Source organism: Ranitomeya imitator, chromosome 2 (assembly GCF_032444005.1).
Source record: "Ranitomeya imitator isolate aRanImi1 chromosome 2, aRanImi1.pri, whole genome shotgun sequence".
In the NCBI taxonomy this organism is placed as follows: Eukaryota; Metazoa; Chordata; class Amphibia; order Anura; family Dendrobatidae; genus Ranitomeya; species Ranitomeya imitator.
The window spans coordinates 301,858,561-302,137,232 of record NC_091283.1 but is presented as its reverse complement, the minus strand read 5'-3'; the positions used below and the strand labels follow the sequence as shown (position 1 = coordinate 302,137,232).

At 44.9% G+C, this 278,672-nt stretch overlaps 1 protein-coding gene across 1 annotated transcript; it reads right to left on the bottom strand.

The window, feature by feature from the left end:
• Nucleotides 1-111,310: 111,310 nt before the first annotated feature.
• Nucleotides 111,311-244,165, bottom strand: LOC138666452 (zinc finger protein 850-like). The gene is made up of 20 exons (XM_069754676.1): nt 244,091-244,165; nt 242,942-243,091; nt 242,639-242,812; nt 242,433-242,556; nt 242,251-242,348; nt 241,962-242,052; nt 236,727-237,915; nt 178,804-179,083; nt 178,598-178,721; nt 178,417-178,514; nt 178,128-178,218; nt 174,883-176,013; nt 174,775-174,840; nt 166,312-166,460; nt 162,930-163,118; nt 126,902-127,093; nt 126,696-126,819; nt 126,515-126,612; nt 126,225-126,315; nt 111,311-112,450 (listed from the first exon to the last, which is right to left on the bottom strand). The coding sequence occupies exons 2-20, from the start codon at nt 243,011-243,013 to the stop codon at nt 111,432-111,434; spliced, it is 5,400 nt and encodes a 1,799-aa protein (XP_069610777.1). The 5' UTR covers nt 243,014-243,091; nt 244,091-244,165; the 3' UTR covers nt 111,311-111,431.
• Nucleotides 244,166-278,672: the final 34,507 nt, after the last annotated feature.

Sequence of the window (278,672 nt, the reverse complement as noted above, 5' to 3'; positions counted from 1 at the left end):
ATGCCAGAGATGAGGGAGAAATTGTAGTTAGGAGCGTTGTGACGACTGGAGAGGGAGACTGGAGGAGATGTGAGGGAATGGGTTCAGTAGTTCACATGGTCAAATGAGAAGAAGAGCGGAGCTTGGAGACTTCTGTGATGAAATCGAATGTGGAGAGTGAGCCAGGTGAAATTCAGGGAGGAATGGGAGTCACTGCATTTGGTGGCTGGGAGCAGATTTCCTGATGGATATTATCTATTTTCTCTATAAAGTGGCAGGCCAGGTCATCAGCACAAATGTTTTTAATAGGGGCTTGTGCTTTTGGCCTGAGGAGGGAGTGAAAGGTGTCAAAAAGTTTCTTGGGGTTGTTGGATAGTGAGGAGATCAGGGTGGTGAAGTAGGTCTGTTTGCGAGGTGAAGGGCAGAATTATAGGTTCTTAACATAAATTTGAAGTGGATGAAGTCTTCTGGTGTGCGAGTTTCCCTCCATAAGCGTTCAGCAAACCTCGAGCATCGCTGGAGAAATCGGGTTTGCGATGTGAGCCAGGGTTGTTTTAATCTGTGCTTGGAGGTTCTGAGGGTGAGGGGAGCTACTTGGCCAAGGGTGCTTCTAATTGTGTCATTGTAATGATGTACAGCCAGATCAGGATAGGAAAAAGGGGAGATTGGGGACAGTGATTATTGTAGGGAGTCTAAAAGTGTATCAGGGTTAATGGCATGTAGATTTCTGATTGTGTGGTAGGTAGGAGTGTGCTGGGGTGGGTGAGGAATTGTGAGTGTGAAGGAGAGAATGTTGTGGTCAGAGAGTCGAAGTGGTGAGTTGTCTAGGTAGGAGATTGAACAGAGCCGGACAAAGACCAGGTCAAGGGTGTTGCCTTCTTTGTGTGTTTCAGAGGTTGAGAGCTGTGAGAGGCCTAGAGAAGCGGTTAATGATAGAAGCTGTGATGCAGATGTGGACGTGGGGCTGTTAATATGGATGTTGAAGTCTCCCAGGATAAGGGTTGGTAGTTGAGGACAAGAAGTGTGGCAGCCAGGCAGAAAAATGGCCCAGGAAGTGGGTGGGTGAGCCTGGGGGCCGGTATATGGCTGCTACTCTGAAGAAGAGGGGACGGAAGAGACTGATGGTGTGGACCTCAAAAGAAAGGAAAGCGAGTGATGGAACTGGGGGATGACCTGGAAAGTGCATTGTGGGGGCAGGAGTGATTGTGGGTCTTGGGGAATGTGAGAATTGTAAGCCACCATGGGAAATGGCAGCAGGGGAGACAGTGTCAGAATCCTGGATCCATTTTTCCGTGAGAGCCAACAGATTAAGAGAGTTGTTCAGAAAGTATTTGTGTAGGAAAGGAAGCTTGTTGCATACAGACTGTGGATTCCAAAGGACACAATTTAAAGGTAATGAAGGAGTGCAGCTAATATTAATAAGGTTAGTAAGGTTTCTATGAGAGGTAAGGTAGGGGTTGAGGTAGGGGATAGTGGACTGGGGTTGAGGGAGATGTGCCCTTAAATCAGTAGGAGTAGGAAGATAAAGAGCAAGTAGTTTTTGGAATTGTAAGAAGTTTTTTGTGCAATGCGTTTGGGGAAGATGGGCTGAGGTTTTTCAGGAAGGTGAGAAGTGCATGGGAGCTGTACATGGGAGAGGGGCAGAGAGGGGCAGATGTGTATGAGTCGTGATGGAGGGGGATGGAGCAGTGAATTTTGATGGCAAGGGAACATGGGAGGACAGGAATAAAGCACCTGGATATAAGGGAGAGCAGAGTGAGGGTTACCTGACTAACTGCCATGGAATAACTGCTTTATCTTGATGCTTAGCATCAGTGATGCTTTGCTTATGGGATGCATACGTGCAACCTGCCCTGTGTGCACCCCTATTAAGATGTTTCTAAATTTATAGACCACAATACAGGCTCAGCAGAGATGGATTGTTGGAGCTGGTTTGGGATAATTTGGCGCTGGGGCCAGCACACCAGGGGGTGGTTAGATGTAGCCAAGCCCAATGTCTTTGATCATCTATGTGTGCTATAGCACCTTCCACCAGATAACATCCTGACTGCTCCCAGTCATGGATATGCAACAATGAGTATTAAGTACAATGAAGTAAATTAACCCCTTTCTGACATCGGACGTACTATCCCGTCCATGTGGGGTGGGCCCCTATGACCATGGACGGGATAGTACGTCCAGCGCGATTGGCGGCGCTCACGGGGGGAGCGCCGCCGATCGCGGCCGGGTGTCAGCTGTTTATCGCAGCTGACATCCGGCACTATGTGCCAGGAGCGGTCACGGACCGCCCCCGGCACATTAACCCCCGGCACACCGCGATCAAAGATGATCGCGATGTGCCGGCGGTACAGGGAAGCTTCCCGCAGGGAGGGGGCTCCCTGTGGGCTTCCCTGAGCCCCCCGCAGCAACGCGATCACCTCCCTCCCTGCTCCCTCCAGCCCCGGATCCAAGATGGCCGCGGATCCGGGTCCTGCAGGGAGGGAGGTGGCTTCACAGAGCCTGCTTAGAGCAGGCACTGTGAAGCCTGCAGCGCTGCATGTCAGATCAGTGATCTGACAGAGTGCTGTGCAAACTGTCAGATCACTGATCTGTGATGTCCCCCCCTGGGACAAAGTAAAAAAGTTAAAAAAAAAAATTTCAAATGTGTAAAAAAAAATAAAAAAAAATATTCCAAAATAATGAAAATAAAAAAAAAATATTATTCCCATAAATACATTTCTTTATCTAAATAAAAAAAAAAAAAACTAAAAGTACACATATTTAGTATCGCCGCGTCCGTAACGGCCCGACCTATAAAACTGGCCCACTAGTTAACCCCTTCAGTAAACACCGTAAGAAAAAAAAAAAAAAGAGGCAAAAAACAACGCTTTATTATCATACCGCCGAACAAAAAGTGGAATAACACGCGATCAAAAAGACAGATATAAATAACCATGGTACCCCTGAAAACGTCATCTTGTCCCGCAAAAAACGAGCCGCCATACAGCATCATCAGCAAAAAAATAAAAAAGTTATAGTCCTGAGAATTAAGCGATGCCAAAATAATTATTTTTTTCTATAAAATAGTTTTTATCGTATAAAAGCGCCAAAACATAAAAAAATGATATAAATGAGGTGTCGCTGTAATCGTACTGACCCGAAGAATAAAACTGCTTTATCAATTTTACCAAAGGCGGAACGGTATAAACGCCTCCCCCCAAAAGAAATTCATGAATAGCTGGTTTTTGGTCATTCTGCCTCACAAAAATCGGAATAAAAAGCGATCAAAAAATGTCACGTGCCCGAAAATGTTACCAATAAAAACGTCAACTCGTCCCGCAAAAAACAAGACCTCACATGACTCTGTGGACCAAAATATAGAAAAATTATAGCTCTCAAAATGTGGTAACGCAAAAAATATTTTTTGCAATAAAAAGCGTCTTTCAGTGTGTGACGGCTGCCAATCATAAAAATCCGCTAAAAAACCCGCTATAAAAGTAAATCAAACCCCCTTCATCACCCCCTTAGTTAGGGAAAAATGAAAAAAATGTATTTATTTCCATTTTCCCATTAGGGCTAGGGCTAGGGTTAGGGCTAGGGTTAGGGTTAGGGCTAGGGTTAGGGCTAGGGTTAGGGCTAGGGTTAGGGCTAGGGTTAGGGCTAGGGTTAGGGCTATGGTTAGTGCTAGGGCTAGGGTTAGGGCTAGGGTTAGGATTAGGGTTAGGGCTAGGGTTAGGGCTAGGGCTACAGTTTGGGTTGGGGCTAAAGTTACAGTTAGGGTTTAGATTACATTTACGGTTGGGAATAGGGTTGGGATTAGGGTTAGGGGTGTGTCAGGGTTAGAGGTGTGGTTAGGGTTACTGTTGGGATTAGGGTTAGGGATGTGTTTGGATTAGGGTTTCAGTTATAATTGGGGGGTTTCCACTGTTTAGGCACATCAGGGGCTCTCCAAACGCGACATGGCGTCCAATCTCAATTCCAGCCAATTCTGCGTTGAAAAAGTAAAACAGTGCTTCTTCCCTTCCGAGCTCTCCCGTGTGCCCAAACAGGGGTTTACCCCAACATTTGGGGTATCAGCGTACTCAGGACAAATAGGACAACAACTTTTGGGGTCCAATTTCTCCTGTTACCCTTGGGAAAATACAAAACTCGGGGCTAAAACATATTTTTTGTGGGAAAAAAAAAAGATTTTTTATTTTCACGGCTCTGCGTTATAAACTGTAGTGAAACACTTGGGGGTTCAAAGCTATCACAACACATCTAGATGAGTTCCTTAGGGGGTCTAGTTTCCAAAATGGTGTCACTTGTGGGAGGTTTCTACTGTTTAGGTACATTAGGGGCTCTGCAAATGCAATGTGACACCTGCAGACCATTCCATCTAAGTCCTCATTCCAAATGGAGCTCCTTCCCTTCCGAGCCCTCCCATGCGCCCAAACAGTGGTTCCCCCCCCACATATGGGGTATCAGCGCACTCAGGACAAATTGGGCAACAAACTGTGGGGTCGAATTTCTCCTGTTACCCTCGGGAAAATACAAAACTGGGGGCTAAAAAATAATTTTTGTGGGAAAAAATTTTTGTTTTATTTTTGCGGCTCTCCATTATAAACTTCTGTGAAGCCCTTGGTGGGTCAAAGCGCTCAGCACACATCTAGATAAGTTCCTAAGGGGGTCTACTTTCCAAAATGGTGTCACTTGTGGGGGGTTTCTACTGTTTAGGTACATTAGGGGCTCTGCAAACGCAATGTGACACCTGCAGACCATTCCATCTAAGTCTGCATTCAAATGGCACTCCTTCCCTTCTGAGCCCTCCCATGTGCCCAAACAGTGGTTCCCCCCCACATATGGGGTATCAGCGCACTCAGGACAAATTGGACAACAAACTGTGGGGTCGAATTTCTCCTGTTACCCTCGGGAAAATACAAAACTGGGGGCTAAAAAATAATTTTTGTGGGAAAAAATTTTTGTTTTATTTTTGCGGCTCTGCATTATAAACTTCTGTGAAGCACTTGGTGGGTCAAAGTGCTCACCACACCTCTAGATAAGTTCCTTAGGGGGTCTACTTTCCAAAATGGTGTCATTTGTGGGGGGTTTCAATATTTAGGCACATCAGTGGCTCTTCAAACGCAACATGGCGTCCCATCTCAATTCCAGTCAATTTTGCTTTGAAAAGTCAAACGGCGCTCCTTCCCTTCCGAGCTCTCCCATCCGCCCAAACAGTGGTTTACCCCCACATATGGGCTATCAGCGTAGTCAGGACAAATTGTACAACAATTTTTGGGGTCCAATTTCTTCTCTTACCCTTGGGAAAATAAAAAATTGGGGGCGAAAAGATAATTTTTGTGAAAAAATATGATTTTTTATTTTTACGATTCTACATTATAAACTTCTGTGAAGCACTTGTTGGGTCAAAGTGCTCACCACACCTCTTGATAAGTTCCTTAGGGGGTCTACTTTCCAAAATGGTGTCACTTGTGGGGGGTTTCAATGTTTAGCCACATCAGGGGCTCTCCAAACGAAACATGGCGTCCCATCTCAATTCCAGTCAATTTTGCATTGAAAAGTCAAATGGCACTCCTTCGCTTCCGAGCTCTGCCATGCGCCCAAACAGTGGTTTACCCCCACAAGTGGGGTATTGGCATACTCAGGACAAATTGTACAACAATGTTTGGGGTCCATTTTCTCCTGTTACCCTTGGTAAAATAAAACAAATTGGAGCTGAATTAAATTTTTTGTGAAAAAAAGTTAAATGTTCATTTTTATTTAAACATTCAAAAAATTCCTGTGAAGCACCAGAAGGGTTAATAAACTTCTTGAATATGGTTTTGAGCACCTTGAGGGGTGTAGTTTTTAGAATGGTGTCACACTTGGGTATTTTCTATCATATAGACCCCTCAAAATGACTTCAAATGAGATGTGGTCCCTAAAATAAAATGGTGTTGTAGAAATGAGAAATTGCTGGTCAACTTTTAACCCTTATAACTCCCTAACAAAAAAAAATTTTGTTTCCAAAATTGTGCTGATGTAAAGTAGACATGTGGGAAATGTTACTTATTAAGTATTTTGTGTGACATATCTCTGTGATTTAATTGCATAAAAATTCAAAGTTGGAAAATTGTGAAATTTTCATAATTTTCGCCAAATTTCCGTTTTTTTCACAAATAAATGCAGGTACTATCAAAGAATTTTTACCATTGTCATGAAGTACAATATGTCACGAGAAAACAGTGTCAGAATCACCAGGATCCATTGAAGCGTTCCAGAGTTATAACCTCATAAAGGGACAGTGGTCAGAATTGTAAAAATTGGCCCGGTCATTAACGTGCAAACCACCGTTGGGGGTAAAGGGGTTAATTATACCAATGATTTAGCAGGCACATTAAAATATGTTGCTAGATGGTAAAGCGGCAGATGACAGACGGCAGACAGCAAGCAGAGGGGATTTGTATCATTAGAATGTATTGCAGCAGATGAGACAGCAAGCAGAGGGGATTTGTACCATTAGAATATATTGCAGCAGATGAGGCAGCAAGCAGAGGGGATTTGTACCATTAGAATATATTCCCGGTTAGTAGGAAATCAAATACTTATTTCATTTAATAAAATACAATTTAACTATTTAAAAATCATACAATGTTTTTTTTTCAGATTCTGTCTCTCACAGTTGAATAATAATAAAAATTACAGACCTCTCTATTCTTAGTAGGTGGGAAAATTTGCAAAATCTGCAGTGTATCAAATACTTATTTTCCCCACTGTATATATATTGAATTTTTGGATAGAAAAACTTTTCGTTTTTTTGTTTTGTATGGACTATAGCCAGTTGGTGGAAGCAACTGCTATGCGGTTATCATAGGTGTGAGATTTTGATATTAAATAAGCCACTTTTTTAATTTTGGATTAGTAACACTATTGAACTGAAGATTAAGCCCATATCTGCAGGTTAATGGCGTTATTGCTGGCCAAAGGTTCCCTTTAATAAGCATCAGAGAGGCCATACAGGGGAGAAGCCTTTTTATGTTCAGAATGTTAGAAATGTTTTAACCTAAAATTGTATCTTCTTTAAATGGGTTGTTCACTACTAGAACTACCCCTTGTCATTCCTCATGTTTGGCCTCATTAAAATAAAATCATTCATACAAAGCACCCATGCCGGTGTTGTTTCAGCGATGCCTGGACTTGTATTCCCGGGGCTCACGTGATGTTGTTACATCACACAAGCCCTGTGCCCAATCAGTGCCAGCTTCACTGTCCCAACCTTTGGACATATTGAACATCAACAAGAAGCCAGGGAGGCCGCTGCTCACTGACTTCCTGGTGATGTTTGATTTGTCTGATACCAGCTCAGATTGGGCACAGGGCTCACGTGACATAGCAATCTCTCATGAGACCCGAAAACTCTAATGCCAACAATGCTGGAACGATGTGAAAGGGAATTTACTTTAGAACTTACCATATTTTTTGGCCTATAAGACACCCATTTAGCAAGAAAAAATCTTGCTCATAGGTGAGTACGTCTTGCAGACTGCAGAAACCTGAGACAGTGTCTTTCCTGATCAGAGAGAACTACTCTCTCTCCTCCAGCCTCACACTTACAATGGCTTGGGTTAAATATCAATTATTGGTAATTGATTTATACTTATTTTCAGTTCTGTACTGAGCACATTGCCTCATGGAAGGTGTAGCTGACATTACATGTGCTATTCCTGTATTTAGCTCAGGGTAGATGTTAACGTCATATAGAGAGAACATGTGCTATGTGGGACATATATAAAGTTGTGACCCACAGGAAGGGGGGCGCACTTGATACAGACACCACATGGACATGAGGTTGTACAACACTGGACAGCTGATATCCATGCTATTGACACAGACAGACCATTCATGATCCCAGGAAAGATGGGGACAAACTTTGATATGGACAATCTCTTCATAACTATTTCACCAATTTTATGTTTTGCGGCATTGATACTTTTTGGTGGACAATCCAATAAACCACTACATTTTTTTTTATAAGAAACATCATGACATTTTCTTTAGAGTATTGCATCTCGTAAAGAGTCCTGAATTAGTAAATATACAAAATAAGTTTCTTTAACATTGGCAAACTAGCTATTCCTGATTTTTTTGCGCTATTTTGAGTGGATTTACTTCTATTTGCACATGGTGGAAGAGAGGAGAGCTTTGCTACATGCCTGTTGTCCAAGTGTCAGGAATTCCACTTTTTCAAGTCACAAGGATCAGACAGAATCTCTGAGTGATGACTAAGAAGTGTCAGATGGATTGACAAGTACGAGACGTACTAAAAGTGCCAGATGTGCTGAAGGTAGACCTGCTGTTGACCAGAGCTCAGTGTGGACTAACAAAGGAACTAAAACTGAGATATTTCAAGGTAAGAAAAATGCATGTAATTACTTCTAAGCAAAGTAGACTGAGATTTGTCTTTGGATGAATTTAACTTAGAAGTTTTGTGGCTCAGCTTATATGCAGAATGTGAAATGGAAAATCTAAAGTTAGATTCTAAGCTGGTGTCCCTTAATAGAGAGAGAGAAATTGAAATATATTTTACAGTTGGTTGACGTATTTCACAAGTTTGAGTCAAAGAATTCCAAAAATGACTGTAGAAATAGTGTCAAATGATACTTGTGATGTTTCCAAGATTGACTGTAATGTGGAGATTGAACAAGATGTGAGACACGTGTCTGTAACTACCACTCAAGGAATCTGATGACATAAAAAAAATGGAGGAAACGTGGGAGGAGACCTGAGAACTAGCATATGAGGAAGTGATGTAGGAACAGATGTACAAAGGCCAGTAGAAATAGAAGACAACTTGGAGGCCCAACTCCAAATTAAAGTTAGGAAAAATTTGTTAAAATTATGTAAAATCATTCCTACATATGATGACAAAATCCATGTGTGTATCAATTCAGATAATTTTATAGTTTTGCTGATAAATTTGATTTAACTTATGAGAAGAATCAGTTGTTTAAAATGTGGCTTCCTGTGACTTTTTCCAGATGTTTAACGTTAAAAATGCAGTGTGATAATGAGTCACATGACGGGTTTTAATGATACAGACAGATTGAGAAATCTGATCTTTTTGTGCAATGAAAGAGAATTGTCCAGTTATTGATAGTCTTCAAAAGTTAAAGATTGGTTGGAAAGAATGTACGTTTATATTCATGTCCATATCTGGACGGTTGTACAGAACTCTCATTAAAAATTTAAAATCACAATCAATGCTAAAAACTTGTGTAAACAAATTTGGATTCTTAAATCCTATTTCTCATTTTATTGCATCACAAAGGGATTCTTTATTTGAATGTGCGTAATCCCTTGATGTTGCTAGAAAACATGAGAATCGTGAAAGGAAAATTAATCGTGCTAAATTTGTTAAATGAGACAGTGTAAAATTTTATCAGAAGCCAGTATCAAACTCTCCTAAATTGAGTTATCCCTGTAATTAAATCTATGAAGTATTGTATTGTAATGCAGCAGTATCCACACTGTGCAGTGATGAGGCAGTGACCCAGCAAAGCTCAAAATACAGAAAATACACAGCACATGATATCCTCCAGATCGCAGCCTGGAAAACAAGACAGTCCACATCCAAGACCTTGTTACCGTGGGTAACTACACCACATTATATGCTGTGGGTGCCAGGCCTTTTGGCTTCGCTTGGCAGTTTGGCTCTGCTTGCCTGTGTTACCTCACACAGGTGGAGCTCTGCAGAGCCTTCTGCTCTGCACACTTGCAAAACCAAGCTGACACACCCAGCACTCCCACAGCCTCAATACAGCTCTGGGGGGACACATAGCAACTCTTGCATGTGACACTGGTGATTGCCTCACATACCCCCCTCTGTTTAAACTTGTGGGATTGAACACCTGTCATTGCATCCTCATGTTCCTGTGACTTCTCTGCCCAATGCTCTACTGAGAAACTAAAGTTTTGTAGGGACCAGAACCATCTGTTGAAGCGAGCATTCCTCCCCTTTGCATTTCTCATCCACACTTTGTTACGTGACCAACCGCCTTACTGTTCTTCGTTGCAGAAGACACGCCCACTTTCCTGACTGACAGTAGATTTGGACCAGTTTTGGGTGGCCTCGACCTTGTTTATTTTGGGTTTGATAACCACACAGCTCATCCCGTAGCCTAAGTAACTGGCTTCTTGCACTCGGTACTATTTCCTCCGTACCCTTACCCGTGCCTTCGTGACTGTGTCACGGACTTACACCCATATTACATTGCACCTGAACCTCCCGTCGCTGCTGATTAGCAAGAGCTCTATTCATTTTAACCTTACCCCGGCTACATCCTTGGCCGGTACCAAAGGGTTCTCCGTGGGTATGACCGTAGACACATCTGTGACCACCCATTCCCGGTTCCTCCAGGCTTTATTTTTATACTTGTGTCTGAGTGGGACCCTGGAACTGAACTGTCCCAAACTTACCGGGAGACATTTCCATCTCGGAGTTCGGTAGGGTCTCTTCGACCTCTCCCTCCAAAATCTCTAGGGGAAACCTATCAGGGTTACACTCTGTCCCTAGGTTGGTGACCCCTATGGCAGTTATCCCTGACTTGAGATCTATGGATTCTGCCCCAGGAACAACATTTACCTTGGGAGGGTTAACCCTGGTCTCCCACAGGGACCAGAACAGGGGCAAGTATCTTCCCAACACAGTCCCATATGGAAGAGTCTTTACCACTCCCACCACATGTTTGATGTCTCCACACGGTGTAGAAAATATAACCCACGTGGTTGGGCACTTTCGGATTTCCTCATGGATACCCATCACCTCCACTTCCCATCCTTTGGAATTGTCCCTGTCAACAAAGGATCCATGGACCAAAGTCACTAAGCTCCCGAGTCCAGGAGAGCCTCTGTTGGGTACCCATTGACGATTACATGGCACAGCTGGGGTTCACTGTCGGCAGTGCCTGTAGTGGTGGTACACACTGGCTGGACACACGGTGAGTATACCCGCAGTTCATGGCTTCAGATATCAGGAGGCAGTTGGCAGCCACATGTCTGGACCCTTGGCACCGCCAACACTTAATCGCTGCAGCACGACTATACCGTGGAGAAGTTTTAAGGGAAACAGTACTATTGTCACCATCACTTCGATTTACCCCCTCATCACAGGCTCAGTCCTGGTTAGCCCCAACAGAGGATTGTGGACTTTTCCCCAGCTCCTGGGCTGGCGAGGCCTTACGTGATAGCCAAAGTGGAGCAGTGTCCCCCACAAAGTCCTGACTGGCTGTATACCGCTCAATCAATCCTACTAACTGATGCAGAGTGCCTGGGTCCCCTTGCCCCACTTAAAACTGTATGGTTGCTGGCAGGGGCCTCACAAGCCGGTTGACCACCACCCTTTCTACTGTCTGGAGCGGAGTTTAGATCTCAGGTTGGAGCCATTTTTTAACCAGCAGTAGTAAGTCATATACATAAGATCTGGCAGTATTAGACTCCGCAAAGGACCACTGGTACACCCACTGAGCCCGCACAGTCGGGCAATGATCTTACCTCTCAGCTTCTCCTAGTCCAGTGCATCGTTCCGACTGAGGTCGAGATAGGCCTTCTGGGCATCTCCCGTGAGGAAGGGGAGAACCACTTCAGCCCACTGGGTCATCGGCAAGCTCTCCCGCTCGGCTGTGCATTCTAACATGGTGAAAAAGGCCTCCATATTGTCCTCAGGACTCATCTTCCTTAAGTCTGAACAAACTTTATACCGAGCCTCCGAAAGGATTGAGGTTGCTGGTGGGGCCGCCTCTCATATAGCTGATCTGCTACATCAACAGGTTTTGCCTGCTGTAATTGATGCTGCTCCTTCTGCCATTGCTACAGCTCCTGCTGCCATCGCTGTTGCTCCTGCTGCTGTTGCTCTTGTTGGAGCTAAAACTGCAGCTGCTGATTATGTAGCAGTTGCTGCTGCTTTTGCTTCTGCCGCTGATACTGCTGCTGTTACTGCTCTTGTTGCCGCTGCTGAGAACCAACTGCTTCAAAAGCTCCTCCAACTTATCAGCAGTCTTGCGCTATAGCATTGCAGGCTTAATTACTGAAATGCAGCATGCTTTGGGGTATGCCTCAGTTCACACTACCCGCATTCGCCAACCATATGTAGTGCAGTGGTATCCACACTGTGCAGTGATGAGGCAGTGACCCAGCAAAGTTTAAAGCAAAACATGTTTTAATATCTAACTCACAGAAAATGCACAGCACATGATATCCTGCGGATTGCAGCCGGGAAACAAGACAGTCCACATCTGAGACCTTGTTGCCGTGGGCGACTGCACCGTTGTGTATGCTGTGGGTGCCAGGCCTTTTGGCTTTGCTTGGCTGTTTGGCTCTGCTTGCCTCTGTTACATCATACAGGTGGAGCTCCGCAGAGCCTTCTGCTCTGCACACTTGCAAAACCAAGCTGACACACCCAACCTCCTGCTTCAGGGTTTTTTACAAGGAACCTGTGGCCGTAGGCCATATGGAAAACCCAGCCAGGAAGGAAACGGACTTCCCCACTACCATCCTGTAGTCCGTTTCAAAAATAAAAGCCCAGAGCAGGTAGGGGCGTGGCCTGGACAGCATGTGAAGAAGTGTTTTAAACAGCTCCTGCTTTCCTTCCTGAAAAATCCTCGGTCACCTGGCTATAGACTCACTCCTGCAGCTGAGAACTGACCAGTGTGTCTCCGCTAACTGCGGTCTGTGCTCCAGGGACATCGCTGAGAAGATAAATCATGACACGCAGTAGTAAAGTGGGAGAAAAGGAGACCCGGCCGAGGGAAGATGAATCCTCCAAAATGGCTCCCACACAAGGTACTCTAGCGACAGGCAGAGCAGTAGATGCTGCTGCAAGACTAGAACAATTTGCAAAGAGTCTCTGTGACTCCCCTGAAGCTTGAGGCACAATCAGGCTTGGAAGATGCTCACGAAAACAATGAGCAGCAACTGGAGATGGAAAAAGAGTTACAAGATGGTAACATGGTTCTGACATTCACAGCATGTGAGGAAAGATCACCCCTGCAGACAAAAGGGAGCAAGTCTGTGCTATGTGCTCCCTCACCGGATGATGTCCCTGAACCAACTATGAGATATGTATTTGCAGCAGTCTCCTTGTCTAACACTACTCTAGCAATGATTAGTGAACAAATGGGGAGCATGAAGGAGGATATACACTGCATTAAGCAAGACCTCCATACAGTAAATGAAAGAGTGGATGAGCTGGAGGAGAGGGTTGGATGCATGGAGGATAAAATGCCTCAAATCATTAGAGATGTTAAGAAAACTGTGCAGAACATTTAACTAAAATCAATTGATGATTGCACCAAATAGCGCATGCATCTGTATTCTCGCTGGTGGTGCTCCCTATAAAATAGGACTCGAGTATTTACAATAAATGTGAAACTACTGGGATAATAGACCAAACCCAGTAGAACCGGCACTGATACCGTCCAGCATCCAGTGTCAGTATTAGCAACCTGCACCATAAAGTCCACTAGATGTTGAATATATGAATATGATTCTTACCCCTGTGAGAAGTCCTTGGGGAGAAAGATGAAGGAATCTTGCTGCGAAGAATAGTCCAACAGGTGTTGACTCGCTGCCCCGGCCGGTGGCAGCCTGTCACTCCTTTGTGGGCAACATACAGTGGCGTCTCAGCAGGCGTGCGTCCCCCCTGGTGCAAGCGGTATGGACGGCGCTTATCGCAAGACGTGTATGCCGAGGTGAGCAGCGTGACCGCGTGACCACGCACGTGACTGGAGACAAGGTACGGATGGCAATAGGGACCAAATGAACAATAACGCGTTTCGGAGGCGTCTGTCTCCTTCCTCAGATATGGCCCCTACCCCCGACAATCGGTCCTTATATAACCGCCATCCGTAGACTAAATTACTGAAAACCAAACAGTTCTATCCCACAATTCTGTCCTTTGGGGATAATGGTATCCAATAAGAAAATCCATTTCGTTTCTGCTCTAGACATAGTCTTTATATAATTTCCTCCTCTCCAATGTGGATGAATTTTCTCAATTCCTGCTATCTCCATATGCTGTATCAATCCATTATGATGTTCGATGAAGTGCTTTGAAAGTGGGTGACCCACGAATTTATTCTTAATATTTTGCATGTGTTCGTTAATTCTAACGCACAGGGGTCTTTTCGTACGCCCAACATATAGTTTTTTACAAGGGCATGTTATAGTGTAAATGACCCCTGTGGAAGAGCACGTAATAAATTCTTTAATCAAAAGCTCAGTGTCACCAATTTTGAGTTGTTTTTGTGTTTGAGCTTTTTTGCACATATTACATCTCTGACATGGAAAAAAACCTTTTAAAATACTTTGGGAGAGAGTGGTTTGAATAAGACCAGGTTTGTTCTGTACCGTAGGGGCAATAAAGGTGCCTAAATTCTGACTTTTTCTGTATACAAAACGGGGTAATTCAGTAATACTATCCCCCAAAACATTATCTTTTTTTGAGTACATGCCAATGTCTCTTTACTATTCTCCGTAAAATATTTGAATTTGCATTAAATTGTGTAATTATTGGGATACAGTCCAAATTGTTCTTTAGTTTGGAAATAGGGTTAATGAGCTCCTGACATGGTTTGGAGAGGGCTGCTCTTTTGGATTTATCCAACATGTCTTCATTATACCCCTTTTCTATAAATTTGTTGGTAAGAATTTCTGCCTCTTCATCAAAATCTTGGGGCTTCAAGTAATTTATGTGTAATCGCATGAATTGGCTTTTTGGAATATTCAACAGCCACTGTGGAAGATGACAATTTTTTAGGGGAATGAAGCTGTTGGTATCTGTAGGTTTGTTAAAAGTGCACGCTTGAATGATGCCCCCTTCAATAAAAATATTAAGATCCCCAAAAAAAAATTCTTGGGTACTGGTATTAGCTGTAAAATTTTAAAATAATTCATTTTTATTTAAATTAATTAAAAACTGGTTAAGAGATTCTTGGCCACCTGACCAAATAAAAACCACGTCATCAATAAATCGTTGCCAGAGGACCAGGTTCGCGCGCAGGGCACCTTCCATGTATATGAAGGTTTCCTCCCATTTACCCACATATAAATTGGCGTAACTGGGCGCGAACCTGGTCCCCATAGCAGTACCCCACTGCTGGGAGTAGTAGTTCTCCTAATAAATAAAATAATTGTGGGTTAAAATAAAATACATACATTCTCCTAAAAAATCAATCTGATCAATTGGAACCTCAGAATGTTTGTTCAAAAAATATTTACCTTTAGTGTGGTCGATCACGGTATATAGGGAGGCAATGTCTAAAGTGCCAAGAATATAGTGATCTTGCCACTTGATGGATTCTAGACATTTTAAAATGTGAACACCATCTTTGAGATATTATTGTGGTACCATTTTCTGAAGATGGCAATCTACAAATTTAGACAAATTAGCTGTTAGACAACGGATTCCTGATACAATGGCCCTCCCAGGTGGATTCTTCCCATCCTTGTGTATCTTTGGTAAATAATAAAACACAGCCAACCTTGGGTGCCCATTGTTAATAAACTCAAATTCATGCTCATTAATGAATCCCATATTTAATCCTCTATTAGTTAATATTTTCATTTCTCTGATGAAATCATCAGTGGGATCTTTTTTTAATTTTTTATGTCTGAGCATCGCTCAATAAGCGCATGGCCTCCCTATGGTATGTTTCGTGATCTAAAATCACAACCCCCCCTCATTTATCTGCTGGGCGGATCACAAGTTCTTTCTGTTTTTGTAGGCGTGCTAAGGCTTTCCTTTCTCTCCAAGTTAGATTATATTTGAATTTCTGACATCACTTCTCATTGACTTTGCGGAGTTCCTCTATGACATTAGTTTGGAAGGTTTCCATCTGTTCTGAGTACTCGTTAGATGGATGGAAATGCGATTTATTCCTCAAATTAGTATACACGTACATTTTATCAGAAAGATCAACCTCCTCTGTAGTAATTGGATTTTTAAGGAAATGTCTACGGATAGCGAATTTTCTCATGAAAAGCTTAATGCCAATATAAGCTTAAAATTTATTGAATTTGCTAGCCGGGGCATATTTCAGGCCTTTGGATAACAATGATAATTGGTCGTTATTCAACGTATGTTTACTCAAATTAAAAACCGTAAGCTCTTTGGGATTTAGCAAACTCACAGAAAAAGAAAAGGGCAGTGAGTTTGCTAAATCCCAAAGAGCTTACGGTTTTTAATTTGAGTAAACATACGTTGAATAATGACCAATTATCATTGTTATCCAAAGGCCTGAAAAATGCATCCACATTGGAGAGGAGGAAATTATATAAAGACTATGTCTAGAGCAGAAACGAAATGGATTTTCTTATTGGATACCATTATCCCCAAAGGACTGAATTGTGGGATAGAACTGTTTGGTTTTCAGTAATTTAGTCTATGGATGGCGGTTATATAAGGACTGATTGTCGGGGGTAGGGGCCATACCTGAGGAAGGAGACAGACGCCTCCGAAACGCGTTGTTGTTCATTTGGTCCCTATTGCCATCCGTACCTTGTCTCCAGTCACGTGCGTGGTCACGCGGTCACGCTGCTCACCTCGGCATACACGTCTTGCGATAAGCGCCGTCCATACCGCTTGCACCAGGGGGACGCACGCCTGCTGAGACGCCACTGTATGTTGCCCACAAAGGAGTGACAGGCTGCCACTGGCCGGGGCAGTGAGTCAACACCTGTTGGACTGTTCTTCGCAGCAAGATTCCTTCATCTTTCTCCCCAAGGACTTCTCACAGGGGTAAGAATCATATTCATATATTCAACATCTAGTGGACTTTATGGTGCAGGTTGCTAATACTGACACTGGATGCTGAACGGTATCAGTGCCGGTTCTACTGGGTTTGGTCTATTATCCCAGTAGTTTCATATTTATTGTAAATACTCGAGTCCTATTTTATAGGGAGCACCACCAGCGAGAATACAGATGCATGCACTATTTGGTGCAATCATCAATTGATTTTAGTTATTTTTTTGTTACAATCTCTGGTGGTGATTGTTGTAACCGCAGCGGGAGGATTGCCCTGTGCTACATAATGCCACTCACAGTTTTTTGTTTGTGCAGAACATTTCCCTACTGTTGGAAAAAACGAAAAATTTATGAAACAGGATGAGTAGAAATTAATATAAGGCTGGTGGGCATCCCAGAAAATGTGAAAGGAAAGGATCCTGTGGGATTTTTAAAAAAATGGCTATAATAATAATAATCATAATAATCTTTATTTTTTATATAGCGCTAACATATTCCGCAGCGCTTTACAGTTTTGCACACATTATCATCACTGTCCCTGATGGGGCTCACAATCTAGAATCCCTGTCAGTATGTCTTTGGAATGTGGGAGGAAACCGGAGTGCCCGGAGGAAACCCACGCAAACACGGAGAGAACATACAAACTCTTTGCAGATGTTGTCCTGGGTGGGATTAGAACCCAGGACCCCAGCACTGCAAGGCTGCTGTGCTAACCACTGCGCCACCGTGCTGCCATAACACCATAGGAAAGGAGGCACTCTCGTTAGTTTTTTGCAATTTAATGCGTGCACAGGAACCCCAGCAGACCCCTCCAACCAGGTGCTCCCCCACGTCCAGTCATTATGCGCATGTTGCACTACCGTGACGCTATTTTTTTTTAAAAAGCCAGGGAACTTAAAGATCTCTCAATTAATGGATATAAAACTTCTATTTACCCGGACTTTTAAGCAGAAGTACAAAAAAGGCGACCAAATATTTTTGATATTAAAAAAAAAGACTGAGAGATAGTAAAGTGCCCTACTCCATGCTTTATCCTGCAAAACTCTGAGTAGCTGCAAAAGGAGAGATACATATCTTTGAGACCCTGCATGATGCTTTGGTGTGGATGGACAATAACGAAAAAGACCTATGGAACAGGCGCCCCTGAGAGCTGTATGATCCCGACACAAGAGGAGAGTTGTAGTTTCTTTTTTACCCTTTCCCTGCATATATTTTTCAATTTATGTCAGTCTGTTCTATGGCAGGTAGCCACTTAATACCTGTTTAGATAAGCAGAGTGGCTGGAATTCAAATGGATGGTGTGCTATATAATCGCAATAGAGGTAGCATATCACACAACTCCAGGAACATACTGAGCCTCAGTCCTCTTATTAGAAGAGGAATGTCTATTATTTTGTTTATATATGTGTTATTAGTTTTTTATATGTGGTTGGGTTAGGGAACTACTGTATGCATGACCAGCTACTTGACAGGGTGTTCTCTCTGCAAGTGGAAACAATGATATCATATGCTAGATACTTTTGCTTTTTGTCCCAAATCTCCAAAAACGTAAATTGTATAGCTTGGAATGTCAGGACTGGGTGACCCATCCAAGAGATGTACAATATTTTCCTGGTGGCATACTTACCAACATGCAATAATATGCTTAATGGAAACACATAAGGTATGTGCACACGTAAATGGAACCTCTGTGGATTTTTCCGCACCTGTTTTTAGAAATCCGCAGGTAAAAAACTCTGTGTTTTACCTGCAGTTTTACACCTGCGGACTCCTATTATGGAGCAGGTGTAAACCGCTGCGGAATCCGCACAAAGAATTGACATACTGCGGAATAAACATGCTACGTTTCCATGCGGTTTTGTCCGCAGCATGTGCACTGCGGATTTTGTTTTCCACAGGTTTACATGGTACTGTAAACACATGGAAATTGCTGCGATCTGCAGCGGCCAATCCGCTGCGGATCCGCAGCAAAATACGCAGCGTGTGCACATACCCATATGGTGAATTAAAAGACGCATCTGCTGAATAGATCATGGATGTCATTTGAATATCATTCGGTCTATAGCACACACTCAAGAGGAGTGAGTCTTCTGGTTCATAGGCCCATCCCATTCACGTGCATCAAAGTCATGGTAGACTCAGAGGGTCACTTTGTTTCTATATTTATATGACCTACTAACCGCCAAGAGCAAGCAACACTACTGTCTTCCTTCTCCTGGACCTGTCTTCTGCCTTCGACACTGTCGACCATCCTCTCCTGCTACAGATTCTCATCTCTTGGCATCACAGACTTGGCTCTATCCTGGATCTCATCACATCTAACAGACCGAACATTCAGTGTCTCCCTCTCCCACACCACCTCCTCACTTCTCGCCCTGTATGTCGGTGTTCCCCAAGGCTCAGTCCTAGGGCCCCTGCTCTTCTCCATCTACACCTTTGGCCTGGGACAGCTCAGAGAATCCCATGGTTTACAGTATCCTCTCTACGCTGAAGACACACAGATCTACCTCTCTGGACCTGACCTTACTGACCAAAATTCCACAATATCTGCTATTTCAGCTTTTTTTTTCTGCTTACTTTCTAAAACTGAACATGGGCAAAACAGAATTCATCATCTTTCCCCCATCTCACTATGCCGCTCCATGAGACCTTTCCATCAGTGTCAATGGCTGCTCACTTTCCTCAGTCCCACACGCTCGGTGCCTCGGGGTGATCCTCGACTCTACCCTCTCTTTCAAGCCACATATCCAAGCCCTTGCCTCCTCCTGCCGACTCAAACTCAAAAATATTTCCCGGATCCGTGCATTCCTTGACCATAAAACAACAAAAACACTAGTGCACGCCCTTATCTCCCACCTTGACTACTGCAATCTCCTACTCTCTGACCTCCCCTCTAGCACTCTGGCACCTCTCCAATCCGTCCTACACTCTGCTGCCCAACTAATCCACCTGTCTCCCTGTTATTCCCCAGCCTCCCCTCTCTGCCAAGCCCTTCACTGGCTTCCTATTGTCCAGAGACTCCAGTTCAAAACCCTATGATATACAAAGACTCCTCCATACATCTGTGACATGGTCACCTAGAACTTACCCACACGCAACCTTTGATCCTCTCAAGATCTCCTTCTCTACTCCCCTCTTCTCTTCACACAACCGCATACAAGACTTCTCCCGTGCTTAACCCATACTCTGGAACTCTCTACCCCAACACATCAGAATCTCGCCTACTACAGAAACCTTCAAAAAGAACCTGAAGACCCACCTCTTCCAACAAGCCTACAACTTGCACTGATCCTTAGCCTGCTGAACCAATGCACAACTAGCGCTACACTCTCCTAGTGTATCCTCACCCATCCCATGTAGACTGTGAGCCCTCGCGGGCAGGGTCCTCTCTCCTTCTGTACTTGTGTGTGCCTTGTTTTGCTTATGTTTATTGTACTTGTCTATATTGGCCCTTTCACATGTAAAGCGCCATGGAATAAATGGCGCTCTAAAAATGTATAATAATAATAAATTTTGTACTATACATAAAACCCCAATCATTATAGTAGCCATTCATATCCCTCCACCTTACTCCGGTGAGGTGCTGAAAAAAATACTCTCCTCCACACTTCCACACGTGCCTTTGCTCATGATGGGGGATTTCAGTATGTTTTTACACCCGTACTGGGATAAATTTCATACAGGAACCATATCTGAGTCAGCCTCACAGACCTCACTATTCAGAGTTCTGTCGGAGCTGGAGTTGCCAGATATTTGGTGCACTAAGCATCCCAATACCAAACGATACTCTCGTTATTCAATGTCTTACCATTCGTTATCCAGAATTGACTTGGCGTTTGGAAATGTGAATATGATGTCTGGTAAAGGATGTTGAATATTTACTAAGAACCATGTCGAATCATTCCCCCATGAGGACACAACTGAGATTGGGCACGGAGGGCTTGGTCACCAAGAACATATGGCGGTTAAACCCATTTTGGATTCAGACTATTGGGGGTTCTCTACGCAACAGATTGAGGGAATAATTTAACATTAATATGGACTCCACTTCAAGATTAATAGTATGGGATGCTAGGAAAGCATTTGTTAGAGGGCTCTATATTGGTGAAATTAGTAAACAGAAAACTAAAACAAGAGAATACACCCAAAAGTTACAAGAACATGTCTGCCTAGTAGAATAAGAAATTATATCAAACCTCCCAGCTAGCACTGCGGAAAATATAAAAGAATCTCAAAAGCTTATGAAAAATCACCTATTGGGACTAGCTGCACAAAAAACATTTCTTTGAAAAACAAACATATGTTATGGAGGGTGAAAATGCGGACCTGGGTATGTGTTACGAGTACAGATTTGGGTATATATAGATGGTCCATTCTATTGGGAAGCTTATGCACCCCTACTGAGGAAGATCTAACATCGAAACACGCGTCAAGGGGTACGCTGGACATGACCACATGCAGGCTATTTATACTAGCTCTTGGTATTCACACTGTTTACTGACATTGTTGTATTTAGCTACCTTGGGCTATGGTGTGCACATTACGGTCTCAGTTTTCCCCTGGAAGCTGCATACCTTTTATGATTTCACTATATCACCTTTATTGATATTTTTTTGGCTTCCAGTGAAACCTGACACAGTTAATATAAATGAATAGTTATACCTCAAACTGTGCATTGTGAACTTTATTCTATAGGCAAAATTCTACCAATAGGTAGATATATTTCAAGTTGTCCATAATTATTTGTTTTACCATCTTGCATTTTTGCATACTATTCAACTACTTTGCATTATGCACCATAGCCTGCATGTATTAATTTCATTTGCTTATATTTTTTGACAGGTTGACACATGTTTTTCGTGGTATGATTTACTCTGTTGGGGTACCAATCCTATATTCTTCATGTCCAGTGTTTGCTTCTTTTCCCATCGCCTGTAGGGTCAGATTGCATCTCCCTTTTTGATTGCTCTTCAAATTATGTAAGTCAATAAAATTATTTATTCTTTCTAACAATTTGTGCTGGAGGCTTTTTGTCTGTTCTTTACATTTTTTTTCTGTGTGGGTCAATAGAGATGAAAATCTCTCTGCGCAGATGATATGCTTCTTTTTTGGGGTGACATAGGCACTTCTTTAGGACCAGTAATGGACATATTTATAATATACGGGAAATGTTCGGGCCTTCTAATTAACTGGAGCAAATCGGTACTTATGCCTATTGATCCTCTTCCAGAGGCATACTCATTGGAGCATACACAAATAGTAAACTCTTATACTCTAAATATTTGGGGGTAATAGTCTCTGATTACCCTCAGGACTTTCATTCACATAATTTAGCCCCCCTGCTGTTTAAATTTAGGTCTAAGGTGGATACATGGTGTCACCTCCCAATGTCTCCAGTGGGAAGTAATCTTTTGAAAATGATCATAATGCCACAACTCCTTTATTTTCTTCATAATACTTCAATTTGGATTCCTATGTCTTTCTTTCACAAAATACATGGGGTGATTTGGGAACTTATCAGGAAAAACCAGCAACCCAGAATTAAACTTGAAACCCAGCAAAGGGGAAAGGATAATGGGGGGCCTAGCAGTTCCAGACGCTTAGTTATACTTCATAGCCTCTCAGCTACAGCAGTTTCAGGGCTGGGGTACAACTGACCACTGTGGAGCTTTGGGTCAGCTAATAAAGGAGGGCACTAAATGGGAGATACCACTATTGGCTCTTGACTCATTTTTCCTGAGAAAACCAGCCTCAACGGCTCACACTCTAAATTTGATCTATAAAATCTGGGATAGGGGCAAGGACGTTCTCCGTGTGAATTGTTGTCGCAGGTCTCGACCTACTCTCTGATGAGTCCTCCATAGAGATGACGTCACGGCACCAGAGAGATAAGACACAATACACCAGGGCTGTATCTAAAGTATCTCTAGTTTTATTAAGCTTACGCACACTTTTTATGCATTCTTGTCGGAGGTGGATTCTCCATATATGGGCTAAGCATCGGAGTGTATTACTCCCTTCTCCCTATGGTTTCGAAAACATATTTTTCTATACAAAACATTATTCGTTATCTACAAGGACATTTCATCCTCCATGAACTGCTACAATCTGCAATAACAGCTAAAATGAAGAATAGTGAATAACAACTTGTTTATCTGACCTTTAGTAACACTTACACAAAATGGAGGCAAGCAAGATAAAATGGATCCTGCTATAACACAAGGGATTCACAAACTATTTCCCCTTGTGGCACAATTCTAAACTAAGCAAAATAGCTGAACTAGAGGGCTTTTGTGAGAGGGAACGCAGAGGGAATTTGCTTTTGACCCAAATAATATGTGACAGATCAATCCAAAGTTTTGATCAGATTCTCTCTTTGTTTGGCATTCCACATAGGGCCTTCTATAAGTATTTGCAGCTTTCTCATGCTTTCCAGACACAAATTAAGGCTACTAAGGTAGCTATCACTAATCACCATATCTTAGATTTAATCGCTACAGCATCTAATATGAAGGGCCTTATGTCCCCCATTCACAGGATATTATTACCCTTGTATCTAAATAAGCATCCCATGTTGGTCAGATCAAAGTGGGAAGAAGATGTTGGCCCCATATCTGAAGAACAATGGAATGAAATACTAGAAACCACACCTATGCTATCACTATCTGAGTGCCAAAGAATGTCCCAAATTTTCCTTATCCACAGGGTATATAAGACACCTAATAGATTGAAGACTCAAGTCCGAGCTGCGGTACGAATGGGGCCCATCTGATGCATATGCTATGGGAATGTGTTGATATAGGCCACTGCTGGGTGGAAATGATCTCTCTGATTAAACAAGTTTTCGGGATACACATACAACTTGATCCTAAGGTGTGTACACTGGGCCTTCTGGGGGTGGGAGCAGATTTAAGATCCCCTGTGACTACTGCCATTCTGAGAATACTATTTCTGGCCAGAAAATTGTTAACATTGCCCTGGTTAGACCGTAATCCCCCAACATTGGAGGAATTGAAAGCTATAATGAATAATCATATGCCTGGAGAGAGGTACTTACATTAAAAGGAACTCAATAAAAAAAGTTTATAAATTTATGGGAACGGTGTCTGGTCACCCCTGGGGTGGCATCTGTGGAGCTACTCAAAATAACTGTACTAGACCGGTTGGCTATTTCAGCTTTTTAAATATGTTGAGGACATATAGATTCTAATTATTTTCTGTTCGTAAACATGTTGTTAGTGAACATACAATACTAGTTTTGGTATTCCTGTATTTAATAACATGTCACCAGTCTTTGGGGAAAATCTTCATTTGAACAAAATTGATAACTTTGGCATGGATTGTGTTTGTACTATAATGTATAAAGTATGTAATTGTTTATAAAATCCAATAATAAAAACGATCTGATTTAACCCCTTAGTGACAGAGCCAATTTAGTACTTAATGACCGAGCCAATTTTTGCAATTCTGACCACTGTCAATTTATGAGGTTATAACTCTGGAACGCTTCAACGGATCCCGCTGATTCTGAGAATGTTTTTTCGTGACATATTGTACTTCATGTTAGTGGTAACATTTCTTCGATATTACTTGCGATTATTTATGAAAAAAACAGAAATATGGTGAAAATGTTTAAAATTTTGCAATTTTCAAACTTTGTATTTTTATGCCCTTAAATCAGAGAGATATGTCACGAAAAATAGTTAATAAATAACATTTCCCACATGTCTACTTTACATCAGCACAATTTTGGAAACAAAATTTTTTTTTGTTAGGGAGTTATAAGGGTTAAAAGTTGACCAGCAATTTCTCATTTTTACAACACCATTTTTTTTTTAGGGACCACATCACATTTGAAGTCATTTTGAGGGGTCTATATGATAGAAAATAACGAAGTGTGACACCATTCTAAAAACTACACCCCTCAAGGTTCTCAAAACCACATTCAAGAAGTTTATTAACCCTTTACGTGCTTCACAAGAACTGAAACAATGTGGAAGGAAAAAATGAACATTTAACTTTTTTTGCAAACATCTTAATTCAGAACCATTTTTTTTATTTTCACAAGTGTAAAAACAGAAATGTAACCATAAATTTTGTTATGCAATTTCTCCTGAATACGCCAATACCCCATATGTGGGGGTAAACCACTTTTTGGGCGCACCGCAGAACTTGCAAGTGAAGGAGCGCCGTTTGACTTTTTCAATGCAGAATTGGCTGGAATTGAGATCGGACGCCATGTCACGTTTGGAGAGCCCCTGATGTGCCTAAACAGTGGAAACTCCCCACAAGTGACACCATTTTGGAAACTAGACCCCTTAAGGAACTTATCTAGATGTGTGGTGAGCACTTTGAACCCCCAAGTGCTTCACAGAAGTTTATAACGTAGAGCCGTGAAAATAAAAAATCGCTTTTGTTTACACAAAAATGATCTTTTCGCCCACAAATTCTTATTTTCACAAGGGTAACAGGAGAAATTAGACCACAAAAGTTGTTGTGCGATTTCTCCTGAATACGTCGATACCCCATATGTGAGGGTAAACCACTGTTTGGGCGCACGGCAGAGCTTGGAAGAGAAGGAGCGCCGTTTTACTTTTTCAATGTAGAATTGGCTGGAATTGAGATTGGACGCCATGTCGCGTTTGGAGAGCCCCTGATGTGCCTAAACAGTGGAAACCCCCCACAAGTGACACCATTTTGGAAACTAGACCCCTTAAGGAACTTATCTAGATGTGTGGTGAGCACTTTGAACCCTCATGTGCTTCACAGAAGTTTATAATGTAGAGCCGTGAAAAAAAAAATTGCATTTTTTCTACAAAAATGATATTTTTGCCCACACATTTTTATTTTCACAAGGATAACAGGAGAAATTAGACCACAAAAGTTGTTGTGCAATTTCTCCTGAGTACGTCGATACCCAATGTGTGGAAGTAAACCACTGTTAGGGCGCGCCGGAGAGCTTGGAAGAGAATGAGTGCCGTTTTACTTTTTCAATGTAGAATTGGCTGGAATTGAGATCGGACGCCATGTCGCGTTTGGAGAGCCCCTGATGTGCCTAAATAGTAGAAACCCCCCACAAGTGACCCCATTTTGGAAACTAGACCCCCCATGGAACTTATCTAGATGTGTGGTGAGAACTTTGAATGCCCAAGTGCTTCACAGAAGTTTATAATGCAGAGTCGTGAAAATAAAAAATATTTTTTTTTTCCACAAAAAATATTTTTTAGCCCCCAAGTTTTTATTTTCACAAGGGTAACAAGAGAAATTGGACCCCAAAAGTTGTTGTCCAATTTGTCCTGAGTATGCTGGTACTCCATATGTGGGGGTAAACCACTGTTTGGGCGCACGGCAGAGCTCGGAAGGAAGGAGCGCCGTTTTGGAATGCAGACTTTGATAGAAGGGTCTGCGGGCATTATGTTGCGTTTGCAGAGCCCCTGATGTACCTAACCAGTAGAAACCCTCCACAAGTGACCCCATTTTGGAAACTAGACCCCCCAAGGAACTTATATAGATGTGTGGTGAGAACTTTGAGTGCCCAAGTGCTTCACAGAAGTTTAGAATGCAGAGTCATAAAAAAATATATATATATATTTTTCCACAAAAAAGATTTTGTAGCCCCCAAGTTTTTATTTTCACAAGGGTAACAAGAGAAATTGGACCCCAGAAGTTGTTGTCCAATTTATCACGAGTACGCTGATGCCCCATATGTGGGGGGTAACCCACTGTTTGGGCACACGGCAGAGCTCAGAAGGGAGGGAGCACCATTTGAGCGCAAAATTGGCTGTCGTGTTTGGAGACCCCCTGATGTACCTAAACAGTGGAAACCCCCCAATTCTAGCTCCAACCCTAACCCCAACACACCCCTAGCCCTAATCCCAACCCGATCCATAATCCTAATCACTAACCCTAACGATAATCACAACCCTTACCCCAAAACAACCCTAATGTCAACCCTAACCATAACCCTAATCAAAACCCTAAATCCAACACACCCCTAATCCTAATCTCAAACCTAACCCTAATCCCAATACACCCCTAATCACAACCCTAACCTTAACCCTAATCCCAAACCTAACCCTAATCCCAAGCGTAAACCTAATGCCAACCCTAACCCTAATACCAACCCTAATCCAAACCCTAACCCTAATCCCAACTCTAACCCTAACTTTAGCCCCAAGCCTAGCCCTAAATTTAGCCCCAACCCTAACCCTAAATTTAGCCCCAACCCTAGCCCTAACCCTAGCCCTAACCCTAGCCCTAACCCTAATTTTAGCCCCAACTGCTGTTCTCCTGCCGGCCAGCAGATGGAGACAGATGGCGGGCGCACTGCGCATGCGCCCGCCATTTTCTTTTGCCGGCGGCCAGGAGGAGCAGCAGGAGGATCCAGGGACACTGGTAAGTATGGCAGGGTCCCCGAATCCCCCTATTTCTCTGTCCTCTGATGTGCGATCACATCAGAGGACAGAGAATTACCCTTTTTTTTTTTTTTGTGGTCGCCGGTAAACAGTTAGTTACCGGCGATCGCAAAACAGCCGAGACCCCAAAGATTCTCCCGGCGCCAACCGGGAGACACGAGGAGCACCGGGGGAGATAGGTAAGTATTGGGGGGCTACCTGGGACCCCTTTTCTCTGTCCTCCGATGTGCGATCACATCGGAGGACAGAGAAATTAAAAAGAGATTGCGTTTTTTTTTTTTTTTTTCAACGCCGGTAAACGGTTAATTACCGGCGATCGCAAATGCGGGGTGGGTAAAAAAAACCCCGAATCATGTTCTCTGGGGTCTCGGCTACCCCCGGCAGCCGAGACCCCGGAGAAAATCCGACTCTGGGGGGCACTATTCACTTTTTCCACAGCGCCGTTAATTAACGGCGCTGTGGTTTAAGTACCCTTAGCGGCCGCCGTTAAAAGGCGTTTCGGCGGTCGCTAAGGGGTTAAAGACAAATAATACTGTACTGTTCTGCAGGAGATTCACTGTGACTTATAACTGACAATTCAGGACAATACCAGGGTAAGACAATGTAATATGTTATATAAGATTATTCACAACGCAGCACAGTGCCGATGCTTAGGATTCCCTGCACTCTGGACTAAGAGTCCTGACAGGCAGGGAGATGCTTCTCAGCGCTGCTAAATGCTGACAAATTAATTTGCTTTGTAGTTGTAATAATGAAGTGACCATGACATATATCCAGGGCTGGTTTTAGGCAAAGTGGGGCCCCAGGCAAAGTTTAAAATGGGGCCCCAAATGATAACATATTACACATCACACAGAAGCATTTCGGTTGTATTTACATGCGCTGATCTCAGGCCGCTAAAAGAGTGTGATCGACAATACTGAAGTCGTTGGATGCTTGTTTCCCGGCCTCTTTCCACCGTCTGAGAAAGAATGATGGGGACAGAATGATCACTAATAGATCACTATACAGTATCATGTTATCAGCAGCACATCTGCAGTTTACCCTGGCGATGTGCTGCTGAGAACAATGATATTTGTTCTGGCATAAACAATCCAATCACTTGATGAATAGGCAGCATTTTGCTTGTTTAGTATTATACACCCCATAGTCCTTCACATAGTATAATGTGCACCACAGTCCTCCATATTGTAAAATGCACACCCCATAGTCCTCCATATAATATAATTTGCCCCATAGCCCTCCATATAGTATAATACACTCCTCATAGTCCTCAATATATTAAAATACACTGCTCAGTCCTCCACATAGTATAATACACTCCTCATAGTGCTCCATATAGTATAATACATCTCCATAGTCATCCATGTAGTACAATTCACTTCCGATAGTATAATGTACCCCATAGTTCATCATATAGTATAAAGTATTCCCCATATTCCTCGATACAGTATTATGCAGCCCACATATAGTGTAATGCGGCCACCCCATAGAGCATAATGCAGCCACCCCACAGAGTATAATGTAACCCCCATAGAATATAATGCAGCCCCCCTCATATAGTATAATGTAGCCCCCTCATAGAGTATGATGCAATCACCCCTCATAGAATATAAATATAATACAGCCCCCATAGATTATAATGTAACCCCGAATAGAATATAATACAGTCCACCTCCCCATAGAATATAATGTAGCCCCATCAAAGAGTATAATGCAATCCTCCCTCATAAAATCTAATACAGCCCCCATAAAATATAATGTAGCTCCCATAGAATATAATACAGCCCACTTCCCCATAGAATATAATGTACCCCCACAGTATATAACACAGCCACATAGTATATAACACAGCCTCCCCCATAGAATAGAATATACCCCTCATAGTATATAACACAGCCTCATAGTATATAGCACAGCCCGCAAAGTTTATAACACAGCCAACATCCCCCCCCCCCGAGAATGGCCCCACAGACCAGTACTCACTGTTTATAGTAAAAAAAACAAAAAAAACACACTCCTCACCTCTCCTTGTGCTCGCTCTGCTCCCTACTACTGTCTCAGCGGCTGCACTGCCTGGACCACAGTGAGTGCGCAATGACATCATCGCGCACCCGCAGTGTCAGAGGCAGAGCGGGCAATGATGGGAGAGCATCAGCTGACGCTCTCTCCTCCATTATTGCTTTGTACTGCACCGGCAGATGCCGGTATAGTTCAATACAGCGGGGGTGTCAGCGCTGGTGGCAGGCGGGCCCCCCTGCTTCACAGGGTCCCCATAGTGGCTGCGTGATGTGCCGCTAGCTGGGGTCCCTGGGGGAGTGTGGGCCCTAGGCAGCTGCCTGGTTCGTCTGCCCCTAACTACAGCCCTGCATATATCACTGTGAAGGATTATGCAATGCCTAATAGTATTAAAGGGAACCTGTCACCCCCCTGTCGTTTTTAACTAAAAGAGCCACCTTGTGCAGCCCTTATGCTGCATTCTGTCAAGCTGGCTTTTATTTGGGGTCCCTTCCAACGCTGCAAACTTTTACTTTTTATAATTTGCCCGCTATACGTTTTAGTCTGTCCGGGGGGTGCGTCTTTTCCCCCCGGACATAAACGCCTCCCAGCCATCATTCAGGCCCTCCGGGCGCCACCTCCACTTCCTTCAATAACGTCCCCGGCGCCTGCGCTGTAAGTTCCCATCATGTGATGTGAGTCGAAGGGCAGCGCAAACTGCGCATGCCCGAAAAAGAAACTTACAGCGCAGGCGCTGGGGACGTAAATGAATGCAGAGGAGGCGGCGCAGGGAGGAAATGAGTAATGGCTGGGAGGCGTTTGTGTCTGGGGGAAAAAGACAAATAAAAGAGCCACCTTGACAGAATGCAGTAGTGCTGCACAAGGCTTTTAGTTAAAAACGACTGGGTGGGTGACAGGTTCCCTTTAATCCAAGCCAGCTATCTAAGAGTCCCAGTCTGGGAGTCCTTATGGACAGGGAGATTCTCTTTGTGCTATAATTAGCAGAGCTTCATATATTAATCCAGTTAAAAATACAATAAAAATACAGTGTGTCAGAAGCACTTTTCTTTCCTTTTTTGTGCTCTCTTATAGAGGCACAGTGAGTTAAACAGCCATCAATCAGTGAGCACAGTAGTAGATATATACTCAACTACTGATATTATGTGAGACTAATCTTTATAACCAGTCTTTGATATCACACAGTGACAGAGTGATACCTGTCCATGCAGAAGATGTCACTTTAATCCAGTTGTAATTCACTCTTGATTTGCATATTCACAGATCCAGTAAGATATATATATGACTGCCACCAACACCTTTCTCCCGACAATTAGGCCTGAAGCTGTTCAGAAGATTCTACACAATATGTGAAAGTCCAGGAGTTATAGGAGATTATGGAGGAATATCAGAGATTACATTTATATTCTTGTTGATGTATCTAAACTCTCAAAGTCCAGAGAAATTAAGGATATATTATATAACTGCTCAGTTATTAAATGATAGCAATATATGAAGCTCTGGAGGGCAGGAGGCTCTTTGTCATGTGTGACGCAGCAAGAAGGTCTTAACTGTTGTTTACCCAGAGCTCATGACCCTGGTATTGTCGACGGAGTAGTCCTTCACGGTAAAACACCCCCACCCATCTTTTCCCCACCCGTGGCCCCCCAACTATCATTCCTAAACCCAATGAAAACACAACCACCTTAATTCTTTGGAATTATCTAGGCCACAGTAGCCTTTTTTTATTAAACACATAACAATAATACATTAATAACAAAGGAATAATAACATTTTAAAGGCTAGAAGGAGTCCTTGGAGCCCCAAGAATCTGGTGATTGACAACCCATACCGTGAACATGCATAACACCAACTTTACCCCCAGCCGTTCAAAACCCTGGCTCGGGAGCACCAAAAACCCAAACGAGGGTTCACTGTTCACGGTAAAAAATCCCAGGAGATCCGGCCACCCCTTCCGGAACTCCCCAACCACCATTCACCAGATTCAAAAGATACCAACACTAAAACAGAGGAGCCATATGCCAAAATGGATCCCCAAATCCAATTTTTACCAACTTCCAGGACTCCCCCCAGCTGCCACGGCCACAATGACCCAAAAGAAAAAACAACCTTGCCATTTAACGAGCAAACCTAATAAAAAAACAACTTTTTTTAAAATAACGGGAGGGCGGGACTGCTCACGATCCTCCAAGAGCAGAAAGTGATGGCTCCCACCCCCCAAATTCCCATAAACCCCCGGGCCAGATCCTCCCCCCTGCTCATTACCATATCTTCTACCCCTCTCCCCCCCCCCATTGTCATGCAGGCCTTCGCCTACGCCGTGGGGGGAGGGGTACGGCTCGCTCCGGCCTTTCCTTGACCCTGGTATTGTCGACGGAGTAGTCCTTCACGGTAAAACACCCCCACCCATCTTTTCCCCACCCGTGGCCCCCCAACTATCATTCCTAAACCCAATGAAAACACAATCACCGTAATTCTTTGGAATGATCTAGGCCACAGTAGCCTTTTTTATTAAACACATAACAATAATACATTAATAACAAAGGAATAATAACATTTTAAAGGCTAGAAGGAGTCCTTGGAGCCCCAAGAATCTGGTGATTGACAACCCATACCGTGAACATGCATAACACCAACTTTACCCCCAGCTGTTCAAAACCCTGTCTCGGGAGCACCAAAAACCCAAACCAGAGTTCACTGTTCACGGTAAAAAATCCCAGGAGATCCGGCCACCCCTGCTGAACTCCCCAACCACCATTCACCAGATTCAAAAGATACCAACACTAAAACAGAGGAGCCATATGCCAAAATGGATCCCCAAATCCAATTTTTACCAACTCCCAGGACTCCCTTCAGCCGCCACAACGAGAGGCCCTTTGAATCCCTCAAAGGCCCGAGACCCCACCACTCCGAAAAAATATGGCCCGTTCAATGCCCTCCTGAATAGCGAGGGCCCAAAAGTCCATTCCTACCGCATTCAAATGGACCCCATCCGCCAACCAAAAGGCCCCTTTCTCCAGCTCAAAATGCCGCACCACCACACCACCATTCCTGGCCACAAAACCGGACACTGCCCGATTAACCTTTATCCGGGCTTTATTCAACTTGTCCAGTGACCTCATGTTCCTCCACCATTTCCTCGGCGCGATTTCTGACCAAACAATGGTCAAACCAGGGTACAGGACCCACAAACGCAGACAGTCCTGCTTAATGTCTTTTATCAAATCCCTAATGGGTCGGGCCCCCAAGTCATTCCCCCCGACGTGCAAGACTAAAATATCTCGAGCCCTGTCCAACCGGGTCCCGTCATTAATTTCTTTTAAAACTCTATGCCATACCAACCCCTGAAAACCCAACCACCGGATTACTGCCACCTCGCGATCGAAACCCAATTGCCTCCCCTCGCTCCACACGTCGGCACGCTGCGCTCCCCAATAGACGTACGAATGGCCGAATATCCGCACCAACAAAGGCGAGGGACCTGAAAAACACAAAGCAGAAACTAAAAATCAACACACGAACCAACGGCCAAACCGTCCCCGCCTGCCAAAGTGCCCCACGATTTTTACGGGCGCACATAGCTCCGATATCTATCCGAACGCCACCTACCAATGTGCTGAATTGCCGGAACCCCCAGTCCCCCCAACGCTGCTTCCGTCGCTGCCCCAATCCTAAAGGAGTGAAGAGCAAAACCACCCACATCCAAACCCAGCAACCCAATTGCTTTTCTAAAAATCACCGTAAACTGATACCGGGACAACAAGGAACCATTCATATGGCATAATAACGACCGGTCACGACTAGGCCCCAAGTCCCAAAAATTTGCCAAACAGGTAACCGGGCACATAACCGACCCTGGCACCAAACCCAACACGATCCTGCTACCCCTACCTTCCTGATCCGCCTTAGACCGCCGCAGCCACAACTCGATAACAGCCAGCCGATAACAGCACATCCCGAGCCAACAAACCTCCCACAACTTTCTTACTAGGTGAAACCAACTCGCCCACCCGCAATGCCCCAAAAAAGGCTAAAGAAAAAGCTAGCCGAAATAAACGCAATTCAAAACCCGACACGCAGACCGAAGGCAAGACCCCACCCAGTCTTTCCAACAAGCTGAAAGACACGGGACGCCTGGTATCCATGCGCCGCGGCCACCGCCGAAAACCCTTAACCGCTTGCTTCACCAGAAAGATCTTAGTTAAATCCAATTGACCACGCAATTTAAAACCGAAAGCCAAAGCTGACATAACACGTGACACCTTAGCCGGAGACCAACCCGCTGCAGCTTTCCGACTCAACCAAGACAACAACACTCCATCTTGCTCCTGCTCGCTCGACCCACACCCAGCAGCCCCCAACACCTCCATCCACTCCAGCCAAGTAGCCTGGTAAGACTCCCACGTTCTGGGAGCCAACGACAACTTGATCAACGCCTCCGCGTCTCGGACACCACAAGCCAAAGCTCTGCAGGGCATTCCAACCCAACCGAAAACGTTCGAACTGTGAACGAGAGAGAGAGTCGGCAATGGAATTATGAGCACCAGGAACATGCGTCGCAGTCACATGCGCGTTCAATCTCAAACACGACAAGACCAGCTGTCTCAACACCCGCACAACAGGAGGCGACGAAGCCGACAGATTGTTTATCGCACAAACCACCCCCATGTTGTCGCAGTAAAATCGAACACGCGTGTTCCGAAAAACCTGCTGCCACAAATGCACCGCCACCAAGATAGGAAAAATTTCCAAAAGTGCGATATTCCGAACCAAGCCAGAAGAAATCCACGATGGCGGCCACGTTACTGCGCACCATTGTCCCTGAAAATACGCCCCGAAGCCTGACCCCCCGGCTGCGTCCGTAAACAAATCCAACGACTCGTTATCAACCACTCCCTCCTGTAACAACGAACGGCCATTATAGCTCTGCCAAAAACTACTCCACACCGTCAAATTCTCTTTATGGTCAGCTGACAACCGCACAAAATGATGAGGAGCACGAACTCCTGCCGTAGCCATGGCCAATCGCCTAGAAAAAACTCTGCCCATAGGCATAACTCGACAAGCGAAATTAAGCTTTCCGAGGAGCGATTGCAAATCCCTTAATGTCAACTTCCGCAAACGACAAGCCCGCAACACCTCCTTGCGCAAACTCACAACTTTGTCGATGGGCAACCTGAACTCCCACTGAATAGTATCGATCACGATACCCAGGAAAGATAAACACGTACACGGCCCCTCCGTTTTACCCGGAGCCAACGGAACCCCGAAGCGATGCGCCACCAATTCAATTGCTCTCAAAATCGTCTTACAACGGTGTTATGATCCGGTGACTTTTGAGCTGCATGAGAACTTTCACTGGAGATGGTGGCCACTGTACTGACCGCAATCCTGAACTTAACACCGCAACTAGAAGTAGCCGTGGAGTGTACCTAACACACCTAGACACCTCGTCACAGCCGAAGGACTAATTACTAGGGTTGAGCGACCTTGACCTTTTTAGAGTCGAGCTGGGTTTCGCAAAACCTGACTATCTGAAAAGTCGAGTCGAGTGGAATCGGCCGATTATCGTGAAAAGTCGGGGATCGACCGAAACACGAAACCCAATGCAAGTCAATGGGGGAGCATAGTCGGCAGTGAGTAGAGGCCAGGAAAACATGTACAGAGCCCATTGTATTGGCAAAAACATCCATTCTTGCTACTGAAGCTTGTCAATCGTAATTTAGCTAATAATAATTGTAAGGCATTTGAAATTGGGGGTCATTTGGCTAAAGTTGTGGGGGGTAGGGCTGGTTCAAGTAATTAGTGGGCCCAGGACATCTGGACCACGTCACGGCAGTGGAGCAGGGAGAGGTAAGTATTTCAACTTTGCAAGTGCTGTGATCCTGAGCAAGCAGGGGGGGCCCACTCGTTGGCATTGGCACTGGCACAGGGCCCCTCAAAGTACGGCGGTGTGTTTGCACGGCGGGGGCGCCTCCCACCGATAGCAACACTTTTGCGTACTATGAGGGGCCCTGTGCCAGTGACGTCGCCAACGAGTATTCCTCCCCCCACCTGATGAAGGAACCTGCACCTTCATCTGCACCTTCCTCTTTGTCCCTGTGTAAGGTGGTATGGTATGCGGGAAGGGGGACCTGACTTTCAGCAGGGTCACAATCTTGCAGTGTAGCGTGCACGGGGAATGTTGCGTTATGGGTCAATGTACCAGCAGACTCATCTATCACTGGCTGGGCAATGGGCAGGATGAGGGGGAAACAGATATGGGCCCAAAGAATAAAGTGGGCTAAATGCAGTTCAAAATTGGTAACAGGACTAACCAGGGGGCATTTTTTGGTTCAGTGGAGGACAACTGGAATGAGACGCTGACACAGAGAGTAGGCCCAAATCAGTAAGTATTCTAAATGCAGTTCAAAATTGGCAACAGTAGTAAACCGGCGGCACAGCTTTGTTCACTGTAGGAGAACAGCAAGGAGCGGCAGACACAGATAGAAGGCCCCAACCCAACTAGTAGGCCTAATGCAGTGTTGTTTTCAACAACTACTTAACAAGAGTCAGAAGATTGAATCAATGGCGAGGAAGCCTGGGGAACACCTTGGAGTGGAACACACCATCTCTACACCCCATACCCAATTTGTAGGCCTAATGCAGTGTTGTTTTCAACAACTACTAAAGAAGAGTCAGAAGATCGAAGCAATGTAGACGACACCTGGGGAACACCTTGGAGTGGAACACACCATCTCTACACCCCATACCCAATTTGTAGGCCTAATGCAGTGTTGTTTTCAACAACTACTAAACGAGAGTCAGAAGATTGAAGCAATGGCGAGGAAACCTGGGGCACACCTTGGAGCGGCAGACACTGTTAGTAGGCCCTACCGAAGTAGTAGCCCCAATGCAGTTTTCAAATTCCTAGAGGCTGAAAACCAGACTATTGACGCTCAGCTTTTTTCAAAGGAGGAAAGCTGTATTGAGTGGCGCAGACAGACACAGGTAGTAGGCCTTAAACCAAAAATGTGGCTCAATGCAGTTTAAAAAAGGTTACAGGGTTACACAGGCAGCATTGGTCTGGTCAGTGGAGGACTATTTCAATTATGGACCGCAGACAGACTTTGTACGCCTACTATTAAAAAAAGGATGCTCTATGCAATTAAAAATAGGTTCCAGGGGTACACGGGCAGCAGTGGTGTGGTCAGTGGAGGAGTATTGGAAGGAGGGACCACAAACAGGCGTAGTAGGCCTAACATAACAAAATTTGGCTGTAGGCACTTTAAAATTGGTTCCAGGGGTACACGGGCAGCAGTGGTCAGGTCAGTGGAGGACCAGTGGAAGGAGGGACCGCAGACAGGCTTAGTAGGCCTAACATTACAAAATTAGGTTGTAGGCACTTAAAAATTGGTTCCAGGGGTACACGGGCAGCAGTGGTGTGGTCATCGGAGGACAATTTGAATTAGGGACTGCAGACAGACTTTGTAGGCTGTCCCCTGTGGACCATGCATCCAACACATTAACCCAGTACGCCGTAATGGACACGTAATTTTTTTTGGACATGCCTACTGGTCCATGCGTCTCTTGTCAGGTGCACCTTTCTACTGTTTGATTGCCTGAGTGCTATGACAATGCAGACTTTTTCATGCCGGTGGAGGGCTGGGATGGCTTTTCTCGCAAAAGAAGTGTCGACTGGGTAGCTTGAACCGTGGTACAGAGAAGTTGGGCTGTAGGCACTTTATAATTGGTACCAGGGGTACACGGGCAGCAGTGGTCTGGTCAGTGGAGGACTAGTGGAAGGAGGGACTGCAGACAGGCTTCTAAGGCCTAACATAAAAAAATTGGGCTGTAGGCACTTTATAATTGGTACCAGGGGTACACGGGCAGCAGTGGTCTGGTCAGTGGAGGATTGGTGGAAGAAGGGACCGCAGACAGGCTTCGAAGGCCTAACACAAGAAAATTGGGCTGTAGGCACTTTAAAATTGTTTCCAGGGGTACACGGGCAGCAGTGGTCTGGTCAGTGGAGGACTAGTAGAAGGAGGGACTGCAGACAGGCTTCTAAGGCCTAACATAAAAAAATTGGGCTGTAGGCACTTTATAATTGGTACCAGGGGTACACGGGCAGCAGTGGTCTGGTCAGTGGAGGACTGGTGGAAGAAGGGACCGCAGACAGGCTTCGAAGGCCTAACACAAGAAAATTGGGCTGTAGGCACTTTAAAATTGTTTCCAGGGGTACACGGGCAGCAGTGGTCTGGTCAGTGGAGGACTGGTGGAAGGAGAAACCGCAGACAGGCTTCGAATGCCTAACATAAAAAAATTGGGCTGTAGGCACTTTATAATTGGTACCAGGGGTACACGGGCAGCAGTGGTCTGGTCAGTGGAGGACTAGTGGAAGGAGGGACCGCAGACAGGCTTCTAAGGCCTAACATAAAAAAATTGGGCTGTAGGCACTTAATAATTGGTACCAGGGGTAAACGGGCAGCAGTGGTCTGGTCAGTGGAGGACTGCTGGAAGAAGGGACCGCAGACAGGCTTCGAAGGCCTAACACAAGAAAATTGGGCTGTAGGCACTTTAAAATTGTTTCCAGTGGTACACGGGCAGCAGTGGTCTGGTCAGTGGAGGACTGGTGGAAGGAGGGACCGCAGACAGGCTTCGAATGCCTAACATAAAAAAATTGGGCTGTAGGCACTTTATAATTGGTACCAGGGGTACACGGGCAGCAGTGGTCTGGTCAGTGGAGGACTGGTGGAAGAAGGGACCGCAGACAGGCTTCGAAGGCCTAACACAAGAAAATTGGGCTGTAGGCACTTTAAAATTGTTTCCTGTGGTACACGGGCAGCAGTGGTCTGGTCAGTGGAGGACTGGTGGAAGGAGGGACCGCAGACAGGCTTCGAATGCCTAACATAAAAAAATTGGGCTGTAGGCACTTTATAATTGGTACCAGGGGTACACGGGCAGCAGTGGTCTGGTCAGTGGAGGACTGGTGGAAGAAGGGACCGCAGACAGGCTTCGAAGGCCTAACACAAGAAAATTGGGCTGTAGGCACTTTAAAATTGTTTCCAGGGGTACACGGGCAGCAGTGGTCTGGTCAGTGGAGGACTGGTGGAAGGAGGGACCGCAGACAGGCTTCGAAGGCCTAACATAATAAAATTGAGCTGTGGACACTTGGAATTCTCTTGCAGGGGTACACAGGCAGCATTGGTGTTGTCAGCGGAGGCCGATTGTAATGAGTGTCTGCCAGTTAGTAGTCCAAAACAATACATAAATGTGTGTGTCTCGCATTACAACAAAACGAAAACACTAAAGGGTGCACTCATTAGGTACAGGGGTGGGATCCTCTGCGTAGTTTCAGACCTACTAATTTGGCGCAAAGTTTTTACTTGGGTAAATATAGGACACTGCCCCTATGTTAAGTACCATCATACATGTCAACACAATGGTATTGTCAGTGGCAGGAATTGAAGGATGTCAGTGCATAGACTAAACATTGGTGGAAGTGTGAAAGATAATTGTGCAAGTTGTAGAGCAATGTTTGACCTGGGGGTGGGTGAACTCTCTTGTGGCCGGCGGTACAGGCCCAGGGCCCCTCATGTTACAACAGTGTGTCTGACGTTGGGTGCGCACCACCACCGCCAGAGACACTTTATTGTACTATGAGGGACCCAGTGGCAGTGCTGTCGACCAAAAGCGGGCACACCCACATCTTCAGACAAACATCACTCTCACGGGTGGCAAGTGGCGATACCACGGCCCCGTTTGGGGAGTTTGGCCATTTAGGGAGGTGTAAACATGTCGTGTGCTGGACAATCAGCTGCTGCAAATTACGACATTTGAAAAGTCATTCACAGTAGTCCACAGGCAAGAGCTTTTCATAGGAAAGCTAGGTGCCGGCCGGGCAAGGTGGGGCAAAAGAATTCGAAATCCAGTTGTGGTTCATTTTAATGAATGTTAGATCATCAACATTTTGGGTAGCTAGACGAGTACTTTTTTCGGTTAATATTGAACCTGCAGCACTGAATACTCTTTCTGATAGGACACTAGCTGCCGGAGCAGGCAAGCTCCTGCAATGCATATTCTGCCAATTCTGGCCAGGTGTCTAATTTGGATGCCCAGTAATCAAATGGGAATGACGGTTGAAGGAGAACATCGATAAGGGCTGAAAAATAGTTAGTAACCATACTGGACAAATGTTGTCTCCTGTCACTTTGAATTGATGCAGCAGTACCTGTCCTGTCTGCGGTTATAGCAAAATCACTCCACAACCTTGTCAGAAAACCCCTCTGTCCAACGCCACTTCTGATTTCTGCACCTCTAACACCTCTGGTCTGCTGCCCCCTGCAGCTCGTGTGATAACGATCACGGGTGCTGTGTGCTGGGAATGCCTGAAGCAATCGGTCAACAAGAGTTGATTGTTTGGTTGCTAATATTAGTTCCAAGTTCTCATGTGGCATAATATTTTGCAATTTGCCTTTATAGCGAGGATCAAGGAGGCAGGCCAACCAGTAATCGTCATCGTTCATCATTTTAGTAATGCGTGTGTCCCTTTTGAGGATATGTAAGGCATAATCCGCCATGTGGGCCAAAGTACCAGTTGTCAAATCTGCGGTTGTGCTTGGTTGAGGGGCAGTTTCAGGCAAATCTACGTCACTTGTGTCCCTCAAAAAACCAGAACCCGGCCTTGCCACGCCACCAATTTCCAGTGGCCCTGGAAAAGCTTCATCATTAAAAATATACTCATCCCCATCATCCTCCTCCTCCTCTTCGCCCGCTACCTCATCCTGTACACTGCCCTGACCAGACAATGGCTGACTGTCATCAAGGCTTTCCTCTTCCTCTGCTGCAGACGCCTGATCCTTTATGTGCGTCAAACTTTGCATCAGCAGACGCATTAGGGGGATGCTCATGCTTATTATGGCGTTGTCTGCACTAACCAGCCGTGTGCATTCCTCAAAACACTGAAGGACTTGACACATGTCTTGTATCTTCGACCACTGCACACCTGACAACTCCATGTCTGCCATCCTACTGCCTGCCCGTGTATGTGTATCCTCCCACAAAAAGCTAACAGCCCGCCTCTGTTCGCACAGTCTCTGAAGCATGTGCAGTGTTGAGTTCCACCTTGTTGCAACGTCTATGATTAGGCGATGCTGGGGAAGGTTCAAAGACCGCTGATAGGTCTGCATACGGCTGGAGTGTACGGGCGAACGGCGGATATGTGAGCAAAGTCCGCGCACTTTGAGGAGCAGGTCGGATAACCCTGGATAACTTTTCAGGAAGCACTGCACCACCAGGTTTAAGGTGTGAGCCAGGCAAGGAATGTGTTTCAGTTGGGAAGGGGAGATGGCAGCCATGAAATTCCTTCCGTTATCACTCACTACCTTGCCTGCCTCAAGATCTACTGTGCCCAGCCACGACTGCGTTTCTTTCTGCAAGAACTCGGACAGAACTTCCGCGGTGTGTCTGTTGTCGCCCAAACACTTCATAGCCAATACAGCCTGCTGACGCTTGCCAGTAGCTGCCCCATAATGGGACAACTGGTGTGCAACAGTGGCAGCTGCGGATGGAGTGGTTGGGCGACTGCGGTCTGTGGAGGAGCACTCGCTTCTGCAGGAGAACGAGGAGGAGGGGGTGCGAACGGCTACAGCCAACTGTTTCCTAGACCGTGGGCTAGGCAGAACTGTCCCAAAATTGATGTCCCCTGTGGACCCTGCATCCACCACATTCACCCAGTGTGCCGTGATGGACACGTAACGTCCCTGGCCATGCCTACTGGTCCATGCATCTGTTGTCAGGTGCACCTTTGTACTCACAGATTGCCTGAGTGCATGGACGATGCGCTCTTTAACATGCTGGTGGAGGGCTGGGATGTCTTTTCTCGAAATGAAGTGTCGACTGGGTAGCTCGTAGCGTGGTTCAGCGTACTCCATCAGGGCTTTGAAAGCTTCGCTTTCAACTAACCGGTAGGGCATCATCTCTAACGAGATTAGTCTAGCTATGTGGGTGTTGAAACCCTGTGTACGCGGATGCGAGGATAAGTACTTCCTTTTTCTAACGAGAGTCTCATGTAGGGTGAGCTGGACTGGAGAGCTGGAGACCGTGGAACTAGCGGGTGTGCCGGTGGACATGGCAGACTGAGAGATGGTTGGAGACGGTATCGTTTCCGCCGGTGCCCTAGATGCAGTGTTTCCTACTACGAAACTGGTGATTCCCTGACCCTGACTGCTTTGGCCTGGCAAAGAAACCTGCACAGATACTGCAGGTGGTGCGGAAAATGGTGGCCTTACAGTGACGGAAGGGATGTAGTGTTGCTGACTAGCTTCATTGGCCGAGGGTGCTACAACCTTCAGGAACGTTTGGTAGTTAGTCCATGCTTGAAAATGCATGGTGGTTAAATGTCTATGCATGCAACTTGTATTGAGACTTTTCAGATTCTGACCTCTGCTTAAGGTAGTTGAACATTTTTGACAGATGACTTTGCGCTGATCAATTGGATGTTGTTTAAAAAAATGCCAGACTGCACTCTTTCTAGCATCGGATCGCTTTTCAGGCATTGCAGACTGAGCTTTAACCGGATGGCCACGCTGTCCTCCAACAGGTTTTTGCTTTGCCACGCGTTTTGTGCCAGATACGGGCCCGGCAGATGGAACATGTTGCGATGTTGATGATGCCTGCTGCGGCCCCTCCTCCTCCGTTTCAGAACTACTGCCGCCTGCACCCTGTTCCCCCAATGGCTGCCAATCGGGGTCAACAACTGGGTCATCTATAACCTCCTCTCCTATCTCGTGTGCAACTTCGTCTGTGTCACCGTGTAAGTCGGTGGTATAGCATTCGTGACGGGGCACAATAGTCTCATCAGGGTCTGATTCTGGATCAGTACCCTGAGAGGGCAATGTTGTGGTCTGAGTCAAAGGAACAGCATAGTAGTCTAGCTGTGGCTGTGCATCAGTGCACTCCATGTCCGATTCAACTAGTAATGGGCATGGCCTGTTAACTGTTTCACTTTCTAACCCAGGGACGGTATGTGTAAAGAGCTCCATAGAGTAACCCATTGTGTCTCCTGACGTATCCTTCTCTGTTGTTGTTTTTGCTGAAGAGGACAAGGAAGCGACTTGTCCCTGACCGTGAACATCCACTAACGACGCGCTGCTTTTACATTTTCCAGTTTCAGAAGAGGAGGCAAAAGAGCTAGAGGCGGAGTCAGCAAGGTAAGCCAAAACTTGCTCTTGCTGCTCCGGCTTTAAAAGTGGTTTTCCTACTCCCAGAAAAGGGAGCGTTCGAGGCCTTGTGTAGCCAGACGACGAACCTCGCTCCACAGCTCCAGACTTAGGTGCTATATTTTTTTTCCCACGACCACATAATGCTCCACTACCACTACCATCATTACCAGCTGGCAATGAACGCCCACGGCCACGACCTCTTCCACCAGACTTCCTCATTGTTTTAAAAACGTAACCAAAGTAACGGTATTTGATGCTGTCAAACAACTTACACGGTGAGCTATAACTTCTGTATGATTTAGATATCCCTTTACAGGTGGGTGAGACCGCAAGGAAAATCAGGCACAATGTTACACACTGTTTTCTGTGGCACCAAATGAGAGAGATGCCACACACGCAGGACTGTCACTCAAGCACAAATGTCAATATTAATCTCCCACTGTTTTTTTTTTTGCAGGGAGAATTTAGAAACAAAAAAAAAAAAAATAGGCTTTCTATGGCCGACTATTTGAAAGAGAGAGAGATGGCACACTCAGGACTGGCACACAAGCAGAAAGGCCAATATTAATCTCCCACTGATTTTTTTTTTTTATTTTTTCAGGGAGAATTTAGAAACCAAATAAAAAAATAAATAAATAGGCTTTCTATGGCCCACTATTTGAGAGAGAGAGATGGCACACACAGGAGTCAGGAGTGGCACACAAGCCCAAAGGCCAATATTAATCTCCCACTGATTTTTTTATTGATTTTTTCAGGTAGAATTTAGAAACCAAATAAAAAAATAAATAAATAGGCTTTCTATGGCCCACTGAGTGAGAGAGAGAGATGGCACACACAGGAATCAGGAGTGGCACACAAGCCCAAAGGCCAATATTAATCTCCCACTGATTTTTTTTAATTTTTTCAGGTAGAATTTAGAAACCAAATAAAAAAAAATAAAAAGGCTTTCTATGGCCCACTGAGTGAGAGAGAGAGATGGCACACACAGGAGTCAGGAGTGGCACACAAGCCCAAAGGCCAATATTAATCTCCCACTGATTTTTTTTTTTATTTTTTCAGGTAGAATTTAGAAACCAAATAAAAAATAAATAAATAGGCTGTTAGGGGTCGAGTTCCTGCCTCTGCACAGGGGGAATCTCGGGCCATCTCCGCTGCGGTCTCCCATTTTTCTCCTGCCGCAGTGGAGCCTGCTCATGGAGACATCGATCCCAGCGTCTCGCTCAGTCTGACTTTGTGCTAAGAGTTACTGCTGCGTTTCCTGCTTCTGCCATTGAAGTCTGTTTTGCGGTGAGCGGACGCTTCTGGGGCTAAGTCCTGCTTTTCACATTCTGAGCATGCCCAGAGTAAGATCTCTCAGTGGAGATCGAGGGTCACATGATCAGATACTGCAGCTAAGGTCCTTGTAGCTGCTAGGACTAAATCCTGCTTTGCACTCTGAGCATGCCCAGGGCAAGATCTCTCAGTGGAGATCTAGGGTCACATGCTCAGGTGCTGCAGCACTCCATTGGTCCTTTGAAAGGTCCTAAACATGCTGCAACTATTTAAGGCTCGCATGGCCGCACGGCCATGCGCTAGTATCAAGTCATATGTGCTTTGCGCCAGTGTGGTTATGCATAAGTGTGTTCAGGGACCCGGCTGAAATAAGCTCCTAGAATACCGGCACCTCCGGTGAGGAGATTGTATGAGAGTGTTCAGGGACCCGGCTGAAATAAACCCCTAGAATACCGGCTTCTCCGGTGAGGAGATTGCATGTTGCTTAACCACAGACTGCTATCAGCTTGGCAGTAAGCTTGTGCTCCTGTGAGGCTAACAGGGCGCAGTGCTTTCCTCTCGCGGCTGCTCTGTGAGGTAACAGAGCTAGTCTATACCGCCATATTGTGCCACCATTCACTAGCAGCAGGTTCTTCCTGCACGGTGGACCCCGGGCTGCGAAAGCACCATTTATAATAAATATCTATTTCTACTCGGTGCGTTCCGCTAGCCCTAACATAGGCTTTCTATGGCCCACAAGGAGTGGCACACAAGCCCAAAGGCCAATATTAATCTCCCACTTATTTTTTATTGATTTTTTTTCAGGTAGAATTTAGAAACCAAATAAAAAATAAATAAATAGGCTTTCTATGGCCCACTGAGTGAGAGAGAGAGATGGCACACACAGGAGTCAGGAGTGGCACACAAGCCCAAAGGCCAATATTAATCTCCCACTGATTTTTTTTTTATTTTTTCAGGTAGAATTTAGAAACCAAATAAAAAAAAAAATACGCTTTCTATGGCCCACTGAGTGAGAGAGAGAGATGGCACACACAGGAGTCAGGAGTGGCACACAAGCCCAAAGGCCAATATTAATCTCCCACTGATTTTTTTTTTATTTTTTCAGGTAGAATTTAGAAACCAAATTAAAAAAAAAATAAATAGGCTTTCTATGGCCCACTGAGTGAGAGAGAGAGATGGCACACACAGGAGTCAGGAGTGGCACACAAGCCCAAAGGCCAATATTAATCTCCCACTGATTTTTTTTTAATTTTTTCAGGTAGAATTTAGAAACCAAATTAAAAAAATAATAGGCTTCCTATGGCCCACTGAGTGAGAGAGAGAGAAGTGAGAGAGAGAGATGGCACACACAGGAGTCAGGAGTGGCACACAAGCCCAAAGGCCAATATTAATCTCCCACTGATTTTTTTTTTAATTTTTTCAGGTAGAATTTAGAAACCAAATAAAAAATAAATAAATAGGCTGTTAGGGGTCGAGTTCCTGCCTCTGCACAGGAGGAATCTCGGGCCATCTCCGCTGCGGTCTCCCATTTTTCTCCTGCCGCAGTGGAGCCTGCTCAGCGGAGACGTCGATCCCAGCGTCTCGCTCAGTCTGACTTTGTGCTAAGAGTTACTGCTGCGTTTCCTGCTTCTGCCATTGAAGTCAGTGCTGGGCAGCGGCGAGCGGACGCTTCTGGGGCTAAGTCCTGCTTTTCACATTCTGAGCATGCCCAGAGTAAGATCTCTCAGTGGAGATCGAGGGTCACATGATCAGATACTGCAGCTAAGGTCCTTGTAGCTGCTAGGACTAAATCCTGCTTTGCACTCTGAGCATGCCCAGGGCGAGATCTCTCAGTGGAGATCTAGGGTCACATGCTCAGGTGCTGCAGCACTCCATTGGTCCTTCTTTGAAAGGTCCTAAACATGCTGCAACTATTTAAGGCTCGCATGGCCGCACGGCCATGCGCTAGTATCAAGTCATATGTGCTTTGCGCCAGTGTGGTTATGCATAAGTGTGTTCAGGGACCCGGCTGAAATAAGCTCCTAGAATACCGGCACCTCCGGTGAGGAGATTGTATGAGAGTGTTCAGGGACCCGGCTGAAATAAGCCCCTAGAATACCGGCTTCTCCGGTGAGGAGATTGCATGTTGCTTAACCACAGACTGCTATCAGCTTGGCAGTAAGCTTGTGCTCCTGTGAGGCTAACAGGGCGCAGTGCTTTCCTCTCGCGGCTGCTCTGTGAGGTAACAGAGCTAGTCTATACCGCCATATTGTGCCACCATTCACTAGCAGCAGGTTCTTCCTGCACGGTGGACCCCGGGCTGCGAAAGCACCATTTATAATAAATATCTATTTCTACTCGGTGCGTTCCGCTAGCCCTAACATAGGCTTTCTATGGCCCACAAGGAGTGGCACACAAGCCCAAAGGCCAATATTAATCTCCCACTGATTTTTTATTGATTTTTTTTCAGGTAGAATTTAGAAACCAAATAAAAAATAAATAAATAGGCTTTCTATGGCCCACTGAGTGAGAGAGAGATGGCACACACAGGAGTCAGGAGTGGCACACAAGCCCAAAGGCCAATATTAATCTCCCACTGATTTTTTTTTTTTTTTTTTCAGGTAGAATTTAGAAACCAAATAAAAAAAAAAATACGCTTTCTATGGCCCACTGAGTGAGAGAGAGAGATGGCACACACAGGAGTCAGGAGTGGCACACAAGCCCAAAGGCCAATATTAATCTCCCACTGATTTTTTTTTTTATTTTTTCAGGTAGAATTTAGAAACCAAATTAAAAAAAATAAATAAATAGGCTTTCTATGGCCCACTGAGTGAGAGAGAGAGATGGCACACACAGGAGTCAGGAGTGGCACACAAGCCCAAAGGCCAATATTAATTTCCCACTGATTTTTTTTTAATTTTTTCAGGTAGAATTTAGAAACCAAATTAAAAAAATAATAGGCTTCCTAGGGCCACTGAGTGAGAGAGAGAGAAGTGAGAGAGAGAGATGGCACACACAGGAGTCAGGAGTGGCACACAAGCCCAAAGGCCAATATTAATCTCCCACTGATTTTTTTATTGATTTTTTCAGGTAGAATTTAGAAATCAAATTAAAAAAAAATAGGCTTTCTATGGCCCATTGAGTGAGAGAGAGAGATGGCACACACAGGAGTCAGGATTGGCACACAAGCCCAAAGGCCAATATTAACCCCTTCATGACCCAGCCTATTTTGACCTTAAAGACCTTGCCGTTTTTTGCAATTCTGACCAGTGTCCCTTTATGAGGTAATAACTCAGGAACGCTTCAACGGATCCTAGCGGTTCTGAGATTGTTTTTTCGTGACATATTGGGCTTCATGTTAGTGGTAAATTTAGGTCAATAAATTCTGCATTTATTTGTGATAAAAACGGAAATTTGGCGAAAATTTTGAAAATTTTGCAATTTTCACATTTTGAATTTTTATTCTGTTAAACCAGAGAGATATGTGACACAAAATAGTTAATAAATAACATTTCCCACATGTTTACTTTACATCAGCACAATTTTGGAAACAAAATTTTTTTTTGTTAGGAAGTTATAAGGGTTAAAATTTGACCAGCGATTTGTCATTTTTACAACGAAATTTACAAAACCATTTTTTTTAGGGACCACCTCACATTTGAAGTCAGTTTCAGGGGTCTATATGGCTGAAAATACCCAAAAGTGACACCATTCTAAAAACTGCACCCCTCAAGGTACTCAAAACCACATTCAAGAAGTTTATTAACCCTTCAGGTGCTTCACAGCAGCAGAAGCAACATGGAAGGAAAAAATGAACATTTAACTTTTTAGTCACAAAAATTATCTTTTAGCAACAATTTTTTTATTTTCCCAATGGTAAAAGGAGAAACTGAACCACGAAAGTTGTTGTCCAATTTGTCCTGAGTACGCTGATACCTCATATGTGGGGGTAAACCACTGTTTGGGCGCACGGCAGGGCTTGGAAGGGAAGGAGCGCCATTTGACTTTTTGAATCAAAAATTGGCTCCACTCTTTAGCGGACACCATGTCACGTTTGGAAAGCCCCCGTGTGCCTAAAAATTGGAGCTCCCCCACAAGTGACCCCATTTTGGAAACTAGACATCCCAAGGAACTTATCTAGATGCATAGTGAGCACTTTGAACCCCCAGGTGCTTCACAAATTGATCCGTAAAAATGAAAAAGTACTTTTTTTTCACAAAAAAATTCTTTTAGCCTCAATTTTTTCATTTTCACATGGGCAACAGGATAAAATGGATCCTAAAATGTGTTGGGCAATTTCTCCTGAGTACACCAATACCTCACATGTGGGGGTAAACCACTGTTTGGGCACATGGTAAGGCTCGGAAGGGAAGGAGCGCCATTTGACTTTTTGAATGAAAAATTATTTCCATCGTTAGCGGACACCATGTCGCGTTTGGATAGCTCCTGTGTGCCTAAACATTGGCGCTCCCCCACAAGTGACCCCATTTTGGAAACTAGACCCCCCAAGGAACTTATTTAGATGCCTAGTGAGCACTTTAAACCCTCAGGTGCTTCACAAATTGATCTGTAAAAATGAAAAAGTACTTTTTTTTCACAAAAAAATTATTTTCGCCTCAATTTTTTCATTTTCACATGGGCAGTAGGATAAAATGGATCATAAAATTTGTTGGGCAATTTCTCCCGAGTACGCCGATACCTCATATGTGGGGGTAAACCACTGTTTGGGCACTCGGCAGGGCTCGGAAGGGAAGGCGCGCCATTTGACTTTTTGAATGGAAAATTAGCTCCAATTGTTTGCGGACACCATGTCGCGTTTGGAGAGCCCCTGTGTGCCTAAACATTGGAGCTCCCCCACAAGTGACCCCATTTTGGAAACTAGACCCCCCAAGGAACTTATCTAGATGCATATTGAGCACTTTAAACCCCCAGGTGCTTCACAGAAGTTTATAACGCAGAGCCATGAAAATAAAAAATAATTTTTCTTTCCTCAAAAATGATTTTTTAGCCTGGAATTTCCTATTTTGCCAAGGATAATAGGAGAAATTGGACCCCAAATATTGTTGTCCAGTTTGTCCTGAGTATGCTGATACCCCATATGAGGGGGTAAACCACTGTTTGGGCGCACGGCAGGGCTCGGAAGGGATGGCACGCCATTTGGCTTTTTAAATGGAAAATTAGCTCCAATCATTAGCGGACACCATGTCACGTTTGGAGAGCCCCTGTGTGCCTAAACATAGGAGATCCCCCAGAAATGACACCATTTTGGAAACTAGACCCCCAAAGGAACTAATCTAGATGTGTGGTGAGGACTTTGAACCCCCAAGTGCGTCACAGAAGTTTATAACGCAGAGCCATGAAAATAAAAATAAAAAATTATTTTCTCAAAAATGATCTTTTAGCCTGCAATTTTTTATTTTCCCAAGGGTAACAGGAGAAATTTGACCCCAAAAGTTGTTGTCCAGTTTCTCCTGAGTACGCTGATACCCCATATGTGGGGGTAAATCACTGTTTGGGCACATGCCGGGGCTCGGAAGTGAAGTAGTGACGTTTTGAAATGCAGACTTTGATGGAATGCTCTGTGGGCGTCACGTTGCGTTTGCAGAGCCCCTGATGTGGCTTAACAGTAGAAACCCCCCACAAGTGACCCCATTTTGGAAACTAGACCCCCAAAGGAACTTATCTAGATGTGTGGTGAGCACTTTGAACCCCCAAGTGCTTCATAGAAGTTTATAATGCAGAGCCGTGAAAATAATAAATACGTTTTCTTTCCTCAAAAATAATTATTTAGCCCAGAATTTTTTATTTTCCCAAGGGTTACAGAAGAAATTGGACCCCAAAAGTTGTTGTCCAGTTTCTCCTGAGTACGCTGATACCCCATATGTGGGGGTAAACCACTGTTTGGGCACATGCCGAGGCTCGGAAGTGAAGTAGTGACGTTTTGAAATGCAGACTTTGATGGAATGCTCTGTGGGCGTCACGTTGCGTTTGCAGAGCCCCTGATGTGGCTTAACAGTAGAAACCCCCCACAATTGACCCCATTTTGGAAACTAGACCCCCAAAGGAACTTATCTAGATGTGTGGTGAGCACTTTGAACCCCCAAGTGCTTCATAGAAGTTTATAATGCAGAGCCGTGAAAATAATAAATACGTTTTCTTTCCTCAAAAATAATTATTTAGCCCAGAATTTTTTTATTTTCCCAAGGGTTACAGAAGAAATTGGACCCCAAAAGTTGTTGTCCAGTTTCTCCTGAGTACGCTGATACCCCATATGTGGGGGTAAACCACTGTTTGGGCACATGCCGAGGCTCGGAAGTGAAGTAGTGACGTTTTGAAATGCAGACTTTGATGGAATGCTCTGCGGGCGTCACGTTGCGTTTGCAGAGCCCCTGATGTGGCTTAACAGTAGAAACCCCCCACAAGTGACCCCATTTTGGAAACTAGACCCCGAAAGGAACTTATCTAGATGTGTGGTGAGCACTTTGAACCCCCAAGCGCTTCATAGAAGTTTATAATGCAGAGCCGTGAAAATAATAAATACGTTTTCTTTCCTCAAAAATAATTATTTTGCCCAGAATTTTTTATTTTCCCAAGGGTTACAGGAGAAATTGGACCACAAAAGTTGTTGTCCAGTTTCTCCTGAATACGCTGATACCCCATGAGTGGGGGTAAACCACTGTTTGGGCACACGTCGGGGCTCAGAAGGGAAGTAGTGACTTTTGAAATGCAGACTTTGATGGAATGGTCTACGGGTGTCACGTTGCGTTTGCAGAGCCCCTGGTGTGCCTAAACAGTAGAAACCCCCACAAGTGACCCCATTTTAGAAACTAGACCCCCCAAGGAACTTATCTAGATATGTGGTGAGCACTTTGAACCCCCAAGTGCTTCACAGACGTTTACAACGCAGAGCCGTGAAAATAAAAAATCATTTTTCTTTCCTCAAAAATTATGTTTTAGCAAGCATTTTTTTAGATTCACAAGGGTAACAGGAGAAATTGGACCCCAGTAATTGTTGCGCAGTTTGTCCTGAGTATGCTGGTACCCCATATGTGGGGGTAAACCACTGTTTGGGCACACGTCGGGGCTCAGAAGTGAGGGAGCACCATTTGACTTTTTGAATACGAGATTGGCTGGAATCAATGGTGGCGCCATGTTGCGTTTGGAGACCCCTGATGTGCCTAAACAGTGGTAACCCCTCAATTCTACCTCCAACACTAACCCCAACACACCCCTAACTCTAATCCCAACTGTAGCCATAACCCTAATCACAACCCTAACCGCAACACACCCCTAACCACAACCCTAACCCCAACACACCCCTAACCCTAACCACAACCCTAATTCCAACCCTAACCCTAAGGCTATGTGCCCACGTTGCGGATTCATGTGAGATATTTCCGCACCATTTTTGAAAAATCCGCGGGTAAAAGGCACTGCGTTTTACCTGCGGATTTTCCGCGGATTTCCAGTGTTTTTTGTGCGGATTTCACCTGCGGATTCCTATTGAGGAACAGGTGTAAAACGCTGCGGAATCCGCACAAAGAATTGACATGCTGCGGAAAATACAACGCAGCGTTTCCGCGCGGTATTTTCCGCACCATGGGCACAGCAGATTTGGTTTTTCATATGTTTACATGGTACTGTAAACCTGATGGAACACTGCTGCCAATCCGCAACCAAATCCGCACCGTGTGCACATAGCCTAATTCTAAAGGTATGTGCACACGCTGCGGAAAACGCTGCGGATCCGCAGCAGTTTCTCATGAGTTTACAGTTCAATGTAAACCTACGGGAAACAAAAATCGCTGTACACATGCTGCGGAAAAACTGCACGGAAACGCAGCGGTTTACATTCCGCAGCATGTCACTTCTTTTGTGCGGATTCCGCAGCGGTTTTACAACTGCTCCAATAGAAAATCGCAGTTGTAAAACCGCAGTGAAATGCGCAGAAAAAAACGCGATAAATCCGCCATAAATCCGCAGCGGTTTAGCACTGTGGATTTATCAAATCCGCAGCGGAAAAATCCGCAGAGGACCAGAATACGTGTGCACATACCGAAACCCTAACCCTAGCCCTAACCCTAGCCCTAACCCTACCCCTAACCCTACCCCTACCCCTAGCCCTAACCCTACCCCTACCCCTAAACCCTACCCCTAACCCTACCCCTAACCCTACCCCTAACCCTAACCCTATTCTAACATTAGTGGAAAAAAAAAATTTCTTTATTTTTTTATTGTCCCTACCTATGGGGGTGACAAAGGGGGGGGGTAATTTATTATTTTTTTTATTTTGATCACTGAGATAGATTATATCTCAGTGATCAAAATGCACTTTGGAACGAATCTGCCGGCCGGCAGATTCGGCGGGCGCACTGCACATGCGCCCGCCATTTTGGAAGATGGCGGCGCCCAGGGAGAAGACGGACGGGACCCCGGCTGGATCGGTAAGTATGATGGGGTGGGGGGGACCACGGGGGGGGGATCTGAGCACGGGGGGGGGAATCGGAGCGCGGGAGGGGTGGAACGGAGCACGGGGGGGCTGGAACGGAGCACGGGGGGGCTGGAATGGAGCACGGGGGGGTGGAACGGAGCACCGGGGGGTGTGGATCGGAGTGCAGGGGTGGTGATTGGAGCACGGGGGGGTGATTGGAGCACGGGGGGAGCGGACAAGAGCACGGGGGGGAGCGGAGCACTGGACGGAGGGGAGCCGGAGCAGTGTACCGGCCAGATCGGGGGGCTGCGGGGGCGATCGGTGGGGTGGGGTGGGGGCACATTAGTATTTCCAGCCATGGCCGATGATATTTCAGCATCGGCCATGGCTGGATTGTAATATTTCACCCGTTATAATAGGTGAAATATTACAAATCGCTCTGATTGGCAGTTTCACTTTCAACAGCCAATCAGAGCGATCGTAGCCACGAGGGGGTGAAGCCACCCCCCTGGGCTAAACTACCACTCCCCCTGTCCCTGCAGATTGAGTGAAATGGGAGTTAACCCTTTCACCGGATCTGCAGGGACGCGATCTTTCCATGACGCCGCATAGGCGTCATGGGTCGGAATGGCACCGACTTTCATGACGCCTACGTGGCGTCATGGGTCGGGAAGGGGTTAATCTCCCACTGATTTTTTATTGATTTTTTCAGGTAGAATTTAGAAACCAAATAAAATAAATAAATAGGCTTTCTATAGCCCACTGAGTGAGAGAGAGAGATGGCACACACAGGAGTCAGGAGTGGCACACAAGCCCAAAGGCCAATATTAATCTCCCACTGATTTTTTTTTTTATTTTTTCAGGTAGAATTTAGAAACCAAATAAAAAAAAATAAATAGGCTTTCTATGGCCCACCGAGTGAGAGAGAGAGATGGCACTCACAGGAGTCAGGAGTGGCACACAAGCCCAAAGGCCAATATTAATCTCCCACTGATTTTTTATTATTTTTTCAGGTAGAATTTAGAAACCAAATTAAAAAAAATAAATAGGCTTTCTATGGCCCACTGAGTGAGAGAGAGAGATGGCACACACAGGAGTCAGGAGTGGCACACAAGCCCAAAGGCCAATATTAATCTCCCACTGATTTTTTATTGATTTTTTCAGGTAGAATTTAGAAACCAAATAAAAAAAATAAATAGGCTTTCTATGGCCCACTGAGTGAGAGAGAGAGATGGCACACACAGGAGTCAGGAGTGGCACACAAGCCCAAAGGCCAATATTAATCTCCCACTGATTTTTTTTTTTCAGGTAGAATTTAGAAACCAAAAAAAAAAAAATAGGTTTTCTATGGCCCACTGAGTGAGAGAGAGAGATGCCACTCACAGGAGTCAGGAGTGGCACACAAGCCCAAAGGCCAATATTAATCTCCCACTGATTTTTTATTATTTTTTCAGGTAGAATTTAGAAACCAAATTAAAAAAAATAAATAGGCTTTCTATGGCCCACTGAGTGAGAGAGAGAGATGGCACACACAGGAGTCAGGAGTGGCACACAAGCCCAAAGGCCAATATTAATCTCCCACTGATTTTTTATTGATTTTTTCAGGTAGAATTTAGAAACCAAATAAAAAAAAATAAATAGGCTTTCTATGGCCCACTGAGTGAGAGAGAGAGATGGCACACACAGGAGTCAGGAGTGGCACACAAGCCCAAAGGCCAATATTAATCTCCCACTGATTTTTTATTGATTTTTTCAAGTAGAATTTAGAAACCAAATAAAAAATAAATAAATAGGCTTTCTATGGCCCACTGAGTGAGAGAGAGAGAGATGGCACACACAGGAGTCAGGAGTGGCACACAAGCCCAAAGGCCAATATTAATCTCCCACTGATTTTTTTTTATTTTTTTCAGGTAGAATTTAGAAACCAAATAAAATAAATAAATAGGCTTTCTATGGCCCACTGAGTGAGAGAGAGATGGCACACACAGGAGTCAGGAGTGGCACACAAGCCCAAAGGCCAATATTAATCGCCCACTGATTTTTTATTGATTTTTTCAGGTAGAATTTAGAAACCAAATAAAAAATAAATAGGCTTTCTATGGCCCACTGAGTGAGAGAGAGAGATGGCACACACAGGAGTCAGGAGTGGCACACAAGCCCAAAGGCCAATATTAATCTCCCACTGATATTTTTTTTTTCAGGTAGAATTTAGAAACCAAATAAAAAATAAATAAATAGGTTTTCTATGGCCCACTATTTGAGAGAGAGATGGCACACTCAGGAGTGGCACACAAGCCCAAAGACCAATATTAATCTCCCACTGATTTTTTTTTTATTTTTTTCAGGTAGAATTAGAAACCAAATAAAAAAAAATAAAAAGGCTTTCTATGGCCCACTATGTTAGGTCTCGAGTTCCCGCTTCTGCACAGGGGGAATCTCGAGCCATCTCCGCTGCGGTCTCCCATTCTTATCCAGCCGCAGTGGAGTCTGCTCAGCAGGGACGTCGGTCCCAGCGTCTTGCTCACTCTCACTCTGTACAGAGAGTTACTGCTGCTTCTTCATCTTCTGCCATTAAAGCCAGTGCTGGTCAGCAGCGAGCGGACATCTCTGGGACTAAGTCCTTGTCTGCACACACTGAGCATGCCCAGGGCAAGATCTCCCGTTGGAGATCGAGGGTCATGTGCTCAGGCTCTGCAGCACATTCCATTGGTCCTCTTGGCAGGTCTTGGAAGGGCAAAGTTTCTGTGGCCACTTCCTGTGCTGCAACTATATAAACTGCGCATGACCGCACGGCCATGCGCTAGTGTACAATTGTTAATGTGTGTATGTTGTGAGTGCAAGTCGTCCTTGGATACCCCTACCCTATTGAATGTCTGTTCGCGGAAGGTGTATGGTTGCTATCTAGCGCCCGACTTAGCCTACAGCACGAATCACACATTACAGCGTCCAGTTGCTGTGACCGCCAGTACGGTGCCGTGCACTTCCACTGTGCTTTCCTTACCCAAGCCTGGGTGGTTAGTGGCGTTCGTCAGTGCGGCACCGCATGCACTCTTGTGCCTTAAAATTGTTATTTAGTTTCCTTACACACCCAGTTGCGGTGTTGTGCCAGCAAGGGTCTAATCGGACTTCAAACCTAGTTGGGGTTGAGTTCGCTGACTACTTGCTCGCGCTCTATGTGCGGTACCGCGGTCCTGTGACGCAACAGGATCGCTTCCTTCACGCTGGGTGAAGTTTAACCCACGTGTGTATACTTATGAGTACCGCCATATAGTCCGTCATTACTTGGCAGCAGGTTCCATCTCTGCACGGTGGACCCCGGGCTGCGAACGCACCATACTCTATCTGTCTTATTATTTGGTGCGTTCCGCTAGCCCTAACATTACACTAGCGCCAGGGTCTGGCTAGTAATGACGGACGAACAGCAATCCTTGCGGTATATCCAGCAGCTGGAGGGTAGGTTGGCGGCTCTTGAGAGCGCAACCTCAGCTGTGGATGTTACCGCAGTTGCTGTACAGGCTGCTAGCATGGCTGCAGCAACCCTGTCCATTGCCACCCCTGCTCCGACATTTTCTCGCCTCCCGCTGCCAGAAAAATTTTCTGGTGATAGCAAATTTTGTAGGGGATTTGTGAGTCAGTGCTCTATTCACCTCGAGCTCCTGGCTGCACGTTTTCCCACAGAGCGGGCTAAGGTGGGATTTATAGTGTCTCTCTTGTCGGACAGGGCGTTGGAATGGGCTACGCCGCTGTGGGAGCGTGGCGATCATGTGGTGCAGAGTGCTCCGCTGTTTCTGAGCACTCTGAAACAGGTCTTTTTAGGACCTCAAGTCACCCATGATACTGCGCTCCAACTCAGGGTGAGTCCTTGGTCAGTCATTTTGCCGTCCAATTCCGCACTTTAGCTTCTGAGCTGGATTGGTCGGATAAAGCTCTTATCCCCATATTTTGGAGGGGCCTGGCTGACCACGTTAAGGACGCTCTGGCCACTAGGGAGATTCCTGCCACACTGGAGGAGTTAATAACTGTCTCCACTCGAATTGACCTCCGTTTTAACGAGCGGAGCTTAGAGCGAGCCCAGTGTAGGCAGAGGTTTCGGCTGGCTCCTACCTTCGCCAAACCTCTGGAATCTCCGGTTCAGGTTCCTGAGTCACATGAGGCCAGGGAAGTGTCACAAGCGGGATCTAAGTCCCGGACCGCTGGTGCACTCAAGGTCTGTCATGTATGCCAGCAGTCGGGACATCTAGCCACCAGATGTTCTCAGCGGTCGAGGAAACGTCAGCGTCTAGTGGTAGTAGGTGGAGGTGCACTAGACACGGCGACGTTTGCCTCTAAATTGTCCTTTAAGGGGACAATTACTATAGGCTCATTCTCCCACTCGGTAGAGCTCTGCGTGGATTCTGGGGCGGAGGGCAATTTTATGTCTTCTGCCTTCGCCCAACGTCACGCAATACCCCTGGTTATGCTAGCTCAACCAGTAACGGTACGAGTGGTGAATGGGTCGACACTGCCCTCACAGATAACACACCAGACCATCCCTTTTACTCTGTCCATGTCGCCATCTCATCAGGAGATTATATCTCTGCTCGTCATTCCTGAGGAAATTGATGAGGTCCTGTTGGGAATACCTTGGCTACGGTACCACTCTCCTCATATCGAGTGGTCCTCTGGCAGAATCCTGGGATGGGGCGAATCTTGTGGGGGTAGGTGTCAGAGGGAGTGCGTTCAGGTTGCTACTACTGAGGTACCCGCAGATCTTTCCTCTCTCCCCAAGCAGTATTGGTCTTATGCAGATGTGTTCTCCAAAAAGGCGGCAGAGATCCTTCCGCCCCATCGCCCCTATGACTGTCCTATTGATCTCTTGCCTGGTGCTGAGCCTCCCCGGGGTCGAGTCTATCCGCTATCTCTCCCGGAGACGGAGGCAATGTCACAGTACATCCAGGAAAATCTGGCAAGAGGATTCATTAGGAAGTCAGTGTCACCTGCTGGGGCAGGGTTCTTCTTCGTGCAGAAGAAGAATGGGGAACTACGTCCATGCATAGACTACAGGGGTCTTAACGCCATCACCGTTAAAAATAAGTATCCTTTGCCCTTGATATCTGAGCTCTTCGATAGGCTTCGGGGAGCAAGGGTATTTACTAAACTAGATCTGCGGGGTGCTTACAACCTGATTCGCATCCGTGAGGGGGACGAATGGAAGACTGCTTTTAACACCAGGGATGGGCACTATGAATATCTGGTGATGCCCTTCGGGCTCTGTAATGCCCCAGCCGTTTTCCAAGACTTTGTGAACGATATCTTCCGGGATATGCTTTCCACCTCGGTCGTAGTCTATCTGGATGATATTCTCATCTACTCTCCAGATATTGACTCCCACGGGAGAGATGTTTGCAAAGTCTTCGACCTCCTACGGGCAAACTTCCTCTATGCCAAGTTGGAGAAGTAATAATGACATACCAGAACTGACCATATATTATGACCATATTAAAGGGAAAACTCGAAAAAGCTATAAAGAAAACATGAGAAAACCAAGAGTCTTTAAATCCTAAAGTATAAACAAATACTAATAATAATGAAAAAATGTCCAAGAAAGATAATAACTATCAAAATATCTTTAATAATACTGCAAAAACACACAAAGGACATAAAAAAGACATACAATACAATACAAAAAAATTATATAATTGGATAGGTCTAATGAACAATAATGCAAACTGACGGAGGGTAATCAATTTCACATAAGAGGGAGAGCAAGGTACTCAAAAAAATATATATATGCAATCAATCCCAGCAATAATATATGTAAGCTGGAAAGCACAAGTGTGCATAGATACTGAAACAAAAGAGTAACCATACACTAACCCTCATGTCATGTGGGAAAGACACACCAGGGATCACAGGGGCCACTCTATAATAGTATAAGCCATATGGCAGGGAGATCAAACCCCCATGACTCCCCGAATAAAAGTGCCAATAGTACGCATATGTACAAAGTTGCATGTGTCTTACCACGGGAAGCCGAACACCCACCGCACAGGTACCCCAACGCGCGTTTCACCGCTGCTTCTTCAGGGGGCAGTGTGCAAATGTGCAGATTTCAAAGGTTAAATACCTTCAAGTGAGAACCATAACCCAATCACACGCATGGAGCAAAGCCCGCCCCAGCCGCGTCTAACGAGCGCATGTGGACGATGCCCGTCCCAGCCAATCATCCCAGCTGGCGTCAAGAAGCGGTGAGTGTCGGGACAGAGTTCCCATAGCAACGTATACACTCACCGCATACAAAAGGCGCCGCCGTGAATCAGAGGCAGAGGGGACATCAGAGCGCATGCGCTACCCGCGGCAGGAAGTGACCGCACCACGGTGCATGCAGAATAACATACAGACCCCGCTACACAACGCCCAGAAGGACGCATGAGAAGGGCGGAAATGACAGAACGGACATATCACATATGGGCATGTAAGAGAGACATAAAAGCACATGCGCTGACTGCAGTAGAAGGTAAACTCGCCATGGTACGTGCAGGAGAAAGGGGTTGCCATGACAACAACCAAAACATACTGCACAGCGCCCTCAAGGACGCATAAAAAAGGGCGGAAACAAGAAAGCGGACATGTCATACATGGGCACCATCGTTGTTAAACAAACCAAATAAACATAATGATTTATAAAAAATAATAATCATAAAAGCGCCGCAACCCATATGCAATTATGACATAGTTCTCTAATCCATTAAGGATGGTAGGCGTCCAAAAAGTCCACAATGCGCAACTGATTTGAAAGTTGATGCAGGGTCCCAGATAGTTCTTTTATTCACTGGCATGATCATCACAATGGGGGTATAGCACTGTTGAAAGTTAATCCAATAAGGCATACACTGATAAATAAAAAACACACAAAAACACACAAAGTTAAAAAACATGCATAAAAACACAGGCTCCAAGGGCAGATAATCAGAAAAATAATAAAAAATCACATATAAAGCAGAGGTAACCCCCGAGCAGACACACACGGTTATAAGAATGATGAAAAACTAACGTTTTCATTTAACCCATGCGGTGTAATAGTGTCTAGCGTGATAATCCAACGACACTCAAGCTGCGCCAACCTACGTTTCAGGTCACCACCCCTAACCCCACCATGGACCCTATCGATACCCCGAATCTTAAATCCATCGGGATCAGAAGCATGGCGCAGCCTGAAATGGCGAGGAATAGTTTTCAAAAGCGCTACATCAGGGGCTGACTTAGCCGCCAGAATGTCCCTCACGTGTTCCCTAGTTCTAACCCGCAGAGCTCTAGAAGTGAGACCTATATATATCAGGCCGCAGGGACACGTGGCAAGGTACACCACGAAATCACTGCTGCATGATATATACTCTCTAATACTGAATTTCTTGGTACCATCAGATGAACTAAATTCCGACGCTCGTTCGATATTACGGCAGGCCAAACATGACCCGCAAGGGAAACATCCTTGTTTGGGTTTCCCAGTGTAAAAGGGAAGAGAGGGAGTCGAGACATAATGGCTCCGAACCAGAAGATCCTTCAAATTATTGCTCCTCCTCGCCGTCATCAGCGGTCTCTCGGGGAGCACCCCACAAAAAAAGGGGTCAGTCTTAAGGACGGGCCAATGCCTGTTGAGAATATTACGGACAACATTCCACCTGTTATTGTACGTAGAAATAAATCTAATTTGATCCGGTGCCCCCACTTCCCTCCTGGAGCCCGACAGGAGCCGGCCACGAACGGACGTCCTTGCCCGCCAGTAGCCCTTCTTAATACAACGTTGGCTATATCCCCGTGCGCGGAACCGTTCACGAAGGTCCAGTGCCTGCGCCTCAAAACGCTCATCGGTGGAACATAAGCGCCTGATTCGCAGGAACTGGCCCACGGGGATCGCACGAACCGTAGATGGAGTGTGGGCTGATGAGGCGTGTAGAAGAGCGTTGACAGAAGTCTCTTTACGATACACATCTGTTTGAACCATACCCTCATGGTCCACAATAATCTGGATGTCTAAAAACTCAAGTTGGAGAAGTGTATGTTTGAGCAGGAGTCCTTACCTTTCCTAGGCTACATCATCTCTGCCCAGGGATTGGCTATGGATCCTGCCAAACTACAGGCTGTGATGGACTGGCAGGAATCCCATTCTCTTAAAGCGGTGCAGCGCTTTATGGGGTTCATTAATTATTATCGCCAGTTCATTCCGCACTTCTCAACTTTGGTAGCTCCCTTGGTTGCCCTCACCAAGAAGGGGGCAAATCCCAAATTGTGGTCTGAGGAGGTCTCCAAGGCCTTTAACTCTATAAAGTCACACTTCGCTAGCACTCCCATCCTACATCGCCCCGATGTTGATAAGCCATTTATCATGGAGGTGGATGCCTCTTCTGTTGGAGCTGGAGCAGTCCTCTTCCAAAAGGATGCTCAAGGTCGGAAGCATCCTTGCTTCTTTTTCTCCAAGACCTTCTCACCAGCAGAGAGGAATTATTCCATCGGGGACAGGGAGTTGCTAGCCATGAAGTTGGCTTTCTCGGAGTGGACACATCTCTTGGAGGGAGCACGTTTTCCCTTCCAAGTCTTCACAGACCATAAAAATTTGGTGTACCTGCAGACAGCCCAGCGGTTGAATTCTCGCCAGGCCAGATGGTCCTTATTCTTCTCCCGGTTTCATTTTACCCTCCATTTTCTTTCTGGGGAGAAGAACATTCGGGCCGACGCTCTCTCTCGCTCCGTTGTGTCATCTGCGGAGGAGGAGGAGGAGCCTCGGCTTATTGTCCCCACCGAGAGCTTGAGAACTGTGGCTCTGGTTTCGCTAGAGTCTGTGCCCCCGGGCAAGACTTTTGTTCCATCCAATTTGCGACCGGAGGTTCTCTCTTGGGCACACTCGTCCAGGGTGGGTGGACATTTTGGTACCAAAAGGACATCTGAGTTACTGGCGAGGATGTACTGGTGGCCGCATATGGCTCGTGATGTCGCAGAGTATGTTCGGGCGTGTGTCTCTTGCGCCAAGAACAAGACTCCTCGGCAACGGCCAGCTGGTTTGCTTTATCCTCTGCCGGTGGCGGACAGGCCCTGGGAGATGGTCGGGATGGACTTTGTGGTGGGCTTACCCAAGTCTCGTAACTGCCAGACAAAATTGTTAGTGACCGGGGTCCCCAGTTTGCGTCTCGATTCTGGAGAGAGCTTTGTCGTCTACTCAGTATTGAGTTGAATCTCTCTTCGGCATATCATCCCGAGATGAATGGGTTGGTAGAGAGGGCCAACCAGACCTTGGTCACATATTTACGACATTTTGTTTCTGCCAGGCAGGATGACTGGGCATCCTTGCTACCGTGGGCAGAGTTTGCAGTTAACAATGCCGTAGCCGACTCCACCGGTCAGACTCCATTCCTCCTAAATTACGGCCAGCATCCGCGTGTTCCTGTGCCCATGCCTGTGTCTTCTGCTGACTCCAGGGTGACAGACTGGGCAGTGGAGGCACGGGACATTTGGGACCGCACTCAGGATGCCATTCGGGCCTCCAAGGAGAGAATGAGGTCCTCCGCCCCGCTCCGACCTTTGCTCCTGGCGACTTGGTGTGGCTCTCCGCCCGTAACATCAGGCTGCGAGTTGAGTCCACTAAGTTTGCTCCTCGCTACTTGGATCCCTTCAAGGTTCTCGAACGGGTTAATCCTGTGGTCTACCGTTTGGCTCTTCCTCCACGCTTGGGTATCACCGACACCTTTCATGTGTCCCTCTTGAAACCCGTATACATGTCCCGGTTTTCCGAGTCATCTGCCGGGACATCGGGTTCGTGTACGGACGATTACGAGTTGAACGCTATTTTGGGGTGCAAGGTGGTACGCGGCAAAAAGTTCTATCTGGTGGATTGGAAGGGTTATGGCCCAGAGGACAGGTCATGGGAGCCTGCTGAAAACATTCGGGCCCCACAGCTCATTGCTGCCTTCGAGCGTAGCGAGGCCCAAGGAGGGGGGGCCCTAGGAGGGGGGGTAATGTTAGGTCTCGAGTTCCCGCTTCTGCACAGGGGGAATCTCGAGCCATCTCCGCTGCGGTCTCCCATTCTTATCCAGCCGCAGTGGAGTCTGCTCAGCAGGGACGTCGGTCCCAGCGTCTTGCTCACTCTCACTCTGTACAGAGAGTTACTGCTGCTTCTTCAGCTTCTGCCATTAAAGCCAGTGCTGGTCAGCAGCGAGCGGACTTCTCTGGGACGAAGTCCTTGTCTGCACACACTCAGCATGCCCAGGGCAAGATCTCCCGTTGGAGATCGAGGGTCATGTGCTCAGGCTCTGCAGCACATTCCATTGGTCCTCTTGGCAGGTCTTGGAAGGGCAAAGTTTCTGTGGCCACTTCCTGTGCTGCAATTAGATAAACTGCGCATGACCGCACGGCCATGCGCTAGTGTACAATTGTTAATGTGTGTATGTTGTGAGTGCAAGTCGTCCTTGGATACCCCTACCCTATTGAATGTCTGTTCGCGGAAGGTGTATGGTTGCTATCTAGCGCCCAACTTAGCCTACAGCACGAATCACACATTACAGCGTCCAGTTGCTGTGACCACCAGTACGGTGCCGTGCACTTCCTCTGTGCTTTCCTTACCCAAGCCTGGGTGGTTAGTGGCGTTCGTCAGTGCGGCACCGCATGCACTCGTGTGCCTTAAAATTGTTACTTAGTTTCCTTACACACCCAGTTGCGGTGTTGTGCCAGCAAGGGTCTAATCGGACTTCAAACCTAGTTGGGGTTGAGTTCGCTGACTACTTGCTCACGCTCTATGTGCGGTACCGCGGTCCTGTGACGCAACAGGATCGCTTCCTTCACGCTGGGTGAAGTTTAACACACGTGTGTATACTTATGAGTACCGCCATATAGTCCATCATTACTTGGCAGCAGGTTCCATCTCCGCACGGTGGACCCCAGGCTGCGAACGCACCATACTCTATCTGTCTTATTATTTGGTGCGTTCCGCTAGCCCTAACACACTATTTGAGAGAGAGAGAGATGGCACACACAGGAGTCAGGAGTGGCACACAAGCCCAAAGGCCAATATTAATCTCCCACTGATTTTTTATTGATTTTTTCAGGTAGAATTTAGAAACCAAATAAAAAAATAAATAAATAGGCTTTCTATGGCCCACTGAGTGAGAGAGAGAGAGAGATGGCACACACAGGAGTCAGGAGTGGCACACAAGCCCAAAGGCCAATATTAATCTCCCACTGATTTTTTATTGATTTTTTCAGGTAGAATTTAGAAACCAAATAAAAAAAAAAAAATAGGCTTTCTATGGCCCACTGAGTGAGAGAGAGAGATGGCACACACAGGAGTCAGGAGTGGCACACAAGCCCAAAGGCCAATATTAATCTCCCACTGATTTTTTTTTTTTTTCAGGTAGAATTTGGAAACCAAAAAAAAAAAATAGGCTTTCTATGGCCCACTGAGTGAGAGAGAGAGAGAGATGGCACACACAGGAGTCAGGAGTGGCACACAAGCCCAAAGGCCAATATTAATCTCCCACTGATTTTTTTTTTATTTTTTCAGGTAGAATTTAGAAACCAAATAAAAAAAAAATAAATAGGCTTTCTATGGCCCACTGAGTGAGAGAGAGAGATGGCACACACAGGAGTCAGGAGTGGCACACAAGTGTTATGAATAGGTAATTCAGAACCACAATGTACCTTGAAGTTCAGAGCACACAAAGTGACCTGACAATAGCCAAAAAACATAGGACGAGCTCTGAGACGTGGAAACTCTGCTGACCGCAATCCCTAATCCTATCCAACCACACTAGAGGCAGCCGTGGAGCGCTCCTGACCAGACCTATGCGCCTCGAGCACAGCCTGAGAAACTAGCTAGCCCTAAGATAGAAAAATAAGCCTACCTTGCCTCAGAGAAATAACCCAAAGGAAAAGGCAGCCCCCCACATATAATGACTGTGAGTAGAGATGAAAATACTAACGCAGAGATGAAATAGATTTAGCAAAGTGAGGCCCACTTACTGAACAGACCGAAGATAGGAAAGATTGCTTTGCGGTCAACACAAAACCCTACAAACAACCACGCAGAGGGGGAAAAAAGACCCTCCGCACCGACTAACAGTACGGAGGTGCTCCCTCTGCGTCCCAGAGCTTCCAGCAAGCAAGAAAAACCAATTTAGCAAGCTGGACAGAAAAAATAGCAAACAAAAACAACACAAGCAAAACTTAGCTTATGCAGGAAAGACAGGCCACAGGAACGATCCAGGAGGAAGCAAGACAATACTAGAACATTGACTGGAGGCCAGGATCAAAGCACTAGGTGGAGTTAAATAGAACAGCACCTAACGACTTAACCTCATCACCTGAGGAAGGAAACTCAGAAGCCGCAGTATCACTCACATCCACCAACGGAAGCCCATAGACAGAATCCGCCGAAGTACCACTTGTGACCACAGGAGGGAGCTCGACCACAGATTTCACAACAGTACCCCCCCCCTTGAGGAGGGGTCACCGAACCCTCACCAGAGCCCCCAGGCCGACCAGGATGAGCCATATGAAAGGCACGAACAAGATCGGCAGCATGGACATCAGAGGCAAAGACCCAGGAATTATCTTCCTGACCATAACCCTTCCACTTAACCAGATACTGGAGTTTCCGTCTCGAAACACGAGAATCCAAAATCTTCTCCACTATATACTCCAACTCCCCCTCCACCAAAACCGGGGCAGGAGGATCAACAGATGGAACCATAGGTGCCACGTATCTCCACAACAATGACCTATGGAATACGTTATGGATGGAAAAAGAATCTGGAAGGGTCAAACGAAAAGAAACAGGATTAAGAACCTCAGAAATCCTATACGGACCAATGAAATGAGGCTTAAACTTAGGAGAGGAAACCTTCATAGGAATATAACGAGATGACAACCAAACCAAATCCCCAACACGAAGTCGGGGACCCACACAGCGTCTGCGATTAGCGAAACGTTGAGCCTTCTCCTGGGACAAGGTCAAATTGTCCACTACATGAGTCCAAATCTGCTGCAACCTGTCCACCACAGTATCCACACCAGGACAGTCCGAAGACTCAACCTGCCCTGAAGAGAAACGAGGATGGAACCCAGAATTGCAGAAAAACGGCGAAACCAAGGTAGCCGAGCTGGCCCGATTATTTAGGGCGAACTCAGCCAACGGCAAAAAGGACACCCAATCATCCTGATCAGCAGAAACAAAGCATCTCAGATATGTTTCCAAGGTCTGATTGGTTCGTTCAGTCTGGCCATTTGTCTGAGGATGGAAAGCCGAGGAAAAAGACAAATCAATGCCCATCCTAGCACAAAAGGCTCGCCAAAACCTCGAAACAAACTGGGAACCTCTGTCAGAAACGATGTTCTCTGGAATGCCATGCAAACGAACCACATGCTGGAAGAACAATGGCACCAAATCAGAGGAGGAAGGTAATTTAGACAAGGGTACCAAATGGATCATCTTAGAGAAGCGATCACAAACCACCCAAATGACCGACATTTTTTGAGAGACGGGGAGATCCGAAATAAAATCCATAGAGATATGTGTCCAAGGCCTCTTCGGGACCGGCAAGGGCAAAAGCAACCCACTGGCACGAGAACAGCAGGGCTTAGCCCGAGCACAAATCCCACAGGACTGCACAAAAGAACACACATCCCGCGACAGAGACGGCCACCAAAAGGATCTAGCCACTAAATCTCTGGTACCAAAGATTCCAGGATGACCAGCCAACACCGAACAATGAACCTCAGAGATAACTTTATTCGTCCACCTATCAGGGACAAACAGTTTCTCCGCTGGGCAACGATCAGGTTTATTAGCCTGAAATTTTTGCAGCACCTGCCGCAAATCAGGGGAGATGGCAGACACAATTACTCCCTCTTTAAGAATACCCGCCGGCTCAGGCAAACCCGGAGAGTCGGGCACAAAACTCCTAGACAGGGCATCCGCCTTCACATTTTTAGAGCCCGGAAGGTACGAAACCACAAAGTCAAAACAGGAGAAAAACCGCGACCAACGAGCCTGTCTAGGATTCAACCGTTTGGCAGACTCGAGATAAGTCAAGTTCTTGTGATCAGTCAAGACCACCACGCGATGCTTAGCTCCTTCAAGCCAATGACGCCACTCCTCGAATGCCCACTTCATGGCCAGCAACTCTCAATTGCCAACATCATAATTTCGCTCAGCAGGCGAAAACTTCCTGGAAAAGAAGGCGCATGGCTTCATCACCGAGCAATCAGAACCTCTTTGCGACAAAACAGCCCCCGCTCCAATTTCAGAAGCATCAACCTCGAGCTGGAACGGAAGCGAAACATCTGGTTGACACAACACAGGGGCAGAAGAAAAACGACGCTTCAACTCTTGGAAAGCTTCCACAGCAGCAGAAGACCAATTGACCACATCAGCACCCTTCTTGGTCAAATCGGTCAATGGTTTAGCAATACTAGAAAAATTACAGATGAAGCGACGATAAAAATTAGCAAAGCCCAGGAACTTTTGCAGACTCTTCAGAGATGTCGGCTGAGTCCAATCATAAATGGCCTGGACCTTAGCAGGGTCCATCTCGATAGTAGAAGGGGAAAAAATGAACCCCAAAATTGAAACCTTCTGAACACCAAAAAGACACTTTGATCCCTTCACAAACAAAGAATTAGCACGCAGGACCTGGAACACCATTCTGACCTGCTTCACATGAGACTCCCAATCATCCGAGAAGACCAAAATATCATCCAAGTATACAATCAGGAATTTATCCAGGTACTCTCGGAAGATGTCATGCATAAAGGACTGAAATACTGATGGAGCATTAGCAAGTCCGAATGGCATAACTAGGTACTCAAAATGGCCCTCGGGCGTATTAAATGCAGTTTTCCATTCATCGCCCCGTTTAATACGCACAAGATTGTATGCACCACGAAGATCTATCTTGGTGAACCAACTAGCCCCCTTAATCCGAGCAAACAAATCAGATAGCAGCGGCAAGGGGTACTGAAATTTGACCGTGATTTTATTTAGAAGGCGGTAATCAATACAAGGTCTCAGCGAACCATCCTTCTTGGCCACAAAAAAGAATGGGCGAATATGACCCTTCTCCAAGGATTCTTCTACGTAACTCTGCATAGCGGCGTGCTCAGGTACAGATAAATTAAACAGTCGACCCTTAGGAAACTTACTACCAGGAATCAAATCGATAGCACAATCACAATCCCTATGCGGAGGTAGGGCATTGGACTTGGGCTCATCAAATACATCCCGGTAATCAGACAAGAACTCTGGGACCTCAGAAGGGGTGGATGATGAGATAGACAGAAATGGAACATCACCATGTACCCCCTGACAACCCCACCTGGCCAAAGACATTGATTTCCAATCTAATACTGGATTATGGACTTGTAGCCATGGCAACCCCAACACGACCACATCATGCAGATTATGCAACACCAGAAAGCGAATATCCTCCTGGTGCGCAGGAGCCATGCACATGGTCAGCTGGGTCCAATACTGAGGCTTATTCTTGGCCAAAGGCGTAGCATCAATTCCTCTCAATGGAATAAGACACTGCAAGGGCTCCAAGACAAACCCACAGCGCCTAGCAAACTCCAAGTCCATCAAATTCAGGGCAGCGCCTGAATCCACAAATGCCATGACAGAATAGGAAGACAAAGAGCAGATCAAAGTAACGGACAAAAGAAATTTCGACTGTACCGTACCAATGGTGGCAGACTTAGCAAACCGCTTAGTGCACTTAGGACAATCGGAGATAGCATGAGTGGAATCACCACAGTAGAAACACAGCCCATTCTGACGTCTGTGTTCTTGCCTTTCAGCTCTGGTCAAAGTCCTATCGCACTGCATAGGCTCAGTTTTATGCTCAGATAATACCGCCAAATGGTGCACAGATTTACGCTCACGCAAGCGTCGACCGATCTGAATGGCCAAAGACATAGACTCATTCAGACCAGCAAGCACAGGAAATCCCACCATGACATCCTTAAGGGCTTCAGAGAGACCCTTTCTGAAAATAGCTGCCAGCGCACATTCATTCCATTGAGTGAGCACGGACCACTTTCTAAACTTCTGACAATAAATCTCTATCTCATCCTGACCCTGACACAGAGCCAGCAAATTTTTCTCTGCCTGATCTACTGAATTAGGTTCATCGTACAGTAATCCAAGCGCCAGAAAAAACGCATCAATATTACATAATGCAGGATCTCCTGGCGCAAGGGAAAATGCCCAGTCTTGAGGGTCGCCACGTAATAAAGAAATAATGATCTTAACTTGTTGAACTGGGTCCCCAGAGGAGCGAGGTTTCAAAGTCAGAAACAGTTTGCAATTATTTTTGAAACTCAGAAATTTAGCTCTATCTCCAGAAAACAAATCAGGAATAGGAATTCTTGGTTCTAACATAGAATTCTGAACCACAAAGTCTTGAATATTTTGTACTCTTGCAGTGAGATGATCCACACATGAAGACAGACCTTTAATGTCCATCAGTACACCTGTGTCCTGAACCACCCAAATGTCTAGGGGAAAAAAAAGGCAAAACACAGTGCAAAGAAAAAAAAATGGTCTCAGAACTTCTTTTTTCCCTCTATTGAGATGCATTAGTACCTTAGGCCTCCAGTACTGTTATGAATAGGTAATTCAGAACCACAATGTACCTTGAAGTTCAGAGCACACAAAGTGACCTGACAATAACCAAAAAACATAGGACGAGCTCTGAGACGTGGAAACTCTGCTGACCGCAATCCCTAATCCTATCCAACCACACTAGAGGCAGCCGTGGAGCGCTCCTGACCAGACCTATGCGCCTCGAGCACAGCCTGAGAAACTAGCTAGCCCTAAGATAGAAAAATAAGCCTACCTTGCCTCAGAGAAATACCCCAAAGGAAAAGGCAGCCCCCCACATATAATGACTGTGAGTAGAGATGAAAATACAAACGCAGAGATGAAATAGATTTAGCAAAGTAAGGCCCACTTACTGAACAGACCGAAGATAGGAAAGATTGCTTTGCGGTCAACACAAAACCCTACAAACAACCACGCAGAGGGGGCAAAAAGACCCTCCGCACCGACTAACGGTACGGAGGTGCTCCCTCTGCGTCCCAGAGCTTCCAGCAAGCAAGAAAAACCAATTTAGCAAGCTGGACAGAAAAAATAGCAAACAAAACAACACAAGCAAAACTTAGCTTATGCAGGAAAGACAGGCCACAGGAGCGATCCAGGAGGAAGCAAGACAATACTAGAACATTGACTGGAGGCCAGGATCAAAGCACTAGATGGAGTTAAATAGAACAGCACCTAACGACTTAACCTCATCACCTGAGGAAGGAAACTCAGAAGCCGCAGTATCACTCACATCCACCAACGGAAGCCCATAGACAGAATCAGCCGAAGTACCACTTGTGACCACAGGAGGGAGCTCGACCACAGAATTCACAACACACAAGCCCAAAGGCTAATATTAATCTCCCACTGATTTTTTTTTTAATTTTTTCAGGTAGAATTTAGAAACCAAATAAAAAAAAAATAGGCTTTCTATGGCCCACTGAGTGAGAGAGAGAGATGGCACACACAGGAGTCAGGAGTAGCATACAAGCCCAAAGGCCAATATTAATCTCCCACTGATTTTTTTATTGATTTTTTTCAGGTAGAATTTAGAAACCAAATAAAAAATAAATAAATAGGCTTTCTATGGCCCACTGAGTGAGAGAGAGAGATGGCACACACAGGAGTCAGGAGTGGCACACAAGCCCAAAGGCCAATATTAATCTCCCTTTGATTTTTTATTGATTTTTTCAGGTAGAATTTAGAAACCAAATAAAAAAATAAATAAATAGGCTTTCTATGGCCCACTGAGTGAGAGAGAGAGATGGCACACACAGGAGTCAGGAGTGGCACACAAGCCCAAAGGCCAATATTAATCTCCCACTGATTTTTTATTGATTTTTTCAGGTAGAATTTAGAAACCAAATAAAAAATAAATAAATAGGCTTTCTATGGCCCACTGAGTGAGAGAGAGATGGCACACACAGGAGTCAGGAGTGGCACACAAGCCCAAAGGCCAATATTAATCTCCCACTGATTTTTATTTTTATTTTTTCAGGTAGAATTTAGAAACCAAATAAAAAAAAAAATAGGCTTTCTATGGCCCACTATTTGAGAGAGAGATGGCACACTCAGGAGTGGCACACAAGCCAAAGGCCAATATTAATCTCCCACTGATTTTTTATTGATTTTTTCAGGTAGAATTTAGAAACCAAATAAAAAAAAAAAAAGGCTTTCTATGGCCCACTGAGTGAGAGAGAGGGATGGCACACACAGGAGTCAGGAGTGGCACACAAGCCCAAAGGCCAATATTAATCTCCCACTGATTTTTTTTTTTAATTTTTTCAGGTAGAATTTAGAAACCAAATAAAAAATAAATAAATAGGCTTTCTATGGCCCACTATTTGAGAGAGAGATGGCACACTCAGGACTGGCACACAAGCCCAAAGGCCAATATTAATCTCCCACTGGTTTTTTTTTCTGGGAGAATTTATAAACCCCAAAAAAAAAAAAAAAAAAAAGGCTTTCTATGGCCCACTATGTGAGAGAGATGGCACACACAGGGATGGCACTCTAGCAGAAATGCCAATCTTAATCTCCCACAACTTATTTTTTGTAGGGAGAATTAAAAAAAATTAAAAAAAGGGACTGTCCTACAATTACTATCTCCCTGCAGTAATCTCAGCCAGATATGGCAGGCAGCAATAAGGAGTGGACTGCTGCACAAATTAAATAAAAAGTGTGGACGACAAACAAAAAAGATAGCTGTGCAGAAAGGAAGGAACAACAGGATTTGTGCTTTGAAAAAAGCAGTTGGTTTGCACAGCGGCGTAAACACAGCAATGCAGCTATCAGGGAGCCTTCTAGGGCAGCCCAATGAGCTACAGCGCTGAGGAAAAAAAAATGTAGCTTCCACTGTCCCTGCAAACAAAAGGTGGTGTTGTACAGTGGAAATCGCTACAGCACAAGCGGTTTGGTGGTTAATGGACCCTTCCTAACGCTATCCCTGCTTCTGACAAAGCGGCAGTAACCTCTCCCTAGGCTCAGATCAGCAGCAGTAAGATCGCGGTCGGCGGGAACGCCTCTTTATAGCCCCTGTGACGCCGCAGACAGCAAGCCAATCACTGCAATGCCTTTCTCTAAGATGGTGGGGACCAGGACCTATGTCATCACGCTGCCCACACTCTGCGTCCACCTTCATTGGCTGAGAAATGGCGCTTTTAGCGTCCCTGAAACGCGACTTTGGCACGAAAGTCGCGTACCGCATGGCCGACCCCACACAGGGGTCGGGTCGGGTTTCATGAAAAGTCGGCGACTTTTGAAAATGAACGATCCGTTTCGCTCAACCCTACTAATTACTCCTAAAGATGGAAAGAGGAATACTATCTTGCCTCAGAGAAAATCCCCAAAGGATAGACAGCCCCCCACAAATATTGGCGGTGAGTCAGAGAGGAAAAAACATACACAGGCAGAAAACAGAATTTAGCAATATGACAGGATAGGACAGAGTTCTGTGCGGTCAGTAAAAAACCCTTCAAAAACATCCACAGCAGAAATACAAAAACTTCCTACATCTAACTAATAGATGTAGGAGCGTAAATCTGCAACTCCAGTGAATCCTACAAACAGAGCAGGAATAAAACTGAAACAAGCACACAGCCGTGTGCTACAGATACAAAGAACCAAACACTTATATTTGCTGAATTTGGCAGCAGGCAGGAGAAGCCAGAAAGTGATCCAACACTGCACAAGGAACATTGACAACTGGCAAGGGCTAAAGGATCCAGCACATCTAAATAACCCAGTCCGAATTGTAATCATCAGATACACCTGGCCCGGACTGTGACTCAGAGACAACTGCATTCCCACCTACAACTACCGGAGGGAACCCAAGAGCAGAATTCACAACAGTACTTCCCCTTGAGGAGGGGTCACCGAACCCTCACCAGGGCCCCCAAGGCGATCAGGATGAGCCAGATGAAAGGCACAGATCAAATCAGCAGCATGGACATCAGAGGCAAAAACCCAAGAATTATCCTCCTGACCATAACCCTTCCATTTGACCAGGTACTGAAGCTTCCGCCTCGAAAAACGGGAATCCAAAATTTTCTCAACAACATATTCCAACTCCCTATCAACCAACACAGGGGCCGGAGGATCAACAGAGGGAACAACGGGCTCCACATATTTCCGCAGCAAAGATCTATGGAAGACATTATCCATCGCAAAAGAGGCCGGAAGCGCCAGTTGAAAAGACACCGGATTAATAATCTCAGAAATCCTGTAAGGACCAATAAACCAAGGCTTAAACTTAGGAGAAGAAACCTTCATAGGAACATGACGAGAGGACAACCAGACCAGATCCCCAACCCGAAGCCGGGAACCAACACACCGACGACGATTAGCAAAATGTTGAGCCTCCTCCTGAGCCAACACCAACTTATCCACCACATGAGCCCAAATCTGCTGCAACCTGTCCACCACAGAATCCACACCAGGACAGTCAGAAGGCTCAACCTGCCCAGAAGAAAAACGAGGATGAAAACCAAAATTACAAAAGAAAGGCGAAACCAAGGTAGCAGAACTAGCCCGATTATTAAGGGCAAACTCGGCCAATGGCAAGAAAGACACCCAATCATCCTGATCAGCAGACACAAAGCATCTCAAATAAGTCTCCAAGGTCTGATTAGTGCGCTCGGTCTGGCCATTTGTCTGAGGATGAAACGCAGAAGAAAAAGACAAATCAATGCCCAGCCTAGCACAAAAGGCCCGCCAAAACCTAGAAACAAACTGGGAACCTCTGTCGGACACAATATTCTCCGGAATACCATGCAAACGAACCACATGCTGAAAAAACAACGGAACTAAATCTGAAGAGGAAGGCAATTTAGGCAAGGGCACCAAATGAACCATCTTAGAGAACCGGTCACAAACAACCCAGATAACAGACATCTTCTGGGAGACCGGAAGATCAGAAATAAAATCCATCGATATATGCGTCCAGGGCCTCTCAGGAATAGGCAATGGGAAAAGCAACCCACTAGCATGGGAACAACAAGGCTTAGCCTGCGCACAAGTCCCACAGGACTGCACAAAATGCACATCACGTGACAATGAAGGCCACCAAAATGACCTACCAACCAAATTTCTGGCACCAAAAATGCCAGGATGACCAGCCAACACGGAACAGTGAACCTCAGAAATCACTCTACTAGTCCACCTGTCAGGAACAAAACAGTTTCCCTACAGGACAGCGGTCAGGTTTATCAGCTTGAAATTCCTGAAGAACCTGTCGTAAATCAGGGGAAATGGCAGAAAAGACCACCCCTTCTTTCAGAATACCGACCGGCTCCAAGACCTCAGGAGAATCAGGCAAAAAACTCCTAGAGAGGGCATCAGCCTTAATATTCTTAGAACCCGGAAGGTACGAAACCACGAAATCAAAACGGGAAAAAAACAAGGACCATCGAGCCTGTCAAGGATTCAGCTGTCTAGCAGACTCAAGGTAAATCAAATTCTTATGATCGGTCAAGACCACAATACGGTGCTTAGCTCCTTCAAGCCAATGTCGCCACTCCTCAAACGCCCACTTCATAGCCAACAACTCCCGATTGCCGACATCATAATTGCGTTCAGCAGGCGAAAATTTACGAGAAAAGAAGGCACACGGTTTCATTAAGGAACCAACAGGATCCCTCTGAGACAAAACGGCCCCTGCCCCAATCTCAGAAGCGTCAGCCTCAACCTGAAACGGAAGAGAAACATCCGGTTGGCGCAACACAGGAGCAGAAGTAAATCGATGTTTAAGCTCCTGAAAGGCAGAGACAGCCGCAGAGGACCAATTCGCCACATCAGCACCTTTCTTCGTCAAATCTGTCAAGGGTTTAACCACGCTAGAAAAATTAGCAATGAAACGGCGATAAAAATTTGCAAAACCCAAAAATTTCTGAAGGCTCTTCACGGATGTGGGCTGAATCCAATCATGAATTGCCTGAACCTTAACCGGATCCATCTCTATAGACGAGGGAGAAAAAATAAAGCCCAAAAAAGAGACTTTCTGCACCCCAAAGAGACACTTAGACCCCTGCACAAACAGGGCATTGTCACGAAGGATCTGAAATACCATCCTGACCTGTTGCACATGAGACTCCCAGTCATTGGAAAAAATCAAAATATCGTCCAAATATACAATCAAGAATTTATCAAGATAAGTCCGAAAAATATCATGCATAAAGGACTGAAAAACAGATGGAGCATTAGAGAGTCCGAATGGCATCACAAGGTATTCAAAATTGCCTTCGGGCATGTTAAACGCAGTTTTCCATTCATCACCCTGCTTAATACGAACAAGATTATATGCCCCTCGAAGGTCAATCTTAGTAAACCAACTAGCTCCCTTAATCCTAGCAAACAAAGCGGAAAGCAAGGGCAAAGGATATTGAAACTTGACCGTGATTTTATTCAAGAGGCGATAATCTATACAGGATCTCAAGGAACCATCTTTTTTAGCAACAAAAAAGAACCCTGCTCCCAAAGGTGAAGAAGATGGTCGAATATGCCCTTTCTCCAAAGACTCCTTAATATAGCTCCGCATGGCGGTATGTTCAGGCACAGATAGGTTGAAAAGTCGACTCTTAGGAAACTTACAGCCTGGAATCAAGTCAAGAGCACAATCACAATCCCTGTGCGGTGGAAGAAAACTGGACTTGGGCTCATCGAATATATCCTGAAAATCAGACAAAAACTCTGGAATCTCAGAAGGTGAAGAAGAGGAGATTGACATCAAAGGGTCATCATTATGAACCCCCTGACAACCCCAACTAATCACAGACATGGATTTCCAGTCCAACACAGGATTATGTACCTGCAACCACGGAAAACCCAGCACGATAACATCATGCAAGTTCTGCAACACCAGAAATCGAATATCTTCCTGATGGGCTGGCGCCATGCGCATGGTTACCTGTGTCCAAAACTGGGGCTTATTTTTAGCCAAGGGTGTAGCATCAATGCCCCTTAAAGGAATAGGGTTCTGCAAAGGCTGCAAGGGAAAACCACAACGCTTGGCAAATTCTAAATCCATTAAATTCAAGGCGGCGCCTGAATCCACAAACGCCATGACAGAAAATGATGACAATGAGCAGATCAAGGACACAGATAATAAAAATTTAGGTTGTACAGTACTGATGGTAATAGAACTGGCGATCTTCTTTGTCCGCTTAGGGCAGACAGAAATGACATAAGAAGCATCACCACAATAATAACACAACCTATTCTGACGTCTGAATTCTTGTCGTTCCGTTCTAGACAGAAATCTATCACATTGCATAGGCTCAGGAATTTGCTCTGAAGATAACGCCACAGCGCGCACAGATCTGCGCTCCCGCAGGCGTCGGTCAATCTGAATGGCCAGAGACATAGATTCACTCAGACCGGAAGGCGTGGGGAACCCCACCATAACATCTTTAACCCCTTCATGACCCAGCCTATTTCGACCTTAAAGACCTTGCCGCTTTTTGCAATTCTGACCAGTGTCCCTTTATGAGGTAATAACTCAGGAACGCTTCAATGGATCCTAGCGGTTCTGAGATTGTTTTTTCGTGACATATTGGGCTTCATGTTAGTGGTAAATTTAGGTCAATAAATTCTGTGTTTATTTGTGATAAAAACGGAAATTTGGCGAAAATTTTCAAAATTTCGCAATTTTCACATTTTGAATTTTTATTCTGTTAAACCAGAGAGGTATGTGACACAAAATAGTTAATAAATAACATTTCCCACACGTCTACTTTACATCAGCACAATTTTGGAAACAAAATTTTTTTTTGCTAGGAAATTATAAGGGTTAAAATTTGACCAGCGATTTCTCATTTTTACAACGAAATTTACAAAACCATTTTTTTTAGGGACCACCTCACATTTGAAGTCAGTTTGAGGGGTCTATATGGCTGAAAATACCCAAAAGTGACACCATTCTAAAAACTGCACTCCTCAAGGTGCACAAAACCACATTCCAGAAGTTTATTAACCCTTCAGGTGCTTCACAGCAGCAGAAGCAACATGGAAGGAAAAAATGAACATTTAACTTTTTAGTCACAAAAATGATTTTTCAGCAACAATTTTTGTATTTTCCCAATGGTAAAAGGAGAAACTGAACCACGAAAGTTGTTGTCCAATTTGTCCTGAGTACGCTGATACCTCATATGTGGGGGTAAACCACTGTTTGGGCGCACGGCAGGGCTTGGAAGGGAAGGAGCGCCATTTGACTTTTTGAATGAAAAATTGGCTGCACTCTTTAGCGGACACCATGTCAAGTTTGGAGAGCCCCCGTGTGCCTAAAAATTGGAGCTCCCCCACAAGTGACCCCATTTTGGAAACTAGACGCCCCAAGGAACTTATCTAGATGCCTAGTGAGCACTTTAAACCCTCAGGTGCTTCACAAATTGATCCGTAAAAATGAAAAAGTACTATTTTTTCACAAACAAAATTCTTTTAGCCTCAATTTTTTCATTTTCACATGGACAACAGGATAAAATGGATCCTAAAATTTGTTTGGCAATTTTTCCTGAGCACACCGATACCTCACATGTGGGGGTAAACCACTGTTTGGGCACATGGTAAGGCTCGGAAGGGAAGGAGCGCCATTTGACTTTTTGAATGAAAAATTATCTCCATCGTTAGCGGACACCATGTCGCGTTTGGAGAGACCCTGTGTGCTTAAACATTGGAGCTCCCCCACAAGTGACCCCATTTTGGAAACTGGACCCCCCAAGGAACTTATCTAGATGCCTAGTGAGCACTTTAAACCCTCAGGTGCTTCACAAATTGATCCGTAAAAATTAAAAAGTACTTTTTTTTCACAAAAAATTTCTTTTCGCCTCAATTTTTTCATTTTCACATGGGCAATAGGATAAAATGGATCCTAAAAGTTGTTAAGCAATTTCTCCCGAGTACGCCGATACCTCATATGTGGGGGTAAACCACTGTTTGGGCACACGGCAGGGCTCAGAAGGGAAGGCGCGCCTTTTGACTTTTTGAATGGAAAATTAGCTCCATTTGTTAGCGGACACCATGTCGCATTTGGAGAGCCCCTGTGTGCCTATGCAATGGAGCTCACCCACAAGTGACCCCATTTTGGAAACTAAACCCCCCAAGGAACTTATCTAGATGCATACTGAGCACTTTAAACCCCCAGGTGCTTCACAGAAGTTTATAATGCAGGGCCATGAAAATAAAAAATAATTTTTCTTTTCTCAAAAATGATTTTTTAGCCTGGAATTTCCTATTTTGCCAATGGTAATAGGAGAAATTGGACCACAAATGTTGTTGTCCAGTTTGTCCTGAGTACGCAGATACCCCATATGTGGGGGTAAACCACTGTTTGGGCGCACGGCAGGGCTCAGAAGGGAAGGCACGCCATTTGGCTTTTTAAATGGAAAATTAGCTCCAATCATTAGCGGACACCATGTCGCGTTTGGAGAGCCCCTGTGTGCCTAAACATTAGAGATCCCCCACAAATGACCCCATTTTGGAAACTAGACCCCCAAAGGAACTAATCTAGATGTGTGGTGAGCACTTTGAACCCTCAAGTGCTTCACAGAAGTTTATAACGCAGAGCCATGAAAATAAAAATAAAAAATTCTTTTCTCAAAAATGATTTTTTAGCCCGCAATTTTTTATTTTCCCAAGGGTAACAGGGGAAATTTGACCCCAAAAGTTGTTGTCCAGTTTCTCCTGAGTACGCTGATACCCAATATGTGGGGGTAAACCACTGTTTAGGCACATGCTGGGGCTCGGAAGTGAAGTAGTGACGTTTTGAAATGCAGACTTTGATGGAATGCTCTGCGGGCGTCACGTCGCGTTTGCAGAGCCCCTGATGTGGCTAAACAGTAGAAACCCCCCACAAGTGACCCCATTTTGGAAACTAGACCCTAAAAGGAACTTATCTAGATGTGAGGTGAGCACTTTGAACCCCCAAGTGCTTCACAGAAGTTCATAACACAGAGCAGTGAAAATAATAAATACGTTTTCTTTCCTCAAAAATAATTTTTTAGCCCAGAATTTTTTATTTTCCCTAGGGTTACAGGAGAAATTGGACCCCAAAAGTTGTTGTCCAGTTTCTCCTGAGTACGCTGATACCCCATGTGTGGGGGTAAACCACTGTTTGGGCACACGTCGGGGCTCAGAAGGGAAGTAGTGACTTTTGAAATGCAGACTTTGATAGAATGGTCTGCGGGCGTCACGTTGCGTTTGCAGAGCCCCTGGTGTGCCTAAACAGTAGAAACCCCCCACAAGTGACCCCATTTTGGAAACTAGACCCCCCAAGGAACTTATCTAGATATGTGGTGAGCACTTTGAACCCCCAAATGCTTCACAGACGTTTACAACGCAGAGCCGTGAAAATAAAAAATCATTTTTCTTTCCTCAAAAATGATGTTTTAGCAAGCAATTTTTTATTTTCTCAAGGGTAACAGGAGAAATTGGACCCCAGTAATTGTTGCGCAGTTTGTCCTGAGTATGCTGGTACCCCATATGTGGGGGTAAACCACTGTTTGGGCACACGTCGGGGCTCGGAAGTGAGGGAGCACCATTTGACTTTTTGAATAAAAGATTGGCTGGAATCAATGGTGGCGCCATGTTGCGTTTGGAGACCCCCTGATGTGCCTAAACAGTGGAAACCCCTCAATTCTAACTCCAACACACCCCTAAACCTTATCCCAACTGTAGCCGTAACCCTAATCACAACCCTAACCCCAACACACCCGTAACCCCAACACACCCCTAACCCTAACCACAACCCTAATTCCAACCCAACCCTAGCCCTAAGGCTATGTGCCAACGTTGCGGATTCGTATGAGATTTTTCAGCACCATTTTTGAAAAATCCACGGGTAAAAGGCACTGTGTTTTACCTGCGGATTTACCGCGGATTTCCAGTGTTTTTTGTCCGGATTTCACCTGCGGATTCCTATTGAGGAACAGGTGTAAAACTCGGCGGAATCCGCACAAAGAATTGACATGCTGCGGAAAATACAACGCAGCGTTCCCGCGCGGTATTTTCCGCACCATGGGCACAGCGGATTTGGCTTTCCATATGTTTACATGGTACTGTAAACCTGATGGAACTCTGCTGCGGATCCGCAGCCAAATCCGCACCGTGTGCACATAGCCTAATTCTAAAGGTATGTGCACACGCTGCGGAAAACGCTGCGGATCCGCAGCAGTTTCCCATGAGTTTACAGTTCAATGCAAACCTATGGGAAACAAAAATCGCTGTACACCTGCTGCAGAAAAACTGCACGGAAACGCAGCGGTTTACATTCCGCAGCATGTCACTTCTTTCTGCGGATTCCGCAGCGGTTTTACAACTGCTCCAATAGAAAATCGCTGTTGTAAAACCGCATTGAAATGCGCAGAAAAAACGCGGTAAATCCGCAGCGGTTTAGCACTGCGGATTTATCAAATCTGCAGCGGAAAAATCCGCAGAGGACCAGAATACTTGTGCACATACCGAAACCCTAACCCTACCCCTAACCCTAGCCCTAACCCTACCCCTAACCATAACTCTACCCTAACCCTACCCCTAACCCTAGTTCTTACCCCAACCTTAGTGGAAAAAAAAAATATTTTTTTTATTGTCCCTACCTATGGGGGTGACAAAGGGGGGGGTCATTTACTATTTTTTTTATTTTGATCACTGAGATATAACCTATCTCAGTGATCAAAATTCACTCTGGAACGAATCTGCCGGCCGGCAGATTCGGCGGGCGCACTGCACATGCGCCCGCCACTTTGGAAGATGGCGGCGCCCAGGAAAGAAGACGGACCGTCCCCGGGAGGCTAGGTAAGTATAAGGGGGGGGAGATCAGGGCACGGGGGGGGGCGTCGGAGCACGGGGGGGTGGATCGGAACACAGGGGGGTGGATTGGAGCATGGAGTGGGGGATCGCTGTGCGGGCGGGTGGATCGGAGCACGGGGGGGATCGCTGTGCGGGGGGGGGATCGCTGTGCGGGGGGTGGGATCGGAGTGCGGGGGGTTTGATTGGAGCACGGGGGGTGTGATTGGAGCACGGGGGGAGCGGGCAGGAGGACGGGGGAGCGGAGCACAGGACCGAGGGGAGCGGACCACAGATCGGGGGGGTGGGGTGGGTGCACATTAGTGTGTCCAGCCATGGCCGATGATATTGCAGCATCGGCCATGACTGGATTGTAATATTTCACCATTTTTTTTAGGTGAAATATTACAAATCGCTCTGATTGGCAGTTTCACTTTCAACAGCCAATCAGAGCGATCATAGCCACGAGGGGGTGAAGCCACCCCCCCTGGGCTAAACTACCACTCCCCCTGTCCCTGCAGATCGGGTGAAATGGGAGTTAACCCTTTCACCCGATCTGCAGGGACGCGATCTTTCCATGACGCATATGCTGCGTCATGGGTCGGAATGGCACCGACTTTCATGACGCAGCGTATGCGTCAAAGGTCGGGAAGGGGTTAACGGATTCAGAAAGCCCCCTTCTGAAAATTGCCGCTAAAGCGTCATTATTCCATTTAGTCAACACTGACCATTTTCTGAATTTCTGACAATACAATTCTGCCGCCTCTTGACCATGAGACAGGGCTAACAAGGTCTTCTCAGCTTGATCCACAGAATTAGGCTCATCATACAATAATACTAAAGCCTGAAAAAAGGAATCAATGTTAAGCAAAGCTTGATTTCCAGATTCCAGAGAAAACGCCCACTCCTGCGCGTCGCCACGCAGCAGTGAAATAACGATCTTTACCTGCTGACTGGAATCACCAGAGGATCGAGGTCTCAGGGCAAAAAAAAGTTTACAGTTGTTTTTGAAACTCAAAAATTTAGACCATTCACCAGAAAATAAATCAGGAGTAGGAATCTTTGGTTCTAAAGCAGGACTCTGAAAAATATACTCAGAAATACCTTGCACCCTAGCAGCAATCTGGTGTACATGAGAAGCTAAATCCTGAACATTCATGCTTACACCAGGTTCCTCAGTCACCCAGATATTAAGAGGGAGGAGAACACAAAACAGACTGGAGAAAAAAAAATGGCTCAAGCGCTTCCTACCCTTCTTCTGAGATGCATTTAACTCATTGTTGGCCAGTTGTACTGTTATGATCCGGTGACTTTGGAGCTGCATGAGAACTTTCACTGGAGATGGTAGCCACTGTACTGACCGCAATCCTGAACTTAAGACCGCAACTAGAAGTAGCCGTGGAATGTACCTAACACACCTAGACACCTCGTCACAGTCGAAGGACTAATTACCCCTAAAGATGGAAAGAGGAATACTATCTTGCCTCAGAGAAAATCCCCTAAAATATAACTTTTATTAATTAGCGGTAAAAATGACCAACTAGAGTCAGGAGACAGTATTACTTAACCATATAACTTAATACTAAAAAGGATAGAGGTATCTGGGTGAGGGGGTGCTCTCTCTCCCTATCTCACCCTACCTTACTGCGGAGGTTGGCACCCTAAAGTCGACATGGCGCCCCCACTCAACGACGGCTCTCCCTAAAAGACCCTAAGGGGGACTACTTAAAGAAAACACCACCACCAACACCAAAAAAATATATAATAATGATTAAAGTGCAAATGTGCTAAAGTGCTTGGATGACACCTGCAGGGTATGTTCAAATGCTTGTCATATACCCATTAATTATTATAAGGACTATTTAGAGCTGACCCCATTCATCAAATGGTGGTTAGAAAAATACTTTTTTGATATGACCGCCGTGGAAGGGCTGTCAATCATTTATAATCCTGTTTAATATATCGAACAGACTACGTATAGGCCTATTAAACATACTAATGTGAGTCATGTTAGCCCTCTACACTACTGCATGATGTTTCTTTTTTCCTATTATATGTCATGCATATTAATGCGCATGTGTTCCGTTCTTATGGGCTACATGTTCGGTTTCACTCACGGCGTGTATATTATTATTTTTTAACAATCCCTACCCGATGGCCGATGGTGGCGATATGTCACTTCCGGCAGAATATAATGCCTTGAGTGGCGGTGCCATTCAGTGATGGCACGCCTTACAGGTCTATTGTGCTTGCGCTAGGTGGCGCACATTTGCGTTCCACCAGTGCGTGTTGCAGTAAATGGTTTCCCCATGGTAGATGTCTGTTGGTTCCACTGCATAACCGGAAAGGAAGAATACGTCATTTCCGGTAGAAAAGAACGCCGATTATGGCGCCAGGACGTTATTTAAACAGGATTGCGAGAGACAGGTAACCCTTCATTTGCTAGCGGTCAGAACGAGGTGCAGCTCATTGTAGCGGTCACTTGCCTGGGGAACAAGCCCCTTCCTTCTTTGGTCCCCTGATGAACCCCGGTCCACTATCCGGGGGGAAACGCGTTGGGACGGGCAGCAAAACGATGAGTACCACTTGTACTATCATTATTTTTTTTCTCTGACCATGCTGTAACTATGGATTATTTAAATCCTGCAATGTGCTATATAACTGGGCTTGTATTATTAGTTTTCTCATTTTGAACAGCTGTGAGCAGCCTTCTCACTATTGTGATTATTGTTGTCGATGAGTTGGGGAGTTTTTGAATATATCCTATTAATATATTTTTTGAACGGAATAGTTCCCCTATGTTTTGGTGTGATATATTGGCATCTATTAATGTGCACGTGAATATCATATGCCATACATCAGGCGACAATACTAAGCATCCTGCATAGTGTATATGACCTTTTTTTGTTTTCATATGATAAGACATATCAGTCTTGATATACATAAATATGTCTGACACAGAGTAAACATATCGGTATCTCTGCTCACAGTCTGCACCCCAGTTACTAGATGTTAGGATTCACATCAAGAGAATCCTGAATAATTAATGTGTATATGACAAGCATTTGAACATACCCTGCAGGTGTCATCCAAGCACTTTAGCACATTTGCACTTTAATCATTATTATATATTTTTTTTGTGTTGGTGGTGGTGTTTTCTTTAAGTAGTCCCCCTTAGGGTCTTTTAGGGAGAGCCGTCGTTGAGTGGGGGCGCCATGTCGACTTTAGGGTGCCAACCTCCGCGGTAAGGTAGGGTGAGATAGGGAGAGAGAGCACCCCCTCACCCAGATACCTCTATCCTTTTTAGTATTAAGTTATATGGTTAAGTAATACTGTCTCCTGACTCTAGTTGGTCATTTTTACCGCTAATTAATAAAAGTTATATTTTAGGGGCATTTTTTTGTTTCTTTCTTGGTTGTTACTAGTTATATGCTCCGATCTATATTTTTTGTCTGGTTTTCTCAGAGAAAATCCCCAAAGGATAGACAGCCCCCCACAAATATTGGCGGTGAGTCGGAGAGGAAAAAACATACACAGGCAGAAAACAGAATTTAGCACAGGAGGCCACACTAGCTAGATATGACAGGATAGGACAGAGTTCTGTGCGGTCAGTAAAAAACCCTTCAAAAACATCCACAGCAGAAATACAAAAACTTCCTACATCTAACTAATAGATGTAGGAGCGTAAATCTGCAACTCCAGTGAATCCTACAAACAGAGCAGGAATAAAACTGAAACAAGCACACAGCTGTGTGCTACAGATACAAAGAACCAAACACTTATATATGCTGAATTTGGCAGCAGGCAGGAGAAGCCAGAAAGTGATCCAACACTGCACAAGGAACATTGACAACTGGCAAGGGCTAAAGGATCCAGCACATCTAAATAACCCAGTCCAAATTGTAATCATCAGATACACCTGGCCCGGACTGTGACTCAGAGACAACTGCATTCCCACCTACAACCACCGGAGGGAACCCAAGAGCAGAATTCACAACACAACGGTCAGACCCAGCTGGGCCGACGAACAAAAAGTCATCCAGATAATGAATGACAGAATCACAACCCGAAACATCACGAACCACCCACTCCAAAAAAGAACTAAACGCCTCAAACAACGAGCAAGATAGCGAACACCCCATAGGCAAACACCTGTCAACAAAGAAGCGATCCTCCCAAAAACAACCCAGCAGCCGAACGCTATCTGGATGAACCGGCAACAAACGAAAGGCGGATTCTATATCTGTCTTAGCTAGCAGAGCCCCTTTTCTGGATTTCTGAACCCTTTCTACCGCTGTGTCAAACGATGCGTAAACCACTGAGCAAAGTCCAGGGTCAATCCCGTCATTAACTGACATATCTCTGGGATAAGACAGATGCTGAATCAAACGAAATTTCCCTTCCTCTTTCTTAGGCACGACCCCCAAAGGGGAAACCACCAAATCCACAAAAGGCGGTGACTCAAACGGGCCCGCCATCCGACCCAGCGCAACCTCCTTCCGCAACTTTTCGGAAACCACATCAGCGTGTAACAAAGCCGACCGCAAATTCTTTCTAACACAAGGAACATCGTACGAAGGGGCCGGGATTACAAAACCCTCCTGAAAACCTGACAACAATAACTCCACTTTTTCCTTATCTGGACATCTACTTAGATAAGGGACCATCTTTTCCCACATCACCGGTGTCACCCCCATGGGTATTACCGCTTCCTGACTTACCTCTACCCTTTTTAAAACATTTTGCGGCGCCATGTGTGGAGCCGCTACAGTGGGAACACAAGTGTTTAAACTTGCAGTTAGCCCCGAATCTACACTGGCCTTCGTTAAACTGCCAACAGACACCCAATTTTTGACCCCCTCCTTGACTGCCTGAACTTGAGGACCCCGCAGTACTGGACTGAAAACCCTGGCCGGAACTTCCGGCCCCCCCGTGAAAGGGGTTGCCGAACTTGTACTGCGCCATCACCCGCAACCATAGCCCGATATCTTTTTGATCCCAGCGAATTGCTGGCCGAACCGCTTTCCTCTGTCTGAACTGCTCATCATACCTGAGCCACGCCTGACCACCATAAACCCGATGAGCCTCGCTAATAGAATCCAAGTAACAGAACAGACCCGAGCAATTCTCGTGCGCCTTTTCTCCAATCACACTAGCCAGAATAGCAACACACACATAAACTTCGCCATGGGCCCTGTCATCTAAATGCACCCTACACTCTTTTTCCTTCTCCGTCTGCACTGAAACCGATATCGGCGCAGGCGCCGCTACTGGCGCCACCACTGCCCCAAAAGCCCCCACCTGCGGGCTCAACCAAGCCCCTAAATGCCTCTGCACAGACATACCCTGCTCCAACCTAGATAACAAATCCTGCACGCTACCCAAAAGCTCACGAACCCCCGCTGGACCTGCATCACCCGCGACCCTCTCAACACTACCAACCCCCTGACTACCCATGAAAGCAGGCGACGCCAAATTAGGTGAACAAAGACCTGACACAGACGCATACTCACCGGGCTGCAAGGGATCTGTGGTCCCCCCAGCCGTAGTGCTGGCATCCAGACGTCCCCGACTCGCCGTGTCCGCGAAAGATCCGCCCAAATCCACCCGATGATGAAGTCCCAGGAGGTCTACTTGCGTGCCCTGTCCAAGTACAGGCACTGCAGGTAAGGGGCACAGCCTCTGACTTCCCGGGGAGAACGGTGCCTGCGTGGATGAGCTGGCAGCGCACCAGCTCACATCTGTCCCAGCGCCGACCGCCGCTGCCATGATGCTGTCCTGTCGCCCTGATGCAGGAGAGGACCCTGCCGCTGAAGGTAGAGCCAGCCCGGGTCCGTCCAGCCGCGGGCCGCCCGCCCCGACATCACTCGCCGAAACCGCCGTCCACCCAGATGCGGCCGAGGCAGGCCACGCGGCAGGAGCCTCACTGCTGCAGCCTCCCACTCCAACAGGCCCAAGTCGCTGCCCGGCGTGCCGAGGCCCCGCCCCCACTGCACTGCGAGGTGTAGGCCTCATAACCACCATTGAGCCCCGACCGGCAGATGGATTCCTCCCAGGCCGGGGCCACGCAGCCGCTGATCTTACCGGCGCCCGGCTTGGAGGGTCCCGGGAGGGGCTCCTGCGCCTTCGGGGGGCTCGAGGACCGGAGTCTGGGGAAAGGCGCTCGGGGGGCCGCATCCTGAGAATGCCGCTCCAGCGGCGCCGCAGCGCCGGTCGAACCTGCGGCGCCAGACGATCCTGCAGCGCCAGACGATCCTGCAGCGCCAGACGATCCTGCAGCGCCGGATGGCCCTGCCACCGACATGATGTGGGCCACTTGCTCCTGCAGCCACCCAGGGGGATGTATCGTGTCGATGCCAGACATGTCAGGTATGTCTGCTCACGATCCTCCAAGAGCGGGAAGTGACGGCTCCCACCCCCAAATTTCCATAAACCCCCGGGCCAGATCCTCCCCCCTGCTCATTACCATATCTTCTACCCCTCTCCCCCCCCATTGTCATGCAGGCCCTCGCCTACGCCGTGGGGGGAGGGGTACGGCTCGCTCCGGCCTGTCCTGCACTCTCCACACTCACCACTTTTTTGTAGATTTTAACCAGGAGTTTTAATACAAGGATGAAAAAAATGATGCAGGGATCTTCAGTAGTGGCTTCGACAAAACTCCAGTTATTATGGATTCCAATAAATGCTTTGAAGTTGCTTTTTCAGGGACTGTTCAAAGAGGGATCACCACAGTGCTGCCATCCTGCAGCTCTTCAAGTCGCGCCCCTTTAGAGAATTTTGACGTCTACAGTAATTAATGATATTGGATGAAAAATAGGGCAGATATTTGTTTTTTCTCCAGGCTTTGAAACAAAATGTTATGTTAGACTCAAGTAATTGAGGGGCAAAGAGGGAGTCTTCTAATATTATTGAACACTTTTCCTAAAAATGGTAATAACTGGGGCGCAAACATTTTATAAAATCTATTACTGAAAACATCTGGCCCAGGGCTCTTCCTATCTCTTGTTCAGTGACACCTTTGTCTAGTACCTCCTGCTCAGGGGTCTCTAAGGAAGGAAGGGCAGTGTCCATAATATATTTGTCAGTTTTTGTTTCATGAATATTAGGTGGCATGTCGTGGTGTTATCCATGAATATTACACAGTGAGCTATAACAGCTATGAAATGCTTCAGCGATGTCAGTGGGGTGGTGAATTTCTGGCCCGGGTGCCCCTTTAATTTTGGTTACATATGTCCTCTGCATCTGTGAATGTAACCTCCTTGTCTCCTTGCCAACGAGCAACCACATTTATCTACGAATTCATAGGAGTACCTTCTCATGCGATCTTGGTATTTTGCACACGTTTGATCTATTATAGACTTTATCTTCTTTCTTTTTTTCAATCAAATCATTTTTATTGAACAAAATTAAGAATAAACTCTTTTTTTTATACAAACATTGTGAGAAAAACAATAAAAAGAAAAAAACAGTAAACAATACAACCGGTTAAAGTGAGATAAATCCCAATTTCGCTCTATAGTACAAGGCTTTTGAATAGTAATTTTACATTTGTACAGACATAAATATCTGAATACTTCCTGACTATTTTTTTTCTATTGGGACATCAAAAGAAATAGAATATATCTAAGAAGAGGCAATTGTGTGGTCTGAGTCAATTATTATCTGCGGACACCTTGAGTATAGGGATATAAATTCCCGATTTACTGTAAGGAAATGGAGAAAAGGTCCAGTATAGGATTTCTGAGGTTTTCTGGAGCAATACCTGGGGTAATAAAGCATTGTTCCATATGTGGATGGATTTCTTGAGAAGCTTCCCCTTTCCAAGCATAGAGTGATATTTATCCTGGACTTTAGTTCTGTTATGGTTGGGGGAGAATTGTCTATCCAATGTAGAGCCAACAACTTTCTGGCTAGAATAATATTCTTGAGCTATTGCCATATGGGAGTCCGGGTCTACGTCCTCTCCCAGGAGTCCTAGGAGACAGATTTTAGGTTCCAACTGAAGTTGTCTCCCAAATACAGATAGTACAAGAGCGATCCCCCCTCCCAGTAGTCGCCAATATTCCCACATCTCCATATCATATGCATCAGGTGGGCATCATTGTGACCACAGCTAGGGCATGTGTCATCTGTTCATAGTCCAATTTTAAATAAAATACTTGGGGATCTATGTTCCCTATGGATGAGAGGAATTTGGGACAATTTTTGCGACTCTGACAAGGAAAGTTTCAGTGTCAAATCCAGTATTTCCCCCCATTGCTCCTCAGATAAAAGGGACTCACATTTTCCTCCCATTTTGTCTTAACTATCAAATGTAGGAACAGTATCTGTCTATAAATAAGGGATTTTAGACCTTTTGTATCCACGGCTGTAGGAATGGTATCTATTATGGGATGTCTATGCAGCGCTCCAGAGACCTGGTCTTTGCAGTAATGTCGCTCTGCCACTAAGGGGAGTGATGGTACGTCTGATGGCACTAAAGGAGTTCACCTGACCAGGTATTAGGGCTGCCACTAGAAATTTCGGGGCCCCATACTGGCAAAATTTTCGGGGCCCCCTTGAGACTCCGCCCAGGCTCCACCCCAGCCCCGCCTCCAGGCTCCACCCCTCGAACTGTCCACAGTCCCACCGCTCTCTCTTGGAAAATCTCCACTTCTCACCTATCACACATTGACAGTTCCCATCACCAGATCACACATATAGCCGGCAGCTTTTGTTTTGGCCAAAAGATTTTTTAAGCCGCCACCAGAACATGGTTGACACTTTTGGCCGGGCCCTACTGTACTGTAACCTACTAAATATTTGTTAAAATATGCAATACAATTTAGGTATATTTTTATTTATTTTTCAATTTTTAAAATGACCTATAATACTACATACAAGGAACAAATACCACAGCACTATGACCAGATGACATATTACCACCACAGTGACCGAATAATATCAAATACAAGGAACAAATACCACATCATGACCAGACCGCATATTACCACCACATAGTGACTGAATACTACAATACTGATCAGTAATTAAAAAAAACCCACAATACTATCACCATCAGTGCCATTATACACAGGAGATCTGTAATTAGTAAGCAGTGTCTGTGTACAGGTAATACAGTGATCACCGGTGACATTATACACAGGAGCTCTGTATATAGTATACAGTGTATAGTGTCAGTGTATAGTTAACACTGACTCACCAGTGACGTCTCTAGGTGAAGTCCTTCATCTTTCATCCAGCACAGACCGCCATCATTTCTTCCAGCCAGGACTCGTCTCTGCAGGAAATAACACAGTTATCTCGAGTTCCACTTGCAGAACACATTACTTAATTTTCACAGCCTCTACATTACACCACATAAAGAAGGTGACATAGTATCACTCTGCACAGTAACAGGACCTCCCCCCATTTAAAACAGTATACTCAAAAAATAAAATAAATACATCACTGCAATAATAATATCCCTTAATTAGCCCCTATGGTAATATTCGCCATCCTAGCCCCCGTGTGTCTCATTGCAGGCTCCAGCCATATGTTCTCCCATCCTGCCCTCATGAGTATCCATTCTGCCCCATATGATCTCCCCATCCTGCCCCATCTGCCTCCATCGTATCCATCCTGCCCCATCTGTCTCCAATCCTGCCCCATCTGTCTCCATTCTGCTCCATCTGTTTCCAATCCTGCCCCATCTGTGTCCAGCACTCTGCCCCATCTGTGTCCAGCACTCTGCCCCATCTGTGTCCAGCACTCTGCCCCATCTGTTTCAAATCCTGCCCCATCTGTGTCCAGCACTCTGCCCCATCTGTGTCCAATCCTGCCCCATCTGTGTCCAGCACTCTGCCCCATCTGTTTCCAATCCTGCCCCATCTGTGTCCAGCACTCTGCCCCATCTGTTTCCAATCCTGCCCCATCTGTGTCCAGCACTCTGCCCCATCTGTTTCCAGCACTCTGCCCCATCTGTCTCCAATCCTGCCCCATCTGTGTCCAGCACTCTGCCCCATCTGTGTCCAATCCTGCCCCATCTGTGTCCAGCACTCTGCCCCATCTGTGTCCAGCACTCTGCCCCATCTCTTCCCAGCACTCTGCCCCATCTCTGTCCAGCACTCTGCCCCATCTCTGTCCAGCATTCTGCCCCATCTCTGTCCAGCACTCTGCCCCATCTCTGTCCAGCACTCTGCCCCATCTCTGTCCAGCGTTCTTCCCTGGGCCCCCGGATCGCCACTCTCAAGAAAAAAGCCGCGCTCCTGCGGCGGGTGAAGTCTCCACGCAGCTGCAGCGTGCATGCACTCGCCGGCGACTGACAATGATGTCAGACGCCGGCAACATGCACGCACACTGCGGCTGACGTCAGCTACCAGCCTCAGATTGGCTGGCCCGCGCCTGCACGTCAATAGCTTTAAACAGCTGCAGCGTCGGCGCTAAGGGCCCAGTTCAGCCTGCGGCTGCCGGTAGGTGCCCGGTGAGCAGATAAGACAGGGCCCGATGCGGGCCCCCTCTGCTCACCGGGCCCCATACGCCAGTCACGGCCGTCATGCCCTGATGGCGGCCCTGCCAGGTATCACCAGCACACATTACACTTCACACTCCGGCCACTAGGGGGAGCAAAAGGTTTTATTTATTAGGCCACTCCTCACACTGGTAAAACTAGGGGTTGGATAGGGGATTAGTCAGAAGCTGACCAACATCCTGTGGCAGGGGGTGTTGCGGGGAAGATTCAGGGGGGTCCCTGTCAGGCGTGGGAACCTGGCAGGTACCTAGCGACAAGAACAGAACGTTACGGAACCGCGCCTGCACTACCTTACGGCGGTATCCTAAGAAAGAGACACGAAGCGAAGGATATTGTGGACAGTGAGAAACGAGATCAAGCACAAAGGAGAGCCAGTAGGAGTCGTGCCCCGAGAACGGCAACATCCTACTGAGGCGCGTAGCCGGTGGCCGGAACACCGAGGAAGTAACTGACTCTATGCCTTAATTCAAACTCCGCAGGACAGTTAATTATAGGTTGGCTGTCTACCATACATCACCTAAGCAGACATAGGGGGCAACGCGTGGAGAGGGGCGTCTCTAGGGTCCCGGAAGAACTCCGAGCCTACCCGTCAAATGGGTGCATCCTATCCAGCCCAACTTGGGGGACGGAGAACTAGAAAGACCTGGAACGAACGAGAATAGAAGTTGTGAGGACTATCCTGAATGCTTAGCAGGGAAGCACTACAACACACAGGCGCTAGTGGTAGGCACTGATTTGCACCTGCAAAGGGAACGCTGGATGCGCCTTCGGACCGGCCGGTCTCAGACAGCCCTGTTAACTGTGCTCTGGATTGAGGATCCCTGCAACCCTGTGTCCTCGTTATTGTCTGCACCTCACACCATCGCCACCTACACTACCGGGAAGCCCTGGGGATATACTTCACCTGTGGGAAGGTTCACCATCTAGCTGCCATCACATCACCCCAGTGGACCCCAAGCAGCGTCGGTCACCCTGACCGAATAACCACAGGTGGCATCACATAACCTTGACAGACTTGTATCACCTTTTATTGGACGCCCCATAGCAGGGTCACGGACCGGGTCCAGCCACCGTGACAACCCCAGAACTGAGACAAAGAGGACCGCTACCGAGTAACCCGTGGCCCTGCGTCTGGGGGCGCTCCATCTATCAATCAGAATGGCGTTTGTTCTAAGTTGTGTACTATACACATGATGTATCTGCAGATATTAATAAAAACCCCTAAGCGGAAGGTTAAAATCAGCCTTTATTTGTTCAGAGATCTTGAATAATCCATCTCTCAAGAGTTTTGGTAAAAAACATATATCCCTATCCTCCCACTAACATTTTTTAGTTCTGTAGCTCTGGTAAGTTATAGTTGTGCCATAAACGAGTATAGTTTGTGTACTTTCCAATCCCAGAATATTTTCCCCCTATCCCACACCTTATATATTAACCTTAGTGTAGGACATTTTAGGTCATTTTCTCGAGGAGGCCCATATCTAGTACTAAGAAGAGAAGCTTCCACTTAGTTCCTTCCATAAATAAGTGCCATGAAATTTCCACAATATTTGCAAGTACTCCATCCATGAAACTACCTTAACTCCTTTATTGTTAAGCAGGTCTGCGTATACCTGGAGGGAAGCATTTGCATTGTTTGTCAAGGAGATCAATTACCGTACCTCAAGCAAATGGGAGAATATAGCTGCTCTTCTTTTTCCCTGGATCCATGCTTTATTAGTATCCCTCTGACGACATTTTGAGTGCTTCCTTATGAAATGGTACGGCGGTGTCATCATGCTCATATATCTGAAGGAGTCTATAGTCTCACGAAGGTCTGAGACAGTGTTAGTCTTTCAGCAGATCATCATTTACGATCCAACATCTGAAGCCTTGGTGGAGTCCGGTACAGTCAGATTACAGTATACAGGAGCATGAACTCACCATATAGCAGGTCCTATCTGAGATGTAGGTAGCCATGTAAGCAAGTGATGGGTAATTAAGAAAAGGGCTATACGGCTATGTGTATTGTGTACAGGAGAATAATACGTATAGTCCTTTATGTCTGGATGTAGTATCCTCCATATGTCAGCCAGTCCGAGACCAGAGCATATTTAGCAAAGCATTTGTTTGTGATTTAGATTGGCGACTCCGGCCCAGGGACGCATCTAAACAAGGATCCAAGGTAAAATTAACGTCACCTCCAATGATGATATTTCAATCCTCAAAATATTCATGCCACAGCCCATTTTGGTTTTTCCGCTTCTTCTTTTTGCTCCCCTGCTTCCCAGAGCCATAACTTTTTTATTGTTGCATAACTTTATTATTATATTGCTGCAATATCATCGGCCATGGCTGGAAACACTAATGTGCCCCCACCCAACCCAACCGATCGCCCCCCCAAGCCACCGATCTGTCCCGTACACTGCTCCGGCTCCCCTCCGTCCTGTGCTCCGCTCCCCCCGTGCTCTTGTCCACTCCCCCCGTGCTCCAATTACCCCCGTGCTCCGATCCACCCCCCCGTGCTCCGTTCCACCCCCCCGTGCTCCGTTCCACCCCCGTGCTCCGTTCCACCTCCCCTGCTCCGTTCCACCACCCCGTGCTCCGTTCCACCCCCCCGCGCTCCGATCCCTTCCCCCATGCTCCAATCCCCCCCCCCCCGTGCTCCCCCACACCCCATCATACTTACCGATCCTGCCGGGGTCCGTCCGTCTTCTCCCTGGGCGCCGCCATCTTCCAAAATGGCGGGCGCATGCACAGTGCGCCCGCCGAATCTGCCGGCCGGCAGATTCGTTCCAAAGTACATTTTGATCACTGAGATATAATCTTTTTTTTTCCCACTGATGTTAGAATAGGGTTAGGGCTAGGGGTAGGGTTAGGGCTAGGGGTAGGGTTAGGGTTAGGGTTTCGGTATGTGCACACGTATTCTGGTCCTCTGCGTATTTTTCTGCAGATTTATGGCGGATTTACCGTGTTTTTTCTGCGCATTTCACTGCGGTTTTACAACTGCGATTTTCTATTGGATCAGTTGTAAAACCGCTGCGGAATCCGCACAAAGAAGTGACATGTTGCAGAATGTAAACCGCTGCGTTTCCGTGCAGTTTTTCTGCAGCATGTGTACAGCGATTTTTGTTTCCCATAGGTTTACATTGAACTGTAAACTCATGGGAAGCTGCTGCGGATCCGCAGCGTTTTCCGCAGCGTGTGCACATACCTTTAGAATTAGGCCATATGCACACGGTGCGGATTTGGCTGCGGATCTGCAGCGGATTGGCCGCTGCGGATTCGCTGCAGTGTTCCATCAGATTTACAGTACCATGTAAACCTATGGAAAACCAAATCCGTTGTGCCCATGGTGCGGAAAATACCGCGCGGAAACGCTGCGTTGTATTTTCCGCAGCATGTCAATTCTTTGTGCGGATTCCGCAGCGTTTTACACCTGTTCCTCAATAGGAATCCGCAGGTGAAATCCGCACAAAAAACACTGGAAATCCGCGGTAAATCCGCAGGTAAAACGCAGTGCCGTTTACCCGCGGATTTTTCAAAAATGATGCTGAAAAATCTCACACGAATCCGCAACGTGGGCACATAGCCTTAGGGTTAGGGTTGGAATTAGGGTTGGAATTAGGGTTGTGGTTAGGGTTAGGGGTGTGTTGGGGTTAGGGTTGTGGTTAGGGGTGTGTTGGGGTTAGGGTTGTGATAAGGGTTATGGCTACAGTTGGGATTACGGTTAGGGGTGTGTTGGGGTTAGTGTTGGAGGTAGAATTGAGGGATTTCCATTGTTTAGGCACATCAGGGGTCTCCAAACGCAACATGGCGCCACCATTGATTCAAGCCAATCTTGTATTCAAAAAGTCAAATGGTGCTCCCTCAATTCCGAGCCCCGACGTGTGCCCAAACAGTGGTTTACCCCCACATATGGGGTACCAGCATACTCAGGATAAACTGCGCAACAATTACTGGGGTCCAATTTCTCCTGTTACCCTTGTGAAAATAAAAAAATGCTTGCTAAAACATCATTTTTGAGGAAAGAAAAATGATTTTTTTATTTTCACGGCTCTGCGTTGTAAACGTCTGTGAAGCACTTGGGGGTTCAAGGTGCTCACCACACATCTAGATAAGTTCCTTGGGGGGTCTAGTTTCTAAAATGGGGTCACTTGTGGGGGGTTTCTACTGTTTAGGCACACCAGGGGCTCTGCAAACGCAACGTGACGCCCGCAGACCATTCCATCAAAGTCTGCATTTCAAAAGTCACTACTTCCCTTCTGAGCCCCAACGTGTGCCCAAACAGTGGTTTACTCCCACACATGGGGTATCAGCGTACTCAGGAGAAACTGGACAACAACTTTTGGGGTCCAATTTCTCCTGTAACCCTTGGGAAAATAAAAAATTCTGGGCTAAATAATTATTTTTGAGGAAAGAAAACGTATTTATTATTTTCACGGCTCTGCATTATAAACTTCTATGAAGCACTTGGGGGTTCAAGGTGCTCACCACACATCTAGATAAGTTCCTTGGGGGGTCTAGTTTCTAAAATGGGGTCACTTGTGGGGGGTTTCTACTGTTTAGGCACACCAGGGGCTCTGCAAACGCAACGTGACGCCCGCAGACCATTCCATCAAAGTCTGCATTTCAAAAGTCACTACTTCCCTTCTGAGCCCCAACGTGTGCCCAAACAGTGGTTTACTCCCACACATGGGGTATCAGCGTACTCAGGAGAAACTGGACAACAACTTTTGGGGTCCAATTTCTCCTGTAACCCTTGGGAAAATAAAAAATTCTGGGCTAAATAATTATTTTTGAGGAAAGAAAACGTATTTATTATTTTCACGGCTCTGCATTATAAACTTCTATGAAGCACTTGGGGGTTCAAAGTGCTCACCACACATCTAGATAAGTTCCTTTCGGGGTCTAGTTTCCAAAATGGGGTCACTTGTGGGGGGTTTCTACTGTTTAGCCACATCAGGGGCTCTGCAAACGCAACGTGACGCCCGCAGAGCATTCCATCAAAGTCTGCATTTCAAAACGTCACTACTTCAATTCCGAGCCCCGGCATGTGCCCAAACAGTAGTTTACCCCCACATATGGGGTATCATCGTACTCAGGAGAAACTGGACAACAAATATTGGGGTCAAATTTCTCCTGTTACCCTTGGGAAAATTAAAAAATTCTGGGTTAAATAATTATTTTTGAGGAAAGAAAACGTATTTATTATTTTCACGGCTCTGCATTATAAACTTCAGTGAAGCACTTGGGGGTTCAAAGTGCTCACCACACATCTAGATAAGTTCCTTTCGGGGTCTAGTTTCCAAAATGGGGTCACTTGTGGGGGGTTTCTACTGTTTAGCCACATCAGGGGCTCTGCAAACGCAACGTGACGCCCACAGAGCATTCCATCAAAGTCTGCATTTCAAAACGTCACTACTTCATTTTCGAGCCCCAGCATGTGCCCAAACAGTGGTTTACCCCCACATATGGGGTATCAGCGTACTCAGGAGAAACTGGAAAACAACTTTTGGGGTCAAATTTCTCCTGTTACCCTTGGGAAAATAAAAAATTGCAGGCTAAAAGATCATTTTTGAGAAAATAATTTTTTTTTTTTAATTTTCATGGCTCTGCGTTATAAACTTCTGTGAAGCACTTGGGGGTTCAAAGTCCTCACCACACATCTAGATTAGTTCCTTTGGGGGTCTAGTTTCCAAAATGGGGTCATTTGTGGGGTATCTCCAATGTTTAGGCACACAGGGGCTCTCCAAACGTGACATGGTGTCCGCTAATGATTGGAGCTAATTTTCCATTTAAAAAGCCAAATGGCGTGCCTTCCTGTTCTGAACAGGTGATTCAGAACCACAATGGACCTAGTGGTTAAGAGCACACAAAGTGACCTGATAGTTACTAATAACATAGGACGAGCTCTGAGACGTGGGAACTCTGCTGACCGCAATCCCTAATCCTATCATACCACACTAGAGGTAGCCGTGGAGCGCTCCTGACCGACCTAGGCGCCTCGGGCACAGCCTGAGAAACTAGCTAGCCTGAAGATAGAAAAATAAGCCTACCTTGCCTCAGAGAAATTCCCCAAAGGAAAAGGCAGCCCCCCACATATAATGACTGTGAGTTAAGATGAAAATACAAACACAGAGATGAAATAGATTTTAGCAAAGTGAGGCCCGACTTACTAAATAGACCGAGGATAGGAAAGATAGCTTTGCGATCAGCACAAAAACCTACAAACAACCACGCAGAGGGCGCAAAAAGACCCTCCGCACCGACTAACGGAACGGAGGTGCTCCCTCTGCGTCTCAGAGCTTCCAGCAAGCAAGAAAAACCAATATAGCAAGCTGGACAGAAAATATTGCAAACAAAAGTAACACAAGCAAAACTTAGCTTATGCAGGGTAGACAGGCCACAGGAACGATCCAGGAGAGAGCAAGACCAATACTGGAACATTGACTGGAGGCCAGGAACAAAGAACTAGGTGGAGTTAAATAGAGCAGCACCTAACGACTTAAGCTCGTCACCTGAGGAAGGAAACTCAGAAGCCGCAGCCCCACTCACATCCACCAAAGGAAGCTCATAGACAGAACCAGCCGAAGTACCACTCATGACCACAGGAGGGAGCTTGACCACATAATTCACAACAGTACCCCCCCCTTGAGGAGGGGTCACCGAACCCTCACCAGAGCCCCCAGGCCGAACAGGATGAGCCATATGAAAGGCACGAACCAGATCGGCAGCATGGACATCAGAGGCAAAGACCCAGGAATTATCTTCCTGACCACAACCTTTCCACTTAACCAGATACTGGAGTTTCCGTCTCGAAACACGAGAATCCAAAATCTTCTCCACTATATACTCCAACTCCCCCTCAACCAAAACCGGGGCAGAAGGATCAACAGATGGAGCCACAGGTGCCACGTATCTCCGCAACAATGACCTATGGAATACGTTATGGATGGAAAAAGAAGCTGGAAGGGTCAAACGAAAAGACACATGATTAAGAACCTCAGAAATCCTATACGGACCAATGAAACGAGGCTTAAACTTAGGAGAAAAAAGCAAAACTAAATCAATCCAATTGGATAAATCCAACAAAATCCCACCAATATTATAGGAACACAGCTCTAGTAGGAATTAAAATTTAACCTTTATTAGGTACAAGATAAAAGATAAAAATACTCAAAGACGACAACGAATAATGTCACCCCAAACAAACAAAACTATAGTGGTATTAAATGATGTAACCTGTCAGGTGAAACATCACTTAAGGGTGATACCAATATAGACTCTTAGTGAGGACAGTCATAGTAAAATACAAGATATACCTCCCCACATTCTCAAGATAGCTCTGGTAAAAGGCACAAGCACAAAAGTGCAAAAAGTGTTCAACCAGGTAACCTTGTATGTATAGGTATTGGCAGGTATCAGAAAAACAAGCAAATAATGAACAGGCGGGGAGGGGGGTAAGGCAAATACGGTAGAAATCATATACAGTACCAATATTTAAAACAGGAATGATCTCACCAATTGCCGTGACTCAGGTCGGTATAGCCCATAGTTCGCTGAGGTAGAAAGATCCATAAAGCAGCGATGTAAGGCGACAATACCCTGTCAATCCCTAAGAGGGCTAGCCATAAACCTAAGTCCCCGAGCTCCCGCCCTTACAAGGGCAGTCCACAGCTACCCCTGAGCAAAAGAATCATGCCCTGCACTCTCCCTATTGTCCATATTGGGACATCCTTATAGGGAGAGTGCAGGGCATGATTCTTTTGCTCAGGGGTAGCTGTGGACTGCCCTTGTAAGGGCGGGAGCTCGGGGACTTAGGTTTATGGCTAGCCCTCTTAGGGATTGACAGGGTATTGTCGCCTTACATCGCTGCTTTATGGATCTTTCTACCTCAGCGAACTATGGGCTATACCGACCTGAGTCACGGCAATTGGTGAGATCATTCCTGTTTTAAATATTGGTACTGTATATGATTTCTACCGTATTTGCCTTACCCCCCTCCCCGCCTGTTCATTATTTGCTTGTTTTTCTGATACCTGCCAATACCTATACATACAAGGTTACCTGTTTGAACACTTTTTGCACTTTTGTGCTTGTGCCTTTTACCAGAGGTATCTTGAGAATGTGGGGAGGTATATCTTGTATTTTACTATGACTGTCCTCACTAAGAGTCTATATTGGTATCACCCTTAAGTGATGTTTCACCTGACAGGTTACATCATTTAATACCACTATAGTTTTGTTTGTTTGGGGTGACATTATTCGTTGTCGTCTTTGAGTATTTTTATCTTTTATCTTGTACCTAATAAAGGTTAAATTTTAATTCCTCCCTTAAACTTAGGAGAGGAAACTTTCATAGGAATATAACGAGATGACAACCAAACCAAATCCCCAACACGAAGTCGGGGACCCACACAGCGCCTGCGGTTAGCGAAACGTTGAGCCTTCTCCTGGGACAAAGTCAAATTGTCCACTACATGAGTCCAAATCTGCTGCAACCTGTCCACCACAGTATCCACACCAGGACACTCCGAAGACTCAACCTGCCCTGAAGAGAAACGAGGATGGAACCCAGAATTGCAGAAAAACGGCGAAACCAAAGTAGCCGAACTGGCCCGATTATTAAGGGCGAACTCAGCCAAAGGCAAAAAGGACACCCAATCATCCTGATCAGCAGAAACAAAACATATCAGATATGTTTCCAAGGTCTGATTGGTTCGTTCAGTCTGGCCATTTGTCTGAGGATGGAAAGCCGAGGAAAAAGACAAATCAATGCCCATCCTAGCACAAAAGGCTCGCCAAAACCTCGAAACAAACTGGGAACCTCTGTCAGAAACGATGTTCTCTGGAATGCCATGTAAACGAACCACATGCTGGAAGAACAATGGCACCAAATCAGAGGAGGAAGGCAATTTAGACAAGGGTACCAAATGGACCATCTTAGAGAAGCGATCACAAACCACCCAAATGACCGACATTTTTTGAGAGACGGGGAGATCCGAAATAAAATCCATAGAGATATGTGTCCAAGGCCTCTTCGGGACCGGCAAGGGCAAAAGCAACCCACTGGCACGAGAACAGCAGGGCTTAGCCCGAGCACAAATCCCACAGGACTGCACAAAAGAACGCACATCCCGTGACAGAGACAGCCACCAAAAGGATCTAGCCACCAAATCTCTGGTACCAAAGATTACAGGATGACCAGCCAACACCGAACAATGAACCTAAGAGATAAGTCTATTCGTCCAACTATCAGGGACAAACAGTTTCTCCGCTGGGCAACGGTCAGGTCTATTAGCCTGAAATTTTTGCAGCACCCGCCGCAAATCAGGGGAGATGGCAGACAAAATTACCCCCTCTTTGAAAATACCCGCCGGCTCAGGCAAACCCGGAGAGTCAGGCACAAAACTCCTAGACAGGGCATCAGCCTTCACATTTTTAGAGCCCGGAAGGTACGAAACCACAAAGTCAAAACGGGAGAAAAACAGCGACCAACGAGCCTGTCTAGGATTCAACCATTTGGCAGACTCGAGATAAGTCAAGTTCTTGTGATCAGTCAAGACCACCACGCGATGCTTAGCTCCTTCAAGCCAATGACGCCACTCCTCGAATGCTCACTTCATGGCTAGCAACTCTCGATTGCCAACATCATAATTTCGCTCAGCAGGCGAAAACTTCCTGGAAAAGAAGGCGCATGGTTTCATCACCTAGCAATCAGAACTTCTTTGCGACAAAACCGCCCCTGCTCCAATTTCAGAAGCATCAACCTCGACCTGGAACGGGAGCGAAACATCTGGTTGGCACAACACAGGGGCAGAAGAAAAACGACGCTTCAACTCTTGAAAAGCTTCCACAGCAGCAGAAGACCAATTGACCACATCAGCACCCTTCTTGGTTAAATCAGTCAACGGTTTAGCAATACTAGAAAAATCCCAGGAACTTTTGCAGACTCTTCAGAGATGTCGGCTGAATCCAATCATAAATGGCCTGAACTTTAACAGGGTCCATCTCGATAGTAGAAGGGGAAAAAATGAACCCCAAAAATGAAACCTTCTGAACTCCAAAGAGACACTTTGACCCCTTGACAAACAAAGAATTCGCACGCAGAACCTGGAACACCATTCTGACCTGCTTCACATGAGACTCCCAATCATCCGAGAAGACCAAAATATCATCCAAGTATACAATCAGGAATTTATCCAGGTACTCTCGGAAGATGTCATGCATAAAGGACTGAAACACTGATGGAGCATTAGAAAGCCCGAATGGCATAACCAGGTACTCAAAATGGCCCTCGGGCGTATTAAATGCTGTTTTCCATTCATCGCCCCGTTTAATACGCACAAGATTATACGCACCACGAAGATCTATCTTGGTGAACCAACTAGCCCCCTTAATCCGAGCAAACAAATCAGACAGCAGCGGCAAGGGGTACTGAAATTTGACCGTGATTTTATTTAGAAGGCGGTAATCAATACAAGGTCTCAGCGAACCATCCTTCTTGGCCACAAAAAAGAACCCTGCTCCCAATGGCGATGATGACGGGCGAATATGACCCTTCTCCAAGGATTTTTTTACGTAACTCCGCATAGCGGCGTGCTCAGGCACAGATAAATTAAACAGTCGACCTTTAGGAAACTTACTACCAGGAATCAAATCGATAGCACAATCACAATCCCTATGCGGAGGTAGGGCATTGGACTTGGGCTCATCAAATACATCCCGGTAATCTGACAAGAACTCTGGGACCTCAGAAGGGGTGGATGATGAAATAGACAGAAATGGGACATCACCATGTACCCCCTGACAACCCCAGCTGGACACAGACATTGATTTCCAATCCAATACTGGGTTATGGACTTGTAGCCATGGCAACCCCAACACGACCACATCATGCAGATTACGCAACACCAGAAAGCGAATATCCTGATGCGCAGGAGCCATTCACATGGTCAGCTGGGTCCAGTACTGAGGCTTATTCTTGGCCAAAGGCGTAGCATCAATTCCTCTCAATGGAATAGGACACTGCAAGGGCTCCAAGAAAAACCCACAGCGCCTAGCATACTCCAAGTCCATCAAATTCAGGGCAGCGCCTGAATCCACAAATGCCATGACAGAATAGGATGACAAAGAGCAGATCAAAGTAACGGACAAAAGAAATTTCGACTGTACCGTACCAATGGTGGCAGACCTAGCGAACCGCTTAGTGCGCTTAGGACAATCTGAGATAGCATGAGTGGCATCACCAAAGTAGAAACACAGCCCATTCTGACGTCTGTGTTCTTGCCGTTCAGCTCTGATCAAAGTCCTATCGCACTGCATAGGCTCAGGTTTATGCTCAGATAATACCGCCAAATGGTGAACAGTTTTACGCTCACGCAAGCGTCGACCGATCTGAATGGCCAAAGACATAGACTCATTCAGACCAGCAGGCATAGGAAATCCCACCATGACATCCTTAAGGGCTTCAGAGAGACCCTTTCTGAAAATTGCTGCCAGCGCACATTCATTCCATTGAGTGAGCACAGACCACTTCCTAAACTTCTGACAATATATCTCTATCTCATCCTGACCCTGACACAGAGCCAGCAAATTTTTCTCTGCCTGATCCACTGAATTAGGTTCATCATAAAGCAATCCGAGCGCCAGAAAAAAATGCATCAATATTACATAATGCAGGATCTCCTGGCGCAAGGGAAAATGCCCAGTCTTGAGGGTCGCCACGTAATAAAGAAATAATGATCTTAACTTGTTGAACTGGGTCACCAGAGGAGCAAGGTTTCAAAGCCAGAAATTTTTAAAATTCAGAAACTTAGCTCTATCTCCAGAAAATAACTCAGGAATAGGAATTTTAGGTTCTAACATAGGATTCTGAACCACTATATCTTGAATGTTCTGTACATTTATAGCGAGATTATCCATCAAAGAGGACAGACCTTGAATGTCCATGTCTACACCTGTGTTCTGAACCACCCTGATGTAAAGGGGAAAAGAAAGACAAAACACAGTGCAAAGAAAAAAAAAATGGTCTCAGAACTTCTCTTTTCCCTCTATTGAGAAGCATTAGTACTTTTGGCCTCAAGTACTGTTCTGAACAGGTGATTCAGAACCACAATGCACCTAGTGGTTAAGAGCACACAAAGTGACCTGATAGTTACTAATAACATAGGACGAGCTCTGAGACGTGGGAACTCTGCTGACCGCAATCCCTAATCCTATCATACCACACTAGAGGTAGCCGTGGAGCGCTCCTGACCGACCTAGGCGCCTCGGGCACAGCCTGAGAAACTAGCTAGCCTGAAGATAGAAAAATAAGCCTACCTTGCCTCAGAGAAATTCCCCAAAGGAAAAGGCAGCCCCCCACATATAATGACTGTGAGTTAAGATGAAAATACAAACACAGAGATGAAATAGATTTTTAGCAAAGTGAGGCCCGACTTACTGAATAGACCGAGGATAGGAAAGATAGCTTTGCGATCAGCACAAAAACCTACAAACAACCACGCAGAGGGCGCAAAAAGACCCTCCGCACCGACTAACGGTACGGAGGTGCTCCCTCTGCGTCTCAGAGCTTCCAGCAAGCAAGAAAAACCAATATAGCAAGCTGGACAGAAAATATTGCAAACAAAAGTAACACAAGCAAAACTTAGCTTATGCAGGGTAGACAGGCCACAGGAACGATCCAGGAGAGAGCAAGACCAATACTGGAACATTGACTGGAGGCCAGGAACAAAGAACTAGGTGGAGTTAAATAGAGCAGCACCTAACGACTTAAGCTCGTCACCTGAGGAAGGAAACTCAGAAGCCGCAGCCCCACTCACATCCACCAAAGGAAGCTCATAGACAGAACCAGCCGGGGGGCGTGGCCTGGGCGGCAATGGTGCAGGTCGTGCTACCAGAGAGCTCTGAGGAGGCTTCCTCTTAATCATCCAACATCGGCTCCAAAGCACTAATTTTTACAATTTGGACACTGGATCCTTCCTCTATAAGATCCCTGGATCATTTAGAGACCCAAATTGCCAAATCTGGGGTCTCCTACCATAAGCTGAGGGCAAGAACTTAACAGGCCGCATGGTCTGGGCCTAGCCACAGGCCTTAAACTGTATCTGCCCTCATATCTACCCGCCCTCACAGTTGGGCTCTCAACTCCCTGGGCTTATCATTGCCCCCTCCACAACTGTGGGTAATCATCTGAGTCCCCCCGCAAGGATCTGCAGGCTGCTGTGGCGGTTAACAGTCCGGAGGCAAGTCCAGAGCCGCCATCATATCTGTCCCTGAAGCCGCTGGGACCCTGAGGGGGTAGGCGTGGGAGCGCGCCTTCCCCTCCGTCCCCAACACCTCGAGTCTCAGACCCGCAAGAGCTGTGGGCTGAGAGAAGCGTCAGAGGACATCCTCGCACTCATCCCCCGCTGCCGCTGGTTACCGGAGGCGGGAGCCGCCGGCGCGCTCTCCCCCTCCCGGTGACAGGAGACGCCGGGCGGCGAGCGGGAAGCCTTCTGGACTGCGTTGTGGCCGGGCGCGGTGGGGAGGTGAACTACACTGCCGCCGGAGGAGGAGCTGCGGTCGGCTGAGGACCCACCGGAGTGAATGCTCGCCGTGACAACGGTCGGGGATCACACAGGACCCAGCTGAGTGCCGGCACTAGGCGCTGCTGCCGCACCGGAGGTAAGGAGTCCCGGACCCAGCACTCGACAAACTGTTCCCCTGTGCGGCTGCGGTGCTACATTACATCACAGCGCCGCACTTGTGGCTGGCAGCCAAGACTCCCCCACACTCATTTGCTCTCCGCTGTGCACACCATTTAAGCGGCCGGAGATAAAGAATCCCGGACCCAGTACTCGGCGGGCTGTTCCCCTACGCGGCTGCAGCGTTACATTACATTACAGTGCCACACTTGCGGCTGGCAGCCAGGACTCCCCCACGCTCACCTGCTCCCCGCTGTGCACACCATATAAGCAGCCGGAGATAAAGAATCCCGGGCTACTTCTGCGGCATTGAGCTAAGCACCGCGCTCGTCTGGAGAAAAGAGGCCCTGCGGCTTCTCTCTACCTGAAAATTGTGATCCGCACCTGAACAAGGGGTTAAACTCTATTAACCATTTAATATTTAACCCCTCAGCAACGAAATACCTATATAAAAACAAGAGTCCAGCCAGTCAAATAAGAAACCAGCTAATATATCACACTATTACAGTGGGGAAAATAATTAAGTGAGCTGATACTGACACCTAGTGGCCACTCAAAAGAACAGTGGCTCCTTCTTCTTTTCTATAGCTGGGACAGTGATAACTAAACCAATGATTGAGTTACAGTGCAAATACTCCAGTAATATGATGTAATAGAAATTTTGCCTGCTGGTAAAAGGAGGAATCAGTTGCTTTCTTTGTGTTTTACAAGTTGCACAATGGTCAAAACCAGTACGAAGACGCCAAAGTCAATTAAGGCAAACTCCCAAGCCACCCAATCAAACCTAGATAAATATCTAAAAAAGCGTCTTACTAACCCCAGTGACAACAAAGCAAACTACCCTGCTAACCCAGTATTAGTAGGGGAAACAGATACAGACATGGAAAGCGATTCGGACATAGGTTCTGATTACAGAGACCAACAGGTGACACGCTCCTTCATTAAAAGGATCCTATCCGAGGCACTAGGGCCTATTGGAAAAGAATTGGCGGATATCAAACAGGAAATATCCCAACAAGGCCATAGACTAGAGACCCTAGAAAACACTCAAAACAGCTGCATGGAACACTCTAATACTATTCTGACCTGTATTAAAGCCCAGGAAGAACAACTACACATCGTCCAAGCTACTTTAGAGGACCACGAGAACCGGGAGCGTAGAAATAATATCCGAATAAAGGGCCTGCCGGAATCTGTCGCCTTTGAAGCCCTAAGTAAGGCAGCAATTGAAATCTTCGGTTCCCTATTAATGGAGCAAGATCCCAAAGATATGGAAATCATAAGAATACATAGAGCACTCCGTCCCAAACCTAAGCAAGGAGATCCACCTAGAGATATAATATGTAGATTCTTAGACTTCCGCACTAAAGACTTGGTGTTGAGACGGGCGAGAGAAGCCCAAGAAATTAAATTCGAAGGCACACAAATCAAACTATTTCAGGACTTGTCAGCAACCACCCTAAAGAAACGATATTTGTTAAAACCATTCACTGATGCGTTACTTCAGAAAAAACTTCAATACCGTTGGCTATTCCCATTTGGAATACAAGTCATCACTGAGGATAAAAGATTACAGGCCAGAACCTCTGCTGAAATACAAAAATTATGCAAGGAACTGAACATTTCACTAGACCAATACCCCGACATCGAGACATTCCATGCGGCTGCTCGGTTACAACCCTTACCTGCGCCCACCCCTTGGCACCAGGTCTCAACTCCTAAGTCCCAGAAATCAAAACGCAAAGGTCCCAAATCGACTCCTATCAAGGATCAAGACACCTGAAAGTTTGACTTGAAAATTAGTTGGTTTTAGCTACATTGAGACTCTTTAGGAGTAATCTGTAGAACATACCTTGGTTTTTGACCCTTTCCTCTTTATAAATATTCTTTATAGCTCAAAGTAATATCAAAAGTTTAAAAAGTAGCTACTGTTACAAGTTATTATGCCTCCCGCCAGCGGGCATCACTTCATTATTTTGACATATTTCAAAATGTTACAACTAAATCGATACTATGTTATGTTTCTTCAACCTTTAACCTTTTATTCTCATAACTTCTCTACACCCTTCCTTTCTTTACCTCCCCATCCTCCCTCACCCTTCTCTTCCCCCAGGCACCTTGGGACGCACATTATCGATGGGAAATACAACCACATGGCTAACAACCAGAAGGTATTTAAGCTGCTCACCTCCAATACCAATGGATTCAATTCTCCGATACCAAGAGGTCAAACCCTCTCACACTTTAAGAAAAAAGGTATTGACATACTACTCCTACAAGAAACACACTTCACTAGCAATAAAGTCCCTACTTTTGAAAAAGCATACTATGACAGGTGGTACCACGCCACTTCCCCCCAAGCAAAATCCAAAGGAGTATCCATAGCCTTAGCTAAAGGAATCCCTTTCTTACTCCAAGACCAAATGGCAGATACAAATGGCCGCTATTTAATGATAAAAGGAACTTTGGCGGGAGTGACTGTCACGATCTGTAATATCTATGCCCCCAACAAGAAACAATTAAAATGGCTCCTGTCTATGGTTAAGAAAATAAGAGACTTTAGAGAAGGTACTCTCATACTAGGGGGGGGGATTTCAACCTGGCTATGGAACCTTCCATAGATACTACAAAGAAAAAGAGTGCAATCTCTCTAAAAGACCTAGCAAGACTAAAGCAAGCTCTTCTTTCCTTAAACCTCATAGATATTTGGAGATATTTACATCTGACTGAACGAGACTATACTTTTTTCTCACGCCCACATGGTTCTTATCACCGGATAGATTACTTATTTGCACCTAGATCATTGTTACCTAGTATCCAAAAAGTAGACATTATCCCCTCACTGTATTCAGATCACTCGGTAGTGATGACTTCACTGCTCCTATCCAAAGAATTCTCCCCCAATAGATCTTGGCAACTAAACGATACCCTTTTAGACAACCCCACCATTAAACCTCGCATCATTAAAGCAATTAAAACATATTTTGAATTGAACAATAAAGCCGAAACATCACCGTTAATACTTTGGGAAGCGCAAAAGTCAGTGATAAGGGGTGAGCTGATATCACTGGCGTCGTACCTGAATAAAATAAAAAATAAAGAACTAGATTCTCTACATAGAGAGATAATAAGGCTAGAATCCCAACACAAGAAAACACTGCTACAACAAACCTTAACAGAACTCACAGAAAAGAGACAAAGATTAAAGGATATTCTTAGACAGCAATCTGCTAAATTTTTCACGTCTTTGAAAAATCACATACTAGTGCATGGTGATAAAGCTACAAAATTATCCATGTCATTAATCAAGAAAAGACAAGCACGCACATTTATTCATTCTATTTTAACTAGAACTGGTTCCAAAACCCAAAATTACTCCCAAATAGAAAAAGAATTTTTAAACTATTATAAATCCCTTTACCAATTACGCCTTAATGAAGAGGGACAGGAAAAAAACCAGAGGAAACATGATATTCAAACATTCTTAAAAAACTTAAATCTCCCAACTCTCTCAACAACCCAACAAGAACTACTAGTTAAACCATTTACTCTTGTGGAGCTCCAGTCGGCCCTGTCGAAGTGCCCCAAAGGGAAAGCTCCGGGCCCGGATGGCTTCACGGCTCATTATTACAAATCCAATGCGGAAATCTTACTCCCTTACCTTCTCAAAATGTGTAACGCTCTACAAGGAGGTGAGCAGGCGCCTCGCCAATTTCTTGAAGCTAGGATCTCACTGATTCATAAAGAAGGGAAAGACCCAGAACAATGTGGTAGTTATAGACCCATATCATTGTTGAATCTGGATCTAAAGCTATACGCGAGAATGTTGGCAGATAGAGTGGCGAGCGTACTGCTCAGTTAATCTCCTTAAACCAAACTGGATTTGTGAAGGGTAGAGAGGGGAAAGATAACACATATAAAATTTTACACTTGTTACAATATGCCAAACTAAAAAAGATTCCGATTGCACTAATGAGTATAGATGCTGAGAAAGCGTTCGATAGGGTTGACTGGACTTTCCTACAAGAAACTTTACTAAAATTTAGCTTCCCCCCTGCAATAATAACGGCAATTATGGGCATGTATTCAGACCCCACAGCGAAAATCAGAATAAATGGATTTCTCACCGACTCATTCCAAATCCTAAATGGTACCAGACAAGGCTGCCCACTGTCTCCGTTACTTTTTGTTTTGTCCCTAGAACCCCTCATACAAGCCATACAACAATGCACAGACATAGAAGGCATGCAGATATGCGGTAACCACTATAAAACAACAGCATTTGCAGATGACCTCTTATTAGTAATCTCAAAACCCTTAAAAAGCATGCCAGCCATTATGGATATCCTAGAGCGCTACGGTAAATTATCAAATTTTAAAATGAACAAAACAAAATCCGAATTACTAAACATAGGCCTACCAACCAGAGAGGTGAACTACATCAAGTCTACATATCCTTTTCCCTGGCAACAGAAAAGTTTAACATACCTAGGCATTCAGTTATGTGCTACTGATAGGGACCTCTTCACTCTTAATTATAACCGTCTATTGGTAGAAGTGACTTCATGTCTCAGGTCCTGGAAGGACAATTTTCTATCCTGGATAGGAAGAAAAAACATCCTAAAAAGTCTGATCTTACCAAAATTTCTGTATATGTTTAATATGATCCCTATCCAGGTCCCCTACTCCTTCTTAGCTAAAATACACTCCCTATTTCTTAGATATATTTGGCACAAAAATAAACCGCGTATTAATTTCAAAACTCTCACACTTCCAAAAGATATGGGTGGAATGGGTGCACCAGATATTGTAAAATACTACCAAGCATCGCACATATCTAGAACGATCCACTGGATCAGAAACACAGAAGACAAACAGTGGCTCAGAATAGAGGAAGCATTGTCCCCGTTACCACTGCGCTCCATTTTATTAGGGCAAAACAATGATCTGACTCTAACTAAACCAAAAAATCTACATACACTAGCTACATTAAAGATATGGGGTAAACTTCATAGTGCCCTGATCCCTTCCCTCTCTCCACTAACAAAAGTCATAGACATTTTAGACTCACTGCCCAACCAAGCGGCGCACGTATCTTTGGAGCAACTCTGCGAAGATGGAACCCTTCTTCCCCTACAAGAAATACGCAAAATCCCTGGTCTCTCAGGTCTAACATTCTTGCAATACGGTAAACTCACACATTTTCTTCGCCAGAGTCACCATTCGGTCGACTTTAATAGGTCCCTGTCCTCCTATGAAACACTATGTGCCAGAAAACTACCACCAACCCGTATCCTTTCAACCAATCTATACTAAAACTGGAAACATCACTGAAACGAGCCTACATAATGAAATGGGAAAAAGACATGGGTACTTCCTTTTCTGAATCACAAATCAATCATATATACAGACATTCGCATGGTCCCTCTAAATGCGTGCGCATCCAAGAAAACTCATTTAAAATTATTACTAGATGGTATGTGACACCCAATCGAATGCAGAAATGGAGCCGTGTCTCGTCTTTAAACTGCTGGAGATGCGGAACAGGTGAATGCAGCTACAAACATATGTGGTGGTCTTGCCCAATACTATCCACTTTCTGGAGGGTGTTGGAATCTACCATATACGAAATAGTGGGTAAACGTATTGTCCTGAAACCAGAATTTGTCCTGCTAAACTTTCCAATCTGGCCAGATGATGGGAATGCTTCTAAATTGGCCCAATTTATCTTGATAGCGGGGAATTCTCTGTTACCAAAATTTTGGAATTCAAAATCAATACCTACCACACAACAAATATATTCCAAGATTGAACAGCTTTACCACACAGAAGAACTAGCCTCAAAAATAAACCATACCATTGATAAGTTTCACAATACTTGGAGATCTTGGACCTTATTTAGAACTAGTTCATCATTTCTCTCTACATTATCATCATGAGCACACAATTGTCCCAAGGAACTGCCGTTCCCCACCCTTTCCCCCCCCCCACCCTCCCATCTGCCTTTCTATTTACTTCCTTCAATAACGCCTTCTCAAGCTTTTTCCTTCTCATATCTCTATCCTTTTATATTTTCTTTATTCATTGATTAAAGTTAATCTATCTAGTTTAATCAAGCTAGCTCAAAAATGTAGGACTCAATGCTAACACCTTTATGTCCTCATCTAAAGTTAGCAGTTTAGTCTACTATGTAATTCATATATCTCAAACTAGATAACATGTTATGTTTACTGTTATGCTTACTTTAACTGAAAGCTGTTATATTATTCTAAAAATTTTCAATAAAAAGACAATTGAAAGAAAGACAGAACCAGCCGAAGTACCACTCATGACCACAGGAGGGAGCTTGACCACATAATTCACAAGACCTTCCCTTCCAAGCCCTGCCGTGCGCCCAAACAGTGGTTTACCCCCACATATGGGGTATCATCGTACTCAGGACAAACTGGACAACAACATGTGGGGTCCAATTTCTCCTATTACCCTTGGCAAAATAGGAAATTCCAGGCTAAAAAATCATTTTTGAGGAAAGAAAAATTATTTTTTATTTTCATGCATCTCCACGTAAATGGTGTGAATGTGCATATTTTCCTAGAAAACTGTCATCCACTGAGAAAAACTATGACAGAACAGGGAACAGTGAACTCTTGTCAATCAAGTGGGCCTTTGAAGAGTGGCGTCATTTTCAGGAGGGGTCAGTTCATCCAGTCATGGTAATCACGGATCATAGAAATCTTCTATATCTAAAGTCTGTGAAAAGCCTGACACCTAGACAGGCAAGATAGGCATTGTTCTCAACCAGATTTAACTTTTCTATTACATATATACTGAGGAAGAACATTAGGGCCCATAAGGGCCTGTAGAAGTGCATTTGCATGAAACAATAGTCGTCCACCATCCTCCACATGTGACTCTCCTGTCATGGATGTCTTAATAGCCGGAATAAAGTGGATTTTATGGGACGGTGAGTGACACCCTCATTTTTTTATTTGCGCATGGTTATGTTATGTGAGCCCTGCGCCCAATCAGCTCTGGCATCACTGACCCAACCGTCAGACAAATCAAACATTAAGAAGTCGGAGAGAGCTGCAGCCCTGTCTTATTGTTGATGTTCAACAAGTCCAAATGCGAGGACAGTTAATCCGATTGAACGCAGGGCTCATGTGATGTAAAAACCTCACATGAGCCTTGGGAATGTGAGTCTTAAAATCATGAGTGTTTTTATTTTAACAAGGCCAATCGTGAGGAATGACAAGTGGTTGTCCTAGTAGTGGACAACTCCTTTAAGATACAGCTTTCAATTAAAATATTTCCCATATTAAGAACACGTAAATGGCTTCTCCACTGTGTGAATTTTTAGGTGATAAAAAAGAGATGATTTCTTCACAAAACATTTTCCACATTCTGAACATGAAAATGGCTTCTCCCCTGTGTGGGATCTCTGGTGGCTATTAAGATTTGATTTCCGGTTAAAACATTTTCCACATTCTGAACAGGAAAAAGGCTTCTCCCCTGTGTGCGTTCTCTGGTGTCTTTCAAGATATGCTTTCTGGCTAAAACATTTTCCACAATCTGAACATGAAAAAGGCTTCTCCCCTGTGTGGGTTCTCTGATGCCTAACAAAATCTGATTTACCGTTAAAACATTTCCCACATTCTGAACATGAAAAAGGCTTCTCCCCTGTATGGGTTCTCTGGTGCTTAACAAAATCTGATTTACCGATAAAACATTTCCCACATTCTGAACATAAAAATGGCTTCTCCCCTGTGTGAATTCTCTGATGTATAACAAGATTCCATTTATGGTTAAAATTTTTCCCACATTCTGAACAGGAAAAAGGCTTCTCCCCTGTGTGCGTTCTCTGGTGCTTAATAAAATCTGATTTACTATTAAAACTTTTCCCACATTCTGAACATGAAAATGGCTTCTCCCCTGTGTGAGTTCTTTGATGTATAACAAGATTCCATTTATGGTTAAAATATTTCCCACATTCTGAACAGGCAAAAGGCTTCTCCACTGTGTGATTTATTGGATTAAGAAAAGACTTTTCGAGGGGAAAACTATTTCCATACTCGAAATGTGAAAATCGCTTCTTTGCTTTAGGAGCAGTTTGTTTTTGAATGCTTAATTTGTGACATTGATATTCCTTAGTAGTCAGTAATGAATCAGAAGACAGGACTTGTTTCAAAGGAACAGATGAAAGATCTTTGCTGGGAAGGGATGATGGTATATCAGGAGTAATGGCATTCACTTCAATTGTATCCTTTGGGATTTCAAGATCATCCGATTTAAAAATTAAAGCTTTTAGCTGTCCCACTGATCTCCTGGTACAGTCATCTGCCAAGAATAAAACCAATTATTATTTTTTGAATGAAATATCCTCCAACTTTATATTTTTTAATATCGCTGCTTAAACTGTCTGTAAAAATGGCAAGTTATGTAAAAATATAGAATTATTCATCAAGACAATGACAGTTCACAGTCTAGTAGAAAACCTCACAGAATGAACCAGTAGAGCATGAGGTTCAACTATTTGCTCTTTCGGTCTTCCAAATATGAAATAAAAAGCCACCAAACAATGTTATGTAGGTGAAAATAATACCAATAAAAACTTCTACTCATTTCACAAAAAAACAAGTCCTCGCTCAGGTCTATCATCTGCCAGTTGCAAAACAGAGGTTTCCACGTTATTTGAGGCTCAAAGGCTTTTGAAAAGGAACATGGCTTCCATAAATAAATTCAGCAATATCCGCTCTCCAAAAGTCAAATCTCCCCCTCACTTCTGAGCAGTGTGCAGTGTGCTCAAACCACATTTAGCCTCCATGTATTTGGCATTACTATATTGAAAAGAACCCACTTAATTTACAGCGTGTGTGTCTTCCGGAACGCAATCTAGGCACCATGTGTTGGTAATAAAATGGCAAATGTGCTGTTTTTACTATCCAACATCTACTGTCTGATAATTTCCGGAACGTGACTATGGAGTCAAAATATTCACTGCAGCTATAGCTAATTCATTGAAAGTTATAATTTGCAAAATGGAGACTCTTTATGTGGATATCTACTGCTCTAGTTTTCTGACATTTAATCATATTAGAGCTTCTGCAAATAATGTGTCTCATCTGGGATCTGATCCTGCGATGTCTGCTTCTGTCAAAAGGTGATGCCATATTCATTCTGCAGGCAGTGATGGTAATGGAGATGTTGGAGCCAGAAGCTCTAGGGCGGCGCAGGCTCAGTCCAGCCACTAAGATTAGAGTGCCTGGGGCCTGCATTACCTTCCAGTTTGGCAGTATGAGAGTGTGTGCTGTCCAGCTGAAGTAATCTGCTCCCTACATAAACAAATTGGAAAGCACCACACCCTACTAAAGCTCGAAGCATATTGCATATTGCATATTGGAATCTGCCAGTACAGCCTTGTTCTCTGCTGGTTGAGTCCTCTGTGCTCAAGACCCGTCTTGTAAATTTGTTTCCTGTTGTGGTCCCGGCCCGTTTACGGACTACTCGTGTCTGTTTTCATATTTTCTCTGCTCTCCTGGTTCTGACCTGGCTACCTGATTTTTCTATTTAGCATCTCACACAACAGAACAGCAGGTAACACAGTGGCCAAAACCTAGCAGTCTCTATGTAAAGGTACAATCACATTTAGCGGCGCTGCAGCGATCTAGACAACGATGCCGATCGCTGCAGCGTCGCTGCGTGGTCGCTGGAGAGCTGTCACACAGACAGCTCTCCAGTGACCAAGTATGCGAAGTCCCCTGGTAACCAGGGTAAACATCGGGTTACTAAGCGCAGGGCCGCGCTTAGTAACCCGATGTTTACCCTGGTTACCAGTGTAAATGTAAGAAAAAAACCAAACACTACATACTTACATTCCGGTGTCTGTCCCCCGGCGCTCTGCTTCCCTGCACTGACTGTGAGCGCCGGCTGGCCGTAAAGCAAAGCAGTGACTTCACCGCTGTGCTTTACGGCCGGCCGGCGCTGACAGTGCAGGGAAGCAGAGCGGCGCGGGACAGACACCGGAATGTAAGTATGTAGTTTTTGTTTTTTTTTACATTTACACTGGTAACCAGGGTAAACATTGGGTTACTAAGCGCGGCCCTGCGCTTAGTAACCCGATGTTTACCCTGGTTACCAGTGAAGACATCGATGAATCGGCGTCACACACGCCGATTCAGCGATGTCTGCGAGAGATCCAGCGAAGAAATAAAGTGCTGGCCTTCTAGCTCCGACCAGCGATGTCACAGCAGGATCCAGATCGCTGCTGCGTGTCAAACACAACGATATCGCTATCCAGGACGCTGCAACGTCACGGATCGCTAGCGATATCGTTGTTAAATTGTTTAGTGTGACGGTACCCTTAGTCCAGATCCCTGTAGCTTGATTAAAGGATGATGAGCAAGGCAATCCCTGGGATCTGGAATACTGAGTACATAGTGCCAAACCTCTTTGCCATCTTTGAGCTGCCATATGACCACAAACAGTGCTCCTATACATTGTGTCTGCAAACTATTCCATCAAGATCTTCATTCAATTAGCTAAATTGCGCTTCCTCCCTTCTTAACCTGTCATGTGCACAGACAGTAGTTTACAACGATATATTGTTTCTTGAATCCGACAATACCCGTTGTAATTTGTAAGGTCCATTTGTTTCCTATTATCCTTTGTAAAGAATTCCAAAGTTATCACCGCAAAGTCACACGCATCAGATTTGGACCTGATTAGGAACACAAAACAGGCTACAGGAAATGGTTAAATCAGGGTATTTTAGCAACTACTACAGTCTTCATCAGTAAAAATAAGTAAACAGTGGTGAAACCTCTCTATGGGGAGTTAAAGTGTGGGGCTCGGTGGCTCTTGGCAATCTAAACTATTTTAAGGGCCAGAATTTTCTATCAGATGAGTTTCAAGAATAAATATTAGATATTCAAAGAGAATTTTTAATAATAGTGCAGAGCTGAGGGGTATTAAATTTGTTTCTCAGCATTTGGAAGAGGCAATGGAGACCTTTTTTATAGGCTACCAGGGAATTACAGAATCAGATAAGCGAGGTAGACTGATCCCACCAAGATCAAACTATCATACAGAATTAACCTGTAAACAAAGACATAAAATAACACAACATGTTACATCCAAAACAACAATGTATGTACGCGAGGAGCAATCCAACATTAAAAAGGTGCTGCACTCATTTATGGTGGACCATTGGAACTCCTATGAGTCCTGACCAGAAGAGTGGAAGAAGTATTTGTCAAGGCTTTACCACGACCGAGAGGAGCCAGAAGACCACATCGTCTTATTTCTCCTTCTCCTGCACTGATTAGAAGCACTTCAGCTTCATATTAAATGGAGCAGGTTTATTCTAACAATGCTGAGAGCTCCCGAAGTTTACATGCCTTGATACTCTCAACTGTTCAGTGTTGTCCCCTCCCCTCCCCTATATATATATATACTTGCCTCGCCTCTGGCAAGCAGGTCTTGCCAGAGTTAACTTCATGTTGCATGGTTAAAGAGTTGGTGGAGTTTTGCTGTTCAAAAAGGTGTTTGGTAGATTTAGCTAAAGACTTGCTTGTGTGCAAATCCTCTCCTCCTATTTTGGTTTTCCCCTTCCTTAACTCCTGCTGTTTCGCTCTGTTGTTTGTGAGAGCATATTTGTATGATTGGTATTTTCATTTATTCCTGTATGTATTACCTTTTTATTCTGATTGGTGTGTTACCATACACTACTACTCACCTCTTCCCTGGGTGGGTGGGCGGAGAACAAACTGAGGGCAGATTTAGAAGCTCAGCAATGTACGTGGCTCAACAACTCAGCCTGGAGGTGGCAGGTCTACGTACTGTAGTTTTGCAGGACCCTAACACATCAGGTTTGCGGACTGTGACTCTCAAGCAATCCATAGTGGAGCCTAAAATTGCATAGCCTGACAGGTTCTCTGGGGGCGTGACAAGTTTGTTGTTTTATGGGAGTCCTGCAAGATTTACTGTAAGTTACATCTTCACTCCTCATGACCGCGTATAGCCCATTTGGGGATTTTTCCTGCCACCACTCTGTCAAGCCCTCAACTTGTAACCAAGCCAAATTCCGCCACCCCCACTTAACGCTAATAAGGAAATAAAAAACATAACACATAAAATTCTTTGGAAAGTTTTGGCCACAGCGGCCAGTTTATTTAACAAACAAAACATAAATTATAATTATACAAAACATCTGAAAAACTTGAGGGGAGGGTTCTTGGAGCTAAAAGATCTGGCATCATATAAGTAGGCAAACAATGCCCCAACCATTTTTAACCAACACTTTTTTTACCCTCAGCCATGACCACCAGCTCGAGGGCACCATGTAACCCTTTTCAGGCAGACCAAAACCCCAAAGCTCCCAAGGACAATCCCCGTCCAGAGCCCGTAACCACAAGCCAGATCAACCCCATCTAATTGACCTTTCTCCAATAAAAACCTCACCAACTCCAAGAACCCCACCCCCCGCCAACCACGAACAGCCCTGACCACCTCAGGCTCGTGAGTGGCCCACCACAGCCAACGTCCTCTCGATCCCCTTCATGCAGTGCGAGCGCCCACAAATCAATACCAATGTCATTCAGGTGCACCCCATCCTCTCTGCAAAAATTACCAGCCCCGGCCTCCAACTCATAATGTCTCACTGCAATGCCCCCATTCCTGGATACAAACTTCGCCACGGCCCTGTTAAGCTTTATCCTGGCCCTGTTAATGCCTTTAAAAGATCGAGCCAACCTCCATTGCTTCCTGGGCACTATGTCCTTCCAAACCGTTAGAACTCCCGGATAAGAGACCCACAAGCGCAAGAGGTCGAAACGTATGACTCTAATCAACTCCCTAACCGGTTTCGTACCCAAATCGTTCCCCCCCAAGTGCACCAATAAAATATCCGGAGCTCTATCCAAACGCGCGGCCCGGGAGAATTCAGGCAACATCCTATTCCATAGCAAACAGGGACAAGGGGGCATCCTCTGCGTTTGGAGGAAAAAAGGTTTAAGCATAATAACAGACGCGGATTCTTTACTGTAAGAGCAGTGAGACTATGGAACTCTCTGCCGTATGATATTGTAATGAGTGATTCATTACTTAAATTTAAGAGGGGACTGGATACCTTTCTGGAAAAGTATAATGTTACAGGGTATATACACTAGATTCCTTGATAGGGCGTTGATCCAGGGAACTAGTCTGATTGCCGTATGTGGAGTCGGGAAGGAATTTTTTTCCCCAATGTGGAGCTTACTCTTTGCCACATGGTTTTTTTTTGCCTTCCTCTGGATCAACATGTTAGGGCATGTTAGGTTAGGCTATGGGTTGAACTAGATGGACATATAGTCTTCCTTCAACCTTAATAACTATGTAACTATACCTCGGAACCCCAACCAGCGAATCACTACAGCATCCCAGCAAAAACCCAACTGCCTACCATCCGGCCTGTCGTCCGCCCGCAACGCACCCCAGTACACGAACGAGTGTCCAAAAATCCACGTCAATAACGGGAGGCGACCTGAAAAATAGAATAGCAATTGAATACCAGCATAACTCAATGAAACTCCAAAACAACCTCTAGCGACGTACATAGGTCAAGTAACGGTTCGAACTCCACCTCCCGATCCGTTTAATCCCCTCAGCTCCTAAGCCCAAACAGTCGGCCTCTGTAGCAGCCCCAATTCGAAAAGAGTGGGACCCGTATGATCCAGAATCCAAACCCAACTCCGCCAAAGCCTTCTTTAAAACCATGGAAAACTGAAATCGCGACAAAAAAGTCCCGTCATGGTGACAAAGCAACAGGCCCGATCTAACGGACCACGGGCCCCAATACTCCTCCAAGCAACGTTGTGGGCACATCAAACAACCATCCACCCTGCCTAACACCACCCGCTTACCTTTACCATACTTATCAGTTTTTGAACGCTGAATACAAAAAAAAATACCTCAAGCCCAAAATTCAACGTCCTCTGCCAACAGACCTCCTGCCCTCCGTTTGTTCGGTGACACCAGCTCCCCAATCTCAAGGCCCCAAAGAACGCCCAAGAGTAAGCCAACCTAAACAAGGAAGCCTCGAAATGAGAGCAACAAATTCTCCCAGCTACGTCACCCAGCCGGGTTAACGTGCTAAACGAAATGGTCCTGCGCTTGTCAATGCTAACATTCCCACTGCGAAAACCCTTCAGAGCCTGTGTTATCAGAAAATTCTTGGTAACATCAGCAGCACCCTGAAGCTTAAAACCAAAAGCCAAACCTGCCATGAATTTATTTACTTTGGAAAACAACCAACCCCACTCTGCTGCTTTACCCACCAAAAACAAAACCGCCATCGTCCTCTCATTATCAGAGTCCACTACTCCCCATTGACCCGACCAGCTTTCCCAAATCCTCCAAGCGGCCTTGTAAGCTAGCCACATCGACCTTGAGATAGAGGCCTGAATCAACCGACCTCCTCGTCCACAACAACTTTCCACAAATGAGAAGGGCATACCACTCCTGAGGCCTCCGCGTCCGGCGCCAGCTCCCGGAAACGCTCCCACTGTGAACGAGACAAAGCATCCGCTATAGAATTTTGCACACCCGGCACGTGTACCGCAGAAATGTAAGCATTCAGTTCCAAACATCGCAACACCAATTCCCTAACCAATCTAATCACCTGGGGGGAGGAAGAAGTCAGACTATTGATAATATGGACTACGCTAAGATTATCGCAGTGAAACCTGACCTTACGGTTTTCAAAAATGTCACCCCAAATCATCAGTGACACCACGATGGGGAACAATTCAAGCAGTGCAAGATTTTTGTTCAACCCTTGTTGTTTCCACCCCTCTGGCCACAAACCAGCACTCCACTGACCTCCACAATACACCCCGTATCCAACCGAACCGGCCGCATCGGTGTAAATTTCACAATCAAAGTCATTCACCGTTTCCAACTGAATCAGCGATCTACCGTTATAATTTGATAAAAAACGCTGCCAAATAAGTAAATCTTCCCTATGTTCCTTAGTCAAACGAAAAAAGTGATGAGCTGCCTTGATTCCAGCCGTCGCCAATGACAACCTGCGGCAAAATATTCTGCCAATGGGCACGCAAAATTCAAACGCCCCAACAGGGACTGCAACTCCCTCAAAGTCACCTTACGCAAACGACCCAACCTGCGTACTTCCTGTATCAACAACAAAAGCTTGTCCTCAGGCAACCTACATTCCATTGCATCCGTGTCAATAAGGATGCTAAGAAAACTCAAAACCGTGCCCGGTCCCTCAGTCTTATCTTTTGCCAACGGAACGCCAAATAGCCCAGCCATCCATTCCATAGTAGCCAACAAATTCTTGCATATGTCAGAATCCGGTGGGCCTATAAACAAAAAATCGTCCAAATAATGAATAGTGGAAGGAACTCCAGAAACGTCCCTAACCACCCATTCAAGGAAAGTGCTAAACGTCTCAAACAATGAACAAGAAATTGAACAGCCCATAGGCAAACATCTATCCAAATAAAACCCACCATTCCAAAAACAACCCAGCAAAGGAATGCTTTCCGGGTGAACCGGCAGCAACCGAAAAGCCGTTTCAACATCAGTTTTAGCTAACAAGGCCCCTTTTCCGTACCGCCGTACCCATTGTACTGCTGCGTCAAATGAGTTGGGCAGGGTTTAACTTGATTGACGCTGGATTCGTGCAGGTTCGGGGCTTAAAACCACATACTCTGTCTAGACATATACCCAAAATCGCCGTTGACTCCACACTCTTGAGCCAAACACAATATCTCAAATACAGATATCATAGTATGATACCAAAAATTAGTCCAAGAAAAATTATTATATACCAGGACCACACTAGATGGTATCCTATGGAGCTCCATCAAAGTATCCAAACACCAGAAATTGGAGCAAAAAAACACAAAATATGTATATCATAAAATAGTAAATGTTATTTTAGACATAAAGTATATCATATAAAGGTAAGTATCACAGAATAAGCAAACAGAACAGAGCAAAAGATTAGGTTAAGGGTGCACCTCAAGTAATGGCAACCCAAGGACAAAGGCATGGAAATGTAGCTATCTCATGTAGCCCAAACAGGGATCAGATTAAAATAAAGTGCCAGTGCATATACCGTAGTTTTATCCATAAACTATTTATCCTAAATGGTCACATAAGTCTCAAGAAGTAAGGTCCCATTTTATCAATTAGCAGCCATATGGCTGGTATAGCCTAAACAGTGAAAGAGACATGAGACCACCTGTAGATCTTACCCATATCCTTGTCCATAGGGATACCCATGCGCCCCTACGCGCATTTCACAACAGCTTCCTCAGGGGGCAGAGTCCGATCCCTGTTTGGGCTACATGAGATAGCTACATTTCCATGCCTTTGTCCTTGGGGTGCCATTACTTGAGGTGCACCCTTAACCTAATCTTTTGCTCTATTCTGATTACTTGTTCTGTGATACTTACCTTTATATGATATACTTTATGTCTAAAATAAGATTTAGTATTTTATTATATACATATTTTGTGTTTTTTGCTTCAATTTCTGGTGTTTGGACACTCTTGAGCCAGAAGTATTTTACTCATGTCGTCTAGCAGACTATATTATAACTGTGGTCCAAAGAGGCAGACCACGAAGAACTATATCGCGGAAAGTCTGGCAAAGGATCATATCAGACCATCCTCATCCCCCTTTGCTGCAGTGTGCCCGTTACTGCAGGTTTTTCTTTGTATGGTAAAAAAAGAAGGGTTACGCCGCAGCCTAGATTTCCGCAAACTCAATCACATCACAGTCCAGGGTCCATATCCTTTCCCTGTCATCCCAGACCTCTTTAACCAGATTGTAGGAGCAAAATGGTTTTCTAAACTGGATCTCAGGGAGGCATACAATCTCATTCGTATAAAAGAGGGGAATGAGTGGAAAACAGCTTTCAATACACCTGAGGGACAATATGAGAACCTTGTGATGCCATTGGGACTGAAAAATGCTTCTGCCGTCTTCCATCATCTTGTAAATTACATCTTTAGTCATCTGATAGATTACCACAAATCTACCTACCTTGATGACATATTAATTTATTCACCTGATCTTGAGTAACATCAGATAGATGTCAGGCGGGTCTTACAGATACTCAGAGACAAATTATTTGTCAAACCAGGGAAATGTAAGTTCTCGGATGAGGAGATCCCTTTTCTAGAATGTTTTATTGTCCACCAGTTTTCACATGGATCCGGTGAAAGTCCGGGCGGTACTGGATTGGTATCATCCTAAGAATTTGACGGTATTACAAAGGTTTTTGGGTTTCGCCAACTACTACCGTAAGTTCATCAAAATATTTTCGATAGTGGCCAAACCTCTGATGGATATGACCAGGAAAGGGACAGATTTTTCCAAATGGTCCAGTCCAGCCACGGAGGCATTCAATTCTTGAAGGATTGTTTTGCATCTGTGCCGATTCTCATACAGCCTGACATCACTCAGCCATTTATTGTAGAAGTTGATGAGTCTGAAGTGGTGGTGGGGGCTGTGTTGTCGCAGAGTGCATCTCCAGGTAAATGGTGTGTGTGCATATTTTTCTAGAAAACTGTCATCCACTGGGAAGAACTATGACATAACATGGAACAGTGAACTCTAGGCAATCAAGTGGGCCTTTGAAGAGTGGTGTCTAGTGATGAGCGAATATACTCGTTACTCGAAATTTCCCGAGCACGCTCAGGTGTCCTCCCGAGTATTTTTTAGTGCTTGAAGATTTAGTTTTCATCACCGCAGCTGAATGATTTACATCTGTTAACCAGCATAAGTACATGTGGGGTTTGCCTGGTTGCTAGGGAATCCCCACATGTAATCAAGCTGGCTAACAGATGTAAATCATTCAGCTGCGGCGATGAAAACGCAATCTCCGAGCACTAAAAAATACTCGGAGGACACCCGAGCGTGCTCGGGAAATCTCGAGTAATGAGTATACTCGCTCATCACTAGTGGCGTCATTTTCTGGAGAAGTCAGTTCATCCAGTCATGGTAATCATGGATGAAACGCCTGACACCTAGACATGCAAAATGGGCATTGTTCTTCAGAAGATTTAACTTTTCTATTACATATATGCCGAGGAAGAACATAAAGCAGATGCCTTATCTTGCTGTTTTCTTTGGGGTGGAGATAATTGTGATCTAGTTCCAATGCTACAAAAAGGAGTGTTTATTGCGTCTATATGGTTCAATTTTGAGAAATAGGTTGTAGAGTCTCAGGGAGACACCCCTGCTGTCTGTCCTTTAGGTAAGCTGTTTGTGTTTTAAATAATCATTGTGATTCGATCTTGGCTGGACATCCTGGTAGTAAAGCCACCACAGATCTCCTTACTCTGCATTTTTGGTGGACAAAGGTGCATCAGAATGTTTGGAAGTATGTAGCTGCCTGCAGTGTGTGTGTACATTCTAACACCCCTCATATTCATCCGTCTGGGTCTCTCCAAGCATTGGCGATTCCCAGTAGACCTTGGACTCATTTATTGGTAGATTTCATTACTGATCTAGCCGTGTCGGCAGGTAATACTGTAATTTTGTTGGTGATGGTCAAATTCAGTAAGATGCCACATTTCATTGCGCTACCTGTTTTACCTAAAGCGAAGACCACTTGGCACAAATTTTCATCTGAGAGATCGTAAAATTACATGGGATTACTATCAATACTGTTTCTGATCGGAGGGGTGCAATTTATTTGCAAATTTTGGAAGGTGTTTTGCGCTTGTTTGGGGATCCATCTGTCATTTTCTTCAACGTTTCATCCACAGTCTAATAGGCAAACTTAACGTGTTAAATGGAATCTTGGGAATTACATTAGGTGTTGTTTCTGAGAATCAGGAGGATTAGGCTACTTATTTACCTCTAGTTGAATTAGAAATTGGTCTTCAGGAATACTTTAAGAAGAATGATTTTCATCATCTATTTTGTCCGTGTGGCAAGGGGCTCTTAATAATTTGAAGAATATGGGGTCCAAATACAAGAGAGTGGCTGATCGGAGACTTTGATGGGTCCGGACCTGTGTGTTTGTGACATGGGGTGGTTGTCCTCAAGGAACATTAAATTTAAGGTTCCCTCTTGGAAACTGGGTCCCAGGTTCATCAGTCCTTATCAATCCCGTAGCATTCCGCCTTGCTTTGCTGCCCACTTTTAGGATTCATAATGTGTTTCTCCAGTCTCTACCCAAAAAATATGTTGGGTCCTCTGTACTGTCACCACTACCTCCATCTATGCTCATTGTTGATGGAAATTTGGAATTTCAGATTGCTAAGATGGTTGATTCTGGCATGGTTCATCGGTCACTTTAATACACTGGAAGGGTTTGGGTCCTGAAAAGAGGATGTGGGTACAAATATCTGACGTTCATGTGGTCAGGTTGATATGTTTTTTTTTTCACGTGGCATACCCTGATAAACACGGCCCTGAGGTCCCTCGGGTGGGGTTAGGGGGAAGGGGAACGGTCACGGGTTTACTACGACAGAAAGAGGCCAGAAGACTGTACCATCTGATTTCTCCTACTCCTACACTGACTAGAAGCACTTCCCCTTCATACTGTCGTGCTGCTGCAATGCAGGAAGGTGCAAGCTCCACTAGATGTCTATAGAGTGAAAGGAGGACTGCACGAAGACAAAGCAGGCCCGTCGTGCGGCAGCGAGGCTACCACTAGGTGGTAGCAGGAAAGTCAAACAAGCAGGGTAGATATAGTCAGTAGCGCAGTACCAAACGAATAGACAAAACACAGAGTCAGAGACAAGCCAAAGGGTCAGTAACAGTCAACAGCAGATTAGCCTAAGACAGAAGGCAGAAGCAGGACACGATACAACCAAGTCAAACCAGGGAGTAAACACTTAAAAGGGAAACACTGAGTCAAGATGGGGATTGGGGAAAACAGAGACACGGGTTAAGGCAGCTAACGCAGCAGGACAAGTCAGGATAAACCAGTCAGCTACACATGCCGTAGGCAGAACTATAACTGACACCGCCTGAAGGATGCAAAAGAGATAAATAGCAAAACCTGAAACCAGACTGAGGCTGAGAAAGGTTAACCCCTGACATGATCAGATCGAGAAAAGGGAAGACAGGACTCAAAATCCAGTCTGGATCATGACAAATACTAAATGGTGTAGGGTTCTTCTAGCAGTACATCTGTTCAGTTGATAGCTCCTGGAAGCTTTCCTGGGTGATGCTCTCAGCTGTTCAGTGTTAACCACTTACCTCTTGTCACAGGTAAACCGCGACAAAGAGGAACCAAAAGACCGCAGCATCTGATTTCTCCTACTCCTGCACAGATTAGAAGCACTAAACCTTCATATTAAACAGTATAACTTTCTTTTAGCAATACAGGGGTTAATCTGCTCAGTAGAGAGATCCTGGAAGCTTTCCTGCATAAAGGCTCTCAGCTATGCACTGTTAGCCACTCCCATATCCTATATAAACTGGGCCCTTTGTATGCACTTATTGTCAGAGATAGCTTAAGCTGCATGGCTGGACGTTGTTGGTGGTTATTAGAGCAGGCAGTTGGTGGATTTTTCTGTGACTGTTGCTAGGTTTTGAGTGTATGATAATTCCCTTTCTTCTCCTACATTGGTTTAACCCCATTCTCTACACCCTGGTGTTACCTCTGTTGTTATGTGTATATTTGTATGATTGGTATTTTGCTTTATCCCTGTTTGTATTACCTTGTTAGTCTGGTTGGTGTATTACGGTACACTACTACTCCCCTCTTCCCTGGGTGGGGGAAGGATACAGACTGAGAGTGGATTTAGGAGCTAAGGCAAGGTATGTCGCCCTGCATGTTCACCATCAGAACTAATCAGGACACCTAGCATTCAAGACAGGGAAGGAGCCCCTGGTCCTGGGACTCCTGACAACAGAGTTGTAACACCTCTCCAATTCATACTGGCCTCTGGCAAGCAGGCATTTCCAGAGTTAGCTTCATGCAGAATGGTTCAAGAGTTGGTAGAATTTTGTTTTTTTGGGAAGGCATTTGAGCATTTAGCTAAAGACTGTTGCTTGGTTTTGGTTGTGTGCAAATCCACTTTTTCTATGGCTTTCCCCTTCGGTTCGGTGTTTCTCTGTTGTCTGTCAGTGCATATTTGTATGATTGGTATTTTCCTTTATCTCTGTATGTATTACCTTCTTAGTCTGGTTGGTGTGTTACCATAAATTACTGCTCCCCTCTTTACTGAGTGGCAGTGAGGGAATAGATTGAGGGCGGATTCAGGAGCTCAGCAAGGTACATTGCACTGGCATCTTCACCATTAGAAGTAATCCAGGGAAAAGGGATAGCTAGGGCACCACTAGTGTTAGAGACAGGGAAAGAGCCCCTGGACCAGGGATACCAGACAAAAGAATTGTGACAGTATTAGTGCTCCCCATTTCAAAAGAGATTGTGCATGAATTTGAATTCCTTAGGAATGAAAACATAATGTAATGTAATGTATTACATAATGTAATAATGAATCCATGAAACCAGGGCTCAAGCCAACACATACATTACAGTCATCAGCCACGCACAGGTAGAGATATATCATGGCACAGGTGTAATGGTTTCTATGTAGTTTTTCACAATCTTCCTTGAAGTTAATGAATTTTAAAAGAAATTGAAAAGTCTCCGTAAAGGGAAACTCTGCAGTTATTGGACAGAAATTCAGACTTGGCCTCACTCTACATTTAATGTTGTTGATCATAAAAGCAAAGTTTGGTCAGAAAGACTAGACCTGGTCTTGTAGGGACCATATGAGCACATTCAGCAGCTCAGAAGGGAGAGAAGGGAGATTCATCCAATAATATATCAGGGTTCTAAGAAGCCAACAGCATCATTACCCTCCGCTTTCTCTTACATGCCCATTGTAATATTTTTCTTGAAGTGACTTTCTAACTTGTCAGCACATTCTACGTATGTGCCTTTGTAGTTTACAGACCTGGGCAGATAAGGGTCAGCATCTTCTAATTTAGGAAGGTGGACAATGTTGCGGTCTAGAGGCAAAATTATGATCCCATGATTGTGATACGGCCGGAATACAGAACTGATAAAGCAGCCACACTCGGTGAATGAGAAGAATCTGTGACTTCTCTGCATTTAGTGGTTACTACTCACCTGGGTAGTCATATATAGGAATCTCCTCTTTACACCGCTCATTTCCCCTCACATATGTCTCTGTAGTATTAATATGGGTCAGATCTTCATCCTGAAACAAATATTGTAAAAGTCACAGAGAGATGGAGAAGTCACATCTATGATCAGCTCTAATCCTGCCATCTCCACCATTCTCATTACACAAGTATAACACATATAATACTGGTGGATAAACCAAAGACTGAACACAAGACCTTCACAGCCGCCTACACATCATAGGGGAGATCTCATGACACCTTCTCTCCATCTACCTGATGATCCTGAGGAACATTGGGATCTTCTGGTTTACAGTCCTGTGGAAGAAGAGGACGGGGACATCTCTCTGGTGTTGTCCTCTTACTGGATAGATCTGGAGGAAACACATACAGGGACTGAATTCATTCTTTACATACAGATAATTATAGGCCGTGTGTATTTAGTCCTGCCTATTACCTGGTGATGTGAGGGGCTGGGGAACCTCCATCATGACGTCCTTGTACAGATCTTTGTGTCCTTCTAAATACTCCCACTCCTCCATGGAGAAATAGACAGCGACATCCTGACACCTTATAGGAACCTGACACATACAATGATACCGTCATCCCCCGATCCCTTCATAGCATTACTATATAATGTCCCAGCATTCCCAGCAGTGTCACCTCTCCAGTCAGCAGCTCAATCATCTTGTAGGTGAGTTCTAGGATCTTCTGGTCATTGATGACCTCATGTATCACGGGGTGAGGTGGAGGCCCCATGATTGGGCTCAGGGGTCTTCCCCATCCCTCAGACACAGGGTCCTGACAGCGCTCACTAGAGGTCTTCTTCACTACTGTGTAATCCTGGTTATGGAGACACATTAATAAATCTCACTACAGACATTTCCAGAGTCCTCACCTCTCCAGTTCTGTCTGTAATTCCCATAGATAAGAATGATGTAATGTGACGTCATCAGAATCTCTCACCTCTCCAGTAAGCCGGAAGAGGATCTCTAGGGTGAGGTGTAATATCCTCTCTGCCATCTTGTCTCTGTCCATATCCATCTTTGATGTGTAGTTAAGAAATATTCTCTTATACAGAAGATCGTCACTGAGAGGATCCGATATTATAGAGACCTGAATGAGAAGAAGATGAGCCGATGCAACATCATAAAAATCCTGTGTAATAGTACAATTATATAATATAACAATACAGTATAATTACTATATATTTTAGGCCACAGACAAAAAGCAGTCGGCAGCTGAATAAGTTTCTCATAGACTTATCTTCCATAACGCTAATTCTCGTCTCATTTACCGACACTGGAATCGGCATTAGCAATACTGCAGGAGATATTCATTACACGTGACAGGAGAAATAACTACTTCATGATGAGGACGACATCTTCATCTTCTACTACGGCTCTAGAAACAGATTTGGCCAGAGTCCGTCACTGACTCCATCACCACCGGCCGTCTATGTGAAGGCTTCCCGTCTTCCCCGCACTGTAATCTTCTATCACGTTAGATCTCAGCTCTGATTCACACACAGAAGTTTGAGGCTTTTAGAAAAGCTTGTTTGTAAGAACAAGACAGGAGATATCTGTTGCCAATGTCTCCATGTTGTGTTGTATTATATATTTTTTAATATGATTTCAACACTCCAATTAATTAATACGAATGATAGAGATATTGATTGATTTTGTTATATAATATACAGTATATATGTATTTTCAAAGAGTATAGCAGAAAGCTAATTGAAAACTTGTCCAGCCACATGTCAATTTTTACAAATGTTCAGTCTAAACAAAGGAATTTACATTTAGTGTACACTTTACACTTATCTTCAAAGATGAGAGATCTTCCTAGGCCTACATATGTTGATTTGAGGTTTTAAAGCCCCCAGGGATGCCAGGTGGTTTTTAACATATAAATGGGAGATATGCTTGAGATGGGGGACACAGAGACAGAAAAGATTGGATGAGAGAGGACACTTTCTGCTTGGGTCTCTTGCTTCCTGGATGATCAGTGATGAACTCCTACCATGCTAATGTAATGTATGACTTATGACTTTATTGATTATGTGTTATTTTGAGTGACTATTTATATTTATTATCTTTTATTAAGTAAATTCATTTTAGTTTATTCAATTGTCGTGTGAGCATTTGTTTATTCATCACAATTCTTTGAACCGTAACAAAACACATGTGCGGTGTTTTTTTTCTCTGGATATGATGGGGATTTTTTTAGCATTTTTGCTTTGGTTTTTATATATTTCATGAAAAACAAAAATATAACATAAAATTGGGTATGTCAGTACTGTGGGAACATTATACTGTGTGTGGGCCCTGTACTATGAGAGTAATTCAGGTTTCCTTGGTTCCCGTCTTTCATATTTGACTCGTATCTATCAGTGTAAAAGGAACATAACAATGATTCTTATAAATTGGCAACAAAACCCCAAAAAAGTCTCTGGGCTGAAGTCAGGGCCAGTGTCCACTGGCCATTGAGGACACTGAACGCGCTAAGGGGCCCGGTGCCTGTGCTCATGAATGGACCCCCACCCCGCTTGCTCAGGGCCCTAGTATTTGCAATACTTACGTCTCCCTGCTTGTCCACTGCGGCGTCTTCTGCACTGAAAAGTCACAGTGCAGAGAGCCAGTAGATGGTGACGCTGGGGAGTCCGGACCTGCGGCCAGCAAGGAGAAGTGAGTATTTCATTTTTTTAATGTTTAGAGCAATATATAGGGCCCATTATTCTGTATGGAGCGCTATGTGGTGCACATAATAATATATAATAATAATAATAATTTTTATTTATATAGCGCCAACATATTCCGCAGCGCTTTACAAATTATAGAGGGGACTTGTACAGACAATAGACATTACAGCATAACAGAAATACAGTTCAAAACAGATACCAGGAGGAATGAGGGCCCTGCTCGCAAGCTTACAAACTATGAGGAAAAGGGGAGACACGAGAGGTGGGTGGTAACAATTGCTTTAGTTATTCGGACCGGCCATAGTGTAAGGCTCGGGTGTTCATGTAAAGCTGCATGAACCAGCTGTATAATACTGTATGGAGCAATATATGGGGCTCATTATTCTGTATGGAGCACTATCTGGTGCCCATAATACTGTATGGAGCAATATATGGGGCTCATTATTCTATATGGAGCAATATATGGGGCTTATTATTCTATATGGAGCAATATATGGGGCTTATTCTGTATGGAGCATTATATGGGGCTCATTATACTGTATGGAGCAATATATGGGGCTCATTATTCTGTATGGAGCAATATATGGGGCTCATTATTCTGTATGGAGCAATATATGGGGCTCATTATTCTGTATGGAGCAATATATGGGGCTCATTATTCTGTATGGAGCAATATATGGGGCCCATTATTCTGTATGGAGCATTATATGGGGCCCATTATTCTGTATGGAGCATTATATGGGGCCCATTATTCTCAATGGAGAGCTACGTGGTGCCCATAATACTGTATGGAGCAATATATGGGGCTCATTATTTTGTATGGTGCAATATATGGGGCTCATTATTCTGTATGGTGCAATATATGGGGCTCATTATTCTGTATGGAGAAATATATGGGGCTCATTATTCTGTATGGAGCAATATATGGGGCTCATTATTCTGTATGGAGCAATATATGGGGCTCATTATTCTGTATGGAGCAATATATGGGGCTCATTATTCTGTATGGAGCAATATATGGGGCTCATTATTCTGTATGGAGCAGTATATGAGGCTCATTATTCAGTATGGAGCAATATATGGGGCTCATTATTCTGTATGGAGCAATATATGGGGCTCATTATTCTGTATGGAGCAATATATGGGGCTCATTATTCTGTATGGAGCAATATATGGGGCTCATTATTCTGTATGGAGCAATATATGGGGCTCATTATTCTATATGGAGCAATATATGGGACTCATTATTCTATATGGAGCAATATATGGGGCTTATTCTGTATGGAGCATTATATGGGGCTCATTATACTGTATGGAGCAATATATGGGGCTCATTATTCTGTATGGAGCAATATATGGGGCTCATTATTCTGTATGGAGCAATATATGGGGCTCATTATTCTGTATGGAGCAATATATGGGGCTCATTATTCTATATGGAGCAATATATGGGGCTCATTATTCTATATGGAGCAATATATGGGGCTTATTCTGTATGGAGCAATATATGGGGCTCATTATTCTGTATGGAGCAATATATGGGGCTCATTATTCTGTATGGAGCAATATATGGAGCACATTATTCTGTATGGAGCAATATATGGGGCTCATTATTCTGTATGGAGCAATATATGGGGCTCATTATTCTGTATGGAGCAATATATGGGGCTCATTAGTCTGTATGGAGCAATATATGGGGCCCATTATTCTGTATGGAGCAATATATGGGGCTCATTAGTCTGTATGGAGCAATATATGGGGCTCATTATTCTGTATGGAGCAATATATGGGGCTCATTATTCTGTATGGAGCAATATATGGGGCTCATTATTCTGCATGGAGCAATATATGGGGCTCATTATACTGCATGGAGCAATATATGGGGCTCATTATTCTGTACGGAGCAATATATGGGGCTCATTATACTGTATGGAGCAATATATGGGGCTCATTATTCTGTATGGAGCAATATATGGGGCTCATTAGTCTGTATGGAGCAATATATGGGGCTCATTATTCTGTATGGAGCAATATATGGGGCCCATTATTCTGTATTGAGCAATAGATCGGCCCATTATACTGTATGTAGTAATATATAGGTCCATTATACTATATGTAGCAATATATGGCCATTATACTGTATGGAGCAATATATTTGGCTCATTATACTGTATGAAGCATTATATGGGGCCATTATACTGTATAGCACAATATATGGGGCTCATTATACTGTATGGAGCAATATGTGGGGCTCATTATTCTGTATGGAGCAATATATGGGGCTCATTATACTGTACGGAGGACTATACTGTCCGATTTCTGAGCTATTGATATCACTCATGTAAGTAAGGGTACCGTCACACTAAACGATTTACCTACGATCATGACCAGCGATATGACCTGGCCGTGATCGTAGGCAAGTCATAGTGTGGTCGCTGGGGAGCTGTCACACAGACAGCTCTCCAGCGACCAACGATGCCGAGGTCCCCGGGTAACCAGGGTAAACATCGGGTTACTAAGCGCAGGACCGCGCTTAGTAACCCGATGTTTACCCTGGTTACCAGCGTAAAAAAAAACAAACAGCACATACTTACATTCCGGTGTCCGTCAGGTCCCTTGCCGTCTGCTTCCCGCACTCAGTGACTGCCGGCTGTAAAGTGAAAGTGAAAGCACAGCGGCTGTGCTCTGCTTTCACTTTACGGCCGGCAGTCACTGAGTGCGGGAAGCAGACGGCAAGGGACCTGACGGACACCAGAATGTAAGTATGTGCTGTTTTTTTTTTTTTAGTTTTACGCTTGTAACCAGGGTAAACATCGGGTTACTAAGCGCGGCCCTGCGCTTAGTAACCCGATGTTTACCCTGGTTACAAGCGAACGCATCGCTGGATCGGTGTCACACACACCGATCTAGCGATGCCAGCGGGAGATCCAGCGACGAAAGAAAGTTCTAAACGATCTGCTACGACGTACGATTCACAGCAGGATCCCTGATCGCTGCTGCGTGTCAGACACAGCGATATCGTAACGATATCGCTGGAACGTCACGAATCGTACCGTCGTAGCGATCGAAATGGCAGTGTGTGACGGTACCCTAAGTGAACTCTTTGGCAATGCACTACACTTGCATTTCTCTGCTGTATCTGTGCATCATGAATTGTGTTATGACCCGGGGCCAACGGACACCTGGAGCCGGCCCTGACTGGAGAGATTACTGTCCCTTGGGTCCAATAATGGGGAATCTCCAGCACCTACCTCCACCCGCAGAGCCGAACTTCACATATATGGCAGCTCTGTGCACAGGACCTGTGATGAGGTCACAGGAGGGGAGGAGTCAGGGGTCACATGATCAGGGGCCTCAGTGTATGCAGGACTCTGTGTGCTGGTTGTCATGGTGCTGGATGAGGGGAAGTTTCTATGTGGGGTCAGGTGGGGTTTACAGTGGCTTTCTTCTAGATCGGAGGTGATTTTTTGTGATTCTCATTTATCACTTCCGATCTAGATGGTTCAGTGCTGAAGTGACTAGACCGGAGTTGATTCCTTCAGCGCCTCGTACAGACTCCATTATAGTCGCCTCTTCTGGTTTTTTGATGCTTTTTTTTCTGGAATTGCTGCAAGTTATAATGGCGCAGACATCACCGGTCAGACAGGAAGGTTCATTACACTGTTCTATATTTTATGTATTTGGGTAAAATTATTTTTTTTTCCTGATTTTATTACATTTTTATTGTCACTTTCTATAATATAAATAATGATGTTTAGCGCTGATTGTTCAGTGTCACCAGAATGTGACGTCTCCCGTCTGTCACCGCTCCTGTCTACAGCCGCGACATTGTAAGGAGTGGGCGGGGCTTCACGCGGAGAGGTGTAAAAGAGTGCACCCGACAGTCATCATAACAGAGTGCAACCGAGAGGTCATCATAACAAAGCGTCACCGACAGTCATCATAAAAGAGTGCCAACGATAGTCATCATAACAGCGCCACCGACTGTCATCATAACAGAGTGCAACCAATAGTCATCATAACAGAGCGCCGCCGACAGTCATCATAACAGAGCGCCACCGACAGTCATCATAACAGAGCGCCACCGACACTCATAACAGAGCGCCATCGACAGTCATCATAAAAGAGTGCAACCGAGTTATCATAACAGAGCGCCACCGACAGTCATCATAACAGAGTGCAACCGACAGTCATCATAACAGAGTGCAACCGAGAGGTCATCATAACAAAGCGTCACCGACAGTCATCATAAAAGAGTGCCAACGATAGTCATCATAACAGCGCCACCGACTGTCGTCATAACAGAGTGCAACCAATAGTCATCATAACAGAGCGCCGCCGACAGTCATCATAACAGAGCGCCACCGACAGTCATCATAACAGAGCGCCACCGACACTCATAACAGAGCGCCATCGACAGTCATCATAAAAGAGTGCAACCGAGTTATCATAACAGAGCGCCACCGACAGTCATCATAACAGAGTGCAACCGACAGTCATCATAACAGAGCGCCGCCGACAGTCATCATAACAGAGCGCCACCGACAGTCATCATAACAGAGTGCAACCGACAGTCATCATAACAGAGTGCAACCGACAGTCATCATAACAGAGCGCCGCCGACAGTCATCATAACAGAGCGCCACCGACAGTCATCATAAAAGAGTGCAACCGACAGTCATCATAACAGAGTGCAACCGACAGTCATCATAACAGGGTGCAACCGACAGTCATCATAACAGAGTGCAACCGACAGTCATCATAACAGAGCGCCGCCGACAGTCATCATAACAGAGCGCCACCGACAGTCATCATAAAAGAGTGCAACCGACAGTCATCATAACAGAGCGCAACCGACAGTCATCATAACAGAGCGCAACCGACAGTCATCATAACAGATCACCACCGACAGTCATCATAACAGAGCGCTGCCGACAGTCATCATAACAGAGCACAACCGACAGTCATCATAACAGATCACCACCGACAGTCATCATAACAGAGCGCTGCCGACAGTCATCATAACAGAGCACCACCGACAGTCATCATAAAAGAGTGCAACCGACAGTCATCTTATCAGAGCGCAACCGACAGTCATCATAACAGAGCGCAACCGACAGTCATCATAACAGAGCACAACCGACAGTCATCATAACAGAGCGCCGCCGACAGTCATCATAAAAGAGTGCAACCGAGTTATCATAACAGAGCACCACCGACAGTCATCATAACAGAGTGCAACCGACAGTCATCATAACAGAGCGCCGCCGACAGTCATCATAACAGAGCCCCACCGACAGTCATCATAACAGAGTGCAACCGACAGTCATCATAACAGAGTGCAACCGACAGTCATCATAACAGAGCGCCGCCGACAGTCATCATAACAGAGCGCCACCGACAGTCATCATAAAAGAGTGCAACCGACAGTCATCATAACAGAGTGCAACCGACAGTCATCATAACAGGGTGCAACCGACAGTCATCATAACAGAGTGCAACCGACAGTCATCATAACAGAGCGCCGCCGACAGTCATCATAACAGAGCGCCACCGACAGTCATCATAAAAGAGTGCAACCGACAGTCATCATAACAGAGCGCAACCGACAGTCATCATAACAGAGCGCAACCGACAGTCATCATAACAGATCACCACCGACAGTCATCATAACAGAGCGCTGCCGACAGTCATCATAACAGAGCACAACCGACAGTCATCATAACAGATCACCACCGACAGTCATCATAACAGAGCGCTGCCGACAGTCATCATAACAGAGCACCACCGACAGTCATCATAAAAGAGTGCAACCGACAGTCATCTTATCAGAGCGCAACCGACAGTCATCATAACAGAGCGCAACCGACAGTCATCATAACAGAGCACAACCGACAGTCATCATAACAGAGCGCCGCCGACAGTCATCATAAAAGAGTGCAACCGAGTTATCATAACAGAGCGCCACCGACAGTCATCATAACAGAGTGAAACCGACAGTCATCATAACAGAGTGCAACCGACAGTCATCATAACAGAGCGCCACCAACAGTCATCATAAAAGAGTGCCACAGATAGTCATCATAACAGAGTGCAACCGAATTATCATAATATAGCGCCACCGACAGTCATCATAACAGAGTGCAACCGACAGTCATCATAACAGAGCGCCACCGACAGTCCTCATAACAGAGCGCAACCGACAGTTATCATAACAGAGCGCCACCGACAGTCCTCATAACAGAGCGCAACCGACAGTTATCATAATAGAGTGCCACCAATAGTTATCCTAACAGAGTGCAACCGACAGTTATCATAATAGAGAATAACCGATCTTCATCATAACAGAGTGCAACCGAGAGTTATCATAGCAGAGCGCCACCGACAGTCATCATAACAGAGTGCAACCGACAGTCATAACAGAGCGCCACCGACTGTCCTCATAACAGAGCGCAACCGACAGTCACCATAATAGAGCACAACCAACAGTCACCATAATAGAGCGCCACCGACAGTCACCATAACAGCGCAACCGACAGTCAACATAATAGAGCGCAACCGACAGTCATCATAACAGAGTACAATCGACAATCACCATAACAGAGCACAACCAACAGTCATCATAACTGAGTGCCATCGACAGTCATCATAAAAGAGCAAAACCGACAGTCCTCGTACAAGAGCGCAACTGACAGTCACTATAACAGAGCACAACCGACAGTCCTCATAAGAGTGCCACCAACAGTCATCATAAGCGAGCACAACCAACAGTCACCATAAGAGAGCACCACTGAGTCATCATAAAAGAGCTCAACCAACAGTCACAATAACAGAGCACAACCAACAGAGTCATCATAACAAAGCACAACCGACAGTCATCATACAAGAGCGCAACTGACAGTCATCATAAAAGAGCACAACCGACAGTCTACCTAATAGAGTGGCACCGACAGTCTACCTAATAGAGTGGCACTGACAGCATAACAGAGGGCAACTGACAGTCATCATACAACAGTGCAACTAGAGTTGGGACACCGAGACACCAGAGAGAAGGAGGAAAAAGAAAAAAAAAGGACGTGGGCCCTTTAAAAACACAGGAGGCAGAGGTGCTTGAGGGCGCGTGTAAGTAATCCCGACCCACAGCAATTACCAGGGCCGGCGGCACCACCCAGCAAACCCAGGTAAGCGCTGGGGGCCCTGGGCGAACGGAGGTGGGACACGTTATGGGGCCTGTGAATCATGGGGAGCCCAGTGCTGGCACGGGCCCCCTTTCCTAGAAGAATATGGGATCACAGCTGTATTGATTACTACCTTCAGAGGGGTTAATATACGTCATTGGTATATAAGTCTTTTTTACACCAATACATTGCGCAGTACATCGATTGCCCCTAAAAAGCAGAAGGGGTGTAGCCAAAAATGGATTTTATTTATTTTGGTGCCGCTGATATGTTACAGTCGGGGCTTTGACCAGATATGTTTTATAAGCATGTGCGTTCTACTGCTTGGAACGCACTCTGTAATATACACACGGCTATCCGGTGAGCAGGAGGCGCAGTAGGAAATGTCGTTCTGCACTCCACATGGTGGAACGTATACCCCCTCTGGTGACCGGAAGTTGCATCACTTCCCTCCAAATGGAACGCACGCTGAGACGGGCAAGGGTGTATCATTTTTATGGAGTGCTAAGTATGTTACCCGGTAATTGTAACCGCCAAACATTTGGGGCGGACCGTATTGTATGAGCCGTAGTCACGGTGGTTATTTAAGTCCACCCTTTTGACCGCCGGGATAGGTCACCATGTATCATGACATCAGGCTTTTTAACATTGATAATACCTCCTGATGAACCGTGTTTACGGGGAAACGCGTCGGAGTTCACTCCTTAATATCTAAAAACCAATGTTTGCTTTGCCTGAATCTTATTTTTTGGATTTCGCCCATGTGGTACCGCAGGGGTCAGTATTGGGACCTGTTCTCTTCAACATATTCATTAATGATCTGGTAGAAGGTTTACACAGTAAAATATCGATATTTGCAGATGATACAAAACTATGTAAAGCAGTTAATACAAGAGAAGATAGTATTCTGCTACAGATGGATCTGGATAAGTTGGAAACTTGGGCTGAAAGGTGGCAGATGAGGTTTAACAATGATAAATGTAAGGTTATACACATGGGAAGAAGGAATCAATATCACCATTACACACTGAATGGGAAACCACTGGGTAAATCTGACAGGGAGAAGGACTTGGGGATCCTAGTTAATGATAAACTTACCTGGAGCAGCCAGTGCCAGGCAGCAGCTGCCAAGGCAAACAGGATCATGGGGTGCATTAAAAGAGGTCTGGATACACATGATGAGAGCATTATACTGCCTCTGTACAAATCCCTAGTTAGAACGCACATGGAGTACTGTGTCCAGTTTTGGGCACCGGTGCTCATGAAGGATATAATGGAGGGCAACAAAATTAATAAAGGGGATGGGAGAACTACAATACCCAGACAGATTAGCGAAATTAGGATTATTTAGTCTAGAAAAAAGATGACTGAGGGGCGATCTAATAACCATGTATAAGTATATAAGGGGACAATACAAATATCTCGCTGAGGATCTGTTTATACCAAGGAAGGTGACGGGCACAAGGGGGCATTCTTTGCGTCTGGAGGAGAGAAGGTTTTTCCACCAACATAGAAGAGGATTCTTTACTGTTAGGGCAGTGAGAATCTGGAATTGCTTGCCTGAGGAGGTGGTGATGGCGAACTCAGTCGAGGGGTTCAAGAGAGGCCTGGATGTCTTCCTGGAGCAGAACAATATTGTATCATACAATTATTAGGTTCTGTAGAAGGACGTAGATCTGGGGATTTATTATGATGGAATATAGGCTGAACTGGATGGACAAATGTCTTTTTTCGGCCTTACTAACTATGTTACTATGTTTAGCACGGTATGTTGAGCTTGTTATTGTGGGGTGTTGGCAGGAGATATCTGATCCATGCAAGCCGGTCACTCTTTACTGCCTAGCGTGGTTAATATTGCCCACCAGGGCACATACCTGACAGATATATTATATGTGTAAAGTGGACTGCTTTGTGGAGTATGAGCTATGATTACGGATGGTTTATGATTATTGTTGCCATACAAGATTTCTGTAGTGTTTTATAGAGTGTGTTTATTCAAAAGGCTCTCTTCATCCCTACTCTATTTTATTTGTTTTCCCAACCTTGATAAGAGGGCTGTGATAGGGAAGTGATGGATAGACCACGTTGAGTGGGGGCGCCAGATCGCTCTTTAGGGTGTCAACCTCCACAGTCAGGTAGGGATTTATCTAGGTTTGTTGCACAGAATCTGTAGGCAAATTAATGTTGGTCAGTGTATTACATTGGTATCAAACCTTTTTTTTCACTGGGTAGGTGTATTTTTTAATTTTTTTTTAAATAAAGCTAGTTTTAGGGCGAATATATGTTAAAACACACATAATTCCTGGCTATACCTTTTTTGGATAAAAATCACCTTTATTACTCACCTTTCTGGTTCCCGGCAGCTGTACTGTTTTCAGCGCCCTCTGACTCTACGATGTCTCAGGGCAGAGGGAGCTATGGCGTCATCACTGCGTGCTCAGCCTCTCTGTCCTGAGCATTGCAGAGCCGGGAGAGACACTGAGTGTACCGGACCTGCGGCGGGAACGTCTCAGGTGAGTATTTGTTTTTTTTAATGTATGTAGTACTACATGGGGCGCATAATACTGTATGGAGGAGCATGGGGCCAATAATACTGTATGGAGGAGCATTATATGCGGCCTGTGATATACTGTATGAATGAACATTATATGGGGCCCATAATACTGTATGGTGGACTATGTGGTTGCCCATAATAGTGCATGGAGGGCTATGTGGTTGCCCATTATACTGTATGGAGGACTATGAGGTGCCCATAATACTGTATGGCGGACTATGAGGTGTCCATAATACTGTATGGAGGACTATGTGGTTGCTCATAATACTGTATGGCAGACTATGAGGTGCCCATAATACTGGTTGGAGCACTATTTGCTGAAAATAATACTGTATGCGGGACTATGTGGTGCCCATAATACTGCATGGAGGACTATGGTGCTGCCCTTAATACTGTATGGAGGGCTATGTGGTTGCCCATAATACTGCATGGAGGACTATGTGGTGACCATAATACTGTATGGAGGACTATGTGGTTGCCCATAATACTGTATGGAGGACTATGTGGTTGCTCATAATACCATATGGAGCACTGTGTGGTGACCATAATACTGTATGGAGGACTATGTGGTGACCATAATACTGTATGGAGGACTATGTGGTGCCTATATATTGTACTATACCTGTATTTTTGTGTGTGTACCAGGAATCGTGACATGTGTTAAAGGGGCCTACTGATACTCTTATGCCTGAGGTCCATGAAAACCTGGAGCCAACCCTGGCGACGACGCACATCACGATGAATGCCGGCTGCAGCTATGACAGGGCGCTCTGCTCTGTGACAGGCCATGCGTTAACGTCATATAGCAGTTACGTTAAATGACTCCTGCAGTCTTTGATAGGCCGGCGGCCTTTCAGTATTACTGCTATATGACTTCAGCGCGCGGCCTGTCACAGAGCAGAGTGCCCTGTCACCGCTGCAGTCAGCAGCCATTTTAACGACCACGCCAATTATGAAGCCACAAGAGGATGCCGGGGAGAGGAAGAAGGTGAAGAGAATCCCCCACTGCAAGGTAGTGGCCATAGGGGTGCACTTGAGGCCCAGGGAGGGGACTTTATTAACCCCTTTCTGCCATTAGACGTACTATTGCGTCCATGTGGGGTGGGCTTTACTTCCCAAGGACGCAATAGTACGTCATATGCGATCGGCAGCGCTCACGGGGGGAGCGCCGCCGATCGCGGCCGGGTGTCAGCTGTTTATCGCAGCTGACATCCGGCACTATGTGCCAGGAGCGGTCACGGACCGCCCCCGGCACATTAACCCCCGGCACACTGCGATCAAAGATGATCGCGATGTGCCGGCGGTACAGGGAAGCACCGTGCAGGGAGGGGGCTCCCTGCGGGCTTCCCTGAGCCCCCCGCAGCAACGAGATGTGATCGCGTTGCTGCGAGGGTCTCACCTCCCTCCCTGCTCCCTCCAGCCCCGGATCCAAGATGGCCGCGGATCCGGGTCCTGCAGGGAGGGAGGTGGCTTCACAGAGCCTGCTCAGAGCAGGCACTGTGAAGGCTGCAGCGCTGCATGTCAGATCAGTGATCTGACAGAGTGCTGTGCAAACTGTCAGATCACTGATCTGTGATGTCTTCCCCGGGACAAAGTAAAAAAGTAAAAAAAAAAAATTTCAAATGTGTAAAAAAAAATAAAAAAAAATATTCCAAAATAATGAAAAAAAAAAAAAAATATTATTCCCATAAATACATTTCTTTATCTAAATAAAAAAAAAAAAAACAATAAAAGTACACATATTTAGTATCGCCGCATCCGTAACGGCCCGACCTATAAAACTGGCCCACTAGTTTACCCCTTCAGTAAAACACCGTAAGAAAAAAAAAAACGAGGCAAAAAACAACGCTTTATTATCATACCGCCGAACAAAAAGTGGAATAACACGCGATCAAAAAGACAGATATAACTAACCATGGTACCGCTGAAAACGTCATCTTGTCCTGCAAAAAACGAGCCGCCATACAGCATCATCAGCAAAAAAATAAAAAAGTTATAGTCCTGAGAATAAAGCGATGCAAAAATAATTATTTTTTCTATAAAATAGTTTTTATCGTATAAAAGCGCCAAAACATAAAAAAATGATATAAATGAGGTGTCGCTGTAATCATACTGACCCGAAGAATAAAACTGCTTCATCAATTTTACCAAACGCGGAACGGTATAAACGCCTCCCCCAAAAGAAATTCATGAATAGCTGGTTTTTGGTCATTCTGCCTCACAAAAATCGGAATAAAAAGCGATCAAAAAATGTCACGTGCCCGAAAATGTTACCAATAAAAACATCAACTCGTCCCGCAAAAAACAAGACCTCACATGACTCTGTGGACCAAAATATAGAAAAATTATAGCTCTCAAAATGTGGTAACGCAAAAAATATATTTTGCAATAAAAAGCGTCTTTCAGTGTGTGACGGCTGCCAATCATAAAAATCCGCTAAAAAACCCGCTATAAAAGTAAATCAAACCCCCCTTCATCACCCCCTTAGTTAGGGAAAAATTAAAAAAATGTATTTATTTCCATTTTCCCATTAGGGCTAGGGTTAGAGTTAGGGCTAGGGTTAGGGCTAGGGTTAGGGTTAGGGCTAGGGTTAGGGTTAGGGCTAGGGTTAGGGCTAGGGTTAGGGCTAGGGTTAGGGTTAGGGCTAGGGTTAGGGTTAGGGTTAGAGCTAGGGTTAGGGCTAGGGTTAGGGTTAGGGCTAGGGTTAGGGCTAGGGTTAGGGCTAGGGCTAGGGTTAGGGCTAGGGTTAGGGCTAGGGTTAGGGCTAGGGTTAGGATTAGGGTTAGGGCTAGGGCTAGGGCTACAGTTTGGGTTGGGGCTAAAGTTACAGTTAGGGTTTAGATTACATTTACGGTTGGGAATAGGGTTGGGATTAGGGTTAGGGGTGTGTCAGGGTTAGAGGTGTGGTTAGGGTTACTGTTGGGATTAGGGTTAGGGATGTGTTTGGATTAGGGTTTCAGTTATAATTGGGGGGTTTCCACTGTTTAGGCACATCAGGGGCTCTCCAAACGCGACATGGCGTCCGATCTCAATTCCAGCCAATTCTGCGTTGAAAAAGTAAAACAGTGCTTCTTCCCTTCCGAGCTCTCCCGTGTGCCCAAACAGGGGTTTACCCCAACATATGGGGTATCAGCGTACTCAGGACAAATAGGACAACAACTTTTGGGGTCCAATTTCTCCTGCTACCCTTGGGAAAATACAAAACTCGGGGCTAAAACATATTTTTTGTGGGAAAAAAAAAGATTTTTTATTTTCACGGCTCTGCGTTATAAACTGTAGTGAAACACTTGGGGGTTCAAAGTTCTCACAACACATCTAGATTAGTTCCCTGGGGGGTCTAGTTTCCAATATGGGGTCACTTGTGGGGGGTTTCTACTGTTTAGGTACATTAGGGGTTCTGCAAACGCAATGTGACGTCTGCAGACCATTCCATCTAAGTCTGCATTCCAAATGGCGCTCCTTCCCTTCCGAGCTCTGCCATGCGCTCAAACGGTGGTTTCCCCCAACATACGGGGTATCAGCGTACTCAGGACAAATTGGACAACAACTTTTGGGGTCGAATTTCTCCTCTTACCCTCGGGAAAATACAAAACTGGGGGCTAAAAAATAATTTTGGGGGGAAAGATTTTTTTTTTTAATTTTCACGGCTCTGCGTTACAAACTGTAGTGAAACACTTGGGGGTTCAAAGCTATCACAACACATCTAGATGAGTTCCTTAGGGGGTCTAGTTTCCAAAATGGTGTCACTTGTGGGAGGTTTCTACTGTTTAGGTACATTAGGGGCTCTGCAAATGCAATGTGACACCTGCAGACCATTCCATCTAAGTCCTCATTCCAAATGGAGCTCCTTCCCTTCCGAGCCCTCCCATGCGCCCAAACAGTGGTTCCCCCCCACATATGGGGTATCAGCGCACTCAGGACAAATTGGACAACAAATGGTGGGGTCGAATTTCTCCTGTTACCCTCGGGAAAATACAAAACTGGGGGCTAAAAAATAATTTTTGTGGGAAAAAATTTTTGTTTTATTTTTACGGCTCTCCATTATAAACTTCTGTGAAGCCCTTGGTGGGTCAAAGCGCTCAGCACACATCTAGATAAGTTCCTAAGGGGGTCTACTTTCCAAAATGGTGTCACTTGTGGGGGGTTTCTACTGTTTAGGTACATTAGGGGCTCTGCAAACGCAATGTGACACCTGCAGACCATTCCATCTAAGTCTGCATTCAAATGGCACTCTTTCCCTTCTGAGCCCTCCCATGTGCCCAAACAGTTGTTCCCCCCACATATGGTGTATCATCGCACTCAGGACAAATTGGGCAACAAATTTTGGGGTCAAATTTCTCCTGTTACCCTCAGGAAAATACAAAACTGGGGGCAAAAAAAATAATTTTTGTGGGAAAAAAATTTTGTTTTATTTTTACGGCTCTGCATTATAAACTTCTGTGAAGCACTTGGTGGGTCAAAGTGCTCACCACACCTCTAGATAAGTTCCTTAGGGGGTCTACTTTCCAAAATGGTGTCACTTGTGGGGGGTTTCAATGTTTAGGCACATCAGTGGCTCTTCAAACGCAACATGGCGTCCCATCTCAATTCCTGTCAATTTTGCTTTGAAAAGTCAAACGGCGCTCCTTCCCTTCCGAGCTCTCCCATCCACCCAAACAGTGGTTTACCCCCACATATGGGGTATCAGCGTACTCAGGACAAATTGTACAACAACTTTTGGGGTCCAATTTCTTCTCTTACCCTTGGGAAAATAAAAAATTGGGGGCAAAAAGATAATTTTTGTGAAAAAATATGATTTTTTATTTTTACGGTTCTACATTATAAACTTCTGTGAAGCACTTGGTGGGTCAAAGTGCTCACCACACCTCTAGATAAGTTCCTTAGGGGGTCTACTTTCCAAAATGGTGTCACTTGTGGGGGGTTTCAATGTTTAGGCACATCAGTGGCTCTTCAAACGCAACATGACGTCCCATCTCAATTCCTGTCAATTTTGCATTGAAAAGTCAAACGGCGCTCCTTCCCTTCCGAGCTCTCCCATCCGCCCAAACAGTGGTTTACCCCCACATATGGGCTATCAGCGTACTCAGGACAAATTGTACAACAACTTTTGGGGTCCAATTTCTTCTCTTACCCTTGGGAAAATAAAAAATTGGGGGCGAAAAGATAATTTTTGTGAAAAAATATGATTTTTTATTTTTACGGTTCTACATTATAAACTTCTGTGAAGCACTTGTTGGGTCAAAGTGCTCACCACACCTCTAGATAAGTTCCTTAGGGGGTCTACTTTCCAAAATGGTGTCACTTGTGGGGGGTTTCAGTGTTTAGCCACATCAGGGGCTCTCCAAACGAAACATGGCGTCCCATCTCAATTCCAGTCAATTTTGCATTGAAAAGTCAAATGGCACTCCTTCGCTTCCGAGCTCTGCCATGCGCCCAAACAGTGGTTTACCCCCACATGTGGGGTATTGGCATACTCAGGACAAATTGTGCAACAATGTTTGGGGTCCATTTTCTCCTGTTACCCTTGGTAAAATAAAACAAATTGGAGCTGAATTAAATTTTTTGTGAAAAAAAGTTAAATGTTCATTTTTATTTAAACATTCAAAAAATTCCTGTGAAGCACCAGAAGGGTTAATAAACTTCTTGAATATGGTTTTGAGCACCTTGAGGGGTGTAGTTTTTAGAATGGTGTCACACTTGGGTATTTTCTATCATATAGACCCCTCAAAATGACTTCAAATGAGATGTGGTCCCTAAAATAAAATGGTGTTGTAGAAATGAGAAATTGCTGGTCAACTTTTAACTCTTATAACTCCCTAACAAAAAAAAAATTTTGGTTCCAAAATTGTGCTGATGTAAAGTAGACATGTGGGAAATGTTACTTATTAAGTATTTTGTGTGACATATCTCTGTGATTTAATTGCATAAAAATTCAAAGTTGGAAAATTGCGAAATTTTCATAATTTTCGCCAAATTTCCGTTTTTTTCACAAATAAACGCAGGTACTATCAAAGAATTTTTACCATTGTCATGAAGTACAATATGTCACGAGAAAACAATGTCAGAATCACCAGGATCCATTGAAGCGTTCCAGAGTTATAACCTCATAAAGGGACAGTGGTCAGAATTGTAAAAATTGGCCCGGTCATTAACGTGCAAACCACCCTTGGGGGTAAAGGGGTTAAAGTGGACATAAGGGCCTAGGATGTGGACATTGAATAAATGGGCCCAGGATGGGGACATTATTACTGGAAGGGGCCCAGGATCGGAATCTTATTAAAGTGATATTGGGGGTCCAAGATGGGGACATTAAATAAAGGGGCCCAAGATCTGGCACCTTATTTAATAAAGGGGTGACATAAGTACTGTATGGAGGTCAGGATGAGGAACATAAATTATTGGTTTATGGTGGCAAGTGGGGGACATAATTACTGTAGGGGCCAATCAGGGGACATTATTACTAGTGATGAGTGAGCATTAAAATGCTCGGGTGCTCGTTGCTCAGGTCGAGCAGATTGGAATACTCGGGTACTCGGCCAGAACAACGAGCCCAATGTAAGTCTATGGGAGACCCGAAAATTTTTACCGTGATCCCCCCAGGGGTCCTTTTAAGGTCTAAAAACGTCTGGAAATGATGGATACACAGCTCAAATGACACAAGGACATCATGGGGATCGCCCCTGGAAGAATTCCTGACTCCTAGTTCACAGCTTTAAAGGGAACCTGTCACCTGAATTTGGCGGGACTGGTTTTGGGTCATATGGGCGGAGTTTTCGGGTGTTTGATTCACCCTTTCCTTACCCGCCGGCTGCATGATGGCTGCAATATTGGATTGAAGTTCATTCTCTGTCCTCCGTAGTACACGCCTGCGCAAGGCAATCTTGCCTTGCGCAGGTGTGTACTACGGAGGACAGAGAATGAACTTCAATCCAATATTTCAGCCAGCATGCAGCCAGCGGGTAAGGAAAGGGTGAATCAAACACCCGAAAACTCCGCCCATATGACCCAAAACCAGTCCCGCCAAATTCAGGTGACAGGTTCCCTTTAATCCAATTTTTAAGAGATTCATGCCATTTTTCCCGATGCCACAAAAAACACATGAAAACTAAACCAAAACGGATTTTGCTTGGAAATATGTCAAGGTACATCCTTTGCAGGTTAATGACTTGCCTGTAAGGCCAAATATTTAACCCCAGACCAAAAATTATCTAGATGCCTAGTGAGCACTTTAAACCCCCAGGTGCTTCACAAATTGATCTGTAAAAATGAAAAAGTACTTTTTTTTCACAAAAAATTTCTTTTCGCCTCAATTCATTTTCACATGGGCAATAGGATAAAATGGATCCTAAAATTTGTTGGGAAATTTCTCCCGAGTACGCCGATACCTCATATGTGGGGGTAAACCACTGTTTGGGCACACGGCAGGGCTCGGAAGGGAAGGCACGCCATTTGACTTTTTGAATGGAAAATTAGCTCCAATTGTTAGCGGACACCATGTCGCGTTTGGAGAGCCCCTGTGTGTCTAAACATTGGAGCTCCCCCACAAGTGGCCCCATTTTGGAAACTAGACCCCCCAAGGAACTTATCTAGATGCATATTGAGCACTTTAAACCCCCAGGTGCTTCACAGAAGTTTATAACGCAGAGCCATGAAAATAAAAAATAATTTTTCTTTCCTCAAAAATTGTTTTTTAGCCTGGAATTTCCTATTTTGCCAAGGGTAATAGGAGAAATTGGACCCCAAATGTTGTTGTCCAGTTTGTCCTGAGTACGTTGATACCCCATATGTGGGGGTAAACCACTGTTTGGGCGCACGGCAGGGCTCGGAAGGGAAGGCACGCCATTTGGCTTTTTAAATGGAAAATTAGCTCCAATCATTAGCGGACACCATGTCACGTTTGGAGAGCCCCTGTGTGCCTAAACATTGGAGATCCCCCACAAATGACCCAATTTTGGAAACTAGACCCCCAAAGGAACTAATCTAGATGTGTGGTGAGGACTTTGAACCCCCAAGTGCTTCACAGAAGTTTATAACGCAGAGCCATGAAAAAAAAAATTATTTTCTCAAAAATGATCTTTTAGCCTGCAATTTTTTATTTTCCCAAGGGTAACAGGAGAAATTTGACCCCAATATTTGTTGTCCAGTTTCTCCTGGGTACGCTGATACCCCATATGTGGGGTTAAACTACTGTTTGGGCACATGCCGGGGCTCGGAAGTGAAGTAGTGACGTTTTGAAATGCAGACTTTGATGGAATGCTCTGCGGCCGTCACGTTGCGTTTGCAGAGCCCCTGATGTGGCTAAACAGTAGAAACCCCCCACAAGTGACCCCATTTTGGAAACTAGACCCCGAAAGGAACTTATCTAGATGTGTGGTGAGCACTTTGAACCCCCAAGTGCTTCACAGAAGTTTATAACGCAGAGCCTTGAAAATAATATGTTTTCTTTCCTCAAAAATAATTATTTAGCCCAGAATTTTTTAATTTTCCCAAGGGTAACAGGAGAAATTTGACCCCAATATTTGTTGTCCAGTTTCTCCTAAGTATGGTGATACCCCATATGTGGGGGTAAACTACTGTTTGGGCACATGCCGGGGCTCGGAATTGAAGTAGTGACGTTTTGAAATGCAGACTTTGATGGAATGCTCTGCGGGCGTCACGTTGCGTTTGCAGAGCCCCTGGTGTGCCTAAACAGTAGAAACCCCCCACAAGTGACACCATTTTAGAAACTAGACCCCCAAGGAACTTATTTAGATATGTGGTGAGCACTTTGAACCCCCAAGTGCTTCACAAACATTTACAACGCAGAGCCGTGAAAATAAAAAATAATTTTTCTTTCCTCAAAAATGATGTTTTAGCAAGCATTTTTTTTTATTTTCACAAGGGTAACAGGAGAGATTGGACCCCAGTAATTGTTGCGCAGTTTGTCCTGAGTATGCTGGTACCCCATATGTGGGGGTAAACCACTGTTTGGGCACACGTCTGGGCTCGGAAGTGAGGGAGCACCATTTGACTTTTTGAATACAAGATTGGCTGGAATCAATGGTGGCGCCATGTTGCGTTTGGAGACCCCTGATGTGCCTAAACAGTGGAAACCCCTCAATTCTACCTCCAACACTAACCCCAACACACCCCTAACCCTAATCCCAACTGTAGCCATAACCATAATCACAACCCTAATTCCAACCCTAACCCTAAGGCTATGTGCCCACGTTGCGGATTCGTGTGAAATTTTTCAGCATCATTTTTGAAAAATCCGCGGGTAAAAGGCGCTGCGTTTTACCTGCGGATTTACCGTGGATTTCCAGTGTTTTTTGTGCGGATTTCACCTGTGGATTCCTATTGAGGAACAGGTGTAAAACGCTGCGGAATCCGCACAAAGAATTGACATGCTGCGGAAAATACAACGCAGCGTTTCTACGCGGTATTTTCCGCAACATGGGCACAGCGGATTTGGTTTTCCGTAGGTTTACATGGTACTGTAAACCTGATGGAACACTGCTGCGAATCCGCAGCGGCCAATCCGCTGCGGATCCGCAGCCAAAACCGCACCGTGTGCACATAGCCTAATTCTAAAGGTATGTGCACACGCTGCGGAAAACACTGCAGATCCGCAGCAGTTTCCCATGAGTTTACAGTTCAATGTAAACCTATGGGAAACAAAAATCGCTGTACACATGCTGCAGAAAAACTGCACGGAAACGCAGCGGTTTACATTCCGCAGCATGTCACTTCTTTCTGCGGAATCCGCAGCGGTTTTAAAACTGCTCCAATAGAAAATCGCAGTTGTAAAACTGCAGTGAAATGCGCAGAAAAACCGCGGTAAATCCGCAGCGGTTTAGCACTGCGGATTTATCAAATCGGCAGCTGAAAAATCCGCAGAGGACCAGAATACGTGTGCACATACCGAAACCCTAACCCTAACCCTAAAACCCTAACCCTATTCTAACCTTAGTGGAAAAAAAAATTATTTATTTTATTATTGTCCCTACCTATGGGGGTGACAAAGGGGGGGGGTCATTTACTATTTTTTTTTTATTTTGACCATTGTGATAGGTTATATCACAGTGATCAAAATGCACTTTGGAACGAATCTGCCGGCCGGCGCCCATGGAGAAGACGGACGGACCCCGGGAGGATCGGTAAGTATGATGGGGTGGGGGGGAGCACGGGGGGGATCGGAGCATGGGGGGGTGGATCGGAGCGCAGGGGTGGATCGGAGCACGGGGGGAGTGGATCGGAGCACGGGGGGTGGATCGGAGCACGGGGGTTGGATCGGAGCACGGGGGGGTGATTGGAGCACGGGGGTGAGCAGACAAGAGCACGGGGGGAGCGGAGCACAGGACGGAGCGGTGCATAGGACTGATCGGAGGACTGGGGGGGCGATCGGTGGAGTGGAGTGGGGGCACATCAGTGTTTCCAGCCATGGCTGATGATATTGCAGCATCAGCCATGGCTGGATTGTAATATTTCACCAGTTTTAATAGGTGAAATATTACAAATCGCTCTGATTGGCAGTTTCACTTTCAACAGCCAATCAGAGCGATCGTAGCCACGGGGGGGGGGGGGGGGGGGTGAAGCCACCCCCCCTGGGCTGTACTAACACTCCCCCTGTCCCTGCAGATCGGGTGAAATTGGAGTTAACCCTTTCACCCGATCTGCAGGGACGCGATCTGTCCATGATGCCACATAGGCGTCACAGGTCGGATTGGCACCGACTTTCATGACGCCTACGTGGCGTCAAAGGTCGGGAAGGGGTTAATGTATAAAATGGAGTAGTATTTTTCATTTTCCCCATTATCACAAATGCTGTGGGCTCTGACCCCCCTTCTCTCTCCGCTTCTGCTGCTCTGTGTGTGAATCCCAAACCTCTTAGTCCGTCCCACCAAAAGAATGTTTATTACCCCTGTAGCTGCGGTAGACAATTCTCCCATCTAGTATTAGCTAAAACTGGTATAGTCTCTCTCAAAAGACTTGAGGTTCTTTGTTCTATTTGTTATGAAAGGCAATTCAGTATCACAATGGACATGGAGGTCAGAGCACATACAGTGATCTGACAATAACCCAAAATAATAGAACGAGCTCTGAGACGTGGGAACTCTGCAGACCGCAATCCCTGATCCTCTCCAAACACAACTAGAGGCAGCCGTGGATTGCGCCTAACGCTACCTATGCAACTCGGCACAGCCTGAGAAACTAACTAGCCTGAAGATAGAAAAAATAAGCCTACCTTGCCTCAGAGAAATACCCCAAAGGAAAAGGCAGCCCCCCACATATAATGACTGTGAGTAAGATGAAAAGACAAACGTAGGGATGAAATAGATTCAGCAAAGTGAGGCCCGATATTCTAGACAGAACGAGGATAGGAAAGATAACTTTGCGGTCTACACAAAACCCTAAAGAAAACCACGCAAAGGGGCAAAAAGACCCTCCGTACCGAACTAACGGCACGGAGGTACACCCTTTGCGTCCCAGAGCTTCCAGCGAAACAAATAGACAAGCTGGACAGAAAAAATAGCAACAAATAGCAAAGAAGCACTTAGCTATGCAGAGCAGCAGGCCACAGGAATGATCCCGAGAAACACAAGTCCAACACTGGAACATTGACAGGAAGCATGAATCAAAGCATTAGGTGGGGTTAAGTAGAGAAGCACCTAACGACCTCACCAGATCACCTGAGGGAGGAAACTCAGAAGCAGCAGTACCAGTTTCCTCCACAAACGGAAGCTCCCAGAGAGAATCAGCCGAAGTACCACTTGTGACCACAGGAGGGAGCTAGGCCACAGAATTCACAACAGTACCCCCTCTTGAGGAGGGGTCACCGAACCCTCACCAGAGCCCCCAGTCCGACCAGGATGAGCAACATGAAAGGCACGAACAAGATCGGGAGCATGGACATCAGAGGCAAAAACCCAGGAATTATCCTCCTGAGCATAACCCTTCCATTTAACCAGATACTGGAGTTTCCGTCTTGAAACACGAGAATCCAAAATCTTCTCCACAATATACTCCAATTCCCCCTCCACCAAAACCGGGGCAGGAGGGTCAACAGATGGAACCATAGGTGCCACGTATCTCCGCAACAATGACCTATGGAAGACGTTATGTATGAAAAAAGAATCTGGGAGGGTCAGACGAAAAGACACAGGATTAATAACCTCAGAAATCCTATAAGGACCAATGAAACGAGGTTTAAACTTCGGAGAGGAAACCTTCATAGGAATATGACGAGAAGATAACCAAACCAGATCCCCAACACGAAGTCGGGGACCCACACGGCGTCTGCGATTAGCGAAACGTTGAGCCTTCTCCTGGGACAAGGTCAAATTGTCCACTACATGAGTCCAAATCTGCTGCAACCTGTCCACCACAGTATCCACACCAGGACAGTCCGAAGACTCAACCTGTCCTGAAGAGAAACGAGGATGGAACCCAGAATTGCAGAAAAATGGCGAAACCAAGGTAGCCGAGCTGGCCCGATTATTAAGGGGCGAACTCAGCCAAAGGTAAAAAGGACACCCAGTCATCCTGATCGGCAGAAACAAAGCATCTCAGATAGGTTTCCAAGGTCTGATTGGTTCGTTCGGTCTGGCCATTAGTCTGAGGATGAAAAGCCGAGGAAAAAGACAAGTCAATGCCCATCCTACCACAAAAGGCTCGCCAAAACCTCGAAACAAACTGGGAACCTCTGTCAGAAACGATATTCTCTGAAATGCCATGCAAACGAACCACATGCTGGAAGAACAATGGCACCAAATCAGAGGAGGAAGGCAACTTGGACAAGGGTACCAGATGGACCATCTTAGAAAAGCGATCACAGACCACCAAAATGACTGACATCTTTTGAGAGACGGGAAGATCTGAAATAAAATCCATAGAGATATGTGTCCAAGGTCTCTTCGGGACCGGCAAGGGCAAAAGCAACCCACTGGCACGATAACAGCAGGGCTTAGCCCGAGCACAAATCCCACAGGACTGCACAAAAGAACGCACATCCCGCGACAGAGACGGCCACCAAAAGGATCTAGCCACTAACTCTCTGGTACCAAAGATTCCAGGATGACCAGCCAACACCAAACAATGAACCTCAGAGATCACTTTATTTGTCCACCTATCCGGGACAAACAGTTTCTCCGCTGGACAACGATCAGGTTTATTAGCCTGAAATTTTTGCAGCACCCGCCGCAAATCAGGGGAGATGGCAGACACAATTACTCCTTCCTTGAGGATACCCGCCGGCTCAGATAAACCCGGAGAGTCGGGCACAAAACTCCTAGACAGAGCATCCGCCTTCACATTTTTAGAGCCCGGAAGGTACGAAATCACAAAGTCAAAACGGGCGAAAAACAGCGACCAACGAGCCTGTCTAGGATCCAAACGCTTAGCAGACTCGAGATAAGTCAGGTTCTTATGATCAGTCAATACCACCACGCGATGCTTAGCTCCTTCAAGCCAATGACGCCACTCCTCGAATGCCCACTTCATGGCCAGCAACTCTCGGTTGCCCACATCATAATTGCGCTCAGCAGGCGAAAACTTCCTGGAAAAAAAAGCGCATGGTTTCATCACTGAACAATCAGAACCTCTCTGCGACAAAACAGCCCCTGCTCCAATCTCAGAAGCATCAACCTCGACCTGGAACAGAAGAGAAACATCAGGTTGACACAACACAGGGGCAGAAGAAAAACGACGCTTCAACTCTTGAAAAGCTTCCACAGCAGCAGAAGACCAATTGACCAAATCAGCACCCTTCTTGGTCAAATCGGTCAATGGTTTGGCAATACTAGAAAAATTGCAGATGAAGCGACGATAAAAATTAGCAAAGCCCAGGAACTTTTGCAGACTTTTCAGAGATGTCGGATGAGTCCAATCATGGATGGCTTGGACCTTAACAGGATCCATCTCGATAGTAGAAGGGGAAAAGATGAACCCCAAAAATGAAACCTTCTGCACACCAAAGAGACACTTTGATCCCTTCACAAACAAAGAGTTAGCACGCAGGACCTGAAAAACCGTTCTGACCTGTTTCACATGAGACTCCCAATCATCCGAGAAGATCAAATTGTCATCCAAGTACACAATCAGGAATTTATCCAGGTACTCTCGGAAGATGTCATGCATAAAGGACTGAAACACTGATGGAGCATTGGCAAGTCCGAATGGCATCACTAGATACTCAAAATGACCCTCGGGCGTATTAAATGCAGTTTTCCATTCATCGCCTCGCCTGATTCGCACCAGATTATACGCATCACGAAGATCAATCTTGGTGAACCAACTAGCCCCCTTAATCCGAGCAAACAAATCAGATAACAAAGGCAAGGGGTACTGAAATTTAACAGTGATCTTATTAAGAAGGCGATAATCTATACAAGGTCTCAGCGAACCATCCTTTTTGGCTACAAAAAAGAACCCTGCTCCTAATGGCGACGATGACGGGCGAATATGCCCCTTCTCCAGGGATTCCTTCACATAACTGCGCATAGCGGTGTGCTCAGGCACGGATAAATTAAACAGTCGACCTTTTGGGAATTTACCACCAGGAATCAAATTGATAGCACAATCACAATCCCTATGCGGAGGTAGGGCATCGGACTTGGGCTCATCAAATACATCCCGGTAATCAGACAAGAACTCTGGAACCTCAGAAGGGGTGGATGACGAAATTGACAAAAATGGAACATCACCATGTACCCCCTGACAACCCCAGCTGGACACCGACATGGATTTCCAATCCAATACTGGATTATGGGCTTGTAGCCATGGCAACCCCAACACGACCACATCATGCAGATTATGCAACACCAGAAAGCGAATATCCTCCTGATGTGCAGGAGCCATGCACATGGTCAGCTGGGTCCAGTATTGAAGCTTATTCTTGGCCAAAGGCGTAGCATCAATACCTCTCAATGGAATAGGACACTGCAAGGGCTCCAAGAAAAACCCACAACGCTTAGCATATTCCAAGTCCATCAAATTCAGAGCAGCGCCTGAATCCACAAACGCCATGACAGAATATGATGACAAAGAGCAGATCAAGGTAACGGACAGAAGAAATTTTGACTGTACCGTACCAATGGTGGCAGACCTAGCGAACCGCTTAGTGCGCTTAGGACAATCAGAGATATCATGAGTGGAATCACCACAGTAGAAACACAGCCCATTCAGACGTCTGTGTTCTTGCCGTTCAACTCTGGTCAAAGTCCTATCGCACTGCATAGGCTCAGGATTAAGCTCAGGTAATACCGCCAAATGGTGCACAGATTTACGCTCACGCAAGCGTCGACCGATCTGAATAGCCAAAGACATAGACTCATTCAAACCAGCAGGCATAGGAAATCCCACCATGACATCCTTAAGGGCTTCAGAGAGACCCTTTCTGAACATAGCTGCCAGCGCAGATTCATTCCATTGAGTGAGCACTGACCATTTTCTAAATTTCTGGCAATATACCTCTATCTCATCCTGACCCTGACAAAGAGCCAGCAAATTCTTTTCTGCCTGATCCACTGAATTAGGCTCATCGTACAGCAATCCGAGCGCCAGGAAAAACGCATTGATATTACTCAATGCAGGATCTCCTGGCGCAAGAGAAAATGCCCAGTCCTGAGGGTCGCCGCGCAAAAAAGAAATAATAATCAAAACCTGTTGAACTGGATCACCAGAGGAACGAGGTTTCAAGGCCAGAAATAACTTACAATTATTTTTGAAACTCAGAAACTTAGTTCTATCTCCAAAAAACAAATCAGGAATAGGAATTCTTGGTTCTAACATAGATTTCTGATCAATAGTGTCTTGAATCTTTTGTACTCTTGCCGAGAGCTGATCCACAAATGAAGACAGACTTCTAATGTCCATCGCTACACCTGTGTACTGAACCACCCAAATGTCTAGGGGAAAAAAAAGACAAAACACAAAGCCAAGAAAAAAAAATGGTCTCAGAACTTCTCTTCTCCCTCTATTGAGAATCATTAGTACTTTTGGCTTCCTGTACTGTTATGAAAGGCAATTCAGTATCACAATGGACATGGAGGTCAGAGCACATACAGTGATCTGACAATAACCCAAAATAATAGAACGAGCTCTGAGACGTGGGAACTCTGCAGACCGCAATCCCTGATCCTCTCCAAACACAACTAGAGGCAGCCGTGGATTGCGCCTAACGCTACCTATGCAACTCGGCACAGCCTGAGAAACTAACTAGCCTGAAGATAGAAAAAATAAGCCTACCTTGCCTCAAAGAAATACCCCAAAGGAAAAGGCAGCCCCCCACATATAATGATTGTGAGTAAGATGAAAAGACAAACGTAGGGATGAAATAGATTCAGCAAAGTGAGGCCCGATATTCTAGACAGAACAGGATAGGAAAGATAACTTTGCGGTCTACACAAAACCCTAAAGAAAACCACGCAAAGGGGCAAAAAGACCCTCCGTACCGAACTAACGGCACGGAGGTACACCCTTTGCGTCCCAGAGCTTCCAGCGAAACAAATAGACAAGCTGGACAGAAAAAATAGCAACATATAGCAAAGAAGCACTTAGCTATGCAGAGCAGCAGGCCACAGGAATGATCCAGAGAAACACAAGTCCAACACTGGAACATTGACAGGAAGCATGAATCAAAGCATTAGGTGGGGTTAAGTAGAGAAGCACCTAACGACCTCACCAGATCACCTGAGGGAGGAAACTCAGAAGCAGCAGTACCAGTTTCCTCCACAAACGGAAGCTCCCAGAGAGAATCAGCCGAAGTACCACTTGTGACCACAGGAGGGAGCTCTGCCACAGAATTCACAACATCTATTATAGTAAGATATTGGGCCACTGATTTGGGCTAAAAAATAAGGAGTACATATTGCAAATTTCCATCGGTAGATCTGTCAACCACTGTAAGTGCTAGCAGCTAAACACAACAAGTACAAAGTGCGGATTTCTCCTCAACCATGTGGAACAACTAGTACAAATGTGGTATGATTAGAAAGCTAATTTCAAAATAAGATGAGTGAGGTGTGTGCCTAACTCTGCTAGATACGTGAGCCAAGTTATGAGAATTATAAGTATTGCTGGTAAAATCTGTAACTTTGAGGAGAGGGGAGAGTGCAGGTAAACCAGCCCCTTTAGTATTGTCACAAGCCTGCAAGTATAAGGCACGGCACTCAACCCAACCTTCAGTCTTGCCTGAGGAGCTGTTACAGCAGGTCCCTCTGATGAACTGGGACATTTGGCTCCGCCCACCGGCCTGGTTAGCTGAAATGATCTGAGCACATGTGAGTGTTACTTTCTGTTTTAATCTTGTTTTTTTATAATGGATGTACATACTTTAAATTGTCTCATCTTGTAAAATCTTGATATACCTTTTATAAACACTGCCTAATCGTTTTATGGAGTAAAAGTTATGATATTTACTAGTTCGTTCCCTTGCTCTAAAACGTAACCTAAGTCTTCTGAAGTTAATTACGCTACTAATTTCGGTTGGCTCTGAACCCCTCTGTGGAAAAATCTGAGCTGGTGGCAGCAAAGTGTGCTCTGGGCTAAGCAGGCGAGCTGGCAGCGATAGAATGGGGTTTTATAAGCTATTGTCTGGCTGCGGCATTTATAATTCCCTCGCTGCAGTGTGCCTGCTAGCCAGTCCACAGTGAAGCAGCCCATCCGGTGACCACTTATCCCAGGTGTAGTTCCCTGCAGTAGCGTAGCTACCGGGGGGGGGGGGGGGGCAGAGGGGGCAGTTACATTCTGTGGCAGAGCAGGGAGAATTAATCTCCCTGCTCTGTCGCAATGGGGCCCCTGAGCAGGCGGGGGGCCCGATGCCAGCAGTGGGCCCCCCGCCCGTTATCGCAAGGTGAGCTGTATCGGCAACTAGCCGATACAGCTCACCGCATTGATGAGGGAAGGAGCGCTGTGCTTGACAGCGGGCGCGATGACGTCACCGCCCGGCGCCCGCTGTCAGTAGATGAGCGGGAGAAGGGAGCGCCGCTGGAACTAGGAGGCAATGAGGTGGGTATTTATTATTTATAGGATCTGCCTATGAGAGGGGGGTGCTGCCTTATATGCAGGATCTGCCTATTGGGGGGTGCTACCTTATATGCAGGATCTGCCTATTAGGGGGTGCTGCCTTATATGCAGGATCTGCCTATTGGCGGGGTGCTGCCTTATATGCAGGATCTGCCTATTGGGGGGGTGCTGCCTTATATACAGGATTTGCCTATTGGGGGGTGTGCTGCCTTATATACAGGATCTGGCTATGGGGGGGTGCTGCTTTATATACAGGATCTGCCTATTAGGGGTGCTGCCTTATATACAGGATCTGCCTATTGGGGGTGCTGCCTTATATACAGGATCTTCCTATTGGGGGGTGCTGCCTTATATACAGGATCTGCCTATTGGGGAGGTGCTGCCTTATATACAGGATCTGGCTATAGTGGGTGCTGCCTTATATACAGGATCTGCCTATTGGGGGTGCTGCCTTATAAACAGGATCTGCCTATTGAGGGGTGCTGCCTTATATACAGGATCTGCTGGCTATGGGGGGTGCTGCCTTATGTACAGGATCTGCCTATTGGGGGGTGCTGCCTTATATGCAGGATCTGCCTATGGGGGAGTGCTGTCTTATATACAGGATCTGCCTATGGGGGGGTGCTGTTATGCTACAGGATCTGCCTATGGGGTGCTGCCTTATACTACAGGGTCTGCCAATGGGGGTGATGCTTTATACTACAGGGTCTGCCTATAGGTGTACTGTCTTATACTACAAGGTCTACCTATGGGGGTGCTACCTTGTACTATATTGAGGACTATCTGGCACATTATACTATATGGAGGTTATCTATGGGGCTATCATATAGTGTAGGGATTCCAGTGAAGGGGCCTTCATACAGTGTTGGAGCCATCAAACAGTTTGGAGACTAATAAGGGGTCAGTATATTGTGTGGATGGCACTATACAGAGAGGGGTCATTAAACTGTATAGGGGAGCTGTACAGGGGGGAGACTCAGGGCATTATTAAATGTAAAGTGGGCACTTATTGTTATAGGGGAACTGTGACTATCAAAAGGGCACACAGGGCAATATTACTTTCTAGGGGCATTACTTTTCTAGGGCACTTGCACCCGACATTACTTTAGAGGGTACAGAGAACCACACAGCAGGTGCAGTAATAGGGACACATATGGCAGCAGTGGCTCAGTATTGGGTATCGGGTGCAGTAATAGGGTCACATACGGCAGCAGTGGCTCAGTATTGGGGTATCAGGTGCAGTAATAGGGACATATGGCAGCAGCGGCTCAGTATTTGGGGTATCAGGTGGAGTAATAGGGACACATACAGCAGCTGGTTCCCTGAATGACCTGAGGGTAAGGGGGGCGCCGGAGAGCTGCAAGTTCCAAAGCGGAACTGGAAAGCGGGATATACATAAATCCCTGCAATTCGTGATATATTGTAGCAGCAGTGAGATAACTAAAATAAGCCCTGCTGTAAATTGATAGGTCAATAGCCTTGTTTGTGTTGTCATAACATTGTAGCAGTGGTAGGATAACTAAGATAAGCCCCCTGCACATATGATAGCCGTGTGCTGGCCAAAGGTCACCACCGATTCGTGACATATTGGTGGCAGCATGGTGGGATTCATGACAGTCACTCTAGTTTCACCCAGACCTTCAAGGGGCCACTTTTCGAGGTCGGATGAAACTGAGATGTCATGCAGTCATCAGATGAGGGGCCACAAACCACTAGAAAATAAAAGCCACAAGGATTTAGATCAAACCACCACAGGCATAGTTTTAGTAAACTTTAATGTTTTACAATGACAAACAGCAAACATATAGAGGCTTAGAACTGTTTGTGAAGTGAATAAACAAACATTTATCAAGATTGTGTCACTATGAGCATTGTCTGTCACATCTGTAAATGTTTTACAAGAAATGCAGCTATGTGATTGTCTGAATGCATTCGGTATATAGCATTTCAATCTTGTTTACAAATCGCCATTTGCACATTTGAGGCAGCCAAAGTTAAGGCTCTCAAGGAGAGAAACTAATATAGTGGACAAAGAATTAATTTTAATGAACTACTGAGCCAAACTAACAGCATTGCTTTATCAAATTTATATGAAGTGTACTGTGTCCAATGTTAGCAACCAGGCAACACAAAAAGGAGCTTTTCAAGTGAGCTCTTTAAGGTACACAAATGTTATGAAGTGTTTGCCAACAAGGATGTGGTTTCACCAATGTGTGGTACCTTTTTAAAAAATATACTAGTGACATCACAGCCCCCCTTGCCCAAACTTCACCAGCCTATAACAGTGCAAAGCACGTTCACTCTGGTGATCTAGTGGCAGTTTAACAAGAGCCATTGCAGGAGACAGAGTTAAGAATTAGGCCCAGTCTAGTGTTGTGCGTCTCTGAGACTTGTAATGCAGTGCATGAGCTGCCAAACAATTCCCCACTGGGGGTACCTTTTTTAAAAATAGACTAATGCCATCGCAGGCCCCTTGACCAAACTTCACTGGCCTATAACATTACAAAGCACATTCACCCTGGTGATCTACTGGCAGGTACAGGACAGATTGCAGGAGACCGAGTTAAGAAGTAGGCCCAAAGTAATGTCATGCCCAATTCCCCAATGTGGGATCCTTTTGTTAAAAATAAAAGAGTGCCATCACAGCCCCCTTGGCCAAAATGCACCATACATAGCACGTTCACCCTGGTGATCTACTGGCAGCAACAGGACAGATTGCAGGAGACCGAGTTAAGAAGTAGGCCCAATGTAATGTCATGCCCAATTCCCCAATGTATAATCCTTTTTTTTAAAATAAAAGAGTGCCATCACAGTCCCCTTGGCCAAAATGCACCGTATAGAGCACGTTCACCCTGGTGATCTACTGGCAGGTGCAGGACAGATTGCAGGACACCGAGTTAAGAAGTAGGCCCAATGTAATGTCATGCCCAATTCCCCAATGTGTTGTCCTTTTTTAAAAAAAATAAGAGTGCCATCACAGCCCCCTTGGCCAAAATGCACCGTACAGACCACGTTCACCCTGGTGATATAGTGGTTCTGGATGATAAGGATGAGGATAAGGAGGAGGATAAGAACAAACAGACCAAATCTGGAAGTGCATACCCATGTGTGGTTGTGAAGAGGTGCATGAGAATACACCTCCCCAAAAGAGAGAATGTATGTGAGGTTATGTTTAGCTGTTTTCACTTGGTGGTGTGCAGAAGTCTTTCCAAATCAAGCTCTTGTTCATTTTGATAAGAGTCAGCCTGTCAGCATTTTCAGTTGACATGTGGATGCGCTTTTCTGTTATAATTCCACCCTCTCTGACAGAGCGCTAGCAGCAGGGCAGGCCAGGACCTCCAAGGCGTAGAAAGCCAGTTCATGCCATGTGTCCAGCTTGGATACCCAATAATTAAAAGGCACAGAGGAATCACGGAGGACGTTTGTACGATCTGCAAGGTACTCCCTCACCATCTTCATAAACATTGCACTTCTTGTGACAGCATCCCTTGCCTCTCGGCCACCATGATGGGAGGGTCTAAGAAAACTGTCCCAGAACTTGGCCATTGTTCCCCTGCCTGAGCTGGATTGCACTTCTGTCTCTCTTGCTTGGACTCCTTGGTTGTACAACAAACTCTGACGTCTGTTACCAGTGTTCTCACATGGGAATTTTCTAAGTAATTCCGCTACAATGGCCCTCTGGTACTGCAACATTTTAGTACACCTCTTTGCCTCAGGCAGAAGAGACTGAAAGTTCTCCTTGTAGCATGGGTCTAGAAGTGTCACCAACCAGTAATGAGTGTCACCCAAAATTTTGATAACGCGAGGGTCACGTGAAATGCAGCCCAACATAAAGTCAGCCATGTGTGCCAGACTGCTAACAGGCAAGACTTCCATGTCCTCACCAAGAGGACGACTGACCAAGCTGTCTTCTTCCTCCTCCCTGTCCTCAGGCTGTCCCCGCTGAACAGACGCTAATACAGATGTGTTTGTAGTACTGTCTACAGCGCATGAAAGTAGCTCCTGTTCTTCCTCCTCCTCCTCCTTATTGCCTACCAATCCACGTTGAGAAGACATGAGGCTGGGCCGAGTGTAATCCCCCGGTATCGTGCCCTGCCTGCAATCCATCCTCTTTAATTGTGACTGACACATATGCAGCTGTCCCATGCATTGTGCACTAGTATACTTACCACCTGATTTGATACATTATATTTGCTAGTACGTTCGTACAGACATTCATATACCCGCCATATAGTGCACTTAGTGCTCTTACTCATACACATGAGTTTTACGCAATCTTCAGGTGCTAGCTGAGTGTGCAAGTCTTATATGTTCACGCTATAGGTGCACTGTCATTTTGATACTTGCCACACAGTGCCCTCTATGTATTTATTTCCATCCGTGTGCATGATTTGGCTATACAAGTATTGTGTTCAGTTGTCTTGATGTATTCATTTGGTTTTGTGTATTCTATGGGCAGATACACACTGTGTGTGATTAGCACCATATCGCCAATCCTTTCTCCCCTTTTTTGTTCCCTATACTAATAATAAACTATCTATTGCGTTTACTATTGTATTTGTGCGTATCATTCGACCCTACAGTTCGGTGTTTCCTTTTCTCTTCCCTATCTGCATTTGCCGAATTCTTTCCATAGCAAGCACCCGATTAGTTGTTGTTGTATACCGACACAAGATAATTTTCATTATTCTCTGCTCTTTACGTTGCTTGTGAAGTGTGTAACTCTTCATACTCTTTAATTGTGAGCAGAGAGGTTTTCAAAATGCTGAGAAGTGGGATGGTGATGCCAATTATGGCGTCATTGCCGCTCACCATCTTGGTGCAGTCCTCATGTCTGACATCCATGTCCACTCCTGAGGTCTTATGTGTGGAGTCTGACCTGAAATTCGACGGCCTTGTTGATTTTGGTAGTTAACAACTGCCCTCTTCTGCTCACAAATCCTTTCCAACACATGCAGCGTAGAGTTCCAGTGTGTGGAGACATCACACAACAGTCGGTGATCTGGAAGCTGAAAATGCTGCTGAAGCACGGCAAGGGCGGCTGAAGCTGTAGCTGACTTTCTAAAATGGGCAGACAGACGGCGTACTTTCACTAGCAGATCCGGCAGCTCCGGTAGCTTTTCAGAAAATGTTGAACCACGAGGTTAAGCACATGGGCCAAGCAAGGTACGTGTGTGAGCTCACCTTGCCTCAGAGCCGCCACAAGGTTACGGCCATTGTCACACACGACCATGCCTGGCTGTAGGTTCAGCAGTATCATCCAAACATCTGAATGCTCTTTCAGAGCTGTCCACAACTCTTCTGCATTGTGCTGTTTGTCACCTATGCAGATTAGCTTCAGCACAGGCTGTTGCCGCTTGGCTGAGGCAGTGCTGCAGTGCTTCCAGCTTTGGACTGATGTGTTGATTTCAGAGATGGAGGATGAGGAGGAGGTGCAGGAGCTGTAAACTGTGGGGGCAACCCTTATTGACGTAGGGCCAGCAATCCTCGGCGTGGGGAGGATGTGTTCCATCCCAAGGTCCAACTGGTTCCCGGCTTCCACTATGATAACCCAGTGTGCCATCAGTGAGATGTACCGTCCCTGCCCACATGCACTTGTCCACGTGTTCGTGGTTAGGTGGACTTTCCCTGTAACAGCATTATTGAGGGCCCGGGTAATGCTGTGGGACACATGCTGTTGTAATGCCGGTACGGCACACTGGGAGAAATAATGGCGACTGGGGACTGAGTACCTTGGGACGGTCGCCGCCATCAGGTTGCAGAAAGCTTCCGTCTCAATGAGCCTAAAAGGCAGCATTTCTAGCGCAAGCAGAAGAGAAATATTTGAATTTAGGACTGTGGCTTGTGGGGCGTTGGTGGGGTATATCCGCTTGCGCTCCAAAGGCTGGGTTATAGACAATTGAAGGCTGTGCTGGGACAAGGACGGGCTTGATGATGGTGCTGCTTGACTGTGGGCCACAACAGGTGCAGGGGTAGAGGCATCTTCACATGCACGGTGTACTGGGGATTGGCTTCTACGCAAAACAGTAGAAAAAAAGAAGCAGTGGTGTGACCTGCAGGCAGTGGTCCTAGAGCCTTGGGTTCGGCCAACAAAGTCGGGTGCCTTGCTGCCATATGCCTGATCATGCTGGTGGTGGTCAGGCTGGTTGTTTAGCTACCCCTGCTGATGCATGCATGGCAGGTGCTACAAATGGCCTGTTTGGGGTTATTGGCAGAGTCTTTAAGAAATAGCCAGACTCGGGAAGATCTCACAGGTTGAATGGCAACTTCACTCATGTTGGTGTCTCTTGCAGAGAGTCCGGAATCCTGAAATGGAAAACTGAACAGCTCTTCAGAGTGTCCAAGTGTGGGATCAGTTGTCTCAGGGCACTCGGCATGGTGGGAAGAAGAAGGATCAGGGTGAGGAATATCCGGGCCACATTCAAGGCTACTCAGACTTGACTGTGTGAAAGACATGGTGTTGGTGGCTAAGTGACTGGAAGCATTATCCGCTATCCAACCAACAACCGTTTCATGCTGCCTTGCTTCAATAGTGGTGTGCTGCAGTCCCCTAGAAACTGGGACAGGAAGATCGAGCGAGAAGATGTGGGTCTTTGTTGTTGCCCACTTTCACCTTGGCCACGGCCTCATCCTCTGCATGCACCATCATCATCACGTCCACTTCCCCGTCCCTTGCCTTGCCCATTTTAATGGAATACTGCTCTATTTCAAATGCTCAACAAAAATATATTTATTAGTAGCAAAATAATATCTGATCAGCATGCCTGCAAATCTACGATTTTTCTGAACCAAACACCAGGCAGGCCTCAGCCTGACCTAACAGACTGTATTCAATCAATTTTTGGGGACTTTTTGGTGAAGTAAATGTATGCTAAATAGTGCTGTATAAAATTAGAGTATCATACAGCAAAAAAAGAGGTACACCGGCCTACAATGCCCAAACTTGGCCATGCGAGCCTTAAATAGTTGCAGCACGTACAGGACCTTCCTAGAAGGGCCAATGAGAAGCTGCTACAGAGCCTGAGCACCTACAGGACCTTCCTAGAAGGACCAATGGATTTAGCTGCAGTATCTGAACATGTGACCCTCGATCTCCACTGAGAGATCTTACTCTGGGCATGCTAGGACGAGGAAAGCAGGACTTAGTCCTTGAAGCGTCTGCTCGCTGCTGCCCAGCACTGACTTCAATGGCAGAAGCAGGAAAAGCAGCAGTAACTCTTTGTACAGAGTCAGACCTAGCAAGACGCTGGGACAGACGTCTCCGCTGAGCAGGCTCCACTGCAGCAGGAGAAGAATGGGAGACCGCAGCGGAGATGGCCCGAGATTCCCCCTGTGCAGAGGCGGGAACTCGACCCCTAACATATGTGGCCTTTTTTTTTAAGATGCAAAACACTGCTGTAATTAAACTTGGAGCACACAGATATATGAGGACTGTCACGGAAAAACCACACTGTATAATATGTGGCCTGTTTTTTTTTAAAGATGCTAAATAGTGCTGTATAGAATTTGAGTATCAGGCAGCAAAAACAGTGGCAAAACGGAACAAAATGCAAAAACTTGGAGCACGCAGATGTATGAGGCCTTTTACGGTGAATTTAAAGCACAAAAAAAAGTGGCACGAAGCTAGCACATACAACTATGCTACGTATGCCTGACAAACTAGGATTTTTCAACAGGCCTCAGTCTGACAGAACAGAATATATATTTTTGTTTTTTGGGGGTGAATTTTTGGGGAAAAAAAAGGTATATAGTAAAGACGCTGCAGGCAGTTATGGAGCTTTGGGAGGGATGAAGTGGGAGCAATGGACGCACATACAGTACCTGCAGGCCTTGCACTGATATGGATATGCTGTGCCCTGCCTGCCTAGCGCTGCAATATCGGGACCCACGCACTAGCCCTAAAAAAGACTGTTGGTTTCTCAGGACTTGTGGATTTCACAGCTGCAGACCTACACTAACACTAAAAACCACGATTCTGACCCTATCTCGGCAGCAGCTCTCCCTACTCTCACTGAAACAGGAACAGAATGCGGCGAGCAGGGCGGCGCCAGGTCTCTTATACTTGGGATAATGCTGTACAGCCAAGCCAATCACTGCATGACCACAACAAAGATTGCTGCGGCGTTTCATGGCCTGGCAGACAATCCCTGCACCGTGATTGGGTCTCTAAAGTCCGCCAAAAACGCTGGGTGAAGACGCAGTTACCGCCGAATAATCCCGGAAATGCTCGCTGTTCGGCAAGTACCCTGATACTCGAGCGAGTAACGAATAGTGGCGAGCACGTTCGCTCATCACTAATGATCAGCATCCATGAGGTCAAAACTGCTGTTGAAGAAGAAGGGGCAATGCAGAGGCTGATGGGAAGCTACAGAGGCTTTGATTAATTTGCACAGTAACCAATCAAACAGGAGGTAAAGCTGTAATGAGAACATTGTCAATAGATGGCGTTGTTGGATAATTTATTACAATACACTGCAATTCAATAAAAAGCATAGCAAAACTGACTATATACATTTGCACAAAGGCATGACACCATAACTTCCTTGGTGGGGGAGATATTTACCATTTTCTGGTTCTAACCAGGTGTGTAGCAAGCCTATAGTTGTCAGAGTCCGGAAGTTCCAGCCCTCCTCTATTATTTCTCATTAGAACTGTGGAGTTTTGATATTATGAAAGAAGGATTATGGGATGTCGATAGGCAAAACTTGAAGGAAATATAATATTTTGGGTAGGGTATTCATCTTTATTAGGTTGATTCTACCAAACCAGGACATAGGAGCCTCCTTCCATGAGGAAATATCACATTCTAGTTTATGGAGTAGTGGTGCAAAATGTAGATTATATAGAGAGGAAATGGAGTTGATGATCTTGGTCCCTGGGTAGGTAATATGGGAACAATTATTTTTGGAGATATTTTGGATAAGAGTGTCCAGTTTTCGTGTTTTACATTAATATTTAGCAACTCAGACTTAGAAATCTTTATTTTACAATTTGATAGAAAGCCAAATGCTAGCATTTCTTTCAGTAACAGTTTAATGGATTTCCATGGGTCTGTGAGGTAGAATAGGGCATCGTCTGCAAATGCAGCTACTTTATGTTCTCCTTTACTACATGTTATACCTTGGATTACAGGGATTTGCCTTATTTTTTGTAAGAAAGTTTCCAGAACAAGGACAAAGGAGGGCAGAGAAAGCAGCCCGTCTCGTCCCATTTTTTATCTCAAAACTAGAAGAGAGTTCATTATCGATCTTCAGCTGAGCTGAAGGGTTAAAATAGAGAGGTAGCATTTTTTTCAATGAAAGGTGCAGGGAACCCAAACTTTGCCAGCACTTTTTCCATAAATTCCCAGTCAACATGATCAAATACTTTTTCAGCATCGGTCGATAATAAAGCTATTTGTATGTTTTTAAAAAGCTTTGCAAAGTTAATAACGTTTAGAGTTTTGATGACGTTATCTTTGGCTTCCCTACCTCTCACAACGCCCGCCTGCTCAAGGCCATTCAGGTAATAAGGTCTGTATTCCATTGGCCAAGATTTTTGCATAGAGTTTTATGTCGCTACTTATCAAAGAAAAGTCAAAGAGGGCTTCCTTTTTAAAAGGATTTGTTTTAGTTAAGTTATTGAAGTATTTTACCAAAAACAGGGAGAGATCTTCTCTGAAAATGTTATAGTACTCTATAGAGTAACCTTCTGGGCCTGGACATTTCCCTTTGGGGCCTGATTTAATGGCAGATTCTAGTTCGTCCATCATGATTGGACTATCCAGAAGTTGCTTTTGTTGAGCTGTTAGAATTGGTAATTTTATTTTTTGTAAAAACCGTATTTTTCAGATTATAAGATGCACTTTTTTCCTTGAAATTTTGGGGGAAATGGGGCGCGTCTTATAATGCGGATATACCTTACCGGCCGCAGTGGAGCAGGGTCCTGGGGTCGCTACTGGAGGAAGCAAGAGTAGCGGGCCGCAGGCAGGGATGAGGGGATGTTCCAATGTGTGTTGTTACGGGTGAACATGGCTGCGGCATCCTGTGGAGGTTGGGGGCTCCGCTGGCATTTTGTGAAAGCCCAGAGCCTCCTATATATCCATTACTGCAATGCGGTGGCCTCCGGGAAAATGGCCACCAGGGGCTTCGCATGCTCAGATTGATATCTCAGCATTTAGATCTTGTCCCATGACCTCGGGAGACAAGATCTTTGCACCCGAGATCTCGTTGCTGAGATGTCAATCTGAGCATGCGCCGCCCCCGCCGGCCATTTTCCTGGAGCCCCCCGCACATCCATTACTGCGATGTGGTCGCCTCTGGGAAAACGGCAGCTGGGGGCGGCGCATGCCTAGATTGAGATCTCAATCTGAGCATGCACCGCCCCGGCGGTCATTTTCCCGGAGGCCACCGCATCGCAGTAACGGATGTGTGGGGAGGCTCTTCGCACCACAAATCACCACAGCCATTTTCACTCGCAGTGGTGCACATCAGAACATCCCTTCATCCCAGCCTGCGGCCTGCAGCAACACGCCACTCTTATCTCCTTCAGACTCTGAGACTCAATATTATAAATTAAATTATTAAGTTTCCAATTAAATGGACATTTTACAGATTGTTTGAGGCGATGCTGAGAAGGAATACAGGAATATTAATGTTGCCTCCCAATATTAGTGTACCCTCAATGAACTGGTTTAAGGTTTTAGAGATTTTTTTGAAGAAGGGAAGATGATTTGCATTTGGAGCCTATATATTTAGCAGTGTATATAAAGTGTTATGGACCATTTATCCCCTGTCCGAAATCGGGCATAATCGTATGCCGATGTCGGACTCCCTCCCTTTGATATGGGCTCCGGTGGTAAGCCCACATCTTTCCTGGGACATGTCAGCTGTTTTATTAACCAGTTAAATGTCGCTGTTAAACTCTGACAGCGGCATTTAACAAGTGCTTCCATCAATCACACCGGAAATATGCACATCGGTGACCCCCGTCACGTGATCGCGGGTCACCGGTGTTGGTATGACAAATGGAGGTCTCCTGGAGACCTCTACGGCTGTCAGTGCTGGCTTCCTGTGAACACCACCCAGTGATCAGCGCTCATAGCAAGTGAGTAAATCTGCTAAATAGAGGCGATCTGATCATTGCCTCTATGTAGCAGAGCCAATCGGGTTGTGGCAGCTTCTAGTCTAGAATATTGAGCCATGCCAAAAGTTAAAGAAAAAGGTTTTTAAAAATATTTAAAAAATACAAATATAAAATTTCAAATCACCCCCCCAAAAAAATCAGACCTACACATATTTGGTATCGCCATGTTCAGAATTGCCCGATCTATCAATAAAAAGAAAGGATTAACCTGATTGCTAAACGGCGTAGTGATAAAAAAGTAAAAACGCCAGAATTACGGTTTTATGGTCACGGCAACATTGAATTAAAATGCAATAACGGGCGATCAAAAGAACATATCTGCACCTAAATTGTATCATTAAAAACATCAGCTTAGCACGCAAAAAAAAAAAAACCCCACCCAACCCCAGACCACGAAAAATGGAGACGCTACGGGTCTCGGAATATGGCAAAAAACATTTTTGTTTTAACAGTTTGGAATTTTTTTTTCACCACTGAGACAAAAAAATGAACCTAGACATGTTTGGTGTCTATGAACTCGTAATGACCTGGAGAATCATAATGGCAGGTCAGTTTTAGCATTTAGTGAACCTAGCAAAAAAGCCAAACAAGTGTGGGATAGCACGTTTTTTGCAACTGCACCGCACTTGGAATTTTTTCCCGTTTTATAGTAAATGACATGGTAAAAGCAATGGTGTCGTTCAAAAGGACAACTCATTCTGCAAAAAACAAGCCCTCATATGGCCATATTGATGGAAAACTAAAAAATGTATGGCTCTGGGAAGAAGGGGATCGGAAAAACAAAAACGCAAAACCGAAAGAAGCTCCGGGGGTTCAGGGGTTAAAAAAAATGATTTCTCCCATCTTCATCATGGATAGTGTCCTTTAAAATGAAATAAAGTTTTTTGTTCATGACAATGGAGACTCCTTTATTTTTTTAGCTGGAGAGGCAGAGTTATACCATTTGCTATATGTTTTATTTTCTGTTAAAGGGGTGTATGTTTTTTTTAAATGAGTCTGCTGAAAAAAAATGATATCAGTTTTTTTTTTCCAGGTATCTTAGAATTTGCATTCTTCTTTGTGGAATGTTTATGCCTTTTACAATAAATGTAGCAATGCTTAAGTTGGTCATATAGTTGGTTTGTAGTCACAGGTTTTTATCAAGGAATCTTCAACAGGACTATGGGTATTCAACTTATAGAATGAAAAAGATAAAATAATCTCCAGCATGGATCTTCTAAAAAGTCAATTTATTGGAAACACTTTAAAATGCAAACATTTGCAAAAAAGGGATGGGGGTCCCAGGTGGTCAACGCCGACGCGTTTCGACCATCAGGTCTTAGTCATGGCATGTTTGCATTTTAAAGTGTTTCCAATAAATTGACTTTTTAGAAGATCCATGCTGGAGATTATTTTTTCTTTTTCATTGCTGGCTCTGGACTACGCCCTTGACCAAGGTGGCTCCGTGCGTGGACATCATTGCACTGTTGAGGGATTGGTGAGCTGACTTCTTTTCTTCCCATTTTTTCCTTTTTCCCTATTTTTGAACTTATAGAATGGGATCATTATGGTGAACATGGGTAACGTAAACATATTTTCCAAAGTCTTAAAACATGAATGACATTTTAGCAGGAATTCTCTATTTGCAGCTGGTTGGAAACCGGAAGTTGGTATTGTTTCCAACCAGGAATTATGGCAAAGTGTGATCAGCAGATATAAGTGTGGGGGCGTGGACCTGGAAATCGAGAAAGATAGTAGTAGTGGTAAAGGAAGAAAAGGGGGCAGTCCCCCAATTAAGTCTAAAATGTAAAGGGGTGTAGACCTGAGAAATAACACGTATACTCAACATAGGTTTCTTATCGTTAAGCCAATTAAATTAAAAATAACGGTGAACTAAAAGAATAGCTCCTACGAAATATCGTTCCATGTAAAGGAAATGTCCTTGCTACAAAGAATAGTTCGAGGAGCCAGATAACATTATAACCAAGTGAATGACTGAACAAAGCGTTTCTTCCTGGTTGTTAAGCCTCATTATACACCGGGTCCATTCCGCGTTCTTGTGTTGTTCCTGTTTGGAGTTTTATTGGAATCAGAGTTCTTTTTTCAAATTTTTCTGGGTTTGCTTGATGTGACCATAGACCAATTTTCATCTTTTGGTAATGATGGGAGACTAAGAAAGTCTTCCCCTGATGTGCAGTCTGGGATTTGAAGTTGAGGAAGGTCTAGTTTATTAAAGACAAAGTGTAAGTCTTCTGGAGTTTTAACGATTAGAGATTTGTTTTCAAGAGAGATAGCGAGTCCAAACGGGAACATCCATTTGTAGATTATGTTTCTATCTCTTACGATCCTTGTCAAGGGTTGGAGTTGTCTTCTAAGGTCGAGAGTTAATATAGAGAGGTCTTGGAAGATTTGAATGTCATTTTCTTCATATTCAATTTTAGTAACGTGTCTGGCTTTATGATAAATTGCTTCTTTGACTTTAAAGCTCTGTAGGCAACAAAGTACATCCCTTGGTTTGCCTGGGTTTATGTTCCTTGGCCTGCATACTCTGAGCCCTTTCCAATCCTATTATATTGGTGTCATCTTTTCCATGTAGGTCATTAAACATTTTGGTGAGATTTGCTGAAATATCCTTATCTGGTATTTTTTTCAAAAGTCCTCTCTTACGTTATTTCTCCTTGACCTATTTTCAAGATCATCTATATGAATTTTTTGAAGGAAACTTTCTTTTTGTTTATCAATTAGGATTTATGTAACCCATTCAGAATATGTAGAGATTTGATCAAATCTTCCAACGTTTGCAGTCTCACATGTACCTGCTTGACATCATTTTTAAGTTCGGCTATTTTCTGCTTGACAGTTTGGGTGTCATGATCCATTCTGGGGTTTTCGTCCTGTCTGCCCTTTTTCTGGGCGGATCATGTCAAGGGTGTTAAGGACTGGCGGAACACACCAAGTATAGATGATATGAAACTAGGTGCGTTCGCAGTCCGAGGTCCACTGTGCAGGTAAAAACCCTGCTGCTAGTAAGACGGACTATATGGCGGTACTATAAGTATAGACGCACGGGTTAACTTCACCCTGCGTGAAGGAAGCGATCCTGTTGTGTCACAGGACCGCGGTACCGCACATAGAGCGCGAACAAGAAGTCAGCGAACACAACCCCAACACAGGATTGAAGTCCGATTAGACCACTTGCTGGCACAACACCGCAAATGGGTGTGTAAGGAAACTATTAAAATAGTATATAAAGGCACGAGAGTGCATGCAGTGCCGCACTGACGGACGCCACTAACCACCCTGGCTTGGGTAAGGAAAGCGCAGAGGAAGCGCACGGCGCCGTACAGGCGGTCACAGCAACTAGACGCTGTTATGTGTGTAACGTGCTGTTGGATAAGTCGGGCGCTAGATAGCAAACATACACCTTCCGCGAACAGTCATCCAATAGGGAGGGTAATTTAAAGAGCGACTTTCACTCACAACACACACACATATTATCAAGACAATACTAGCGCATGGCCGTGCGGTCATGCGCAGTTTATATAGTTGCAGCACAGGAAACAGCTACAGAAATTTTGCCCTTTCAGGACCTGCCAAAAGGACCAATGGGATGTGCTGCAGTACCTGAGCATGTGACCCTCGATCTCCAACGGGAGATCTTGCCCTGGGCATGCTCAGTGTGTGCAAATAAGGACTTAGTCCCAGAGAAGCCCGCTCGCCGCAGATCAGTGCAGGGTACAACAGGAGAGCCAGAAAAGGCAGCAGTAACCCTTTGCACAGAATCAGTCCCAGCAAGACGCTGGGAGCGACGCCTCCGCTGAGCAGACTCCACTGCGGCCGATGCAGAATGGGAGACCGCAGCAGACACGGATCGAGATTCCCCCTGTGCAGCAGAGGAAACTCAACTCCTAACAAAGGGTTAACCTTGCTCTGCCTCGTTCTGGGTTCAGGTTTGCTATTTAGCTCCGATGCATCTTGCTGGCAGTGTCAGCTATAGTTCTGCCTTCGGCGTGTGTACCTGACTCTGGAAGGTCTTGATTTGTTCTGCGTTGATTCCTGACTTGCCCCATGTCTGTTGACTCCCTCTGTCTGTCCTTTCCCAGTGTTTCCCTGTTAGATGGTTTGATTCTCTGGCTTTTGACTCAGCTTGTATTTGGACTCACTTCTGCCTTCTGTTTTTGTCTTTTCCGCTTTCGACCGTTGCTGAACCCCCTGTCTCGTTCCTGACGTGTACTGCTGCACCTTCTGGTACTTCTGCTTCTGACTGCTTTTTGACAAGGCTTGTCTGACCACTCTCTCACCACTTGGTGGCGCCTGTGCTGCTGCTCTGTGGTGCTGCTCTGTGTGTGCAGCCTAACTTCCCTCACAAGCTCCCCCTGGTGGAGGCTGAGTTATACTGCACTGCAGCAGCATGACATTGGGTGAATTCTTTGAAGAGATTCCTTATAAAGTCCATAGTAGGCAGAGCTTTTATGTATTCTCTTAGAATTTTTTCTTCCTGCATGGAGTCTTCTTCTTCATCACTATCCGACCATTGAGCAATAAAGGAAGAGCTCTGTTTATGTGATTGTAAGGTAATACTTCATTTGCTAATTTGCATGTAAAGGGATATTTGTTTTCTAGAATTTTTTTTCTTGACTTTTTTGGGGAGTTTTTGTAGTTTTGACTGTCTCTTCGGGTTGTGATCTGGCGGATTTGCCCATTGTTAAATCTGGCCTAAATATAAATTGGTAAAATCAAATCATTTGGTTATGACGGCTATTAAATTAGATTTTCTTTATTTATTTTTTTAATTTTATAACATTTAGATATATGTTCGGATCTTAAATGTACTGCTTTTAAGTGATTTGAAATGATCAATTTCAGAAGTTAGATAAAGGTTGTTGTTGTTGTAAGAGAATAAAGGGATCCCTTATTCTAAAGCGAAGGACGTGTATAATAATCAAAAACAGTTACACTTGCTATACCAAGACTGGTCAATAGATGGCAACAAAAACTTTCTCCCTTTTTTCTTTTATATATCATATTTTCTATGATAGCAATGAAATTACATGGCAGTCAGTGAAAGGCAACCCAGACTCATGTGGCCCTCTAGAAGAAAAGCAAGAGGTTCCAGAGATGCCACCTAACTAGATTATTTAGATCCTCCAGTCTCTCTTTCCTTTCACTTCTTGTTCTTTACTCTTTAGTATTTTCCTTTTTCCTTCTCCCATCATCTCCTCTCCCCCAGCCCAAATGAATCTCCTCACCTCTCTCCGCTGAAACGAGAGGTGCAGTCAAGACAAGTGCAGAGCCCTTTGCCTCCTGCAAGTCCAGGCAGGAAGAAGGTCTCACCACCACAGCCTCAGGTGTCCAAGCACGTTGCCGAGCCCAGCTCTCAAATATAGTGTTGGACAGAAGGAGGAGCCACAGGACGCCAAAGCTGCAGCCCCAGTCCAGGAATGCCCAGAGCTCAGCCCAGGCATTGGAGAGACGAAGGTGGAGGGTGACACGCTTCCTAGCCGTTGTCTGGCCAGAGTATCCCCGAGTGGAGCGCACACCTCTGCCCGTTCAGAGTGGGAGGGGGACAGGCGCCACATGAGGGACCGTCAGGCCCGTTGTCACCGTAGTCTGGAGGGGAGAAGGGGTGTATTATCGGGCAGGAGCAGGGGTTGGAGCTTCTGAGTGGTAGCCGCTCCTTTAATACTTTGAGGGTATTCTCTCCTGTCTCTGTGTCGCCATCTTCAGCAGGGGCTTCAGGTAGAAATATGGAGTCCTTCTCACTGCGGGTCCCACCTGTTCAGCATTTCAGGGTCTTGAAGGACCTGAAGATGCCTCTTTTTTTTGTTTTTCCACACAGAGTCTCCCTCAAAGGGTGCAGAGGGGTTCCAGCTAGACTCAGGGGAGTTAGTATAGAAAAAAAAATGTCAGTCTTTTCCTGTTTTTTCTTCTGATTTAAGCAGGAGCTCACGGAGAGCATGTCTTCTCTTCAGAGCAGCTAGATCACGCTCACCTATTTGAGTTATTTTTGACGGTTAACAAAAAAATATTTTACAGTACATCATTTTTCACACTCTAAGTATGATAATAACCTTTTCTTTGTCTGGGATTTTTGATCTTTGAAGGGGTTGTCAGCTACCTGGACAAGCCCTTATCATTCCTTAGGTTTGTTGCAATTAAAATAAAAACACTTACTCAAACCTCTCATGCCTGCCCAATCAGCACTGGAGTCACTATACCCACATTTGTCAAGTAAATAAGGCAGCACACTGCAGCGCTAAAACATGCAAACATGAAACACGAAAATTGAACTGCATTACTGCACTAGAAATATGAAAAATGAGAGCGTTTAGCGCATAAAAATGGCCAATTTTATGTGTACTTGGTAGCCACTTTACGGCATCTCTCTTATACCAGGTCCTCCACTTGCCTTTCCTCGCTGAGAATAAACGTCTCCATCTGAATGGGTACCTGTGAAACCTCTTCTTAGACTAAAATTCTCTTTCTCTATGGAGGGGTATTGGACCTGCTGTAATTAAAACACCTGTGACTAGGATGCGGGAGTGCTCAATCAGAAGGCTAAAGAATACATTTCAAAAGACTGACCGCCACATCCAAACATAGACGGAGTGTGAACAGGTGCTGAACCTAGAGTCGGCTCTAGGTTCAGCACCTGTTCACACTCAGTCTATGTTTGGATGTGACGGTCAGTCTTTTGAAATATACCCATATTTGGACACATCGAACAATAAGATGAAGTCAGAAAGCATATGTCCGAAGGCGGGGACAGTGAAGCTGGCGCGTACTAGGTGCAGGGCTTGTGTGATGCAACAACCTCTCATAAGCCCTGGGAAAGCGATTGCTGCCACCGATGGAATGGCACTGTCTTGGAAGGTGAGTATGAGTGTTTTTTGTTTTTATTTAATGAGGCCAAACATGAGGTATGACAAAAATCTATCCTACTAGTGGACAACGCCTTTACGAAGATAACATTTTTGTCTAAATAATTTTCAACACTCTGAACATGAAAAAGGCTTCTCCCCTATGTGACTTCTCTGATGTTTATTTAGAGTTGATTTCCCTGTAATACATTTCCCACATTAAGAACATGAAAAAGGCTTCTACCCTGTGTGACTGCTATGGTGACTAAGAAGAGATGATTTCTTCACAAAACACTTTCCACATTCTGAGCATGAAAAAGGCTTCTCCCTTGTGTGGTATATCTGATGTCTATTAAGTTGCGATTTCTGGTTAAAACATTTCCCACATTCTGAACATGAAAAAGGCTTCTCTCCTGTATGAGTTTTTTTGTGTACAAAAAGATTCCATTTATGGTTAAAACATTTCCCACATTCTGAGCATGAAAAAGGCTTCTCCCCTGTGTGAGTTCTCTGGTGCTTAACAAAATCGGGTTTCTGGTTAAAACATTTTCCACATTCTGAACATGAAAAGGGCTTCTCCCCTGTGTGAGTTCTTTGGTGGCTAACAAGATTTCTTTTCTGTTTAAAAGATTTCCCACATTGTGAACATAAAAAAGGCTTCTCCCCTGTGTGAGTACTCTGATGTTTAACCAAATATGATTTCTGGCTAAAATGTTTCCCACATTCTGAGCATGAAAATGGCTTCTCCCCTGTGTGGGTTCTCTGATGGCTATCAAGATTCCCTTTCCGGTTAAAACATATCCCACATTCTGAGCATGAAAAAGGCTTCTCCCCTGTGTGAGTTCTTTGGTGTTTAACAAGATTTCCTTTCAGTTTAAAATATTTCCCACATTCTTGACATAAAAAAGGCTTTTCCCCTGTGTGAATTCTCTGATGATTAACCAAAACTGATTTATGGATAAAACATTTCCCACATTCTGAGCATGAAAAAGGCTTCTCACTTGTGTGAATTCTCTGGTGACGAACTAGATTTGATTTCTGGTTAAAACATTTCCCACAATTGGAACAAAAAAATCTATTCTCTGTTTTTTGATGTTTAAGAACATACTTTTCGAGATGAAGGCTATTGCCATATTTTAAACATGAAAATAGCGTATTTGCTTTAAGAGCATTTTGTTTTTCAATGCTTATTTTGCGACTTTGATTTTCCTTAGTAGTTGGTAATGAATCAGAAGACATATCTTTGCTGTGAAGGGATGATGCTGTATCTGGAGTAATGGCACTCACTTCAGTTGTTTTCTGTGGGATCTCAAAATCATCTGATTTAAAAACTGAAGATGTCAGCTGTCCCTCCAATTTCCTGGTACAGTTATCTGCCAAAAATAAAACCAATTATTTTTGGATAAAATATCATTGATTTTTCTTATTTTTGAACATTTATACTTAAACTGACCATAAAAATAGCAAGCTGTGTAGAAAAAAAATAGCTTCATTTATGTTGATGTTTTGTCTATCCTTAAAACTCCCATGTACTATTACTGCCCCACATTTGCTGCACTATAATAGAAAACTGCATAGCATGAACCAGTGGAGTGTGTTGTTCAACTGTTTGTCCATTCTACCTCTCAAACATGGAATAAAAAGTCTCCAAATAATGTTATGAAGGTGAAAATACCAATAAAAACTTCTAGCACAAAAACAAGTCCCCACTGAAGAGTATAGGAATGCACTAACCAGACAAATAAGGGGAAGACGGACAGGGATAAATGAAAATAACAATCATATAAAGTACACTCACAAAACAACAAAAGGGAACACGGGAAAGTTAAAGGAAAGAGAAACCAAATAGCAGACGATGGGGATGTGCATGCAAACAAAACTCCAAACAACAATCTCCTGACCAAAGCTCCAAAAGCCATCTTCAACCACTGACAATACCTTCAGCTACACACCAGGCAGTAAGCACTAACACTGGCACCCCTAAGTGCCAGAGGTGAGCATACATAGAAGAGGAAAGTGGGAAAAACTGAACAGCTGATACAATCCATATAGAAAAGCTTCAGGAGCTGAATAGATTAAGCAATGAAACTGCTAGCAAGGAAAAAATGGTTTAATAAGATGGTGAAGTAATTTTAACCAGTGCAGGAGTTTTTTAAACCAAATGCCGCGATTGTTTGGCCCCTTTGTCGCGATATCCACTTGTCTCAAAGGCTCTTCAAAAGCAACATGGCTTTCATAAACCAATCCAGCAATATTCCCTCTCCCAAAGTCAAATCTACCCCTCGCTTCTGAGCATTGCAGTGGGCCCAAACCACATTTAGTATCCATGTATTTGGCATTACTATAGTAAGAAGAACCCACTTAAATTACAGTGTGGGTGTCTCCTGGAGCACAATCTGGGCACCATGTGTTGGGTAATAAAATGTTATATTTGAAATTTTTACTACAACATCCATTGCGTGCTAATTTTCAGAATATGCCTGTGGAGTCAAAATAGTCCTATAGAACAATTCACTGAGGGTTATAATCTTCAAAATGATGTCACTTTATGGATAAGTCTACTGTTCTGTTTTTTTTGCCATTGTGTAATATTAAGGCTTGTTCAAATGGTGTGTCCCATAATCTCTGGGATCTTCCCCAGCAACGTCTGCGTCTGTCATCAGGCTAGGCCTTATTCATTCTGCAGGCAATGCTAGTGATTGAGGAAACGTTGGAATCAGAAGCTCTGGGCGTCACTGGCTCTGTCCAGCCACTAAGATTAGGGTACCTGCAATACCATCCAAATGACAGAAAAACGACTGGCACATCCAAACTAGTGTGAATAGGTGCATACGAGGAGCAGCTACCTCCATCTACAATATACAAAAAAAGGTTGCACTCTATCTGACAGTTAGTCAGTTTTAAAAGAAATTGAAAAGTCAGGATGAAGGGAAATTCTGTTTGTTATTGTCCAGAAATTCACACTTGGCCTCACTCCACATTCAATGTTGTTGATCATAAAAGCGAAGTTTGGCCAGAAAGACTGGACCTGGTCTTGTAGGGACCATATGAGAACATTCAGCAGCACAGAAGGGAGAGAAGGTAGATTCATCCAATAAGATATCAGGGTTTTAGGAAACCAACAGCAGCATTACCCTCCGCTTTCTCTTACAGGACTGTCATGATATTTTTCTTCAAGTGATTTTCTAACTTGTCAGCACATTCTACATACTCTGCCATTTGGCTTTGTAGTTTACAGATCTGGGCAGGTAACGGTCAGAGTCTTCTAATCCCAGGAGGTAGCTGGATCCTCCAGGTGGTAAGTTATATAGAAAAGGGCTTTCAATGACCAAAGGTATATGAACAGTTTTGGGTGGAGGAAAATGTTGTGGTCTAGAGGCAAAATGGTGATCACACGATTGTGATATGGATTACACCATCAATAAAGCAGCCACAGCCGGTGACAGAAGAATCTGTGACTTCTCTGCATTTAGTGGTTACTACTCACCTGGGTAGTCATATGTAGGAATCTCCTCTTTACACCGCTCATCACCCCTCACATATGTCTCTGTAATATTAACTTGGGTCATATCTTCTCTCTGAAACAAATATTGCAAAAGTCACAGAGAGATGGAGAAGTCACATCAATGATCAGCTCTAATCCTGCCATCTCCACCATTCTCATTACACAAGTATAAAACATATAATATTGGTGGATAAAACAAGACTGAATGCAAGACCTTCACAGCCGTTGTCTACACATTGTAAAGATCTCATGACACCTTCTCTCCATCTACCTGATGATCCTGAGGAACCTTGGGATCTCCTTGTTTATAGTCCTGTAGAAGAAAAGGATGGGAACAGTTCTCTGTTGCTGTCCTCTTACTGGATAGATCTGGAGGAAATACATACAGGGACTGAATTAATTCTCTGTATACAGATAATTATATGTTGTGTGTATTTAGTCCTGTCTATTACCTGGTGATGTGAGGGGCTGGGGAACCTCCATCATGACGTCCTTGTACAGATCTTTGTGTCCTTCTAAATACTCCCACTCCTCCATGGAGAAATAGACGGCGACATCCTGACACCTTATAGGAACCTGACACATACAATGATACCGTCATCCCCCGATCCCTTTATAGCGTTACTGTACAATGTCCCAGCATTCCCAGCAGTGTCACCTCTCCAGTCAGCAGCTCAATCATCTTGTAGGTGAGTTCTAGGATCTTCTGGTCATTGATGTGCTCATGTATCAGGTGAGGTGGAGGCCCCGTGATTGGGCTCAGGGGTCTTCCCCATCCCTCAGACACAGGGTCCTGACAGCGCTCACTAGAGGTCTTCTTCACTACTGTGTAATCCTGGTTATGGAGAGACACATTAATCTCACTGCAGACATTTCCAGAGTCCTCACCTCTCCAGTTCTGTCCATCTGTTATTCCCATAGATAAGAATGATGTAATGTGACGTCATCAGAATCTCTCACCTCTCCAGTAAGTTGGGAGAGGATCTCTATGGTGAGGTGTAATATCGTATCTGCCATCTTTTCTTTGTCCATATCCATCTTTAATGGGTAAATCAAGAAAATTTTCTTCTATAGAAGATCTTCACTGAGAGACCTGAATGAGAAGATGAGCCGATGTAACATCATAAAAATCCTGTGTAATAATACAATTACTGTAGATAATAAGGGAAACATATCAGGAGATAGAACGTGTAGATGTTCTATTTTCTAGTCTTGTAAGGACTGGAGCATAATTGGAATTGCAATTGTAAAGAGCAGGAGGCGCGACTGAGCCGGGCCATAGCTTCCAGCACTGACGTCAGTACAGGTGTTGGTCCAGGGTAGTACAACAGAAGGTGAAAGCTGGTTGAAGTGAAGGCGGCCCAGCGAGCCCTGATAGACTTTATTAGGAGGACTTATGGCCTAACTGGAAAAGGCGGAGTTACACCATCCTGAGACCAATAAGTGTAAGCGGGCTTGTTTATATATGAGAGTCATATGACTCATGCCGTCAAGCAGTCAATCAAATTCGAGTGTGAGGAGCTATCCCATCATGCCACCAATGAATGCAGGCAAAAAAGATTGTGACTGACAGATGCTTCACAGAAACTGCGAGATGGAGCAAAGAACTCCAAAGTAACCATCCGGACAGCCACCAAGAGAACCTGAGGAGGAGTTACATATATTCACATCACTGTTAGAGGGTGATGCTTCACAAAGGTTGTAGGACGGAGCAGAGAAACTCTAGTATAACCATCCGGGCAGCCACCAGGAAGACCGGAGGGGGAGTTAGATGTGTTCACACCACAGCTGTCACTATTAAAGGGTGATTCAGCCCTGGTACATTATAGGATGTTATAAAGGACCTATATTGCACAATCACACAAAATGACCGCACGTACACAAATACATTAAAAACATAAATAAAATTCCAGAATATCCCATACTAATAACTAGCCTTAACACACTGGTTGCAACAGCGACGGTCTGATATGGGTTATGGTGAAGATGATAGAACCGCGACACGTTTGTTAAGTCATGCATATATGCAAGGGATTGATAAGTATGTGAGAGAGAAGGGAATGGCAAGTAGGCCAGATTGGAGATCCTGTCCCCCAGGGGATCTTGCTAAGATTGCACATGGAGTCAGTTTGGACTCGCAGAAGCAGAAGACTAAGGTTCACTTTCAGAGGAGTGGACCCGCACAGAGAGGAGGAGGACGTGGAGGACCCACTACGGCCCTAGATTGTGTTACGGATGTAAGAAACCGGGACATTTTAGGAAAGATTGTCGCACAAACCCATACCCAGATAATGTTCCCGCCCTCCAGACCAACGAATAGGTAACTGGCAGCCTGCAACTGTGTTCTCTAGTCACTCTACCTCCCAACCCCGAGTGTACAGTACAGATGAGCCTGCCAGAAGGAACTACAGCTGACTTTCAGGTTGATACAGGAGCTGACAACTCAGTTATCACGCTTTCAGACTGTCCATTACCCTTCCGTGACACCACCGACTTTGTCATGGCCACACCTTTCAATGCGCCGACCCAGACCTTGGGACTGACAGAACCCATTCCCCTCTCCATTTGTGGGAAGACCATTCTGACTCAGTTAAAGGTGGCCCACAGGGGACAATGTAATTTGCTAGGTGCTGATGTTTTGCGGAAACTACGGGCAGTTATTACTTACCATGATGACGGAACAGTGACTATGACCCCTCAACTTAAACCCAGTACCCTCTGCAAGATTATGGCCCTGGATGCAGCTGCAAATACTGCAGAAAGTGATCCGCCCACTGCACCTGCCCTGGATCAACTCCCCACTGATCTGTGGGCAAAAGGCAAAACTGATGTGGGAAAACTCAAAGTTTTCCCCATAATAGTCAAATTGAAACCAGGGGCAGCACCACCCCTATTGCATCAGTACCCTTTGAGTGCTGCTCAGGAGGCTGCAATAGACACACAGTTACAAAAATTGCTGGAATCAGGGGTTGTTGTGCCTACACAGTCCGTTTGCAACACTCCCTTGAATCCAGTAAAGAAGAAGATTAGGCCTGGGGAGCCGGTGAATTATAGAATGGTCCATGACCTCAGATGCCGCAACAGAACTGCTTGCTCCCTTGGTTCCTAACCCACACACCTTGTGGGCACACATACCTGTTAACAGTATTTGTTTTTCAGTGATTGACTTAGGAAATGCCTTTTTCAGTGTTCCATTGCACCCAGATTGTCAGTATCTTTTTGCTTTTACCTTCCGCAATAAGCAGTATTCTTGGACTGTCCTACCACAAGGAGCCCTGAATTCTCCTACCATCTTCTCACAGTGCATGGCACAAGTCCTACAAGGCTGGCATGTTAAAGGAGCAGTTTTCATTCAGTATGTTGATGACCTATTGCTGTGTGCTCCTTCTCGTTCTCTTTGTAAAATGGCCACAATCTCTTTACTCTTTTTTCTCCATGAACAGGGGTGCAAGGTATCCAAACAAAAATTACAGTTTTGCTTAAGTTGTGTTTCTAGGACATTGTCTCTCTCCAGGGAAAAAGCACCTCACCCCTGAGGGAAAACAGGCCATCATGGACATGCAGCCCCCACGGAATTTGCAGGGCCTCCGTGTGTTTCTAGGACTAACTTCCTACTGTCATCCAGGGATTCGTTCTGCCTCCATCTTAATGTAACCTGTCCCCTCCTGCCTTACACCAGAGGCACTTGACTGTTTTTACTCTCTGAAATTATGCATTGTTTCCTTTCCAGCTGTGGGCATCCCCAATTATGCCCTTCCTTTTAACCTCTTTCTTCATGAAAATGAAGAACATGCTATGGGTGTGCTGACTCAGCTTCATCTAGACAAACAGAGACCTGTTGCTTATTACAGCGGCCACCTGGATACAGTGGCAAGAGGAAGTCCCTCCTGTGTTCGGGCTGTGTTGTCTGTCCAGCTGTTGCTACACAAGTCTTCAGAGATTGTTTTGGATCACCCACTGACGGTCCATACCCCACATGATGTACATAGTATCCTTAACCAAGTACAACCTAGCCACCTGTCCATGGCCAGACAGCTGCGACTTCAGTGTGCTATTCTCATGCCTACTACTGTGACTTTGAAAAGGTGCACTGTCCTAAACCCCGCTACTCTTCTCCCAGTTCCTATGGATCTAAATGGGGGAGGGGGAGGTGACATGGAAAAGGACACTCTTTTTCTTTCTAGAATGGATCCAGAGGAACAAGATCAGGTTTCTAAACCACATGACTGTCTGGAATTGATGTCTCAGAAAACGGCTGGTCTCCCTACTGTCTCTAGTGTGCCCATACCTAATGTGGATTTTGAGCTTTTTGTAGATGGATCCCGTCACCAAGATGACTAAGGACGATTCTGTACCGGATATGCTGTGGTCTCAGAACATGAGGTAATCAAGGCAGAGTCAATGCCAGCTCATATGTCTGCACAAGAAGCAGAGCTCAAGGCGCTCACAGAAGCGTGCAAACTAGCAGAAGGTAAGACTGTAAATATCTACACTGATACCAGGTATGCTTTTGGCATTGCACACGATTATGGGCCTATCTGGAGAGCCAGGGCTTTCCTGACAGCAAATGGCCACCCCATTAAAGATGCTGAGGCAGTTCAGCAACTTATGAATGCAATACAGCTTCCCACCCAAGCAGGCATCATAAAGGTAAAGGCACATACCAAAGGCACTGATGGACAGACAAAGGGTAATGCACTGGCAGACCAGGCTGCCAAGAACGCAGCAAGCACTCCTGTAGCCTCTAAAGTACGTAACCTGGACACCCCACCGTCTCCACTTGTGTCAAAAGACATCTTAGCCCGGTTACAAGAACAGGCAAGTAAGGAGGAGAAAGATAGGTGGCAAAATATAGGAGCCTGCTCTGATACAGTCACTGGACTATGGGGGAGGGGTGAAAAGGTCTGCCTACCACAGGCACTGTACCCAATGATGGCACAGGTTCTGCACGGGTATGTGCACCACTCGAAGATGGCCATGTGTGACACCCTAAAGAAACAATGGATTGCCCCCGGGTTTTCCACCAGTGCAGAAAGGCAGGTACAGAGCTGCATGACATGTGCCACATATAATCAGGGTAGGACAGTGAAAACTCCATCCAAACACACTCCCCGGCCCCTTTACCCATTTCAGAGACTGCAGATTGAGTATATTCAGTTGCTTAGGGTAGGGACGTATGAGTATGCATTGATTTATTCTCAGGTTGGCCCAGTTGCCAAAGCTACGGCTAAGACAACAGCGAAGAAACTGATGGCTGAGATCATATGCAGGTATGGAGTTCCTGAGGTCATTAAAAGCGATCGAGGTTCCCATTTTACTGGAGAGATCATGTCAGACGTAATGGCAGCACTAGGGGTAAGTCAAGCATTGCATACTCCATACCATCCACAGAGCAGTGGAAAAGTGGAGGGACTAAAAGGAACTCTTAAGCTTAAAATCCAGAAGGTAATGGCAGAGACTGGTAAACCATGGACAGAATGCCTTCCTCTGGCTTTGTTTTTAGTAAGATATACCCCAAACAGGAAGACAGGACTGTCACCGTATGAGATTCTGTTTGGCAGGGGCCCCAATCTTGGATGTTTCTTTCCACAACAGTTGCAGCTCAAGTACCAGGACTTGACTAGCTATGTGCAGGCCTTACATGGACACCTTGCTAAAGTGCATTTAACTGTTTTCAGTTCTCTTCCAGACCCAGACAAGGTTCCTGGATACCATCCCTTGGAGCCAGGAGACTGGGTAGTGATAAAGCGGCACATCCAGAAGAGCCTGGAACCAAGATTTGACGGACCATACCAACTGCTCCTGACCACAGCCACAGCTGTCAAGCTCGAAGGAAAACCTAGTTGGATCTACGCATCACACTGCAAGCGAGTTAAAGAACCCGACAGCCGATAAAGAAAACATAATGTTTTGGCTGGTTTCGATTTCCACGATATTATGCGTAATCGCATGGAACAGTCTGAATTCTCCAAAATCCTTGAACAATAAGTTTGTGCAACATCACAGAAAATTGATAGATGACTCGTTGAGAAATTCCCAGCCCTTATCAGACTGTTGGATCTGTACGCATTCACCGACGTCAGCCACAAGTATTGCCTTCCTAGCTATCCCTGTATAACCTGAGGAACTGTTTGCTTGGACTAATTGTTCTAAAGTTAGAAGACATTCAAAGACTCAGAGACCAATATGACAACGATAAGGGCAGCTGCTGGTCAGATACTTTCTCTTTCCTCAACCCAGCCAATTGGTTTAAGGGGATCAGGGGCTGGGTAGCTGGGATTTTACAAAGCTTATTGCATATTGTTCCGATTGTCCTTATTGCATATATAATGTTCAAAATAGTTTTTAAGTGTATCTCTGTGTGTACTGGGAAATTCTGCACTCACACAGCTGATGATGATATATACTAACAAATCCTACAGGCAGAACAGTTTATTAAGAATAGTGAATAAAATGGGGGAAATTGTTATAGCAGGATCCATTTTATCCTGCTTGCCTCCATTTTGTGTGTTACTAAAGGTCAGATAAACAAGTTGTTATTCACTATTCTTCATACCGCTGATATTGCTGTTATTGAACTAATTGTAGCAGAGCATGGAGGATGAAATGTCCTTGGAAGATAACGAATAATGTTTTGTATAGAAAAATATGTTTGCGAAACCATAGGGAGACGAGGGAGTAAACTCTCCAACGCTTAGCCCATATATGGAGAATCCGCCGCCGACATAAGAATGCATATAAAAAGTGTGTGTAAGCTCAATAAACTAGAGATACTTCAGATACATACCAGGGTGCATTGTGTCTTATATCTCCGGTGCCATGACGTTATCTCTAGGGTGGGCTCATCAGAGAACAGGTCGAGACCTGCGACAACATATCCGGTCACCTGATTACAGGGACATTATGGGGGCATTATACTGTGTGGGGGCATCATATATACTGCATAAGGGGCATATTGGGGGCATTACACTGTGTGGTGCCAAGAAAGGGGCCCTGTACTATGAGAACAATCCGTTACCTCACTTCCTGTCTCCCATAGTTGGGTTGTATGTATCTATTATATTGTATTACAGCACAAAAACGTTATAATTCTTATAAAGTGGCAACAAAAACCCCATAAGAGTCTCAGTGCTGAAGGGGTTAATGTCCCCTCCACACTCAGTAATAGGGAATCTCCACATACCTCCACCTGCAGAGCCCCACACCACATATATGGCTGCTCTGTGTGCACAGGACCTGTGATGAGGTCACAGGAGGGGAGGAGTCAGGGGTCACATGATGAGGGGCCTCAGTGTATGGAGGACTCTGCTGTGCTGGTTGTCATGGTGCTGGATGAGGGGAAGTTTATATGTGGGGTTAGGAGGGGTTTACAGTGTGGATGTAGTAGAGCCATGTGTGTACGGGGTGTACGGAGCGGAGCCATGTGTGTATTATATGTACAGAGCGGAGCCGTGTGTGTATGAGGTGTACGGAGCGGAGCCGTGTGTGTACAGAGCCATGTGTGTATGGACCTATCAGATGTATTGCCCACGTTAAGTACACACTATAGAGGAATATACCAATCTAATTCCACAGTGCAGGAGGACGATGTATCTCTCTAATTACAGAGTATAATGCTCCCTGAACTGTCCGTAGATCCTAGTTTGCTCTTCCCTCCCTGAACTGTGTCTGTAGATCCTAGTTTACTCTTCCCTCCCTGAACTGTCCGTAGATCCTAATTTGCTCTTCGCTCCCTGAACTGTCCATAGATCCTAGTTTGTTCTTCCCTCCCTGAACTGTCCGTAGATCCTAATTTGCTCTTCGCTCCCTGAACTGTCCATAGATCCTAGTTTGCTCTTCGCTCCCTGAACTGTCTGTAGATCCTAGTTTGCTCTTCGCTCCCTGAACTGTCCATAGATTCTAATTTGCTCTTCGCTCCCTGAACTGTCCATAGATCCCAGTTTGTTCTTCGCTCCCTGAACTGTCCATAGATCCTAGTTTGCTCTTCGCTCCCTGAACTGTCCATAGATCCTAGTTTGCTCTTCCCTCCCTGAACTGTGTCTGTAGATCCTAGTTTGCTCTTCCCTTCCTGAACTGTGTCTGTAGATCCGAGTTTGCTCTTCGCTCTCTGAACTGTCCGTGGATCCTAATTTGCTCTTCGCTCCCTGAACTGTCCATAGATCCTAGTTTGTTCTTCGCTCCCTGAACTGTCCATAGATCCTAGTTTGCTCTTTGCTCCCTGAACTGTCCATAGATCCTAGTTTGTTCTTCGCTCCCTGAACTCTCCATAGATCCTAGTTTGTTCTTCGCTCCCTGAACTGTCCATAGATCCTAGTTTGCTCTTTGCTCCCTGAACTGTCCGTAGATCCTAGTTTGTTCTTCGCTCCCTGAACTGTCCGTAGATCCTAGTTTGCTCTTCGCTCCCTGAACTGTCCGTAGATCCTAGTTTGCTCTTCCCTCCCTGAACTGTGTCTGTAGATCCTAGTTTGCTCTTCCCTCCCTGAACTGTCCGTAGATCCTAATTTGCTCTTCGCTCCCTGAACTGTCCATAGATCCTAGTTTGTTCTTCCCTCCCTGAACTGTCCGTAGATCCTAATTTGCTCTTCGCTCCCTGAACTGTCCATAGATCCTAGTTTGCTCTTCGCTCCCTGAACTGTCTGTAGATCCTAGTTTGCTCTTCGCTCCCTGAACTGTCCATAGATCCTAATTTGCTCTTCGCTCCCTGAACTGTCCATAGATCCCAGTTTGTTCTTCGCTCCCTGAACTGTCCATAGATCCTAGTTTGCTCTTCGCTCCCTGAATTGTTTATAGATCCTAGTTTGCTCTTCGCTCCCTGAACTGTTTATAGATCCTAGTTTGCTCTTCGATCCCTGAACTGTCCGTAGATCCTAGTTTACTCTTTGCTCCCTGAACTGTCCGTAGATCCTAGTTTGCTCTTTGCTCCCTGAACTGTCCGTAGATCCTAGTTTGCTCTTAGCATCCTGAACTGTCCATAGATCCTAGTTTGCTCGTTCTTCCCTGAACTGTCCGTAGATCCTAATTTGCTCTTCGCTCCCTCAACTGTCCATAGATCCTAGTTTGCTCTTCGCTCCCTGAACTGTCCATAGATCCTAATTTGCTCTTCGCTCCCTGAACTGTCCATAGATCCCAGTTTGTTCTTCGCTCCCTGAACTGTCCATAGATCCTAGTTTGCTCTTCGCTCCCTGAACTGTGTCTGTAGATCCTAGTTTGCTCTTCCCTCCCTGAACTGTGTCTGTAGATCCGAGTTTGCTCTTCGCTCTCTGAACTGTCCGTGGATCCTAATTTGCTCTTCGCTCCCTGAACTGTCCATAGATCCTAGTTTGTTCTTCGCTCCCTGAACTGTCCATAGATCCTAGTTTGCTCTTTGCTCCCTGAACTGTCCAAAGATCCTAGTTTGTTCTTCGCTCCCTGAACTCTCCATAGATCCTAGTTTGTTCTTCGCTCCCTGAACTGTCCATAGATCCTAGTTTGCTCTTTGCTCCCTGAACTGTCCGTAGATCCTAGTTTGTTCTTCGCTCCCTGAACTGTCCGTAGATCCTAGTTTGCTCTTCGCTCCCTGAACTGTCCGTAGATCCTAGTTTGCTCTTCCCTCCCTGAACTGTGTCTGTAGATCCTAGTTTGCTCTTCCCTCCCTGAACTGTCCGTAGATCCTAATTTGCTCTTCGCTCCCTGAACTGTCCATAGATCCTAGTTTGTTCTTCCCTCCCTGAACTGTCCGTAGATCCTAATTTGCTCTTCGCTCCCTGAACTGTCCATAGATCCTAGTTTGCTCTTCGCTCCCTGAACTGTCTGTAGATCCTAGTTTGCTCTTCGCTCCCTGAACTGTCCATAGATCCTAATTTGCTCTTCGCTCCCTGAACTGTCCATAGATCCCAGTTTGTTCTTCGCTCCCTGAACTGTCCATAGATCCTAGTTTGCTCTTCGCTCCCTGAATTGTTTATAGATCCTAGTTTGCTCTTCGCTCCCTGAACTGTTTATAGATCCTAGTTTGCTCTTCGATCCCTGAACTGTCCGTAGATCCTAGTTTACTCTTTGCTCCCTGAACTGTCCGTAGATCCTAGTTTGCTCTTTGCTCCCTGAACTGTCCGTAGATCCTAGTTTGCTCTTAGCATCCTGAACTGTCCATAGATCCTAGTTTGCTCTTTCTTCCCTGAACTGTCCGTAGATCCTAATTTGCTCTTCGCTCCCTCAACTGTCCATAGATCCTAGTTTGCTCTTCGCTCCCTGAACTGTCTGTAGATCCTAGTTTGCTCTTCGCTCCCTGAACTGTCCATAGATCCTAATTTGCTCTTCGCTCCCTGAACTGTCCATAGATCCCAGTTTGTTCTTCGCTCCCTGAACTGTCCATAGATCCTAGTTTGCTCTTCGCTCCCTGAACTGTGTCTCTAGATCCTAGTTTGCTCTTCCCTCCCTGAACTGTGTCTGTAGATCCGAGTTTGCTCTTCGCTCTCTGAACTGTCCGTGGATCCTAATTTGCTCTTCGCTCCCTGAACTGTCCATAGATCCTAGTTTGTTCTTCGCTCCCTGAACTGTCCATAGATCCTAGTTTGCTCTTTGCTCCCTGAACTGTCCATAGATCCTAGTTTGTTCTTCGCTCCCTGAACTCTCCATAGATCCTAGTTTGTTCTTCGCTCCCTGAACTGTCCATAGATCCTAGTTTGCTCTTTGCTCCCTGAACTGTCCGTAGATCCTAGTTTGTTCTTCGCTCCCTGAACTGTCCGTAGATCCTAGTTTGCTCTTCGCTCCCTGAACTGTCCGTAGATCCTAGTTTGCTCTTCCCTCCCTGAACTGTGTCTGTAGATCCTAGTTTGCTCTTCCCTCCCTGAACTGTCCGTAGATCCTAATTTGCTCTTCGCTCCCTGAACTGTCCATAGATCCTAGTTTGTTCTTCCCTCCCTGAACTGTCCGTAGATCCTAATTTGCTCTTCGCTCCCTGAACTGTCCATAGATCCTAGTTTGCTCTTCGCTCCCTGAACTGTCTGTAGATCCTAGTTTGCTCTTCGCTCCCTGAACTGTCCATAGATCCTAATTTGCTCTTCGCTCCCTGAACTGTCCATAGATCCCAGTTTGTTCTTCGCTCCCTGAACTGTCCATAGATCCTAGTTTGCTCTTCGCTCCCTGAATTGTTTATAGATCCTAGTTTGCTCTTCGCTCCCTGAACTGTTTATAGATCCTAGTTTGCTCTTCGATCCCTGAACTGTCCGTAGATCCTAGTTTACTCTTTGCTCCCTGAACTGTCCGTAGATCCTAGTTTGCTCTTTGCTCCCTGAACTGTCCGTAGATCCTAGTTTGCTCTTAGCATCCTGAACTGTCCATAGATCCTAGTTTGCTCTTTCTTCCCTGAACTGTCCGTAGATCCTAATTTGCTCTTCGCTCCCTCAACTGTCCATAGATCCTAGTTTGCTCTTCGCTCCCTGAACTGTCTGTAGATCCTAGTTTGCTCTTCGCTCCCTGAACTGTCCATAGATCCTAATTTGCTCTTCGCTCCCTGAACTGTCCATAGATCCCAGTTTGTTCTTCGCTCCCTGAACTGTCCATAGATCCTAGTTTGCTCTTCGCTCCCTGAACTGTGTCTCTAGATCCTAGTTTGCTCTTCCCTCCCTGAACTGTGTCTGTAGATCCGAGTTTGCTCTTCGCTCTCTGAACTGTCCGTGGATCCTAATTTTCTCTTCGCTCCCTGAACTGTCCATAGATCCTAGTTTGTTCTTCGCTCCCTGAACTGTCCATAGATCCTAGTTTGCTCTTTGCTCCCTGAACTGTCCATAGATCCTAGTTTGTTCTTCGCTCCCTGAACTCTCCATAGATCCTAGTTTGTTCTTCGCTCCCTGAACTGTCCATAGATCCTAGTTTGCTCTTTGCTCCCTGAACTGTCCGTAGATCCTAGTTTGTTCTTCGCTCCCTGAACTGTCCGTAGATCCTAGTTTGCTCTTCGCTCCCTGAACTGTCCGTAGATCCTAGTTTGCTCTTCCCTCCCTGAACTGTGTCTGTAGATCCTAGTTTGCTCTTCCCTCCCTGAACTGTCCGTAGATCCTAATTTGCTCTTCGCTCCCTGAACTGTCCATAGATCCTAGTTTGTTCTTCCCTCCCTGAACTGTCCGTAGATCCTAATTTGCTCTTCGCTCCCTGAACTGTCCATAGATCCTAGTTTGCTCTTCGCTCCCTGAACTGTCTGTAGATCCTAGTTTGCTCTTCGCTCCCTGAACTGTCCATAGATCCTAATTTGCTCTTCGCTCCCTGAACTGTCCATAGATCCCAGTTTGTTCTTCGCTCCCTGAACTGTCCATAGATCCTAGTTTGCTCTTCGCTCCCTGAATTGTTTATAGATCCTAGTTTGCTCTTCGCTCCCTGAACTGTTTATAGATCCTAGTTTGCTCTTCGATCCCTGAACTGTCCGTAGATCCTAGTTTACTCTTTGCTCCCTGAACTGTCCGTAGATCCTAGTTTGCTCTTTGCTCCCTGAACTGTCCGTAGATCCTAGTTTGCTCTTAGCATCCTGAACTGTCCATAGATCCTAGTTTGCTCTTTCTTCCCTGAACTGTCCGTAGATCCTAATTTGCTCTTCGCTCCCTCAACTGTCCATAGATCCTAGTTTGCTCTTCGCTCCCTGAACTGTCCATAGATCCTAATTTGCTCTTCGCTCCCTGAACTGTCCATAGATCCCAGTTTGTTCTTCGCTCCCTGAACTGTCCATAGATCCTAGTTTGCTCTTCGCTCCCTGAACTGTGTCTGTAGATCCTAGTTTGCTCTTCCCTCCCTGAACTGTGTCTGTAGATCCGAGTTTGCTCTTCGCTCTCTGAACTGTCCGTGGATCCTAATTTGCTCTTCGCTCCCTGAACTGTCCATAGATCCTAGTTTGTTCTTCGCTCCCTGAACTGTCCATAGATCCTAGTTTGCTCTTTGCTCCCTGAACTGTCCATAGATCCTAGTTTGTTCTTCGCTCCCTGAACTCTCCATAGATCCTAGTTTGTTCTTCGCTCCCTGAACTGTCCATAGATCCTAGTTTGCTCTTTGCTCCCTGAACTGTCCGTAGATCCTAGTTTGTTCTTCGCTCCCTGAACTGTCCGTAGATCCTAGTTTGCTCTTCGCTCCCTGAACTGTCCGTAGATCCTAGTTTGCTCTTCCCTCCCTGAACTGTGTCTGTAGATCCTAGTTTGCTCTTCCCTCCCTGAACTGTCCGTAGATCCTAATTTGCTCTTCGCTCCCTGAACTGTCCATAGATCCTAGTTTGTTCTTCCCTCCCTGAACTGTCCGTAGATCCTAATTTGCTCTTCGCTCCCTGAACTGTCCATAGATCCTAGTTTGCTCTTCGCTCCCTGAACTGTCTGTAGATCCTAGTTTGCTCTTCGCTCCCTGAACTGTCCATAGATCCTAATTTGCTCTTCGCTCCCTGAACTGTCCATAGATCCCAGTTTGTTCTTCGCTCCCTGAACTGTCCATAGATCCTAGTTTGCTCTTCGCTCCCTGAATTGTTTATAGATCCTAGTTTGCTCTTCGCTCCCTGAACTGTTTATAGATCCTAGTTTGCTCTTCGATCCCTGAACTGTCCGTAGATCCTAGTTTACTCTTTGCTCCCTGAACTGTCCGTAGATCCTAGTTTGCTCTTTGCTCCCTGAACTGTCCGTAGATCCTAGTTTGCTCTTAGCATCCTGAACTGTCCATAGATCCTAGTTTGCTCTTTCTTCCCTGAACTGTCCGTAGATCCTAATTTGCTCTTCGCTCCCTCAACTGTCCATAGATCCTAGTTTGCTCTTCGCTCCCTGAACTGTCTGTAGATCCTAGTTTGCTCTTCGCTCCCTGAACTGTCCATAGATCCTAATTTGCTCTTCGCTCCCTGAACTGTCCATAGATCCCAGTTTGTTCTTCGCTCCCTGAACTGTCCATAGATCCTAGTTTGCTCTTCGCTCCCTGAACTGTGTCTCTAGATCCTAGTTTGCTCTTCCCTCCCTGAACTGTGTCTGTAGATCCGAGTTTGCTCTTCGCTCTCTGAACTGTCCGTGGATCCTAATTTGCTCTTCGCTCCCTGAACTGTCCATAGATCCTAGTTTGTTCTTCGCTCCCTGAACTGTCCATAGATCCTAGTTTGCTCTTTGCTCCCTGAACTGTCCATAGATCCTAGTTTGTTCTTCGCTCCCTGAACTCTCCATAGATCCTAGTTTGTTCTTCGCTCCCTGAACTGTCCATAGATCCTAGTTTGCTCTTTGCTCCCTGAACTGTCCGTAGATCCTAGTTTGTTCTTCGCTCCCTGAACTGTCCGTAGATCCTAGTTTGCTCTTCGCTCCCTGAACTGTCCGTAGATCCTAGTTTGCTCTTCCCTCCCTGAACTGTGTCTGTAGATCCTAGTTTGCTCTTCCCTCCCTGAACTGTCCGTAGATCCTAATTTGCTCTTCGCTCCCTGAACTGTCCATAGATCCTAGTTTGTTCTTCCCTCCCTGAACTGTCCGTAGATCCTAATTTGCTCTTCGCTCCCTGAACTGTCCATAGATCCTAGTTTGCTCTTCGCTCCCTGAACTGTCTGTAGATCCTAGTTTGCTCTTCGCTCCCTGAACTGTCCATAGATCCTAATTTGCTCTTCGCTCCCTGAACTGTCCATAGATCCCAGTTTGTTCTTCGCTCCCTGAACTGTCCATAGATCCTAGTTTGCTCTTCGCTCCCTGAATTGTTTATAGATCCTAGTTTGCTCTTCGCTCCCTGAACTGTTTATAGATCCTAGTTTGCTCTTCGATCCCTGAACTGTCCGTAGATCCTAGTTTACTCTTTGCTCCCTGAACTGTCCGTAGATCCTAGTTTGCTCTTTGCTCCCTGAACTGTCCGTAGATCCTAGTTTGCTCTTAGCATCCTGAACTGTCCATAGATCCTAGTTTGCTCTTTCTTCCCTGAACTGTCCGTAGATCCTAATTTGCTCTTCGCTCCCTCAACTGTCCATAGATCCTAGTTTGCTCTTCGCTCCCTGAACTGTCCATAGATCCTAATTTGCTCTTCGCTCCCTGAACTGTCCATAGATCCCAGTTTGTTCTTCGCTCCCTGAACTGTCCATAGATCCTAGTTTGCTCTTCGCTCCCTGAACTGTGTCTGTAGATCCTAGTTTGCTCTTCCCTCCCTGAACTGTGTCTGTAGATCCGAGTTTGCTCTTCGCTCTCTGAACTGTCCGTGGATCCTAATTTGCTCTTCGCTCCCTGAACTGTCCATAGATCCTAGTTTGTTCTTCGCTCCCTGAACTGTCCATAGATCCTAGTTTGCTCTTTGCTCCCTGAACTGTCCATAGATCCTAGTTTGTTCTTCGCTCCCTGAACTCTCCATAGATCCTAGTTTGTTCTTCGCTCCCTGAACTGTCCATAGATCCTAGTTTGCTCTTTGCTCCCTGAACTGTCCGTAGATCCTAGTTTGTTCTTCGCTCCCTGAACTGTCCGTAGATCCTAGTTTGCTCTTCGCTCCCTGAACTGTCCGTAGATCCTAGTTTGCTCTTCCCTCCCTGAACTGTGTCTGTAGATCCTAGTTTGCTCTTCCCTCCCTGAACTGTCCGTAGATCCTAATTTGCTCTTCGCTCCCTGAACTGTCCATAGATCCTAGTTTGTTCTTCCCTCCCTGAACTGTCCGTAGATCCTAATTTGCTCTTCGCTCCCTGAACTGTCCATAGATCCTAGTTTGCTCTTCGCTCCCTGAACTGTCTGTAGATCCTAGTTTGCTCTTCGCTCCCTGAACTGTCCATAGATCCTAATTTGCTCTTCGCTCCCTGAACTGTCCATAGATCCCAGTTTGTTCTTCGCTCCCTGAACTGTCCATAGATCCTAGTTTGCTCTTCGCTCCCTGAATTGTTTATAGATCCTAGTTTGCTCTTCGCTCCCTGAACTGTTTATAGATCCTAGTTTGCTCTTCGATCCCTGAACTGTCCGTAGATCCTAGTTTACTCTTTGCTCCCTGAACTGTCCGTAGATCCTAGTTTGCTCTTTGCTCCCTGAACTGTCCGTAGATCCTAGTTTGCTCTTAGCATCCTGAACTGTCCATAGATCCTAGTTTGCTCTTTCTTCCCTGAACTGTCCGTAGATCCTAATTTGCTCTTCGCTCCCTCAACTGTCCATAGATCCTAGTTTGCTCTTCGCTCCCTGAACTGTCTGTAGATCCTAGTTTGCTCTTCGCTCCCTGAACTGTCCATAGATCCTAATTTGCTCTTCGCTCCCTGAACTGTCCATAGATCCCAGTTTGTTCTTCGCTCCCTGAACTGTCCATAGATCCTAGTTTGCTCTTCGCTCCCTGAACTGTGTCTCTAGATCCTAGTTTGCTCTTCCCTCCCTGAACTGTGTCTGTAGATCCGAGTTTGCTCTTCGCTCTCTGAACTGTCCGTGGATCCTAATTTGCTCTTCGCTCCCTGAACTGTCCATAGATCCTAGTTTGTTCTTCGCTCCCTGAACTGTCCATAGATCCTAGTTTGTTCTTCGCTCCCTGAACTGTCCATAGATCCTAGTTTGCTCTTTGCTCCCTGAACTGTCCATAGATCCTAGTTTGTTCTTCGCTCCCTGAACTCTCCATAGATCCTAGTTTGTTCTTCGCTCCCTGAACTGTCCATAGATCCTAGTTTGCTCTTTGCTCCCTGAACTGTCCGTAGATCCTAGTTTGTTCTTCGCTCCCTGAACTGTCCGTAGATCCTAGTTTGCTCTTCGCTCCCTGAACTGTCCGTAGATCCTAGTTTGCTCTTCCCTCCCTGAACTGTGTCTGTAGATCCTAGTTTGCTCTTCCCTCCCTGAACTGTCCGTAGATCCTAATTTGCTCTTCGCTCCCTGAACTGTCCATAGATCCTAGTTTGTTCTTCCCTCCCTGAACTGTCCGTAGATCCTAATTTGCTCTTCGCTCCCTGAACTGTCCATAGATCCTAGTTTGCTCTTCGCTCCCTGAACTGTCTGTAGATCCTAGTTTGCTCTTCGCTCCCTGAACTGTCCATAGATCCTAATTTGCTCTTCGCTCCCTGAACTGTCCATAGATCCCAGTTTGTTCTTCGCTCCCTGAACTGTCCATAGATCCTAGTTTGCTCTTCGCTCCCTGAATTGTTTATAGATCCTAGTTTGCTCTTCGCTCCCTGAACTGTTTATAGATCCTAGTTTGCTCTTCGATCCCTGAACTGTCCGTAGATCCTAGTTTACTCTTTGCTCCCTGAACTGTCCGTAGATCCTAGTTTGCTCTTTGCTCCCTGAACTGTCCGTAGATCCTAGTTTGCTCTTAGCATCCTGAACTGTCCATAGATCCTAGTTTGCTCTTTCTTCCCTGAACTGTCCGTAGATCCTAATTTGCTCTTCGCTCCCTCAACTGTCCATAGATCCTAGTTTGCTCTTCGCTCCCTGAACTGTCCATAGATCCTAATTTGCTCTTCGCTCCCTGAACTGTCCATAGATCCCAGTTTGTTCTTCGCTCCCTGAACTGTCCATAGATCCTAGTTTGCTCTTCGCTCCCTGAACTGTGTCTGTAGATCCTAGTTTGCTCTTCCCTCCCTGAACTGTGTCTGTAGATCCGAGTTTGCTCTTCGCTCTCTGAACTGTCCGTGGATCCTAATTTGCTCTTCGCTCCCTGAACTGTCCATAGATCCTAGTTTGTTCTTCGCTCCCTGAACTGTCCATAGATCCTAGTTTGCTCTTTGCTCCCTGAACTGTCCATAGATCCTAGTTTGTTCTTCGCTCCCTGAACTCTCCATAGATCCTAGTTTGTTCTTCGCTCCCTGAACTGTCCATAGATCCTAGTTTGCTCTTTGCTCCCTGAACTGTCCGTAGATCCTAGTTTGTTCTTCGCTCCCTGAACTGTCCGTAGATCCTAGTTTGCTCTTCGCTCCCTGAACTGTCCGTAGATCCTAGTTTGCTCTTCCCTCCCTGAACTGTGTCTGTAGATCCTAGTTTGCTCTTCCCTCCCTGAACTGTCCGTAGATCCTAATTTGCTCTTCGCTCCCTGAACTGTCCATAGATCCTAGTTTGTTCTTCCCTCCCTGAACTGTCCGTAGATCCTAATTTGCTCTTCGCTCCCTGAACTGTCCATAGATCCTAGTTTGCTCTTCGCTCCCTGAACTGTCTGTAGATCCTAGTTTGCTCTTCGCTCCCTGAACTGTCCATAGATCCTAATTTGCTCTTCGCTCCCTGAACTGTCCATAGATCCCAGTTTGTTCTTCGCTCCCTGAACTGTCCATAGATCCTAGTTTGCTCTTCGCTCCCTGAATTGTTTATAGATCCTAGTTTGCTCTTCGCTCCCTGAACTGTTTATAGATCCTAGTTTGCTCTTCGATCCCTGAACTGTCCGTAGATCCTAGTTTACTCTTTGCTCCCTGAACTGTCCGTAGATCCTAGTTTGCTCTTTGCTCCCTGAACTGTCCGTAGATCCTAGTTTGCTCTTAGCATCCTGAACTGTCCATAGATCCTAGTTTGCTCTTTCTTCCCTGAACTGTCCGTAGATCCTAATTTGCTCTTCGCTCCCTCAACTGTCCATAGATCCTAGTTTGCTCTTCGCTCCCTGAACTGTCTGTAGATCCTAGTTTGCTCTTCGCTCCCTGAACTGTCCATAGATCCTAATTTGCTCTTCGCTCCCTGAACTGTCCATAGATCCCAGTTTGTTCTTCGCTCCCTGAACTGTCCATAGATCCTAGTTTGCTCTTCGCTCCCTGAACTGTGTCTCTAGATCCTAGTTTGCTCTTCCCTCCCTGAACTGTGTCTGTAGATCCGAGTTTGCTCTTCGCTCTCTGAACTGTCCGTGGATCCTAATTTGCTCTTCGCTCCCTGAACTGTCCATAGATCCTAGTTTGTTCTTCGCTCCCTGAACTGTCCATAGATCCTAGTTTGCTCTTTGCTCCCTGAACTGTCCATAGATCCTAGTTTGTTCTTCGCTCCCTGAACTCTCCATAGATCCTAGTTTGTTCTTCGCTCCCTGAACTGTCCATAGATCCTAGTTTGCTCTTTGCTCCCTGAACTGTCCGTAGATCCTAGTTTGTTCTTCGCTCCCTGAACTGTCCGTAGATCCTAGTTTGCTCTTCGCTCCCTGAACTGTCCGTAGATCCTAGTTTGCTCTTCCCTCCCTGAACTGTGTCTGTAGATCCTAGTTTGCTCTTCCCTCCCTGAACTGTCCGTAGATCCTAATTTGCTCTTCGCTCCCTGAACTGTCCATAGATCCTAGTTTGTTCTTCCCTCCCTGAACTGTCCGTAGATCCTAATTTGCTCTTCGCTCCCTGAACTGTCCATAGATCCTAGTTTGCTCTTCGCTCCCTGAACTGTCTGTAGATCCTAGTTTGCTCTTCGCTCCCTGAACTGTCCATAGATCCTAATTTGCTCTTCGCTCCCTGAACTGTCCATAGATCCCAGTTTGTTCTTCGCTCCCTGAACTGTCCATAGATCCTAGTTTGCTCTTCGCTCCCTGAATTGTTTATAGATCCTAGTTTGCTCTTCGCTCCCTGAACTGTTTATAGATCCTAGTTTGCTCTTCGATCCCTGAACTGTCCGTAGATCCTAGTTTACTCTTTGCTCCCTGAACTGTCCGTAGATCCTAGTTTGCTCTTTGCTCCCTGAACTGTCCGTAGATCCTAGTTTGCTCTTAGCATCCTGAACTGTCCATAGATCCTAGTTTGCTCTTTCTTCCCTGAACTGTCCGTAGATCCTAATTTGCTCTTCGCTCCCTCAACTGTCCATAGATCCTAGTTTGCTCTTCGCTCCCTGAACTGTCTGTAGATCCTAGTTTGCTCTTCGCTCCCTGAACTGTCCATAGATCCTAATTTGCTCTTCGCTCCCTGAACTGTCCATAGATCCCAGTTTGTTCTTCGCTCCCTGAACTGTCCATAGATCCTAGTTTGCTCTTCGCTCCCTCAACTGTCCATAGATCCTAGTTTGCTCTTCGCTCCCTGAACTGTCTGTAGATCCTAGTTTGCTCTTCGCTCCCTGAACTGTCCATAGATCCTAATTTGCTCTTCGCTCCCTGAACTGTCCATAGATCCCAGTTTGTTCTTCGCTCCCTGAACTGTCCATAGATCCTAGTTTGCTCTTCGCTCCCTGAACTGTGTCTCTAGATCCTAGTTTGCTCTTCCCTCCCTGAACTGTGTCTGTAGATCCGAGTTTGCTCTTCGCTCTCTGAACTGTCCGTGGATCCTAATTTGCTCTTCGCTCCCTGAACTGTCCATAGATCCTAGTTTGTTCTTCGCTCCCTGAACTGTCCATAGATCCTAGTTTGCTCTTTGCTCCCTGAACTGTCCATAGATCCTAGTTTGTTCTTCGCTCCCTGAACTCTCCATAGATCCTAGTTTGTTCTTCGCTCCCTGAACTGTCCATAGATCCTAGTTTGCTCTTTGCTCCCTGAACTGTCCGTAGATCCTAGTTTGTTCTTCGCTCCCTGAACTGTCCGTAGATCCTAGTTTGCTCTTCGCTCCCTGAACTGTCCGTAGATCCTAGTTTGCTCTTCCCTCCCTGAACTGTGTCTGTAGATCCTAGTTTGCTCTTCCCTCCCTGAACTGTCCGTAGATCCTAATTTGCTCTTCGCTCCCTGAACTGTCCATAGATCCTAGTTTGTTCTTCCCTCCCTGAACTGTCCGTAGATCCTAATTTGCTCTTCGCTCCCTGAACTGTCCATAGATCCTAGTTTGCTCTTCGCTCCCTGAACTGTCTGTAGATCCTAGTTTGCTCTTCGCTCCCTGAACTGTCCATAGATCCTAATTTGCTCTTCGCTCCCTGAACTGTCCATAGATCCCAGTTTGTTCTTCGCTCCCTGAACTGTCCATAGATCCTAGTTTGCTCTTCGCTCCCTGAATTGTTTATAGATCCTAGTTTGCTCTTCGCTCCCTGAACTGTTTATAGATCCTAGTTTGCTCTTCGATCCCTGAACTGTCCGTAGATCCTAGTTTACTCTTTGCTCCCTGAACTGTCCGTAGATCCTAGTTTGCTCTTTGCTCCCTGAACTGTCCGTAGATCCTAGTTTGCTCTTAGCATCCTGAACTGTCCATAGATCCTAGTTTGCTCTTTCTTCCCTGAACTGTCCGTAGATCCTAATTTGCTCTTCGCTCCCTCAACTGTCCATAGATCCTAGTTTGCTCTTCGCTCCTTGAACTGTCTGTAGATCCTAGTTTGCTCTTCGCTCCCTGAACTGTCCATAGATCCTAATTTGCTCTTCGCTCCCTGAACTGTCCATAGATCCCAGTTTGTTCTTCGCTCCCTGAACTGTCCATAGATCCTAGTTTGCTCTTCGCTCCCTGAACTGTGTCTCTAGATCCTAGTTTGCTCTTCCCTCCCTGAACTGTGTCTGTAGATCCGAGTTTGCTCTTCGCTCTCTGAACTGTCCGTGGATCCTAATTTGCTCTTCGCTCCCTGAACTGTCCATAGATCCTAGTTTGTTCTTCGCTCCCTGAACTGTCCATAGATCCTAGTTTGCTCTTTGCTCCCTGAACTGTCCATAGATCCTAGTTTGCTCTTCGCTCCCTGAACTGTCCGTAGATCCTAGTTTGCTCTTCCCTCCCTGAACTGTGTCTGTAGATCCTAGTTTGCTCTTCCCTCCCTGAACTGTCCGTAGATCCTAATTTGCTCTTCGCTCCCTGAACTGTCCATAGATCCTAGTTTGTTCTTCCCTCCCTGAACTGTCCGTAGATCCTAATTTGCTCTTCGCTCCCTGAACTGTCCATAGATCCTAGTTTGCTCTTCGCTCCCTGAACTGTCTGTAGATCCTAGTTTGCTCTTCGCTCCCTGAACTGTCCATAGATCCTAATTTGCTCTTCGCTCCCTGAACTGTCCATAGATCCCAGTTTGTTCTTCGCTCCCTGAACTGTCCATAGATCCTAGTTTGCTCTTTGCTCCCTGAACTGTCCGTAGATCCTAGTTTGTTCTTCGCTCCCTGAACTGTCCGTAGATCCTAGTTTGCTCTTCGCTCCCTGAACTGTCCGTAGATCCTAGTTTGCTCTTCCCTCCCTGAACTGTGTCTGTAGATCCTAGTTTGCTCTTCCCTCCCTGAACTGTCCGTAGATCCTAATTTGCTCTTCGCTCCCTGAACTGTCCATAGATCCTAGTTTGTTCTTCCCTCCCTGAACTGTCCGTAGATCCTAATTTGCTCTTCGCTCCCTGAACTGTCCATAGATCCTAGTTTGCTCTTCGCTCCCTGAACTGTCTGTAGATCCTAGTTTGCTCTTCGCTCCCTGAACTGTCCATAGATCCTAATTTGCTCTTCGCTCCCTGAACTGTCCATAGATCCCAGTTTGTTCTTCGCTCCCTGAACTGTCCATAGATCCTAGTTTGCTCTTTGCTCCCTGAACTGTCCGTAGATCCTAGTTTGTTCTTCGCTCCCTGAACTGTCCGTAGATCCTAGTTTGCTCTTCGCTCCCTGAACTGTCCGTAGATCCTAGTTTGCTCTTCCCTCCCTGAACTGTGTCTGTAGATCCTAGTTTGCTCTTCCCTCCCTGAACTGTCCGTAGATCCTAATTTGCTCTTCGCTCCCTGAACTGTCCATAGATCCTAGTTTGTTCTTCCCTCCCTGAACTGTCCGTAGATCCTAATTTGCTCTTCGCTCCCTGAACTGTCCATAGATCCTAGTTTGCTCTTCGCTCCCTGAACTGTCTGTAGATCCTAGTTTGCTCTTCGCTCCCTGAACTGTCCATAGATCCTAATTTGCTCTTCGCTCCCTGAACTGTCCATAGATCCCAGTTTGTTCTTCGCTCCCTGAACTGTCCATAGATCCTAGTTTGCTCTTCGCTCCCTGAATTGTTTATAGATCCAAGTTTGCTCTTCGCTCCCTGAACTGTTTATAGATCCTAGTTTGCTCTTCGATCCCTGAACTGTCCGTAGATCCTAGTTTACTCTTTGCTCCCTGAACTGTCCGTAGATCCTAGTTTGCTCTTTGCTCCCTGAACTGTCCGTAGATCCTAGTTTGCTCTTAGCATCCTGAACTGTCCATAGATCCTAGTTTGCTCTTTCTTCCCTGAACTGTCCGTAGATCCTAGTTTGCTCTTTCCTCCCTGAACTGTCCGTAGATCCTAGTTTGCTCTTTGCTCCCTGAACTGTCCGTAGATCCTAGTTTGCTCTTTGCTCCCTGAACTGTCCGTAGATCCTAGTTTGTTCTTTGCTCCCTGAACTGTCCGTAGATCCTAGTTTGCTCTTCGCTCCCTGAACTGTCTGTAGATCCTAGTTTGGTCTTTGCTCACTGAACTGTGTCTGTAGATCCTAGTTTGCTCTTCGCTCCCTGAACTGTCCGTAGATCCTAGTTTGCTCTTCGCTCCCTGAACTGTCCGTAGATCCTAGTTTGCTCTTCGCTCCCTGAACTGTTTATAGATCCTAGTTTGCTCTTCGCTCCCTGAACTGTCCGTAGATCCTAGTTCGCTCTTCGCTCCCTGAACTGTCGGTAGATCCTAGTTTGCTCTTCGCTCCCTGAACTGTTTATAGATCCTAGTTTACTCTTCCCTCCCTGAACTGTTTATAGATCCTAGTTTGCTCTTCGCTCCCTGAACTGTCCATAGATCCTAGTTTACTCTTTGCTCCCTGAACTGTCCGTAGATCCTAGTTTACTCTTTGCTCCCTGAACTGTCCGTAGATCCTAGTTTCCTCTTCGCTCCCTGAACTGTCCATAGATCCTAGTTTTCTCCTCCCTCCCTGAACTGTCTGTAGATCCTAGTTTGCTCTTCGCTCCCTGAACTGTCCATAGATCCTAATTTGCTCTTCGCTCCCTGAACTGTCCATAGATCCTAGTTTGTTCTTCGCTCCCTGAACTGTCCATAGATCCTAGTTTGCTCTTCGCTCCCTGAACTGTCCATAGATCCTAGTTTGCTCTTCGCTCCCTGAACTGTCAGTAGATCCTAGTTTGCTCTTCGCTCCCTGAACTGTGTCTGTAGATCCTAGTTTGCTCTTCGCTCCCTGAACTGTCCGTAGATCCTAGTTTGCTCTTCCCTCCCTGAACTGTGTCTGTAGATCCTAGTTTGTTCTTCGCTCCCTGAACTGTCCATAGATCCTAGTTTGCTCTTCGCTTCCTGAAGTGTCCGTAGATCCTAGTTTGCTCTTCGCTTCCTGAACTGTTCATAGATCCTAGTTTGTTCTTCGCTCCCTGAACTGTCCCTAGATCCTGGTTTGCTCTTCATTCCCTGAACTGTCTGTAGATCCAAGTTTGCTCTTCACTCCTTGAACTGTCCCTACTGTAGATCCTAGTTTGCTTTTCACTCTCTGAACTATCCATCGATCCTAGTTTGCTCTTCGCTCCCTGAACTGTCCATAGATCTTAGTTTGCTCTTGGATGGGCCATCGACAGTAGAGGAGTTGGAGGAGGCAGTGAGTAAACTCCAGAATGAAGCAGCTCCAGTGTCCGATGGTTTCCCAGGAGAATCCTATAGAGAATATGGGGAATCTTGTTACCAGAATTATTGGGGTCTTTGAGGAGCTGCATCAGTAGGAAGATCGCCCACATCTAGGAAGTAAAGGGAAGGTACCGCGTTTGTAGATCTTAATTAATCAATGTATTGTAGCATAACATGCTGTTATAACCAAGATTTGAATGCATGTAAAACAGATTTCGTGTGTTATATGAGTAGAAAGAATGCACTGGGGGCTGACATCTTGTGTTCACAGCAGTAGCAGGGCACTATCAGTGTTATATTACAGCACCCCATGGACATAGGGTCAGCGCCGGTCTATTATCTCCTATCTGTAACATTGCAGCAGCATCAGCAGTGAGCTGGGCACGCCTATGTGGGCTGCACAACTCACTGCTGTAGGTGTGACTGGCCGCCATTTTACTATAGCCCAGTGCTATCTGCTGAGCTCCACTTGCTCTCTATCGCAGGACAGAAGCGCTGACTGGAGCATGGGGAGTGCAGGTGATTTACCTCCGTGCTCCTCTGTACTCCAGGCACTGCAGGTTCTGGGCAGACATCCTTTGCTCCTCACACGCTGCCCTGTGTGCTTCTCCTGCTCTGTCTCCGCCTCCCCACTTGCACACAATCCCAGTGATCTCTGGTAAGCTGCACTCTCCCCCTGTGTCGCTCTCCCTCTCTGTGCGGCGTGGGGGGGTCTCTGTGCGCCGTGGGGGGTCTCTGTGCAGCGTGGGGGGTCTCTGTGCGCCATGGGGGGGTCTCTGTGCGGCGTGGGGGGTCTCTGTGCGGCGTGGGGGATCTCTGTGCGGCGTGGGGGGGTCTCTGTGTGCCGTGGGGGGTCTCTGTGCGACGTGGGGGTCTCTGTGCGGCGTGGGGGGGTCTCTGTGTGGCGTGGGGGGTCTCTGTGTGGCGTGGGGGGGTGTCTCTATGCGTGTGTGCAAGCATTGTCCGATGGGACTACAAGTCCCATCGAACGATGCCTGCTAAAATGACAGTGATTGACACATTAGCCAATTATGGGACAGTAATAATCCCATCATCCGGCTAATGTGTTGAATGAAAAAAAAAAAAATACTCCATACATACATGCTACATACATGCTACATACATGCTACATGCTACATACATGCTACATACATGCTACATACATACTGCATACATACTACATACATGCTACATACATGCTACATACATACATACTCCATACATACATACTGCATACATACACCATGCATACTACATACATGCTACATACATACATACATTACATACATACGACATACATACATACTATATACATATGTACATACAATACATACATATAGACATATATCACTAAAGGTGTGACCACAAGATATAAACTGACCTCACCATGGTACTATATTAACATCATATTTATTGAAATAATCATAAAAAAACAACATATAATTTATAACAGACAAGGGTACTGGAACCACAAAGAAAGGGACAACTCTGCCATAGGTTATCCTAAAACAATGGACTGACTCAGCAGAATGAATACATATCATGTATCAAGAGTACAGTCATGGCCAAAATTTTTGAGAATGACATCAAAATTATATTTTCACATGATCTGCTGCCCTCTGGTTTTTATTAGTGTTTGTCTGATGTTTATATCACATACAGAAATATAATTGCAATCATATTATGAGTACCAATAGGTTATATTGACAGTCAGAATGAGTTAATGCAGCAAGTCAATATTTGCAGTGTTGACCCTTCTTCTTCAAGACCTCTGCAATTCTCCCTGGCATGCTCTCAATCAACTTCTGGACCAAATCCTGACTGATAGCAGTCCATTCTTGCATAATCAATGCTTGCATTTTGCAAGAATTTGTTGGTTTTTGTTTGTCCACCCGTCTCTTGATGATTGACCACAAGTTCTCAATGGGATTAAGATCTGGGGAGTTTCCAGGCCATGGACCCAAAATCTCTATGTTTTATTCCATAAGCCATTTAGTTATCACCTTTGCTTTATGGCAAGGTGCTCCATCATGCTGGAAAAGGCATTGTTGGGCGCCAAACTGCTCTTGGACGGTTGGGAGAAGTTGCTCTTGGAGGACATTCTGGTACCATTCTTTATTCATGGCTGTGTTTTTAGGCAAGACTGTGAGTGAGCCGATTCCCTTGGCTGAGAAGCAACCCCACACATGAATGGTTTCAGGATGCTTTACAGTTGGCATGAGACAACACTGGTGGTAGCGCTCACCTCTTCTTCTCCGAATAAGCTGTTTTCTATTCGCCACGACAGCACCCACTAGAGAGAGGGGATCCGCCCCTAGGAACAGGAAACCTACAGAGAGATAAAAGGGGCGGCCCCCCCTCGCTCCTCAGTTGGTTTCCTGTTCCTAGATGGAGACCCACAGAGAAGACTCTATGGATTTAGGAAGAGGAAGACCTGCCTGGACTACCGCCTGTACGACTCTGCTGAGCGGCAGGGGTTCCAGAGCAGGTAGACAGAGTCGGGGGAAGGATCCTGCGGGCTCCCCCCTCATCTGGTGCGGCTGACAGGCAGCCTGAAGATATCCAACGGTCTCCCTGCTGGGACACCGTTGTGGAGACGCCGACAGTGCGGGTACCTGGTGCGGCCGGTAATAGAGGACGTCCTCCGGTGTGCGTCTGAGCAGCGGTGAGACGGTTCCGCGATCCGAGGCCCTCCTGTCCCTCCAAGGTAAGAGGTGACATGGTGGGATGCAGCAGGCAGCGGCGTCTCCCGGCATACAGGACGCGGGCGCATGCGCAGTAGCGTCGGCATCCCGGAAATGGAGATGAACTTCCGGGGCACGGTGTTGGAGATCATTTCCGGGGGGAACCGCCATATTGGATTCCCCCATGCAGTGCCATTACTCTGAACGCCGGATTTGTAAGTAAAAAAAAAAAGACAAAGCAAGGGGTGTGTACATTACTACACTATAAAGTGTAGTCAGTAAGTGCAGTCAGTGTGCCATTATGTCGTCCCAAGAGGAGGTCAGGGTGCACCCTATGGAAGAGCCATTAGTCCCTAGTGGTGAAGCCAGGAAAAGGAATAGTGGGCACTCTAAAATAAGTGACTCCACTGATAAATCAGGAAGAAAATCCTCCCGTTCCACACCCCAGGCTAAGACATCTCCGCAGCCGGTATAAATATTACGCTGGGTGAGTGCGTATATAGCTTCACTGAAGCTTATATTGATTCCTTTGCTTATATTATTTCTAGGCAAAGAGGACGGGGAAGAGTAAGCACAAACAATGTGACATATGTACCGAACCCCTGCCTGACTCCTATCTTAAAAATCTGTGTCAGGCATGTATAGACAACACCTTACGGCAGGAGGAATCGGTTAAAATGAATGAGATACGTCTCATAATTCGGGAAGAACTTCAGTCGTTGGGAGGTGGTTCTACTTCTTCAGTAAATATGGAGAAACGAAGGAGAAAAACATCCTCTCCTAGAGCTGACACATCAGCGGAGAGTGGGGAGGTCGACTCTGATATTTCTCAGCAATCTAATTCCTCAGAGGAAGAGGACTTCGTCTGTTTTCCAACTGAGGGCATAAACAACCTAGTAAAATCAGTGAGAAATACGATGGGGGTGTCTGAATCAAAACAACCCCAGACGCCACAAGAAGTTATGTTCGCTGGTCTTTCTCAGAAGAAAGGCCACGTATTTCCAATAAATCAGGCCATAAAAGATCTCGTTAAAAAGGAATGGAGTAGAGGTCAAAAGGGGTTGGTCCCAATATCCTGTAAGAGACGCTACCCCTTTGATGATGAGGATTTGAATACCTGGGCCAAGATACCAAAAGTCGATGCGGCAGTTGCGTCTACATCTCGCCGTTTCTCCTTACCAGTGGAGGATGCAGGTTCCTTATGAGATCCTATGGACCGGAAATCAGACGCACTCCTTAAAAAATCGTGGGAGGCCTGTGTCACGGCATTCAAGCCGGCTATTTCAGCCACATGTACTGGCAGATCAATGCTAGTATGGCTGGATCAGCTGGATCAAAAGATTAAAAGTGGCGTATCCAGAGAAAAATTAAGGGCATCTATCCCTTTGATTAAAGGTGCTGCGGCTTTTATATCAGATGCCTCAATTGATTCCCTCCGCCTGGCGGCCAGAACAGCTAATCTCGCTAATACGGCTCGGCGGGCTTTATGGTTAAAAAACTGGAAGGGGGATGCCCAGTCAAGATCCAAATTATGTTCCATACCCTGTCAGGGTGAGTACCTGTTTGGAACAGTCCTTGATGATATTCTCACTAAGGCGGGCGAGAGGAAGAAAGGATTCCCTAATCCCTTTATTCCGTCTTACAGAAGGGCGTTCAGGAAGCCACCATTCGGAAGAAAGGGAGGCTTCAGAGACAGGTGGAATAATAAAGATTTCAAACAAAAAGGGAATCTGTTTAATAAACGCCCCTTCAAGCCAACCGATAAATTCCATCAGTGATATTTCTCCGGTGGGTGGAAGACTAAAACAATTCAGTCATCAATGGAAAGAAATAACAACTAATCAATGGGCTATTAAATTAACATCCTCAGGCCTCACACTAGACTTTATTAAAACTCCTCCGGATTCTTTCCTTCTTACCACCTTAAGATCCAAGCCTCAGCAACAGGCACTTGAAACCGAGGTTAAATCCCTCCTACGCAAACATGTCCTAGTAGAGGTTCCATCTTCCCAGATAGGGAGAGGCTTTTACTCTCCCTTGTTTCTGATTAGTAAGCCGGATGGCTCTTTCAGAACTATAATCAATTTGAGGAAGCTGAATTCCTTTATAAAACCTAAAACATTCAAAATGGAATCCATTCGTTCAGCTATAAAAAATCTATTTCCAAATTGTTACATGGTAGTATTGGATCTTAAAGATGCTTACTACCATATTCCCATTCATAATTCACACCAACAATTTCTTCGAGTAGCAGTTTGTATAGAAGGGCAAATTCGTCATCTACAATATAGAGCAATGCCCTTCGGGTTATCTATGGCCCCAAGGATTTTTACTAAGTTACTATCAGAAGTAATGTCTTTTTTACGGGTAAAGGATACTTTGGTCATCCCATATCTAGATGACCTGTTGATTGTAGGAAAGAGCCCCCTACAGTGTGAGCAGAGATTACGGGAAGTAGTGATATCCTTACAATCCCTGGGTTGGCTAGTTAATTGGGAAAAATCTAGACTTCAGCCTGTAACGTGTCAGAAATTCCTTGGGCTCCTTCTAGATTCGGTCGACCAGATTTGTAAACTGCCTGAGGATAAGAAATTCTCCATAGTTGATAAGGTGTCCTCAGCAATAAAAAGACGTAGTATGTCACTAAGACAGGTCATGTCATTGCTAGGCTCTCTAACATCGTGCATTCCTGCGGTACAGTGGGCACAGTTCCATACTAGGCAGCTACAAAAATTTGTATTGGAGGAGGACATTAAGAATAGAGGATGTCTGGATAGAACAGTTTTCCTAACATCGGAAGTAGTACACTCCCTTAGGTCGTGGTTGGATCAGGATAATCTTTCAAAGGGGGTTCTATGGGTAATCACTCCTTCTAGTGTTGTGACCACAGATGCTAGTCCTGAAGGCTGGGGGGCACATTTTCAGGATCAATGGGTTCAGGATCTTTGGTCCAGCTCAGATCTTAATAATTCCTCAAATGTCAAGGAGTTGAGGGCGGTATATTACTCCCTTCTCCACTTTCTTCCCCAGCTCAGCGGCTCTCATACAAGAGTATTCTCCGACAACACCACTGCGGTGGCTTATCTGAACCATCAGGGAGGTACAAGGTCGGACAAACTCAGGGAGGTGGCATCAGACATCATGGAGTTAGCCGAAAATCATCTACTATCACTATCGGCAGTACACATCAGAGGCACAGACAACTTTCGTGCCAATTTCCTGAGCCGTCATACTCTTCATCAAGGGGAATGGATGCTGAGCAGGAAAATTTTCAAAGCAATAACAGCTCGATGGGGTGTTCCTCAAATAGACTTGTTTGCCACAAGAGCCAACCGTCAAGTCAAGATGTTTGCCTCTCTAAACAGGGAGGACAAGCCAGACATACTCGATGCCCTCCAGACGCCATGGACATTCGATCTGGCCTATGCTTTCCCTCCATGGAATCTATTACCTATAGTAATAAGAAAAATAAGGGAGGAGGGCGCAAAAGTTCTGTTGATAGCCCCATTCTGGCCCAAGAGGCCATGGTTCTCATGGCTGAGGGCGATGTCAGTGTCAGATCCATGGATTCTGCCTCAGTCCAAGGACCTGCTCTCTCAAGGTCCATTCCTCCATCCTCAGGCGAAGGGCATGAACTTAACTGCCTGGAGTTTGAGAGGCGGTTACTAAATCTCAGGGGGTTTTCTAATGGATTAATCGATACTCTTATGAAGAGCAGAAAACCTTCAACTACCAGGATTTATGTTAGAATTTGGAGGAAATTCCTTCAATTTCATACTACACAATTTTCCTCTGAGATTCCTATATTTGCAATGTTAGAATTTCTACAAAAAGGGCTGGAATTAGGGCTCTCCGTGAGCACTCTGAAGGTGCAGGTTTCAGCATTAGGAGCTCTTTTTAATCATAACATTGCAGGAAATAAATGGATATCCCGGTTTATATCCGCTTGTGAAAGATCAAAACCAATTAACATTCCTCGGGTTCCTCAGTGGGATCTTTCGATAGTTTTAAATGCATTAACACAACCACCTTTTGAGCCTCTCCATACAGCCTCACTAAAGAATATTTCTTTGAAGACGGTTTTGTTAGTGGCGTTAGTCTCTGCCAGAAGAGTGAGCGATCTCCATGCATTATCTATAGATCCTCCCTTTTTAACGGTAACATCAGATAGGATACTTTTAAAAACAGATCCTTGTTATCTCCCTAAGGTGGCTTCTACCTTTCATAGATCCCAAGAGATCTTGTTACCCACCTTTTATGAGAACCACTCAACTCCAGAAGAAGAAAGACTTCACACCCTAGATGTAAAAAGGTCTGTCCTAGCCTATTTAGAGAGAACTAGGGACTGGAGGAAGAGTAGGGCTCTCTTTGTGTCTTTCCAGGGTAAAACCAAGGGTGCCGGAGTCACAAAGAACACATTATCTCGCTGGATCAGAGAGGCTATAATCTTGGCATATAAAGCTGGAGGAAGAGATCCTCCAATGCATATAGGAGCACACTCTACAAGAGCCTTGTCGACTTCCTGGGCAGAAAGGGCGAATGTGCCAATAGACCTTATATGTAAGGCTGCAACTTGGTCTTCACCAAATACCTTCTATAAGCATTATAGATTAGATCTATCCTCTGCTTCTGATCTAACTTTTGGTGTATCGGTCCTTGACTCAGTAAACCCACCCAGTCTATAGTCTCTGCAATTCTCTCTAGTGGGTGCTGTCGTGGCGAATAGAAAATACCGGATTATGTACCGGTAATGCTCTTTTATAGAGCCCACGACAGCACCTGTTCACATCCCTCCCTTTTCTGTATATAGTTGCACATGGTGCTTGTTTGGTGAGGTGTAAATATTAGAAAGATATAATATGAGGTTGTAAATATGTATATATATGTATATACCTGAACCTGTTAACTAAAACTTGGCGGCGGTTCCTCCTATTCTCTGTAAAACAACTGAGGAGCGAGGGGGGGCCGCCCCTTTTATCTCTCTGTAGGTTTCCTGTTCCTAGGGGCGGATCCCCTCTCTCTAGTGGGTGCTGTCGTGGGCTCTATAAAAGAGCATTACCGGTACGTAATCCGGTATTTTCCAGATGTCCCAAACAATCGAAAAGGGGATTCATCAGAGAAAATGACTTTGCCCCAGTCCTCAGCAGTCCACTCCCTGTACCTTTTGCAGAATATCAGTCGGTCCTTGATGTTTTTTCTGCAGAGAAGTGGCTTCTTTGCTGCCCTCCTTGAAACCAGGCCTTGCTCAAAGAGTCTCCGCCTCACAGTGCGTGCAGAAGCACTCACACCAGCCTGCTGGCATTCCTGAGCAAGCTCGGCACTGCTGGTAGTCCAATCCCGCAGCTGAAACAGTTTTAAAATACCGTCCTGGCGCTTGCTGGTCTTTCTTGGGCGCCCTAGAGCCTTTTTGACAACAATGGAAGCTCTCTCCTTGAAGTTCTTGATGATGCGATAGATTGTTGACTGAGGTGCAATCTTTGTAGCTGCGATACTCTTCCCTGTTAGGCCATTTTTGTGCAGTGCAATGATGGCTGCAAGTGTTTCTTTAGAGATAACCATGGTTAACTGAAGAGAAACAATGATACCAAGCACCAGCCTTCTTTTAAAGTGTTCAGTGATGTCATTCTTACTTAATCATGACTGATTGATCGCCAGCCCTGTCCTCATCAACACTCACACCTGTGTTAATGGATCAATCACTAAAACGATGTTAGCTGCTCCTTTTAAGGCAGGACTGCAATGATGTTGAAATGTGTTTTGGGGGTTAAAGTTAATTTTCTCGGCAAATATTGACTTTGCAAGTACAGTAATTGCTGTTAAGCTGATCACTCTGACATTCAGGAGTATATGCTAATTGCCATTAGAAAAAATGAAGCAGTAGACTTTGGAAAAATTAATATTTGTCTCATTCTCAAAATTTTTGTCCATGACTGTATATAATCCAATATATGCAACAAAATAAGCCAAAGGTGCACATGCCTGCCTGGCTGTTAGACATCAACATGACTGGGTAGCTACACGCTAATCCTCCTGATATCCCGGTAAGCCATGCACCCTCATAAGTAAGCATGAATATCCTTATTATTAAAGAGTATACCTTATAGTCAGCCACATAGGGATAGACCTCGGCGTCCCTCTGCCCCGACGCGCGTTTCACACCGCTTCTTCAGGAGGCGTGTCAGGGCAGGGGGTTAGCCGGCTTAAGTATGGTGGGCAGAATAATGATTGGACCCCGGAGCCGATGAAAACTATGGTCAGGTGCAGTAATGTGACCGCGAATCTAATTAGCATATCCGTGTGCGTCGGTGTACGGAAGCAGGACATCCTGTTCCGGAGACTCCTGTGTAATGCTGGTGAATAGACTCCTTGTACGGAGGACATCTCGGCGCTTGCGCAGATCTGCAGGGCCCTGTAGCCAATGGGGAGCTGGATCCGGGTCACGGGGTCGGAAGCAGCAGGTCGTCCGTAAGTACGACTCTGCATCCTCGTTCCCCTGGCCACCGATCGCCGCTCCCCACAGGTCCGCAATCAGCGCAAGCGCACTGTTCACCATAACTAAAAGGGAGAGGAGGGGAAAAGTATTAACTGATATGTCAATCCTAAGTTCTCATAAGTAGATGTAAAAGGTGAATGGTACCTATTAATAATAATGTGCCTGATGATACTAATAGTGTCCCTCCATAGATACTATGATAGAGAACAAAAATAATAAAAAATAAAATATATATATTAATAATGACCCATCATAAGTGTTATGAAAAAATGTGTCATCTGTAAAAAATATGAAAAAAACAAACAACCAATAGACTCCCTGTCCGCAGAAATCCACGAGCGTCCCACGATGATATCCCGTGGAGAGCAGCAGCATCAGATAATGCGACTGCTCTCCAGGGGCTCCAGGAACACAATGACGGCAGGAAGGTATCCTTCCACCACTGTATTCCTCCGCCGCTGTAAAAAAAAAAGTCCCTAGTCTCACTTTATGCCATTGCTGTATGAGAAATTTTCCCACGCAGCAATTGCCATAAAGTGAGACTTTGTCCTAAGGTAACCTCCCAGTGATGCACTGCAGGAGCCATTATCTCCTGTCATTGTGTCACTGAGGGAGCTATATCGCAGTGACATCACCCGATGTCACTGTTCTATAGGGGAGATCGTCGTGGGACACTCGATATTAATTGGACTACGGCGGACAGGTAGTATACGGTTTATTATTTTACTTATTTTGCAGGCGCTGAAGTATGGTAAGTATGGTGAAATGAAGAATATTAAAATACTTTTTTCCTAATGTGTGCGTGTTTTTTTTAACCCTTTCTTACTATTGGATTAATAACGGATAGGCGTCTTATTGACGCCTCTCCGTTATTAACCCGGCTTAATGTCACCTTACAATAGCAAGGTGACATTAACCCTTCATTACCCCATATCCCACCGCTCCACGGGAGTGGGAAGAGAAGGGCTAATTGCCGGAATTGGCGCATCTTACAGATGCGCCATTTCTGGGGCGGCTGCGGACTGGTAGTTGTAGCCCGGGGGGGCAATAGCCATGGCCCCTCTCTAGGCTATGAATATCAGCCCGCAGCTGTCTGCGTAGCCTTTCTGGCTATAAAATATAGGGGGACCCCACGCAATTTTTTTTTGGGTCCCCCTATTTTAATAGCCAGTAAAGGCTATGCAGACAGCTGCGGGCTGATATTCATAGCAGGCTACAGATATTGGCCCCCGGCCATCGGCTTTCCCCCTCTGGCGCAGAAAATTGCACGGGAGCCCATGCCATTTTTTTTTTTAATTCAACCCTCATAAAGGCCTCTTTCACACTTGCATCGGTACGAGTCCGTCGCTATGCGTCGGGCCGACGTACCGACGCACGTTGTGAAATTTGTGCCCGACGTGGGCAGCGGATGCAGTTTTTCAACACATCCGCTGCCCATTCTGAAATCTGGAAGGAGGGGCGGAGTTTTGGCAGCGCATGTGCGGTAGAAAATGGCAGACGCGCTGGACAAAAAAAGTTCACTTGAACGTTTTTTCGTGCCGACGGTCCGCCAAACCACGACAGATCCGTTGTACGACAGATGCGACTATGCGACGTTTGGCCATCCGTCACGATCCGTCTCTAATACAAGTCTATGGGAAAAAAACGCATCCTGCGAGCACATTTGCAGGATCCGTTTTTTTCCACCAGATCCGTTTTTTCCACCGGATCCGTTTTTTCCCGCCGGATCCATTTTTTCCAGCTGGATCCGTTTTTTCCGCCGGATCCTTTTTTTCCCCATCGGATCCGTTTTTCCAGCCGGATCCGTTTTTTTCCACCGGATCCTTTTTTCCCCACCGGATCTGATTTTTTCCCGCCGGATCCGTTTTTTACACCGGATCCGTTTTTTCCCGCCGGATCCATTTTTTCCCGCTGGATCATTTTTTTCCAACCGGATCCGATTTTTTTCCTCTGGATCCGGTTTTTGACCGGATCCATTTTTTCCCGCTGGATCCGTTTTTCCCGCCGGATCATTTTTTTCCCACCGGATCTGATTTTTTTCCGCCGGATCCGTTTTTTCCCACCGGATTCGGTTTTTCCACAAGTTCCTTTTTTTTCTGCCAGATCAGTTTTTTTCCGCCGGATCCGTTGTTTCCCGCCGGATTCGTTTTTTTCCACAAGTTCCTTTTTTTCTGCCGGATCAGTTTTTTTCCACCGGATCCGTTATTTTCTCATTGAGTAGTATTATTATCATCAGATCGCTGCTCCGTAGCTGAAGTGCAGGCTTGCTATGAGCGCCGACCACAGGGGGGCGCTCACAGCAGGCCGGCATCAGTAACTATAGAGGTCTCAAGGACCTCTATGGTTACCATCCTGACGCATCGCCGACCCCTGATCATGTGACGGGGTGGATGATGCGCTCATTTCTGGCCGCGCGGCCGGAAGCGGTAGTCAAGTGCCGCTGTCAGCATTTGACAGCGGCATTTAACAGGCTAATAGCGGCGGGTGAATTGCGATTTCACCCGCCGCTATTGCGCGCACATGTCAGCTGTACAAAACAGCCGACATGTTGTGACTTTGATGTGGGCTCACCGCCGGAGCCCACATCAAAGGGGGAGACACGACATGTGCAGAACACGTTGCGTTTTTTTACTGCGATTCGTTTTTTTCCCCAGAAAAAAACGCAACATATGCACAACAATTGCGGAATGCATTATAAATGATGGGATGCATATGTATGCATTTTTAAATTGTTTTTATCGCATTTTTATAGCGAACAAACGCAAAAAAAATGCGAAAAATCCTGAACGTGTTCACACAGCCTCAATGTGTATCTCCCCATCACACTCCATATGTGTCTCACTCATCATACTTCATGCCTCTTTCTCTCCCATCAGTCACTCTTAGCCATACAATGTATCTCTCCCCTCCCTCCATAATGCCTGGCCATTCACTGCAGACCTGGAGCTCCATCTTATCTTCTTGAGGGATGAGTCCCAGACAGCTCCTAATGCTGCTCCATGCACACCAGATGTCTTCACTCTTCTTGGGTCCAGATGCTGCTGAGTCCACTGTGCTCTGCTCCTCTGTAAACAAGCTGTGCCTCTGATGCAGTAACTGCTGGTGATAGCAGATCACAGGGCAGTCACACACAAAATGGTGCTGCCCTGTGATGCTGCTCTTCATTCTGCCCCAGGGATATTAGACCACCCAAAAGAGAGGGAAATGGTGATGTCAGCAGTTACTGCCCCTATTTTGCTGCTAACAGTAAAGCTTGTAAGTCTTACTATAGCTGCTTGAAGTCTAAAACGGAAAATGCTCCCCCTAGTGGTAAATATATATATTTGTAAAAAAAATATATAATATTTTTCATATAGAAATGTTTGCAAACAGTGCAAACATTGCATTAATACATTTTAAGTACTATTTTAAGCTTAATTTCACAAAAAAACAAAATACAAGAAAACTGGTGGCACCTTCCCTTTAAGCAAATATCGTCCGATATCCCGACTCCCTGCAGATAATGAAATATTAGCCAAAGTACTCGCCAATAGGGAAATAAAAGTGATCCATGAAGACAAACAGGATTTATACCGAACAGATCTACGGCACCAACATCAGACGGTGATATCTTACTGTACAGATGAGTAATAACGAGGCTGGAAATAGAGCAATAATGTCCGTGACGCTATGAAAGCTTCCGACAGCGTCCAGTGGAATTATTTATGGAAAGTGTTGGGCAAAATGGGATTTGGTCATAAGCTTATAAATTGGGTTAAAGTTCTCTATGGGTCACCGTCCGCTAGATGGAGAGTAAATGGCTGACTGTCAGGGCCATGTGAGTTGGGCAGGGGCACACGACAGGAGCGCCCGCTCTCACCTCTCCTATTTGCATTAGAAATGAGCCGCTGTCATGTAAACTGAGAGATTCCAAGGACTTCATTGGTTTTAAGTGTAGTAACATCATAGAGAAGGTGAGTCTGTGTGCCGATGACGCTACCATATGTTGGCGATATAGAGTCATCTGTGGGCCAATAATGACAGATATAAGGCTAGGTTCACATTGCGCTAGGTGAGTCCGTCTAACGGACACGTTTTTAAGTACTGAAAACGCAATATAACGCACACACTAATGCGCCCATAGACTTGCATTGTCTGACGCATCGTGATGCATGCCAAAATTGGCATGCGTTTGTCACATAACGTTTTTTTCTGATGGACCTTGGAACGCGGCTTGCAGCGTTTTCGGGTCCGGCCAAGCTAACGCAATACTAACGGAAGCGTTCATTCTGCCATAGAAGGCTATGGCAAACGCAGCCAGAAGCAAATCATGAAAAATTTCCAAATAGAACCACACGTTTGTCACATAACGTTTTTTTCTGACGGACCTTGGAACGCGGCTTGCAGCGTTTTTGGGTCCGGCCAAGCTAACGCAATACTAACGGAAGCGTTCATTCTGCCATAGAAGGCTATGGCAAACGCAGCCAGAAGCAAATCATGAAAAATTTCCAAATAGAACCACACGTTTTATTAGCGTTTGAGGGTGGTCCATGTGGTCATGTGACAGGAAATGTGATTTCTGCCATTAAAGGAGGACTATCCCACCCACACATTTCTCCTGAGGCCTACTGCACGTGACAGAGTCTTGCAAGAGATCACAGGAAATGTAAGTACATTTCTATATATTATATATCTCTGTATACATCATGGGAGTCTGTATTGTCCGTCGGATGTGTGTGTACTAAAAATGTATTGCTTTGTTGCACGCAGATGTCGGATACTGATGTCAGCAGCAGCAGCAGCAGCGTGTCTGCGGTGTTTTCTTCGCAATCGGTAGGCTTGCACTTTAAAAAACCACAATAATGTGTGAAACTCCATTGTATTGAGCTAAGCACGTGTATAAAAATCATGTTTTTATTGTAAATAGGAGTCTTCGGAGCCCTAGGCTGCTAGACCCCCCCCCAAAAAAAAAAAAAACAGGCAAAAACCACAAAGGTGCATGGCACACATTTTTAAATTTTTCAGGCATAAATTTATTGATCCAATTAATGTAATTTTTTTTTTCATTTTACATATACAATAGGTTGTGACTCACGGAGGACACAAGAGAAAGAAGGTTCCTCGCCGTCTGTCGTCGCCACAACTGCCAGTGGTAAACATAAAACTAGAAATTTTCTATCCAATATTTATCAACAATCTATCTATTCACTTTCTATCTACTATATCTATAAACTATCTATCCACAATCTATCGCTCTATCTATGTATCTATCTATCGCTATATCTATGTATCTATCTCTCTATATCTATGTATCTATCTATCGCTCTATCTATGTATCTATCTCTCTATATCTATGTATCTATCTCTATATCTATGTATCTATCTCTCTATATCTATGTATCTATCTCTCTATATCTATGTATCTATAAATGTATCGAACTATCAATGTTTCTATCTATGTATCTATCTATCTATGTATCTATCTATCTATCTATCTAAGTGAAAACATTGGAACAGCATCAAATTACTACCTTACAAGGCATGCAGAGCTCTCCCGACCAGCAATCCAATGGTCAAAAAGTAATAAACTCAAAAAAAAAGGAAAAGCAGCACAAAATAATTGAAAAAAAGTGGACTTTAATGCCTGAACGGCGTGGCAACGTTTCGGATGTGTTATCCTTTGTCAAGTCAAAGGATAGCACATCCGAAACGTTGCCACGGCGTTCAGGCATTAAAGTCCACTTTTTTTCAATTATTTTGTGCCGCTTTTCCTTTTTTTTGAGTTTATCTATCTATCTATCTATCTATCTATCTATCTATCTATCTCAGTATCTATGAATATGGCCATCAAGTGAAATTGAACCTTTCAACATAACGTTTTGTGTTTACATAGTCCAAGTCAGCGACCAAAAAAAAGAAGGATTGTCGTTGACTAAGAGCCATTGACTATTCACAAGGAGACACTGATCAACCTTGTGGAAGCCAACCCCTCCATATGGGACCAAAGCGACAGCTCCCACCATGACATTGTGAAGAACTGCAAGTTGTGGGATCAAATTATCTGTCACTTCGATCCCCGATACATGGAGAAGTCGACAACCTCAAAGAAAAAAATTGGTAAATATTGGTGACGTTACATTGCAAAATGTGAAGAATGCAAATAGTCAAACACCTTTTTTTTTTTTTTTTTTTTTAAAGCTAAAAATTGTGAAAAAACATCTACAAAAAAATTAAATTTTTCTATCCTATCTACCTATCCACTTGTTGTCTACTATCTATCTCTCAACTATCTATACACTATTTCTAAACTATGTATCTATCATCTATCTAATAATTACTATCTAACAACTATCTATCTACTTGTTTATATATCAACTATCTTAACAAACTATCAACAATTTTTCTACTATCAATATATCTACAAACTATCTATCTACTATTTATATAACTTATTGTTTCTTTTTAAATTTAAAGCCGATGCTGTCCATACCCATTGGAAATCCATACGCGATCACTTTGTCCGTGACTACCGCAACAGTCAAAATGCATCAAGCGGATCAGGTGACAAACGGGTGACCCCGTATGTGCATTACGAGCAATTGCTCTTTCTGCAAAAAACATTGTCTCAGCGCTCTTAAGTACAAATTAATTTTTGTTTTTTTGGGTTACAGCACGATATGCAGTACCGCTGCGCCTAGACCGGCAGAGGAACTGGAGCCATCTCCAGTGGAACCAACCCAACCTGAAGATGTGTCTGGCATCAGCGAGCCACGATCTGTGGAGAGAAGCACTGTTGCTGCTGGTGTGAGTGCCCGGTTGCAATCACAGCGTGGACGCAAGCGAGCATCTCAAAAAGATGAAGCTGATGCCATTATCGTCGATGGACTCCAACGGGTAGAGGACATGTGTCGCAGTGAACTCAAAGGCCTGAGGCGGGAAATTACAGACCTGCAATCCCGCGAGTCTGTATACTCTGCTAATGAGTGGAAGCTACTTTTTTTGTACTATGTGCTATAGTACTGTTCACTGTCCCCAGCCAGGTGCAATTACTGCGTTTCAAGTTTTGTTGGTTCCATTTTTTTTAACACCCAATTTCTTTTTGGCTGTACAAACATCGGCCCATGTTGGAGTCTCTGAAGACTCTGGAATCGTTAGTCCGGCCATAAGCACCAATATCCACAGCAACAAAACGGTACCTTGCATCCGCAATAGCCATCAAAACAATAGAAAAGTATTTTTTATAGTTGTAGTATAGCGACCCACTATGCTCTGGTTTCTGAATCCTAATGTGCTTGCCGTCCACGGCACCAATACAATTGGGGAAATTAGCCACATCCTTGAACTGTTGGGAAATCACTAGCCACATTTCTAATGTCGGTGTTGGTAGCACAAGTGGTTGCAAGTTGTTCCAAATGGCATCACAAGTTTCCCGAATCAGTTGGCAAATTGTTGACTTCCCAAGTCTAAATTGATAATGCAGTGACGCAAAAGATTCTCCCGTAGCCAGATATCTGTCGGCATTCAAAAAGAAAAAAAAAAAAATTTGTTTAGGATTTTTAAGGTCAACTAAAAGGCTAGTTACAATAGAATATACAATTGCTAAATGAACATTATGCCCCACGATACCGAGATCTACTCTTTGTCAATAGAATGATAAAAAAATGTATAATTATCTCACAGTCACTACTAAACGTTGCTCCGCACAGATGCTTTCACGGAAAGTGCTACGATGATGATGTATCTCATCCTTCACATGTGAGAGCAGAACATCAAAGGTCTCAATGGACATCTGTAGATAGCGTTGGAATTTGAAGGGATGATCCCGAAGCTGAACATACAGGGTGTGAAAGGCACCATATGTATTCCGCAAGAAATTCACTTCATGGATCCAATATCTCCTTTGCGAACTACGCTTTCTCTGCCAAAGTCGCAACCGCATCAAGCGAAATCTAACGAGCTCAGACACAAACATCTTGCTAGCAGAAGTTCACTCAATGCTTTCAAAATGGAGAATGAGTCTGCACCCACACCCGACGCTGACAAAAGGAAAGAAAAAAAAAAAAAAAGAACAACTTTATTGACAGTGACAAACGCAGACAAACGGATACGTCGCTAACGGACATCCAAATGAGAAAAACGCGATCACATGCATTAACGCAAGCATTACCGTGACGACGATTTTTACACAAATTTGGCTCCTTTTCTGTACATGCGTTTAACAGATCTGTTTAACGCCATGTACTTGACGCAATGTGAACCTAGCCTAAAGGAGTTTGGTGCGACATCAGACAAACATCAATCAGGATAAGTCATCTATATTCCCACTGACCCTCTCCAATATATGGAAACAATTACACCAGCTCGGACACCAGTGGTGGAAAAGATTAAATATATCGGTGTGGTGGTCAGGTCTAATATTACAGACTATATAGCATTAAACATTAACCCTTTACTAGAGAGATTTAGATTCAAAATACCTGTGTGGTGTAAATTTCCTCTGTCTGTAATAGGTCAAGGGAATCTCATTAACCCCTTTACCCCCAAGGGTGTTTTGCTCATTAATGACCGGGCCAATTTTTACAATTCTGACCACTGACCCTTTATGAGGTTATAACTCTGGAACGCTTCAACAGATCCTGATGATTCTGACATTGTTTTCTCGTGACATATTGTACTTCATGATAATGGTAACAATTATTTGATATTACCTGCGCTTACTTGTGAAAAAAATAGAAATTTGGCAAAAATTTTGAAAATTTCGCAATTTCCCAAATTTGAATTTTTATGCCCTTAAATCACAGAGATAGGTCACACAAAATACTTAATAAGTAACATTTCCCACATGTCTACTTTACATCAGCACAATTTTGGATCCAAAAAATTTTTTTTTTTAGGGAGTTATAAGGGTTAAAAGTTGACCAGCAATTTCTCATTTTTACAACACCATTTTTTTTTGGGACCACATCACATTTGAAGTCACTTTGAGGGGTCCATATGATAGAAAATACCCAAGTGTGACACCATTCTAAAAACTGCACCCCTCAAGGTGCTCAAAACCACATTCAAGAAGTTTATTAACCCTTCAGGTGTTTCACATGAATTTTTGGAATGTTTAAAAAAATGAACATTTAACTTTTAGTCACAAAAAATTTAATTCAGCTCCAATTTGTTTTATTTTACCAAAGGTAACAGGAGAAATTGGACCTCAAAAGTTGTTGTTCAATTTATCCTGAGTACGCTGATACCCCATGCGTGTGGGTAAACCACTGTTTGGGTGCATGGCAGAGCTCGGAAGGTAAGGAGCGCCATTTGACTTTTCAATACAAAATTTACTGGAATTGAGATGGGACGCCATGTTGCGTTTGGAGATCCCTGATGTGCCTAAACATTGAACCCCCCCACAATTGACACCATTTTGGAAAGTAGATCCCCTAAGAAACTTAACTAGATGTGTGGTGAGCACTTTGACCCACCAAGTGCTTTACAGAAGTTTATAATGTAAAGCCGCAAAATAAAAAAAATCATATTTTTTCACAAAAATGATCTTTTCGCCCCCAATTTTTTATTTTCCCAAGCGTAACAAAAGAAACTGGACCACAAAAGTTGTTGTGCAATTTGTCCTGAGTACGCTGATACCCCATATGTGGGGGTAAACCACTGTTTGGGCGCATGGCAGAGCTCGGAAGGGAAGGAGCACCATTTGATTTTTCAATGCAAAATTGACTGGAATTGAGATGGGACGCCATGTTGCGTTTGCAGAGCCCCTGATGTGCCTAAACATTGAAACCCCCCACAAGTGACCCCATATTGGAAACTAGACGCCCCAAGGAACTTATCTAGATGTGTTGTGAAAACTTTGAACCTCCAAGTGTTTCACTACAGTTTATAACTGCCTCTGTACAAATCCCTAGTTAGACCGCACATGAAGTACTGTGTCCAGTTTTGGGCACCGGTGCTCAGGAAGGATATAATGGAACTAGAGAGAGTACAAAGGAGGGCAACAAAATTAATAAAGGGGATGGGAGAACTACAATACCCAGATAGATTAGCGAAATTAGGATTATTTAGTCAAGAAAAAAGACGACTGAGGGGCGATCTAATAACCATGTATAAGTATATAAGGGTACAATACAAATATCTCGCTGAGGATCTGTTTATACCAAGGAAGGTGACGGGCACAAGGGGGCATTCTTTGCGTCTGGAAGAGAGAAGGTTTTTCCACCAACACAGAAGAGGATTCTTTACTGTTAGGGCACTGAGAATCTGGAATTGCAATTCTAACTGAAACCCTAACCCAATCTCACCCCTAACCCTAATCCCAACCGTAAATGTAATCCAAACCCTAACTTTAGCCACAACCCTAACCCTAACTTTAGCCCCAACCCTAATCCTAATGGGAAATTGAAATAAATAAATTTTTTGAAATTTTATTATTTTTCCCTAACTAAGGGGGTGATGAAGGGGGGTTTGATTTACTTTTATAGCGTTTTTTGGTGGATTTTTATGATTGGCAGCCGTCACACACTAAAAGAGGCTTTTTATTGCAAAAAATTTGTTTTTGCGTCTCCACATTTTGAGAGCTATAATTTTTCCATATTTTGGTTCAGAGTCATGTGAGGTCTTGTTTTTTGCAGGACAAGTTGACATTTTTATTGCTACCATATTTGGGCACGTGACATTTTTTGATCTCTTTTCATTCTGATTTGTGTAAGATAGAATGAACAAACACCAGCTACTCACGAATTCCTTTTTGGGGGGCGCTTATACCGTTCCACGTTTGGTAAAATGGATAAAGCAGTTTTATTCTTCGGGTCAGTACGATTACAGCAATACCTCATTTATATATTTTTTTATGTTTTGGTGCTTTTATACGATAAAAACTATTTTATATAAAAAATAATTATTTTTGCATCGCTTTATTCTGAGGACTATAACTTTTTAATTTTTTCGTTGACGATGCTGTTTTTTGCGGGACAAGATGACGTTTTCAGCGGTACCATGGTTATTTATATCCGTCTTTTTGATTGCGTGTTATTCCACTTTTTGTTTGGCGGTATGATAATAAAGCGTAGTTTTTTGCCTTTTTTTACGGTGTTCACTGAAGGGGTTAACTAGTGAGACAATTTTATAGGTCGGATCGTTACGGATGCGGCAATACTAAATATGTGTACTTTTATTGTTTTTTTATTTAGATAAAGAAATGTATTTATTGGAACAATATTTTTTTCTTCTTTATTTAGGAATTTTATTTATTTTATTATTTTTACACATGTCAATTTTTTTTTTACTTTTTTACATTGCCTCGGGGGGGACATCACAGTAAAGTGACAGATTGCTTATCTGACACTTTGCAGTGCACTGTGTCAGATCAGCGATCTGACAGACAGTGCAGGGAGGCTTCCTGGCGCCTGCTCTGAGCAGGCGCTTGGAAGCCACCTCCCTGCAGGACCCGGAAGGTCCCCACGGCCATTTTGGATCTGGGCCTGCAGGGAGGAGGTAGGAGACCCTCGGATCAATGCGATCACATCGAGTTGCTCCGAGGGTCTCAGGGAAGCACGCAGGGTGCCCCTTCCCTGCGCGATGCTTCCCTGTGCCGTCGGAACGCTGTGATCATCTTTGATCGCAGTATGCTGGGGGTTAATGTGCCAGGAGTGGTCTGTGACCACTCCTGGCACATAGTGCCGGATGTCAGCTGCGATAGTCAGCTGAAACCTGGCCCCGATCGGCCACGCTCCCCCTGTGAGCACGGCTGATTGGTGATGACGTACTATCCCATAGGGGGTCATACGGGCCCATACCACCTCGACGGGATAGTACGTCATGTCAGAAAGGCAGACGCTGGTATAGTTCAATGCCGTGGCACCGGGGGAGTCGGTGCTGGTGGAAGGCGGGCCCCCTTGCCTCACAGGGGCCCCATAGCAGCTGAGGGCCCCTGGGGAAGCAGGCGCCCTAGGCAGCTGCCTGGCCCTAACGTCGGCCCTGCCTGCAGGGGCCCCCTGGAGCCTCAGTGTACCATATCGTGAATGAGCTCCCCATCTCATCAGGGCCCTGCCACTTGCCCGGGTGTACTGGGTGCTGATGCCGGCCCTGGAGGTGGGCACTAAGTACGTAGATAGAGACTGACCTTAGCAATGATGTACAAGGTGTGGGACAGGGAAAGAGACTGTTGGGGATTAGGGAATACTCTAATTTTACCCCATTATGGCAAAATCAGCGACTGTTGGAGTTTGACAAGTTGGCTGGTTTCAGAGGTTGGGAATAAAGGGGAATTCAGACTTTAGATAATTTAGTAGGAAATCAAACACTTAAAAGCTTTAACAGACTACAAGAATTTGGATTGGCCTCACGGCCTCTTCTATCCATACCTACAACTTAGGCATGCATATCTGACTCAACTTAGTGCTGCAATATCGGATATATGAAAAAATTATTTACTAGACTCAATAGCGGAGGCAAAATACACGATCTTTTTCATTTCAAACATCGATCAGCAACTCTTAGTCTCACATGGGCGACCATCCCCTGACAGCTACATTAAAATAGGAAGCAGATGTGAGGTCCGATTACTGAAGAACAGTGGAAAGAGGTGTTGGAACTCACTCCTAGACTGTCCCCATGTGAATCTCAGAGGCTCTTCCAGGTATACCTTTATACATACGAGTATATAGAACGCCAAGCTTTCTTTTTAGAATTGGGGTACATCCAAATGTAGAATTCCAAGATGTGGCACTGGAGATGCACATTTGTTACACATGTTCTGGAGTGCAGGAGATTGGGCTCCTACTGGAAAAATACAATATCTACTATATAAAGCTGAATGTGTGTATGTGTGTGTGTATGTCCGGGATTGGCATCTGCACCGTCGCAGCTACAGCCACAAAATTTTGCACAGTCACACGTCTGGACCCCGAGAGCGTCATAGGCTATGTTGTGAGGCAAAATTTTAACCCCGCGCGTTCCAATTCACCAAACAATTTTGCCCCTATCTACATAATGGGGAAAAAAGTGAAAGGAAAAGTGTTGGAAGCGTCGCAGCTACAGCAACAAAATTTTGCACAGTCACACGTCTGGACCCTGAGAGCGTCATAGGCTACGTTGTGAGGTGAAATTTTAACCCCGCGCGTTCCAATTCACCAAACAATTTTGCCCCTATCTACATAATGGGGAAAAAAGTGAAAGGAAAAGTGTTGGAAGCGTCGCAGCTACAGCAACAAAATTTTGCACAGTCACACGTCTGGACCCTGAGAGCGTCATAGGCTACGTTGTGAGGTGAAATTTTAACCCCGCGCTTTCCAATTCACCAAACAATTTTTCCCCTATCTACATAATGGGGAAAATTGAAAGGAAAAGTGTTGGAGGCAAATTGACAGCTGCCAGATGTGAACAAGGGGGACTTAAAGAATGAGAGCGATGGCGCCAAAGAGTATATACCGATCAGTTGCTAAGGTGGGGCCCCGACATGAGATACTCACCACACATGGGGATATGAACACACACACAAAATGCGCCACACACTACCACGTGCTTGAACACATATACCACCCTCAGCACACATTTCACCACACATACACCAACCTCGCCACATAAAAGTCGAAACACAAAAGTCGCCGCTCAAAACTCACCACGCGCAAAACTCGCCACATGCAAAAACTAGGCTCACGCAAAACTCGCCACAAGTGCAAAACTCACCTCATGGAAAACTCGCCACACGCAAAACTTGCACACGCGGAAAAATTGCCACATGCACAAAATTTGCAACACGTGCAAAAGTTGCCTCACACAAAACTTGCACATACTCAAAAGGCTCCAGACATAAAACTCACCACGCGCAAAACTCGCCATGCGCAAAACTTGCTGCACACAACTTGCTACACTAACCTGTCACATGCAACTCGACACACAAAAAGTTGCTACACGCATGTTGCCACACACAACTCAACACACACAACTTGACAGACGAAACTCGCCCTAAAACACACGCAAGTCTGGTATTAGCCTTCAAAAATAAAAATCTGATTAATAAGCAGACAAACTACAAGAGCAACAAATGTACCATATAGGAAATACGGCAGCTGTCAGTCACATGACCTGTCTATTATGTGTATGTGTGAGCTAATATATGCTGCCAGGGGGAGGGCTTCCTGTTGGCTGGGGATTTATCAGGCTGCCAATTTATCTTACAAATACTGAGGTAAAAATACTGAGCAAATAACGTGTTAACGAGGTCTAATACAGGAGATCACACAGGTATATACTATATACAGGGGAGATGACACACAGATATATACTATATACAGGAGAGATGACACACAGGTATATACTATATAGAGGAGGAGATGACATACAGGTACATACTATATACTGGAGGAGATGACATACAGGTATATACTATATACAGGAGGAGATGACACACAGGTATATACTATATACAGGAGCAGATTACCTACAGGTATATACTATATACAGGAGGAGATGACATACAGGTATATGCTATATATAGAAGATGACATACAGGTATATGCATTATATTGGAGGAGATGACACACAGATATATACTATATACAGGGGAGATGACACATAGGTATATACTATATACAGGAGGAGATGACATACAGGTATATACTATATATAGAAGGAGATGACATACAGGTATATACTATATATAGGAGGAGATGACATACAGGTATATACTATATATAGGAGGAGATGACATACAGGTATATACTATATATAGGAGGAGATGACATACAGGTATATACTATATACAGGGGAGATGACACACAGCAGGTATATACTATATACAGGGGAGATGACATACAGGTATATACTATATACAGGAGATGACATACAGGTGTATACTATATATAAGGGAGATGACAAACATGTATATACTGAGGTGAAAATGAGAGGTGTGAGGTGGAAATGAAAAGGTGTGAGTGCAAAATGAGAGGAGTGAGGTAAAATAGTGTAGTGATCGGAAAATGACAGATGTGAGGTCGAAATGACAAGTGTTAGGGGGGAATGAGAGGAGTGAGGGAGAAAATGAGAGGTGTGAGGGAGAAAATGAGAGATGTGAAGGGGAAAATTAAAGATGTGATTGGGGAAATGAGAGGCGTGATGGGAAAATAAGAGAAGTGACGTGCTATAACTAACCACAGATATTTACTATGCCCAGGCAACGCCGGGCTCTTCAGCTAGTCTACAATAAAAAGGGTATTTGGTGTGCAAATCCAAGCAGATCCCAAAATATACATGTTGGGATATTTGAGAGAATTGGTCGATTTTGAATCCCCAATGGCTATAGGTCTTTTGCAAACATTGTATGAAGCTCGCAAACTTATTGCAAAACATCGCCCAACTGCCGACCGTTAATGAGTTAATAAATAAGCTAAACAATATTATTTGGTTGGATAAAGGGTTTCTGAGGGATGTTATTCTGGATTATCTCAATGAGAATAACTGTTTAACTCCATATCAGCATGGGTTTATGAGAAATCGCTCCTGTCAAACCAATCTAATCAGTTTTTATGTAGAGGTAAGCTATAGGCTGGACCACGGTGAGTCATTGGACGTGGTATATCTCGATTTTTCCAAAGCGTTTGATACCGTGCCGCACAAGAGGTTGGTACACAAAATGAGAATGCTTGGTCTGGGGGAAAATGTGTGTAAATGGGTTAGTAACTGGCTTAGTGATAGGAAGCAGAGGGTGGTTATAAATGGTATAGTCTCTAACTGGGTCGCTGTGACCAGTGGGGTACCGCAGGGGTCGGTATTGGGACCTGTTCTCTTCAACATATTCATTAATGATCTGGTAGAAGGTTTACACAGTAAAATATCGATATTTGCAGATGATACAAAACTATGTAAAGCAGTTAATACAAGAGAAGATAGTATTCTGCTGCATATGGATCTGGATAAGTTGGAAACTTGGGCTGAAATGAGGTTTAACAATGATAAATGTAAGGATATACACATGGGAAGAAGGAATCAATATCACCATTACACACTGAACGGGAAACCACTGGGTAAATCTGACAGGGAGAAGGACTTGGGGATCCTAGTTAATGATAAACTTACCTGGAGCAGCCAGTGCCAGGCAGCAGCTGCCAAGGCAAACAGGATCATGGGGTGCATTAAAAGAGGTCTGGATACACATGATGAGAGCATTATACTGCCTCTGTACAAATCCCTAGTTAGACCACACATGGAGTACTGTGTCCAGTTTTGGGCACCGGTGCTCAGGAAGGATATAATGGAACTACAGAAAGTACAAAGGAGGGCAACAAAATTAATAAAGGGGATGGGAGATCTACAATACCCAGATAGATTAGCGAAATTAGGATTATTTAGTCTAGAAAAAAGACGACTGAGGGGCGATCTAATAACCATGCATAAGTATATAAGGGGACAACACAAATATCTCGCTGAGGATCTGTTTATACCAAGGAAGGTGACGGGCACAAGGGGGCATTCTTTGCGTCTGGAGGAGAGAAGGTTTTTCCACCAACATAGAAGAGGATTCTTTACTGTTAGGGCAGTGAGAATCTGGAATTGCTTGCCTGAGGAGGTGGTGATGGCGAACTCAGTCGAGGGGTTCAAGAGAGGCCTGGATGTCTTCCTGGACCAGAACAATATTGTATCATACAATTATTAGGTTCTGTAGAACAGGGGTGTCAAACTGCATTCCTCGAGGGCCGCAAACCATGCGTGTTTTCAAGATTTCCTTAGCATTGCACAAGGTGCTGCAATCATTATGTGTGTAGGTGATTAAATTATCACTTGTGCAGTACAAGGAAATCCTGAAAACATGACCTGGTTGCAGCCCTTGAGGACTGCAGTTTGACACCCCTGCTGTAGAAGGACGTAGATCTGGGGATTTATTATGATGGAATATAGGCTGAACTGGATGGACAAATGTCTTTTTTCGGCCTTACTAACTATGTTACTATGTTACTATATATATAGAAAGAGAAAACAATCATGAAATTTGACAACATCAGGGACCCAGGTTGAATGTCCAGGCCTGCCATCTGGAGTACTCCTGAGGGATAACATATGGCAATTTATGACTTCAGGAACACTTGTTGTATGATCATTCCAGGTTAAATGATATAACTAGGGCCAGTACACATGGAAACTAATTGCAGGGTGGGCCATTTGTATGGATACACCTAAATAAATTGGAAATAGTTGGTGATATCAACTTCCTGTTTGTGGCACATTAGTACAACCCCTAGCAAAAATGATGTAATCATCGGCCTTGGAGGATGTTCATTCAGTTGTTTAATTTTGTAGAAAAAAAGCAGAACACAGACATGGCAAAAAACTAAAATCATTTCAAATGCAACTTTCTGGCTTTAAGAAACACCAAAAGAAATCAAGAACAAAAAATGTGTTAGTAATGGTTACTTTTTTAACCAAACATAGGGGAAAATTATGGAATCACTGAATTCTGAGGAAAAAAACTTATGGAATCACCCTACAAATTTTCATACCCAAAAATAACACCTGCATCTAATTAGATCTGCTCGTTAGTCTGCATCTAAAAAGGAGTGATCAAACCTTGGAGAGCTCTTGCACCAAGTGGACTGACATGAATCATGGCTCCAACACGAGAGACGTCAATTGAAACAAAGGAAAGGATTATCAAACTCTTAAAAGAGGGTAAATCATCACGCAATGTTGCAAAAGATGTTGGCTGTTTACAGTCAGCTGTGTCTAAAATCTGGACCAAATGCAAACAACATGGGAAGGTTGTTAGAGGCAAACATACTGGTAGACCAAGGAAGACATCAAAGCGTCAAGACTGGTAACTTAAAACAATATGTCTCCAAAACAGGAAATGCACAACAAAACAAATGAGGAAGGTATGGGTGAAATATTTAGAATTGAGAGTCCTCAGTGGTTGATACCTTTTAATGGCTAACTGAAAAGATGGTAACAAATTGCAAGCTTTCGAGACTACACAGGTCTCTTCATCAGGCAAAGACTAATAGAGAAATTCTGAACAATCACATATTTATGCACAACATAGCACAGAAAAAAAAAGGAAAAACCATGGATAAGACAGGTGACATGAAGCAGAATTACCATGAGTGATAAACAGTTATGTCCATAAATATTAGGCCAGTTCTTAGATAAGGATTGCTTTATTGTCCTCTGATTGGGGTCGGGTTCTGTTGTGATGACCCCTCATAGTCTTAGGGCAAGTTCCTTAGTTGATGTAAAAAGACATAAATCCGTGCGACACATTCATTCCTGCAGTGAGCTGTCAAAGGTCGTCATCAGTTTATATTCCCAGACTATTCTGTTTCTCTGAGATTTGAAGTTACCTTTTAATACAAGTAATTTCATGTCCATTATGTTATGATTTCGGAGACAAAAATGTATTGCCACAGGTATATCCATTCTTTTTTCTCTTATTGTATGGCGGTGAGAATTCATCCTTGTCCTCAGTTTTTGCCCTGTCTCCCCCACATGCAGACCCCCAGTTGGACATTTTGTACAAATAATTAGGTACACCACATTAGAAGTGATGCAGCTGAAAGTACCTGGTATCTTGTAGTCCTGATGTGAATTGGGGATCTTTGTCTTGTCCGTTGTCATTATAAATGGACAGGTTTTACATTTTTTCTGATTGCAAGGAAAGGTACCTGCAGCTGTTGGAGAGCACTGGGAGCTCTTGACAATGATGCTTCTTAGATTTGGGGGCTGCCTAAAACACAGTAGTGGGGGGTCTGGAAAAATGGATTGTAAGCGGGCATCTTTTTGTAGTAAACATTGTAATTTCCGTGCAGCTCCCCTTAGCACCTCCAGATTTGGATTGTAGGTAACTACTAGAGGTACCCGGTTATTTTCTTCTTTAGCTTTGTAATGTAGCAGGTGATTCCTTGATATTCTGGTGGATCTTGTAATCTGGTTTTCAGTTGTTCTTGGATGGTAGCCCTGATTCAAAAAGGTCTTTCTGAGGTGACCAAGGTGTTCATCCCTATCCATTGGGTTGGAACATATACAATTGTATCTGATGGCTTGGCTGTAAACAATAGAGTTTTTTATGTGTTTTGGATGGAAACTGTCCCATTTAAGGTATGTTGGACGGTCGATTGGCTTCTGATACAGGAATGTCTCTATTTCATTGTTCTGCAGCTTGATGTTGGTGTCCAAAAAGTTAATTTCAGTGCAGGAGTAGTTGAGTGTCAAGTTGATGGTAGAATGAAATTGATTAAACTGTTCATGGAACGTCTTTAGCTGTGGCTCAGACTCCATCCAGATGATTAAAATGTCATCAATGTAGCGGTAGTACCCCAGAGGCCTGATGGGACATGAGGACAAAAAGTCGCTTTCAAGCTTGGCCATGAATAGTTTTGCATACTGTGGGGCCATTTTGCTTCCCATTGCTGTGCCAGTCTCCTGTAGATAGATCTTCTTGTCAAATTCAAAGTAATTGTGGATGAGGATGAATTTTATAAGTTTCACCACAGAATGTGCATCATGTGTTTTCCAGGAAGAATTTGCAGGCATTTATTCTATCCTGGTGTGGGATATTGGAGTACAAAGATTCCACATCCATGGTGGCCAGGATGGTTCCTTCTGGTAGAAGGTAGAAGGTAGAAGGTATTGCTGATAGTTTATTCAATAGGTCAGTTGTGTCCTGAATGAAGCTGGGTGTATCCTTTACCAGGGGTTTAAGAATACCTTCTACCCATCCAGATATCTGCTCAGTAAGGGTGCCCACGCATGGAATAATTGGTCTTCCTGGATTTCCAGATTTGTGGATTTTGGGAAGTATGTAGAATGTCCCTGTTCTTAGACTTTCTGGTATCAGGTCATTGGCTCTTATGAATTCATCGGGCAGACAAGATACCAACTTGTTTAGTTCCTTGTAATAGTCCTGTGTAGGATCCGACTCCCAATTTTTTGTAGTAGCGTGTGTCCATAAGTTGTCTGTTTGCTTCCTTCATATAGTCTGATGTGTTCATCATGACTATTGCACCTCCCATGTCAGCAGGTTTGATGATGATTTGTTTGTTGGTTTTCAGAGACTGTATGGCCTTTCTGTCCTGGGCACTGATGTTGGATGCTTGTCTCCTGTTAGTATCTATGATGGTGGATTTTATCAAATGTCTGAAGGAGTCTATATATTTATCCAAATGAGGGTTGCGTCCAGGTGGAGGTGTCCAGTCTGACCTCTTCTTTGTTGTTTGGATCTCTTTTCCTTCAGTCCAGGTGGGTTCTGAATCTTCTGTATCATTGAAATATTCCCTCAGGCGCAGTCTCCTGAAAAAATGTTCCATATCACTACAGAGTTCAGTTTTATCCAGGGCCTTAGTAGGACAAAATGAGAGTCCTCTGGAAAGCACGGCCAGTTCCACTTTGTTGGGTTTATAATCTGAGAGATTAATGACACAGTTAGATGCTTTTGTGTATGGAATGAAGTGGTTTTCCGAGTTGTCAGGTTTTGGCTTTGTTTTGTATCTGTTTGTACAGAGTCCTGAATTAAGGCGCAATCTGTGCAGTTTCTTTTCCTTGAGATGAAAGGCCCGTAGTTTGTTGTAATATTGTTGTAAGGCTGGTTTCACACTTGCGTTTCAAAACGCATGCGTTTTAAAAAAACAAACGCGTGGTGAAAAAACGCATGTAAACGCTTGCAAACGCTGCATTTTTTTGACGCATGCGTTTTTGCATGTGGTGAATAAACCGCAGCGTTTTGACGCGTTTACATGCGTTTTTTCATGCGTTTGCGTTTTTTAAATGCATACTGAGAAATGTGTGCCAGCTGTCAATCATCAAAATAAAGTAAAAAAACCCCTATAAACAGAAATAGTTAGGGTTAGGGATCATAACCCTAACCCTAAAGGGATCCTAACCCTAACCCTAAAGGGATCCTAACCCTAAAGGGATCCTAACCCTAAAGGGATTAGGGTTAGGGGTAGGGTTAGGATCCCTTTAGGGTTAGGGGTAGGGTTAGGATCCCTTTAGGGTTAGGGGTAGGGCTAGGATCCCTTTAGGGTTAGGGGTAGGGTTAGGGATAGGGTTAGGATCCCTTTAGGGTTAGGGTTAGGATGCCTTTAGGGTTAGGGTTAGGATCCCTTTAGGGTTAGGGTTAGGATCCCTTTATCACCTTTATGGTGGGGGGTGGCATATCAGTGTGTTTTCTGTTTTTTTTTTGCGTTTTTTATGAGATGTGCTGTATATGAAACAACGGATACTGGAAGCCTGTGCTAGAATTTCTTCTGCGGTGTTGCTATCAGTGTGTCAAGAGTGGGAGAAGAGGGTTGCATTGACAATCCAACACAGTGGGCAGCACTTTGAACACATTTTATAAGTGGTCATAAACTTGTAAATAACTTATGAAAGAATAAAGTTACGTTAAAACCAAGCACTTAATTATCTTTTCTTGTGAAATTCTCAATAAGTTTGATGTGTCACATGACCCTCTTCCCATTGAAAAAAATAAAGTTGGATCCAAAATTGCTGACTTCAAAATGGCTGCCATGGTCACCACCCAACTTGAAAAGTTTTCCCCCACCTATATACTAATTTGCCACAAACAGGAAGTTGATATCACCAACCATTCCCATTTTATTTAGGTGTATCCATATAAAAGGTCCACCCTGTACTATAGCTGAATGGCAGATATTCTAATGTATACACATCATAAAAAAACATATGAATACAGTTTTCTCTGGAGTGTTATCGGGGGAGGAGGGTTGTGTTAGTTTGATTGAAAAAAATTTAATTAATGGAAGATGACAACTTTATCGTATTTTATGTATAACAATAACATATAAATGATACCATGTAACATTAAAAATATCTTTATTTTACTTATGTCTCTTATTAAGAAAATTACACAGTAATGTTTTTACAAAGAATGATCTAATTAACCCTGCTGTACTGTTCGGGTCAATATGACCCGAAATGATTTTTTAGACCCTGTAGATTTTAGATTTTTTTATATGAGGTTTTGAAACTAGTGGTATCATGACTTCTCATTTGTGGAGCTCTATATATTTTTTTTGTTTTTTTTTGTTTACTTTTTGCTACACGCTGATTGTTACACTTGTACTTTTCGGGTCAATATGACCCGATAGCATTTTATACTGTTCTACAGTTGTCTGATTATTTCTGACTGCAAAAGTATGTTTTTTTATGTGTACTTCATCTCAAAATGGTGGTGGTTTCACTGTTCTTATCAGTAAACAAGTAATTATCTAGTATTATCCATTTGCTGTTTGTGAGAGAGGAGACTGGTTGTCTATCATTCAAAGGCTGGGGGTTTCACTGTCATCAGTAATCAAGTATTTATTTAGTCAAATGCATTTTCAGTTTGTGAGAGAAGACACTGTTGTCTTATAAATTGGACACCAGTCATTTGACTTACACCCTGAGGCCAGTCTCACACGTCCAGATAATTCTGGTACCGGAAAAATCGGTACCGGAAATATCCGTGTCCGTGTGCTCATGTGGCACACGTGCGGCATCCGTGTGCCGACTGGGTACCACACGCACCGTGCAGGAGACAGCGCTACAGTTGAGCGCTGTCCCCTGCATCTGGTGCTGAAGCCCCATTAATTTCTTCTCTCCAGCAGCGTTCGCTGGAAAGAAGGAATGAATAATCTTTTTTTTAAATTTATTTTTGTTTTTAAAATAAAGTTGCCGGTAATCTGCCCCCCCACCCCCTGTGCGCCCGCCCGCTGGCATTAAAATACTTACCCAGCTCCCTCGGCGCTTACATCCTCTAAGCGTCGCAGCTCTTCCTGAATGAGCGGTCACGTGGTGCCGCTTATTACAGTAATGAATTGCGGCTCCACCCCTATGGGAGGTGGAGCCGCATATTCATCACTGTAATGTGCGGCACCACGTGACCGCTCATACAGGACAAGCAGCGACGCTGAGAGGATGTAAGCGCCGAGGGAGCTGGGTAAGTATTTTAATGCCAGCGGGCGCGCGCACAGGGGGTGGGAGGGGGCAGATTATCGGCAACTTTATTTTAAAAACAAAAATAAAAAAAAAAAAATTATTCATTCCTTCTTTCCAGCGAACGCTGCTGGAGAGAAGAAATGAATGGGGCTTCAGCACCACACGCGGAGGGGACAGCGCTTACAGTAGCGCTGTCTCCTGCATGGCACACGGACTGCACACGGACAACATCCGTGTGCGGTACGTGTTTTACACGGACCCATTGACTTTAATGGGTCCGGGTAATACGTGCGCTCCCACGAACACTGACATGTCTCCGTGTTTTCCAAACGGACACACAGTCCGTGAAAACACACTGACATGTGCAGAGACACATTGATTTTAACGTGAGTCAGTGTCTCCGGTACGTGAGGAAACTGTCACCTCACGTACCAGAGCCACTGACGTGTGAAAGCTAAGTCCTGTGAAAGAGGCACTGGAATCTGTGAGAGAGAGAGCACTGAGCTGTGAATACACATCTTTACAGGTATTCTTTTTTTTTCAAAACTTGGATAAAAATGTTTCTAAAATGTCTATTGACTAATGCTGTGAATACATATCTTTATAAATATTCTTTTCTTTTCCAAACTTAGGTAATTCTAATGAGCACAATGCACCATGACAATGCCGTAAGTGATAGAGAAGACAGAAAGCCTGACATTATTTTGGATTATAATGCCACGAAGGGAGCAGTTGATACTTTAGACCAAGCAATATCAACATATACATGCAAACGCAAAACCAATCGGTGGCCAATGATTTTATTTTATAACATACTGGACGTTTCTGCATACAATGCATTTGTCTTATGGAGAGAAATAGACCCCGATTGGAACCGGAATAAGCTGCATAAAAGAAGATTATTTCTTGAGGAATTGGGCAAATCCCTGGTTAGGCCATATATTGAGAGCAGAAAAGTGACCCCAGAAGTGATGGAGCAACAGCCATTGTAAAAAGTGCCCAGTATGCTCAAGAAAGAGACTCCACATCCACGGCCTCCACCAGCAGCACAGCTACCAGCAAAGGAAGAGATGTAGCTTCTGTCCATCTTCCTGTGACAATAAGACTAATCTGACATGTGCTGGATGTTCAAAATATCTGTGTAAAGGACATGTCTTATTATTGTGTTCAGTGTAAAAACGCATGAACGTGTTCAGTTTTTCTTTTTTCTTTCTAAAAAGGTTGAAGTTTTTATGATTTTTCATTTGTTGATTTATAAATATTGTTTTCAAAAAGTTAAATTTCATGTTTTAGTAATAGTAATGTAAAGCTTCTTTGTTATTTGTGTGCAGAATGCCAACAATCAAAGATAATTGTAAAAAGCCTGTGTAACCTTTTTATGAAAAAAAAAAAGTAAGTTTAAATTTTTCATTTGTTTATGATCAACCATGTTCACATACAGTATAATAATGAAAAAAGTATTTAAATAAAACACTTAAAGTAGCTAAAAATCAAGAATTAATAGGTCGGGTCATATTGACCCGGGAACAGTACAAGTGTATAGCAAATGCAAACAGAACAGCAGGGTTAAAAAAAAGTGTGTCTTATAGTCCAAGAAATACAGCAAGTTCTAAAGTAATTTCCCTTTCTCATTCAATTATACGACTGTCTATTATATATTTTTGTACAATTTGTCAATAACGAATATAGTTTCTCCGCATCCGAGTTATTTTTGATGGTCAACAAATTATGATTTTCCAGTAATTCATTTTTCACACTCTGGGTATGATAATGACTTCTCCTCTGTGTGGGATTTTGACTTCTTATTCCTCATGTTTGGTCCTGTTAACATAAAAACATTTCTATAAACCTCCCATACTGGTGCGGCTCCAGCGATATCAGCACTTGTGTTTTGGGGACTCATATAAGATTGTTATGTAATGTGAGCCCTGTGTCCAATTAACACTGGCTTCACTCTTCTCACCTTTAGACAAATCGAACAACAAGAAGTCAAAGAGAAGTCGCAGCCCTAGCTTCCTGTTGGTCCGAAGGTGGGGACAGTGAAGCAGGGGCTGATTGGGCACAAGGCTCGTGTGATGTAACAACCTCATATGAGCTCCAAGAGTGCGAGTGCAGGTAACACTGGAACAGCACCGGCATGGAAGGTGAATATGATTTTTTTTATTTTAACGAGGCCACACATGATCACAACCTCTTTAAGAAACTACGATTTCTCTTTAAAACATTTCCTACATTAAGAACATGAAAAAGGCTTCTCCCCTGTATGAATTCTCTGGTGCTTAACCAAATCTGATTTATGGTTAAAACATTTCCCACATTCTGAACATGAATAATGCTTCTTCCCTGTGTGGGTTCTCTGGTGCTTAACACAATCTGATTTCTGCTTAAAATATTTCCCACATTCTGAACATGAAAATGGCTTCACCCCTGTGTGAATTCTCTGGTGCTTAACCAAATCTGACTTATGATTAAAACATTTTCCACATTCTAAACAAGAAAAAGGCTTCTCCCTTGTGTGAACTCTTTGGTGTGTAACGAAATCTGATTTATGATTAATACATTTCCCACATTCTAAACAACAAAAAGGCTTCTCCCCTGTGTGAATTCTCTGGTGTATAACAAGACTGCATTTCTGGTTAAAACATTTCCCACATTCTGAACATGAAAAAGGCTTCTCCCCTGTGTGAATTCTCTGGTGCTTAACCAAATCTGATTTATTGTTAAAACATTTCACACATTCTGAACATGAAAAAGGCCTCTCCCCTGTGTGAATTCTCTGGTGCTTAACCACATCTGATTTATGACTAAAAAATTTCCCACATTCTGAACAAGAAAAAGGCTTCTCCCCTGTGTGAGTCCTCTGGTGTATAGCAAGACTGCATTTCTGGGTAAAACATTTCCCGCATTCTGAACATGAAAAAGGCTTCTCTCCTGTGTGAATTCTCTGGTGCTTAACCAAATCTGATTTCTGGTTAAAACATTTCCCACATTCTGAACAAGAAAAAGGCTTCTCTCCTGTGTGAGTTCTCTGGTGTATAACAAAATCTGATTTCTGGTTAAAGCATTTCCCACACTTGGCACAAGAAAAACTGTTTGCTCTGTGAATTTTTGGATGTTTAAGAAAAGACTTTTCAAGGGGAAAACTATTTCCATATTCTGAACTTGAAAATGGCTTCTTTGCTTTAGGAGCAGTTAGTTTATTAATGCTTATTTTGCGACTTTGATTTTTCTTAGTAGTCGGTAATGAATCAGAAGCTGGGTCCTGTTTGGAACGATCAGATGACAGATCTTTACTGTGAATGGAAGATGGTATATCTGGAGTAACAGCATTCACTTCAATTGTATCCTGTGGGATCTTTAGATTATCTGATTTAAAAATTGAAGATGTCAGCTGTCCCTCTGATCTCCTAGTACAATCATCTGCTAAGAATAAAAACAATTAATATTTTTGAATAAAATAACCTCAAATTTTATATTGTTGAATATTTCTATTTAATCTGTCCGTAAAAATGGCAAGTTATGTAAAAATATTGAATTATTCACCAAGACAATGACAGTCCACAGTCTATTTGAAAACCCCATAGGACAAACCAGAAGACCATAGTGTTAAACTGTTTGTTCATTCTGCCTCCCAAATTGGGAATAAAAAAAACACCAAACAATGTTATGTAGGTGAAAATAATTTGAGTAAAAAGTTCTACTCATCTTACAAAAAACAAGTATGAACTAAAGTCCATAATCTGTCAATGGTAAAAGAGAGGTTTCCACATTATTAGTGCTCAAAGTCTCTTTAAAAGAGACATGGCTTACATAAACCAATCCAGCAAAATCCGCTTTCCCAAAGACAAATTTCACTCTTGGCTTCTGAGCATTGTAGTGTGCCCAAACCACATTGGTTTATGTGGGGATTTCTACTGCTCTGGTTTTCTGCCATTTTGTCATATTAGTGCATCTGCAAATGGTATGTCCCATCTCCTTTTGGATCTTCTTCTATGACATCTGCTTCTGTCACCAGGCGCCCCCTTATTCATTCTGCGGGTGGCACTGGTAATAGAGGAGACATCGGAACCAGAAAATTTGGGCGGCGCAGACTGTGTCCAACCACTAAGATTAAGGTGCCTGCAACCTGTGGTACCATCCACTCTGGCAGTATGGGTGCGTGGGCTGTCAAGCTGAAGGAATCTGCTCCCTGCTTCAGCCACCTGGAAAGCACCACACCATACTAAAGCTCGAAGCTTATTGCCGGAAGCTGCCAAATACAGCCTTATTCTCCTTTGGTTCAGTCCTCTGTGCTCAGCTCCTGACTCGTATTTGTTTCCTGTTGTGACCCAGACACTTTTGCTGACTACTCTTGTGTCTTCTGATTTTGTATTTTCTCTATCCTCCTGTTTGAGAGCAGACTACCTGACTATTGTTCTTGCCATCTCATACTACTGAAAAGCAAGTATCAATGTGGCCCTACCTAGGGGTCTGTGTGTAATTCCAGATTCATGAATAGGAGTTAAAGGGTGATGGGCAAAACTGTGACTATAGACAATAACGCATCTACTGAAATAATCAAGCTGAAAAGTATTTTTAAGTGTAAAAAAATGAGTAACTAGTGAAACCTCTCTGGAGTAATAAGAATATGGGGCTCGGTGGCTGTGGGCAAGATAAGCTATCGTAAAGGACAATATTTTCTATCACATGAGTTTCAAGAATAAATATTAGACTTTTAAGGAGAACTATTTATAATAGCGCAGAGCTGAGGTGTCATAACTACATACTACTACTTTTGAGCATTTGGAAAAATCAAAGGAGACCTTTTTTTTAAAGACTAATTCGGAGTTACAGACTCATGTGAGGCAGACCGATCCCACCACAATTAAGCTATCATACAGATGAACATGTAAAAAAAAAAATAGAATTAAAAAATATGATACATCCCTAACAACAACATACAGTGGGGCAAAAAAGTATTTAGTCAGTCAGCAATAGTGCAAGTTCCACCACTTAAAAAGATGAGAGGCGTCTGTAATTTACATCATAGGTAGACATCAACTATGGGAGACAAACAGAGAAAAAAAAATCCAGAAAATCACATTGTCTGTTTTTTTAACATTTTATTTGCATATTATGGTGGAAAATAAGTATTTGGTCAGAAACAAACAATCAAGATTTCTGGCTCTCACAGACCTGTAACTTCTTCTTTAAGAGTCTCCTCTTTCCTCCACTCATTACCTGTAGTAATGGCACCTGTTTAAACTTGTTATCAGTATAAAAAGACACCTGTGCACACCCTCAAACAGTCTGACTCCAAACTCCACTATGGTGAAGACCAAAGAGCTGTCAAAGGACACCAGAAACAAAATTGTAGCCCTGCACCAGGCTGGGAAGACTGAATCTGCAATAGCCAACCAGCTTGGAGTGAAGAAATCAACAGTGGGAGCAATAATTAGAAAATGGAAGACATACAAGACCACTGATAATCTCCCTCGATCTGGGGCTCCACGCAAAATCCCACCCCGTGGGGTCAGAATGATCACAAGAACGGTGAGCAAAAATCCCAGAACCACGCGGGGGGACCTAGTGAATGAACTGCAGAGAGCTGGGACCAATGTAACAAGGCCTACCATAAGTAACACACTACGCCACCATGGACTCAGATCCTGCAGTGCCAGACGTGTCCCACTGCTTAAGCCAGTACATGTCCGGGCCCGTCTGAAGTTTGCTAGAGAGCATTTGGATGATCCAGAGGAGTTTTGGGAGAATGTCCTATGGTCTGATGAAACCAAACTGGAACTGTTTGGTAGAAACACAACTTGTCGTGTTTGGAGGAAAAAGAATACTGAGTTGCATCCATCAAACACCATACCTACTGTAAAGCATGGTGGTGGAAACATCATGCTTTGGGGCTGTTTCTCTGCAAAGGGGCCAGGACGACTGATCCGGGTACATGAAAGAATGAATGGGGCCATGTATCGTGAGATTTTGAGTGCAAACCTCCTTCCATCAGCAAGGGCATTGAAGATGAAACGTGGCTGGGTCTTTCAACATGACAATGATCCAAAGCACACCGCCAGGGCAACGAAGGAGTGGCTTCGTAAGAAGCATTTCAAGGTCCTGGAGTGGCCTAGCCAGTCTCCAGATCTCAACCCTATAGAAAACCTTTGGAGGGAGTTGAAAGTCCGTGTTGCCAAGCGAAAAGCAAAAAAACATCACTGCTCTAGAGGAGATCTGCATGGAGGAATGGGCCAACATACCAACAACAGTGTGTGGCAACCTTGTGAAGACTTACAGAAAACGTTTGACCTCTGTCATTGCCAACAAAGGATATATTACAAAGTATTGAGATGAAATTTTGTTTCTGACCAAATACTTATTTTCCACCATAATATGCAAATAAAATGTTAAAAAAACAGACGATGTGATTTTCTGGATTTTTTTTTCTCAGTTTGTCTCCCATAGTTGAGGTCTACCTATGATGTAAATTACAGACGCCTCTCATCTTTTTAAGTGGTGGAACTTGCACTATTGCTGACTGACTAAATACTTTTTTGCCCCACTGTATGTATGAGAAGATAACTACAACACTAAGCCGGACTTGCACTTATTTATGGTGGACCATTGGAGCTAATATGAGTCCTGACCAGAAGAGTAGAGAAAGTATTAGAGCCCGCCATTTCAGGAGAGATTGTGCAGTAATGCGAATCCTTTAGTATTGAAAACATAATAGAATTAATGATGTGGAGTGAATCCATGAAACCAGGGCTCGAGCCAACACATCTCCTGCAGGTGTGAATAAATGTATATTACAGCCATCAGCCACGCACAGCTTAGAGATATATCATGGCACAGGTGTAATGTTTTATATGTAGTTTATCACAATCTTTCTTGAAGTTAGTCGGCTTTAAAAGAAATTGAAAAGTCAGGATAAAGGGAAACTCTGTGGTTATTGTACAGAACTTCACACTTGGCTTCACTGAACATTTAATGTTGTCGATCATAAAAGTGAAGTTTGGCCAGAAAGACTGGACCTGGTCTTGTAGGGACCATATGAGAATAATCAGCAGCACAGAAGGGAGAGAAGGAAGATTCATCCAATAAGATATTAGGGATCTAGGAAGCCAACAGCATCATTACCCTCTATTTCTCGTACAGGCCCAGCATAATATTTTCTTCAAGGGATTTTCTAACTTGTCAGCACATTCTACGTACGCTGTCATTTGGCTTTGTAGTTTACAGATCTGGGCAGGTAACGGTCAGCGTCTTCTAATCCCAGGAGGAAGGTGGATCCTCCAGGCTATACATTCTATAGAAAAGGGCTTTTAATGCCCAAAGTCACTTGAACAGTTTTAGATTTGTAGAGAATGATGTGGTCTAGAGACAAAATGGTGATGACACAATTGAGATACACCACCGATAAAGCAGCTACAGCCAGTGACTGATAAGAATCTGTGACTTCTCTGCATTTAGTGGTCACTACTCACCTGGGTAGTCATATGTGGGAATCTCCTCTTTACACCGCTCATCACCCCTCACATATGTCTCTGTAGTATTAATATGGGTCAGATCTTCACCCTAAAACAAATATTGTAAAAGTCACAGACAGATGGAGAAGTCACATCTATGATCAGCTCTAATCCTGCCATCTCCACCGTTCTCATTACACAAGTATAAAACATATAATACTGGGGGATAAAACAAGACTAAGCACAAGATCTTCACAGCCGTCTACACATCATAGGGGAGGTCTCATGACACCTTCTCTCCATCTACCTGATGATCCTGAGGAACATTGGGATCTTCTTGTTTACAGTCCTGTGGAAGAAGAGGATGGGGACATCTCTCTGGTGTTGTCCTCTTACTGGATAGATCTGGAGGAAACACATACAGGGACTGAATTCATTCTTTACATACAGATAAATTATAGGCCGTGTGTACTTAGTCCTCTCTGTTACCTGGTGATGTGAGGGGCTGGGGAACCTCCATCTTGACGTCCTTGTAGAGATCTTTGTGTCCTTCTAAATACTCCCACTCCTCCATGGAGAAATAGACAGCGACATCCTGACAGCTTATAGGAACCTGACACATACAATGATACCGTCATCCCCCAATCCCTTCATAGCATTATTGTATAATGTCCCAGCATTCCCAGCAGTGTCACCTCTCCAGTCAGCAGCTCAATCATCTTGTAGGTGAGTTCTAGGATCTTCTGGTCACTGATGTCCTCATGTATCAGGGGGTGAGGTGGAGGCCTTATGATCGGGCTCAGGGGTCTTCCCTCAGACACAGGGTCCTGATAGCGTTCACTAGGGGTCTTCTTCACCACTATGTAATCCTGGTTATGGAGAGACACATTAATGAATCTCACTACAGACATTTCCAGAGTCCTCACCTCTCCAGTTCTGTCCATTTGTTATTCCCATAGATAAGAATGATGTAATGTGACGTCATCAGAATCTCTTACCTCTCCAGTAAGCCGGAAGAGGATCTCTAGGGTGAGGTGTAATATCCTCTCCGCCATCTTGTCTCTGTCCATATCAATCTTTGATGGGTAAATCAGGAAAATTCTCCTCTATAGAAGATCTTCACTGAGAGGATCCGATATTGTAGAGACCTGAATGAGAAGATGAGCCGATGTAACATCATAAAAATCCTGTGTAATAATACAATTACTGGAGATAATAAGGGAAACATATGAGAAGGTTTATTATTTTACAGTATTTAGTTTTCTTCTTTACATCTACTAATAAAACCTATATATTTAGGCCACAGACAACAAGCAGTTTCTCCCTCGGAGTCGGCAGCTGAATACGTTCCTCATAGACTCATCTTCCATAACGCTAATTCTCCAATCATTTAACGACACTGGAATCGGCATTAGCAATACTGCAGGAGATATTCATTACACGTGACAGGAGAAATAACTACTTCATGATGAGGACGACATCTTCATCTTCTACTATGGATCTAGAAATATATTAGTCCAGAGTCCGTCATTGACTCCATCACCACCGGCCGTCTATATGAAGGTTTCTCGACAATACTGTGTGGGGGCAATAATGGAGCCCCGTACTATGGAAATAATACATGTTTCTTTGGTTCCCGTCTTTCATAGTTGGGTCTTTTGTATCTATCAGCGGAAAAGGAACAAAACCATTGTGATTCTTAGGCCGGAGTCACACACAGCGAGATACGGCCGAGTCTCGCAGGTTAAACCCCAGCTCTGGCACCGGCACTCCGGAGCAGAGCGTGCGGCTCCATGTATTGCTATGCGGCCGCACGCTACACTCTGGAGTGCCGATGCCAGAGCTTGGTTTTAACCTGCGAGACTCGGCCGTATCTCGCTGTGTGTGATCCCGGCCTTATAAGGAGACAACACAAACCCCCTAAATATAACATTTTATAACAACCCCACAATCTGTGATTCTTCAGGGTAAATCGCTCTCTCACCATTGGATTAGAGCTGATACTATGAAGCTAAAGGGACTAAACAGACTTTCTGTCACCTCCATAAAGGGGCACTTTTCTGCGTTTGTAAGAACTGTCCGAGGATTATTAGAGGTGATCGTTCCCCCCAATTAGAAGGGACACCTGTGAATATTGGGGACTTTACCTGCTACAGTCCTGGTGTGGACCCTCCACCTGCAGAGCCGCACACAACATATATGGCTGGCTGCTCTGTGTGCACAGGACCTGTGATGAGGTCACAGGAGGGGAGGAGTCAGGGGTCACATGATCAGGGGCTTCAGTGTATGCAGAACTCTGCTGTGCTGGTTGTCATGGTGCTGGATGAGGGGAAGTTTCTGTGTGGGGTCAGGAGGGGTTTACAGTGTGGATGGAGCAGAGCCGTGTGTGTACGAGGTGTACGGAGCGGAGCTGTGTGTGTACGAGGTGTACGGAGCGGAGCAGTGAGTGTATGAGGTGTACGGAGCAGAGCCTGTGTGTACGAGGTGTATGGAGCTGGTTCCTGTTGGACCACTAGGAAGGTCCTTGAGTGCTAAAGCTATCAAAGGTTTGCATGGACACACAGCCATGCAGTAGAATCAAACCTATGTTATGAGCTCAGCGCCAGTGTGGTCATGGTTGTATGTGGTCAGGGTTTCCCCACTGAGTGGGCAAAGGTGGGATTTATTGTGTCTCTCCTGTCAGACAAGGTGTTGGAATGGGCTACGCTGCTGTGGGAGCGTGGCGATCTTGTGCAGAGTGCTGCGCTGTTCCTGAGCACTCTGAAACAGGTCTTTTTAGGACTTCAAGTCGCCCATGATACGGCGCTTCAACTGTTGGCATTGACTCAGGGCTGGTCCTTGGTCAGCCATTTTGCTGTCCACTTCCTCACCCTAGCATCTAAGCTGGAGTGGTCGGATAAAGCCCTTATCCCTATATTTTGGAGGGGGCTGGCTTCTAGGGAGATTCCTGCCACACTGGAGGAGTTAATAACTGTGTCTACTCGTATTGACCTCCGTTTTCACGAGTGGAGGTTAGAGCGGGTCCAGTGCAGGCAGAGGTTTTTGGCTGGCTCCCACCCTCGCCAAACCTTTGGAATCTCCGGTCCTGGTCCCTGAGTCACATGAGGCCATGGAAGTGTCAAGAGCAGAATCTAAGTCCCGGACCGCTCGTGCACTCAAGGTCTGTCATGTTTGCCAGCAGTCAGGACATCTTGCCACCAGATGTTCCCAGCAGGCGAGGAAATGTCAGCATCTAGTGGTAGTAGGTGGAGGTACACTAGACATGGCGATGTTTGCCTCCAAATTGTCCTTTAAGGGGACAATTACAAAAGGCTCATTCACTCACTCAGTAGAGCTCTGCGTGGATTCTGGGGCGGAGGGCAATTTTACGTCTTCTGCCTTCGCCCAACGTCACGCAATACCCCTGGTAATGCTAGCTCAACCAGTGACCGTACGAGTGGTGAATGGGTCGACACTGCCCTCACAGATAACACACCAGACCATCCCTTTCACTCTGTCCATGTCGCCATCTCATCAGGAGATTATATCTCTGCTCGTCATTCCTGAGGGAATTGATGAGGTCCTGTTAAGGATACCTTGGCTACGGTACCACTGTCTTCATATTGAGTCGTCCACAGGCAGAATTTTGGGATGGGGTGAATCTTGTGGGGATAGATGTCAGAGGGAAAGTGTTCAGGTTGCTACTACTGAGGTACCCACAGATCTAACCTCGCTCCCCAAGCAATATTGGCCTTATGCGGATGTGTTCTCCAAAAGGGCTGCTGAGAACCTTCCCCTCATCGCCCCTATTACTGTCCTATTGATGTCTTGCCTGGTGCTGAGCCTCCCCGGGGTCGAGTCTATCCATTATTTCTCCCAGAGACGAGGCAATATCGTAATACATCCAGGAAAATCTGTCAAGAGGATTCATTAGAAAGGCAGTGTCACCTGCAGGGGCTGGGTTCTTCTTCGTGCAGAAGAAGAACAGGGAACTATGTCCATGCATAGATTACAGGGGTCTTAACTCCCCTGCCCCTGATATCTGAGCTTTTTGATAGGCTTTGGGGAGCAAGGTTATTTACGAAACTAGATCTGCGGGGTGCTTACAACCTGATTCGCATCCGTGAGGGGGACGAATGGAAGACGGCTTTTAACACCAGGGATGGGCACTATGAATATCTGGTGATGCCCTTTGGGCTCTGTAATGCCCCAGCCATTTCCCAAGACTTTGTAAATGATATATTCTGGGATATGCTCTCCACCTCGGTCATAATCTATCTGGATGATATTCTCATCTACACTCCAGATATTGACTCCCACCGGAGAGATGTTTGCAGAGTCATCGACCTCTTATGAACAAATTCACTCTACGCCAAGTTGGAGAAATGTGTGTTTGAGCAGGAGTCCTTACCTTTCCTGGGCTATATCATCTCCACCCAGGGATTGGCTATTTATCCTGCCAAACTACAGGCTGTGATGGAACCCCATTCTCTTAAAGCAGTGCAGCGCTTTATGGGGTTCATTAACTATTATCGCCAGTTCATCCCTCATTTCTCAACTTTGGTAGCTCCCTTGGTAGCCCTCACCAAGAAGGGAACAAATCCTAAATTGTGGTCTGATGAGGTCTCCAAGGCCTTTACTTCTATTAACCCCTTCATGACCCAGCCTATTTTGACCTTAAAGACCTTGCCGTTTTTTGCAATTCTGACCAGTGTCCCTTCATGAGGTAATAACTCAGGAACGCTTCAATGGATCCTAGCGGTTCTGAGATTGTTTTTTCGTGACATATTGGGCTTCATGTTAGTGGTAAATTTAGGTCAATAAATTCTGTGTTTATTTGTGATAAAAACGGAAATTTGGCGAAAATTTTGAAAATTTCGCAATTTTCACATTTTGAATTTTTATTCTGTTAAACCAGAGAGTTATGTGACACAAAATAGTTAATAAATAACATTTCCCACACGTCTACTTTACATCAGCACAATTTTGGAAACAAAATTTTTTTTTGCTAGGAAGTTATAAGGGTTAAAATTTGACCAGCGATTTCTCATTTTTACAACGAAATTTACAAAACCATTTTTTTTAGGGACCACCTCACATTTGAAGTCAGTTTGAGGGGTCTATATGGCTGAAAATACCCAAAAGTGACACCATTCTAAAAACTGCACCCCTCAAGGTGCACAAAACCACATTCAAGAAGTTTATTAACCCTTCAGGTGCTTCACAGCAGCAGAAGCAACATGGAAGGAAAAAATGAACATTTAACTTTTTAGTCACAAAAATGATTTTTCAGCAACAATTTTTTTATTTTCCCAATGGTAAAAGGAGAAACTGAACCACGTACGTTGTTGTCCAATTTGTCCTGAGTACGCTGATACCTCATATGTGGGGGTAAACCACTGTTTGGGCGCACGGCAGGGCTTGGAAGGGAAGGAGCGCCATTTGACTTTTTGAATGAAAAATTGGCTGCACTCTTTAGCGGACACCATGTCACATTTGGAGAGCCCCCGTGTGCCTAAAAATTGGAGCTCCCCCACAAGTGACCCCATTTTGGAAACTAGACGCCCCAAGGAACTTATCTAGATGCATAGTGAGCCCTTTAAACCCCCAGGTGCTTCACAAATTGATCCGTAAAAAAGAAAAAGTACTTTTTTTTCACAAAAAAATTCTTTTAGCCTCAATTTTTTCATTTTCACATGGACAACAGGATAAAATGGATCCTAAAATTTGTTTGGCAATTTCTCCTGAGTACACCGATACTTCACATGTGGGGGTAAACCACTGTTTGGGCACATGGTAAGGCTCGGAAGGGAAGGAGCGCCATTTGACTTTTTGAATGAAAAATTATCTCCATCGATAGCGGACACCATGTCGCGTTTGGAGAGACCCTGTGTGCTTAAACATTGGAGCTCCCCCACAAGTGACCCCATTTTGGAAACTGGACCCCCCAAGGAACTTATCTAGATGCCTAGTGAGCACTTTAAACCCTCAGGTGCTTCACAAATTGATCCGTAAAAATGAAAAAGTACTTTTTTTTCACAAAAAATTTATTTTCGCCTCAATTTTTTCATTTTCACATGGGCAATAGGATAAAATGGATCCTAAAATTTGTTGAGCAATTTCTCCCGAGTACGCCGATACCTCATATGTGGGGGTAAACCACTGTTTGGGCACACGGCAGGGCTCGGAAGGGAAGGCGCGCCTTTTAACTTTTTGAATGGAAAATTAGCTCCAATTGTTAGCGGACACCATGTCGCATTTGGAGAGCCCCTGTGTGCCTATGCAATGGAGCTCCCCCACAAGTGACCCCATTTTGGAAACTAGACCCCCCAAGGAACTTATCTAGATGCATACTGAGCACTTTAAACCCCCAGGTGCTTCACAGAAGTTTATAATGCAGAGCCATGAAAATAAAAAATAATTTTTCTTTTCTCAAAAATGATTTTTTAGCCTGGAATTTCCTATTTTGCCAATGGTAATAGGAGAAATTGGACCACAAATGTTGTTGTCCAGTTTGTCCTGAGTATGCAGATACCCCATATGTGGGGGTAAACCACTGTTTGGGCGCACGGCAGGGCTCAGAAGGGAAGGCACGCCATTTGGCTTTTTAAATGGAAAATTATCTCCAATCATTAGCGGACACCATGTCGCGTTTGGAGAGCCCCTGTGTGCCTAAACATTGGAGATCCCCCACAAATTACCCCCTTTTGGAAACTAGACCCCCAAAGGAACTAATCTAGATGTGTAGTGAGCACTTTGAACCCTCAAGTGCTTCACAGAAGTTTATAACGCAGAGCCATGAAAATAAAAAAAAAAAATTATTTTCTCAAAAATGAATTTTAGCCCGCAATTTTTTATTTTCCCAAGGGTAACAGGAGAAATTTGACCCCAAAAGTTGTTGTCCAGTTTCTCCTGAGTACGCTGATACCCCATATGTGGGGGTAAACCACTGTTTAGGCACATGCTGGGGCTCGGAAGTGAAGTAGTGACGTTTTGAAATGCAGACTTTGATGGAATGCTCTGCGGGCGTCACGTTGCGTTTGCAGAGCCCCTGATGTGGCTAAACAGTAGAAACCCCCCACAAGTGACCCCATTTTGGAAACTAGACCCCGAAAGGAACTTATCTAGATGTGAGGTGAGCACTTTGAACCCCCAAGTGCTTCACAGAAGTTCATAACACAGAGCAGTGAAAATAATAAATACGTTTTCTTTCCTCAAAAATAATTTTTTAGCCCAGAATTTTTTATTTTCCCAAGGGTTACAGGAGAAATTGGACCACAAAAGTTGTTGTCCAGTTTCTCCTGAGTACGCTGATACCCCATGTGTGGGGGTAAACCACTGTTTGGGCACACGTGGGGGCTCAGAAGGGAAGTAGTGACTTTTGAAATGCAGACTTTGATGGAATGGTCTGCGGGCGTCACATTGCGTTTGCAGAGCCCCTGGTGTGCCTAAACAGTAGAAACCCCCCACAAGTGACCCCATTTTGGAAACTAGACCCCCAAAGGAACTTATCTAGATGTGTGGTGAGCACTTTCAACCCCCAAGTGCTTTACAGAAGTTTATAACGCAGAGCCGTGAAAATAATAAATACGTTTTCTTTCCTCAAAAATAATTTTTTAGCCCAGAATTTTTTATTTTCCCAAGGGTTACAGGAGAAATTGGACCACAAAAGTTGTTGTCCAGTTTCTCCTGAGTACGCTGATGCCCCATGTGTGGGGGTAAACCACTGTTTGGGCACACGTGGGGGCTCAGAAGGGAAGTAGTGACTTTTGAAATGCAGACTTTGATGGAATGGTCTGCGGGCGTCACGTTGCGTTTGCAGAGCCCCTGGTGTGCCTAAACAGTAGAAACCCCCCACAAGTGACCCCATTTTGGAAACTAGACCCCCCAAGGAACTTATCTAGATATGTGGTGAGCACTTTGAACCCCCAAGTGCTTCACAGACGTTTACAACGCAGAGCCGTGAAAATAAAAAATCATTTTTCTTTCCTCAAAAATGATGTTTTAGCAAGCAATTTTTTATTTTCTCAAGGGTAACAGGAGAAATTGGACCCCAGTAATTGTTGCGCAGTTTGTCCTGAGTATGCTGGTACCCTATATGTGGGGGTAAACCACTGTTTGGGCACACGTCGGGGTTCGGAAGTGAGGGAGCACCATTTGAATTTTTGAATACAAGATTGGCTGGAATCAATGGTGGCGCCATGTTGCGTTTGGAGACCCCCTGAAGTGCCTAAACAGTGGAAACCCCTCAATTCTACCTCCAACACACCCCTAACCCTTATCCCAACTGTAGCCGTAACCCTAATCACAACCCTAACCCCAACACACCCCTAACCACAACCCTAACCCCAACACACCCCTAACCCTAACCACAACCCTAATTCCAACCCAACTCTAAGGCTATGTGCCAACGTTGCGGATTCGTATGAGATTTTTCAGCATCATTTTTGAAAAATCCGCGGGTAAAAGGCACTGCGTTTTACCTGTGGATTTACCGTGGATTTCCAGTGTTTTTTGTGCGGATTTCACCTGTGGATTCCTATTGAGGAACAGGTGTAAAACGCTGCGGAATCCGCACAAAGAATTGGCATGCTGCGGAAAATACAACGCAGCGTTCCCGCGCGGTATTTTCTGCACCATGGGCACAGCGGATTTGGTTTTCCATATGTTTACATGGTACTGTAAACCCGATGGAACACTGCTGCGGATCCGCAGCGGCCAATCCGCACCGTGTGCACATAGCCTAATTCTAAAGGTATGTGCACACGCTGCGGAAAACGCTGCGGATCCGCAGCAGTTTCCCATGAGTGTACAGTTCAATGTGAACCTATGGGAACCAAAAATCGCTGTACACATGCTGCGGAAAAACTGCACGGAAACGCAGCGGTTTACATTCCGCAGCATGTCACTTCTTTCTGCGGATTCCGCAGCGGTTTTACAACTGCTCCAATAGAAAATCGCAGTTGTAAAACCGCAGTGAAATGCGCAGAAAAACCGCGGTAAATCCACGATAAATCGGCAGCGGTTTAGCACTGTGGATTTTTCAAATCCGCTGCGGAAAAATCCGCATAGGACCAGAATACGTGTGCACATACCGAAACCCTAACCCTAGCCCTAACCCTAGCCCTAACCCTAACCCTAACCCTAGCCCTAACCCTACCCCTACCCCTAGCCCTAACCCTACCCCTAACCCTACCCCTAACCCTAACCCTACCCCTAACCCTACCCCTAACCCTACCCCTAACCCTAACCCTAGTTCTTACCCCAACCTTAGTGAAAAAAAAAAAAATTCTTTATTTTTTTTATTGTCCCTATCTATGGGGGTGACAAAGGGGGGGGTCATTTACTATTTTTTTTATTTTGATCACTGAGATAGGATATATCTCAGTGATCAAAATTCACTCTGGAACGAATCTGCCGGCCGGCAGATTCGGCGGGCGCACTGCACATGCGCCCGCCATTTTGGAAGATGGCGGCGCCCAGGAAAGAAGACGGACGGACCTCGGGCGGCCAGGTAAGTATAAGGGGGGGGAGATCAGGGCACGGGGGGGGCGTCGGAGCACGGGGGGGTGGATCGGATCATGGGGGGTGGTGGATCGGAACACGGGAGGGAGGATTGGAGCACGGGGAAGGATTGGAGCACGGGGTGAGGGATCGCTGTGCGGGGGGGGGTGGATCGGAGCACGGGGGAGGGGTCGCTGTGTGCGGGGGGGGGATCGGAGTGCGGGGGGGTTTGATTGCAGCACAGGGGGTGTGATTGGTGCACGGGGAAGCGGACAGGAGGACGGGGGAGCGGAGCACAGGACGGAGGGGAGCGGACCACAGATCGGGGGGCTGGGGGGGCGATCGGAGGGGTGGGGTGGGTGCACATAAGTGTTTCCAGCCATGGCCGATGATATTTCAGCATCGGCCATGGCTGGATTGTAATATTTCACCAGTTTTTTAGGTGAAATATTACAAATCGCTCTGATTGGCAGTTTCACTTTCAACAGCCAATCAGAGCGATCGTAGCCACGAGGGGGTGAAGCCACCCCCCCTGGGCTAAACTACCACTCCCCCTGTCCCTGCAGATCGGGTGAAATGGGAGTTAACCCTTTCACCCGGCCTGCAGGGACGCGATCTTTCCATGACGCATATGCTGCGTCATGGGTCGGAATGGCACCGACTTTCATGACGCAGCGTATGCGTCAAAGGTCGGGAAGGGGTTAAATCTCATTTTGCTAGCGCTCCCATCCTACATCACCCCGATGTAGATAAGCCATTTATAATGGAGGTGGATGCCTCATCCGTTGGTGCTGGAGCAGTCCTCTTACAAAAGGATGCTCAAGGTCGGAAGCAGCCTTGTTTCTTCTTTTCCAAGACCTTCACACCAGCGGAGAGGAATTATTCCATCGGGGACAAGGAGTTGCTAGCAATGAAGTTGGCGTTCTCAGAGTGGAGACATCTTTTGGAGGTGGCTTGCTTTCCCTTCCAAGTATTCACAGACCACAAGAATTTGGTCTATTTAAAGACAGCCCAGCGGTTAAATTCTCGCCATGCCAGATGGTCCTTGTTCTTATCCCGGTTCCATTTCACCCTCCATTTTCTTTCCGGGGAGAACATTCGTGCCGACACGCTCTTTCGCTCCATTGTATCATCTGAGGAGGAGGAAGAGGACCCTCAGCTTATTGTCCCTTCCGAGAGCCTGAGAACCGTGGCCCCGGTTTCGCTAGAGTCTGTGCCTCTGGGCAAAACTTTTGTACCATCACGTTTGCGTCCGGAGGTTCTCTCTTGGGCTCACTCCTCCAGGGTGGGTGGACATTTTGGGACCAAAAGGACATCTGAGCTATTGGCGAGGACATAATGGTGGCCGCATATGGCCTGTGATGTCGCAGACTATGTTCGGGCGTGTGTCTCCTGCGCCAAGAACAAGTCTCTTTGTCAACGGCCAGCTGGGTTGCTTCACCCCCTGCTGGTGGCGACAGGCCCTGGGAGATGGTCGGGATGGATTTTGTGGGCTTACCCAAGTCTCGTAGCTGCCCCATTATTTGGGTGATCACCGACCATTTTTCCAAAATGGTGCACTTGGTGCCTCTTCCACGGCTACCTTCTGCACGGGTTCTGGCGGTGTTGTTTATCAAACATATCTTTCGCCTACACGGTATGCCTGACAAAATTGTCAGTGACCGGGTCCCCAGTTTGCGTCTCGATTCTGGAGAGAGATTTATCGTCTACTAAGCATTGAGTTGAATCTCTCCTCAGCATATCATCCCGAGACGAATGGGTTGGTAGAGAGGGCCAACCAGACCCTGGTCACATATCTATGACATTTTGTTTCTGCCAGGCAGGATGACTGGGCATCCTTGCTGCCGTGGGTGGAGTTTGCGCTTAACAACTGTAACACCAACAGGGTGTGACAAGGTATAGTGGACTCACTAGACCACTGATGGTGCAGTGGCGGCTGTATACCTGATACTCAAAAGACTGGAGAGTGGGTCTCATAAACCAAAAGATATTTATTAACAAGGCAAAACAAAAAGGGAAAAGGTGTCAGAGGGAAGAACCTCTGGATCACGACACTGTACCACCTGGTGGAGCACCGGGCAAGGTGTAGCCCTATACAGGGATTCCCCCATCACAACACCAGGTGACCTGAATGCCGTGAAGCCAGGACCAGAGGATGACCCGTATTTACAAACTTGCAATACTGTAAAATACTTGGACTTGCTGGTGGAGAGAATCCCAGAACCTCCATGAAATCTGGAAAGGTTAATCCCACCGGTAGCAGGGTCTGGACGGTTCCGTAAGAAGAGGCAGGACAACTTGGAGTGGGAACTGAAAAGACCAGAGGAGTCCAGGATGGGAAACGCCAGAAGAGGACTCTGTGGAAATAAACATGAAAGTAAAGTGCAGAGCACAGCAGAGCGTGGCCTGAAGCAGAGGCAACAATCCAGAGAATGAAACACGTTGCCCAGGCACCACCCTTAAGGGGAGGATGCTTTTTATGCACAGAGCATCATAGCACAGACAGCCCTAATAGCAAACAGGTGCCCTGCTGTTTCAAGTATGTGCAGGAAGCAGGGCGCGGCTCCTAAGAGCATTTCCAGGAGACCTGCAAAGAGAATGCAGGTTCCTAGCAGAGAAAGGAGCTGCTGATCGTCTGGAGACACGGACAGGGTGAGTAAGGCTGTGTAATAGGCGCCGGTCTCCCGAACCTGTGGCTGAGGGCATGACAACAACGCCATTGCTGACTCCACCGGTCAGACTCCTTTCCTCCTTAATTACGGCCAGCATCCGCGGGTTCCTGTACCTATGCCCGTGTCTTTCGCCGACTCCAGGGTGGCAGACTGGGCTGTGGAGGCACGGGACATTTGGGACCGCACTCAGGATACCATCCAAGGAAAGAATGAGGTCCTCCGCCAATGCACATTGGTGTCCTGCTCCGACCTTTGCTCCTGGCGACTTAGTCTGGCTTTTTTCGCCCTTAACATCAGGCTGCAAGTTGAGTCCCTAAGTTTGCACCTCGCTACTTGGGTCCCTTCAAGGTCCTCGAACAATTTAACCCTGTGGTCTACTGACTGGCCCTTCCTCCACGCCTTGGTATCACTGACACCTTTCATGTGTTTCCATCTTAAAGCCCGTATACATGTCCCGATTTTCCGTGTCATCTGCTGGGACATCAGGTTCGTCTACGGACGATTACGAGGTGAACGCTATTTTGGGGTGCAAGGTAGTACATGGCAAAAAAATTTATTTGGTAGACTGGAAGGGTTATGGCCAGAGAACAGGTCCTGGAGCCTGCTGAGCACATTCAGGCTCCGCAGCTCATTGCTGCCTTCGAGCATAGCGAGATCCAAGGAGGGGGGCCCTAGGAGGGGGGTAATGTTAGGTGTCGAGTTCCTGCCTCTGCACAGGGGGAACCTCGAACCATCTCTGCTGCGGTCTCCTATTCTTCTCCAGCCGCAGTGGAGCCTGCTCAGCGGAGACATTGGTCCCAGCATCTGACTGAGGCTGATACTGGGTGACTGGTTACTACTGTTCTTCCAGGCTCTGCCTTTGTAGCCAGTGTTGAGCAGCAGCAGCGAAGAGATCTTTCTGGGACTAAGTCCTGCTTTTCCCATACTGGTCATGCCCACGGAATGACCTCCCATTGGAGGTCGGGGGTCACATGTGCAAGTCCTGAAGCGGTTCCTGTTGGACCACTAGGAAGGTCCTTGATTGCTAAAACTATAAAAGGTTCACATGGCCATGCGCTAGTATCAAACCTATGTTATGAGCTCAGCGCCAGTGTGGTCATGGTCGTATGTGGTCAGGGTATGGCTGAAATAAGCACCTAGAATACCGGAACCTTCAGTGAGGAGTTTTGTGTATGTGGATTCAGGGCTGGCATATAGCCATTAGAATTTCAGCTCCATCTGAGAGGAGTTGCTTGTGTGCTATTCTGACTGCATGACCACTGTTGGCTCTATTAGGTAGCTGTGATCTCCTGTGAGGTTTAGGCTTCTTTCACATTTCCGTCTTTCTGCTACCGTCACAATACGTCAATTTTTGAAAATGCAGGATCCTGCAAAAAAATTTGCAGGATCTTGCATTTTCCCATAGACTTGTATTAACGACGTATGGACTCACGTTTTGTCCGCCGTGCACTGGATCCTGCAAAATGTGATGGCCCGTCTTTGAACGTTTTTCTGTACGTTGTATCCTGTGTTTCCGACTGCACATGCCCAGTAGGAAATCTCGCTCTCTCTCTCTTTCCTACCCGGGACTTTAGATTGGGCAGCGGACCCGTTGAAAAACTGCGCCCGTTGCTCACGTTATACACTATTTCACAAATGTCCGTCGGTACGTCGCACCGACATTTTGTGACAGCCGACTACAGACGGAAATGTAAAAGTAGCCTAACAGGGCACGGCATTCTCTTTTCTTAGTGAATCTATGAAGTAACAGAGTTTGCTTATACCGCCATATAGTACCGTCTGTTACTAGCAGCAGGCTTCTCTCCTGCACGGTGGACCCCGGGTTGCGAACGCACCTACTGTCTTATATATATTTATTTTCGGTGCTTGCCGCCAACTCTAACACTCTGTGCCTTTTAATTCATGGGTATTCAAGCTGGACACGTGGCATGAACTGGCAGTCTACGCTTTAGAGGTCCTGGCCTGCTGCTAACGTTTTGTCAAAGCCGGTTTTTAGTGCTGCTGGTGGAATTATAACAGATAATTCGCCTGTCAACTGAAAATGCAGACAGGCTGACTCTTATAGAAATGAACAAGGGCTGGATTGGGCAAGACTTCTCTACACCACCAAATGACAGTGAAACATAACCTCCAATACAGTGTCTTTTTGGGAGGTGTATTCCCATGCACCTCTTCACACCCACACATGGGTATACGCTTCCTGATTTTGGCCATTTCGTGTCTTCTTCCTTCTCCTCATCATCTACCACCACTAGAATGCTAGGGTGAACGTGTTCTGTGATGCTACACCCAGTCTATTTTTTGGAAAGGGTGTCTATAAGGCCTGTAAAAATATTTAAAAATGTACCCCCCATGGGGAAATGTTTGTCAGCCCATGCACTTAGTGTATGGGCATTCATGTATAGGAGGCCCACTCCTTTAAATTGGGAAAACCTTAATAGGAGGACATCCTCCATGTCTCTTCAGACACCACCACTAGAACACCAGGGTGAACGTGTTCTGTGATGCAAAAGCCAGCCTATTTTTTGGAAAGGGTGTCTATGAGGCCCGTGCAAAGTTTTTCAAAAATGTACCCCCCATGGGGAAATGTTTGTCGGCCCATGCACTTAGTGTATGGGCATTGCAAGTATAGGAGACCCACTCCTTTAAATTGTGAAAAGATTCATAGGCTACGTTCACATTTGCGTTCTGCCGGGCTGCGTCGGGCGCAGCCGCGGCGACGCATGCGCCATGCGCCCCTATATTTAACATGGGGGGCGCATGGACATGCGTTGTGCTGCATTTTGCGACGCATGCGGTTTTTTTGCCGCAAGCGTGGGGCGCAGAAAACGCAGCAAGTTGCATTTTTTTTGCGTCCAAATTTCGGCAAAAAAGGACGCATGCGTCGCAAAACGCTGCGTTTTAGCGTGCGTTTTGTTGCGTTTTTGTTTGCGTTGTGCGTTGCGTCTCCGATGCAACATCGCACAACGCAAATGTGAACGTAGCCATAGGAGGACATCCTCCACATCTCTTCCGACACCACCACTAGAACACGAGGGTGAACTTATTCCGTGATGCAACAGCCACGTTATTGTTTGCAAAGGGTTGTTTGAGGTCTTTTCAGATTTCACCTATCGTTTCTTGGGTTTCCCACCTCCCAATGAGTAGTTCAAAAAAATATCAATTAAAAAAAAATTATAGAATTGGACAGGAAGAGCAAATAGATAGACGTGGTATCGCACAGCGCCCTGCTAACACTACAGTAATTTTTTTTTTTAATTACCAACATTACATAACAAATTTTACATGCAGATGAAGTGGATATAAAACCAAAATCTGTGTCCTCCCAGCATTCCACTGTACACATCTCAGTATTTAGATCACTATTACCGTGATCTCTTTCCCTTCTGCATTTCTCGGTCTTCATATCACAGATATCACAAAATGCTTCAGCAGCAGGGCAAAAAGTATTTCCTACGATTGAACTGTTCTGGATTACATTTGTAATCTAGGCCTAAAAAATGATTTTGGCTAAAACACAGTCAGTGGACACTTAGTAATTTCCCCTCATTTTAAAGGAATATGAAGGTCTTGAGATCCATTTGTAGGAATTCCAATTTTAAAATTACCAAACTACAAAGATTATCTTTTCATTTGAAAAAGATTATTGAAGAAATTAAAGTTATTCAACATTTATTTAGCTTCCCATTACAGCACAGTGACGTCACCGCTGTGCTTTCCGGCCGCTGGGCTTACACAGGGCAGAGAAGCAGAGCGCCGAGCGACAGACAGCGGAAGGTAAGTATAAAGTGTTTTTTTTTTTTTTACTTTTACTCTGGTAACCAGGGTAAACATCGGGTTACTAAGCGCGGCCCTGCGCTTAGTAACCCAATGTTTACCCTGGTTACCAGTGAAGACATCGCTGAATCGGCATCACACACGCCGATTCAGCGATGTCTGCAGGGAGTCCAGCGACCAAATAAAGTGCTGGACTTTCTGCAGCGACCAACGACATCACAGCAGGATTCTGATCGCTGCTGTGTGTCAAACTGAACGATATCGCTAGCCAGGACGCTGCAACGTCACGGATCGCTAGCGATATCGTTCAGAGTGACGGTACCCTTAATCTTAGAAATATGGGCTGGTCTGATGTTATCACACTACCATTCAAAGGAATATTTCATTGCATTGGTTGTCCCTAGGTATCTGTTTTTTGTAGGCACCAACTGCATCTTCCTTTCTTACAAACACAACCTTTGCAACTCCTGAACTCAACAAGCAGGTGCACTTCATGGCAACGCGTACACAGAAAAGCTCCACAATATCTTACTCTGTGACTCTTGGATGTAAATTATTAATGGTCATTTTTGGGCCTTCTAAAGAGCTAAAGACAGACTCCTTATGAGTGGGCCCTATTTATGATCTGGCCTCCTTTGTGACAAGTGTCCGTGACACGTTGGCTAGAGCCTTTGTGTGCAATAAAGGTGGCTAAGTGTTGTGCTGAGTGTACACATAGAAGCTGTGTATGCATCACTCTGTACCACTTTAGTCAGAGGTAAAGTTTGCCCAAGTGAAAATGAATTTCCAGACTTTTTGCACATTGTGAACTTCATCTTCTTGGTGGGGATGTGGTAAAGTTCCAAGTCGTTATCAATACCATCATCGTCCCTATCTTGTAAAGAGGAAATCTGGCGTTTCCCAGGGTAGTGGTTATCGAAGATTAATGGCATTCCTTTAAACAGTGTTCGCTACACTAGAACAAATAATTTTCGGCTGTGACATTTTGATATTATTGGTGATATGTATTGTTGAAGAGGAAGAACCTTGTGCCACGGGTGTGTTTATAGTTACGGACGGTGCACTCCTCTTTAAACTTAGTTTTTCACAAGCATCCATGAATTTGTTTGGTTTTCCTCCAACACTGATCTGCTTTCTCTAATTCAGCACCTCACGAACATGTTGCACTTTGCCCTTTAGACAGACATGTGCGTCTTTGGCAACATTGTCTACCGGCATTTTTTATGCTGAGCTTCACACACGCATCTGTTACACCGATCTTCTGATGGGCATGAAACACATTCTGGTAATTGGTGGTGGCTAAACGACTAATCATTGTAGGCTGTATCCTGGATCTCATACCTCCCATAGCCACCGCTGTTATTAATCCTGTATGTTCCCATTCCTGCCGTCACCATGGTCCTTTTCCTGATCACTTCATCCAACGATTCGTCCGCCATACTTTTACTAAAAATCTGCACCTTCCCAGCAGCAACTGTGTAGGAAACCACGTTACTGTTTTCCAAGGTGTTTATGATGCCCCTAAAAAAGTTTACACACTATATTGATGTGTACCCCCAAGGGGGAAATCTTTATCAGTCCATTCACTTAGTAATGTGACAGTTTTTTTTATGAGACTCCCCTCCATGTTTCTTCCAAGGGGGATTGTGGTGTATGCAAATTACGGCCAGGCCTTGCATTCACTTCATGGACAAAATTTATGGTAATAAAAAAAATTATAATAATGTGAACTTTTGTTTCATGTGGCCATTCAGTACGTGGTTTCAAAGGGTTCTTGGAGTGGATGCAATATTGGTGCAGGGCAGGCCTTGCATTCAGTGCATAAGCAAACAGTATGGTAGACACACTTTCTTCTAATGGGAACAATTTTGTCATTTTGCCCTCATGTACGTCAGCTGAAAGGGTTATTGGGGTGCATGTAACATTGGTGCAGGGTAGGCCTTGCATTCAATGCAACATTTTTTCAGGAGGCCCTCCTGTACGTCTCGTGAAAGGAGTATTGGGGTGCGTCCTAATTTTGGGCAGCCCTGCCACTCACTGCCTAGGCAATAACAGCATAGGAGACCCACTGTTTAATATTGGACCTTTAAGAAGATTAATGCCACCTGATGTACCAGTAAAAATAGGCTCTGACTTTAAGAGTCCCTCCTTCATAAATGAAGCAAGATGGGTCTCCTTATGTGTCACACACCACATGGCCAGCTAGAGTTGTTAAATGTTACAATGACATTTCCCAGTGAATGCATTTGTATTGGTTGAAAGCAATGTTAAAGTTGAAAAACGCAGCGTGTGAACATAGCCAAAGTGGTGGAGGAACATTTTTGCTTGGGGTTCATTATTTTGCCTTATATACAAGTCATTACCCTGGAAAGGATGTACCTTAACATATTTCCCAGCAAAATCCATTTGGGTTTCGCTTTTGTATGTTTTTTGGGGCACCTGTAAAAATGGCATGAAACTCTGACTCCTAGGTTACAGCTGTGACCTAGGAGTCAGAAATGCTTCTAGGGGTGATTCCCATGATGTTCCCATGTCATTTGAGCATTGTTTCTATCAATTTCAGACTTTTAAAACCTTAAAAGGACCCCTGGGGGGAAGATCTAGGTAAAAATGCTTGGGTCTCCCATAGGCTTACATTGGGCTCTTTGTTCTGTCCGAGTATGCGAGTACTACAAATTGTTCGACCCTTGCAACGAGCACCCGAGCATTTTAGTGCTCACTCATCACTAATTCCGACTTAAAGTTCATGGGATCCCCATTGTTCAGTGGACATAGTGATGAGTGAATATACTCGTTACCCTACACGTTACGCTCGGGTGTCCTCAGAGTATTTTTTAGTGCTCGGAGATTTAGTTTTCATCGCCGCAGTTGAATGATTTACATCAAGGGTGTCAAACTGCATTCCTCGAGGGCCGCAAACCATGCGTGTTTTCAAGATTTCCTTAGCTTTGCACAAGGTGCTGCAATCATTATGTGTGTAGATGATTAAATTATCACCTGTGCAGTACAAGGAAATCCTGAAAACATGACCTGTTTGCAGCCCTCGAGGAATGCAGTTTGACACCCCTGATTTACATCTCTTAGCCAGCTTGATTACATGTGGGGATTCCCTAGCAACCAGACAACCCCCACATGTACTTATGCTGGCTAACAGATGAAAATCATTCAGCTGCGGCAATTAAAACTAAATCTCCGAGCACTAAAAAATATACAGAGGACACCCGAGCATGCTCGGGAAATCTCGAGTAACGAGTATATTCGCTCATCACTATTGTTGAATCACATAGAGGAACATAATCTCTGGTATCCTAAAAACATACCATTCAGGTGTTCTCCAAATAACGGAAAACCAGAGGATCACACCCAGTCTGCAAAACTTTCTGTTCTCCTCAGTGAATTTAAACTATAAAATGGGTAACGTCAAGGCCGGCGTCAGCACCCGGTGCACCGGGCAAGTGCTGGGGCCCTGAGCAGGCAGGGAGCCCACTCGCCGTCGGGGACACTGGCGCGCTATAGTGCCAGCCCCCGCGAGTGGACCCCCCACCTGCTCCGGGCCCCGACACTTGCGATACTTACCTCTCCTGGTTCCAGCGCTGCGTCTTCCATCCTCTGACTATGACGTTTAGGTCAGAGGGTGTGATGATGTCACCAGTGCGTGCCCTCTGCCTGAGCAGTCGCAGCACAGAGAGCAGGAAGACGCCGACGGTGAGGAGTCCAGAGCAGAGCAGCAGCAAGCAACGAGAGGCATTTCATTTTTTTTTTTATATTTGGAACAATATATGGGGACCATCAGAAGGGGCCCATATATGGAGCATTATATGGGGCTAATTATATATGGAGTATCTTATGGGGCCAATAATATAGGGAGCAACTTATGAAGCCAATTCTATAGGGAGCATTATATGGGGCCAATTTAATATGGAGCAGTATATAAGGCCAATTACATATGGAGCAGTATATGGGGCCAACAATATGTGAAGGATCTTATGGGACTAATTATTTATGCAGCATTTTATATGGCCAATTATATATGGAGCATTATATGGGGCCCATTATACATGGAGCATCTTACGGGGCCAATTATTTTTGGAGCGTCATATGGGACCCATTCCGTAAGAAGTATTATATGGGGCCCATTCTATATGGAGCAATATATGGGACTCAGTATACTGTATGGGGCCGATCATATACTGTATGTAGCATTAAATAAGGCCCATTGTATATGGAGCAATAAATGGGGCCCATCATATACTGTATGTAGAATTATATGTGGCTCACTATACTGTATGGAGCATTATATGGGGTCAAATCCGTATGGAGCAGTATATGCGGCTCATTCTGTATAGAGCACTCTGTGGTGCCCATTATACTTTATGGCACAATATATGGGGCTCATTATTCTGTATAGAGGACTATGTGGTGCCAATTATACTGTATGGAGCTCTATATGGGGCCATTATAATGTATGGGGCAATATATGGGGCTCATTATTCTGTTTGGAGCAATATATGGGGTTCATTATTCTGTATAGAGGACAATACTGTCCGGTTTCTGAGCTAATGTAGAATGCACAATAGATATCACTTGTAATGTAAGAAGTAAGTGAAATCTTTGGCATTGTACTATATCTATATTTCTCTGCTGTATCCGTGCATTATGAATTGTGGTATGTGTTAAGGGTGCCCACCAGGACTATTTCTCCCAGGGCCCATGAAAACCTGGAGCTGGCCCTGGGTAACGTGTCAGGTTAAAAATAGAATGGGACTGTTGGATGTCTGTCACAAGGACAGACCACTAGAAGGTGATGTTATGTCGATCCAGAATGTGTAAAGTATGTTGATAGGTTGGATAGAAAGGTATGGTTTTAAAAGGAATGTTCAGTTTGAATCAGTGTGAAATATTGATGAAGGAAATTGGAAAGTGGAATGATAAAGATAGGAGGAAGGTTGTTAGTTGAATACAGGAACTCAGAGAGGAATAAGATATACCCCAGACGGGACAGCAAAATAGTGTGAATAAATGTTGGCAATCTGCCAACTGTCAAAAATTGGCACACGGGTTCTGTGCCCAAAAGGCATGTTACCCTATAAACAAAAAATTGTCTGCACTTATTTACATAAAAAATTATTCAAGTTCTAAAAATTTGGCTCTTTGCCAAACTTTTTTTTCTTCTTTCCTTAGTCTCTATCTCCCTTTACTTCTGTAGCCAGACATCTCAAACTTCAATGCGAACTTTTAATACCTCCCAATGTAACCTTAAAACAATGCATGACTTTGAATCCAGCTACTCTAATGCCAATTGATGTAGTGGATTCAAAGGAGGGGAAGGACGGGAGGGACAACGAAAACCACTGTTTTTACAAAATTTGTTTGTCATTAGATGTATACCATCAACATGACTGTATATTTTTAATGGCTCAAGAAACTGTAGATTTCTCACATGTTTCTGATGTACCTCTCACTAATCCAGATGTTGAGATTTTTGTAGATGGTTCAAGGAGCATCGGTGAGGATGGCCAATTCTTCACTGGGTATGCAGTGGTCCCACAGCATGAGGTAATAAAAGCAGAACCACTCCCTCCTCACGTTTGCAAAAGAGGCGGAGTTGACGACACTCATACAAGCGCTTAAAGGGCAGAGGGTAAGCGATACACCATATACATTGGCTCTAGGAACTGTTTTGGGGAGACCAGCGACTACAGTCACATATGGAGGGCAAAAGACTTTCTTACACCAACAGGTACTCCTGTCAAACATGGGCACCTCATTAAACAGTTAATGGATGCACTACTCCCAAAAGAGGTCACCATAGTTAAGGTAAAGGCACATACAAAACTCACTACCGACGAAGCACAAGGCAACGACAAGGTGGACCGAACAGCCAAGGAAGCTGCAAGAAAGCCAAGGCAAAGTGAGACCCCTGAGGCTGAGGTGCGACAGCGGACATGCCTGCCAAGATCATTATACCCTGTGATGGCTTAATTGGCTCATGGTCCAACGCACCTGAATATCACGTGTGCTCTGGTAGATAAGTAATGGGTCGCCCCTGGTTGCATAATCGTTACTACTAAATTTACACAGTCATGTCTAACATATGCACAACACAGGTAGTATAGTGAAGGCACCACAAACACATGCCTAAGCCCATCTACCCATTTCAACGACTGCAGATTGGCTTCATACAACTACCTCAGCTAGGGACGTATGTGCTCTTGTGTGTTGATCTTTTCTCAGGGTGGCCTGAAGCCTTTCAGAAGCCAAAAGCCACTGCAGCGGAGCTACCCATTTCGCTGGAGAGGTAATGCAAAATGTTATGGAAATGTTGGGAGCCACACAGACCACAAAGCAAGTGAGGTATTGGGGAGACCCTGGACAGAGTGTTTACCTTTAGCTCTGTTCTGCATCAGGTGCACGCCCAGCAGACAGATGGAAATGTCCCCTTTAGAGATTTTAGGGTTGGAGATATAACACCAAGGCCTGGCCTATATTTCTCACAAGACGTCACAACTGCAGTGTGACAACCTCTCCAGCTATGTCCAGAGTCTCCAGAAGAGACTCATGCATAAATAAGTCTGATTCTATTCCAGGAGATTGGGTAGTGGTCGAAAGACATACAAGGAGACCACTGGAGCCAAGGTCTGACGGTGCTTTCCAAGTCCCCCTCACTACAGCCACATCAGTAAAACCTGAGGAAAATCCTGCTTAGATACATGCAAGCCGTTGTACAGTCCTGGAATGGAAGAATGATGATCTTTATGATGTTGGTGATCTCACCTCAGGAGAGACAGACGGCTAAGATAACCCAAAATGACACTGAAATAACTATGTGGTTTGAGGCTTCCGATAAATATGCTGATTTTAGATTTGATCTTTGTAGAATAGTGAAATGCCAATGGAATCTTAAATTTGGTAGGAAAACTAGTAATCCTAACTATAAATTTCTAACAGGAATCGAAGGGCCTGTAATATATATCTGTGTAACTAGACCAGGGAATGAGAATTGTAATTCTTGGTCAGATGCAGCCTGGAACATGGGGACCTCATAGGAATATAAGCCAGGGGAAGCTATGAATCGTGTTAGCTTATTGGGGAAGCCTCTTCTTGAGAGGATAAAGATTGCTATAGTTCTCCCAAAATGGGATTGTGATCCGGAGCTTCTGACCTGGGGATTCTCTTGTAACCCTCTCCTCATAACTATAGATGAACCCTCTCATGGAGACAAAGGTCTTTATGTATTAGGACCATACGTCCCAGGTAGAAGGGCTCAGGTGGAAACATTTTGGCTAAGGAGCCCTCAAGAGTCAGCAATAGAAAAATCAAAGTTCAAAGTATTTGGGGATGTGAGTTACAAGGAGAAGGTAGCCATAGAAACAGGTTATACAGAGAGAAATGAATGGCTTATGTGGATGAAATATACTGCGGAGCAATATAATAAATCCAACTGTATTGCATGCGCAACTGCCAGACCCCATTTAGAGACAATTCCCCTCAGACTGTCAGAGCAAGACCAAACAGATTTGCAATGTATTTGGCCTTGTATAATGCCACATATGACCCCACTGATAATACTCTGTGTTATGCTCTCTCAGCCCTATACCCGCAAGTAAAAACTGATCAAGTACCCCCTAGAGTTTTCTCATATCCAGGGAATCATACCTGTTTCCAAAGGAAAGGGACTGGAACAGGGAGACTTGTAGGAAACTTAACTCTAGAGTTCTGTGAAACCACCGTCCCCATAGACACAGATACCAGAGGGAAGGGGGAGAGGGGGTAAAGCTAAATGGTTTCAGGAACAGACGGCAGCAAGAAGTGATATATGGTGGTGATGTGGGGACATGAAGCTCAGGGTCAGGTTGCCAACCGATTGGATTGGCAGCTGTGCTTTGGCCCAGATACTCATGCCAGTCCAGATAATTTCATCAGAAGAGCTACAAAGGCGTAAGATGAATGCAGGGACTCTACGCAGAAACAAAAGGTCATCACCTGCTGGGTCTTTTGATCCAAGAATTTATATAGATAATATAGGAGTCCCTAGAGGGGTACCAGATGAATATAAAGCTAGAAACAAGATCGCAGCAGAGTTTGAATCAGTTTTCTTTTGGTGGGTTACACTCAAAAATGTGGACTGGATAAATTATATACAGTGGGGCAAAAAAGTATTTAGTCAGTCAGCAATAGTACAAGTTCCACCACTTAAAAAGATGAGAGGCGTCTGTAATTTACATCATAGGTAGACATCAACTATGGGAGACAAACTGAGAAAAAAAAATCCAGAAAATCACATTGTCTGTTTTTTTAACATTTTATTTGCATATTATGGTGGAAAATAAGTATTTGGTAAGAAACAAACAATCAAGATTTCTGGCTCTCACAGACCTGTAACTTCTTCTTTAAGAGTCTCCTCTTTCCTCCACTCATTACCTGTAGTAATGGCACCTGTTTAAACTTGTTATCAGTATAAAAAGACACCTGTGCACACCCTCAAACAGTCTGACTCCAAACTCCACTATGGTGAAGACCAAAGAGCTGTCAAAGGACACCAGAAACAAAATTGTAGCCCTGCACCAGGCTGGGAAGACTGAATCTGCAATAGCCAACCAGCTTGGAGTGAAGAAATCAACAGTGGGAGCAATAATTAGAAAATGGAAGACATACAAGACCACTGATAATCTCCCTCGATCTGGGGCTCCACGCAAAATCCCACCCCGTGGGGTCAGAATGATCACAAGAACGGTGAGCAAAAATCCCAGAACCACGCGGGGGGACCTAGTGAATGAACTGCAGAGAGCTGGGACCAATGTAACAAGGCCTACCATAAGTAACACACTACGCTACCATGGATTCAGATCCTGCAGTGACAGACGTGTCCCACTGCTTAAGTCAGTACATGTCCGGGCCCGTCAGAAGTTTGCTAGAGAGCATTTGGATGATCCAGAGGAGTTTTGGGAGAATGTCCTATGGTCTGATGAAACCAAACTGGAACTGTTTGGTAGAAACACAACTTGTCGTGTTTGGAGGAAAAAGAATACTGAGTTGAATCCATCAAACACCATACCTACTGTAAAGCATGGTGGTGGAAACATCATGCTTTGGGGCTGTTTCTCTGCAAAGGGGCCAGGACGACTGATCCGGGTACATGAAAGAATGAATGGGGCCATGTATCGTGAGATTTTGAGTGCAAACCTCCTTCCATCAGCAAGGGCATTGAAGATGAAACGTGGCTGGGTCTTTCAACATGACAATGATCCAAAGCACACCGCCAGGGCAACGAAGGAGTGGCTTCGTAAGAAGCATTTCAAGGTCCTGGAGTGGCCTAGCCAGTCTCCAGATCTCAACCCTATAGAAAACCTTTGGAGGGAGTTGAAAGTCCGTGTTGCCAAGCAAAAAGCCAAAAACATCACTGCTCTAGAGGAGATCTGCATGGAGGAATGGGCCAACATACCAACAACAGTGTGTGGCAACCTCGTGAAGACTTACAGAAAACGTTTGACCTCTGTCATTGCCAACAAAGGATATATTACAAAGTATTGAGATGAAATTTTGTTTCTGACCAAATACTTATTTTCCACCATAATATGCAAATAAATTGTTAAAAAAACAGACAATGTGATTTTCTGGATTTTTTTTTCTCAGTTTGTCTCCCATAGTTGAGGTCTACCTATGATGTAAATTACAGACGCCTCTCATCTTTTTAAGTGGTGGAACTTGCACTATTGCTGACTGACTAAATACTTTTTTGCCCCACTGTATGTAATTAACAAAGGTTTATAAATTATACGAGGGATGCAATAAAAGGAATAGCAGAGCAACTAGGCCCAACTTATCTGATGACATGGCAGAATAGGATGGCTTTAGACATGTTGGTAGCAGAAAAAGGAGGAGTCTGAAAAATGTTTGGCACTTACTGTTGTACTTTCATTCCGAATAATACAGCTCCTGATGTCTGACGAACTAGCAGAAAATTCTGGTATCGGCAACCCGTTCTCAGATTGACTTGAGTCATGGTTCAAAAAATGTAGTCATCTATCATCAAGCCTCTTCATCTCTTTGGCAGTGGTGGCAGCGATACTTGTGACCTGCGGATGTTGCTGCATACCCTGCATTAGAGGACTCCTTCAAAGACTGATGGATGCGTCCATTAGTAAAACTATGTACATCGAACTGAATCCCCGGACTGATGAATATGAAACGATGGTATAATTGGGAATAGGATATGATCTCCCCACCATATGGGGAATTCGGCAGAAGAAAATGAGAAGAAAGTCCAACACTGGCATTAGGCCTTTGAAGTACCTGTAGGTCAGGGGAAGAGTCATATCTGTTCTCAAAAGGGGGACTGATAGGGAAGTCAGAGACCACCTTAACATATTCACTTGATTATATATGTCTAATTGTAACAAGACATGTTAGGACATGTTGGCGTTCCTATGTCATTCTGACCTTTGAATCAAGTTGCTGACATTACAGACTACGCCTAGAGTTATGTTGACCTAAGGTAACTACTGATGGGTGGTGGGGCTAAAAATAGCCATCTTATACAGATTACGGGTTATAAACTGTATTAGGGTGAGGCTAATTACATGGACATTGGTACCTTACATTGTTCACAGTTCACTTTTGATGGAAAATCACCTGATCAATAATAATGATCTCTTTTGTAATAAACAGATGATTTGTGCATAACAGGATGTATAACAAGGATGTATACGCCCACTCAGAAGAGTATATAAGGGCAGATGTGAATAAATTTAAGGCATTTGAAACAGATACACTGTCTCTATCCATCACTTGCTCGAACATCCTCACAATTTTACAGCAATCCAATATACCTGGTGGTCTATTTGAGACCAACCTAACATCCCTTACTGTATGACGTTAATAACAGAATAATTTGTTGTAGCCTATGGATCAGGCCTCTATAACACACTAGATGCTACAAACAGGCTGTTTTACATTTAGCAACAGGAAAAAAATATAACTTTTGTTTTAATGTGCCTTAGGTCGGCAGACAGTTTTATATCACCACAGCACTAAATGACAAGGTGGGATACAGCAGGCTGTTTAATATTTTTCCACTATCTACATGTGAATTAGAATGCTATACTCGTGCATGGAGCACAGTAGAAGCAGTGCACAACACATGACATGCTGGCTTTCTTTCTTTGTGGACCTCAGTAATTTCCAAAAAAAGCAAAAAATGCTGGAAGATAAATTTAACAGCCACACTGGACAGTAGCTCGCTACACTATCTGACTGATATACAACCGCCTAACTAACTAGCTAAAACTTTGCTGTTAACAGAGCCAGCTTCAGCCTCTCTGCTCTGTTTCAGTGTCAAAATGGCGCTAAAGCAAGATGTCTGTCATTTATATGTAGAGGGACACGTGATTTCAGCAGCCAATGACACAAGCAGTTGTGTCAGAACATTGTTTCCTGTGCCCTGATTGGCTAGCCTCAATGTGCACACATAAAAAAATGACTGCTTACAAGAACGCCGCACCTCTGATCTCTGCACACCGCCTCCCCTCATCAAACACTTGCCAAACACTCATGAAAGCACCACCATTATCGTTGCTAAAGTGCTGAAAATATTTTTGTGGCAATGCAAATATTTTTTTGCACTTTTACCGAATGTTACCAATTTTTACCGATTTTATAAAATTTTGCTCGGTTTTCTGATCACGAATCCGAATGTGCCATATTCGAGCTGAATTTATGTTTGGCGATAGTTTTCCGATAAAATTCACTCATCACTACTCATGTTTCCATGTGCAAATGAGAATAAGGATGATCCCTCTATACTGTGAGAACCCTTCAGATATTTGTAGACAGCTATTAAGTTTCCACTTAGCTTTCTTTTTTGCAAGCTAAACATTTCTAGATCCTTTAAAGGGAACCTGTCACCCCCTCAGCGTAGACATCAGGGACGATAATGCAGCAAGAGGCGGCGCCCGGCACGCACAGGCCTGGAGTGACGGCTGTGCTGCGTCTGATTAGGAAGGAAAGTCCCGCCCCCGGGGCAATTTCAGGGTATGTGGGGACACATTTTATAAGTGTTTATTTCAGCGTTTGCAGGCTTATGTAACTAAAAAGCCAACTTGTCAGAATGCAGCATTAGTGCTGCACAAGATGGCTCTTTCAGTAACAATCGCCTGACGAGGTGATAGGTTCCCTTTAACCGTTCCTCGTAGGACATACTTAGCACCCCGTCCCCTGCTACTCCTTTATTGGTAATGTTATATGTTCTGGTTCTTCTATGGGCGTTTTAATATTCCAAGACTGCGCATTACGGGCAGGTTTTGATCTGCTCCTGTGGGGGATTTTCCAACTCCATCCACCTGCATTGACATAGTAACATAGTAACATAGTTAGTAAGGCCGAAAAAAGACATTTGTCCATCCAGTTCAGCCTATATTCCATCATAATAAATACCCAGATCTACGTCCTTCTACAGAACCTAATAATTGTATGATATAGTAACATAGTTAGTAAGGCCGAAAAAAGACATTTGTCCATCCAGGGTGGTTTATTTCTGGGTATTGTACTCAGGTCCCGTTTTGCCTCTTTTGGGTCTATTTCCATTTGCCTGTTGGGTATGGGCGGTTTATATGCAGATTCATTACAGTATTTCTGGCTTTAGTCCCATGAGCCAGGGGGTTAGCTTACATTTATGGTCTTGTGCAGGCATGTAATTGTTTATTAAAATACTATATGCTATTGTATGTATATGGACCAAGTTTTTCATATTGTATTGTTTTAATTATGTTTTAAATTTTTGTGTGGTGTGCCAATAAACTTATTGTTTCTTATATGTGACTTATTCATGTTTTATGCTCCTGTGGTGTGCATATCCATGGTGGCTTTCTTTCCTTTTTTCTTTTGTGTATTATGTTTGCCACTCTTGCACCCCAGGTAGGATTTATTTATACATTGTAGTTGTGAGCTCGGTGCTCTTTGTTCTCCTCATGTCTGGTTATTACCCTATCTGTTTATAGGGTGTTCATACTGAGCAGCACATGTCCTATTGGGGATTATTTGTTTATATTTGTTTGATTAATAATTTTTTTAGTCTGGATGGGCCTTGTATCGTTATTAAACATATGGCTCGTCTTTGATGGATGGTAGAGATTGGTGGGGGTGTGCTTGGTCATGTGGGGACTATAACCCATGTCTATGGCCTGGCTTTGATTTTTTCTATGTTGGAGCATTGATTTTTTGTTCTTATCTCCCTAGTGTGTTTGTCAAAGAGATATTTCACGGGATATGGATTGGGAGGCCCGTGAGGCGGCCTGGCAGGCCCAGTCGGCTAATATTTTTTCTACCAGGGAGGACACAACTCCAGACTCGGATTTCCTAAGACTCTCCACGGAATTAACAGCGGCTCACAGGACTGGTATAAGACTATGGTGGAATATCCGTAGCCTGGAAGAATACATTAAGGCCAACATTGTGCCTCGGGGTCTTAGGGTTTCAATCTACCCGGCGCGGGAGCCTTCTCCAACCTTCCGGACCACCTGGGAACAGGGTCTGCTGAAATGCTCTAACATCATTATAAATATGTTATTGGAGCATGACAGAGAACCGCTGTCCGCCACTAGAGCCAAAATCAAGGATCTTGACACAAATTTATCTAAGTTTGATGAGAATAAAGAGGTGCGGCCTTTTAAAAACAGATTGAAAGAAAATTTAGACAAATATGACCGGGACATAATGAATAAGAAAAAGTCTAAATTTTTTAGAGACCGGACTGATTTTGAGTCCTCTAGGGCCTTTAAGTGGAGACATCAGGGTAACCAGAGGCAAATCCTGCCAGTTCAAAAAACCAGATATATGACACATGAGACCCCTAGAGGTACGGGCTATACTTCCGGGAGTGATTTTTTTTATCTTCAGCAGAGCGAGCCAGACACCGTACCCGAAGGGGGCGCAGGTGCCGCTCTGGTATCCATGCGAACCACCAGATTCGGGGGACGTCGGCCACCGGCGCAGAAACAATACAGGAATCACCGCAAGTACTAGCATCCTCAGGATCCGAGGCAGGCTCTGATGAAACTATGACATCAGGTAATACTTTACAAGTTATTAATCTTACGGATTATGAACTTTCGGCGATTGAGCTTTCAGTTTTACAGAGGGGTCTTACTTTCTCTCCCACTCAGACTGTTGACAAGTTCAGTTTGATTAAAGATTTATACGTGTTTTGTAGAAACCTTGTTTTCCGGGTGTTACATAATCAGCCTCGCCTATTGGGGGATCCGGATCAAACTGACCAACAAATATTGCAGGACTCGATCCAGATACTCCAGGAGAACGAACCCGATACAGGTAGGAATCGTTTTCCTTACAGGAATCAGTCCAATGTGGCGCTTCCATTCTCCCTGGTGCCTGCTATCCGGGTGTTCTTTGAACTTGTCAAAAAGGACATTATGAATCTATCACCACGGGCTTTGGTCCCTAATAATCTGAGTAGGGAGCAGAAACAGGCTCTTTCTGGCCTGCGACAAAATCATACGTTTCTCATTAAGGAGGCGGATAAAGGGGATAATGTGGTCTTGTGGCCACATACCCTCTACTTGGAAGAAGCACAACGTCAATTGGGCAATGTAAGGTTTTATAAAAGGCTGCCTTCTGATCCCACTGAGATATTTGCAGCCAGGTTTAGAAATCTCCTGGAAAAGGCTAGGGATTTGGGTATTATTGATCATCATGAGTTTAAATTTCTTCTACATGCTGCCTAAGGTGCACAAATGTCTCCTTAAGCCCCCGGGTAGGCCCATTGTGGCCAGTATTGGCAGTTTGTGTGAGAAGGCGTGCATCTACGTAGATTATTTTTTACAGCCCCTTGTTAAGACCTTGCCTTCCTTTGTGAAGGACTCAGCACATTTTATTAGGATCTGCCGGGGCCTCTCGTTACCTCCAGGGACTTTGTTAGTGACCTGAGATGTTGAGTCACTTTATTCGAACATTAGCCATCAAGATGGCATTACGGCAGTCCTATATTTCTTAGATTAATTGGGTCACTAAGATAGAATGAATGACTCATTGATGGTAGACCTATTGGATTTTATCCTTAGGCATAATTTCTTCGTATTTGATAGATCTTATTACTTACAAGTATCGGGGTCGCCATGGGAGCGAGATGTGCTCCGGCCCTGGAAAACCTCTTCTTAGGATGGTGGGAGGCTACCAAGGTCTTTCCATCACCAGTCTTCAAGAGTAAAATATGTCACTGGTCACGATACATTGATGATTTGTTTTTCGTTTGGACGGGGACCATGGAGGAATGTTGTGAATTTATTGATTCTCTGAATGCCAACACACATAACATCTTACTTACGTACTCCATGTCATCCTCTATATTGACATTTTTGGACCTGCGGGTTATGTTGGACAATGGATCAATCTCCACAAAACTGTTCCGGAAGCCTAAGGCCACCAACAGCCTGCTTGACTACAGGAGTTTTCACCCATTGCACACCAGGATGGGGGTTCCAACAGGCCAATTTCTGTGGGTCAGAAGGAATTGCACTGCTGACATGGACTTTCAAATTGAGGCAAGGGAGCTTACGAATCGTTTCAGGAATAGGCATTATCCACATAGGAGTATATCCATGGCATATCAGCGGGCTAGGGCCCAGATGCTGGAATCTCTTTTGGAACCGAGGGCTAATGTATGTGACAACAAGCCCAGATTTATTACTGCTTTTAACAACAACTGGGCCAGTCTGGGGGCCATCTTACGGAGACACTGGGGGATCCTGACTACCGATCTCAGTACTTCGAAGATAGTGGGTGAGCGTCCCCTGCTTACTGCAAGGAGGGCCCCAAATTTTAGGGATCTCCTCACTAGAAGTCATTACATGAGACAGTCTTTGAGGACGAACCAGGGGATTAGGCTTAATGGCTCCTTTGCATGTGGGAGCTGTAACATCTGCTTCCACATGGTGGCGACTAGGGATGTCTTTATTAATCCCTTGGATAGTGCACGGCACAGACTACGGTCCTATGTCAACTGCAAAACAACTTGCGGTATTTATGCACTTGTTTGCCCATGCCGGCTGGTATATGTGGGCCAAACCTCGCAGGAGTTGCGGCGGAGGGTGCAAAAGCACTTTTCGACGATTAACTTGGCCTCTAGCGATCTAGCTAAGGGTAAGACTCTTACTCCTGTGGCAGCACATTTTTTAGCCCATCATTCGGGTCGTGTGCTGAACACACAAGTGGTGGGTCTGGAAAGTATCTATTTCTCCAACATGGGTGGTCCGATTAAGCCTAGGCTCCTCAGGTCTGAGGCTCGTTGGATCTTTAATTTGGGTTCGGTGGCTCTGGGGTAATTGTCTCTTTTCTTCTTTCCCAGGTCATGGGCAAGATCATCATGGGACACTATTTGGACTCTATAGGTGGAGCAACTTACACCCATGTTGGCTTGGACTTGAGGATTTCATTTCAAAAAGATGACATCTCGGCTCTCTTTACTCTCATTTTGGTGAATGGGGGGACCCCATTTGGGGATCTGGATCTACTGTTTATGGATGTTACATTCCTTGGATGGTTGGTACACGACTAGTGTTGAGCGATACCGTCCGATACTTGAAAGTATCGGTATCGGATAGTATCGGCCGATACCCGAAAAATATCGGATATCGCCGATACCGATATCCGATACCAATACAAGTCAATGGGACATCAAGTATCGGAAGGTATTCTCATGGTTCCCAGGGTCTGAAGGAGAGGGAACTCTCCTTCAGGCCCTGGGATCCATAGGGATGTGTAAAATAAAGAATGGGCGGCACGCGACCAATCAGAAGCCGCGACGTCATTCGCAGGTCCTAAAGGCGCTCATTTTAAACAAAGAAGCCGGCCGGTTACCAGCGTGATGTCCAGGGGCCGCCGGATAGATGAGCATATCAATATTTTTTATTTTAATTCTTTATTTTACAGATCCCTATTGATCCGATACCGATACCCGATACCACAAAAATATCGGATCTCGGTATCGGAATTCCGATACCGCAAGTATCGGCCGATACCCGATACTTGCGGTATCGGAATGCTCAACACTATACACGACCTATTCGATGGATTACTCAGCGGCAAATATGTCCTGCCGGATTGGGTACACTTGTGCGCCGGTCCAACCCTCTTCATATATGTGGTCCATGTGTTGTTAGGGGGGTAGTGTACTATGGTCCAATTTCCTACATGGTGCACATCATTACTTTTAGGCCTGGCTCATGGGGCTTTGTGCTTTGTTTATATAGTGATGTGGGTCATGGTGTACTCTGTACCACACTTTTGGGGGTACCTTTACCCTGTGGATGAGGTGGCTATTTTATTAGCCTCATTGGACCATTGAGTAGGGCCTTTTTCTTCATGGGGCTCAATATCATGTTCATTGGTTCCCCGCTCAATATTTCCTGTGCTAATAGGTGTCTGTCTGGGCCAATACATGGCCTAAATATGTTGGAATGAGTAATCTTTTATTCAGGCCGTATTATGGGCCTTGTGCAATTATTATGATATATATAATCTCTCTTTTTTTATATGTATAAAATATATATATTTGATATGTGATGTTGATGCTGTTATTTAATAAAGTTGTTTCCTTGTACGGGCTTATTGGGGTTTTATGTGTATTCTCTATAAGGTTTGTGGTTATATTTATTGTCTGAAGCTTGATTGTATGATACATGTTGAGTGCTGGATGGTACCCCCGGGGGTTCTATGTGGCATGCAGGATTATGAATGTGGGTCTTGGCAGGTTTTGTTTATTTGCTGCTTGGCTAATCGGTCGATGCATCTATTATCTCCATCCCTCTAGATCCCCCACAAGGGGTCGCTGCACTATCCTTCATCTCTCCTGATGCCGTTCTTTGTTGTAATCCCCAGGATTAAGAGGCCTTTTTTTGTCCCACGGCATTTTCTCTTATTCTCCTAATCCAAGCATATATATCTGTGGGGACTTTTCTATACTTGGCCCCATTTTGGGGACTACCTTCATGGGTTCTGCACCGCATGATATAGTTTCTTATATCTTACCGGCGGTTCACATTCATCGACGCATGCGCGCATGACGTATTTATCTTTTTAATTATTATTTTTTCAATGCTCTATCTTATCGGCGCTTTTGGCTGGGCCGCGCATGCGCACCTGTATCCTCACGTTCCCTTGCTTTTCAGGCCAGGATGTATGTGTTTTCTATGCACTGTGCCCTGGCTGACTCTGGCTCCACATGCGCAGTGATGATATGGCTTGCTGCTGCCCACGCCAAGCTCACGCTCACAGGATCTCTATCAGGTCTGTGATATTTTTTGTTATTTAAACAGGATGTGGCTCCTATACCACAACTTCCCCTGACGAAGCCCTATTAGGAGGGCAATACGCGTGGGGTCGCGTTTCTTGGTCCTGCTTGCCTGCACACGGGGACCCCGTCCCCTGCTACTCCTTTATTGGTAATGTTATATGCTCTGTTTCTTCTATGGGCGTTTTAATATTCCAAGACTGCGCATTACGGGCAGGTTTTGATCTGCTCCTGTGGGGGATTTTCCAACTCCATCCACCTGCGTTGACTGGGTGGTTTATTTCTGGGTATTGCACTCAGGTCCCGTTCCGCCTCTTTTGGGTCTATTTCCATTTGCCTGTTGGGTACGGGCGGTTTATATGCGGATTGATTACAGTATTTTTGGCTTTAGTCCCATGAGCCAGGGGGTTGGCTTACATTTATGGTCTTGTGCAGGCATGTAATTGTTTATTAAAATACTATACGCTATTGTATGAATATGGACCAAGTTTTTCATGTTGTATTGTTTTAATTATGTTTTAAATTTTTGTGTGGTGTGCCAATAAACTTATTGTTTCTTATATGTGACTTATTCATGTTTTATGCTCCTGTGGTGTGCATATCCATGGTGGCTTTCTGTCCTTTTTTCTTTTGTGTATTATGTTTGCCACTCTTGCACCCCAGGTAGGATTTATTTATATATTGTATTTGTGCGCTCGGTGCTCTTTGTTCTTCTCAGGACATACTTAGCAGTTCGCTTACCATCCTCATAGCTCTTCTCTGAACTTCCTCCAGTTTTTCAATGTCCTAAAATGTGGTGACCAGAACTGGACACAGTATTCCAGATGAAGCCTGACCAAGGAGTATAGGGGGATAATTACTTCACGTGATCTAGACTCTATGCTTCTCTTATTACACCCCAGAATTGTGTTTGTTTTTTTTGGCCTGGTGCATTCCACAGTTGACTCATGTGCAGCCTGTGATGTATTAGTATACCCAAGTCTTTTCTCACCTGCTGTTGCTTAGTTCTATTCCTCCCATTCTATAGATGCAAAATTTTACATCTGGGCAAGACAAACGAAAATGACATTTATCTTTGTTAAATACCATTCTATTAGTCCCTGCCCATTGTTCAAGCTTATCTAGACCCTTCTGAATCCTTTCTGTCTTCTCTAGTGTTAGCTATCCCTCCTAGCTTTGCATTATATTGAGCATCTTATGGGGCCAATTACATGTGAAGCAGTATATGGGGCCCATTATATATGGAGCATCTTATGGGGCCAATTATACATGGAGCATTATATGAGGCCTATTCTGTTTGGAGCAATATATGGGGACCATCATATACTGGAGCATTATATGGGGCCTATTCTGTATGGAGCAATATATGGGGCTAATTATACTGTATGGAGCGTTATATGGAGCTCATTATACTGTATTGAGCAATATATGGGGTTTATTATGCTGTATGGAGCATTATATGAAGCTCATACTGTATGGAGCAATATATGGGGCTCATTACTCTGTATGAAGCATTATATGGGGCTCATTCTCTACTGAGCAATATATGGGGCTCATTCTCTATGGAGCAATATATGGGACTCATTCTGCATGGAGCAATATATGGGGCTCATACTGTGAGGAGAATTATATGGAGCTCATACTGTATGGAGCAATATATGGGGCTCAATATTCTGTATTGAGCAATATATGAAGCTCATTACACTGTATGGAGCAATATATAGGTTTCATTACACTGTATGGAGGGATATATGGGGTCCACTATATACTGGAGCATTACATGGGGCCTATTCTGTAAGGAGCAATATATGGGGCTCATTATACTGTATGGACCTCATTATACTGTATTGAGCAATATATGGGGCTTATTATACTGTATGGAGCATTATATGGAGCCCAATATACTGTATGTAGCAATATATGGGGTTCATTATACTGTGTGGAGCATTATATGGAGAATTATATGGAGCTCATTATACTGTATGGTGCAATATATGGTGCTCATTATTCTGTATGGAGAAATATGTGGGGCTCATTATGCTGTATGGAGCAATATATGGAGCTCATTATTCTGTATGGAGCAATATATGGGGCTCATTCTGTATGGAGCAATATATGGGGCTAATTATACAGTATGGAGCATTATATGGAGCTCATTATTCTGTATGGCGCAATGTATGGGGCTCATGATTCTGTATGGAGCGCTATGTGGTGTCCATAATACTGTATGGAGGACTATTCGGTCCAGTTTCTGAACTATTCATATCACTCATAATATAAGAAGTGAAAAATTTGTCATTGAACTATACTTATATTTCTCTGCTGTATCTGTGCATCATGAATCGTGGTATGTGCTAAAGGGGCCAACATTGATATTACCGCCATATGGTCAGTAGTAGATACCAGTCCTAATGAACATATAAGAGATCACAACAGTTATAGATGATGACTTACCGCTGACATTCTTTCTAATGGAATCTTTCACTTTTCTCATCT

Coding starts and splice junctions, on each gene's coding strand:
- LOC138666452 (XM_069754676.1), bottom strand. CDS start 243,013: ATGGACAGAGACAAGATGGCGGAGAGGATATTACACCTCACCCTAGAG. Junction 127,094..162,929: donor GTGAAGTTGCCATTCAACCT/GTGAGATCTTCC, acceptor TTATTAATGTGT/CTCCATAACCAGGATTACAC. Junction 126,613..126,695: donor CCAGCCCCTCACATCACCAG/GTAATAGGCAGG, acceptor TGTTTCCTCCAG/ATCTATCCAGTAAGAGGACA.